This window comes from Sminthopsis crassicaudata, chromosome 3 (genome assembly GCF_048593235.1).
Source record: "Sminthopsis crassicaudata isolate SCR6 chromosome 3, ASM4859323v1, whole genome shotgun sequence".
Taxonomy (NCBI): domain Eukaryota; kingdom Metazoa; phylum Chordata; class Mammalia; order Dasyuromorphia; family Dasyuridae; genus Sminthopsis; species Sminthopsis crassicaudata.
In genome coordinates, this window is record NC_133619.1 from 479,605,224 (window position 1) to 479,893,581 (window position 288,358).

The 288,358-nt window shown below is 34.4% G+C and overlaps 2 protein-coding genes, 1 long non-coding RNA gene and 2 other non-coding genes across 12 annotated transcripts; 1 reads left to right on the forward strand and 4 right to left on the reverse strand.

Annotated features, from left to right (window-relative positions):
- Positions 1-3,454: 3,454 nt before the first annotated feature.
- RPL21 (ribosomal protein L21) lies at positions 3,455-9,647 on the reverse strand. Of its 2 annotated transcripts, none has more exons than XM_074303595.1 (6): positions 9,532-9,647; positions 7,084-7,162; positions 6,675-6,736; positions 6,189-6,301; positions 5,128-5,278; positions 3,455-3,592 (listed from the first exon to the last, which is right to left on the reverse strand). In XM_074303595.1, exons 2-6 carry the CDS (start codon positions 7,148-7,150, stop codon positions 3,503-3,505), a joined length of 483 nt encoding a protein of 160 aa, XP_074159696.1. In that variant the 5' UTR covers positions 7,151-7,162; positions 9,532-9,647; the 3' UTR covers positions 3,455-3,502. The 2 variants fall into 2 exon arrangements, with proteins under 2 accessions (XP_074159696.1, XP_074159698.1); XM_074303597.1 differs by having other exon boundaries at positions 9,608-9,630.
- On the reverse strand, positions 6,008-6,138 carry LOC141565261 (small nucleolar RNA SNORA27). Its single transcript, XR_012488938.1, has one exon. It is a non-coding gene; the product is annotated as a small nucleolar RNA SNORA27 (small nucleolar RNA).
- LOC141565234 (small nucleolar RNA SNORD102) lies at positions 6,440-6,502 on the reverse strand. The gene has a single exon (XR_012488913.1). It is a non-coding gene; the product is annotated as a small nucleolar RNA SNORD102 (small nucleolar RNA).
- Positions 9,648-44,595: 34,948 nt separating the features above from the next.
- On the forward strand, positions 44,596-173,171 carry USP12 (ubiquitin specific peptidase 12). Of its 7 annotated transcripts, none has more exons than XM_074303598.1 (9): positions 44,596-44,628; positions 122,509-122,589; positions 146,114-146,327; positions 149,326-149,555; positions 159,107-159,183; positions 159,947-160,030; positions 166,705-166,902; positions 172,175-172,253; positions 172,634-173,171. In XM_074303598.1, exons 1-9 carry the CDS (start codon positions 44,611-44,613, stop codon positions 172,733-172,735), a joined length of 1,083 nt encoding a protein of 360 aa, XP_074159699.1. In that variant the 5' UTR covers positions 44,596-44,610; the 3' UTR covers positions 172,736-173,171. The 7 variants fall into 7 exon arrangements, with proteins under 7 accessions (XP_074159699.1, XP_074159704.1, XP_074159701.1 ...); XM_074303600.1 differs by lacking the exon at positions 44,596-44,628 and adding an exon at positions 71,667-71,729; XM_074303599.1 differs by lacking the exon at positions 44,596-44,628 and adding an exon at positions 81,025-81,365.
- Positions 72,256-171,311, reverse strand: LOC141563053 (uncharacterized). The gene is made up of 5 exons (XR_012488315.1): positions 171,227-171,311; positions 167,404-167,536; positions 80,135-80,252; positions 79,921-80,043; positions 72,256-72,350 (listed from the first exon to the last, which is right to left on the reverse strand). It is a non-coding gene; the product is annotated as an uncharacterized LOC141563053 (long non-coding RNA).
- Positions 173,172-288,358: the final 115,187 nt, after the last annotated feature.

Genomic DNA, 288,358 nt, shown 5'->3' on the forward strand with positions numbered 1-288,358 from the left:
GAGACAATAAAAACTTTGGACTTTATTCCTGACTATTCTGGTGGTGATTATTCTGCTGAGACCAAGGTTGGTCCCAAGGCCCTCCAGAAATCTAGCCCAGACATTACAAAGAACAACTGGAAAAAAACCCTATTTCATTAAGTGAAAGCTACCCAAGGTGCTCCCAAAATGATGGCAGCAATCATTTTCTGTTTTGTCCAGATCTAATTGGAAAATACCATTTAAAATACTGTAGTACGTTGTGATTTCAACTGCAGGTACCACCTTTAATGATACTATAGAAAAATTACTCTAGCTATCAGATCCGAGTTGAAGTTATGATGTTTCACCAATAAATAAAGCAATTTTACCTAAGATGTCTTTAGAATTCAGCCTTGAATATTATCTATTTTCATTAGAAATTAGTCATATCTAAATTGTATATATAAAATTTAACTTATCTCTGTAAATAGAACTTGTCAGTTTTACACAATTTTTACATTTATTCATCTACACAAATTATCTGATTTTAAATAGTTAAAAAAATTCCAATAAGCAGACATCACTTGGGTTATTGGGAATCATCTTACAATCCTGAAAAGAATGGTGAGAAATTTTTTTATATTAGAATTAAGCATAGATACTTCTTTATTGATTCAATTCTCACAATTAGTTTCAATTTTTGTCTCTCCTTCATTTTTCATTTCTCAAATTCTAAATCGTCAATATCAAGTAAAGTTTCTATCATTAAATATATTTCAAACCAAGTTTTATTGTTGTTATTGTTCAGTTGTGACTAAACTCTTTGTAATTCCTTATGAGGTTTTCTTGGCAAAGATACTGGAATAATTTGAGATTTCCTTCTCCAGCCCATTCTGCAGAGAAAACTGAGATGAAATGACTTGCCCAGGATCACATAGCTAGTGTCTGCGGCCAGATTTGAACTCAGGAAGATCCTATCTCTAGGTCTAGTACTCTATCCACTGTGCCACTTAGCTACTATCTAGTTTTACTCTCAATTCTCAATTTTACAAGTACATGAGTTTTTCTATCAAAACTCTAAAAACTATAGAGTAAACTTATTGTTCCTTAATATAGTAAGTAGCATTTATTTAAATTCAAAAGCTGGGGCAGCTAGGTGGCGCAAGGGATAGAGCACCAGCCTTTAACTCAGGAGGACCCTAGTTCAAATCTGGTCTCAGACACTTAACACTTCCTAGCTGTGTGACCCTGGGGCAAGTCACTTAACCCCAGCCTCAAAAAAAAAAAAAAAAAATTCAAAAGCAAAGATTACACATAACATATAATGGAGAAAAATTAGAGGCTACTCCAATCATAAGATAAGATAAATAAGATATATAATATCTTATATATAAGATCAGCAGTATATATAAATATATATAAATATATAAATAAAATATATAAATAAAGTATATAAATAAATATATATAAAGTATATATAAATAAGATCAGCAGTAAACATAAGAATGTCCATTATCACCACTAATATTTAACATGGTGCTAGAAATGCTAGCAATAGCAATAAAACAAGAAAAAGAAATTAAGGGAATAAGCATATGCAAAAAGAAAACAAAATCATTATCTTTTTAGATGAGATGATAGTGTACTTAAGAGAATCCTCAAGAGTCAACACAAAAATTAATTGAAACAATAATTTTAGCAAAATTGCAAGGTATAAAATGAATCAACTTATATCATTAGAACTCCTACATTACCAGCAGAAAGAGATAAAGGAGATTCCATTCAAAATAACTATAAAAGAGGGGCAAAGCTACAGTAGTGAATAGCAAAAAGAAGTACAGCAAGGACCCCCCAAAACTCCTACATAAAAATCTAGAAAATGTACCAAATTAAACTCATGGAAAAACCAAAGGAAAATAAAATCACAGTGAGTCATTTGTCCAATGTAGGTTAACTTAGAGAGATCAAGAAACCTATCTGAGGATGAGGTCTAAACAGGAGCAGAGGGAGAAGCTATGCACCATAGCAAGGGAAGATCCCAGATCCTCCTTATGGATATGACAATCTAATGTGGGCCAAAGGAACAGGTAGGTGTCAACTAGCAGCTTTTTCACTCACTACTCAGGCTTGGCTCATAAATCCAGAGCTTAACTGAGAAGGGACTTCGGGAATAGGGTGTAGCTAATAGTAGCCATGGAACTCAGACTCCAGGAATAGAGAAGGTTCTCAGCTCATTTCTATCCAGTCCTTTAGAGGAATAACCAAGCAATAATTGCAGTCTAAAAAGAAGCTTGTAGTTCTGCTCCTATGCCATCAGAATTCCTCAGTTAGCTGACAAAAAATGAATCTAGCAGGAGGCTATGTTTCCCATCAAAACCCAAGTGAAAAACTGGCAGAGATCAGACCAAGAGTACAGCAATCAAATTTCATCAAGGATGAGACTATTTTGAGAGCAATGAAAACTTTCATATTCCCAACCTTAAATCTCTCAGAGGGATTGGAATGACATAATGCAAAATACCCTATCATCATAATGCATAATTATCTACAAGTAGCAACAGGAATAGCTTTCCTCAAAAAAGTATAGAGTGGCTCTAATATCACCTCAAAGTCAGAAAGTAAAGGAAAAATGAGCAAACCATCAATGAATCCCACTATTAAAAGCTATTTTCATGACAAAAATGCTATGAAACAATAAGGAATATATATTTTTAAAAGTCGACTAAAAGAAATACAGTAGATGGCAGCGAGCAGGCACGATTCTGTAACTTTCTGAGCTTCTCTCAAACCATTAACAGATTAAGCCTCTAAACTGGTTTTGGACTCACAGAACCCACAAATATTTGGAGTATAACAAATTTCCAGAAGAAAATACCTTGGAAGAACTTCAGAACAGGTCTGTTTCAAATAGGCAGGGGCACAATCTACTGAGCACAGAGAGCAGCACAGGGAGCCTGGGGCAAGGAGCTGGGATGGGGAGTAAGAATATTGCAGGTTCTACACACCTGATAATCTTCTCTAAGCCTCTTAGGGGTCCTGGTTGCAAGCAGGTGGTTTAGCAGATTTGCTACAAAAAGCAAATTGTAAACTATTGAGCCCCGGAAGAATGCAGGACCTAGACACAATTACCCAGCATCAGAAGCCAATCAGCAGAACCATTTATATAAAAATTGTCAATTGCTTGACTACCTTGTTACTGTTAGAAATATAACAGCACAAAGTAGGATATTGAAAGGATCCTATCTTAAAGAGTGAAGTTCCCCAAAAGGTTCTGGAGAAATTAAGCCTTCTACTTATTTCAACACTCATTGACATAAGAACCAATTGTAATTTCTATAGTACTATTTTAGTACAGTATTAGATTTGATGGAAAAATATTTGCAATTCTTTTACCTAAGAAAATGCAACCAGCAACTTTTGTCAAATAACCAACCATAGCACTAAAAAATGCCACTTCTACTCAAAGCTATCAAAAAAAAAAAGCACCACACACTTTCACAATCCAATAATTTTTTTATTGGTCTTTTTTTTTAATAGTCATTTATGCCATGAATTCATAGGGGATTGGTTCCAACAGCTCAGGCTGCTTGCCATTGGTTCTCACAAAGTGTGCTTCTCTGGGTGGAGCAGGCTGAAAAGAAAAAAAAAAAGATTTTTAAAAAAGATTATAATGTTGAAGGTAATATAATATTGTATAGCAAAAAACTTTTAATGTGCTCTCAGAACCGGTGAAATAACACATTCATTTTCCTTCTTTAAAGGAAATCATTTAAGAGGATCATCATTGTGGCACATCAATTTTAATATATTCTGCAATAGTTCTTTAAGAGGGAGCCTAAAGCAAGTTAGTCATTTTAGTACCTGCCACTAAGTATTCACAAAGCCAAAATTAGATTTGTTTACCTAATGAGAAAATTAAAAATGAGGCACCCAGGGGCAGCAGTCAGTAGAACCTGAGTTCAAATCTGGCCTCAGAAACTTAACACTTCCTCGCTGTGTGACCTTGGGCAAGTCACTTAACCGCAATTGCCTCAGTTAAAAAAATAAAAAAAACCCAGGAAACAAAAGGCACCATCACCTTCCACCTAAAGGCCTTTTACCACACGTCCCTGAAGAAACCAGAGATATTCTGGGGTACAGATAAACTTAAGATGGAAAACAATGGGCTGAAGGCATATTTGCTTCATTTCAGTTTAAAAAAAAAAAAAATCAAAAACATTCCTTTTTCTAAAGCCCAATATGCCTTGCTAAAAACAAGCATTTAATTCTTAATTGGAAGTGAACATGACAAAAAACTTCTTATATCTGCCAGAGTGAGCAATTATTTAATACATATATTCACATTCACTAGTAGAGAAAATATTTCTAAATCTGGAATACTTGGGACAGCAATGATAGGCCCTTGTAATAATTGCCATGAACTAAATTAGCAATGAGCAGGGAATAACCAGTGATGGGTGCACATATATGGAAGAGACCTTATTCTACTTCAAATTCCTTCATATTAGACTTACATCAACTGATGCTGAGTGAAATGAGCAGAACTAGGAGATCCTTATACACTTCAACAACAATACTAGATGAGGATGTATTCTGATGGAAGTGGATATCTTCAACATAGAGAAGAGCTAATCCATTCCAATTGATCAATGATGGACAGAATCAGCTATACCCAGAGAAGGAACACTGGGAAATGAGTGTAAACTGTGAGCATTTTTTTGTTTTTCTTCCCAGATTATTTTTACCTTCCAAATCCAATTCTTCCTTTGCAACAACAACAAAATTCGGTTCTGCACATATATAGTGTATCTAGGATATACTATAACATATTTAACATGTATGGGAATGCCTGCCATCTAGGGGAGGGGGTGGAGGGAAGGAGGGGAAAAATTCGGAATAGAAGGGAATACAAGGGATAAAGTTGTAAATTACCTATGCATATGTACTGTCAAAAAAATGTTATAATTTTAAAATTAATTTTTAAAAAATTCCCTCATATTATAGAAAATGTGAGGTTTTATGGTCCAAAGCTGCATACTAGGATTTTCAAACCAGGATTAATGTTTTCTAAAATTTCTGACTTGATAATACTATTATAATTTCAAGAATATTTTTACCACATTTTCTCAAACTTAAATCAATCAACATTTTAAATGAATCCATTACCTGACGTTTCAGTTGAACCCAAGTGCCTTTTTCTTTGGCTTCCTTCTTCTTTTGATCATTTTCCTTTACCCGCTTCAGGAAGCTATCTCTGCTCTTAGAGTGCTTAATATGCTCAATTCGCACATTAATTCTCTTGGCTAGAATCTTGCCCCTGGAATAAAACATTGTTCAGTCCTCCATAGTGCCCAAAGTATTTATTTGAACTAGAATCAATTAAAACATTATTAGATTTTATTTAAACCTATTAGCTCTCAAAAAAGAAAAATGTAACAGCATTATTTGTGCTTTTAAAAGTTAACCAAGTAGATAGTTAAAAGTCTTAAAATGTTAGTTCAAGAATATTGTAAATTTAATATGTCAATATAGAATCTCTGCTCCCATCCCATTACCTACTGCCATAATTTAAAACTCAGGGTTCTTACTTTAATCAATCTAATAAGACATTTAATTGATCTGTATCCTCTGCTCCCTCCCTCCTCAATCAGTTCTACACATGGCTGCCTGGTGTCATTTTCGATAAAATTTAGTCTTGTCTTCTTAGGTTGTATCTAGCCAAGCACCTTTTATTTCCTGAACATAACTATTCTTTTTGGCCTCTTCTCCCCTTTGCTCATTAAAAAAAAAATTCCACAGATCTTGAAGCTGGAAGTGTATCTAAAAAATTCTCTAGTCTAGACCCTTGCCTCCAGGAAGATAATCAATCATTAAGTCCATTATGCAGAAAGGTAAAGCAGCTGAAGCCTGGAGAGATTAAACATTAAAGTGTCACACAACTATATTGATGGAATTCACATGCTGTTTACATCTTTAAAACAACTAATTCATAACTGTAGAAAATATTCAAGAATTATACAATGAAATATAGCTTTAATCAACTTAAGATTGTTTCCTCTGACAGGATACAAGACAAACAATCAGTTTGCTTGAGTTTTAAAAGGATTTTTTTCTGCCCCACTTGAATGACCAATAAAGACATGGTAAATGTCAAATTGGCAAAGTGAAAGAGGGGGGTTTACATTAGTATAAGCAACTTTTTAAGAGGATACTCTTAAGTTACTTACTTAACTTGTTTGTTTACAACAATGCCTACAGCATGTTGAGTAACATTATAGACCCGTCCAGTCTTGCCATGGTAACATTTGTGGGGCATTCCTTGCTGAACTGTGCCCATACCCTAGAAGAGGAAGAAATGCAAAACACAAATATAAATTACTCCTTTAAATATAGATTGCTCATCCCCATTCAAATAATAAAATTTTATTTAGCACAAATAACATTGATTAATTTGAAACAATTCTATGGCAATTAGATGAGCTTTCAGAGCCGGTGAAGTTGTTTTCATTTTACTCATTATAAAAGCAATCATCATCAAGCTCCAATGTTATACACAGTAAGAAAATGAAGCAGAAATGAAACTAAAGAGCTCCTTAGTACAAGAGCTTCCACGGTGGAAGTAAAAATTTCATTTGTATTTGTTGATACTACAAGGGTCAAATAGAACTTTATATTTTTGTAAATAGAAGTCAATGTAAAAATTTCATAAGTACCTTGATATCTACAATATCGCCTTTCTTGTAAATTCGCATATATGTAGCCAAAGGGACAACACCTGTAAAAAAAAAAAAAAAAATGTCCATAGTCTCAAAGAAATATTTCAATTCTTACAACTTCCATAACCTCAAGACACCTAAAGACCCTGGTTTCAGTCAAATGGACAAACTTTTTAAAAAAGGGAACTTCAGTTTTACCAGTGGTCCAATGTTTCTCTAAAATAAAGCTAATGTTAAAATACCACCTTTCTTCCAATTAAAATTTAGCCATTTTATTACTCAATTTTCAAAACACTGATCAATAATTAAAGTCCCAACTTTTACAAGTTTTAATTATAAAATGAGAGTATTTTATGCACAAGTATATAAATTAAGCCCAACTTATAATCTAGTACTATAAACTTACCATGTTTTCTAAAGGGCCTAGAAAACATGTATCGTGTCCCTCTCCTTTTTCCTTTTGTGTTCGTCATTTTGGCAACTCACTGCAACAAGTAAGCAAAAAAAAAAAATGTTATTTCATAAACAGAGAATCAAATTCACAACCAAATTATTAGTATTCTAACAGCAGTACCAGAATGAAATAAATTTTCTACTAAATTAGTTAGCCTCTTTTGGAACAAAGGTCATAATTAATTGAGTGGGTATGATGCATGTCAGTTCTATTCATTAAAGCCCTTCAACTACAATTATATAATTTGTAAAATATTAGAATATGTGAATTAGAATATGGGAACTGAGGTTTAAAGACAGCCAAGTGTATATAAATGTAAACTATAATCATCCACTAAGATTTTCCAAAATTGGAGAATTTTTGAGGGTTTTTTTCAGGGTGAGAGAGGAGATACGGGGGACTACATACATTACTGATTGCAAAATAATTCTTCGAGGAATTGAAGTAATTCATAGTTTGAAGGTTTAAAAGTATTTCTCCCTAATTTTTATTGAGTAAAGAATTTCATGGAAGTTAAATTACTTGCTAAATTCACATAGACATTTTAACTTCATACTAGAGTGATACAAAGAGCTTAACTTGGAGTCAAAACCCTTGAGCTTGAATTTTCCCTATGTACTCACTAGCTGTGAAACCAGCCAAATTAACCTGAAACTGATTCTAATTTGCAAAGTAGACATATAGTGCACAGCTAAAAATTGTTCTGATTCTGACATAATGTAAAATACTTTGTAAACATTAAGCATCCTGTTCCTCACCTTTTACAATCCCCAACTTTCTTCAGGGTTGTCTCCTCAAAAATAAGATCTGATTCCCCTTAATCATTACCATTCTCTCCCTTCTCAAATTGCCAAATACATGTCTGAAATTAAGCTAACAAGGCTTTTTATAATATCTCATGTAAATGAAACCTATTTAATATAAACTAGCTAGACTTCCACTTACTGGATTACTTAAGCTTTGCGTAAGACATGTCTGGCAAAAACTTTTTACTTGAATTTTATATTTAAGTAAAAAAAAAAAAAAAAGACATTAAGACTTCCTATTTTTAAGCTTTACACTAAATATAACAAAAGCCTGCAACTACAAAATTATTATTAAGAAGCATATACAGAGATGTTGGTGACTAAAATTTAAGCCCAATTTTTTAAAAAGCTAATTAGGCCCTGACCTTAATTACTGCATTTCCAGGGACCATAGAACCCAACTTCATTTTAGGGAGGAAACAGGCCAAGGGACCTGTCCAACTCTGGCTTCTCTTTCCACAATTTACCAAAGTTCCCTATGAGTTTGTCATTTCCTTCTCCAATTCATTTTACAGCTGAGGAAAAACGAGGCAGACACATGTCATTTGCTCATGGTCACACAGTGTGACCTGAGGGTCAAGAGAATTAAGTCCTCTTGTCTCCAGGCCTAGAACTCTGTTCACTACCCTAGTAAAGATTTACTCCCTCCCATCCCCTGTAGAACTAACTCCACTCATTAATCAACATTTTTCAATAGCCAGGCGCAGTGCTGAACCCTAGGATTAAGCACAAACAAAAGACAAACCCTACCCTCAAGGGGCCCCCAATCTATCAAGGGAGCCGAGGCAAACAAATACATACTTCAATGGAAGCTCAATTGCAGAGAAGGCGCAGATATTAAGTTAGAAAAGCCTTCCAGTAGAAAGCAGAATTTTATTTGGAGGCTTAGAAGTTTGCTACAGGGGACAGTTAAACAACAGCTGGGGATCTGAGAGACAGGAGTATGTGGAGATACATACAAAAGAGAGAAAGATGTAAAATGAGGTTATTAAAAGTTCTGAATTAAGATAGAAAAAGGCCCAAAATCCATCAGCAAAAAGTATTCATTAAAAACCCACCAAGGTTCATACAAGTTTTCCAGTGTATTTTGACATGAAATCTAACGTTAACTCTCACACCACCACAACCTGACTTTACAAATAAACGGAAACAGAAAACGCTTCTTAGACGCAAGAGTGCAAGCAACGTCAATGACTGGTTTTGCAAAAGAAGTAACTTTCTAGGAAGGGAAGGGCTGGCAAGAGATGGGCTTAGCAGACACGAGGTTTCTTGCACGCTCCTTCTGATGCCATCACTACCCAACTTAGCCCCTACTACACCCCTGGAATTCTTCCCAAAGAGTAGTCCCTCATTTGCTTCTCAGCCCCGCGTTCCCCGTGTCCTTGGAGTGGTTCAGAGAGGCCCCCTCGGTGACAGAGGCGAGCGAGCGGCAGGGAGAGTACCGGAGCCCGCTTCAGTATCCTCCCCACGCTTCAGCCCCGACAGCAACGTGGAGCCGCCGCTAGGCCCCATGGCTCCCACAACGCCGCTCCCAGCCCCGGACGCTCTGGTTCTCCCGAGCGCCGCTCTCCCGAGTCCGCTCACCCCAACCTGCCTCAAATGATCTCGGCCGAGCTGCCCGATAAGGAAATAAAACGCTGCGAAAGCGGAGCCGCGAGAGAGCCGTGTACCTGGAATATGGCGGAGCCGGCGAAAAGGAAGAGGCGGGCCTTAGCACGCTCCTTACAAGGGACGGCGAGGGCTGCCCGCCACAATGCCTAATTACAACGCCAAAAAAAGGACGAAAACGTAAGTGAAGAGCAAAAGTCTCGTCTTAAAAAGCACAGAAGCTCTGTATATATAATTATCCTTTCCTGACTAATAAGAGACAGTGGGTGAATAAAAGTTTATATGTGGGTATTGGAGAGACAGCCTGGGAGAGGGCCTTGAAGAGTGGCCTGAGAAGACCCCTAAACCCGCCTCCCTGGGCCCGCCTTCTTTCCAGCAAACCGGAAGGGGAGGCCGGACTTGGTTGTCACGTGGTAGAAATAACTCATGCCGTACGTCTTTATTTGCGTCTGTTTCTGCGTTTGTGCTGCCGAATATTTTCTTGATGTTTCTTTTACGTAGCTATCTTTTACCTGTGAAAGTGTAAAACGTGACCTCACTCCAAAACTGAGTTCTTTATTTCTGTTAGAGTCCTCTTTGGCTGTCTGATGAAGCTTCTAGATCCTTTCTCAAAATGTTTAAATACATAAAATAGAAAACAGGATTATGAAGGAAACCAATTATTGACATTTTTTTGAAGTTCACAAACTGTACCGCCCCGCCCCCACCGTTGCAGATTAAGAATTCCTACTCTACAGCTGGTGTGACTTTAGAGCTGGGGGAGGAACTTAAAACTAATCCATTCTCGTTTAATAAATAATGCAACTGACCACCGAACTGATGGAATGATCTGACAGGTAATTAGTGGCATCCCCTTCCAGCTGTCAATTTAAACAAGAAATTCGAGGTGAAATTTGCAACCCTTAAAGTATGCAGAGTAACAAAAATGGCCGCAGAATTTTGAAATGGAAGGGACCTGGGATCTTTGCAATCTTCACCCGCTTACTTTAAAATGAGGAAATAATATTTTAAAATATAATCATATGCATATCCGTACTTATGTATTCTTCAATCATCCCAATTTACAAATAAGGAAACTAAGATCCATAGAAGTGAAATTAATTGCCCAGCTTCTGATGGATGTTACGAATTCGTTCACCAAATCCACTTATTAAACTGAACTTTTCTTAAAACCCTTTATAGTACTTTACAATCCAATAACAATTCAATCAAATACTTATTTAAAGCACAGATTAGCTTAAGCAACATTGTATTGCAGTCTAAGACAATAATAATGCTCCGATTTATATATACATACATATATATGTGTGTGTATAGATAGAGAGATAGATAAATAGATATTGATATATTCACAAAACAAGGACTAGACTGTGTCTTGGTCCAATTCCTAAAGAGCACACAGAAAGGGCTTAATACATTTTGAAGACCTAGACTCCCCCAGAAATTCACCCTTTTCCCATCTTCTGAGTGTGATGAAAAGCTACCTCTTCCCCTAAGGAGACACCCAGTGTCTCCCGCTGACTATCTCAAATGTTCCCTCCTTCACTGAAGCAGAAGGAAGAAAAGGCATTCTTTGCTCCTCACTTTGATTTGAGTACCTTCTCTTGGTCACTATTACTTAGCAACCTCTCATCTAAAGTATACTCCGTCCATTTATATCATCTGATCTGAATCTTATCAAAATAATTTGTCATCCTTCAGATCAGTTCAGTAACTGGCTTAAAGTCTTTCCCTCCATCCCAAAATTCTTATCTCTGATCAAAAACTTCTATCATTTATTTCTTTGTTTCTTTCAATGTTTTTAAATGTATTCTCCATTCTCATCATATCTTTCAGGTCCTCCATCTCTCTGTTTCCTTGTCCATCAGTCTTGCTGGAGGAAAGTAATCTCACTTCTTAATTTCATTTTTGACCTTTTGACATTGCTAAATGCCAGTTATTATTAATACCCACCAATCTCCTTTTCCCCTCCTACTCACATGCTGTTGAACATGAATGGAAAAAATCCACAAAACCATGCTAAGTGGTTTCACTGGAAATTTACACGATCTTCTCCCAACTGGATCATCATAGCAACTCTTAAGGGAGAATATGAACAAGGTTAGCATAGAATAGGCAGCTATGGATTGGTTGTGATTTGTATTGTTGGAGGAACTCCCAAATTTTCTGACTGATTTCCTATCATATCACACAGTGGCTATTCTGAACCTATTGCAGCATTTCTTTTCCTCCTCTCTCTTATCAAAGGATCTTGCCTCCTAAGTCAGAAAATAAAGCCATCTACAAAGTATTTACTTACAGTTCTTCCGAATTCCACAACTTAAAATCTTACAAAATCTCCCATCTTCTCCTTTTTAGCACCATAATATAGTGGCACTTCTTTATCACTTAAAAGATGGAAACAATATTATATTGTTTGTTGATGGGGAGGAGGCAGAGTGAGAGAGTTGAAGTTTTGAACGCAAGGCCTCCAGACTCTAGGGCCGCTGTGCCAACAAGCTCTGAATATTAAAAATAACAACACATATTTAGCTTGAGAGAGCAAAGCACCACATTCAAGCTATTTTTCAACAAGGTGTCACTGATTGTGTCAGTGAGTATAGATCATTGACATGATATTGTGCTAGTTACATTAAGCTCTCAAACCTTACAAAATCTTCCTGGGGGAAAAAAAACAAACAAACAAACAACTTGTAATTATTCAAAATAGTGAAGACTAACCACCCGAGAAAGACAAAACAGATAAATGCCCATTGTTCTTTGTTATGAAAGAACTCAACCTTTAGACTAAGGATAGACAATGAGTTTCCCCAGAGTTAAATTAGAGAAAGAGAAAGGACTCTATTGCTTTCAGGAAATTGTAACATGTATCCATGATACACCACTAGTACCTTCACCATGTTATGAATGAGGAAGGTGACCATTTCTAGGAAACATTTTTCCAGTAAAAGAAAACAAGTTCAGTGCCAAAGTATTACTTAATCATATGAAATTTGGAAACTGTATCCATTTCCCTGACTTTATCAATTAATTAACAAGCATTTATTTGGTGTTTTTATGACCCAGGCCCTATGCTAATAGGTAGGGACACAAAGACAAAAGTTCCTATTCTCAAGAAACATTCCAATGGGAGACACAATGTGTACATGTGTAAATTGTACAAGATAATTCAGAAATAGTATATTAAGCAGCTGAAGAGGAAAAAGAAAGGCTTCATGTAGAAAGTGATACTATGAGTCTTGAAGGAAACCAAGGTTCCTAAGAGATGAGGATTGAATGCATTCCAGACTTAGGAAAGAGCCAAGCAAAGGCCCAGAGAATGAAGAGGGAATGAATTGTGGGAAGTAATATTTAGGAAGACTAGAAAGATAAGAAAAGGGCAAAAATTTAAATATCTAAATGAGTTTATGTATGAACCTAGAATTAATAAATCATTTCTTGAGTGGACAGAGAGAGAGAGAGAGAGGAAGTAGTGGGATGGAAAGGTAATGTGAAAGGATGAGAAATCCCTTTGATGGCTCTATGGAAGATGTCAGAAAAGGCCCTTTGGACAGGAGAACCAATCACACTAAAAGGATCATAGGATTTAGAACTGGAAGAGATTGTAGAAATCACCAATTCCAATCCCTTCACTTTGTACTTACTAATAAGCTCTTGCTCTAATCATCAAATTCCATCACATGTAATTCAAAGAAAAGTATTTGCATAATAATTTCCCCCAGTAGTTATTAGATCAACAGGCACTTATTAAGTATTTACTATGTTGCTAGGCACTGCACTAAGTGCTTGGGGTATGACAAACAAGTTCAAACAAAACAAAAATGTGGTCCCTGCTTTTAAGGAGTTAGGAAACACATGGATAGAACACTGGGTCCAGAGTCAGGAAGACCTGAGTTCAAATCCAGCTTTACACACTAGTTATACAATTTTGGACAGATTATTTAACCACCATCTTTGCCTCAGTTTCTCCATCTGTAAAAGGGGAATGATAATAGCATCTACCTCCTAAAATTGTTATAAGAATCAAATGAGATTTGATAATTGCAAATTACATAGCATAGCATCCAGCATGTAGTAATTACTGTATAAATATTAGCTATTATTGTGATTATTATTTCCATTTTCAAAGATGATAATGGAACCTATGGGAATTGGTAAGATGTTAAGAAAAACAGTATAGAAAAATACCAAAAAATAATAGTTGTAAGATTTCTTTGGATTAATTTCTCCAACCCTGTTATTTTACATATAAGGAGTCTATCTCTAACTTTGAGAGAAATGTTTATTTTTCTATTAATAACCAATTATTGAATTAAAAGTAAAGTTTTTCCCTTTTTCTATTCTCTCATTCAGAAACCACCTCTAGTAGATTATTTAGACCACCTCTGAAGCACAGGGTTGATAATGAGATGAAATCTTGGACAAAACTGGGAAAATTTATATCTGTTCAAAAGATAAAGGAATATTAATCAAGATGAATTGGTAAATTCTGATCCATTGTGTTAGTCAAACAAGTCTGGGTAGAAGTGGATTCTCTCTTTTGTCTAGGTTATCCTAGATGGTGATGATATAGGTAAGTCTCTTTGTCCAAGCCTGAGTAATCAGAGACTAGTCCCTCATTAAAGTAAACCCACTTCTCATTATAATATTTTCTCATTACTTTTTTTAAAATTATTATTATAGCTTTTTATTTACAAGATATATGCATTGACAATTACAAAACCTTTTGTTCCAATTTTTTCCCATCTTCCCCCTCCCCCCTCCCCCAGATGGCGGTAGACCAATCAATACATGTTAAATATGTTAAAGTATATATTAAACACAATATACGTATACATATCCATATAGTTATTTTGCTGCACAAGATGAATAGGACTTTGAAATAATGTACAATTAACCTGTGAAGGAAATCAGAAATGCAGGTGGACAAAAATAGAGAGATTGAGAATGCTATGTAGTGGTTCACACTCATTTCCCAGAGTTCTTCCACTGGGTGTAGCTGGTTCTATTCATTATTGAACAAATGGAACTGATCTGGTTCATCTCATTGTTGAAGGGAGCCACATCCATCAGAATTGATCATCATATAGTATTGTTGATGAAGTATATAATGATCTCCTGGAATTGCTCATTTCACTCAGTATCAGTTCATGTCAGTCTCTCCAGGCCTTTCTGAAATCATTCTGCTGGTCATTTCTTACAGAACAATAATATTCCATAACTTTCATATACCACATTTTATTCAACCATTCTGCAATTGATGGGCATCCACTCAGTTTCCAGTTTCTGGCCGTTACAAAGAGGGCGGCCACAAACATTCTTGCACATACAGGGTCCCTTTCCCTCCTTTAAAATCTCTTTGGTCTATATAAACCCAGTAATAACACTGCTGGATCAAAGGGTATGCACAGTTTGATAACTTTTTGAGCATAGTTTCCAAATCACTCTCCAGAATGGCTGGATGTATTCACAATTCCACCAACAATGTATCAGTGTCCCAGTTTTTCCACATCCCCTCCAACATTCTGCATTATCTTTTCCTGTCTTAGCTAATCTGACAGGTGTATAGTGGTATCTCAGAGTTGTCTTAATTTGTATTTCTCTGATTAATAATGACATGAAGCATCTTTTCATATGGCTAGAAATAGTTTCAATTTCTTCATCTGAAAATTGTCTCTTCAAATCTTTTAACCATTTATCAATTGGAGAATGGCTTGATTTCTTATAAATTAAAGTCAATTCTCTATATATTTTGGAAATGAGGCCTTTATCAGAACCTTTGACTGTAAAAATCTTTTCCCAGTTTATTGCTTCCCTTCTAATCTTGTCTGCATTAGTTTTGTTTGTATAAAATCTTTTCAATTTGAATCAAAATTTTCTATTTTGTGATCAATTATGATCTCTAGTTCTTCCTTGGTCACAAATTCCTTCTTCCTCTACAGGTATGAGAGGTAAACTACCCTATGTTCTTCTAATTTATTTATAATCTCATTATTTATATCTAGATTATGAACCCATTTTGACCTTATCTTGGTGTACAGTATTAGATGTGGGTCAATGCCTAGTTTCTGCCATACTAATTTCCAATTTTCCCAGCAGTTTTTGTCAAACAGCTAATTCTTATGCCAAAATTGGGGTCTTTGGGTTTGTCAAACACTAGATTATTAAAGTTATTGACTATTTTGTCCTTTGTACCTAACCTATTCCACTGATCAACTAGTCTATTTCTTAGCCAATACCAAATGATTTTGGCAACCCCTGCTTTATAATATAATTTTAGATCTGGTACAGTTAGGACACCTTTATTTGATTTACTTTTCATTAGTTCCCTTGAAAGTCTTGACCTTTTATTCTTCCAGATGAATCTCTCATTGCTTGTTAGCCAATCAGAATTGGCTTACACCCTCAAAAACACCCATTCTTCCAAAGGCAAATAAGTATTAAATGGGTTCCATGAGCACTCTGGTTTAGGAGAGACACCCAAATGACCCTTTTATTAATTATCCACTGCCATAAATACCTCTTCTTAACATAAAATAAAAATAAACATCTCTCAACTATTTCCCTTCCCTCTCTCATTTTCCTATCTCTATGCTATGCAGTTGCCCTTCAGAATTTTGGCCTAAAACTGAAGGGAAAATATGGAGAAGTTTCAAGGTGAATAAGAACAAAGGGTTCAACAAGTTTGGAGGAATAGGAAGGAGGATGAGCCCTTGAGTAAATGCTGAAAAGTAAGCCAATCTTGCTCTTTTATGCCCTCCAAATAGACCCATCTTGGATACTACCCCAGACGCCAGTGACCTTTAAGTGTTATGCTCTCTTTGGGTTGCCTCTAGTACAACTACCTTGGTAATGAGGCCTGACAGTCTGAATCCAGTATATTATAAGATCTTACAATATAGAACAATGCTTTGGGAATGTAGACTTAATTTTATGTTGGAATAGATATTTGTTGAACTGAATTGAATCAGTAAATACCCAATGATTGAAATCACTGTGCTGTTTGTTTAAATGTTCTTTTAATGAATGATCTGGTCTAAGTTGCACATGCTCTTAAGTAGGTCTTAAGTTGACTGGTTTGTTTTGTTTTGTTTTTCCCTATAGAAGAAACAAATTTTTACCAGTTTAATCATATTATTCATATATGATAAGGTTAGTGGTAGTCAGAGAGTTGTTAAAATCCCATTATGGTCAGAGCAAAGGTTCTTCATGAAAGAATTCATGAAACCCCGAATTATTAATTGGCAAAAATGAAAGTTTATTGTTGGACAGGAAGCCAGTTTTATTAAGAGATTGACTTCTTTAGTGACAAAGTCCTATTAGGGAAATGGAGTCTAACACTGAGAAGAGAATGACTTTTCAGTGGGCAAGGTCCTAGCAGTTAGGCAAGCTGCTTGGGCATTCTGCAAAGAGTGAGTTTAGAAACTGTCCTTTAAAGGAGTCTCTATGATATTAATATTTGCAAAGTTATTTAGAATAATTTCTATTGCAATTAATTTTTATTTTTTTATATGTATACTTGTCCTTAGTTAAGTTTTAAAATCCAAGGTACTTTTTTTTTTTTTGAGTGTGATTCTCAGTATGCTCTGAGATGCCTTCTAGTGCATCTAGAAGATTTATTTAGCCATAGTAGGTGAAGGGCATTCAACAATGATATTCAGTGAGGTTATTGAATTGATGCACAAATAAATTTAAAAACATTTGTTAGTCACTTAATATATGCCAAGTACTGTGCTAAGTACTGGGAATACAAATATAAAAGCCTGACAGTCTCTACTCTTAAAGAGCTCACATTCTAATAGGGAGAGATAACATATAGAGATAGTTCTAACTTCAAATCACATGAAAAGTTCCCATAGTCCTTGGGGCAAAGCAGCAAAGCATCTTCTTTAACAACATCTCTACTGAGATATTGTATCTGTTTCTGAGGAGTTTCATGGCAAAAACTTTCTTTTCCATAACTTCATGAGTTGTGACTTCTGAGAAAGTAGAGTTGCAGCACTTGTAGAAGCATTGTCAGGTTTGATCTCTTCCTGAACTGATGCCAGAAAATACTTGGGCTCAAAACTACTAAACTGTATGTGATAGTGGCAAGTCATTTAATCTTTTTTTGAGTATTATGGAGGGGGAGGGACTAAAATCAATGGCCTTTCACATCTCTTCCAGCCCTTAATCTACGATCCCAGGCTCTCCTTCCAATTTGAAATGGACCACTCATGACTACTCTGAACCTGATCATTCAAACAGTTCTAAATCTACCCAATAGTTACAATTTTTCATATTTTTCACTAGAATAACATGCTCAATTTTGCCTGGTTCTTTGCTAAAATCTAGATAAATTCTGTCTATACCATTTCAGGGCTCTAATGGTCTAGTCATCTTATTGAGAACCCTATTTCCCCTTTCTCCCTTCTCCCCCAAAAAGAAATGAACTTGGGTTAGCAAAAATCTATTTCTCAGGAAGTTTGCTGGCATTATTTCCTTTCCTAACCATTCACTAATCATCCCTTTAATAACATACTCTGGAGTTTTGCCAGGAATTAAAGTCAAGTTCACCAGCTTATAGTTGTCTATTCTTTTTGAAAATTAGAAAAATAGTTGCTCTTCTCTAATCTTTTTGAACTTACATACATAAACTTTGAAAGATGACAAAGGCTCAATAACTACATTTGCTCAGTATTCTTTTCCTGCCTGATGATATAAATTCACCTGGATTTAGTGACTTGAATTCAATGTAAACAGCTAAATGTTCTCCTACTATATTCCTTCTGAGGGTGACTTTTTTCCACCCAAAGGTCATTCTCCTTGAAGGAGAAAATAGAAACAAAATAAAAGTTGAGCTCTTCTGACTTAATTTGTTGATTGGTTTCAAGCCTTTGATCTTCTGCTTTTCCCAAATATAACTTTTAATATCCCCTTCCCCTTTTTTGGGGGGTTGTCCCTAGTTTTCCTTACTAGTCTTAGCTCATTTTTAAAAAACTTCTTTTTATTTATTGCCGAACAAACATTACAAATACATATTTCTATATCAAGATGACATTTTAAAATACTTTTAATATAGCAGCAGCAGCAAAAATATAACTATAATCTATACCATTTGTCATGCTATTCTCATGTTTTTCTAGCTCTATAATAAATACCACTGTTAAGAGCTGGCTAACAACTTTTCAAGACTCATTTTAAATAAAAGCAAGTTGTTTATGGAGGAGTGGAGAGGAAATATTTTTATAATGTTTTACCTCATTCTAATAGATGTTCTTTGAGAATTTTACCATGGTCAAAATCAAGCAGCTCTAGAAAATTGAAGGCCCACATCACTGTATAGTTCAAGAATTTCTTTCTGATTTAGATTATAAAATGAGAGCTAGTTCAGTTTTGAGATTATTTTTTTCAAGTAATTAGTGTTTTAGTAAGATTTGTAGAACATGAATGCAATTTAGTAGCCAAATAAACAATGAATGACCAGTTCATTTTGTACCAATTCAGCTCATTGATGAACTTTTGGATCACTTCAGTTAATTATTCCTGACTCTTTGTGACCCTATTTAGGGTTTTCCTGGCAAAGATACTGAAGTAGTTTGCCATTTTACAGATGAGGAAATGAGGCAAAAGTGACTTACCCAGGGTCATACAACTAGTAAGTGTCTGAGGCCAGATTTGAGCTCAGATCTTCCTGACTGCAGGCCTAGAGTTCTGATGACTGTACTACATAGCTGCCTAAACTTTTGGATGCCAGCCAATATATGTTAAATCATTTGTGGAACTGTGAAGCTTTCATGAAAATAATCTAGTCCACAAAATACCATTACATATTTAATTTGAAAATAATGGAGGGACTGGTCCATGAGGACTCAGTCCTAGGACCTTGCTTCTGTTAGTGCCTGATCATGTGGAATGGAGAGTAGGGCTCCTGAATAAATCCACAAAAATGAAATTGGTAGTATTTTAACACATAGGAGAACTACCAATATGTAAGTCTTTTCTGAATAAGCTGTCTGTATACAGTCAGACCATCATCCTATTGGAGATTAAATGAAAATTAAGATTAAAATAATTATTACCTTAGATGAAAGAGTAAAAATGAGAAGTGAGGCAATTGAGGTAACTCCAACCTGATCTATTTTAACAAGCTATAGAAATGGTCTCAAACTTCTATATGTTGATGAATTTTTTTTTTTTTTTTTTTTTTTTTGCAAGGCCATTGGGTTAAGTGACTTGCCTAGGATAGTGAGTGTTAAATGTCTGAGGTCAGATTTGAACTCAGGTGCTCCTGACTTCAGGGTCATTGTTCTACTTGATGAATCCTTTGTAGCACAGGATAAACAACCATGAGTGAATTACAATCTGTAACTTTAAGGAGATACCCATATCTATGTAATTAGAAATCCATTAGAGTATTAGAGTACTTGAGAAGTGTACAAAAGAAAAGATTAACCCAAATTATCACTATTTCCTGTGATGTTTAGCTGATATAAATAATTTACTATAATGAGGCCAACTGAATCTGGAAAGTTACTTCCCTAGCCTGAGAAAACTTATTCTCTTCCCAAGAAGTAAGAAATAGCAGCAGAAGGGCAACATTTGTTGTGAATATAAATGTATTCATTAAACCTTCCATAGAAAATTGAGGAAGAATACAAGCAATATATTATTTTGTAAAATTTTTCAACTGTTCTAGTATATACAAGTACATACAAGCAATCCAACTAGGTCCTTTGTCTAGTCTTAATCCCCTCAATATATACTCAACATTCATTGAATAAATACTTATTTCCTATCATATGTAAGATGCTATTCAAGAAATTGATGAGAACCAAGTAAGTGGGGCTAATAAGGATCAAGTATTTGAAGCACTTCTGGGTAAGGGTAAGCAGAATTGTGATGTGGATATAGGTTATGTCATGTGAAGATTAGTTTGAAGGAAATGGGGATGTTTGCTCTAGAGAGGAGAATACTTAGAAAATGGCTATTTTCAAATATTTGAAGTACTTTCTTCCAGAACTAAGACTAACATTTTGTTTTGCCATACCCCCCCAGACGGCAGAACTTGGAACTGTGGATAGAAAAGTCAGAAAGGCATAGTAAGCTTGATATAAAAGGGGAGAGAAGCTCCTAGTAATTATAGCTGTCTAAAAGTGCAAAATATTGCCTCAGGAGGTTTTGTGTTCCATGATATTGGAAATCTTCAAGTAGAAGGTTGATATTGCTTCTCAGCAATGTGGTGGAATGTATTCCTCTTCAGGTAAAGGTTGGGCCAGAAGACCTATTGAATGAGATGAGGTGAGATCTTTCAAGACAGTTGTGAAAATCGAGTAAGGCTTCATCTACTTCAGAGTTCCAGTAGGCCTGAAGGACTCTGAAGGGCATTGCCTTCCCCTCCTATGACATCTCCCTATTTCATCCAAATATGGGCAACTATGTACTTATTGGTCAAGTTCAATTTCATGGGTAGATCTCACGTTTAGAATGTAAGACTCTCAGCCAATGAGGATGAGGGTCAGTGGTGGGAGGGGGCATTTTGCATTAGGGATTAAAGATGCTGTCCTGTCCACAGGAGGTGCTTCCTCTCTTCGATAGTCTACTCGAAGAGTGGGACGCCCTTCTCGCGAGAATGTACAATAAACTTTGCTTTTCTCTAGAGCTCTCTCCAGCTTTTTTTATTAAATGGTGTTCCCTCACCATTTCCGTACCACACAGTTTGGGGGCTAGTCCGGATCCTTTACTCGGTGAGTAAGTGAACTCCTGGGTGCTAGTGGGATGGCGCCCTGCCTTGATTTAGGCAGCCCGCCAGCTTCCAGGGGCTTCTCCTTGCTCCCTGACGTAGAGTGGACCCGAAGTGGAGAAACTCAGAGAAAAGCAACGGAAACTCCGCGGTGAAAATCCCAACCGGTTGGTGGAGGACAGATCAGTCAAGAAATTTGCTGCGCAGCAACCCAGTGGAGGTAAGCGTCCTGTGAAGCCCCTTGAGTCTAGTTATAGGTTCTGGAGGGGGCTGTAGACGGTAGACAGGAAGAGAGCTAGGCCTTCCTGGGTGACTGAGTTAACCGGCGACGGTTAGCGTGTTTGGGCGTTTAGGAGTCTGTTAAACTCCTTCCAAATTCAATGGGTGTGGCCTAGTCCCAGCCAGCCCTCGCGGAGAGAAATGAGAAAAATATCAGAAAATACCGGTAGATAGTCCCTTGGGAGATAAATTAAGTAATTGGAACAAACTGCCAAAATATGAGGAAAAATAAAAAGCAAGAAAAAGCGGATAAGGTATTGTTGTTTTGTTGCAGACTGGTGGTGCCAAAAGGATTAAATGGTACCTGAAGGGAAGGACCTGAGAGGATTTAATTCCATTAGCCCTTCCAGGGGCCTTAGGCCGGGAGGAGAACTAGGTCTTTTGAAGCAGGGGTCGTTTCAGCTGACCAGAAATAGCTGTTAGTAGATCCCATTTGGGATCAGAAACCCTGTACATGGGGAAGTTTGTGGGATTGAGCCAGTGAAGATGGTGGCTTCCTTCCTCTTCCTCCCACGTGTCCTGACTGCAGCAGGGCCACATGGGCCGGGGGAAAGAAACCGCTACTTAGTGAAGTTCATTGTTTTAAATATGATAGCAAAGTAGTTTTATATTATTGGGAATTTAAAGCTGTAATTGGGATTTTAAGTTAAAACATAGGTTTTTAAAACAATTCTGGTAGCTTACTTAGGGGAGGTTGTGGTTGTATCTCCCTACTTCGATGGTATGTTTGCTAGAGGTATTGGGTAATTTGTAACTGAGCTATGCCTTAAGTGTTTGTCAGCTCTGTTGGGCATGTATTAAGTTTTATGAAATTTGGGTCAGTTACGGGCAAACATTGAAGTGTAAAGTTTAAAAATATATACATATATATTTACTTAAAGACTGGACAGGAAAGATTGATTTGTAAAAGTAATTAATAGTTTAAATGGAGCTATGATATATTGGGTCGGGAAGCATGGTGGTGTGGGGGAAGGGTGACCACGTGGAGAGGTCCCTCCTCCCATTAAGTATAGTGGGGGTTTTTTTTGTTTGTTAGTTTGTTTTTAATAACTGCACCTCCTTGCTGATTTAGATATTAATTATTTCTACTGTTTAAAGGAACAGCCTACATTTAGATAAAATCTTTTGGGACTGGAGCTAATATTTACTTGGAGTTTTGAATTCAGGTATAACTGTTTGCATAGGTCTTTAAACTCCACCATCTGGAGGTGGGATGGTTAAAATTAGGACAGCTACCTGAAGTAAAACTGCCTTAAATAAATCATGCCCCTGGTTTTTCCTCTTATGTTTGTAATCAGAGCCAAGTGGTCAGTGAGATATACATTGCTAGGACCGCTCCCACTTTGCCTTTCTTTTTGAGATGAAGCTGGCAATCTCTGGAACCCCAATCCCAAGTTCCTGACTATAGATCTATATTCAGATGCGTTTTTCATGTTTTGCATGATCATGGTGGGGAAAGAACTTTTGACACTCAATCTCCTATTAAATATGCAGAAAAGATGAAATGAAGGGGTATTCAAGTTAGAACAATATTAAATCTAGAGGGCTGGGAGATGGCTCACAGATTCCATAGTGTTGAAACATGAGGGAATACTATTAGAAAAGAATGCTCCATAATCCAAGATCATAATTTTAATCCTGCTTCCTTTTTGTCTCCTGGAGAACAGAACTATTGCTGTATAAAACTGTATGACTATTGCTATTTTGGGAAATTTACTAGTCTGTTGTGTATAATCTGATAATTTCTGTAAAAAGGGGGGGGAAGGAAACTGAGATTTCAACTGGTCAGAAAATTGGGAAAAACTGATGTCTTATTTCAGTTCAGGCCGAATTGGAAACTACTTACTCTTTGCTTACCTCATCATTTTGGTTGCCTGATGAAGGACCTCGAAAAATAGACATAATTTGGGTACTGAACGGAACTCTGGAAAAGGTAAAAGATTTTTTTTCTTTTTTGCAGCGGACATCCAGGCTGCTTCTGGCCTGGATCGTTGTTAGAGCTCTATGCTCGGCACAATTCTTTTAAGAATTGCTGCGATTGACGAAAGGTCTCCTTTTGTCTCGCTCTCTTGTCTCTACAGATAAGGGAGAGGCTGCAAAAAGTTGAAAAAGCTCTTTACCTGTCCACTAGCTAGACACACCTGATTTTAGCAGATGCTGGGTTTGGAGAAGGCTGCAGAGACAAAAGGCCTTTACAGGGGACTCTAGCTGAAAATTTGCTAGACTATGATTGGCTAGCTTATGTTTTAACTTTGAATTATTGTCCTGACTCAGTCCTGCCTCAGTTTCCTTGCCTCTTAGTTCTGCAAAAAACCCCCCCTGCCTCTATCAGAATACTTGATAAGACCTTATGTTTCAGAATAGCAGAATGTCTCTCCCATTACAAGTTAATGGGAATCTCTTATCAAAACTTCTTGAATTCTCTTGTGTGGAATTAGACATTCTGTATATGATTGTATTTGCATTGGGTGTTTTTTTAAAAACAAACTGATTTGTATTAATAATGTTCACTTATGAAAGATCTACTTGGATATAAACTCATTGGGACAAATTCCTTATTGTTATCAACACAAGGTTATGATAAATATTTGTTTAGAATTTATGTATGGTTCTTCTAGGATGGTAAATGGGAAAAGAAATGGGTTTATTAGAACTTCCACTGTTACCAAGGGCAGTCTACCTGCCCATTGGTCTGCTCAAACTTGTGAATTGCTGTGAATTGTATGCTTTAAATCAAGCGTTAAAATTATTGCGTGACCAAGATGGGAATATATATACTGATTCTAAATATGCCTGGGGTGTGGTGCATGTATTTGGGAGGATTTGGGAGGAAAGAGGATGTGTAAACAGTAAAGGTAAAGAACTGGTTCATCATACACTAGTCAGAGAGATACTGGAAAATATTCTGACTCCTAGGAATATAGCAGTAATACATGTAAAGGGACATCAGATGGGAAATTCTTTTGAGGAAAGGGGAAATAGATTAGCAGACCGGGAGGCCAAGGGAGCTGGAGATCAGGAAATCTCTCATATAATGGCTTTGATACCTGTACTTCCCCCTAGTCTACCCTCTCCTAGTTTTACTCAGGAGGAAAAAGAGAAAGCCTCAACTCTCGGAGCAGTTGAGAACTCGGAAGGACGATGGCTCTTACCTGATGGCAGAGAGTTACTGACCAAAGCAAGTATGAGGCAAGTCCTTCAGCAACTGTACCAGAGCAGTCATTGGGATGTCCAAAACCTGTGTGATGCTATACTGACAAGGTATGTTTCCCCCGGCCTATATACTATGGCTCGACAACTGGTGGATGGTTGTCTTGTTTGTCGAAGGACTAACAGGGCTGCCCAACGCCAGCTTCCAAAAGGGGGACCACCTCCTGGAATCAGACCATTCCAAAGCATCCAGGTGGACTTTACTGAGCTGTCACCAGTGGGTCGCCTTAAGTTCTTGCTAGTCATAGTGGACCATCTGACCTCATGGGTGGAGGCATTCCCGTCAGGACGAGCAACTGCCTCGACAGTAAGTAAGGTCTTATTAGAACAAATTATTCCTAGATATGGAATGGTGGAGAGGATAGACTTGGATCAGGGAACACATTTTTCTGCCCAGGTATTGCAGAATCTGATTAGGGCCTTAGAAATCACTTGGGATCTCCATACCCCTTGGCATCCTCCCTCTTCTGGGAACGTAGAAAGGATGAACCAAGAAATAAAACGGCAGCTGACTAAGTTATCTTTAGAGACCCAACTACTTTGGACGAAATGCCTTCTTCTTGCTCTGGTTAGAATCAGGACCAAGCCACGTAGAGATATTGGGCTTTTACCTTATGAATTGTTGTATGGTCATCCTTTCCAGGCTTATCCTAAGGGAGACTGGGACCCTATTTTAGAAACTAAGGATTTGTTTGTTAAGAGATATGTTAAATCATTGCTGGAACATTTGCAAGAACTTCAACAATAGCCCAGACTCCTCCTCTAGGTTTCCCTGTTCATAGAATTCAGGTTGGTGATTGGGTGCTGATCCGTTCCTGGAAGGACGAGAAGCTGACTCCGTGCTGGGACGGACCCTACCAAGTGATACTGACTTCAGATACTGCGATTCGCACCCAGGAACGAGGCTGGACACACCACACCAGGACAAAAGGACCTGTGGCGCCACCTTTATCAGAGTGGACAGTTGAAGACAGGGAAGACCTCCAATTACATAAGAGGAGGGGACCTCCACTGAATGGGAACACTGATTCTGAATCCAGTGCATTATAACTGTATGACTTCTCTTTTCTTACTTTGGGTCTCTTTGCCTGTTTGTGATTTGATATATTTTCCTTTGGGAAGTTCACCTTAACTTCACGGTGTTATAATAGTTGAACATTATGAGGCTCTCCCTAAGCTTTGGGTTTATCTATTTCCTTATGACCAATTTCTCCTGCTCATGCAGAATATAAGGAGAACATTTAACTTATCGAATTGTTGGATCTGTGGTGGATCCCAACAATTGAACCAATGGCCATGGGTACCTGTCCCCTTAAGCCCAGCCTGGATCCTTAGCAACAGATCCCAAATTCATAATGGGACCGGTTTCTGGAATTGAGAAGAGAAACATCAGTGGTCATTGACAGAAGATAGGAAAGGGAAATACTGCTTAAATCAGACAGGACAAGGTTTGAAGCTGGGAATTAGTGTATGTGAGTGGACCTATTCAAGAACAGACCTGAGGCCAAAGACAACTGATTGTACAAAAATGTCTAAATATTGGCGGGATATGGGGAGGAATCCTCAATTGAAGTGTGGGAAGGACTAGAAAGACTGTACCTTGGATGTTCTCCCAGAAATAGGAGAGCAGGGATATTGCTATCAACAAGTCACTACTGCTGAAGTAGAATGGGAGTAGAATGGGATGTATTAAGATGTATAAAAGAGAATAAGAGGAAAGGGAACATATACATTGGGTACAGTTACCAATGGGGTTGGTATAATGTCACCCCAGGGACACCCGGGCAACATGGGACTCTGTTTTCCACATTTTGGAGTACCTCTAATCTAACAGGCCAGTGGCCAGTTGCCAATGTAGTTGGAGAAAAGAGCAAGGTTTTTGGAAATGCCAATATGACCTCTTTGTGGGGAGAAGCCCCCTAGGGACGAGAGACCAACAATATTACCCTTTTACAAGGAATAGCTCAGACATTTCCAAGGGAACAACTTGCTCTAAAGGGTCATTATTGGATCTATGGTTTAACTGCCTATACTCACCTGCCTCAATTGGACAGGGAATTATTATATTGGATTAATAAAGCCAAAATTTTTCTTTCTTCCCTAACAGGCAAACCAATATTTAGGGATTCAGTTGTATGATGATTTGGGAAGGGGGAAGTTTAGATGACTCCATCAGTTGGACTGAAGATGCAAATGGTTGGGGGGAGGCCTGGCCTCCAGAAAGAATAGTCAAAGAGTATGGGCCAGCGACCTGGGCTCAAGATCGAAGTTGGGGATATAGAACTCCAATATACATGTTGAACAGGATAATTAGGCTTCAGGCAGTTGTAGAGATTATCACCAATCAGACAGCTGAGGCACTAGATCTTTTGGCTGACGAAGCTACTCAAACCAGAGAGGCTATTTTTCAACATAGACTTGTGCTGGATTATTTGTTGGCTGAGGAAGGGAGAGTTTGTGCTAAACTAAATTTATCCACATGTTGTATAAAGATTGATAACAATGGTAATCTAGTGAAGGAAATCACTAAGAACATTAGGAAACCTGCTCCTGTTCCTGTACAGACTTGGACCTCACTGTTCAATACTTCTAGATGGTCCTGGTTTGGGAAGCTGGTGGAAGCAGCTCCTTTGGTTTGGCCTTATATCTTTTAGTGGTGTTATATTATTCCCTATCTACATCCCTTGTTTGATCAGATTAATAACCAGAATTGTCCATAACTCATCATCTGGAATGATCAGGTTGGAAGAGAAAGCTGAAGGGTCTGTTAAATAGATGCTGTTAAAAGGGTAAGGGTGGAGCCGGTGGCCCAAGGCCAACAGGAACCAGAAGGAAGTGAGGAATTCATAGGGAATGTGAAATTATGTTACAAAAATTTGAAGAGATCTCAGTGTACAAAATAAGAGGAGGGACTGAATGAGATGAGGTGAGATCTTTCAAGACAGTTGTGAAAATCGAGTAAGGCTTCATCTACTTCAGAGTTCCAGTAGGCCTGAAGGACTCTGAAGGGCATTGCCTTCCCCTCCTATGACATCTCCCTATTTCATCCAAATATGGGCAACTATGTACTTATTGGTCAAGTTCAATTTCATGGGTAGATCTCACGTTTAGAATGTAAGACTCTCAGCCAATGAGGATGAGGGTCAGTGGTGGGAGGGGGCATTTTGCATTAGGGATTAAAGATGCTGTCCTGTCCACAGGAGGTGCTTCCTCTCTTCGATAGTCTACTCGAAGAGTGGGACGCCCTTCTCGCGAGAATGTACAATAAACTTTGCTTTTCTCTAGAGCTCTCTCCAGCTTTTTTTATTAAATGGTGTTCCCTCACCATTTCCGTACCACACACTATGAAGCTCCTCTTAATTTTGTGATCCAGTGAGAATGTGAGGTCTGAAAATAAATTCAAAGAAAGGAGGGCTAGCCAGTTATTTCTGTAACTCAACAGATACCTATTTCTTTGAAATGATGTTGCTTGCTTCTGTTCTTTCATCAGTATAAGTACATATCAATTCATTCATAGAACAGTCAATATAGTAGTCTTTTGGTTCCATCTCCTTAATGATTTAGGTCATTTTTTGAGGAAGAGGGTGACTCCACTGAGAGAAACAGAAGGGAGATGGGAAAATAAGACCGCCTTTAAAATGGAAGGAGAATGTGTAAGGGAAACTAATCTAATGGAAGTAAACTACAACAAATAGAAGAAACTGTTTCTACTGCTTAAAACCTAGATGAGATGAATGATAAGCTTTGACTACCCCAGAGAACATCTAGGGATTTTCCTAATAGTCTGTAGGGAAATCTGTATAAATAGGATTTCTTCAGTGGTTTCAGGATCAATTTCTAACAATCTCTGGAAATTTTGTCTGGCATCCTCCATCTTCCTATTAATCTGTTTGATAAAGGAATAATTTAAAAGTGTTTCCTTAAAATGTGGATATGAAACTTTGCTTTACAGCAAGACCAAGTTTGTTGGACAGCTAGGTGACACAGTGCATAAAGTGCTAGGTCTACTTAGAGTTCAAATATAATTGGAGATCCTGAACAAGATACTTAACCCTGTTCGCCTTAATTTCTTCATCTGTAAAATGAACTGGAGAAGGAAATGGCAAACCCCTCCAGTATCTTTGCCAAGAAAACTCCAAATGGGTTCACAAACAACTGGATACAACTGAACAACAACAACAAATTGTTTTATTCTCTCTTGTCAGAAACTGAGCATAAAAATCTCCCAATCATCTTTTATTAGAATTCTGCCCAGCTCTAATGCTTGACTATAGCAGTTAAAAACACCTTGAAAACATAGGAAGAGGAGGCATAAAAAGAAATTGCTTTCACAAATAGTTGTCTAAAATAATCAAATGAAAAAGGAGAATGATTGGATCTCTGTCACATGAATGAGTTTAAAACAATATGCTTTCACAACTATGGCTTAGGGGCAGAATTCTTAACCACACAAAGAGTAGAAGAGATCATAAAAACAAAATAGATATTTTCAATTACATAAATACTGAAAGCTTTTGCATGAATAAAATCAAGAGGAGAATCTCTCAAGTGAAAAAAATATTTGTACAAAATATAACTAATAAAAGTGTGATATCCAAGATATAGAGGATGATAGAAATCTCTAATAATGAGAGCCAGTTCCCAATTAATAAGTAATAATTGAACAAAGAGTTCTTTGTTCTATGTTCTATGAACAAAAAGTTTTCAGAAGAAGAAGTGCAGAGAGGTGGTATGTTATAATGAATAGAAAGATGCCTTTGGGGTTGGCACACCTCTGACATATAGTGGTTTTATTATGACACTGGACAGTCATTTAATCTCTTAATACCCTAATGACTAAGATTCTAAGTTGGAGAACAGTTGTTGATCTGCATTGGCATTGGAAGAAGAATTTGGAGGAAGAGGAAGAATAGGAGGAGAGGGGGAAAAGATTTGAATTCCTAATAATGTAAATTAAAATAACTGAAAATTGACAATGAATAAAAAAATGGTAATGATCCATGTTACAAGGGTTGTAGGAAGACAGGTGCAGTATTAGGGGAGGTGGGAAATGAATTAACTATTCAAAGGATCAATTAAGAATTATAAAATGAAAGTGATTAAACTTATATTCTTTGACATAGTGATTCCCCTACCAGACGTGATGGGGGTTGAGGTCCCTTTAAGATTCCTTTCTAATTGCCCAACCCATGGCTGACCTTGATTCACAAATCCTGGTCTAAGACACCCTTTGAATATCCAGGCCCAGCCCCACTATCAGCTCAGCTTCCCGGAGGCTGCTAATTGAAAAGCCTGCCAAGAACTTAGGGATACTGCCCATCATCTTCTAGGTATAAAAAGGGCCAAGCTGGAGCCCTCTTTGCAGGAGCCCTTCCAGCCAACACATGATATCCTTCCAGCCATGTAAGGGTTCCTGACCACCCAGCGGCCACCTCTGGCCCTGGCGTCTTTCTAACTGAGCTTTACTTCCAATTTCTACAATAAACCTTTTATTTATCAATCTAGGTTTTCAGGCCTGTAAATTCATTTTACAGGGGACACTGTGCCTCATGGGATTATTTTACTATCTATGTGCCAAGAAATGGGATTCCCCCTTTCCTTTCTCTCATTAGTTGGTGGTCTGCCTGGGGACCCCAAAAATTTTTACCCCGAAAACTAACCTTAACCTTTTCAGGTCTCTCAGAACCAACCTTCATCCTTAGCAGCTCAAGCAGCCTCTGGGAAGCTGAGTTGATAGTGGGGCTGGGCCTGGATATTCAAATGGTGCCTTTGACCAGGATTTGTGAATCAAGGTCAGCCATGGATTGGGCAATTAGAAAGGAATCTTAGAGGGACCTCAACCTCCATCAGATATACACTAAGGATGTCAAAGAAAGAAACTAAGCTCCAGTATACAATGAAATATTAATAGTGGTCAACTCATTGCAGTTGTAACAAACTGTAAATAAAATGGTTTGTAATATGAAGTATATTAATTGGAGAAAGACAAAAAGCTATGGCAAATGATTGTGCAGGAGAAACAATGAATGTGAGGAATTTAGAGAAAGATAGGAAAATTCATGTGAGCTAAGACAGAGTAAAATGAACAAAACCAAAAGATTATACACCATTCATTGCTGATGCAGCACTGAAAGATTCAGGTGCTTTGGGATAATGAAGCATTTTTCTTATTGATCACTGAGCCCCATGATGATTTGGGGCATGTGAGGAAAGAGATTACAATAGTTTTTAAGAGAAAGGAAAAATTCTGGCTCATTCTTATCTTTGACTCTCCCATACAGAAAAAAAAAAATATATATATATATATATATATTTTTTTTTTCTAAACTTAACTATGGTGGAAGGGAAGATACTGGAAGGATGATGTCTTTTCTTCATCCTAGCAGCATGGAATCTGTCAGCTGATGAAAGCTAAAATAGGGGTTTAGGTAGGTGAACTGAGTCCAGACCTTGGGAAAATAGTTGCCTTTTTTGCTTTGTATTTCCTTTCCTGAATATAGGTGATTAAACAGAAACCCCAAGATATATATGTCTAACCTTGAAACAATTTTAGGTATTAAAAATGACCAGATATCCTAGGTCTGACTGGTAATGGGAGTAGGTTCCAAATAAGAGAAAATACCAGTGATGGGGGAGTAGTCCAACTCCTGATCTGCTTTACTGGAAAATATGAACTTGAATGGAATTCTGAGGGAGAGGTGGGATGCAGAATGTGGTAGACAAGTCAAACCACTACTACTATCTCCTTGACCACCATCTGCACTCACAGCTGAAGGGAGACAGCCCAGTATCATGAGCTCAAGAACCTAGGGAATATCCTCATCTTACCACTCCCAGCCTCCAAACCACCAATGTCCTTCCAGCTATGATTGAAGGGAGAAATTATTATGGAGAGGACCTACCCTTTTCGTTAGTTTCAACAACTGGTGACCAACTACCATCAAACAGATAAGCACAAAAATCTTGGGAGTGACAGCGCTTCTCAGGCCACCTTCTCTGCTTCCAGCCAATCCTTCATAGCCATCATTCAGGAAAACAATTCCTATGAAGATGAGGACACTAACTGCCTTTAAAAGGGCAGTCATACAAGCCTAGTAACAAGATATCCTAAAGAAGAGACAAGAGATTTCATATGCAAGACAAAGCAAACCATCACTACCTTCTTTATCACCATCTTCCCGCAGCCCATGCTGGAGAGAACTCAGGACCTTGAATCAAGAATCTTGAAAAAAAACAGTGCTTCTAGCTCAGTTTCCCCAATCCTTAGCCTGAGAAGAAACACCTGTGAAGATGTGGTCTGGCATCTATCCTGCCTGTGCTACAGATCCTGAAGACTCTGAAATTAAAGTTTTTGCTACCAAAGTCCTTGAAATTGTCATATGGTTCAACATCAGAAACTGTTATGATTTTATCAATTAGAAATGACATAGAAGAAGTGACATTAACAATTTTCTTTGCCTCTGTTTGCCTCTGTATCCTAAGGACTGTGGGACTTTTCCATCTAATTTGGAGTTTAAATCTTCCATATATGTTGTTTTCCTCATTAGAATATGAGCTTCTTGAGAACAGAGGTTGTCTGACTTTGTATCTCCATTTGTATCCCCAGTTCAACATGGTGCTGTGCAAATAATAAGCACTTAAATGTTTTACTCAATTCATTCAAAATGTCTATTCTGCAATCTTACAAACTGCATCATGTTTTGATATGTAAAGTATCTGTCTTTTAGGAAACTATAACTGTAGTTAGTTAGTATGTCTTGCTTTGTCTTTGCCAATACAGATCATGAGTTTCTTTTTTTTGGTATTTCTTCTGGACTTTTCCAGAACTGAACTTAATTGTCATATAATGAGTCTAAAGTTCTTAATGGAGAGGAAGAATGTACAGTGTCCCAGATCCTTGGACAAGATAGTTGTTATAATGATTAAACAACAAAATATACAATTTAAAATCATCATTTTGATTCAATTCAATTCCTTAAGTATTGATTCAATATTGTCTTTTTTCCCTACCTTTTGAGCTTTGTATCTTTAGATTGTACCTAGCTCTGATAGAATAACTATGTTCATTGTGATGCATTTATAATTGAAAACTTTTGCTTATCATAACTTGCTGATAAAAATCTAAAATAATTGTAATCCTTTAGAAAAATAATTTTGGTTGAAGTCTTTAGCAAACACTTTTTGGGAGTCCTAAAAATATAAGTTCATCCACTGTAATAAATCATGAGAAGACTAAGATGCTGCTAAAAAGCAATCCTTAAAAAACCAATCCTTTAAGGAGCTTTAGTATTGAGATTTGGATGTAGAAAATAAAATTAAATATAAAAGGCCTTTAAAAGAGATTATTTTAATGCTTAAGGTTTACATTGTGCTTTCAAATTACATAAATTAAATTATTACAAAACCATGTTTTATAGATAAAGAATAATGGTAGTAAAATATTCTTTCATGAATTTGTATTGCTATAAAGTGAAAAATACCACAATCCCTGAGAATTTAAGTTATTGTTGTAGTTCTCCAGTTGTATTGTTCAGTTGTTGTAGATGAAGAAACTAAGATGAACACAGTTAAGTGACTTGCCCAGGATTACATAGTCAGTGTATATTTGATAATATAATACACAATCATTTGGTAAAGTCAGACCTTTCTGGCTTTAGGACTGACATTCTAAACACTGTGCTGCCTACTTATCCAATTAAAGTTAAGTATCACCCAAAAGGCAATGGAAATACATATCAGGTTTTGGACAGCTACTTTTATCTCCACACAAAAGAAATGCTATCTATAAAAATACAAAGTAACTCACTATAGTTACACTCTGCTGTGAGGAAGCAGTTTGTGGGACTACTCCCTATTAGATTATGAGTTTCTTGAGAGTTGGGACAGTTTTTTGTTTTATTTTGTTTTCTTTGTTAGCTCAGTCCTTAGCTTTGTCTCTTTAGTGGCTGGCTCATAGAAAATACTTGATTAATGCTTGTTGACTGACTGTGAATTTTAGTTTTTTATCATGCCTCTGCATCATCCAACAATTCTCTGACCAGCAGGCAAGGAGTTAAGCTCCTCCCTCCATTAGTCGCATCCTTCCCCTTAAAGAGAGAGATAATAAATAGTAGTATTGACTAAGTTAGTGAAAGTTTATGATGAGAGACTGTGGGAAGTTTTATGAGTCATTCCTGAGTGAATACCGAAGTGAAACCCCAAAGGGATGGATTTTGCCCTAAGGTGAACCTTGATTTAGAGTGAATGGCCTAGAAGTAGCCTGAGAGACAATGTCAATACCATTGCCCTACCTTCAGAGCAATTACAGTTTTCTGGGGAAATCTGTGAGAGAATCTTCATCTATAAGATATTTAAATGGCACAATTCTGAACCCCACAATGTTATTAATATGAGAAAAGGGAGCACTCAAGAAAGCATTTGACCTAAACAGACAGGGATCTCAATATGTGAACAAAATCAGAGTATAAGTATGATTACATACATTACATAATCCATAAAAGTTTGCCTATGGACATATATGTGTATACACACACATATTCTCAAGGGAAAAGATTTAAGGATAAAGAGAGGAGGTTCTGACAAATACCCCTTTTTTCTGGCAGATTTTAGCACAATCTCTCAAACATCTCTAATAAAATCTCAGTGGAAAAATAGATCTCTTCTTCCTTGTCTAGACTATTTAATTTGTCCTCCCTTTAGCTATTGTTTTGTTCCAAAAGAAGCAACTTGGTGTGAAATTCATGGGAAAGATGTTATTCAACGTTGAATTTCATTATACAGTAACATCCTGAAGGCTCAATGAAAATAATGAATATGTTTCTGAAATCTTGATGAAAGATACTAAAATTATAGAAAATGAAAAAAATGAAACTCATTCTTCTCTGAAAATAGAACATTGGAAAACTGGGGTTAGTAATTGAATGAATAAAGGGCATCAGTAATTAATTGGAAACACATTGTTGCTATGTGACTTGTTCCTGAAAAATGATTCTCACTATAATGAAAATACTTTCAATTAATCCTAAAATTATTTCCTTTCCTTCACAGCATTTTACCATCTCTTGATCAAAAATAGGGAATAGGTGTTTTATTTCAAGGTTTGCTCTTACCATGACCTGGAATTGCTTACTAGCCAATTTGATATAAACAAGTCATTCTAATTATGAAATTTCCCAACTAGATGTTTCCAGAATACTAAGGAAGACTCAATTACCACTTTGAACATTCCAGCAAAAAATGACTTGATGTATTGCTTACCTATAACTAGGCTAGCTCTAATTTCAACAAAACTGAAAAGGTTGTCTTTAGCATTCTCTTTTCTACTTAAAGCCACCCCCCACTTTTAAAGAGTCTTCTTATCTCCGCTCTTCCTCATTCATCTTAATACAATTAATAACATTTTTAAGCTACTTCCAGCACTAAAATTATTATACTATGATTTTAATAACTGGTAAATTAATTTATAACTGAAGTATGAATGTCAGTGTGCTACTCCTAAACAATATTATTGTTAAATAGAGAGAAATATTTTCACTGGGGAATAAGTGTCTAATAATTAAATTATAGGCATTATAATGGCAGGCCAGTGGAGGACCTAAATTTCTTAGGAGAATAGATAAAGAGATCTTCTTAGTTCTCCCTAGATCTTAATGCCACATGAGCATCTGATTGTCTACTTCACCAATGTATGTGTAGTCCCAGGAAAATAAGTCTAAAGGCTTGGGAAAGTAAAAAAGAGGCAGTTTAAATTTCTTAAAGTTCAACAGGGAAGAAGACAGAACATTTCTTTGTAACCCCAAAGCTTAGCACTGGTACCTAGTAAATGTCAAGTCAATAAAAATTGAAGTGCCAATTATATGCTTGTAGTCACTATGCTAGATGCTGAGGATACAATGGAAAAGACAGTCACTGTCCTCAAGGAGCTTAAAATCTAATAAAGAAAAGTTGAAAAAGTTGAAAAGGAAAGAGGTACTAGATGAGGAGCATAAAAGAAGTTAAAGAAACGCACAATGAATGCAGCATAGTAAGCATTTAATAAATGCTTGTTGACTTATAATCTGATTGTGACTTTCTTCCTTATCTCCTCACAATTATCTAAAATAGAAACTTCATTCTTTCAGGGTGCATTTGTTTTATTAATCTTCCCTTGAATATTCTGAATAGCACATCTCTCAGCTGTGTCCTTCCCTTAAAACTAATACCCTGGAAATGGGGATGCAGTACTAGTAAAAAATCCTCTGAGAAGAGACAGTTGTGGTTCTGTAGAATGTGCATAACAAGCTGTCATAGAATGTGGCAGATGAAAATAGTAAAGGGGTCTGCAGTCAGATTAGAATTGAGGGAAGGAGTTGAAATCAGAACAAGAAATATTGGGTCTCTTGTCAATCTTTTTTTAAACTTCTTTTATCCTTCAATGTTTCTTTCTGCTTATGGGGGAATACTTCTCAAAATCTCCCATCACCCTTCTTGGCAAAATAAAAGAATTAAATAAAATTTATTTTATTTAATTCTTTTAGTCACTTTGAACTTCAATATAAAAAGACGAAGAAAGAACATTTCTATCTACACAGCATAACATAAAAAAAGGGTTCATTATAAAACCATGAATTTTCATTTTATACTATTAACCTTTTTTTAAAACTATGTAATAAATACTATACATCATTTTCAGAGCTACTCTGCTTTTCTGTGATTCCTTCTGAATTTTCTTTTGTTCTCTGTTGTGCAGTTGTTTTTTTCTCCCTCTCTGCCCACCTCACCCTAGAGAAGGTTACCATTAGAGACAAATATGTGTATATATGTAAAATCATACAATCATATTTCTGTTTATCAGTTTTTTCTGGAAATGGATAGCATCTTCTTTCATAGGTCCTTTATAGTTATGTGTTCATAATACTCAAAATGACTTAGTTGTTCAAAGTTGTTCTTAGAGCAACACTGCTGTTACTGTGCATAATGTTCTCTTTGTTCTCTTCTTTTAACTCTTCATTATTTCATGTGTTTTATCAAATAAAAAAGTTTTTATTCTAAATTGGTATTGCTTTTAAGGGGCTGCCATGTTCCTCTACTTTATCTTGCTAGCAGAATACAATGCTTTTTGGCTTTTTTGGTCTCCTTATTTTAGTAATTGATTGTCTGAATTTGTCTCAAATGCATATATTTTTTTAAAATTTCCATTTCTTTTAGTTTTATACTAATTCTTTTCTTTGCACTAATAATTTAGTGGGTCTGACTATATACAGATAAAGAACTTTTCCTTCAGGAAGATCACTTCAGCCCAGGAATTCACATCTTGTAAATAACTTTTGGTCTTAAGGTTTCTTCCTTCTGATTGAAGAATGAAGAGCTTCACCCAGAATTTCCATTTAAGAAAGGTACCCAGGATAGGCATTTCTTTCTTCCCCACCAGGCTGTGCTTGGATTTTTACTTTCTCCTCTTCCCCTTTTTAGCTTCCTTTTATGGATTGTCTTTCCCATAAGAAAATAAGCTCTTTGGGGACAGGGTTTGCATTTCTTTTTTGTTTGTATTTGTATTCTCTGTGCTTAACCCAGTGCCTGTCATGTAATAATCATTTAATAAATGCTTGTTAACTTGACTTGATTCAGGAATTATTCCAATATCAATAATGAGTCTTTACTTTTCCATTAAAATATAATCATTTTCATTTTTTGTGATATTGTTTGTCACTATATAGGCCTAATGCCTTTGAAATTTTTACTTCAAGAGAAAATTCATAATATAACTTTATTGTAAGAATCTGTTGCTTTGGTAAGAATATCTCACTTGTCCCTCTTAAGCAGGTTTCAGACATATTTCACTTCCCTCATTTCCAGGCCATTTTCTAGACTCTTCTAGGTCATCCAACTCTTACTCCTGCTCTTCAGGCTCTGGAATAATGTTCAAGTCAATTATACTATGATATATCAGTTTGCTTTTCTGTAGTCCCACTCACCATTCTAGTAACTTTCTGGATCAAAGTACCCCTCTCTGGCTACTACTCCCTTATGTATGATGTTTTTGAAACCTTTTAGATTGTAAACTTTTTAAGGATGGAAACTATCTTTGCTTTTGTATTTGTGTCATCAGTGCTTGGTACACAGTAAATGCTCAATAAATGCTTTTTTATTCATTCCTTCATCCATTTATTCATGTAGAGGCATGGAGTTTCTGTGAAGTCTACAAGTTTTTGATTCCTTCCATTCCTGATTCTTTATTCATGTTTTCTGATTCTCAATATCTTCCACATCAACACTTTTGTATTGAAGTAATTGAGATTCAAAGGATTGATCATTAAATTTGGAAGTATCTTTATAAAATTTGTCTAAGTTTCTAACCTCTGCAATAAAACATATTTATTCATAAGCTGCAATTGTCTCCTAAGTTGAATTTTTTTGCAAATACTTATCATGAACACTACCATACAAATGACAATTTATCTCAGGAAATGCTGGGGTTTTTTGCTGTGGGGCAAATGAAAAAAATAACTTGGCCAGCTCATTTCTTTGCTTGTGAACCATCCTTTATGTAGCAGCTGTAGCTACTTTTGTTTTTCCTTTTTTTTTTTTAATTAAATCATGAATGTCTAGACTTATATGATTTAGTTCCTCCATTAGTATATCCATTAATTTGTCATTGAACAAAGAATTCACATTTAGACTATTCAGGCTAAGTTAATATTTGCAATCTAAAAATGGCATAATTCTTAGCACCTTCTGCCTCCATTTCTACTACTTTTCTGTCATAATTGCCAAGTGGCTCAGTGGATAGAGTGCTGGACCTGGAGTCAGAAAGACTTGAACTTAGTCACTTAAACCCTTTTTGCCCCCATTTCCTCATTTGCAAAATAGAAAATAATAGTAGTACCTACCTGCCAGGGTTGTGATAATGAAATAAGATAATACTTTTAAATCTCTTAGCACAGTGCCTGGCATATAGTAAGTGCTATATAACTATCAGCCATTATAATTAAAAATATAAAAGCAGAGGCACCTGAGAAACATTTTGTACTTTTCCTTGTTTCATGTGTTTCCATGACCAAAGAATTCATCATCCACTGGCAAGTCTACTAGTGATGAGCCTCTCACCAACTGACCTAGTTCTCAGAAAGCAGACTCAATTTATTGCTGGATTGATGCTGAAAGCCTTTCTGATGAGGTAGAACCTGTCAAAACTTTTACTATACAATGACCTATTGTCATCTCCATACCACTATGAGACTTCAGAGTAGCATTCTGTAGAAACATTACCAGATTTTAAAGAAAGATGAGCACAGAATAGAGGCACATAATGTAATGTCATGTAATCTGGAAAAGGTAAAGATTCATTAAAAGGGGAGAGATTTGAAAAAGAAAGATGGTTAACTATCAGAAGAATTTTGTGTTGGCCACAAATCCTCTTTTGTGTATAAATTTTATTCTGATATATTTGGAGATTTTTTTTATATTCGTGCAGATGTATCCTCTGGTAATTAGGAAGGTAGTTTGTTTTTATTTATTTATCTTTTTGCAGTCTGATTCTCTGTATATTTTTTGCACAGCACTCTTCAACAATTTTATCTCCTTTATACTGTGAACATCTAAAGAAGTTAGCATCAAGTTGTTTTCAGAGGACTGTGAAAAATGAAATTCAGAATAAATGAATTTTTATGATAACATTTGTGAGTTACAGCTGATGACAACTCAAGCAACAGTATTTCATTGTCTTCATTATCTTTAGAAAGTAGTACCTGATGACTTTTTTGAGAAATATGGGATAGCTGTGTCTCACATTCATTCTCTTCTCACATCTTATATATGCAGTCAGCATGGAATGGTAATAGCCCTGAATTTGGAAGCATAGGACTTTGATTCAAGTGTTGGATACTACTATATCTCAACTTTCTTATCGTAAAACAAGGATATTCATAACGTACTACCTATTTCACAGTTTTGTAAATTATAACTACTTTGAAGAATCCATGAATGTAGAGGGTCACAGTCAGTGGGAAAACTCTGGGTGAGGTATAAAACCCTTCCGCCCAGAGGGAACCTGCTAACAATGTCTGGTTCAGCTCTCCATCTCCTCTAAGGGCTCTCAGTCTTTCTGAGAAGCCAGGGGAAGGTGACAACCCGTGTTAAGATTGAAGCCTAGTGATAGCAGGTGAAGTGATACCAGGTGATAAACTACTTACAATAGCAAGTTATTTATGTGATCCCACATGCTCAGTGTTGCTTTTGTTACATTATAAAAAGGGGAAAGCCCTTGAAATAAAGGGATTCCATTTTCCCACCATCCACAGGAGTCCTGCCTCATCATTTCTCCACTAGAAAGGTATATTTAATCACCCTGGTGTTGGGGCTCTAGAAAGCAACAGTATATTTTGTCACCCAACTTGGGGGCTCTAGAAAGTAGGACACAATACATGAGCTTTTGTCCATTTATATTATTCTCTTCATCACTAATAAATTAACAAGCATGCATTAAACATTTTAATATATTCTCTTCATAATAATATATGACTATGAAACTTCAAATGGTATAATCTCCAAGAATTAGAAATGCAAGTGACATAAGGGATGATGAAGAGATACATATAAGAACCCTACATTTTTAATATTATAAAGATAGGATTTGGGCCTCACCTTTTCAACCCATAATTTGCCTAGAAGATCAGATCTCTGGAGCTTGGTTATTACTCTTCTCAGAGTTTTGGAGGTATCTCTAAAAGATAGGGGCATATTTTTTTAGTTCTCTTTCTTTCAATCCCTCTTCTGATATGTCCTCATCAATATCTATCACAAGTGCCAATCATTATCATCCCAATACCATATAAGCAAGAATTACTATTCTAATATTAATTGAAAGAGAGAGGGGGGATGGAAGAAAAGAGGAGAGAAGAGATGAAAGGAGAGGAGAGAAGAGGAGAGGAGAGGGAAGAGGAGGGAAGGAGAGAAGAAAAAGATGAGGGAGAGGAAGGGAAGGAAAGGGAGGAGAAGGGAGGAGAAAGGAGACAAGAGGAGGGAAGGGAAGGAGAGGGGAAAATGGCAAACCACTCTATCTTTGCCAAGAAAACTCCAAATTATGTCACAGAGTTGGACATGACTAAAAACAACTAAAACAACTAGAACTAAAATCAACAACCTATGACTCAAGAGCTAATGCTTTCTTCCATTCAGTTACTCAGCAAACATATATTGAACCTCTACTAGTAACTAGCCCTTCAATATTGGCCAGATCATAAGATTTCAAGATGCAGATAATATAATTTCTCCATATCATAGGTGAAAAAAACTCAAAGAGAGAGAAGAGAAACACATAGAGACAGAGACAGAAAGAGAGAGAAACACACACAGCACACACACTGGGAAGTGGAGAAAAGGAAAGGAAAAAGGAAGGGAGGGGAAGGAAGGAAGGAAAGGGAAAAAAAAGAAGAGAAGATTGCATTTCTTTTCTTACTATTCATTTCTGGGTCCAACTCATTGCCTATCTGTTAAATCTGAGGTTAGTATTATATAAAACCAAAATAAAATATTATAAGCAATGTCACTGTTGTTTAGTCTTTTCAGTTGTGTTTGACTCTTCATAACCCCAATCAGATTTTTCTGGCAAAGATGTTAGAGTGGTTTGCCATTTTCTTCTTCATTTTATAGATGAGTATCTGAGACAAACAGGGTCATACAACTTGTAAGAATCTTAGGCTGGATTTAAACCCAAGTCTTCCTGACTCCACATTAATAATGTTTCAAATATATATAGCATTTATCTATTTACAGAAACAAGTCTATAATTATTTCTCTTATTTTTAAAAATGGACACTTCAATTTTTATCATATTGAAGAAATGATGAGGTTTAGATTTAAGGAACCAAAATGAACTTAGGGTTTCTGCTGGTCAGAGAGTTAAATGATAAGGTCTAGTGGCAGGTTCGGGGTTCAGGGAACCAATTGGAGAGGTTTGGCTCTCCTGCAATTCCTTGGGATTAGGCACAGTGGGGTAGGGAGTTTTGGGGCCTTCCTTCTGTTGGTGCAGAGGTTCTCTATAAAGGAATTTACAGATCCAAAAACCTAGATTGATAAAAGGCTTATTATGAAAGTAAGGTTAAAGTCTGGTTAGGGAAATAGGTGAGGGTAAAGAGAGGATAGCACTGGATAGAGTATTCCAGTGGACAGAGGCCCTTGGCGTGCCAAACATAGGGCTGGCATGTTTGGAACCTCTGCAAAGAGAGGATTTTAGTTTGGCTCTTTTATAATAGAGAGCTTTGGTTACAAGCTGAAGGGGGCTCGTAGGTGAAGTCCTAGGTTGACTCCTCCCTGGGTTTCAGCTAGGGTTAAAATTTGAATTGAATTCAATAAGTTTCAGGACTGAGCCAATCCCACCCAGATAACAAAGATGAAACTGTTTGTCCTTCTGAGCGGAGTCCCTCAATGAGGCAGAATTGAAGATTTTTTCCTTTATGAATTTTCAGAGTTTCGGGGTCCCCTCTTCAATATCATGGTGGCATATGAATTACTCTGGATTTCTGAACATGATAGAAATGAGGCACAAGTTCTAGCAGGCCCTACCAAGCTATAGAAGTTTTGAGTGTGAGCCCAGGAACTGTATATCCATCATAAATTTTGTCATTGACAAAAGATGATTTATCCACACTGACACCTCACTTCCCCTTTTTGGTCACAGGGGGTAACATCAACAATAATGGATAGAATGCCCAAATCAATAAAACTATTGATCCTTGAAGTATGGAGTTGATGAGGTTTAGATTTGGGGTACTCAAATTGAGGTCTAGTGGCAAGTTCTGGGTTCAGGGAGTCAAATGGAGCCCTGAATGAGCACCCCTCAGGATTTGGTGCAAGGATAGGGAGTTATATGAGGTCTAGAGTCCTCTGTAAAGGAATTTACAGACCCGAAAACCCAGATTGATAAAAGAGGTTTATTATGGGCATTGGAAGTAAGGTTAAAATCTAGTTAAAGTCTAGTTAAGGAAATGAGTGAGGGTAAAAAGAAGAGGGCACCAGAAACAGTATTCCAGTTGGCAGAGACCCTTGGCATGCCAGGAATAAGGAAGCTCTGCAAAGAGAGGACTCCAGCTTCGCTCTTTTATAATGAAAGATTTAGCTAAAGGGGCCTGTGGGTGGAGTCTCAAATTGGCTCAAATCAGGTTGGGACAGGCCCAGATCTCCTATTGGAATTCAAAAGGGTGCTTTTGACCAGGATTTGTGAATCAAAGGTCCTAGCTTCTTGAATTGATAATGCATCTGTTAGGAGGTGTTGGGAATCAGAAAGGAATAAATCAATCTGAAAGGATTAGTTTCTTAAAGGGACCACAACCCACTTCAGAGTCATCTTTTCAGCATGCCCAGCACAAATACAATTCTAACAACATAGAACACTGAATTAGCAGCTAATGAGAATAAAAAGTTTTTAGGAGATAGTTTTTGGCCTCTTGGAATTTATATTCTAGAAAGAAGAAGGCACAAAAACAAAAAATCTCATTGCAAAATATTATATAATAACGGTATTACAATGGTGGCCCCCTGCATTTCTTCAAATCCAATGCTATGTAATTTATGAGAAAGAAAATTGTTATTGACCTCTAAGTGATACAAGTGAACTCTGTAAAATTTGTGTAAAATAATCACAGAAAATGACCTGAGTGAACTCTGTAAAAATTGTGTAAAATCACAAAAACCATGTCCTCTTTAATCTGCACTCCAAATGGTCTCACATTTTCTGAGAGTGAGATAAGCTACAGTACCATTCCAGGGCAAACACCTATTGAGCTTTTAGGAAGTAACATCCTAGGAAAAACTTCACATTGAATTAAGAAATCCTGGTCTGATTATCAAATCTCCCCCAGAGTTACCCATAAAATAGGTCTCATGCTAACCATTCTTTGCAGATTTTCCCCATTGAGAAAAGAGGCCCACTAAGGGAAAAACCTCTTACTGAAAAATAAAATCTCCTATTTTTGTCAGCCTCTGGGTTCGCAAATTCTTTCACTTCTGAACCTGTGTCTCAGAGCAGAAGGGATCTCATTCATTCATTCCTGCTGTGTGGAGTAAAATATGGTGAAGAATTTACAGATTAAGCATATATTGATCAGAGACTGCTAGCTAATGTAAACCAGACCTATAGGCTCCAGTCACATGAAGGCCTAGGCTGCATTTCATTGCCAAATATAGCATGAAGTGACCAAATGTTGTAAATCACCCGTCGACTGCCTTCCATTGACCAAAATGGGGGGAGTGCAGAATTGTATGACCAATCACAATCTATAGAGGATGGGATTTTGGAGGTTCTATGTCTGAAATGTATAAAAGCTGTGAACATTTTCAAGGCTCTGTCTCTCTCCTGCAGTGTGAATCTGGCTCACAGACCAGGATGGGGTCCGCTTCTCGAGATTCTAATAAATAATTCTGCTTTTCTATGAGTGATCTCTGAGTAGTCATTTTTGGATAGGATTTTCTATCCCTCACGCTTCGAACACCTCATCAAAAGCACCAGAGAGGCTTCTTAGAGGAGATGGAACTTAAATTGTTTTTTAAAAGATGAGGAAGAAATAAACAAATGAAATGGCAGAGGATAGGGAGGCAGAAAGAAGAACATTCCAGACATAGAGAGCAGTGTGAATGAAAATACAAAGTCATGGCAGAGAATGTGTCAAGAACTCTGATGTAAGATTAGGAAGATAAGATGGCATCAGCAAATATGATGAATCTTGAGTACTATGTTGGAAAGTTAGAAGTTTAGTTAGTATCAACCAATCAGGAGGGAACTATTGAAGATTTTTGAGCAGAGGAGTGACAGGATCTATGCACCAAGAAGATTTTTCAGAAATGTTTCAAGATAGATTGAAGAGATGGAAGTGCAGAGCCATGAAGATCTATAAGTGGGTAAGCCATTATAGTATTCATGTAGATGGTAATGAGAACCTGAATTAAAATAGTGGTAGTAGGATTGAATAAAGAAGAGAGTATATGTAAAGATATTGTAAACTTGTCAATTCTTAGTAGAAGCAAATATTATTTCTATTTTATATGTGGAAAGATTGAAGCACAAACTGAAAATCAGATGTAGAATATGAAGACTGAAATGAATCATGAGAGATCAACTAATCCTCAGGAAGAACCATTTTAAAATATCCCTGGAGAAGTAATTATATTTTGAAGATCTCTAGAGAAAGACCGCCTTCTCAAGTTTTTCTTTTTGTAACATTCAATAATCTTAATAGTATTTTTTTTTCTTACATAAGACCCAAGTCAGTGATTGTAATTTCGTTTTAACCCCTTGTCTTTATTCCCACTGTTCCATAAAGATGAACAGCTGGCCTTCCTCTACCATGTTAGACTCTTTTCTATATTTGAAGGTCATTATTTAGTCATCTTCTATCCTTCTTTTTGCTAAACTGAATCATTTTAATTTCTTTACTCTTCCCTTATCAGTTTCATTTTTTTAAATTGTTCTATGGAATTATTCACAGAAACACTATTCACCCAAATTCTAAATTATGGAACACAAACCTAGATTATTATGGTAATGACTCAATCAGCACAATGCAAGGTTTACCTCTTAATCTATATTCCCCAGGCACATAATAGATAGTGAGCATTTGTAATCCAGAAGGAATTCAAAGCATTCAGAGTGATTTAGGTTTAAATATAAAGAGGCAGTTTAGCTAGCAAAATGGATTAAGAACTATCTCTGAGGGCTAGGATAGAGCACCAGTCCTAAATCTGGAGGACCAGGGTTCAACTCTGGTCTTAGACACTTAACACCTCCTAGCTAGGTGACCCTGGGCAAGTCACTTAACCACAATTGCCTCAGCAAAAAAAGGAGAAGAAGAAGGAATAGGAAGATCTGAGTTCATATTCTCTACCTCAGATAATTATTGTGTGACCTTAGGCACATCACTCTGTTTGTTTCAGATTCCTTAGCTGTAGAATGGGAATGATATTAGTACCTTCCTCCCAGGATTATTGTCATGATCAAAATTAGATAATATTTTGAAAGTGCTTACTTAGTGCAAAATGTGAAATACAATAGGTGTTATACAAATGCTATTATTATTATTATTATTATTATTATTATAATAAAAACACTTAAACTATAGCTGGTAGTTCTTAAAAGGACACATGCGATTTGTGAGGAAAATGCAGGATCTTCATGAACTCAGCAAAAGCAGCCATCACACTTAGGAGACAGCATCCCAGGCTTTATCCCTGGGCTTTATCAAGACTTAATAGCAAGTTGGAAAAATTTAGGAGAATAGGAGCAATGACCAAGAGGAGAAACTGAAAGTAGAGCTGAGTTTGGCAGAGAAAGGAGAGATTGACATGCATCCTCAGGTCATAAAAGCTCTCAGAAGATAATAGTTAAGGTGAAGTTATTTGTTGTACTACTTATTCATGAAATAAGCAAAATTACCTCCAAAAAGTCTGGGTTTTTTTTTTTTCCCTCAACTCTCCCTCCTTGTACCCATCTAGTAACAAACACAGTAATATATTCTGCTTGCTTCTTTTACCTAAATATTTCTTGTATCCTGAATTTCACCTTAAACATAAGGAGGCCAAAAGTTAGCCAGAGATACACAAAACTTTAAATTAGGACACAGAGTTAGGTCGCTGTCTCAAAGTTAGAACTTTTCCTTACTGGGGACTCATACCAGTAACTCTTCATTTAATGTAAACTTCATAAAATAAAAGAGAAAATTCCATGAGAATGTAAGGCTATTTATGTTGCCCCTAGGCTAAAAGTAGCTAGTTGTCATAACAGGATATAGCTAATTAGATCTACAGACTCCTGTGTGAGAAAGGAAAAGAGAACTAACTAAGGCGTAGGTGAGATAGGCAAGGCCTTGGCGAGATTCAGCTCCACCCCTTTCACAGGGGAAAAGGAAGCAAAGGCATGAAAAATGGAGATGAAATTTTATATACAGAGAAAATAACAACTTGTCCAGTTTAGCTGGAATATAAAGTCTGTTTATTTATCATATATTTGGATAAATTTGGAAAAATAGACTAGAGCAAAATTATGAATTTTTGTTAGTTTGTTCTCAGTGTATTTTTATTTAGTGAAATTTCTCTCAATCACATATAAAAATGTGTGATAGTCATTTTTTTTTATTTAGAATTTTTTTCCACAGTATATATGCATGAGTACATTTTTAAAATAATATTATCCCTTGTATTCATTTTTCCAAATTATCTCCCCCTCCTACTCCCTCCCCCCCCCATGACAGGCAATCCCATACATTCTACATGTGTTACAATATAACCTAGATACAATATATGTGTATAAATACCATTTTCTTGTTGCACATTAAGTATTAGATTCCGAAGGTATAAGTAACCTGGGTAGATAGACAGTAGTGCTAACAATTTACATTCACTTCCCAGTGTTCCTTCTCTGGGTGTAGTTATTTCTGTCCATCATTGATCAACTGGAAGTGAGTTGGATCTTTTTTATGTTGAAGATATGTGATAGTCATTTTAAAAAATGTTGAGTGCCAAATCCTCTTCCTCATCCTGCTTTTCTCCCACTCCTTGAGAAGGCAGGCAATATGATATTGATTATACAAGTGAAATCATGTGAATCATTAGCCATGTTGCAAAAGAAAAATAAAGTATTAATATAGATTTTAATCTGCATTTAAAGTGCATCAGTTCTCTCCTTGGAGGTGGATAACATTTTTCAACATGGATACTTTGAAATTATCTTAGATCATTATCTTGATTAGAGTGGCTAACTCATTCACCATTGATCATCCTTATGTTATTTCCATTACTAAGTACAATGGTTCTGCTCAATTCATTTTGCATTAGTTCATATGTCTTCCTATGTTTTTCTGAAATCATTCTGAGCATTTCTTATAGCACAATAATATTCTATCATAGAAGCAGAATATAATTACAATACAATTAGAACAAAATAGTATTCCAGTGTAACCAACTTGTTGAGACATTTACTTGGTGAACAAACTCTTCTCCCCCAAATTCCCAATTTTTTGTCATTACAAAAAGAATTGCTATAAATATTTTTGCATGACTAGGTCCTTTCCCCTTTTCTTTACTCTCTTTAGGACACAAATCCAGGAGCAGCATTGCTGGGTCAAAGGATATGCACAGTTTTATAAGGCTTTAAATGTTAAGCAAAGCTGTTTGTGTTTTATATTAGATGCAGTAGGGAGTAATTGTTCCTTTTTGATCAGGAAAGGATATAATCACAATTTGATTTAGGAAATGATTTAGAGAGGGGAAATCAATGCAATCATTTTACAGTCTTTTTCAGAAAAAAACCCTTAAATTAATACACAACTTACTAAATAATAATATTTTTATATAGCATTCATATAATGCTTTAGGGTATATACAATGTTTTATAGACATTGTCTTATTTGGTTTTCACAAGCATTCTGTGAGGTAAGTACATTAAAGAGAGAATGCAATACTGGCAGGTTGTTTATTTAATCAAGGACTGTTATGTGGTATAAACAATAATTATTGTGATAAAAACAAAAATGAATCTCTCCAGTGAAGGGAAAAAGAGATATATTGTGAGGGAAGATTTTCATGGAATACACGGATATTGAACCAAGTCTTCTATTTTTTTTTTTTTTCCCCCTGAGGCTGGGGTTAAGTGACTTGCTCAGGGTCACACAGCTAGGAAGTGGTAAGTGTCTGAGATCAGATTTTAACTTGGGTCCTCCTTTCTATAGGGCTGGTGCTCTATTCACTGCGCCACCTAGCTGCCACCTAGCTGCCCCCTTGAACCAAGTCTTAAAGGACAAGTAAGATTATGCTAGGTGAAAAGAAGTTAGGAAATAGATTCTAGGCTGAGTAAATACCAAGAACAAAGACAAAGAGGTGGAAATGAAAACTATGAGAGTGAGGATTCCTTGTTTCTAAGGAAACAAGTTTGACTAGATCAACATCTGGCTTACATTGAGGGAAGTGATGTTTTAAAGAGCTTTTTTCATATTCCATTATTCAGAGTATTGATTAAAATGTTAATAAATTTCTATTTTGTTTAGTTCTGTCTTTAATATTCTATTGTTAATATAAATCTAATGCTGTGTAGCTTCTGCCTCTCCTGGCTATTCTTTCTTGATCATCCTCCTTTATCACTTTATGTGTGATCCTAATTACATCTCTAATGTTAAGCTTGCCCTCTTTCCCATCTGGTTTCATTAACCTGCTTCCTCATCATATCTGCAGGTTTTTCCTCTCTTATGACTTGTATTTGAAGTATACTTTCCTAATAATCCTTCTAAGAACACTTACTCAATAATTTATTTTTCTACTTTTCATACCCATTTTTTTAACCTCCTGCCAATTGGATGTTAAGGTGATAGCTAGCTTAAAGAATAGAAGGGATTGTTCATAGGGAAATCAGAACAAGCTTAAAAAATGGAGATTTGAATTGTGGTGCAATCTTACTCAGAATTCTGTTTAATGATGCTCTTTAGTGCATCATTTTTTTTTCTTTTCATTAACATTCAGTAATTGTTACTTTCAGATAACTTCTATCTAAATTATCTCTGAGGTTCTGTAATTCAGAGACTTTTTTCTTCTTTTTTTGGTGCTGCTGTCTAAACAATTTAAAAGAATTTTTGTGAAAGTTCTGAGACACTTCCTTATAATTTAAGGGAAAAAATGTCTATTCATTATGCAATTTTACTTATCATGAAAATTAGATAGTCCAAGGCACATTTTGTCTTGTTGACTCACATCTGACCTCATTATGATAAAAAACAATATGTATCATAATAAAAATGTAGTCATTTCTCAGTTTAAACTTTGTAAGACCTTGAACCAGTTGAATTGTGTGGTAATAAAACAATCAGATTATCCTTATTACTGAGCTGATTGCTCCAATGTGAACCTTAAATATAAAGTTATTGCATCGGAGACTCAATCTTCTGAAATTCAAATAAAGCTAGTATAGTCCAAGAAGCACAGTAGGAGCTCAAGAAATAGCTTATGGGTTGGAATAATACAACCATTATTGATGATCTTCTTTTTATCCTTCTAGCTACTTTTAGATAAGAAAAAATAATTTGCTATTTGTATGTCAAGCCATTAGTAAAAAATGTAGGTTCATTCTAAATTATGCTTTAAAACTTTACCTATGAAATTCAGTGTAACTTATCTGTATTTTTGTTGGTTAAAAAAAGACCTGGCCTCTTTATTCTTTTAATATAACTCTGTAGATGAAAAAATGTCTCCGAACCCTGTAGATTAAAGATTAGATTATAGATTTTTACTGATACTGCAAATTAAATACTTGGAGTCACTTTTTGTTCTCATTGATTCACAATTTGCTATGACATAAATAAAAATGTTCTTTTTCCAGGAGAGAATTTGGTAAACTGGTCTCAGAGTTCAGAACTATACCTCAGTGCAGAGAAGTCAAACAATTTTATTATTTTTAAAATTGTATTACAAATTTCACCACCAACAAACACTAATATCCCATGAACATAAATAATAAAAAGAAAAAGAACAGTTTAATGAATTGAGTGCTTAGCTCAATTAAGACCTGGCTTCAATTCAGATCTCTGACACTTTCACACTCTTATGACACTAGGCAAATTTCCATATCTGGAAGTTCCTTATGATTGAATCACAGATCCTTCACATATTCAATCTCTAAAGAACATAATTTTACATAAAACTTTTGAATAAAGTACAAAGGACTAAATAACACCCACTAGGCCCAAGCACAATGCTTTTGTTTTATAGTACTAAGTCAATCAAATATTGTGACCTCTGTGATTTTATATCTATATCTCTATATGCATTATGTATATCTCTATGTGCTTTATGTACATCTATATATCAATATCTATATATATGTGTTAGACAGCTCAGGTATTTATCTACTAATTTGTGATTTGTGATGAAGAAGAAATATTCCACACCTGGTGTCTTCTATATTGATTAAATCCCAGATCCTTCACATATTCAAAATGAAGATTGAAGAACATAATTTTAAATAAAATCCCTAAAAGTGTGGGGGGGAAATAGAAGTTATTACATTATAAATATTCTCCTCCGAAAGGTTTTGCTTTTTATTTCTTTCCAAGTGAGTTTGACATTTGGGTTCTTGTGACTTTGTTTATTCATACACATGTAGGAACACACACATGCAGCACACATACATACATGTGAATATGCATTATAGGCCTGTGCATATATGTGAATTGTATGTATACGTGTGTGTTTGTGTGTACACATATATGTGCATACATATAATCATGTGGGATAAACTGGAACTAACTCGAACCAATTTATGTCAGGGTTGATTGTTAAATTTTCAGCATGAAGATTTGTATCTTGAGTAATGGTGAACTCTAGAAATCAGGGTCAATTTATTATTTTGTTTGTGGCCTGGATGTAAGAAAATGATGAAAAAATATTAATACCAATTAAATTATAAAATGTGTCATGTCTGCATTTTCCCAAAATGTTTTGTTAAACATTTATTAGCACACCTTATATACACTTATATGTACATATGTATTATTTTTTATTGTATGTATGTAAACACATGTATGTATGTATCTGTGCATATTTCTTTGTATGTGTGGCCATACCTATTTTCAAGACAATTCTCTAAAACCACGAGTTGCAGAGTAGTTACTGATTAGCCCTTTAAGATTTCTTCTTTGGGAGTTCCCTTTGCCAATGAAATCATAGGTCAAGTTCACAGATAGCTACATGTGTCTTTCTCTACCTAGATATACTACTGCTACTTAGACATGTGTAAAGGGCTAGAACTGAGCAGATGCACTTAACCGAGAAAACCTAGCATTTAAAGCTAATTACCAATGGACAATTCTCTATTAATATGCTTGGAGGATGACCCTACTCAACTCAGTGTTGGCTCGATATGTGGGTGTGGACAGAGAAGGGGAAAGGAGATAAGAGGGTGGAGTAGGACAAGCAACATCATTCTTTGTCAGTGGAGAGAGAGAAAGGAGGTGTGGAGATTCCTATATCCTGACATTGACATTGTTTTTAAGTGGTATAAGAGGACTTTTAACTTTCTTTCACATTCTCTGATGTCTTGACTGCAAAGTCCTAAATTTAATAGTTTTTATAGCACTTGCTTAATATTGATGTTAAATAAATTATCCCCTTTAGGATTCAACTAAAATAGTAATATAGTTGCTATTAACAATCATCCCAGTTATATTGATTTGTGCTTAGTTTCCTTATTAAGTTATTAGGGGCAACAAGCATTTAATTAAGCCTTTACTGTGTGCAGGTTACTTAAAGTGCTAGAAAGGTTAAAAACAAAAACAAATTAAAGAACTCAGAGTCTAATCTGATATTGATATGACTAATATTCAGGCATTTCAGTTCTGTTTGACTCTTTGTAAACCCGTTTGGGGTTTTCTTAGCAAAGAGTGATTTGCTGTTTCCTTCTGCAGTTCATTTTACAGTTGAAGAACTAAAGCACAGAAAAGCTAAAAGCAGAGATGAGGAATGGAATTCCAGATTTGAGGGACAGTCAGTAAAAATGTTGGGAGTCATGAGATAGGGTATCTAGTGGAAGAAACTGCAAAGAGATCAGGGTCACTGGATCATAGAACCATGGAAGGGGATAAGGCATAAGAAGACTACAAAGGTAGAAAGGGGACAGGTTATGAAGAACTTGTAATACTCATTAAGCTGACTGTTCATATTTATCCTTCCTTCTTCTTTTTCTTATAAATCTTTAATTCATTAATTATAATCATTATCAGATATTTAATGAGCACATACTGTATCCAAAAAGTTGTGAGGATATTAGATATGACCGGATCCTAATCCACAATCAAACAGTGGAATGACCAAAGTGTAAGTGAGTTTACAAAATAAATTAGAATAATTGATCTGTTTTTTCAGAGTAGAGGTTCTTACTCTGAAAACATTTTCCTTTTCATCACTGAGTCTTGCCTTGATGAAACATTGAACATAAAATATTTAATGGAAGTTTTCACTACTTCTTCAGGACCATGAGGTAATTTAATTTAACTTTAATGCTTCAGCGTTAAAAAATCTTTTGGCAAAAGAAATTAGAAGAAGGAAAAGAAATAGGAGAAGGGGAAGTGGGTGAGAGGAGAATAAGGAAGACAATTTTGCTTACTTGGTCTTGCCAAGTTCAGAGACACAGCATACACAGAAAGTGAATTTTCCCTTCTTTGAAACAGAGAATTACCTAATTCCTTTAATTAATTCTCCTATAAATCCACAGAAACACTGGCTTCTCTTTTTTCTTTCCTTCCTTTTTTTCTACAAATGGTTAATGACTGCTGAATTTGTGCAAGGCCCTGTATTAGATGCTGTAAAGCGATAAAAATTAATAAAACTCAGATCATGCCCTCCAGGAATTTATAATTTAGTAATGAACCTAAAGATCTAGATACATTGGGGATTTAGTTTGCAAGGTGGTAGAGATAACCTAGCACCACCCCATACTCAACCTCTCCAGTATTCTTATACCTTTTTCACTAATACATACTCTTAATCCAAGGATCCATCTCTTAACACTGGGCACTTTGACTGCCCGGTAATTTTCTTCCTCTGTTCTGATATCCTATCTAAAATCCCACTTTCTACGGGAAGCCTTCCCTAATCCCTCTTAATTTTAATCCCTTCCCTCCCATGGATTCAGAACAAAGCCTGCAAGTTGTCTCCTTCATTAGATTGTAAATTCCTTGAGGGCAGGGACTTTCTTCGCTTGTTTTTGTATTCCTGGCACTTATCATAATGCCTGGCACTGGATGGGTGCTTATTAAATGTATATTGACTGTGATTTAAAAGTCGAGTGATTTAAAAAATAAAAATAAAAACAGATCTGAGATTGCACACACAGAAAATAATGCTCTTCCATAGCACAAACTTTGCAATTTACTTGGAGCACTGAGAAATTACTTTCTCTAGGGCACATTGTCAATATATGTCAGGGTCAGAATTTGAAGTCAAGTGTTCCTGACCCTAAGACAAACTACAAACTGGACCATACGGCCCTTCAAGTATCAGGAAATACAAGGACAAAAAAATGATATGGTTCTTACTATTTAAGAGCTTATGTTTTGTGAACTGATGCAACCATTCTGGAGAGCAATTTAGAATTATATTCAAAGGGATATAAAACTTTGATCCAGCAATAAATATCTCTCATAAAAAAAAAAAATGGAAAAGGGCCCATGTATACAAAAAATGTTTATAGCAGCTCTCTTAGTGGTGGCAAAGAAATGGAAATCAAGGTGATGCCCATCAATTGGGGAGTGGCTGAACAAATCAGTATATGAATATAATGGAATATATATAAGAAATGATGAGCAGGCATATTTCTGATGCTATCTAAAGTAAGCAGAACCAGAAGAAAAACATTGTACACAATAAAAGCAATATTGTGTAGACAGTCAACTTTGATAGATTTTGCTCTTCTTAGCAATACAATGTAAAAAACTCACGATGGAAAAGGCAGAATCCAGAGAAATAACTATGGAGTCTGAATGCATATTTAAGCATACTATTTACACTTTTTTTTTTCTTATGGTTTTTCTCTTTTGTTCTGAATTCTTCTTTCACAACATGACTAATGAGGAAATTTTTTTTTAAAAGAAAAAAAGAGAGAAAGAGACCAATCCTACCCCCCCCCCAAAAAAAAAAAAAAAAAAAAAACCTCTAAAAATAATGGATCCCAATTAGGACAAATAAGGAATCTCTTCTGAAATGGATGCATGCATTTGGATTCACACTATTTGAAGTTATAATTATGTAAAATATTGGCCCTATTGGAAGCTCTGTTACTAGGCACTTATGAATAAGAATTCAATTTTGGGACTTCTTAGCTTTTCTTGGGACTTTCCATACCTTTTGTGATGATGCAAGCATGATCACATGTTTTTTGTGTGTAACTTTAGCAAATTCCCACCAAATTTCTAACACAAAAGGAAGATTCTATCATTGTTAGAATGTCATAAAAGATAATCATATGTATAATATTAAAATATAATATTATAATTATACTACTATTAGAGATAACTTTAGAGTTTGCCAGGTATTTCACATACATCATGTCACATTTGATACTTAAGATAATGACTATGAAATAAGAGCTAATATTATCACCCCTTTATAGATGAGAACTTTAAAGAGTCAATTTATTGTCTAAGGAATCACAACTAATAATTCTCTAAGCTAGGAGTTTAACTTATTTTCTGAACTCCACGTTCTGTTTTTCATACTATCCTACCAACTTCCATCTATTTCTCACCTTTTCCTTTCTCTTCACCCTTTTATTACTCCCATATTTCAGACACCTATTCCCCTCCTTGTTTTCTGTTCCCTAGAGAACTCAAGAATGATTCATCAAAACCAAATTATGACACTGATAGATAGGATGTCTGAGTCAAAGAATGAAACCAACAAAACTTTTTTTGAAATTTGAAGACAAAATATTCAGAATTTTAAACACTAATCATCTTTTTTTTTGAAAAACAACAGCATCAGCAGCAACTCTTGAAGTATCACAAGAATTCTTTTTAAATGTGTGCATAAATTTTAAACATCAGTTTGTTAAGGAAAAAGGAAAACAAAAGCAGTGACTGAGAGGTCACTGAGAAAAAGCATTTTCTTTGTTATTTGTTAAATTATTAGGTACTCTTATTAAATATAAGCTTTCATTTCTTTTGTGTGCTTATTTGACTTATTTTTGCTGAGCTAATACATTTATAATTTTAAAAACAAATTTAAATCACTTTTTGAGGTTCATGTTTAATTACTTTTCGAATGCTTGTCAGGAAGGAACTATTTCAACAACATTACAATTTTTAATGCTTGATTTTGCCCTCTGTATTTAATTTCAATAATAAAACAATTAGTATGTGAGAAAGAATAATAACAATCCTATAGATACCTGAATTTCTCAATGTGTACTTTGTTTTTTAATTCAGAAATAAGAGAAAATAGTAAAAAAATATATATATAAATAAGAACTGAAAATTGTGTTGATTTTCAAAGGGTTTTGTAGGAATTGTTTCATTTGATACTCATTGCAACCCCATTTTGCAAAGATGAGGAAATTGAGGTTGACAGTGGCTAAGTGATGGCCAAGAGTGTCACTCCTACTAAACAGCTACAGTGGGATTTAAATACAGATCTTTTTGGTTTGTAGACTGGTGCTTTATCATCTTTTTCATAAACAATGTCTTCGATTTTTTTGAGGGAAAAACCCTCCAATTACATATTTAGTATATAGACATAGTGTTTGAATATATAAGTATTTGTCATTGTGTTGGAAGGGGAGGGGAATTGGCAATTTGGTTTTAGCTAGAGTCCATGACAAAAGCAAGAATGTAGAACAAAGGAACTGGGACAGAGGTCTCCAGTTCCTCTGGCTTCTCTAAATCCTTTCTCCCAAGTTAATGTGCATGTCAACTAGAACAGAAAATTGGGAAGATTGTGTAAGAATTATAAATGCAGTATGTAGAAGGGCAATAGAGGAGGCAGTTAGAATTTGGTTATTATATAAGCTTTATGCTCCTTAGAGACACAGAGAGAATATAGAAGAAAATACAAAGGAAAAATATTGGTAGAGCCCATATATTAGAGAATATAATTTTTTAAAAACTAGAGGAAAAAGAAATGAGAGACAAAGAACATAGTTTACATTGGAAAGCATAAGTCCAGAGCCCAGCTTCTTACACTATAATTTGCAACCCTATATGGGGTCTCATAAGTGAACATGAATCAAAAAAATTATGATTTATTATAAGTAAATGTCTAATTTGCATACCTACTTTATATACCTACATACCTGAGGTTGCATAAAAATTTCTTGGTCAAAAAGGGGTAATGCGTGGAAAAAGTTTAAGAAGCCCTGGTCTTGGGTGCATAAGGGAGATAAATATACATAGCCATCAAATGTAGGCTTATCACTTAGGGCTTTTGATGTCAATGTAAGGACTTTGGATTTTATCTTATCAACATAACTATTAATGCAGACATTTTATAACTAATAATTAATTTCCTCTATACACAAGAAATATTAAAAAAAAAAAACTAATTAGATGTTTGTGTGCAAGATGAAATGGAACAAGATGAGACTAGAAGCCAGAAAACAATTGCAGAAAATGGCAAAATTACAGACATTAAGTAATAAAAGCTTGAATTGACATAGCTGCAGTAGGAATGGAAAGGGTGGTCTAAAAAGTATTTACTTAAGAGATTAAAAAACTCTGTGGGTTTAGGATCCATAATGATTTGTCTCTATTCAAGTCTTGAGTCCTATTATAACAAATACAATGGGCTTCTTAGACCCAAGTAATAAAATGAAAAAGAATAAATGAAGTCAGGGCAGATAGGTGGCACAGTGGATAGAGTACCAACCTTGAAGTCAGAAGGATCTGAGTTCAAATCTGGTCTCAGACACTTATCACTTCCTAGCTGTGTGACCCTGGGCAAGTCACTTAACCCCAACTGCCTTAACCAAAAAAAAAAAAAAAAAAGGAAAAGAATAACTGAAGTCAATATTCTCTGATATTGTTATAATTTCCTCTAATAAACTTCATCATCAACACCATTGATTCTTTTTATTACATGTCCATTTGATATTTCTATTTATAGACTGACTTCCATGTTGGCTCTTAACAGAAAGCAAAAGTAAAAGGAAATTTTCCGTGAAAAGCTTTTGTTTAATAAGTGGCAGTAATGCTCAGACTACTTAATAGACTGGGACAAGAGATACTTAGGGCATTTAAAGCATAACTATATTTTCAAGTGATGGGAATTATTCCTAAAGAAATTTGACGTAGAAATTGGTATTCCTGTATTCTTTGTTTGAACTGGAATATGTCCCTTAAAAATATCTTTTTGACATCTTGATTCCATAGGGGTCAAGCTTCTACTTTTAAAGATGAGATTTAATCTTGGTAAGCAGCTTCTTTCATTAGTATAATTTGTACTTCCTCATACACTTCTGAAACTATGAAGTGAGACAATCAATATATATATTTTTGTTAAATGTTTTTAGGAGCAGTTAGATGGCACAATGGATAGAGAGCTGGACCAGGAATAGGAAGAACTGAGTTCAAAATCCCACCTTTTGGGGTAGCTCTGTGACCATGGGCAAGTCACAATCTCTGTCTGTCTCAATTTCCTAATATATAAAGGGGATAATGTTTGCACCTACTTCTCAACTTTTGGTAAGAATCAAATGGATAATATTTGTAAAGCACAGTGCCTGGCACAAAGTAGGTGCTTAATAAGTGCTGGTTTCTTTTGTTCCTTTCTGTCTCCTGAAACTAAAAAGTTCATATTGCTTTATTGGGCATTGGGTGGAGATTGGAAAAACTTACTGTATCCTTCCTGACTATTCTACTCCTTTGGAAAATTCAGTCTTCAGGGAATTTTTTACTGTGGATAGTCCTCACAAAGAAATTTAGCAAATTCCAAAAGACCTCTGTGCTGAACAAGGATCAGTTCACAAACAAAACAATATCCTACAAGTCACTAGTCTTTCCCTGAGGAAATGGTCTTGGTATAAACATCAAGTAACCAAAACATTGGGAAAATGGGATTGCAAAGTTCAAGGCATAAGTACCTTGGGTTTTGGGGCCAGGCAATAAGATAAATATTAGATCTCCAGACTCCAAGGCAAGAATGAAATTATTTAATTGAAAGGGTTGAAAGGATGCTAGTACATAGTTTAATGCTTTGGATAAAGAAAATATTTCTATGAGCTTCTGTTCAGTTTGTCTGAGTCTCCATTTCTCTATATGGGTTTTGCTTGACAAAGATACCCAGAGTGGTTTGCCATTTCCTTCTCCAGCTCACTTTAGAGTTGAGGAACAGAGGCAAAGAGGATTCAGTGACTTGCCCAGGCCACACAGCTAGACATAAACATGTCTTCGATTTTTTGGAGGGAAAAAATATATATATTTAGTATATAGACATTGTGTTTGAATGTATAAGTATTTGTCAGTGTGTTGGAAGGGGAGGGGAAATTGGCAATTTTGGTTTTAACTAGAGTTCAACTTTTCTCTAGTTAAAACTTTCTCTTTTAAGTGTCTGAGGCCCGTTGAACTCAGGAAGATGAGTCAGAAAGATTCCAGTCTATCCACTCTATCCACTGATCCACCTCACTGCCACTTTCTTTGAAGTAAAATTGTGAAATGTAAAGTCCAAATTAAAGTATGAATGAGCCAATCAGTTGACAAACTTTTATTAGGTGTTTATTCTGTGTAAAGGCTCCATGCTAGGCATTTTTTTGTGATAACCCATTTTATTGTATTTATTAGTGGCATAAAAACCCTTTTTGTTTAGTTTAAGGAATTATATCTAATTGTATATCATAGTCTGAAATGTTCTGGAATTTGATTATAAAACAATATCATGCACCAATAGGAACATCTGAAAGAGCTTCCTATTTTTAGAAAATCCCCCTTTCACTGATTATCTTCTACAAGAATAGCAAACACATTTGGCAAACATGTCTGGCTGTTTTATACTTCACTTGGTTTTGATAATCATAGAATTGTTAAACAAAGTTATCTCTGTTGCTACATTTACCAAGAAATTGTATTTTTGTCACACTATTAGTGCTAATATCTCTCACAGAGACATGTGGATACTTCCTCTCTAAACATTAGAAGTTTTAGCTTTTTAGAGAAGGACCACCACTGTCAGATTCCATATAAATTATCTCCTCTACTGAGCACTTCAGTTCCTGAGCTCCTTCCAACGCTCTTTCTTTTATATAAATCCCATCAAGTAAATAACAAAACACATCTTAAACATAACCATTTTCTTATTAATAAAGCAGGATAAATAATAATGATACTCATATATCAAAGAAAATGTAGGCATAATACATATATCACAATCTGTACACCAACCTTGATCACATTTGTCCACTAATTAAATCCATTGTGTGAGTGTGAACACAATTACATAGTCCTTCCAAAGTAAAAGGAAATGAGTAAATAAAGCCCAGGTATTCAGGGTAAGAACTCTGGAACCATAAATTTCAGTGTCCTCTTTCTATCTCAGGAAATAATAATTCCTTGATGAATGTAGCTTCTGTGTTGAATAATAGATATTTACTCATTTTTTTCAACAATTCTATAATTATCAAAACCAATTCACTGAATGACTTCTCTGCTTTTCTGTTTTTATTCTGTTCCTTTTCTCAGGTATTTACTCCACAATAGCAGTTTTAGATTCCCCCACTTCTAGTTTCACATTTACTGATACAAGTCCGAAATCTGTACTTTTGCCTCTCTTATCTTTCTGGGTTCAGACTTTTGATCTTTTTTATCAATGACTTCACCTTAGTTTATGATTAGTAATCAGATTCTCATTTTCTTTCCATAAACCAGTAAGTCATATTTGTCCTACAGAACAATTCTGAGGTCAATATATCTTCAGTACACTATATAGTGTGCTATATTAAAAACTGAGCAACTGTATGTCTCTCAGATCTTTGAGTCAAACTCAACCTTCCGCAACTGTTTCTCAGAATAATTGTTTCTCTTAGAACTCTGAAGAGAGTTAATTCAGCAACAGCATTAAAGGAATAGGACATTATATCAACATGAATGAGAGAGCTTGTTGAGGAGACTTAACAATTGATTTTAATTCTATAAGCACTTATTAAATGTTTATTATGATTATTATTCATCATAATATGGGGTATACAAAGATAAAAAGCAAAACATTCCCTGCCCTTAAGGAACTTTCTCAGAAGATAAAATGTATACATAATTATAAAATGAGGATGTGATATAGTAAGTGAAAGTGGATAATGAAGAAATTACACAAAGTAACTAGGAAAATTTAAGGGGGAGTGAGCACACACCAAGTAGAATTGGGGAAGGCTTCACAGAGGTTCAACCTCAAAGGATGATAGAATTCTGAAATGTGAGTGATAAAGAATATATAATTTAGGAATAGAATGTAGTTTATGTGGATACACAGAGAGGGAAGGAAGAACATGTTGAATTTCTTGAACAAATAGTAGTTTAGTATGGCTGTAATGAAGAGTCTTCTTTGGCTTTTCTGTCTTACCTCCCCACTCCATCCAATCAGTTGGTAAGTCTAATTGATTCTGTCTACATACTAGCTTACATCTCTCTCCCATTTTCCACTCTTATTGCTAATATTTTCATTAATTTTCACGTGGGCAATTGTAATATCTTCACAATTGGTTTCCATGACTTCAGTTTCTACCCTTCCCAATTAATTTTTACTGAACATTATTGGCAAAATAGTATTCTTAGTGAACAAATTTCATTATGTTACCCTGTTACAAAGCCAGTAATGAGACTTTTTCTTTCTACAAGATAAAATACATATTCCTTAGCCTGGCACTCAAAGCTCTCCATAATCTATTTTTAATCTATTTTTTCTTTTTCTTTAAAATTTTAGAAATTTGTCTTTTATTTTATTGTCACCTCCATTTTCCCATATTCTTTTTTCCTCAGTCAATCAATAAACATTTATAAGTGCCTACTATGTGACAGATCTTGTGCTAACAAATGCAAGGATAATTTTTCAACATTGACCCTTGAAAAGCCTTGTGTTCCAATTTTTCTTTCTCTTCCTCCCACCCCTTTCCCTAGATTGGCAATATATGTTAAACGTGGTAAAAAAAAAATGTTAAATCCAATATAGGCATACATATTTATGCAATTATCTTTCTATAAAAAAAAATCAGATAAAAAAGTAAAAAAAAAAAAAAATTGGGAAAGAAAATTCAAGCAAACCACTACAAAAAGAGTGAAAATGCTAAGTTGTAACCCACCCTCAATTGTCACAATCCTCTCTCTGGGTGTAGATGGCTCATATCATCACAAGATGTTAGAATAGGACTGAATCATCTCATTGTTAAAAAGAGCCATGTCCATCAGAAATTATCATCATATAATCTTGTTGTTGCCATATACAATTGTTAGGTTCTTACTAAGAGCTAGTGAGATAATGAGATATTAGGTTCTTACTAAGTACTAAGTCGGTACTTGACAATTCTCTAATTCTGGCCTTCACCAGCTAAGTGCTCAAAAGTGAATTGTGTGTTAACTCCTATTTCCAAATTGCATCTGACTTGGATTTTACATAATTCATGAAACTCCGCAAGCCATAACAAATTTTGTCCAGGTTGTAGGCATGTCCTTGCTATGGATTTCCAATCATTCGGGGTTAGGACTTCATAAGACAAACCATCTAGTAACATTTTAACATAAGCTGATGTAGCCCCATAAAGGATACAACCTTTTTTCAAATCTTTAATTTTATTCAAATCTAAAGGTGCATATCTTCTCCTTTTTTGACCTACAGAGTCAATATCTTCAATCACAGGATATGAATGTATAAAATCACTTATATCCTGTCCTTCTCTCTTAGCTTTAACCAATGCCTTTTCTAATCTTGTAATAGGCTTAGGCTGCTTCACAGGTGATTCTGTTTGTGTTTCTGCCTCTTCCCCTCCTCTTTCTTGCTCCACCCCGAAGGATTAATTGAGGGAGGAGATGGGAAATGCTCCTGTTGCTCAGAATTGTACTTAACTTCATTGTTATCTAGTTCATCCTTTTCACCTAGTTTAGTTGACACTTCCCCATTTTGCTCCTTCTTCTCTTCCTTTAGAATAACAATTTTTAAAGCCATTTGGATTAAATTGTAGGTATGAAGTGTATCTTTGGAAACTGAGTTTGGTCTGGAATTGTAGTGTTCACCTAATTGCTTTCCTACTAATTCCCATTCATCTAGATCCAATTCTTCTTCCAGAGAAAAACAAGGACATATGACCTTTACAGTTTTTAAAAGTTCAGTAATCTCCTCCAAAATGATAATCAATCCTTGGCTTTTCATAACCTTGATGATGCTCTCTAAACATTTTCCTTGAACAGAAGGCGTTTGCCCCATTTTACTATAAGAGATTGCTGGTTTAGCCCTTAAAAAGTTAAGTTCCTTATTTGTCTATAAGAACGCTCACTTAATCTTTAACAAAGTTTCCTTGTTACTCATGGTTCTGGGTCAGAGAGACTGAGATCTGGATCGGAGGCTTTTCCACTGAAATCAGGATTGTGTCTGTCCCTGTTCAGGCGCCAAATTGCAATGGTTGGGTCTAGTTCCTCTGAAGGGCTCAGAATAAGTCCTTGTCAGGATAAGCAAAAGTCCTTGCCCCACATTGTGGACGCCAATTTGTATTGTGGATCGCCAGAAGCTGCCAATCACTCTCTGGGAGCTCTCTGTGTCAACTCAAATCTCTCGGACAGATTCTTCTTCCTGTAGAGAGCTGACTTCCCTTCCTGCAGAGAGCAGCCCCAAGTCTCCTCCAGACAAAATTCTCTTTTTCCTCCAGAGCTGCCCTCTTTTATCCTCTCAGAGAATGGGCATGGGATAATGCAAGGGCTTCTGGAAAAAATTACTTCAACCAATGAACTTGCTCCTCCTGAGCATGCAAGCTCTTCCCCAGGAATTCACAAGTAAAACTCTCAGTAAAGGCCAGAACTAGAGAATTGTTAAGTACCGATTTAGCACTTAGTAAGAACTTAACATACAATGTTCTCCTGGTTCTGCTCATTTCACTTAGCATCAGTTCATGTAAGTCTCTCCAGGCCTCTCTGAAATCATCCTACTGATTGTTTCTTATAGAACAATAATAGTCCATAACATTAATATACCACAACTTATTCAGCCATTCTCCAACTGATAGGCTCCACTCAGTTTCCAGTTTCTTGCCACTACAAAAAGGGCTGCCACAAACATTTTTGCACATGTGGGTTCCTTTTCCTCCTTTAAGATATCTTTGGGATATAATCACAGTAGAAACACTGCTGGATCAAAGGTATGCACAGTTTGATAGGTCTTTGGGCATAGTTTCAAATTACTCTCCAGAATGGTTGAATCAGTTTACAATTCCAACAACATTGTATTACGTGTTCCAGTTTTCCATATCTCCTCCAACGTTTATCATTATCTTTTTCTGTCATCTTAGCTAATTGGAGACATGTGTGATGATATCTCAGAGTTATCTTAATTTGCATTTCTCTGATCAATAGTGATTTAGAGAACCTTTTCATATGACTAGAACTGGTTTCAATTTCTTCATCTGAAAATTGTCTGTTCATATCCTTTGACTATTTATCATTTGGCTCATGGCTTGAATTCTTAAAAATTTGAGTCAGTTCTCTACATATTTTAGAAATGAGGCCTTTATCAGAATCTTTGAATATAAAAATGTTTTCCTAGTTTATTGCTTCCCTTCTAATCTTGTTTGCAACAATTTTGTTTGCACAAAAAGTTTTTAACTTCATATAATCAAAATTATATATTTTGTGTTCAATAATGATCTTTGCTTCTTCTTTGGTCACAAATTCTTTCCTTCTCCATAGATCTAAGTAAACTATTCTATGTTCTTCTAATATCACTCTTTCTATCTAAATCATGAATCCTTTTTGACCTTGTCTTGGTATACAGTGTTAGGTGTGAGTCAATGCATACTTTCTGACATACTAACTTCCAATTTTCCCAGAAGTTTTTGTCAAATAGTTCTTATCTCAAAAGCTTGGGTTTTGGGGTTTGTCCTGTGAAACTAACCTGTTCCACCGATCGACTACTCTATTTCTTAGCCAGTACCAAATGGTTTTGATGGCCTCTACTTTATAATAGAGTTTTAGGTCTGGCATAGCTAAGCCACTTTCATTTGCATTTTTTTTTTATTAATTCCTTTGTAATTATTGACCTTTTTTTCTTCCAGATGAACTTTATTATTATTTTTTTCTAGATCTGTAAAATAATTTCCTGGGAGTTTTGAGTGGTATGGTATTAAATAAGTAGATTAATTTAGGTAGTCATTTTTATTATATTAGCTTGGCCTATCCATGAGAACTTGATATTTTTCCAATTGATTAGATCTCTTTATATGGAAAGTGTTATGTAGTTATGTTCAAATAGTTTCTGATTTTGCCTTGGCATGTAAGACTCCAAAATATTTTATGTTATCAACAGTTATTTTTAAATGGAATTTCTCTTTGTATCTCTTACTGCTGTACTTGGTTGGTAATATATAAAAATGCTGATGATTTATATAGATGTATTTTGCATCCTGAAATTCTACTAAAATTCTGAATTGTTTCTAGTAGCTTTTTAATTGATTCTTTAGGGCCCAAATTATACTATTATATCATTTGTAAAGAGTGATCATTTGGTTTTCTCATTACCTACTCTAATTCCTTTCATCTCTTTTTCTTCTCTTATTGCCAAAGCTAAAATTTCTAATACAATATTGAATCGTAATGGTGATAGTGGGTAAACTTGTTTCACCTCTGATCTTATTAGGAATGGTTCTAGTCTGTCCCCATTATATATGATGCTTGTTGATGGTTTTGAATAGATGCCTCTGATCATTTTAAGGAAAAATCCACTTATTCCTATACTCTCTAGTGTTTTTAATAGGATTGGGTATTGGATTTTGTCAAATGCTTTTTTCTGCATCTATTGAGATAATCATATGATTTTTACTAATTTGATTGTAGATATAGTCAATAATATTAATAGTTTTCCTAATATTGAATCAGCCTTGCATTCCTGGTATAAATCCTACTTGGTCATGGTGTATTATCCTGGGGACAACTTTCTGTAATCTCTTTGCTAATGTTTTATTTAAGATTTTTGCATCAATACTCTTTAGGGAAATTGGTCTATAATTTTCTTTCTCTGTTTTCATCCTACTTGGTTTAGGCATCATTGCCATATCTGTGTAATAAAAGGAATTTGATAGGATTCCTTTTTTCCCTATTTTAAAAAATAGTTTGCATAGTATTGGAATTTTCTTTAAATGTTTGGCAGAATTCACATGTAAAATCGTTTGGCCCTGAAAATTTTTTTCTTAGGGAGTTGATTAATATCTTGTTCTATTTCTTTTTCTAAAATGGGACTATTTAAGTAATTTATTTCCTCTTCTGTTAATTTGGGCAATCTATATATTTTGTAGCTATGTCCTCCATTTCATTTAGACTATTAAATTTACTGACATAAAGTTGGGCAAAATAACTCCTAATTATTGCTCTAATTTCCTTTTCATTTATGGAAAATTACCCCTTTTTATTTTTGAGACTAGCAATTTGATTTTTTTTCTTTTCTTTTTCTAATCAAATTAACTAATGGTTTATCTATTTTGTTGTTTTTTTCATAAAACCATTGAATTTATTAATTCAATAATAGTCTTACTTTCAACTTTATTATTGCCCCTTTTATTTTCAGAATTTCAAATTTGGTATTTAATTGGACATTTTAAATTTGTTCTTTTTCTAGCTTTTTTTAGTTGTAAGCCCAATTCATTGATCTTCTCTTTCTCTATTTTATGGAAGTAAGCATCTAGACATATAAAATTTCTCCTACAAACTATTTTGACTGCATCCCACAAATTTTGGTATGTTGTCTCATTATTGTTATTCTCTTGGATGAAATTATTTATTATGTCTATGATTTGTTGTTTCATTCATTCATTCTTTAGGATTATTTAGTTTCCAATTAATTTTTGGTCTATTTTCCTCTGGCCTTTTATTGCTTGTAATTGTTATTGCATCATGATCTAAAAAAATGCATTTACTATTTCTGCCTTTCTGCATTTGATTTTGAGGTTTTTTAATCCTTAATACATGGTCAATTTTTGTATAGGTTTTATGAACACCCAAGAAAAAAGTATACTTTTTTCTGTCTCCATTCAGTTTTCTCCAAAGATCTATCATACCTAACTTTTCTAAAATTCTTTTTACCTCCTTAACTTCTTTCTTATTTATTTTGTGGTTCTATTTATCTAGTTTTAAGAGAGAAAGTTTGCGGTACCCCACTAGTATGGTTTTGCTGTTTATTTCTTCTTGCAGCTCTCTTAACTTCTCTAGCATTTGGATGCTATACCACTTGGGGCAGATATATTTAGTATTAATATTGCTTCATTATTTATGGTACCCTTTAGCAAGCTATATTTCTTTCCTGATCTCTTTTGATTATATCTATTTTTGTTTTTGCTTTATCTGAGATCCAGGATTACTACTCCTGCTTTTCTTACTTTACCTGAAGCATAATAGATTCTGCTCCAGCCTTTTACCTTTATTTTGTATGTATCACTGCTTTAAATGTGTTTCTTGTAGTATGTATCACTGCTTTAAATGTGTTTCTTGTAAATAACATATTGTAGGATTCTGGCTTTTAATCCAGTCTGCTATCCCCTTCTGTTTTATGGGAGAGTTCATCCCATTCACATTTACAGTTAAAATTACTAATTCTGTATTTCCCTCCATCTTATTTATCCCTAATTATGCTTTTCTCTTTCTTTTCCCCTTTTCTCTCTTCCCCAGTATTTTGCTTCTGCTCTCCACCTCCCTCAAATCGTCCTCCCCCTTTACAGCCCTTCCCCCTTCTTATACCTTTCCCTTCTATTTCTGTTTTCTCTTCTATTAGCCTCTCCTTTCCCCTCCCACTTCCATTTCACAGAGAATTTTCTCTGTGAAACCAAAAAATGTGACAGTCCCTGTTCTTGAGGAGCTCATATGATAGAGATAACATGTAAAAATAAACTATACACTATAAAATGAAAATAAACATCAGAAAGAAGGCACTAGAAGTGAGAGGAATTGAGAAAGGCTTCTGGTAGAAGATGAGCTTTTAGATGGGACTTAAAGGAAGCCAGGAAAGCCAGGAGAAATGAAAATGAGGAAGGAGAGCATTCCAGGCATTGTCATTAAGAGGTAAAGGTGGTGGTACAGAGAATCATACCTTTTAATAAAGGATAAAAAAGACTAAAAAAAAGTACTCCCTCTCCAAAAAATACACACACACACACACACACACACACACACACACACACACACATACGTAGATCAAAAGAAAACAAATTTGACATTATATTCGATTATATTTTATGTTCATACCCACTCTAAAAAAAGAGAAGGAGGTGTATCCTTGTTTCTTCTTTGGGGTCAAGCTCAATTATTATAATTTCACAGCATTGGTTTTTAATTGTTTTGATGCTGTTCTTTTGATCAGTCCATCCACTAAGGCTTATTAAGCATCTATTATATGCCAGTGCTGTGATAATTGCTGGGGATACAAAGAAAGGCAAAAAACAAACAATCCCTGCTCTCTAAGAGTTCATAGTTTAGTAGAAAACAGCAGGAAAATAAATAGGTACAAACAAGATACATACAAGACAAATTGAAGATAATCTCAGAGGGAAGACATTAAGATTAAAGAGGATTGGGAAAAGCTTATTGCAGGAAGTGAGATATTAGCTAGCTGCAAGGTCACTCTACAATATTACAGAGTCCTGGGCCTGAAGTCAGAAAGACCCGAGTTCAAATTTATCTTCAGATATTTACAGTGTGATTCTGTTCAAATCATTTAACTTCTATGTGCCTCAGTTTCCTCAAGTGTAAAATGGGGATAATGATAGTACTAACCTCACATATAGCATTTAACATAGTGCTTGGCACATAATAGGAATTATTTATCCCCTTTGCTAGCTGAGACTTACGCCAGTTAAATTGGAAAGTCAAGGTTAGGAAAGGTATTCCTAGCCAGGAAAATCAAGTCTTAATTTTTCTGATGTAGCTGTAAAATTAATGGGTTGCCAGGAGTAATCAAGGAAACCTTCATGGAAGAGTTGGCCTTTGAAATGAGCGCAAAAGCATTCACTATTGTGATACAGTAGATTGGGTGCAAAGTTCAGTGTTGTAAGAGGATTCATTCACTAAAGAGATGATGAAATCCTTCAGAAGTTCTCATTTGTGGAAGTCATGTTGATTACTTCAAGCCATGAGCTATTATAACAGAGCTTCCCAAAGGGAGAATTTTTAAAAGCTGGGATTAGGGACATGATCAAGGCTATGTAAGGCTTTGTGTAAGTTTTCTTCTTGGTCTCAAATAAATAAACTCTTGCACATCCCATTCCATTGAAAGCTTTCACTTCCTTAAGAGTCTAGCTCAGGGGCTACCTGTTGTGAAAACTTTCCTAGTTTTCCTAACTATAAGTGATTTTTAGGATGGTCCTGTGACCACAGGACTGAATTTGAAATCTGAGGGATAATAACAATAATAAGGAGGACAGGATGTATTTATAAAGCAAATTAAGGTTTATAAAACCATTTATATTTGTTACCTCATTTGGTCCTCACAACAACCCTGTGAGGTAAGTGTTATTTTACATTTTATATATGAGAAAACTGAGGCTGGGAGAAGTTAAATGACTTGCCTAGTGTTCCATAGCTAAGTAATCTTATGGAGCACAACTTGAATCCAAGTCTTCCAAAACTCCAAGTACAGCATTCTACCAGTTGTGGGACTTAGCTACTTCTATTTAATTCAAATCCTAATTCTTCTTCCTTTTCTATGTTCTCTTGTATGCTTTCTAGAGCCCCCACACAGGGATGCCAAAATATACCATCCAGACTAACTCTCTGGAGAATCTCAGGACCTGTCTGAGTCCTTGGTCTTAGTGGAGGAGTGATGAAGCAGAGATGGTTAAAAATGGAGTCTGTCTATTCCAAATTCTCTCACCCTTATATACTCAAATGCTCTTATATAACAAAGCAACACTGCACATGCTGGAACACATAAACAACTTGATATTGTATGTTGATTGACTCTTTGCAACTTGGTATCACTCTGCTTTAATTACAGAACATGTTGTCACTGCCCCCTGATTTCTCAGGAAAGCCGAGAGCCCTTAGGGGAGATGGGGAGGGCAACCAGACATTGTTAGCAGGTTCCCTCTGGGCGGAATACCCAAAGTTCCCCACTATCTGTGAGCCTCTACAATATTCTATATTCCTATATTATATCTATATTCCTACTTGTACAACTCTGCATAAAAATGAACCAGTCTCTCTGGACTTTATCTCTAAAATGACTTCTGATGTCCATTAAAGCTCTAAACCTTTGATCTTGTTCCTCTTTCTTCAATCTCTGGTATCACCCTAACTTTCCCTGTATTCTTTCCATATTTCTAACTTGTATTACAGTTATTTGTGAACATATTTTATCCTTCTAATCACAAGCTTTTTGAGAACATGGACCATATTGGTTTTCATCTTTGTTCTCTCAGTCAAGCAAAGTGGCTTGCAATTTAATGATACTGAATTTAAGTTAGCCAGAAACTGACTGCTAACAAAGTGAACAACAGGGACATAGACTTCTGTCACCAAAGATTGGACTTCAGGAAAGTAAGGATGGCTACATAATTCTACTTTAGGATTGGGGAGGCATGATGAGTATAGCTACTTCAAGAGATTCCCCATGTGGTATCAAGTAAAGTGGCAGCTGTGCACTCAGATAGCTATAGATTAGAAACCCAATCAGAAATAATCTTAATCTCAATGAATACTGACACTGGTTGAGCAAAACTAAGTCAGGCTTACATGTAAAGCTAGGCCAGGTTATATTCTGTAGTTATTATGTATAAAATATTTACCTGTTTCTAGCTTACACACTGAATTTCTCACACATAGAATTTTATAGTCTAAATGGCTAGACAGACATGTAATATACTGATAATCTACCTTAGACAGGAATTAAAAAAACTATAAAAGGACTAGGAGGAAGTCTTAAAGTCAGTTGACCATTGATTGACTCACATAGTTGTGGCAGAAATAACTAACATTCTGGGAGGATTCATTAGAGGGCTTCCTTTCTAATTAACTCACAGAATCAATATTGGTAAGCAGGGTTTGGACATTTCAGAATTTCTACTTTGGTTGTTATTATAGCTTATAGAGCAAAAAAACTTTGATGAATTTTGCAATTCTAAATCTTTTGACTTGGGCTTAGAAAGAGACCAATACATTCAAATATTGTGGATCCTTCAGGAAAAAAAAAATTAGGGAATTAACTTGAATGTGGACTTGGAAGCATTAAAGATAGTGAAAACCTGTAGCTTCAATGCTGAAATTACCTCTATATCAGAACTAATAGGTTGGCCAATGTATTATATTGTCAGAAACCAAGGAATTATAGGATTTGGGATTTGGAAGGGCTTGAGACTAAATAATTTGTTATTTTACATATTCCTTATTTAACACATAAGAAGAAGAAACATAAGGATAATGAATGACTTTTTAAAGATCAAGCATGCAAATAGCCTAACAGATCTGAATTTATGTCATATTCTCAGTTTGGTATTTTTCAGATACTTTGCCCTTATTTGCTACCACTATTTTCTTTTTAAATTTTTTTAAGTCCATCACAACACTATTGAAAGCATTTCTGGATGTTTGTGGTTGCTTAAAAAGAGAAAGGATGATCTATACTAGGTGCAAATGTAGTCCCATTTCTCTTCTTCTTCTTTTTTTTTCTTTTTTCTTTTTTTTTTTGGCACAACATAACTTAGATTTCTTTCATGGGAACTGATGGGAAGATGTATGCTGAGTGTAGTTGTACTATATAATATGACTAATGGAAAAACCAGAACTAAAGAATTCCATCAAAGAATTGTAAGACTGGAGAAAGACAAAAGGTAGAGAATTGGAGTGTTTCATCGGTCCCTTTGTAACATCAGGAAGAAGCAAGGACCTCCTATAGTGAGTTTTCATGAGGACATGAATGATAATCACATAGCATGGGCAGGTATAATTAACTTTGATATCCATCATTGGAGGAAATATATACATTGATGAAGTCATGGATTCATTTGATTATTTCAGTTTGCCAACAAATTCAATATAAATAAATGTAAAGTCTTATACTTGGATATAAAAAAAATAAATTCCATAAAGACTGGATGGGGGAGTATGACTAATAACAACTCATATGAGCAAGACCTAGTTGTGTTAGTGGGCTTCAATTTTAATGAGTGAGTATTGTGACATGATAGCCAAAGGAAAAAACTAATACCCATAAGGTAGGAGGTAATAGTCCTGCAGTAGTTAGGAAACTATTGTGACATTTCAGTTCTGTGTACCACATCCTAGGAAGGATATGAGTAAGGTGGAGCAAGGAGAATGGTGAGCAGGATGGCAAAGTAATTTGTGACCAAGTTTTTGAGGATTAGTTGAATTGAGGATATTGATAACTGTTGTCATCCAATACATATCTGTCTTTTCCAAAAAGTTACCAAGAAATAATGTTTAATGGTTTGCTAAAATCTGGGTAAAACATTTTACTAATTTACTAATGTGATAATCTTATGCATATTGATCTATCTATATCCAATTTTAGAGATCAGAAAACTTGGTGGTGGTATGTATATGAATGTGTGGAGGTGGGGGTTGATTGTGTACCACGTGTATTTGAAAAGTAGTTCTATTTTAGAAGGGTTAGCCTTAGTCTGCTTGTCTGTTTATATTACCTTATCCATATCCTAATTGAAGTCATCTATGCATCTTTCTCAAAGTGTTCAGTACTTAGTTCAAAGTCTCCCTCTCCCTCTTAACCATTGTTTGCCCTTATTCCTAGGATGTTCAGAATATATACTGATATCTCCCCAAATCATCTTACCCTCCAAGTTTATTTATTACTATCATGACTTACCTCTTTATTCTTTCTAAGTCACACATGAGGAAGGTCATACATTTGGCCTTGCCAGCTTTGTAGGTAGCCTTCTTTAGCCATCTTATTCTTCTCTACTGATAAATTTCATAGTTAAAAATCACTCTGACACGTGGAGCATGAAAATAATCTAATATTCTATATGGCTAAAAATATGTAAACCTAGGGAGAGGTTGAGATCTGTCTTCAAGGTCATAAAACTAGACTCTAAAATAATAATAATAATAATAAAGACCCCAGCATTAATATATTTTGTATTCTAGTTGCATAGACCTTTTCTCAAAATAATCTGCATGCCCCCCATCCCCTTTCATCCTAGACTCAAATGGCCTTGCCAATCGTAATAATCTTCTTTCTTAAAAGCAATAGTGAAAAAAATCACATGAAGGGGTTTTTCTTTTTTCTCTTTTACATTAAGTTTTTTTGTGGTTTAAGACAGTAATTAGAGGGAGTGAATATCAACAGTCTTCCCCTCTATGATAATCATCTGAGAAGTAGTTATTATATGTTCTTTTATCCCTCTAAAATAATTCCTTGAGGAAGAGGTAATTTCTTTGAAAGTCTAAAGGTCACTTCTCAATAAAAACCAAAGCAAAGATATTTGTTAAAACAATCTTCACTGTTTCAACTTTTGTGAATCAATACTTTGCTCTATGAGTAATAAGGTTTTATCTATAAATATACATTCTTAACACACGTGCATACATATACATATATCCATAACATATTTTATATTATCTCATTTGATAACAATAATTCTGTGAAGTAGGTTTTTATATATGTATATTTATTTATAGATATTTATAGAATTTATATAAATGTGTATCCAGATGCATATATATATATATAGATAATACATATATATATGTATGTGTGTTTGTGTGTGTGTATGTGTGTGTGTGTGTGTGTGTGTGTGTATGTGTGTGTGTAGACAGAGACAGACACAGAGTGAGCAGAATTTAGACTTTATAGCTTATTCCACTTTATATCTGTGGCTCTGCTCAGTTTCAATTCCATGGGACCCCCTGACATCTCCCTTCTCCCACTTTCTAGTATTCTTTGGTGTGTTGTCTTCTCCCATTAGATTATAAACTCCTTGGGTAGGAATTGTTATTATTTTTATTTGTATTCTTTAGTACTTAGTATAGAGCTTAGCAATAAGGTTTTAATAGGTGTTTATTCAATTGAATATACATATATATGTATGTATGTCATACATAAAATTTACCTAGGTTGACAGAGTTGTTGTAAAGATTCAATGAGACAATGTATCTAATGCACTTTGCAAACTTAAAATGCTAGATAAATTCTGGTTATTATTATGATGTTAATTTTACTTTGGCTAAGAGTTATTTTCTCTTTTTTAAAACTTGCTGAGAATGCAAGAGCAATCTCATGATCCTTCCTCTCCCATCCTAAGAAAAAAGCTTTAAATCCCTGTGTTTACTCATTTTGTTTTGTTGTTAGCAATATTTCTTTGTTTTTATGTTAAACCAGTCTAATCCAAAGTAGGAAGAAAGCAAATATTTAAGATCCTCTTGCTCATAGATGTAATTAGCACTTACTAAAAGTAGATAAAGATCCTCTGCTAAGTATTGTATCAATTTCTTGCATACCCTTTACAAAGATATACTTTTTTCTATTTGTATGATTTAGGAGAAAAAATTGTACTAAAATAAAAGAACACACATATACACTTATATGTATATTTTTGTATTATTACTTTTGTTAAAAATAACATTTTAGTGGTTATTCATCATTTTAAATTAATATCGATTATCTAGTTTCCATTTATTCTCATTGTTCCTTAAAGTTATTAAGAGCTCATAAAAAAGCACACTTCTGAAAAAAATTTCCTATCCTAAACTAGTTCTGAAGAAAGATAACAGTATTTCTTCATAGAACCAGGTTTTCAGGCTGCTATAAAGTTATATTTTTAGTTTGGACCCCATGGTTAAGGCAGATAGTAACTTTACCACCCCTTTAAGAAAGTAATCTCTATAATGTACATAAAAAAGGACTACAGTCCTAACCTCAGGTTACTGCTTTATTATTATCATTATTAATTATTATAAAAGTTGTATATCAGCAGTTGGATTCAGCAGTGTATCAGAACAGATCCATCAGATTTGGTGGAACATAACTCCAATTGGAAGTAGCTGTGTTCTTCATACTTCTAACTCTCCTACTTCTCTCTTCTCCTCTCATCTTCTCATAAATAACATGCTTCACCAACTGCTTCTTCTCTTCTTCTTCCATTCCAGAATCCCCCACCCTCATCTTTTCCCATTTTGTTCTAGTCCTTGATGACTATGCTTAGCCAAGGGTGACCTCCCCCCACCAACTTGGACTCTTCATCCTTTCCCCTTCTATTCTCTAGAAAATTGCCATAACTAATTTTCAGTTAAAAGCAAGCAAGAATTTTTGTTGACATCTTGGAATATTCCAGTTTTTGCTTATCACTATATTTCTGCGTGGGCAGTATGACAAACTTTCCTTATGCCCACCTATTCAACCTTCTTGAAGGCAGGGACTATTTTCAGTGTTTTGGTTTGTAACATTGTTTCTCTGACTTCCACAGTTTTAATGCCAAATCTGTTACATTGTCCACTGTCCATAACCCAAGGTTTCTCTGAAAGGGCTGGGAATTTAGGTTCTTCTCTGAATAGGGCCAGAGTTTCCATCAATTGTGTTCTCCAATTTTGGGGGCAAATAACTTGCACTCCAATTCCATTGAACCACTTAGTTTAATTTTTATTTAAAATAACATGAGAAAGAGGCAGCTAGGTGGTATCATGGATAAAGCACCAGCCCTGAAGTCAGAAGGACCTGAGTTCAAATTTAATCTCAGACACTTAACACTTCCTAGCTGTGTGACCCTGGGCAAGTCACTTAACCCCAATTACCTTTGCCAAAAAATAAAAAATAAAAATAACATGAGGAAAATAAAAACACATTCGCCCCAGTACCAGAGAGCCTAATCCATGCTACACCATTTCACTCTTTAGGAAGTCTCAATTCTGACCTAACTTTTATCCTACCATATTCATAGCTAAACTGAGCCATTTCTGGGCTGACTGTAATATCTGGCCTGGAGTTCTGCACTCCAAAGGACTTTGGAGTGGCTTAATGGGCCCATGGCTCAATTTTCTGAATCTGGGATTCCACTTCCTGTACCTAGTACTGAAAAGGACAAATGAAAAAGGCCCAAATTCCAAGCTCATTTCTTGGGGCCACTTATAAATAGATGCAAATGCTGGAAAAAGAGTACAATTGTATTGAATCAGGTACATTTAAAGACACAGACAATTTTGACTGTATAACCCATTTTAAAGGCTGCTCCCAGTCACATAATAGGCAAATTCAGAATGTTCAGGCATGCTTTAGTACTCCTGTCTCTCAGAAGCAGTTTTGAATGTTTCCCATATGTGACACAATTTTCATTGGTTAGGCATGTATCAAACCTCCATTACATTGTGTTCACAGCATTTAGCATCCTACCTGACACATAGTGAGCCCAACTTAATAAATGCTTTTCTTTGATTGATTTTGTTACACCTCTAATCTGATTCTTCTTCTGCCTATATGACTGCTCTTTCAGTTTCTCCTTCTGGATCATTATTTGTGCCTTATAACTTAACTTTGATGACTTAGAAGATTCTTTCCTGGGCCTTCTTCTTTATCTACATTCTTTCCCTTGATAACATGTTAAGTACGGTTCCAAATTGCTTGTGAATGGTTGGATCATTTCATAGGCCTACCAACAGTACATTAGCTTGTCTTTCCGTATCTCCTTCAAAAACTGCCATTTTCCATTTTTTGGTCATCTTTCCTAATTTGATTGTAAAACTTCATAGTTATTTTAATGTGTATTTCTGCTTTTGAAAACCATCTATACCTTGCCTTTTGTAATTTATCTATTAGGGAATGGTTTTTATATGTTTGTATCAATTCCTTATATATCTTGGATATCAGATCTTTAGCAGAGAAATTTGCTTCATTTTTTTTTCTTGCAATTAACTGTTTATCTTCTAATTTTAATTGCATTAATTTTGTTTGTGCAAAATGTTTTCTTTTTTTAAATTAATTTTATAATTATACATTTTTTGACAGTATATATGCATGAGTAATTTTTTTTTTATAACATTATCCCTTGTATTCATTTTTCCAGATTTTCCCCTTCCTCCGTATACTCCCTCCCCTAGATGACAGGCAATCTCATACATTTTACATGTATTACAGTATAACCTAGATATAATATATGTGTGTAAATCCAATTTTCTTGTTGCACGTTAAGTATTGGATTCCGAAGGTATAAGTAACCTGGGTAGATAGACCTTAGAGCTAATATTTTACATTCAATTCCCAGTGTTCCTTTTCTGGATGTAGTTGTTTCTGTCCATCATTGATCAACTGGAAGTGAGTTGGATCTTCTTTATGTTGAAGATAGCCACTTCCATCAGAATACATCTTCATACAGAATTGTTGTTGAAGTGTATAGTGATCTTCTGCTTCTGCTCATTTCACTCAGCATCAGTTCATGCAAGCCTCTCCAAGCCTTTCTGAATTCGTCCTGCTGGTCATTTCTTACAGAGCAATAATATTCCATAGCCTTCATATATCATAATTTACCCAAACATTCTCCAATTGATGGACATCCATTCATCTTCCAGTTTCTAGCCACTACAAAAAGAGCTGCCACAAACATTTTGGCACACACAGGTCCCTTTCCCCTCTTTAGTAGTTCTTTGGGATATAAGCCCAGTAGTAGCACTGCTGGATCAAAGGGTATGCACAGTTTGATAACTTTTTGGGCATAGTTCCAGATTGCTCTCCAAAATGGCCGGATTCTTTCACAACTCCACCAACAATGTATCAGTGTCCCAGTTTTCCCACATCCCCTCCAACATTCATCATTATTTGTTCCTGTCATCTTAGCCAATCTGACAGGTGTGTAGTGATATCTCAGAGTTGTCTTAATTTGCATTTCTCTGATCATTAGTGACTTGGAACACTCATATGAGTGGATATAATTTCAATTTCATCATCTGAGAATTGTCTGTTCATGTCCTTTGACCATTTATCAATTGGAGAATGGTTTGATTTCTTATAAATTAGGATCAATTCTCTACATATTTTGGAAATGAGACCTTTATCAGAGCCTTTAACTATAAAAATATCTTCCCAATTTGTTATTTCCCTTCTAATCTTGTTTGCATTAGTATTGTTTGTACAGAAACTTTTTAGTTTGATGTAATCAAAATCTTCTATTTTGTGATCAGTAATGATCTCTAGTTCTTCTCTAGTCATAAATTCCTTCCTCCTCCACAGGTCTGAGAGGTAGACTATCCTCTGTTCTTCTAAACTATTTATGATCTCATTCTTTATGCCTAAATCATGGACCCATTTTGATCTTATCTTGGTATATGGTGTTAAGTGTGGGTCCATATCTAATTTCTGGCATACTAATTTCCAGTTTTCCCAACAATTTTTTTCAAATAATGAATTTTTATCTCTAATGTTGGTATCTTTGGGTTTATCAAACACTAGATTGCTATAGTTGTACCCTTTTTTGTCCTTTGTACCTAATCTGTTCCACTGATAGACTCGTCTATTTCTTAGCCAATACCAAATGGTTTTGGTGACTGCTGCTTTATAATATAGTTTTAGATCAGGTATACCTAGACCACCTTCATCTGACTTTTTTTTCATTAATTCCCTTGAAATTCTCGACCTTTTGTTCTTCCATATGAATTTTGTTGTTATTTTTCTAGGTCACTAAAATAGTTTCTTGGGAGTCTGATTGGTATAGCACTAAATAAATAGATTAGTTTGGGGAGTATTGTCATCTTTATTATATTCCCTCGGTCTATCCACGAGCACTGGATGTCTTTCCAATTATTTAAATCTGACTTTATTTTTGTGGCAAGTGTTTCGTAATTTTGCTCATATAATTCCTGACTTTTCTTTAGTAGATGGATTCCCAAATATTTTATACTCTCAACATTTGTTTGGAATGGAATTTCTCTTTGTATCTCTTGCTGTTGCATTTTGTTGGTGATGTATAAAAATGCTGAGGATTTATGTGGATTTATTTTGTATCCAGCAACTTTGCTAAAGTTGTGAATTATTTCTAATAACTTTTTATTGGAATCTCTGGGGTTTTCTAAGTATACCATCATATCATCTGCAAAGAGTGACAGTTTGATTTCCTCATTACCTACTCTTATTCCTTTAATCTCTTTCTCGACTCTTATTACCGAGGCTAACATTTCTAATACAATATTGAATAGTAATGATGATAGTCGGCAACCTTGTTGTACTCCTGATCTTACTGGGAAAGGTTCCAGTTTATCTCCATTGCATATTATTCATACTTATGGTTGTAAATATATGCTCCTGGTTATTCTAAGGAATAATCCATTTATTCCTATACTCTCAAGAATTTTTAGTAGGAATGGATGTTGGATTTTATCAAATGCTTTTTCTGCATCTATTGAGATGTGCAAAATGTTTTCAATTTTATAGTCTTCTTTTCAAGGCCTCTTCCCAATATCATTTGATTTTATACCATCTGTATTTTCCAATATATTTTCCCACCTCCCTTTTGAAGAAAATTCTCCCTTATAAAAAATAATTTTAAAAAAGAGAACAAACAGTTTAGTAAAACAAATTAGGATGTTAACCAAGTCTGACATTCAGGGTTTTATACCCGTAATCTTCTAATTTTGCAAGGAAGGAGGGGAGATCTAAGTTTATTTCTTTATTCCCTTTTATTCTTTCTGTGTTCCATCAATACTTGACATTTACTGCACTGGCATTCCATCATCTGTCCTGCAGCTGTATAATATATTCTCTCACTTCTATCTCTTAGGTTTCCTAAGTATCTGCACATACAACACATGAGCCACTATAGAAAGCCTTTCCTGTCTTGATTATTGCTGATTCTTTCTTCCTTAAATGTATGTATTGAGAATAGGTAATACGATTTGGAAAGGAGGTTAGAGCCATATATTAGAGGACTCTGAAAATTAAGATTAAGAGCTTTTATTTTATTCAGTAGAAATTGAAAGAATCCCTGAATATTTTTTAGTAGGTAGGATCCAGGCTGTATATCAGGAAGACTAACCTGGCAATGGTATAAAGATGATTTAAGGGAAGACATTAGAGAAAGGAAGACAGATTAAATTAAAAATCAAATCAACAACTATCTATGGGTCTCTTACTATGTGCAAAGTACTCTGCTAGATGTTATTTGCAGAGGACAATTTTTTCTAACGGAATTCATTTACTCTATTATAATTGAGGTCAATATGGAAATTGATTTCTCAGCAAACTTTATCTTTGGCCCATTAATTTAGGGATAGTTGTATAGTTGAGTACCATATCTATATACTAGGCACCAAGAACCTGGGTAGAGCCTTGTCTTGCACCCCACCCTCAATTACTTCTGTAAACTGATATTTAAAAATAAAACAAATCTTCTTTTAAAATCAGGAATTTACTGGATAATTTTAAGTAATGAAACGAATTAATTCCCTGGAAAAAGAGTAATTAAATCTGAGATGTGTCAAATGAAGGATAGGTTTTCAAGTGAAGTTTAAAATTAGAAAGAAAGCAATTCCACTAGTTTACACTTAAATGTACTTCTCACAGAACTTGTCTATTTTTTTCTTCCACTTCCAAATCTTAACAACTTCCTTTTGTCTCTCTGGGTAATATTATCCTTGTTGGGTTTCATCCCATTCTTCCCTTTGCAGTTCTTGCTGTCTGGGAAAATATATTTAGACAGTATATTTATAAGCATCATCAAAATTCATACCCAACAGGCAGGCTGTCTTTCTGCAGATTACTTACTTACCCTTCCTCTTACATCACCGAGCTAAATATACATGTATATGTCGACTCTTTACTTTTCTATTTCTTGGGTAAGATATTTTGGGAAAATCTTTTGACCCTTTTGGCCTCAGCTTCCACACCTGTAAAGTAAAGGAATTTTAGTTTCTTAGATTCCTTTTAACTTTAATATTGGTTCCCATAAAGCATTTGACCCAAGTACACGGGTTAGAAAGAAATCGTAGACTTTGCTACGGACTTGGGCTCCACCGAGTCTGTCGCAGAGGTGGGCTTTTCCCATTTCCACCCCAAGAACGGAATGACAAATTGCCTTTCTTCGGGGCAGGGATGTGATGGCAGCGTGATGGCATCTTTCCACCTCGGAGCCTGAACTGCTCGAATAAATCATGCAAAGAGCCAACTTCCTAGCCCCCTCTTCCGCACTAAGCGGACCACAGTGGCTGCTCCGCCTTTCCCACTCAGATCACTCATTCCTCGATAAGGGAAGGGAGAGAAACAGCATTAAAGAGGGGCACTAGGACCCGTAGGGAAGTGCCGGCGGCGTAGGCTTCGCTCCTCCACGCCCCCACAGGCCCTACCCCGCTACACGTTGGGGGCGGGGTTCTCACGGCCCGGGGGAAGGAGGAGGAGTGGGAGAGGGCGGTGCTCCATGCGCGTGCGGCCGCTCGGGCTCGGCGGGCTGGCGGCGAGGGGCGGTGCTTGCTGGCCTCTAGCTGCGGGGCGGAGGCGGAGGAGGCGGCAAAGGGGGGCGCCGGCCGCTCTGGCTGTCGGTCCCCGGGGTGCGGCGAGTGGGTGGTGCCGGAGTTGCCTGGACAGGCCGGGCATTAGGGCCCCGACGCAGCTCGCTCCCCAGGCCGCGCTGGGCGGGGTGCGAGGCGGGCTGGAGCGGGCCCCGGAGGCAGCGGCTGCGCCCTGAGCCGGGGAGGAGCCGCAGCCGGAGCCGGAGCCGGGGGCGGGGGCCTTGGCCAGGGTGCCGGAGCGCCGGGGTCAGGCGGCTGTTGGGGTCGGTGTGAGGGTCGCTCAGGCAGTCCTTCAGTCAGTCAGCCGGGCTGGGGCTGTTGGGCAGCCGGCAGTGAGGGCGGCGGCCCCACTGCCCTGCTCCTCCTCCCCCGCGCCCGGTGCTCTGAGCCCGGCGCCGCCGCCGCCGCCGCCGCCGCTGTGATTGGGTGGAAGATGGCGCTGGGCGGATGGAAATCCTAATGACAGTCTCCAAATTTGCTTCCATCTGTACCATGGTAGGTGGGAGCTGCGTCCGGAGCGGGTGTCCCGGGGGAGCCCCTGACCTTCTCCCGCCCGTGGCCGCCCCGGACACCGCGGGGCCTAGGGCGGCCCCCGGGCTGGAGGAGATGGGCTCCGGGGCCAGGCTGCGCGGGGAGGAGGAAGGTGAGGGTGGCTTACGGGCTTCTCGGAGGAGAGGAAGCGAGGGGAGAGGAGACACCGGTCGGCTTGGAGGGCTTGGGGCAGTGGGAGCCATTAAAGGCCTCCCCGGACCGGCCGGTGTGTGCGTGTATGCGTGCTCGCGCGTGTGTAAGAAAGCTAGTGGAGGCTCCTCTTCGAGCGTGTGTGTGTGTATGTGTGTGTGTGTGTGTGTGTGTGTGTGTGTGTGAGAGATAGCGTGTAGGTGTGATAGACTGGAGGTTTTCTCCCCCTCTTCCTTTCGGGTCTGTGTGTGTCTAGGTTATCGTAGGCCTTCCCCCTTAGCATGTGTGTGTGTGGTTGGAGACGTGTATGTTTGCAAGCTATAGAAGGTTTTCCCTTTAGCGTGTGTGTGAGAGTGATGCACTTTTATTCCTTCTGCTGGGGTGAATGGGCGATTGGGGCGGCACTGTGTGTGTGTACACTTCGTGTGTGTGAGATAATTGGAGCTCTTCCCCTCGGCGTGCGATTGTGCGAGTTTGGAGGGGGGTGTGTAAGTTATCAGAGGATCCAGTTTGCGTGTGCGTTATTGGAAGTCTGTCTGTTCAGCACGCGTAAGTGAGAGTTTGGAGGCGTGTGTGTTTGTAGGCTATTGGAGGCTTCCCTTCAGCGTGTGTGAGAGAGATACCAGCGAGTGTGTGTTTGTGTGTATGTGTAAGCGCGTGCGCGCGCCTGCAAAATATTAAGAGGCTTTCTCCCCCACTTATGTGTGCATGAGAGATTGGAGGCTCCCCTGCCAGTGTAAAGCTTATGTGTGTGAGGGTTGAGATAGTGGAGCCTTCCACCTTAGCTGTTACTGGAGGGTCTTAAGGGTACGTAGAGGGTTCCCATTCTGTGGGTGTATGTGTGTGTTTGTAATTATTAAAAGTCTCTTCTCAATTGAGAGATGGAATTAAGAGGTCTTCTTGGATTTTGAGGTGATTGGGGAATTGTGGATTATGAGCAATTACTTCTGGGATGAAACCTTAATAATTCATGTTTTGGGAAAGAGTTTGATAATATTAAGCCTTTTTTGAAGAGTAGGAAAAGATTCCTGAGGTTTGAGAGCAGTGACTGAAGTAGGGGAGATGGAAATGAATAGAGCTAAAGACAAACAATTTAAAACTTTGTCTGATTGTGGAGAATCTTCCAAATTGTGTTGATAGGAAATCTATTCCTTCTGAGGAGATAAATAAAATGGGGTAGTTTTTTTTTTTTTTTTTTTTTTTAATTTGCTTCATGCTTCTTGAAGGATCCTCCAATCTGTTAACTATTGTGGGTCTAAAAAAGATGTTCTGATTTGTTTAAATGTAAAAATCTATAAATTTGTGTTGCTGAATAATTTTTCCTTATTTTCTGTTTTTAATTTGCTGAGGAGTTCTTGGAATGAAATGCTTGCCTCTTTTTCCAAACAAAAGTAGACCATGACTGTTCTGGTAGTAGCTTGGTGCCTCAATGCAAATTACTTTAAAAACTTTAATTGATAACTCTTAACTTACTGGAATGTGCCAAACTTATCTGTACTTATTTAATTTACAGTATCTATCCAGAGATATGGTTTTTGTTTACATATTCTGTGATAACCTAAAAAACCAAACCAAAAAACTTTACTCTTCATAACAAATGTACAGTGTCTGTTCAAAACCTTGATTTAAACATGTTATTCTAAGTCAACATTTATTAAGTGCTTCCTGTTTGCCTGGACTGGGACTGGCTCTGGGGATACAAAGGCAAAAACAAAACAAGCTTTGTCCTCAGAGAGCTTACATTTCATGGGGGAATTAAAAATCTACTTATATGAGTAAATAGACCATATTTACTGAATAATTTGGAGGTGGGTGGTTGTGGGCTGGGAGAGATCATGAAAGGCCTTACAGGTGAAGGAAGCACTTGCTCTTTGAAGGAAACTAGGAATTTTAAGCATGGATTTCAACATATGTGTGGAAATTAATGATGGGATGCTCTTTACCTGGAACTACAAATAGAACATTGTTGAATACATAAAGGACAGAAATGTATAGTAAGCCTGGAAAGGTAGGTTGAAATTAGATTTGAAGAACTTCAGAAATCTGAGGAATTCCTATTTGTTCCTAAACCTAGCCAAAAACTTGTTAGGCTAGGGAGTACTGGTCAGCACAGTGTTTAAGGAATATCCACTTGGTAACTGTTTGGAGGTTACATAGAAATGGGGAGGGAGTGGATGCAGGGAAACTAATTAAGAGACAATTAGTCCTGGGAAAAGGTGACAAAGACCTGAGCCTGGTGGTGGCCATGTAAGTAGATTAGGAAATTGCTTCCTGTTACTTTGTGGAGGTAGTCACAATTTTTCAATTGATTGAACTTGAGAAATAATGGAGAATTGTGGAGGATGGCACAGATTATACAAGCTTGAGTGACTAGAAGAATAGTTGCTGTTTGAACAGAATTTGGAAATTGGGAAGAGGGAGTGTGTTGTGGAGAAAGATGAGTTCTATTTTGGATATTTTGAATTTGTGTTACCTTTGGAAATATGTATTAGGTGAAATAACTGAAGCTGACATACTAGGGCTGGATATATAGTTCTGGAAATAATCTGCTTAAAGTTTAAAGACATTGTGTGTGTGTGTGTGTGTGTGTGTGTGTTTATATTGAATACCTGAAAGGACAACAGTATTATAATGGAAAGAATTATGATACTAGAAAAGAGGAAAAGTTACTCTTTGAAAAATAGATGGATCCAGTTTAGGGTCATAGGTTTTGAAATCTTTATTCCTTTCACCAGCCCTTTAAAAGATCATAAATATGTAACTAAAGGAAGGACTTTGAATTGTCAGAAGATATGTGTGGTTGTTTCTTTTAATTATATAATATCTTTAAAGAATGAAAGATCAGAGCATGAAAAGCACTTAAATCAGATGGCATTCTAAACTCTGCCAAGGAATAAACCTCTGAGGAAGAGAACCAGAAGAGCTGAAAGAAATCATAAAATGGCTATTTTAAAAAGTATTCATCCAAACAGTGATTATTTTTTTCAAATGCTGCTGTTTTAAATAGAATTTAGGCAAGCCTTTGGAGATGTTTCTCTTAATAGACTTGGACCTAGATACTGATTCTAATACTACTTTTGGCATTTACTGTTTGTATGACTATAAGTCATGTATCATTTGAGCCTTAGTTCTACATCTATAAGATGGGGATTATATCTGAAGTAACTATTTCAAGAGTTTTTGTGAGGCTTGATTATATAAAGCATCTTTCACATTTTAAAGTACTATAGTATTATTATTATTAAATGTTATTCACTTTTGCTTTCTATGTCTCCTTTAGGCTAATCATTGTAGATACAGTAGGTTTTTTTTTTAAAGGTGTTTAATTAAGGTTTATTGAATTGAATTGAGTCTTTAGAAACATGGTACACAGTTGGGGTTTGGTAAAATTTTTTTAATAGCTTTTTATTGACAGAACATATGGATAGGTAATTTTTCAATATTGTCCCTTGCAATCACTCTGTTCCAACTTTTTCTTCCTTTCCTCCACCCCCTCTCCTAGATGGCAGGCAATCTCATACATGTTAAGCAGGTTAAAGTATATCTTAAATACAATATATGTGTACATATTTATATAGTTCTTGTGTTGCACAAGAAAAATCGGATTTAGAAAGGTAAAAATAAACTTTGAAGAAAAACAAAAATGCAAGCAATCCATAGTAGTGGCTTTTTAAAAAATCAGCTCCATTTCAGGATGAAGTAAGGATAATTTCCCAACAAGGCAGTTCAAATAGAAGATAATATTAGAGAGGCTGAGATTGCAAGAAGCATGATGTTATAATTAGTTAACTTCACAGGACAAGCCATAGGAATATGTGAGCTATTTAGCTTTGCCTCTTAGATAGTAGACAACTTTTGAATGAATTAATTAAAAATTTCCATTTCAAAAATGTCCTTTGTTTGCTTTCTCAAAAGTGTCTGCAAAACTGTAGGCCAGAGATTTTGGCTTTGATTTCTAGGAAAATTCTAGAATGGATAATTAAGTTAGCATAGTTTTAAGAACAGATCATGCCATACTAATTTCTTTTCCTTTTCTGACATGGTTCCTAATTGATATATGAAAATCCACTTTGAATCAAAATTTAAAATGATCTTGAAAAAGTCTAAAATATTGGGCTGAATTTAGTAAGAAGAAATCAATAGGGATAAATTTGAAGTCTAATATTTGGATTAAAAAAACTAACTTGACAAGTATAGGAGGGAGGAAGCATGATGATAGTTATTTTGAGATCTACATGAGGGATAGATATTAGTGAATTACTTGTTCAATAACAGGCAGCCAGTATTAATGTGGCAGCCAAAAAAGTTAATGTGATCTTTGGCTGTATTAAAAGAGGCAGGATTTCAAGCAATAGGGAGGTGATAGTTTCATCATACCTTGCTCTGGTCAGATCTTAAAGTATTGTGTTTAGTTCAATGTTTTCAAAAGATGATTTGATGGTAAAATGGAGGGGAAGACCAAGATGCTTAAGAACCTTGAATCCATGTCACATGAGGATGTGAAACAACTTCTGATATGTTTAGCTTGGAGAAAAGAAACAAGATAGTTGCCTTTAACTACTTGAAAGACTTATCACTTCAAGGAAGAGCTTTTCTTGTTTTGTTGGATCCCAAAAGTATTGAACCAGGAACTATCTATGGAAATTGCTAAGAAGCAAATTTGGTCTTATTATCAAGAACCATCTTGTGAACAGATCTACTTATTAGTAGAATGAGATGTTGTAAGAGATTTTTTTTTTTCTCCTTTGAGGGGGTTGATCTAGCAGAAGTTGGGATGACTACTTGTCAGGTATATTATAATGGAAATTTGTTTTGAGTACAAATTGGAATGGATGATTACAGAAGTCCCTACTCTCAGATTCTTTAATTTTCCTCTGACAAATGTATGACTAAACAAGCTCCTTAAGCTCTCAGTGTCCAAGTAAGGTAGCCAAGACTCTTAAGCTGAGTAGGAGTTGATAAGGATTGGGGGGGGGGCAGTTTTCTCAACTGGTATTTTCCAATGCCAGTGAAATCACAAGCAGGTTTCCCCCCTGAGGCAATTGGGATTAAGTGATTTGCCCAGGATCATATAGCTAAGAAGTATCAAGTTTCTGAGGTCAAATTTGAACTCAGGATCTCCTGACTTTAGGGCTGGTGCTTTTCACTGCACCATCTAACTAACTGCCTCTTAAGCCTGGCTTAAAAAAAAAAAAATGAAAAATTATTTTTTTTTTTTTGTTAGGGGAAAAAAGATGTTTCTGTGGTCTGTTAATTTTAACATGGACCTACAAAATTGTAATTTTTCAAGGTAATTTAATTAAACATTTGGGTACATTAATCATTCTACTGCATTTACTTAAACATCCATTTGGGAAAATAATAAAACCTGAATTAATAAAGAGCTCTTTGTCATATATGGTTGGTTAAACATTGAAAGTAAATATTTTTGGGCCATGAGAAGACTTGTTGGTAGAATAATTCAGAATAAGCATTATAACATCTTATACTATAAAGCTCTTAATACTCCAAAAGAACCAGAATTAGATAGTTAGAACTCAGAGGTCATTTAGTTTAATTTTCACTTGAAGTATGAATCTTGTCGAGAATATCCCTGAAGATGTTCATCATTCTCTGCAGGAAGAGTCCCATCTTCAGTTGTTTAGGAAGTTTTGCCATTATGTTGAGCTGGAATCTTCCACCCTATAGATTTTTTTTTTTTTCACTTTCTTTTTATTTAGGGCCAAGCAGAATTAATTTAATGGCATTTTCTCCCTTCTTCCCTAAGCCTTCCACCTCTTCAGATGTGTGAACACCATGCCCTCTTACTAAGTCTTTTCTAGGCTAAAACATCCTTGGATCTTAAAATTTATGCCTATATGACATCATTTGTGGTTTTCTCACTTTTTGGAAATGTTTCAGTTTGTTAATGTGTCTAAAATATGATACTCAAAATTGGACACAATAGTCCAGAGTGATTAAAGGTCAAAGTACTATGGGACTATAACTTCCTTTGTTTTGGGCAATGTGCTTCAATTAATGGATATTACAATACACTCCTAATTGTTCTCCCTTCCTGAAGTTTCTTTCCTTCAAATATGCTATGTATCTTCCATAGTGATTTTCCTAAAGCATATATGATTTCCTATGCTTTTAGTATCAAATATAAATTCTTCTGTTTGACATTTAAAGTTAAATCTGGACTCTATGTTTCCAGCCCTCATTGTAAATTATTCCCTTTTCTTCATGTTTCTATTCAACTAAACTAGTTGTTGCTTGCAACTGTTGCTCCATTTCCCATCTGTATGCCTTTGTATTGGCTATTACTCCATTCTTGTATGTACTACTTCACCTTTGTCTCTTAGAACCCTTTGTATACTTCAAAACTCAGCTCGTAGTGCATACATGAAAACTTTCCTGATCTCCTTTTGTGTTTTAATATGTGTGTGTATATACACATATATATGTTTGCATATATAAACATATGTATACACCATATATACATATATATGCTTGCATATATAAACATATGTATACACTATGTGTGTGTGTGTATGTATGTATGTATATGTGTTGTTTCCTTAGTAAAATGTAAGTTACTTGAGATCAAATCCAATTTTACTTTTATTTTTGTATATCTGGATTATAAGGTAGTGCTTGGAACATATTAAGTAATAATTTCTTGTTGATTAATTACAACATCCTATTGTTGACATTTCACTTTCAGTTCATCAAAATCCCTAGGGTTTTTTTTTTTTTAATTAACATGAATCGATTGTTTTTTAATCACTATTTTCATTGTATTGTTGTGTAGTTGAGTTTTGCATTTAAGTGTATGACTTATTCCTAAGTTTATTTGATAGCTTTATACTCTTCTGTTAAATCTTGATTTTGTATGTAATAGCTATTCCTTCTTATAATTTGTAAATGTGATAAGCATATCTGTTATCTGTAATTTTAAACCATTGATGACAATGTTGTATTGAACTTATATGATGATGATTTGATTGACATCAAGATCTCCAGGCTTACATTGATCATACCTATTTATGGACTACATTTCCTAAGTTCTAAGCTCATTTGGTATGATCCTGTCATTATCTTTCTTTTTATCCTAAAGGTTAGGCTAAGAAATTAGAAATTGTCAAGTGCCTTGCAAAATTTCACATAAAATTATTTGTAATAGTATCCTGGTTTTCTAGTTTAGTAATCTTGTAAAAAAGAAAAAAAATAGTGTGATATTTTTATGATCAAGGCAGTGCTAGGCTTGGGGATAAAAAGGCCCTTGTCCTTAAGGAGCTGTTAGTATATTATCCCATACATAAAGTACAACCTTATTTATAGACATCTTATTTTTGTCTTTTAGAAGCAGTGTGGCATGGTAGATAAAATGTTGAATTTGAAGCCACCAAGTCTTGGGTTTGAGTAATTTCCTCAGAATAGCTATGTGACCTTGGGCAAGTCACTTAATCTATAACCCTATTTCCTCATTTGTAAAATAGGGATAAAACAGTACTTAGGATATTGTTTTATCAAATGAAATAATTAAAGTGCCTTGCACATCTTACAGCACTATGTAAATATTAGCTATTATTAACTACAGCTATTATATTTGAGAATAGTAGAACATTTCAGGTCAAAAGAGAATTGCAGCACAAAAGAAAACAATTCCACATTTCCAGTAATTGTAGCATCTTATTCCCCTTCACAAAGTAGTAGAATTCTGTAAGTGAAAGTAATGGCAAAGTTTTTCCACTGTTGGATTGATAGATGGAAATCTTTTTTTTTTTTTTTTTTAATTCATTTTTCCAAATTATCCCCTCCCTCCCTCCCCTCCCCCCCATGACAGGTAATCCCATACATTTTACATGTGTTACAATATAACCTAGATACAATATATGTGTGTAAATACCATTTTCTTGTTGCACATTAAGTATTAGCTTCTGAAGGTATAAGTAACCTGGGTAGATAGACAGTAGTGCTAACACTTTACATTCACTTCCCAGTGTTCCTTCTCTGGGTGTAGTTATTTCTGTCCATCATTGATCAACTGGAAGTGAGTTGGATCTTCTTTATGTTGAAGATATCCACTTCCATCAGAATACATCTTCATACAGCATTGAAGTGTACAGTGATCTTCTGGTTCTGTTCTTTTCACTCAGCATCAGTTGATGTAAGTCTCTCTAAGCCTCTCTGTATTCCTCCTGCTGGTCATTTCTTACAGAGCAATAATATTCCATAACCTTCATATACCATAATTTACCCAAACATTCTCCAGTTGATGGACATCCATTCAACTTCCAGTTTCTAGCTACAACAAAAAGAGCTGCCACAAACATTTTGGCACATACAGGTCCCTTTCCCCTCTTTAGTATTTCTTTGGGATATAATCCCAATAACAGCAATGCTGGGTCAAAGGTATGCACAGTTTGATAACTTTTTGGGCATAGTTCCAAATTGCTCTCCAAAATGGCCGGATTCTTTCACAACTCCACCAACAATGTATCAGTGTCCCAGTTTTCCCACATCCCCTCCAACATTCATCATTATTTGTTCCTGTCATCTTAGCCAATCTGACAGGTGTGTAGTGGTATCTCAGAGTTGTCTTAATTTGCATTTCTCTGATCAGTAGTGATTTGGAACACTCTTTAATATGAGTGGAAATAGTTTCAATTTCATCATCTGAGAATTGTCTGTTCATATCCCTTGACCATTTATCAATTGGAGAATGGTTTGGTTTCCTATAAATTAGGGTCAGTTCTCTATATATTTTGGAAATGAGACCTTTGTCAGAACCTTTACTTTTAAAAATATTTTCCCAATTTGTTACTTTCCTTCTAATCTTGTTTGCATTAGTATTGTTTGTACAGAAACTTTTTAGTTTGATGTAATCAAAATCTTCTATTTTGTGATCAATAATGGTCTCTAGTTCTCCTCTGGTCATAAATTCCTTCCTCCTCCACAGGTCTGAGAGGTAGACTATCCTCTGTTCCTCTAATCTATGTATTATCTCATTCTTTATCCCTAAATCATGGACCCATTTTGATCTTATCTTGGTATATGGTGTTAAGTGTGGATCCATAGATAGATGGAAATCTTCACGAATGTCTGCATCTTTGCTTGGAGCTTAGCTTATTTCCATAGTTGTACAGTGCTTCCATATATCTCTTTGCACTCTGTAGCTATTAAGAAAGCTGAAGTTTGTCACTAGTTGTTGCCTGCAGGGTAGATAGAACTATAGCTGTCCTCTAACCTGCTTGGCTGATCAGAATAACCCTCCCTGCCCCTGAAAGGCAAGTGTTGTCTTGCCCTTTTCTGGCCCCAGTGCAGCATTGGAGTAAAATGTAGCTTTTAAAAATTTTGGTACATTTTTATAGACGCTTTTTGAATATCATAGTCATTTGTATATAACTTTTCCTTTTCCCCTAAACCTTTTCTTGAAAACACAGGAACAGAATAAACATTAAGCATCTTACTCTATGCCAGGCATTGTGCTCAAGTATTTTACAAATATTATTTCATTTGTTCTTAACAATAATTCTAGGAGGTAGGGTGCTTATCATCATGAGGAAACTGAAGCCAACTGAGGTGACTTGCCTCTGATCACAAAGCTATTATTTGAGGGCACACTTGAACTTTGAACTGACCTTAGGCCCCGGACTCTATGCACTGGAATATTTAGCTGCTTTCTAACAAAAAGAATTAAGTCAAAACAACTGACACAGGGAATTCATCTTACAGTACATGCAACATTCTATATCTATAGTCTCCCAAAACTATTTCTCCAAAGATTGGAGGGAAACAGAATTTTCTCTGGAAACAAGTTTTTTTTGTTTTGTTCATTGTGTCTGTGTTTTCTTATTACTGTTCATTTCATTCTCTATACCACGTTCATATAATTTTTACTGTTTCTGAGAAATTTTCATATTTGTTTTTTCTTATAGTATAATAATACTTCATTATGTTTCTTCCTATACTGTACTTTGTTCACATTTTCCCCAACTAATGGTCATCATTTTTGTTTTTTTTTTTCTGGCATGAAAAAGTCATGCTGTAAATATTTTGGGATATATAGGCCATTCTGTATTGTCTGTCTTTGGGTTTTTGGTTACTAAGGACTCTTTATCAAAGGATATGAGCAGTTGTAGGAGACTTTTCATTCGTAGTTTTGAAATGGTTTGCTTAATTCACAAGTCTACTAACGTAGTTTTTTTTTTTTTTTTAGTGCCTGACCTTTCATGTTTCTTCCAACATTATTTTCATATTTTTTTTTCATTTTTGCTGATTTGCTGGTTGTTCATTTTAAAGTAGACCTTTAGTGCTATTTTAATTTGAATTTTTCTTATTAGCGATATCTTTTCATATTGCAGTTTACAATCTTTTGAAAATTATCCATTCTTCATGTCTCTGTAGGGTTCCCAACCTCCAGCATTTCTTTTTCAGTTCTTCTTCCCACCTTCTGTTTGTAAATGCTTCTCTTAATCTTCTCCCTCAAATTTATGTTTATTTATATTTAAGTAAAACATTTATTTCTATTTTATTTTGAGTAGAATTTGAGCTTCTTGATCAGGTTTTTTTTTTTTTTTTTTTTTTTTTTTTTTTTTTTTTTTTTGTTTGTTTGTTTGTTTTGTAAACCAGTGCTTAACAGAGTGTAGTTCTTAGCAAATGCTACTTGAGTTGAATATATTTTCTTTAGCTATTACTTACTGGGGACTGACGTTTGATCTTCAGAATTTGTGTTAGGTTGCCTTTCTTGGTCACCATATTTTTATCAGAAGATTCTTTGTTTTTATGAAATCACTCCAGCTTGTAGTGATCAATATTTTTCTTGTCTAAATGTTTACAAACCATTGCTTTAATCATTCTGTAGTTTAATCAGAAAATTTATGTCAGGCTCTGATTTGAATTATCTATATTTCATTCCTCCTTTTGAAATGCAGATAATCTTTTGCCTTTGCCTATTAGCCACAGTTTCAGTGAGATTGTAGTAGTAATGACCTTTAATAATTTATGACCTACTTATAAGTGTTGAGTAAGTATTCTTGATTCTATTTTGATTCTTAAATCTACCTTTCCTGTCACAGTCTCTCTGCCAACTTCCAAACTACTTTCTCCTTTTAAAGATTTTGAACTAGATGGCTAGTAAACATCTTAAACTCTCAGTATAGGCAAAACGGAACTCATCTTTCCCCTTAAACCCTCTCCTCCTTCTCCCTTCCCTATTACAGTAGAAGGCAACACCTTCCTTCTAGGTCTCTAAAGCTTAGAACTTGAAGTTGTCCTGGATTCCTTACTATCTCTCACCATTTTCATATCCAAGGCTCACTTAGTTCACTTTTGCAACATCTCTTGAATATGATTTGCCTTTTTCTTCTTTGACATAAGTCTCTAGTAGAGGCTCTCATCACCTTATATCTTGATTATGGCAAGAGCTTGCTTGTACCTTCCTGAAGTCTCTCCTTACTTCAATTCATTCTCTATTGAAATGATTTTCCTTAATTCATTTCCCCACCCTGAGCCCAATAAACTCCAATATCTTCCTATTGCCTCCAGGAACAAATTCCAAATATTATTAGCTTTCAAAATTCTTTAATAATATAGCCCCTTATTAATCTTTTTAGTCTTTTTATACTTTAATTTTTATTTCCTAACTCATATATTCTTTGATCTATTGATATTGGCCTTGAAATTGTTCCACAAATAAGACATTCCATCTTTTGGCTCTGTGTTATCTTTGGCCATCCTCTATGCCTAGAATGTTCTCCCTCCTCTTTGTTCACTGACCTTCCTGGCTTTCTTTAAGTCTCAACTAAAATCCTACATTCCACAAGAAATTTTTCCTAACCCCTCTTACTTCCAGTACTCTCTTTTTAAAAATTATTTCCCATTTTCCTTTGTATATCTTGTTTGTATATATATGTGTGTGTGTGTGTGTGTGTGTGTGTGTGTGTGTGTGTGTGTGTGTGTGTGTGTGTGTTTGAATGTTGTCTCTCTCATTAAATTGTAAGCTCTTTGAGAGCAGAGACAGTCTTTTTCACTTTCTGTATCCCAGCATTTAGCACAGTGCCTGGCATATAGTAGGAGCTTAATAAATGCTAATTGATTAATTGCATTAGAAAACAAACACTTCTGATACAAATGACAGTTTAGCAAATTGTTGTATCATATGAAATATGATGGAACAAGATTCATATGATGTATCAAATGGGAATAATAGAATTTTAAGTTGAAAGAGATCATAGTGACCCTATAATTCATCTCCCAAAGAGTGCCCATTATAGTATCCCTGACAAATGTCTATCCATCCTGCCCTTCAATTGCTCTAATTGTTAGGAAGCTTTTTCTAACTTGAGCTGAATTGACCTCTTTGTATCTTCCCTTTATTGCTTCTGTTTCTGCACTCTATAGGATCCAGCAGAACAAGTTTAGTCCCTTTTCCATAAGACAGCCTATCAGGTATTTGAAGACAGCTATCATGCCTCTTTCCCTTTTCCTCTTCTCAAGGACCTCCTCAGTCTTTTCTTTTCAAGGCTAAGTACTTTTACTTACTTCATCTATTCTCATACTGACTAAACGTCCTTCATTGTTCTCCTTTCTTCCCTCTAACTTTTCAGTGTAATTTCTAAAATACAGTATCTATAACTGAACATAATCTAATTTTTGTTCTACCTGGGCAATGTATATCAAAATCATTTTCTTCTTATTCTTGGGAATAATGCCTCTCTCTCTAAAGCAGTCTAAGATCATATGGAATTTTTTAGCTGCCATGTCACACTACTGACTCATACTGAGATTATAGTCCATAAAACTTCTAAATCTGTCTGAAGACTATTTGATGTCTAGCTTTATATTTGTAATCACATCAGTTTCTATAACTCAGTTGTAAAATTTTGCATTTATCCCTGCTGAATTTTGTCTTAGTGAGATTCTGCCTATCTATATCTATCAATATTTCCAATATTTCCATATCTATCAAAATTTAAAAAAATTCTTATTGTCAATCAGTATGTTAGCAGAACTGGGGACCTGATAATAATTTGTTTATGTCTTTATCCAGTAAAGTTTTATATCTCAGAGACAAGCTTGTAGCATTCCACTAGAGTTCTTCCAAACTGTTATGATGCTGTTAATAAACTACTTTTGAGTCTATCTTTCTTTTATAATTCATGTAGCCTATCTTGTCTTTCCTGTGAATTTCCTGGTTCGTGTATCTTCATAAATTTGCTATTAGGAATTCACCTAGCTTGTTGCTGGAGATCTTGAGTTTTCCTGACATTGAGAGGATACTATTGTAGTAGTTGGCTTTTCCATTTGTGGTTCTTGCTCTGTTTAGCAGGTTTGTTTTTTTTTTTTCAATTGAATTAAATTGAAAACATCTTTTTCATCTTTTTTCCTTCATGACTCCTTGTTTGTAATTACAGCCTATTCAAATCTACCATGCAAATACTCAGTGTCAGTTACTATGGTTCAGGTCTTTGAAGACTGTTATATTCCATGATTCAGAGCCATTAACATCGAATTTTGGTATTAACTAGATAGGCCTGTGTTTTGGGGAGATAATTGGGGTCTTTAGGATAACCTTGCAATTTTCCAAAGATATTCTCATCTAGTCTTTCTTCTTTTTCAATTCTGGATTGGCTGTCCATTTGCATTGTCCTTCCAAGATCTGTATTGATGGATAATGAATGTTTGTGGGTTGTCCATCTAACTGAGCATTATATTCTCAGGGTAGGTATTCTTCATATTCTTTACTTGTTTGCTTCCCTTCCCCCCCCCCCCAAAATGTTACTTCAAACACTTAAATAATTATGGATCTCATTTAGGAGGTACAACCTTGTTCCTGGATTTGATGTAATTAGCACAAAGTCCTCTGCAAAAAGTATCTGGAGAGCTTTACCATCTTGAGGGAAAGCTCTTTTTGACTTGGATGCTGCACTGTATCTCTACAATGACAGTGTCAATTACCTTTAATTGAGGAGGCACAATCTTATTATATCTACAGTTAATTATAAAAATATATATAAATTAGAAAATTATAATAGAGCATGATAAAACGATATTATAATAATAGTTCATGTCAGAATTATGTGAGCTCCATCAAAACATGAAACAAGGAGTCATTATTATCAAATTAGGCTTTCTAATAAAACAGAAATAATTATGCTTATTTTGTACATTTTGTATAAAGTATTGTTTTTATTTCCTTTGTCTGAGAATAGAAATAATGGTCTAATGTTTACTACTTGGAATCATTAGACTTTTTTGAAATTAAGTCTGAGAAAACTATTAGGAGAAAAGTCAACTTAGAAATGCTCATTTGATTTTCTTTGAAAAGAAAATTATTTATCTATGGATTCTTTTACTAAAAACTGACTAAATTAGTTTTAGTTTTGCATAGTGTTAAATGCTGAAAAATGTTTATGTGAAGTTTAAGATATGTAAAGCAGAGCATGTTCATATGAATTGATATGTTTTAGGGTTTCTCACTTTTATGATTATCCTTTGTTTTTAATCTGTGTAATGTCTAAAGTAATGATGTCTGTTCTTTAATGTTGTGTTTAAGACACTGTCTAGAATAAAGTTTGAGATTAAACACTAGTAAGAATTTGTAATCCATCATAGATATGATAATTTACCTATGTGACACAATCATTTGGTATATAATGGTTTAAATTTTTTATTTCAGTAGATTAGGCTTTTATCTTTGTAAATTGAAGACTTTTTGCTTTTTCTTGTGGCATTTTATAGTGAGTTTATATGTGGGACTGATTGAATGTTAGAGTAACTTTTATATTGCAAAAGTTTTGATAAACTTGAGAGAACCAAAGATCACTGGTATAAGGAATTCTTTGCCAAAAATTTGATTTTAAAAATTGTTTTCTTAAATTGAAGTAGTCTGTAGGGAGGAAAAAATTTGAAATCTTTTAAACAAAATATGATTGGAATTGTACATTTTGTTTTCTATGAAATACACCTGTTTTAAAAAATATAGTTTTCTGTTTCTTCAAAGTGGAGTCAAAAAACAAAATAAGTTTTTCATTCAGGAAATACTTTTTGAATACTTAACCACATGTTGTTCATTGTTAGTCCTAGATGAGTACTAAGAAGGTTGGGAAGCCAACAAATACATAAATATAAATGAAAATACAACTAATTGGGCAGTGTTAATACTATATATATAACAAATTGGTACTATAGGAATCCATAGGAAGAATTAGTCACTGAGGGTTGAGTAGGTAAGGGAATATTTCATGGAGGAGTTAAAACTAGTTGGGCCTTGAAAGATTAGAGTGATTTGGTTAAGTTAGATGAGGGGATAAAGGGCTTGTGGCCTCACAGATTGACTGGTGGAAAATACTTGGTTTTGCTGGTAATTTATGTGCCATTGGTTAATGTAGAAACTTAAAGAGGTTCATCTGGAAGAATGCTCATTTTTGTTTAGTTGGTTATTACATAGTATTTCAGAGATTATTCTTACAAAAATGAGAACTTTAAAGAAATGAAGAATTGTTTACAAAACTATACAATTCTCAGCAAGAAAAATATGTAACAATATAAAAACTAAATGCAATCTTTGAAAAAATGAAATGGAATAAGAGTAAAGGAACTAATAAAAAGGAGGAAGAAAATTCCAGTTATTTCAAACATTATATACTTATAGTACACAAATTATTCTCAAATTTTATGAAAAAAAAAAAAAAAACAACACAACATACCATCAGTGCCACTTTGTAAGACAAATCTAATCTTAATCATTTCTTAAACTTTATTTGTGGCATGGACCTATATGGGAAGTCTCTAGGGAAGCCTTTGGACTCCTTGGAATAATGTTAAATGTTTTTAAATGTACATAATACCCAGGGTTATAAAAAAATCCCAACTATACAGTGGTACCTTAGTATTCATCTGCTTTGGAACTCTTCAGAAATAGTATTTGAGACATTTTGATGAGAAAAAAAGATTGCTTCAGCACTTGACACACTTGCCTGGCCTTGCACTTGATTATTGTCTTGGTTGATCAGTAGGGATGTAAAGCTGGTCAGCGGAATTGCCCAGCAGGTCCTCCTCAGTAAAGATGGAAGTACCTAGGACTGTTAGATTGCAGCCCATGGTATACTGAGTTTGGGTGGTTTGTGGGCAGATTGCTAAGCAGTTTCTTGTAGGATAATTTGACTAAGATAATAATTTTAAACAGAAATGCTCAGAGCAGCATGATTATATATGCATATAATGTAAGAAAAAAGCCTTTGGAGACTCACTTATACTAAAAGTCCAATAAAATATAGGTATTTCAACATGACATTTTATCTTATTAGATAAAATATATCTAGTATATTTTAACCCAAAAGTTAGCATTATTTTCAGTAGGGAAAATAAGGAATCTTAACCAGTAAATACAGGAGGGGAAAAAAAAAAAGAATGCCTATTTTCTCCACTGTTATTTGACATAGTTTTAGAAATAATAGATTTCTAGAAATTTCCATTTCCAGAACTGTGTGGTAGTAAGACAAGAAAAGAAATTAATATAGGTTTTGCTAAGATGGAAAGGAGTTCAATTCTAACCATTTGCTACTGTTTCCTTACAAAACTCCAGAAAATCAGCCAAAACACATTTGAGACAATTAGTAGGATACAAAATAAACTCACAAAAATCAACATTGTTTCCATATAGCAATAATAAATCCACAAGGAAATATAAAAAAAGAAGTCTCATTCACAATAGTAAAAATGAATAAAATACTGAGAAGCAATGTAGCAAGGGACACTAAGTGCATGAAAATACAGTTAGAAAACACCCTTAAGGAATAAAGAACACTTTTAGTACCTGGTGTGATATTCATTTTGCTCATGATTGGCCCACTAAGATATAATAAAGATGATAGTATCTGTTTTAATTTGCAGATTTAGCACTATACCATACTATCAAAGACATTCTTGATAGACAAAAACACAACTCCTTTGGAAAAACAAGTCTAGAAACTCAAGGGAAATATTGAAACAAAATGAAGAAAACAATAACATTTCCATTCCTCAAATTAGACTTTAAAGCAGTAATTGTAAAAAGCATTTGATACTAGTAAAAAGCAAGTGAACACTAGAAAAAGAAGAAATGGAAATAATTTAACTCTACCAAAAATTTGCTAAATCCAAAAATATCAGTAATTTGGGGAAGAATTTCACACTTAATAAGAACTTTGGGTAAACTAGATCTATCTTATTTAAATCTTCCTAACATGTTCGAACCTTTTGATCCAGAGTTCTCCTTCATAGGCATAAATCATAAGGAAGTCAAAGATACAAGGGTCCTATATAGACCAAAAGCGTCATGGAAGCGCTTTTTGTGTTCTGAAGGAACTGTAGACAAAATAGGTATCCAGTGACTGGAGGAAAGCCTCAAGAAATTGTAGTGTATTAATATAATGGAATATTTCTGTACTGTAAGTCATTATGAATAATTTGAGGAAATGTGTGAGATTTAATATGAATGGACACAGAGTAAACAGAACTACGGAAACAACATATACAGTGACTGGAGCATTTTCAATAGAAAGAACAACCATAGTTGGAATGCTGTTTAAACATTAAATGGAGATGAAGAAGATATAAAATATTGCTTCTTTTTCCCTTTGTTGATTTTGGAAACGGTGGAAATAGAACATTGCATATGTTTTCCAAATTGATTAATGTTTTGCTTAATTTGTTGAAGTTGAGGTAGGTAGGTAACAGTGGATAAAGCACTGATCCTGATATCAGGAAAGACTGTGTTCAAAAACAATCACAGATACTAGCTGTGTGAGTCTAGACAAGTCACTTAACCTCTCTCTGCCTCCATTTCTCTACTTTAAAATGGGAATAATAATAGTGCCAATTTCCCAGGGAGGGTAAAATGAGACAATATTTTTAAAGTGCATGGTATATAGTAGATGATTAATAAATACTTTTCCTCAATCTTTTCTCCCTTCCCCATTTTATTTAACAAGTATAGTTTAATGTCTAAAAGAGGGTTGAAGCTATGTATGGAAATGAAGCTTCTATAAAAACAAAAGAGAAAAAATAATTGAAAGTTAAAGTGAAATATGAGAATTAAGATTGTTAGAAGAGACCTCAGTGTCTATGTAATACAACTCAGAACATACATACAATTTTACAATTTATTAAACATGAAAGCAAATTTGCATGCTAATGAGATTGATGTGCTTATTTTTACAAAAAAATTAAATCTTGGTGAAATATTTGATACCTTTTATTTTTGCCAATTATTTTGACATCTTCATTGTTACTCAACTTCACAGGGGATCTTGCTACACAATATAAGAAGTTTGTGCTGCGGCATACTTGAGTTAAAGAATGAGGGAATGCCATCTCTCTCCTAGTACTCCCTTCCTCTTTTGCATTGTTCTCATCATAATGTGTTTCTTGATCTCAAGTCTGAATTTGCCTTTTTTGAGCTGACATGTTTTTGTCTAATCCCATTTGTTTTAATTGAGCTTCACATAGTTTTGGCTGCTACATCACACTGACTTATATTGAATATTAATTCTTCTAACAGTCCTCTCTCCGACCCCACTCCCCTTGATCTGTTTCGGAATAACTATCTCATTATATCTATCTTGTTCTGTACTTCTCAAATTAAGTTTTTGAACCAATATATAGCTTTACATTTATCTCAAGTGAATTTAATTTTATTGGATTTATCCCAATGTTTTAGGCTTGTTGAAGTCTTTTTTAGTTGCAGATTCTTTCACCAATGCATTAGCAATCTCTCCCAGATGTCATTGGCATGTTTGAGGAGCATGCCATCTATGCCCTTATCCAAGTCAATGACAACATTTTAAACAGCACAGGAATCAAGATTCCTGAGTCATTCTATTGGCGAGTTCCTGGCCAGGGTCCAGCCAATAAAAAATAATTCTAAGCTCTGTTAAAAATCTAGTTATCTAGATAACTGTAACATTTTCCTTATTTATTACTTTAGTAATCCTGCCCAAAAAGTCAATGAGGTTTGGCTGGAATGACCTGCTTTTGATAAAGCCATTCTAATTCTTGTAATCTCTACTTCCCTTTGTGGATTGTCATTAAACATTTCTTTAATGATCCATTCCATACTTTTCTTAAGAACTTCAATGTTGGTCAGCAGGTTGAGATTTAAGAGATTTTTGAAATGAAAGAGAAAGGGAAAAATAATGATGAGTTTGGAAAGGAAGAACCCCAAAAAGAAAGGAAGAGGTTTTGTAGTATACAAAGTATTATAAAGTTTCATAGAATTTGTAGTTAGGACTCCCTGCAGTAAGAGCAAGTGAAGGTTGTTAGTATTATATAAAGAACATTTATACCATTGTTTTTATATTGCCATAGCCTTTTCCATTCTTAGCTTTCTTTTCTTTTAATAATTTTCTTGTGCAAAGGACACTGTCTTTCCTAATTATTGGTCAGCCCAAAAAACATTTATTTAGGAATTATGTGCCAGGCACTGTAGTAAGCACTGGGGATGTAGATATGAAAAAGAGATTCCTTGCTTTCAAGGATTTTACTATGTAATGAGGAAGCAACACAAAAGAAAGCTGGAAGGAGAGAAGGAGAAGACCCTGGGCTAGGAGGCACGATGAAGTCAAAGGGATACAACTGGCTGGAAAATTGAGATGATTAGTTTGGATCCCTCCTTACACGGAAATTTGATTGCTCATCACTAAGCCTTTCAGTCAGAAGAGCAGAAGGTATGCAAAACAAACCTGAGTCAGTCTTGTAGTAGATGCTATTTTCCAGTGATGGGACTCGAAGAAGCATGATGGACAAGTCAAAGAAGTGTAGCCAGGTAGAATAAGATTCATTGTTTGTTTGTTTTTTTCCCTTGAATTTTAATGTTTTCTTTACCTCTATGCTTTATTCCTTAATAATTTTAGTATGACATAGTGGCCTTCCTTTCATCTGCTTTGTTGATCTCTCTCTCTCTCTCTCTCTCTCTCTCTCTCTCTCTCTCTCTCTCTCTTTTTTGTCTTTGCTATTAGAACAGCTAACTATGAGCATCCTGCCAAAGATTTTATTTTTGGAATTAGGTCACTACAACTAAAAATTGGTAGAGACATAGGACAAATTTTAAAACTTGAAAATACTTAAAGTGAATTAGTAGAAGTTTTTCTCTGGAAAGTTCTTTTCTTTGTTCTTTTGTACTTCTCCCATATCACCCATATCCTTGAGTCTAGAGGAGATCTGGTGTTGGAGAACCTGATATTTTTTCTAGAAAAATGTGTGGGCATTTTGAAGTCTCCAAAAGAAAGTAATTGAAAATAAAAAGTTATAAATATCAAAAAATGAGTCATATTGTGTTGAGTAGCTATTATCTTTGAAAAAGAAGACTATTTTAAAAATTGATAAGAAAACATAAAATTTATTAAGTAGAAAAGTTACATTACTTTATGGGTTTAGTAAAGATATTTTTAAAGAAGCAATAATAGTTTGAAGATCTTAATGGACCAACAATTCATTGAGCATTATACTTGATGAAAGTGTTTCCTGTATCCAGCAACAAATTTTGATGATTTTAAAGTTGATCTACTGAGCTATCACTATATCTGAAACAAATAATGACCCTTTGTCAAATTCCCTTTACTAAATAGTTAAAAAATAAGAAATTAAATGTATTTCTATTTAGTACAGAAAATAATATGAGCCATTAAAAATGGAAAGAATTTTTGGTTTAGATTGGTAGAAACAGAAAAGGAAAAATGTTGGAGGAGATGGAGTTATGAACTGATTCAGCCATGCTGGAGAAAAATTTGGAACTATACTCAAAAGAGCTATAAAACTGTGCACACCCAACCTAGCAATACCTATATGTACAAAAATATTTAGAGTAGCTCTTTTTTGGAGGGCAAAGAATTGGAAATTGAGAGAATGTTCATCATTTGGGGAATGGCTGAATAAATTGTGTAGGATAAACTGTGCTCTGTGATTATGATGGAATAATATTGTATATATTAATGAGGAGCAAAAAAACCTGGAAAAACTTCTATGAATTGATGCAAAGTGAAATGTATGGTGTGCAAAGTAACAGCAATATTGTGAGATGGTCAGATGTGAATGACATACTTATTCTCAGAAACAATGAAGGCGTTATGATGAAAAATGCTATTTGAACTCGGAGAGAGAGAACTGGTGGTGTATGAATGCAGAATAAAGCAAACTTTTTTTTAGCTTTATTTTTCTTGAGGGTTTTATTTTTGGTCTTTGCTTTCACACATGACTTATGGAAATATTTTTCGTGAGTATACATGTGTAACCTACATTGAATTGCTTGCATTTCTCTCTCTCTCTCTCTCTCTCTCTCTCTCTCTCTCTCTCTCTCTCTCTCTCTCTGTCTCTCTTTTTTTTTTTTTTTTTTTTTGGCTGAGGCAATTGGAGTGAAGTGACTTGCCCTGGGTCACACAGCTAGGAAGTGGTACATGTCTGAGGTCAGATTTGAACTTGGGTCCTCCTGACTTCAGGGCTGATACTTTATCCACTGAGCCACCTAATCTACACTGCCCCAAATTGCTTGCATTCTCAATGCAATGTAGGGGTGGGGAGGAAAGGAGAGAATTTGGAACTCAAAAGTTTAAAAAATGAATGTAAAAATTGTTTTTACATGTGACTGGGGAAAATTAAAAATACTAAACAGATTTAAAAATTTTTTTGGTCATCAATATTTAAAATTTTTTGTCTTCATAGATAGAAATATTTAATGTAGTATTACTGTTAACTGTATTTGACTGGAATATAAAACATTGCATATTTTGTACTTGAAATTATAACATCAAATATGTACAAGATGGACCACACTGGAAGAGCAAGGCAGAAATCTGCCTCACTTTTCCAAATCCCTCTCCAAATAACATTAAAATAGTGGCTCAAAAAGAATTCTGAAGTGGGAGAAGCAACAAATGGATGGGGTAAAACAATTTTTAGCCTAAGACCACCTAGAAGATCAGCAAGAAAGATCTATCTCACAGGGGTCACAGTGGGGTGCTATCCAACACAGTCTGTGCCAGAGTAGATGGCCTCTGGCAAGCTAGAGCAGGCCTCAAAGGGTAACTGAATCAGCAGTAGCAGCTTCCATAGTTAACTCACTGACAATAAGAAATCATTTAGCTGGCTACAGGAAAATTACAGAGTACCCTTTGCTGTCCTGTTACATTGTCTCTATATAATTCCAGGCTGATGTCCCAGGATGAGGAGAAGCACTAGCAGAAGGGAAGGGGCCCTGGAGACAATTTCAGGTTGTTCACAGACCAGAGTACATGACAGGAAAATAGTGACCACGCCTCTTTTTAGATCATACTACCTTGGAAGACCTAAACACTTACAGACCTTTCCCCCCTACTCTCCTAACCTACCTCTTAAAATAGCAGTATGAAAAAACCTGAAGTTTGGAACAATTATCTTCTTTCAGTGCCCTGGCAGATCCCAACTTTAGTAATGTTAAAAGTCAAGAAATAGTCTGGAAAAATGAGCCAACAACAACAACAAACAATAAAATACCAACAAAAACCTTTGACTTTAGGAAGTTACTATAGAAATGGGTGAAGCTCAAAACAAACTTAAAAGAAAGCAATTTCAAAACAGTTGCTACATGGAAATTCTTTTTAAAAAATCTAAATTGGGTTCAGCCCCCAAAAGAATTCTTGGAAGAACTCAAAAAGGATTTAAAAACTCAAATAAGGGAAGAAGCACAGAAATTCAACAAAGAGAATTCCTTAAAAAGTAGAATTGGCCAAAGGAAGACAATAATTCCTTGAAAATTTGAATTGGTAAGTGGAAGTTAATGACTAGAAGACATCATGAAATATAAAACAAAAATCAAAAGAATGAAACTATAGAAGAAAATGAGAAATATCTTATTGGAAATACAATTGACCTGTAAAATAGATCAAGGAAAAGTAATTTAAGAATTATTGGCTTTAAAGTCATAATCAAAGAGCATAGGCGTAATATGTCAAGAAATTATCAAGGAAAACTGCTCTAGTATTCTAGAATAAATATAAAATGGAAGTTGACAGAATCCACTGATCTCCAGAAAAAGATCAAAAAATGAAAACTCTCAAAATTATTATAGTCAAATCCCCAAACTCCCAAGTCAAGGAGAACATATTGCAAATAGCCAGAAAGAAACAAATCCAATATTGTGGATCCAGAGAATAACAAATGATTTATCATTATCTACATTAAAGGTTTGATGGTCTTGAAATATAATATTCTGTAGAGCAAGGGAACTGGGATTATAGCCAAGAATTGTCTATTCAACAAAACTTTTGAGTATACTACTTCAGGGGGAAAGATGGATATCAAATGCAATAGAAAACTTGCAAATATTTCCAATGAAAAGATCAGCACTGAATAGAAAATTTGACTTTTACATCCAAGACTCAAGAGAAACATAAAAAGGTAAATGAGGAATTCAATATGGCTAAGCTGTTTACAATCCTACATGAGAAGATACTATTAAGTCTTTTTCCTCTTTTGTTTTAATAGTATTTTTTCCAATTACATGTACAGATAGTTTTCCAGATTCACTTTTGTTGTTGTTGTTGTTGTTGTTGAGGCAATTGGGGTTAAGTGATTGAATGTGAGTTGACTATAATGGGATGATAGACAAAAATAAAGGGTAAGAAAGAGGTATGCCTTGGAAGAAGGGGGGGATGGAGAGGTATAATGGAGTAAATTATTTCACATAAAAGAAATGTGAAAGAACTTTTACAATCAAAGGGAAAATGACAGGGGGCTGTGGGCAGGAAACATTTGAACTTTACTCATTGGAATTGATTCAAAAGGGTGAATAATATATGCACACAGTTGAATATAGAAATATAGAAATCTTAGTGCACAAGGAAATAGGAGGAGATGGGGAAGAGAAGGTGGGGACCTGATGGGAGGAAACGCAATAGAGAAGCAAAAACACTTTGGGATAGAGTAAAAGGAGAGAGAAGATGGTAACTGGGGGAGGCGGTGAATAGAAAATACCTACAGTTAATCAATTGTGAATGTGAGTGGGATGAACTCACCCCAAAAAACAGAAATGGTTAACAGAGTGGATTATATGATTTAAACATAAAGGATGATAGTATTAGGCAAATTAGGGGAACATGGAATAGTTTACCTGTCAGATTTAGAGATGATAATTTATGACAAAATGAGAGAGAGTGCGCATTGCAATGGATAATATTGATTATATTAAATTTAAAAGTTTTTGCACAAAAAAAACTTAAGAAATGATGAGTTGCTTTCAGAAAAGCTTGGAAAGACATGAAGTGAAATGAACAGAACTGGAGAACATTATATATACAATATAGCAAATTGTACAATGACCATCTGTAAATGACTTAACTATTCTCAGTATTACAGTGATCTAAAATAATTCTGAAGGACTTAGGGTAAGAAAAAAAATGCTATCTCTGTACCTCTAGAGAAAGCTGGTATTTAAAAACAACAATGACAACACAGCAAAAACTTTTTTTCTTCCTTTTTTAAATTGTCTTTGTTTACTTTCACAATATTACTAAAATGGTAATGTTTTGTATGACTCCACATGTATAATCTATATCAAATTGCTTTCTCAGTGAGGGGGCATGGAGAGAATTTGAAACTCCATGAATAATATGTAAACAAAATGTAAATAAATGATGGAACAAAAATGAATGTAAAATTGTTTTTACATGTAATTGGGAAAAAATATTAAATGTCATAAATTAGAAAAAAAATTTGTGGAGCATGAAATAATTTATAGGTGTTTGGTTTAGGGATGCATTCAAAAAATCTGCCAAATCCTGCCCGGTGCAATTTTAGATGAATTATATATTATGTCAGAGTGGGAAGGGACTTTTAAATATCAGAGGAATCATTTGGATACTAAGAGAAGTAAAGTTGGAGAAGTCAATAGAAACTACCTAACTTACAAATGAAGAAATAAAAAGATTTCCCCAAGATTACAAGATAATAAATATCAGAAGCATAATTTGAACCTAGGTCCCCTAACTCTAGAGTGAACGCTTATTTTTCTCATTATATTCACTTTTCTTTTTTTTCTTTAGTCTATCTTCTTTATTTAATAGATAGTAGACAGAGGTAAATTGGGACTTAAACCCAGGCTTCCTAACTCTCATGCTTTTCTTGTTATGCTAAGTCCTTGTGTGACAGCCATTTCTCTTGTTTTGTACTAATTTCAGTCTCTTTTATTGTTAACACACAATTAAGAAATGGACTGTTTTGTTTATATTTTTTTTTGCTTCACATCCTGAAATATTGCTAACATATCTTCACTCTAGGATCAATATTAGGAAAGTTGAAGGATGAGTCAAATTTGTTTTACATGTCCTTAGGTCTTATTTTTCTGCACCCTTTGTTCCCTTTTAAAATAAAAATAAATTTCATACACTTATACTTTTCTGTGGGCACACTGGTAGTATCATTATTAGCTGGTTGCACAAAAATGTAACTTTAAGTGAAAGAGTAATGAAGCAGAATATAGCCAAAATTTTGTATCTAAAAGATTTAAATAGATGCAGACTTTGAAGACCCTTTTTTATAATAATAATCACAAGATTTTTCAATAATTGTAATACAGAAATATTGGACTTCAAACTATCACTTGACTTTTCAGGACTTTGGTGCATCATGTTTCTGTTTTTTTCTTATTCTTCCTTTTCCATTCTTAGCCTTTCCCTTGTTTATTTCTTTTCTTCTCACCTCTGCATTTGCTTTTATTGATTTGAGTAGGCATATTGATACTTAAACTATTTTTATCAATTTGCTTAAGAAATAAGTTAATTGGTTTCCCACCTGGTACATATCCCTTCAAAAATTTGGTTCTATAGTTCTAAGTATCATTGCTGCCTCCAGTTTTGAAACACTCTCTTAAAATAAGAAATTTTTAAGAAAAAGGAGTTATTGGTCAATATCATAATTCCCATATAATAGTTTGTCAGAGGGCCATAGCTAACTCTAGTCATATATTTCTCCATGTGTTCTTGAGAAACTTACATTGAAGAAAACTCAAAAGCTATATGAACCTTGAAAATAAAGGTATGACTTCTGACTTGAATTCATAAATGAGATCATATATATAGAATGATCATTTACTTATAGATTGGCAGTAATTTTAACACCTCATGAATAGTTTGTTAGAAACTCTTCAAATTAAAGTTTGACAAACATTCTTTTCTTGATAGGGTAGCCAGCAAAAAAAAAAAAAAAAAAAAAAAAAGAATTATGATGTTTTACCTTATGGGCCATTTGTTACTCAAACTAAAGTAGAAGACCTGAGAGTCTTATTTTTCACACAAGGGTAAGAAGTTGGAGATGAATTCATAATATATTCAGAAAGGATTTATTGAATTTCTAATTGCCTTAACTAAAGGCAGTCCCCCCCAAAACTTTAATTTTTAATAAGCTTACAAACTTCAATTTTAGTTTTTAGTGGAACAGAATAATTTGGAATACTGGACTGGGAGGTAAGAAATATGGATGTGTTCTAGTATTTTTCTTAGCTCTATAAATGTACCATGAGATAATACCTACAAGAATAACAAAGCAAGCAGTTATGAATGAGATTAAACTCATATGCATGGGTAATTTTTTACAACATTATCCCTTGCACTCACTTCTGTTCCGAATTTTCCTCTCCTTCCCTCCATCCCATTCGCTAGATGGCAGACAGTCCCCATACATATTAAATATGTTATAGTATTATCCTAGATACAAAATATGTGTATAGAACCGAGTTTTTTGTTGCATAGGAAGAATTGGATTCAGAAGGTAAAAATAACTTGGGAAGAAAAACAAAAGTGCAAACAGGTTTACACTCATTTCCCATTGTTCCTTCTCTGGGTGTAGCTGATTCTGTCCATCATTGATCAATTGGAACTGAATTAGATCTTCTCTTTGTTGAAGATATTCAATTCCATCAGAATACATCCTCATACAGTATTGTTGAAGTGTATAATGATCTCCTGGTTCTGCTCATTTCCCTCAGCATCAGCTCATGTAAGTCTCTCCAAGCTTCTCTGTCTTCATCTTGCTCTGAATAATTTTTACATATGAATCTGGGACACCTTATTGGAAAAAAATGTTTTGTTCGATTAAATCAAATGCTATTCAAAGAGTAGTACTTTGATTTACATTTTTTATCTTTCAGCGATTAGGAGATGGTTGTAATTGCTGAAATCAGGACCTAATGTGGTCCATTAATATTGCTTAAAACCTACTTGCTTCCTACAATATAGAATTGCTCCATTTATAGGTGACTTGAATATAGTTTTGTAAAATGGGAGAATAGGTATTTTTTGTTGTTGTTACTGCCTTTTTTGGTATGTGTTTAGGAATGAGTTGTGGTTATTTTGTTTTTATTTATTTTTTGAGGGAGGAGTTGTTTTTCTGCATTTTTGATCTCTTTAATTTCCTTCAGAAACTTTGTTCCTCACCTGTCTTACAGATGTCCCCTGAAGCAATGATCTTCTCTATACTTGTTCTGGTCTGTTGGCTTTTTTTACCTTTGTTCTCTTTAGTTCCATTTCTACTTCTGTAAGTCCATTTAGACATATTAAGGTCTGTTTGTGATAGTTCCACTGTACTTGATGTTGAAAATAATTTGCTTTATTAATCTCTGTATAGCTTACCATTTTTCTCCTGTTTAATTTTCTTTCATTTTCATTCTTAAAATCCTTCAGATGGCTTTGCTTGGTTGAATCTCTTACTTAAATTCAATTTAAATTGCTTTTACCTTTTCTCTCTATTTTATAAAATAACACTCCTCATGATCATCCATTATTCTTTATAATATATAACAAATGAGTTTATGTTCTAAATCATATGTTCCTTTTGGCTATTTTTTCTTTCCATTTACCATATAATGCAAATTTTGCTGAAATGAAGGCATTTTCTGATTTCTTTTGACCTATCTGTTGTGACAGTAGATTTGCAGTATCTAACCTTCTGTATAAGGAGATTGTAAGTGGTGTTGCCATAATTTCTAGTCTTTCTCATTTCTTACTGCTGATTACATCTTCAAATGGTTTAGAGTTGTTTCAATTGTGTGCCATATCTTTTTCCTTTTTTTAATTATTATTTTACTGATATTTATCTTTGCTCTTATAAATTGATATACCCATATCTGATAACAAATCTTTTTCATGCCATTTCTTTTCAACTATAATCTACTTTTTCCTTATCTTTTTTTCCTCAAAGAATATAAAATATGAGGCTTCCCTGTAGTATCAGTCTTTGGTTTCTTATGTTTCTTTTCCCCAAATCATGCTTTCACATGTATTTCTTAATATCTTTTATCTTTTCCCATCCTCTGATTCTGAGTATCAGAGTATGTTGATCTAACAAGGAGGATTAATCTCCAGTTCTTTATAGATCCTCTACCCCTTCATCTTCAGCAGACCGTGATGGCATATAAACAACATTTGTTGTCTGGGTGATTTTTGTGAATTATATCACCCCAATTCTACTTACTTCTTGTTTGTCTTTTCAAGGAGAACTTTGTGACCTGTCCTTCCATTTAGGTACAAGTTCTTTGTTCTGGTTTAATTCATAATACAAATATCTAGAATTATATAATTTAGGCTTTCTAGCAGCATATTTGTTTTTTGACATGGATCTCACATTTAGAATACCAGTAGTAAAAATCATATTTGTAGATGTTCTAAAAACTGTGGGATTGTTAGCATTTTTTGTTTTCCTTTCACTCTTCCTCTATGCTGGAAAATGCAATAATTGGCTACTTAGGCTTGAGGTCCATTTACAATTTTCTTTTTGTTTAGTTTCCATGGCTAAAATATTTATCTTCAGGTAGCCAGGCTTTTGTTGATGACAAACCCACCCTGTATTTTGTTGGACTGATTCTTGGAAAACAGACTTCGTATCTTTCAAGAGTCTTACCGTGAAGCTAAATTAGCATGATAGAATTGATAGAATGATAGGATAGCATGATAGAATAGCAGATATTATTTATGGAGAAATCAGGGTTATTTTCATGCTTTTAGACTGCTAGGTCGAGAAGTGAGTGAAACATTGGCCTTGAAGCCAGGAAGGTCTGAGATTATATCCAGATTCAGATACTTACTAGGGCAAGTCACTTAATTTCTCTTTGCCTCAGTTTTTTTTCTACTGTAAAATAGAGAAAATAGCACCTACTTAGAAAGGATGTTGTGAGGATCATAGATAATTGTAAAGTGCTTAGCACAATACCTCGAACATAGTAGATGCTTAAATGATTATTCCTTCTATCCTTCCCTGATTCCATGATATATTGAAATAAGAATTGTGGAGAAAAATTACACTCATAATTTTATATTAACATCTTTTTTTGAGAAATGTGCATTAATAGAAATCCCATTGTGTTTCATAATTTAGTATTTGACTGAATTGTCAAAGTGTAGGTGACTTTAGTGAATTTCAAATTAATCAGATTGGAATTATCTGACATTCCTATTAATTAAGATGATATCTACCTTAGAAATAGTAGTTATTTTTATTAGTAGTTATCTAAATTTAGTATTTAAAATTTAATTATTTAAATTTAATATTAAATTTAGTATTGTTATTTAAAATCATTAAATGATTTTATTTAAATCAATATCAGTTGAATAGGATTTAAAAAGATATGCATTTGCACACAATATACTACTAGCAAGTATCCATCATCAGCAAAAGTTTATCAGTCATCAGCTATGCTTGTGGTATTATGTTAATAAAGGGACATGCATAGAAAGTAAATGCTATGAGGAAGTACATTTTTTCTTAATGATATTTTATTTTTTCAATTACATGCAAAAATAATTTTCAGCATTCATCTTTCAAAACCTTGTGTTACAAATTTTCTCCTTCTTTTCCCTCCCTGCCTTCCTTTGGACACAAGTGTTCTAATATAGCTTAGACATGTGTAATTTTTGTAAACATTTGCATATTCATCATGCCACACAAGAAAAAATCAGATCAAAAGAGGGGGAAAAAACATGAGAGAAAAAAAAAACACAAGAAAATAAACAGCAACAAAAAAGATGAGAATTTTATGCTTTGATCCACATTCAGTCTCCACCATTCTTTCTGGATTTGAATGACTTTTTCTATCACAAATTACTGGCATTGCCTTGAATCATCTCATTGTTGAAAAGAGCCAAGTTGAGATAGTACATGTTAAATGCAAATATATGAGTTTACAGAAATGTAGAAAAGGAGTAGTTCCCTATTGAGGCATTAAGAGAAAGCTTTACTAAAAAGCTGGGTTTGGGTTTGAAGTTATGGGGAAAGGGATCACTGTGGATGGTTCAATCATTGTCATTTAGTCACTCAGTATTTATTAAATGCTTTCTGTGTGCCAGGCACTGTGATTGTAATGAGGAAGGAAACAACAGATGTAAACCTTTCTGCTTATTATTTGTATGTCTCTTATCTAGAAACTTTGAAGGCTAAGATCTTGTTGCAAGATTTTTCCTCCCCTTGGCATGTTAGGGGAAGAAAGACATTAATAAGCTATTTCAAATTTTAAAAATTAATGGTATTTTGTTTTTGTTTTAACAATATAGATGAAATTTCATCATAAAGAAGCCTAAGAGGCAATTCAAATTATTTTGTTCCATTGGATTTTCCAATAGCAACTTTTTTGGAAATTTTATTTCTATAGTACAATACTTAGGAATGAAACAGACCAGTTTTCTCTAATGAATGGAAGAGTGAACATAACAAGCCCTTTTTGAACCTAATAATAGGAGGAGTCAGACAGATTATTATTTTTGGTAGATAATTGAAGAATTTAGAAGCGATCAGAATGTTAAAAGGAGTAGAGTAGGGTAATTTATGCTTGATATAAGGACAGAAGGGTTGTAACAGTTTTCCTCTCTCTTCTGGATAGAGTTCCATAGAAACAGAACATAATTATTTTCATAGTACATACTATCTGTTCAGTGGATAAGGATTAGAGAAAGCAGTTGTTTTGTGACATTCTTATAGTATACTTTACAACCTGGCCTTAATGTGTCTTTCCAGACTTATTAAATATGTTACTCAGCAGAAGATAGTGTGTTGGACCTGGTGTGAGAAAGGAAGGCTTGGAATTTAAATGTGGCCTCAGAAATTTAATACCTGTAAGATGCTAAGTAAACCACTTAACCTACATTGGCTTCAGTTTATTCATATTTGGCCAGTTAGACGGTGCAGTAGATAGAGCACCAGACCTAGATTTCAGAAGATTTATCTTGCCGAGTTCAAACCTGGCCTCAAACACTTACTAGCTAGTGATTCTGGATGAATAATTTAACCCTAATTTTTATCTCCATTTCCTCATCTATATAATGATCTGGAGAAGGAAATGGCAAACTACTTTAGTGTCTTTACCAAGAAAACCCCAAATGGAGTATCTGAGAGTTGGACATGACTGAAAACTATTGAACATTACTCATATGCAAAATAGTGATAATAGCAGCATCAATCTCATAGGTAGGATCAAAACAAATTATGTTTGTCAAGTGCTTTGCAAATCTTAACACAGTACATAATTGTTAATTTTTTTTTATTAGTTAATACATTACAGCCTTGCCAAGCTAGTCTCACAGTTCCTACATATGATGCTTTATCACTAATCTCCATTTTTTTTCTATCTCTTTTGCCTGGAATGTCTTCTTTGAGAACCTCTGGTTTCTTTCAGGTGTCAACTAAAGGGCCTTATTGTACATGTATCCTGATTCTTTCAACTCCCACTGTCTTTCCCCTAAAACCATGTCTAGTTTATTTCTGTTTTCTATATATCTCTATGAAAAGGAACACTGGGAAATGAATGTAAACTGTTATTTTTACCTTCTGAATCCAATTCTTCCTGTGCAACAAAAAATTCGGTTCTACACACATATATTGTATCTAAATTATACTGTAATATATTTAACATATATAAGACTGCTTGCCATCTGGGGGAGGGGGTTGGGGGAGGAAGGGAAAAAATCTGAATAGAAGTAAGTGCAAGGGATAATGTTGTAAAAAATTACCCATGCATATGTACTGTCAAAAAATGTTATAATTATAAAATAAAATAAAAAATTAAAAAAAAAAAAAAAAGAAAACACATGAACTAAATTTTCAGCTTCTCATGGGCAGGGACTATTTTGCTTTCGTCTTTGTGTTCCCAATTTCTGGAACAATACTTGAGATTACTCAGGAGATAGAATTTATTTTAACTAAACTAGTGAACATTGTTTATGTAGACCATTAGCTCAAAAGGAGAGTAACTTAGTTATATAGGAAAATCTTTTGACAGTGATATTTGCACTGATATTTTAGCACTTTTTGCTTTTCATGACACTTTAAAAACATATACTCAGACTTTCATATTTACATATGTGCATATATATATATATATATATATATATATACATATTTAAATAGCCCCTTGAGGCCTTATATTTTATCATCCTATCATAATATTATAGATTTAAAGATGTACTAGTTGACCAGTGAAGTCATCTAGTTCAAATTCCTTGTTTTATAGTTAAAACTGAACTTATATAGGGAACTGAACCCTATGAAATCATTGTCCAAGGATTTCTCATTCTTTCCAATCTGCCATGTTGTGGTTATTATTATCTTTATTTCATAGGTGATTAAAAAAAAATGATTGCTTTAAAATAGAATAGGTGGCAAACTTGGATGATTCAAGTTTTTTGATGCTGAGAAGAAAAGTACTTAATGTCTTACAAATAACTCATTTGATCCTTACAACAGTCCTGAGAGGTATCAGGATTGTTATCTTGATTTTATATTTGAGGAAACTGAGGCAGGCAGGTTAAAAGATATGTCAGAGTCCTCAAAGGATTTGAATTCAGGTTTTCCAGACTCCAGAATCTGCCCTTTTTATCCATCACACCATCTAGTTGCCTAGGTTAGTGCATCCCTCACATTCTTCCTCCTCTTCTCCCACCAAAAAAACAGCTAAGCTATTACCAATGTAAATTTTATAAGAGCAGATTCTAAAGCAACAACAGATTTATCTCTTATAAAAATTACAAGGGAATATATATATTCTTATTTTTTAACAAAGTGTGTGTATGTAGAATATTTTTTTATTTTAGTTATCCAAAATATCTAATTTATTTTAAAACAAATATTGCAGTGGGAAAGCTGAACTTAAAAACACAATCCCAAACTCACAATACTTAATTTATCAAATTGCAAGTTAATGAAAACTTGGGGGTAAGCTATCTAATGAAGGTTCTTGCATCCAAACTATAATTAGAAGACATTCAGTGACTGCTATACATGACACTTGACAAATTACAATTTTTTCCTTAAGCTTATATTTCTAATATATTATAATTCTAGGCAATTAACATTTTTTTTTTTAAATAAAGAAACTTCCACTTCTTAAGAATTTGATTTAGAGCTTGCTGGATAAATAAACAAGATTCAGTCATTTTAGATTTTTTCAAGGTTTAAATAGCATTTTGATAATTGTACTGAGTTGTGAAATTTTCTACTTATGGTTCCTTTTAAATTGTATAAATATGTTATTATACTATTTAAGATCAGTTAAATAAAAACAGAATATCAGAGAGAACATTTTAGGCATGGGGACAGATTGTGTAATATTGTACCCATTAGGACTATTGGGATTACTAATCAAAAAGCACTTATTAATTAAGCTCCTACTATGTGTCAGGGATTATGTGTACTGATTATACTCAGATTTGTCTGTGATTTCATCAGTTTTGGAGTTTTCTCTGTGGAAACAGATTGCAACTTGTCTGTGCCTGTCTACTTTGTAATTCCCATCTATGTTCTCTCAAATCTCTGCATGGTATCAGTCCATTGTGCGAGAGTCTGTCTGTCTTCCAACATTGTGAACAGTGGAGTAATTTCTATTCACTCATCATCTCTTTTATCAAGTTATCATTTCATCTTCTCTTTATGTCATAAATTCCTTGATGTTCTTTATTTTTGTTTTTCAGAGTTCTTTGACTTTGTCATAGCCTACACAAGCCTAATTATTGTCTTCTGTGTGATGTTCATCTTTAGTTTTTTAAGAGGTAGTGATAGTCTAAATCTCACTATCATACAGCAACTTGGGGTCAGTAAGAGTGCTTTGCAGCTTCCCCCAAAGTGTTCCAGTCTGCTTTTCTTTTCCCTTTCAACTGTAGGCCCAGGTCATTGTCTGTCTCTGAGACATATACATATTGTGGGTCAAACTCAATAGAATGTCCTTCCAGATTCAATTGAAAATTTGTAGTCTGCCCCATATGAAAGGATAGGCCAAACATCTTTGAGTGATTGTAGATCTCTTCCAGGAGTCTCTTCAGTGATTTGAGGTTTGATGCAACAAAATGTCATCTATTAAAAAGGATCTCATTTGGAGATCTTATTCCACCTGGATTCTGCACAGGATTGCTTTCATCATCATCATGAATACTTTTGGTGAGCATACATCTGTTTTATGCCTGACCTGATAATTTTGAGCCTACTATCTATGCCCTTAAGTCAGTGATAAAAATGTTAAATAACACTGTCACCTGTAAGTTGTTGAGGTCTTCTGCTACCTGGACATTGAACTAACTATTAACAATTCTTTCTTGGTTATCTAGCTTTGAATCCATTTATGTATTTTGTATTGTGTAATCACTCTTCCATCTTTTCCATAAGAATAGTATGAGGAACTTTCATTATAACCTTTGCTAAAAATTAAATTATAAAATTTATTTATCTTAAAAAAAAATGAAGTGTTTCTGTTCTTGATCAAGCCATGTTGACTCTTTTTAATCACTCTTTTCAAGATATTTGTTAGCATTCTCTTTAAAGATAGTTTAAAGAATTCTCATAGGAATAGAATTAGAGCCTTCTGGCCTATACTTTACAGATTCCATTCTGTTCCCTTGTTTGAAAATCAGGACAACATTTGATTGATAGCCTCTAGGGAAGTCAACCTCCTAGGCTAGAATTGTAGTTTCTGAAACATAAAACCTTAGAAAGTGTCCCTACTTGTACACTCTGATTTTTCAAGTGCTGTAGATAATGGAAATAAGCTAATTTATACAAAGAGAATCATATTTACAAAATACCAGCAGCAGTGGTGAGACATAAGGTTTTTTCTGGTTCTTCTTAAAAAAGAGGAGAGAAGGAAAGAGAACGTAGATAGATGCTCCTTACCTGTTCTTTACAGCAGAGGAAACTATGAATTTGTTGTTTTTTCCTCCAATTTGATTGTTGGTTTGCTTGTTGTAGAAAATAATACTGGGTGAACCAGGAAAAGCTGAGTTGATTTTCCATCCATTAAATGGTCTCTTTCATTTCCTGATCTTTGCTACTGGCCCACCACACTGAGTTGGTACTTTTCTTCTCTTACAGTGCCTCATATTTCCTGCTCTAGCTCAATCTCATGCCCCCTCCTGTATCACTCACAACATTCCTGATTAAATGATCCATTTCTCCAGAAGCTATTAATTATTCTCTGGAAGTTGATGAGTAAGGCTATATTTATGATAATAGCCAGTTTTTGTTGTATTGAACAAACTTGGGTTCTAACATCTTTTCTAAACTTCTGGTGAGTTGTTTTAAATTGGCCTAGATAATTATTATAATTACTTTCATCTTCAGATTCTTTGTATTTTTAATCAAGATGTTTGGTATTTGTCTGAAATATAAAGACTACTCTAGCAGCATCAGAAACCAGTCCTTTTAGGAATTATTCTTTTTGAGGAGGTGACTTTTTATAGAAGACTGTAGGAATATACAGGAATTAGAAAGTTCTCTAAATCTAGCTCTCCATTGAAACTTAAAACTGGTTTAAGTAGAAGAACTCAGTCATGAAACTTGTGCTGGTATATTCTTTTTATTGCTTACAACTTCTGTGACTTTGAATAGATTTACTTAACTTTTCTGGGTCTTTCCCATTCTATAAAATGAAATTGAATAAGATTATTTCCAAGATCCCTTCTGGCTTTGAATTCCAAACCTTTTTTTCTTTAAATTTCCATGGCTTCCCCTCTCCCTACCCCTTTCTTCTGAGAACCTTGAGTCATATTTTACTACAGAAATTGAGGTTTTTGTTGAGAGCTGTGTCTTTTTCCATTCTCCTCAACTCTTATCTCCCATATGTCTTTTGCCTACTGTGTTTTCTGTCACTCATTTCATCTAATGAAGTAGTCTTTCTCTTTGCTAATATGATTCCTTCCCTTTCACTTCATGTCTTAATCTGTTTCTGTTTGCTGGCTATTGGCTTACCCTGAAAACAGCATTAGATTTTCTTTTGCCTTTCTTTATATTGTAGTCATTGTGTATATTGTGTTCTTGGTTCACTTATTTCACTATTAATTTCATATAAATCTTGCTATTATTCCTGCATCATCATAATTAACCTCTTAATTTCCTAGCAACAGATTCATGTATTCTTTGATATCTATTTTATATTTAGGGATCTAGGTATACTATGAATAACTTGTGTGTGTGTATAGATGTTCATATACAGGGGAGAGGAAGGGAAAGACACACACACACATACATACATACATACATACATACATACATACACACACACAATCTTTTACTTTTGTGTTAAATTTCCTAAGGTAAATAATCTAGCCATGGTATTTCCAAAGGGTTATTAGTATATTTTAGTTATTATTTTAGCAGAAATCCAAATTAATTTTCACAATGTTTGGTCTGTATATTTGGATGTCTGCCTTTCTGAAGTCTCCACAGTATTGACTTTTCATCAAAGTCTTTTATTTTTATATCATTCATTTTTGAATGTATCTAATATTAACAAAAAAAAAATTAGGAAAAGAAGAAAAAAAAAAAGCAGGTAAGCCAAAACAATCTGCAAAGGTGACAGTTTTTTGTAATATTCCACACTAATAGTTTCCCCACCTCTGCAGTAAAGGAAAAGAGATCAATTTTCTCAATTTTGCCCAAGCTTCTAGCTTGTGTCATTAAAATTACAGTTATCTAATTGCATTGTATTATTCTTTACATCTGTATTATATTGTTGAATAGTTTCATGGTTCTGAACACATGTATCTTTTCATGTGTTTTCACATGCTCTGAATTTATCATATTCATTGTAGTACAGTGATATTCCACTACATTATACTTGAGGTTTTTAAGCCTCAAATCAATGGGCATGTACTTTGTTTCTTGTTCATTGCTATCACAAAAGTAAACTGTAACTATTTTAATATATAACTCTTGTGATATTTTGAAAAAGAATGCAATTGTTTGATACATTGATTAATGTAACATGTGTGCTATCTTGTAAAGTCTTTGGCAAATTAATCTGCATACGCAATTTTAATCATTAGAACTCTAGATAAATAAGTTGTCATGTAGAGTTACATCAAACCTATTGAAGTATTATAGGAAGATTATACCTAAATATGAAATAAAATTTATAAGGATCATTCCATCTTATGTAAATTGGTTCATTATTGTAAATGCTACCTTTTTTCTCATTTCCTTCCCATTTTAAAGTTCCAAATTTTTTCCTTCTATACAATTCCAAAAATAAAAAAGGATTAGGAATCAGAAAGCCTAGGGTTTGAACCATGGCTTTCCTGTTGTTTAGTCATTGTCTGTCATGTCTGACTCTTTATGACCCCATTTGGGATTTTTCTTGGCAAAGATACTGGAATGGTTTGCTGTTTCTCCAGTTATTTTATAGATGAGGAACTGAGGCAGACAGGATTAAGTGATTTGCCTGGGGTGGAGGGTGGGATGAGGAGCATTGGGGTCACACAGTATTTGAGTTGAGATTTGAACTCAGGTTTTTCTGACTCTAGAACTGATACTCTGTCCAACTGTATCATCTAGTTCATACGTCTCCCATCATAATCCTTTTTTATTTTCGAAATTGTAGGAAAATGTTAAAAATGAAATATAAATATGCCTTATAGCAAATTTCATGCATTGCTGTTAATTTTTCTTTCTGGTTTAAAGTAGAATAAATCTAACTCCTCTTCTAAAACAGATCTGTGAATACTTGAAGACAGCTCTCATGCCCCCTATAAGTCTTTTCTTTCAGACTGCAGAGAAAAGGAGTTAGGAGTTAGCACACATTGGGTGAATGTAGTAGTAAGAGGCGAGGACACTGTTGCCTGTGGACATTTGCAGGAGAGCAGAATCCCATAGCTATAGTTTGTAGTCATAGAAAATAAGATAATTTGAGAGACTGTGTCTGGGATCCCTAGATATAACTTTGAAGTAGAAAGGTGAGCCCAAAGTTGTGCCCTGAAACAGACCTCAAGAAAATAATTCCCTGTACTTTGGGATTACACCTTGATTACCTTAAATAGCTGCTAAAAACAAAATGAAACAAAATAAATAAATATGAGGAAGTACAGGAAAAAGAATCCAGTACAGTTATTACTATGGGGATAAAGAAGGTCTGGGGTCATAGTGAGAGGAAGATATTAGAGCTAAAAAACCATACCTTTTTCAATGAGAAATGTCAGTGGTCCAAAAGCACAAAAAGAGTTCTTGGAAGATCTTGAAAAGGATTTTAAAAATCAAAAAAGAAAATTTTGAAAAGAAAGACAACCAGCTGGAAATTAGAGACTCAAAAACTTAAGAAAATAATTCCTTGAAAACTAGAATTGGGCAAGGAGAAGCTAATGATGTTTTAAGACACCAAGAAATCATATAACAAAATCGAAAGAATGAAAAAATAGAAGAGAAAGTAAAATATTGAATGCTTGAAGAACAGATCAAGAAGTAATAAGAATAGTTGGACTATTTGAAAATTACGATAAAAACAATGAAGGAAAATTGCCCTGAAGTTCTAAAACAAGAAGACAAAATAGAAATTTAAAAAAACAAAACAAAACAAAAAACTATTAATCATCACCTAAAAGAGATCTTAGGAGGAAAAATTATAGGAATATCAAGGTTCAAAACCAGGTTAAGGAAAAAATTGTGGAGGCAACAAGAAACAAATAATTTAAATGTTATGGAACTATTATAAGGATTACACAAGCCTTAGTTGCTATTTCATTGAAGGATGCAGGTTTTGGTATAATGCTGAATGAACAAGACTTTCAGGTTTTTGTGAGAAAAACACAGAAATTAAGGGTAAATTTGACATTTGACATCCAGGAGAAATATAAGGTAAACATTAAAGATCAATTATAAGAACAAATTGTTTACTTCAAATATATGGAAATATTAGCAGCACTCTTTTGATTTTCATCATAATTTGGGTAGTTTGAAAGAAAGGTGTGGGCTGGGTAAGGAGAAATAAAAAGTAATTATCATTCAAATGAAACATAAAAGGCAAAAAAAATACAGAAAAAACTAGTGGGGGCAAGTAGTGCTGGAACGTTACTCATTGAGAATGGGTTAATGAGGGGGAAAAGTCTCTTGTCTAAAAGGGTATAAAAAATTTTTCTAAGTTCAGAAAGAAATAAGAAGGCAATGGGATAAGGTTGGAGAGATAATAAAGGGGGGACTCTTAAAAGGGTGAGCAGGAGGGTAAGATAGCAGATAAAAGTAAAGCAGAGGAGCTGGGAGGGATAGAGTAATATGAGAAAGATAAGTGAAAAATAGGAAGGAGGAAAATACACAATAAGCAATTATAGCTTAGACTGTGAATGGGACAAATTTACCCACAAAATGGAAATGGATAGCATATTAAATTTGAATTCAGTACTATGTTGCATTTAAGAAATGTTCTGGTTAGCTTTCTGGAGGTCTTGGGACTAGCTTTCATTTCAGCAGAGTAATCACCATGAGAATAGCCAGAGATAAAGTCCAAATTCTTTATTATCTCCTTCACAGTCTCTCTCCTTTACTTGGGGCCTGGCTAGTTTTCTGGGTGGTCTTCAGATGGGACTTGATTTTAAATAACATTTTACCTAACCAATTTTTTCAATGGCATCCCAATTAAATTACTAAAAAAATTTTTACTGAGTTAGAAAAAAATAATAAAGTTCCTTTGGAAGAAGAAAAGTTCAGGAACTTCAGAGAAACTAGTGGGAAAAAAAAGATATAAAGGAAAGGTAGTTTCAGACCTTAAACTATATTATGGGGTCAAGAGTGTGAAAAGAATAATTTTGATTATTTTTAAATTTTAAGTTTTTACTTATACAAGAACATGTAGCCAAGAATAGAAAGATTGCAGAAAACCAGGTTAAAAAAAAACTTTATAATAGTTAATATTTCAGATAGAATGTGATTGGGTTGTAATATTCATATGGTGTATGGTAAGCTGACTGCTTTAGAAAAACACGGGCAGACTTGGACTTATGAAGGAAAATGCCATATACTTTGAGAGGGACGGATAGTAGAAAATAAGCATAATACGGTTTTATGTAAATGTATGTGTAAATATGTATATGTTTATAGATATCTATGGCATTTAGTATATATACATAAAACTGTGTGTGTGTATCTCTATATCTGTTACTTAATTGTAACCTTCTTTAAGGTGGTGATGGTGTTGGGGAAGGAAGGATTAAAAAATTTTTAAAAGCACAGCTGAGAACAAAAGAAAACAAACAAGAAAGAAAAGAAAAGCTGAATAGCTTGGAAAACAGTGTATAATATTTATTATGGTTTATTTTGAAATGGAAATTTATTGGTTTTTATATTGAATCCTCCTTTATGGTCTGTTGTATACATGGCAATTGTTTGTTTGGTTTTTGTTTTTGTTTTTGTTTTTCTCATTTTGTGTTTAAATCTAAAAAAAAAAAAAATATCACCCCCCCAAAAAAAAAAAAAAAACAAACTCACCAAAACACAACATATGAAGCTTTAAGCATCTTAAAATAAAATCACAGGTGAAGTAGCCTCTATTAATAAATAACTTATTTAGAGTAAAGTACTTTGGGGGGAGAGGGTACCCTTTATTTTCTTGAAATAAATTTTTTTTATTTACCTGTAAGAAGGTAAAATTGATTTACTGTTATGGCTTATTACTGGCTAAAGATTTTGTGGAAACATATTGTAAATACTAAGATTTTTATTTTTCATTTTGTAGGGCGCCAATGCCTCGGCTTTAGAGAAAGAGATTGGTCCAGAACAGTTTCCAGTCAATGAACACTATTTTGGATTAGTCAATGTAAGTTTCCTATGATAACTTTTATAAATGTTCTGATTGCATATGTGATTTGAAAGTATGGTGAATAAATGGCAACATACAATTGAAGCCACTTGTTCATTTGTGGTCTTCAGAATTTAATTACATAAGAGACTTCATTTAAAATTATTTTTATTTAAAGAGGAAAGTGACAATCTGATAAGGATAGGAATTTAAAATGAGAATAATTTCTGGTTTTCATTGTTCCAGATTTTGGGAATGCAAGGAAAGAACAACTATTCTCTGCCCTTAGGGAATTAATGTTTTTACTTTTTTCTGTAATTTTTATTCATTTTATTTTATTTTTTCAATTAATTGGATTGAATTTTCTCCTTTTCCTCTAATTACATGTAAAAAATTTTAACATTAGTTTTTAAAAAAAAATTTATTAATAGCTTTTTATTTACAAGATATATGCATGGGTACAGCATTGACAATTGCCAAGTCTTTTGTTCCAATTTTCCCCCTTCTTCCCCTCACTCCCTCCCCCAGATGGCAGGTTGACCAATACATGTTACATATAACATTATCTTTTTAAAAATTTTCGCTTCAAATTCTCTTTCTCCTCATCCTCTTAAGAAGGCAAGCAATTTGATTTAGGTCATACATGTACAAAATATATTTTCATATTAGCTATGTTGCAAAAGAAAAGAGGCCAAAAAACCCCCCAGAAAAAACGAGGCAAAAAAAAAAATTATTCATCAATCTCCACTCAGATTCCATTAGACCTTTCTTTGGAGTGGATAGCATTTTTCATCCAAATCTTTTCAAAATTGTCTTGGTTCATTGTATACTAAGAGTTGCTTATTGTACAATATTGCTGTTACTATGTGCAGTGTTCTCCTGGTTTTGTTTATTTTACTCTGTATCAGTTCATGTAAGTTTTCAGCTTTTTCTGAAAACATTCCATTCATCATTTCTTACAGAACAGTAATATTCCATCATCATCATATGCCACAACTTGTTTAACCATTCCCCAATTGATAGGCATGCCTTCAATTTAAAATTCTTTGTCATCACAAAGTGTTGCTATATTTCTGTACATTAGATCCTTTTCCTTTTTCTTTGATCTCTTTGGGATACAGAACTAGTGATATTGCTAGATAAAAAGGTTATCACAGCCTTTTGGCCACAATTCCAAATTGTTCTCCATAATAGTTAGATCAGTTCACAACTCTACCAATGGTATATTAGTATTCCAATTTTTCCAATTCCTTTCCACCATTTATAATTCCTTTTTGGTCAGAATAGCCAATTTGATTAATGTGAGGTAGTAATTTGCACATATCTACTATCTAATCAATGGTGATTTGGATCATTTTTTCATATGATTGCTTTAATAATAGTCATATGATAATTTTGATTTCATTTGAAAACTTACTGTTTATAGCCTGTGATTATCAATTAGCTAATGATTCTTATTTCTCAAATATATGAAAATTATCAGAGAAACTTGCTATAGAAAAATCATTCCCCCCCCATTTCCTGCTTTTGTTCTAATCTTGAATGCATTGGTTTATGTTTGTGCAAAATCTTTTTAATTTAATATAATCAGAATTATCCATTTTACATACTATAATGCTATCTTGTTTGGTCATAAATTGTTCTTTATACATAGATCTGACAGATAAATTTTTCCATATTCCTCAAATTTGCTTATGATGTCACCCTTTATCTCTAAATTTTGTACCCATTTTGACTTCGTTGTAGTATATGCTGTGAGATATTGTTCCATATCTAGTTTTTGCTAAATTGCTTTCAAGTTGTTCCAGAGATTCTTTTCAAAAACTTTTCATCTCAAAATCTTGAGTCGTTGGGTTTATCAAATTGTACTATGATCATTTATTACTGTATATTGTGTACCTAATTCATTCCACTGATTTATCACCCTATTTGTCAACCAGTACCAGATTGCTTTGATGATTACCACTTTGTATTACAATTTGAGATAAGATATTACTTGACTAATTACCTTTATATTTTTTTTAATTATTGTTTCTCTTGACATTCTTGACCTTTGTTTTTCCAGATGAATTTTATTAATTTTTCTAGCTCCATAAAATACTTTTTTGATAGTTTGATTGTTATAGCACCAAATAAGTACATATAGAGTAATTTTTCTTCTGGTATAATTGACCTACTTGAGCAATAAATATTTCTCCAGCTGTTTAGGTTTTACTTTATCTGCGTGAAAAGTGTTTTGTAATTGTGTTAATATAGTTCTTGGATATGTCTGCCAGTAGACTCCTAAATATTTTATACCGTCAACAGTTATTTTATCTTATTTTTAATATTTTGTTTAAATTTTTTTTTAACAATTTTTTTTTTCAAAAATACATGCAAAAATAGTTTTCAATAATGACCCTTGCAAAACTTTTGTGTTCCAAATTTTTCTTCCTTCTTCTACCCCTTCTAGAGAGCAGGTAATTCGATATGTGGAAAACATGTTCAATTCTTCTATATATATTTCTACATTTGTCATGCTGCACAAGAAAAATCAAATTAAAAAGAAAACTAAAACACCACCAAGCAAACAACAAAAAAAAGATGAAAATACTATGTTGTGATCCACATTTAATCCCTGTAGTCCTCTTTCTGTATGCAGATGGCTCTATCACAAGTCTATTGGAATTGGCCTTTGCAGTTCTCTTAAATGGAATTTCTCTTCTTACCATTTCCCTATAGGACTTTGTTAGTAATATATAGAAAAGTTAATGATTTATATCCTGTAACTTTATTGAAGTTCTTAATTATTCAAATATTTTAGTTGATTACCTAGCATTCTTCAAGTATACTATCATATTTGCAGAGAGTTATAGTTTTGTTTTCTCATTGCCGATTCTAATTCCTTAATTTTATTTTTCTTGTCTTATTGCTACAATAGCACTTCTAAAATGATATTGAATATAATAATCATAATAGGCTTCTTTTCTTCATGAATCATGATCTTATTGGGAGGGCTTCTGGTTTATGCCCTGTACATAATGCTTGTTTCTAGTTTTAGATATTGTCTATTTAATATTTAATATTTATATTGTATTATTTAAGGTAAGCTCCATTTATTCCTTTGTTCTTTGCTGTTTGTGATGGGAATGAGTATTACATTTTGTTAAAAAGGCTTTTTTTCTGCATCTGTTGAGAAAATCATGATTTTTGTTGGTTTTATTATTGATATGGTCAGTTATGCTGAAGTTTTCATAATATTGAGAGTCAACCCTACATTCCATAAATCCTACCCTGGTCTTAGTATCATCTTTATGGCATATTGTTGTACTCCCATTAGTATTTTATTTAAAATTATTGCATTAATATTTATTAGGAAAATTGGTTTATAGTTTTCTTTCCCTCTTTTTGCTCTTCCTGGTTTTAAGTATCAATACCATATTTGTCATGAAAGGAAAGTCTATTTTCCCCAACAATTTATGTAGTATTGGAATTAATTGTTCTCTGTTTGGTAGAATTCACTTGTAAATCCAACTAGTCTTAAGGAATTTTTTCTAGGAAGCTCATTTGTGACCTCTTCAGTTTTTCTTTCTCCCCTCTACCACCACCAAGGAGCAAAAATTTCATTACATTGCTAAACATGGGCTAAATTCATAAGGGTTTTAGCAAGGAAAATACATTACCTAATGGAACTTACGGTTAACTAGGGGAAAGACTCTATAAGGCAGGAATATGCCATGGTTAACCTAAATGGAGTTGCTAGCTAATGTGATACAGTTAGGTTCTTTTATAGGAAAATATAACTCATGGGGTTGATTCTATAACTTGGCTTCCTGACCAGTTATAGTAATGGTGGGTTTATGATAATTTTGTCAATTCAGGCTATTTTGCTAAGAATTCTACCAAAGATTTCTATTTGGATAGGATTGTAGTAAAGTCCACTTAAGCAAAAGTCCTAATCAGAATCAATAAGGTCCCTTCAGTGTTCCTCCTGGCTTGCCTCAAGGAATAGCTATGCTTCCAGTGTTTACAGTAATTCAGGTTCTCTTTGTCAACAGCCTTCTAGCTATTTAGTACTTCATTTTCCCCTTCAAACAAATGGAACCCAAAATCTTTGGGGGAGGGTTGAAGACCTCTTCTGAAACTGCTTATTGCTAAGATTGCAAATGGAGCTGTCCCTATCTTAGAGGTTCTATTCAAAGGGGTGATGAGTTCTAGGACTCAGAGACTGGTTGATGAAGTTAAATGTTCAGTGGGTGCCTTGTCTTGGTCAGTGTTGACCATCGTCAATTTCTTTTTCTAAGTTGAAGTTATTTAAATATACTATTTCTTCTGTTAATATGAGCAGCACACACACACACAAAACACATGCACACATTCAGTCATTTATTTCATTTTGATTGTTAGATTTATTGTCATCTGTTGATATTTATTGGCTTATATAATTGGACAAAATAGCTCCTAATTGCTTTAATTTTATCTTCATTGGTGGTGAATTTATGATACTGATAATTTTTTTTTTATTATTAACTCTGATTAACCAATGGACTATTGTTAGGTTCTTACTAAGTGCTAATGAGATAATGAGATATTAGTTCTTACTAAGTGCTAAGTCAGTACTTAACAATTCTCTAGTTCTGGTCTTTACTAGGAGTTCAACCCTTTTGAATTCCTGGGGAGGAGCTTGCATGCTTAGAAGGAGCAAGTTCATTGGTTGAAGTAATTTTTCCCAGAAGCCCTTGCATTATCCCACGCCCATTCTCTGGGAGTTTAAAAGAGGGCAGAAAGTCTTGTCTGGAAGAGACTTGAGGCTGCTCTCTGCAGGAAGGGAAGTCGGCTCTACAGGAAGAAGAATCTGTCCGAGATTTGAGTTGACACAGCAGATCTCCTCCCAGAGAGCGATCGGCAGTTTCTGGAGACAACAGCATGTTACAGGCTATTAATTTCATCATTAAATCAGCTCCTAATTTTATTTATTGTTTCTATAGTTTAGTCATTTACTTATTCATTCCTTAGGATTAGATTATTTAGTTTCCAATTAATTTATAATCTTTAAACTCAATGATCCTTTATTGAATATAATTTTTATTGTATTATTGTCTAAAAAGGTGTAGGAAATTTATATAAAGGGGTAATGTTATAGCTGAGAAAAAGGTATGTTCCTTTCCATTTCCATTCACTTTTCTCGAGAGGACTAACATCTAATTTTTCTAAAATTCTTTTCTTCTACTTACCTTCTTATGGCTATGTTAATTTTGTTCCCTAAGGTAAAACTTTTGCCCCCAGTAGTATAGTTTTGCTATCTATTTCCTTCTGTGGTTTTAACTTTTCCTTTAATATTTTGGATGCTACACTATTTGGTACATATATGTTTATAATTGATATTACTTCACTGCTTTAGCATTATGCAGTTTCCCTGTTTATCTCCTTTAATTAGATTTGTTCTTGCTTTTACTTTTTTGAATTCATGATCACTGCCCCTTCAGCTAAAGCATAAAAGATCCTTCACCAGTCCTTTATTTTTACTCTGTCTTTTCTGTTTGAAGTGGAGTTTCTTTTAATCAACTCATTGTTAGATTTTAGTTATTAATCCATTCTGCTCTCCTCTTTTCTGGGTAAGTTCATCTCATTCATGTTCATTGTCATGTGTATTAAGTCTGTATTGCCCTCCAGCTCTCTGCTCTCCTTATCTCTCATCTCTCTTTTTTTCTTCCCCTTCTTTTCCTAAAAAAAAAGTGTTTTGTTCTAAACACTGTTTCCCTTAATCTGCTTTTCCTTCTATCATCCCCTTCCCTCCATCCCTTTCTAAACTAAACTGTTTTTTGTATGTTTTTATCTTTAAACAGTCTGAATGAGAATATGATTCAAATTTTGCTTTGTTATCCCCCATCTTTCCTTCTATTGTAAAAGCTCTTCCTTTTGCACCTCTTTTATGTCAGATAATTTTCTCTATTCTTCTTTCCCTTTTCTGTTCTTTCTGCATTCCTTTCTCACTCCTTAATTTTATTTTTTGAATATCATATCTTCATAGCTTATACCTATACCCTCCGTATTCTCTTTCATTTTAAAAATTTGAATATCACATATTTTTAAAATTTGAATATCATTTTCTATTCAGCTCTGATCTTTCCATCAGGAATTCTTGAAAGTCCTCTATTTCATTTAATGTCCATCTTTTTTTCCTGACGTATTATACTCAGTTTTGCTGAGTAGGTGATTCTTTGTAATGATCCTAGCTCTGCCCTCTGGAATATTGTGTTCTAAGCCCTCCATTCCTTTTAAGATAGAAGCTGCTAAATCTTGGGCATTCCTGATTGAGGCTCAACTATATTTGAATTGTTTCTTTCTAGCTACTTGCAAACTCTCTCTTTGATCTGGGAACTCTTGTCAAGAGTTTTCATTTTCAGATCTCTTTCTAGAGGTGATCAGTAGATTCTTTCTTTTACTGTCTGTGAGCTAAGAGCTCTGAAAGCTGCATCCTGATTTGACAGGATGACTTTCTTTCCAACCTTCTAAGTTATTTTTGGCTAAAAATTATTTTATTCTCACCTCTGCTCTGCTGATTCTTCAATTTATGATAATTTGTTTCAAAGTTATTTGGAGGGAATTTTATGAGAATTTAATTGACTCCCCATTTTCTTTTTAACATTCATTTAAAAATTTTTTTTGAGTTAATAGGTTCTTTACCACCCTCAAAAGTCCCTCAAGAAGGCAAGTAGTGTGATATCAGTTATACATGTGAAGTAATGCAAAATTTTTCTATGTTAGCCATGTTAGAAATCCTCACTTCTACCCACCAACATCTATACAAAAACCAAGAAAAATAAAATTATAAAAAATATGCTTCATTTTATACTTGAGTCCATCAGTTCTCACTCTCACAGCTATGTTTTTCACAATTGATCATCATTACAAAATTGTTCTTACTGTATATAGTTTTCTCGTAATTCTGCTCATGTAATTTTGTTTTACTTCATATAACTCTTCCCTGGTTTTTCTGGAATCATTCTACTCATCATTTCTTATGGTACAATCATAATCTATCACAATCATGTACCACAACTTGTTTAATCATTTCCCAATTTATGGACATCCTTTCAATTCCCAATTCTTTGTCATCAGAAAAAGAGCTATTAAAATATTTTTATACATAGATTCTTTTCCTTTTTTAAATTTCTGGTTGTAGACCTAGAAATTATATTGGTGGATCAAAGGAAATCACTGTTTTTTGGTCCTTTGGACATGATTCTAGATGGAATCTATCATTCTATTGGGAGATGTAGCAAGGTTCAGCCAATACTGAATAGGTAGAAGGTAACCATAGACAATAAGATATTAGTTGTTGGGGAATGGGGGACTATCATAAAAGACATCTAAGCTGAAAGTGGGCTTTGAGATGAGTTTGAAAGGAAATCAGTGAAATTAATAGCTTGAGGTGAGGAGGAAGAACACTTCAAAAATTAGATACAGCCTGTAACAAAGCAAAGATTGTCATTTTTTTTTAAGGAGACAAGTATATCTAGATTATAAAATGAGATATAACTAGACTGGAATGGCCAAAGAGGGTGAGGTTGTAGAAAGGCTGAAATGCCTAACAGAAGACCATATTTGATTCTACCTGTAATAGAAAACTTGTTGTAGTTGGCAGGGGAGGGAAGGAGAGAAGAGTAGGCAAGGAAAAAGAATGATACACTTGAGGGAAATCATGTTAGATGACTGAATGGATTAGTATGGCCTAGGGAGGAACTTAAATACAGGGAAACTAGTTAAAAAAACTAACAGTAGTCCAAGTGAGAGATGATAAGAACTTGAACTAGGGTTGTCTTGTGTGAGTGAAAAGAGGAGGACATATAGAAAAAATGTTGTGAATGTAAAGCAACAAAATTTGGCAATAGTTTGGATTTGTGAAGTGAATAAGAGTAAGAGTTAAGAGTGATAATATTGTAAGCCTGAGTGACTAGGATAATAATGTTGCCATCTGTGCTAATTGGGAAGTTGGAACACTTACTAAGTGACTTTTGGGCATGTTAATTATCTTCTCTTTTATTTCATTTTCCTGATTGATAAAATGAAGAGGTGGGGCTCTGGCTTTTAGGGCCCCTTCATGTTATAAATCATATTTTTTTTCTTGACATGCAGCAGGAAGGAACCAGAAGATAGTTAGAAACTGAAAATAAGATAGTGGGATTCCATTCCAAAGTAAATTCACAGGTGAATTCTATCAATGATCTAAAGAGCAATTAACAATATTATGTGATTGTTTATAAAAATAAAAAAAAAAAAGTATGGATCTTATTTCTTCTTTGGACATACAGATCAGGAAGAGCTAAAACAGAAAAAGAAAACTATAGACCATTAAACAGTGCAGAAATTTTAACTAAAATATTTAGCAGAGAGGTTTAAAATAACATCACAAAGATTATATACTCTGTAAAAGGCTGTATTTATACTAGGAATGCAGACTTGATTTAGGAAAACTAAAGCTAACCATAATAGTAAGAAAATCAACAAAAATCATATTTCAATAGATAAAGAAAAAGGTTTTGACAAACAACAATACCCGTTTCTGTATATAGACCTTAGAAAAACAGAAATTTCTTTCTTAATATAGTAAATAGTATGTATCTAAAACCCAAAGGCAGCTAGGTGACAGAATGTATAGAGTCCTGGACCTAAAGTCAGAAAAGTTTATTTTCCTGAGTAACTTTAGATACTTTGTAGCTGTGTGACCCTGGGCAAGTCACTTACTCCAGTTGCCTTACTTTCTCATATTTAAAATGAACTGGAACTGCAAACCACTGCATTATCTTTACCAAGAAAACCCCAAATTAGGTCATATAAAGTCAAACATGATTGAAGTGATTGAATAACAAAACTCTAAATAAAACCAAGCACTACTGAAATTATGTAATGGAGAAAAAACTAGAACCCTTTTTAGTACATTCAGGGGTAAAACCTGTCCTTTGTAACCACTTATGACTGACATAGAATTATAAATGCTGATAACAATGAGATGAGACAAAAAAAAATTGAGAGAATAAATCTAGGTAAAGAAGAAACAAAATTTTGACTTTTTGCAAATTATATGATAGTATATTGGAGGAACCAAAAAGAATAAACAAAAATTAATTTAAATAATTGTGAACTTCAATAAACTTGCAGAATATAAAATAAATTTGCACAAATTGCTAACATTCCTATGTAATACCAATAAAATCCAGCTAAAAGAGCTAGAGAAATGTCTTTTAAAATTACTTCAGTATTTAAACCATTTAGGAGTCCACATAGAAATGTTTTCTCTCTATTCTAAGTATATAAAACAATTGCATACAAAAACATAGGCACAAATAATTTGAAAAATTTTGTTCTTGGATAGAAGTAATGACAATACCACCTAAATTAATTTCTTTATTCAATATCATGCCAATTAGACTACCAAAGGAATACTTTATAGAAATAAAAAATTACAAAGCTCATTGGAGGAATGAAAGGCAATTCAACTGTGCCAGATTTCAAACTGTATCATAAGGCAGTTATTATGAAACAGTTTTGTACTGGTTATAAAATAAGAGATTGATCCGTGAAACTAATTAGGAATAAAACATACAAAACCAAATGTATTTGATAAGCATCAGATTTTACTCCAGTTATTGAGATAAATATTCACTATTTTATTAAAAGAATATCTTGGGAAAATTGAACAGAAAAATGGAAAAAATTTAGATTTAGACCAAAACTTTATATGTTATATTAGTAAGATAAATTCCAGTGGATAATTTAGGTATAAGAGATTATATTATAAGCAAATTAGAGAAACCTTAATTATAAGATATATATACAAGATAAAGTTCTTGACCAAGTGAGGGACAGAGATTGCAGAAGAGAAAATGAATAATTTTATTATGTAGCACATAATACTATTTTGTACAAACAATAAAACTAAGAGTTAAAGGGAAACAAGTGGGGAAACTTTGTAGCAGATTTCTCTGATAAACAGATTCATTTCCAAGATACTGCAAGAAACTGATTCAAACTTATAAGACAAGCGCCATTCCTGATCGATAATCTGCTATGAACAGACATTTCTATAGGGATGCAACACAGATTACCTATAGCCATATGAAAAAAATGCTCCAGATCACTTCTAATTAAATGCAAATTAATGCATTTCCAAGGTTCTACCTCACCTGTCAGATTGGCAAAGATAAAGAAAACGATAAATGTTGGAGGACGTGGGAAAACAGGCACATTGATGTTCTGTTGGTATACGTGTGAATGAATGAGTACAACTATTCTGAAAAGTATTTTGGAATTTTATATAAAAAGTTGTGGAGTGTTGCATGTAATTTAAGGTGATATTACTAGTTTTACATAATAGTTTTATTTTATTATAAGACATCTTTCTTGGAGTGAGATTCATATTCACACATAGGATTGACATAGCAAGACCTGGCCCACCTTTTCATCTGAAACATGAGTGAAGGAGGAGATAGTTGAGGAAATGACTGAGTGCTGTGCAACAGAATAGAAGAGGGAATGACATAATTTATTTTTCAATAGGATATGAAGCAAGCTCCTGAGTAAATAGAGGTGGGGGGAGGGGTCCTCATGGAGGATTGAAAAGGGGAGAGGTTTGAAATAGTCCCTTTGGCAAGTACATTAGTGAATTTATTAGGAAGTAATAGAATGATTTCCTAGCAGAAGGGAATATCTAATCGAGATAAAATAACCTGGTAGCATGGTTTCATTTCTTGGAGGTCTATTCAGCCATATTGTGACTAAGAGTAAAGTAGGTAGATATTTAGAGCAGCAGTTAGGCCCAATGTTGGGTTTTGATAAAGATTAATGGTAAGACAGAAAGACAAAGAATTTGAGAGTAAATTGTAGCAGAGGTAGCAAACACTCCCAGAACCAGATTAAAAATATTATTGAGAAATATTTAACAAAATAATTTATATATAAAACATATTTAAGTTAATATACCCCAGGGGATCGTTATGTATGATTTAATGGTCCTCATCATTTCTGTTTGAATTTGGAATCACTAGATTATAACATAGAATTGAACTAATTCACTGGAGGGGTGGAGATGGGGAAGAGAAGAGATAGCCAAGTGTAAGGATAATGATCTGAAAAAAAAGTGAGAGGAGGAAGTAATGGATGGCATGTTAAGGATAAAGGTTTAAGGTTATAAGATTAGGGAAAGATGAAATGATAAAAATTATGATAACATAAAGAAGTTTCACAGTTCATGAATGTGAAAATAAAATATATATGGATAATGACAAAATCAGAGGGATGAGCATTACTATAGGTCGGGGGGTTATGGAAATTAAATAAGACTAATTGGAAAATGAAGATTCGAAAACATCAGTGTGTTCGTTGCCCTCTAATACAAGAGAAGAAGTTGAAGTGAAAAGTATGGGAGCCTGGCTAGACATTAAATTCACTATGGAAAAAAGAATCATCTTCTGGCATTGAACAGATAAGAGCCACCAGGATAAGGATCATTATGATATAATAAATTTGAATAGTGTGTAAACTCCAAAGAAAGAGAGATTGTGTACATAATAGTGTCAGTTCCTATGTGTTAAGTATTATGCTAACATGGAGGGAAAAAACACAGTTCCTGAACTCAAGGAACTTAAAATCTAATGAAGACAAAACATAAAAGATTAAAAGTAGGGTAGAGGTAATAAGATAGGGTTTTTGTTGGTGTCATGTGTAGAAGTAAGAGAAATCCCATAGCCAGGTGAGAAATGACATGTCTGAACTGAATTCATCTTACTTCTTAAATGGAGTTTTGGAGTTCCTGGTTTAACCTTAAATTAGAGAGGCAGAGGATAGTGGTGAAATGTTAGAAAGGTGCTAGACTTAGTCTGAAGATGTTATATAATAAGGAATAATAAACTTTGTGTCTTTTCTATCAAAGTATCTGCTTTACAATTTAGTTATTCTCCTAACCTATGTAATGAAAGTTAAAATTACTTGTCTCATAGTCATGTAAGCAATACTGTGTCAGAGGCTGTACATGAAGTCAGGTCTTTCATCTTTATAAATATTAAGCCACGTTCCTTCTCATATTAGGACAAAATTGCCTGACTTTGCATCTTGTATTACAAATGTGAGAAAAGAGGGATATTTGTTATTTGACTATTGAGAACCCTGTAATTTTTAAAATTGATATCTTGTTTTTAATTTGCCTTCCTTTTCCAATATAACTCCTCACTCTCGAAAAAAAAAAAATTATCCTTTATAACAAAGAATAAAAAATGAAGGGGAAAATAATAGGTTAATAGACTAACAGGAAAAGTTTCACAATTATATGCAATATTCCACACACATTATTTCTCACACTTGCAAAAAAGGCTTTATTTGAAAATGTCTCATTCTGTAGTGTTAGTTCATCATCTTCCTGCCAGGAGTTCAACAGAATGTTTTATCTTTGTTTTCTGAACACATGGTTGTTTTTGATTAGAGTTCTTAAATCTTTTAAAGTTTTTTTTTTTAATTGTATTAATCGTTTTCAAGGCCTATATTTTCTTTTTTCTTCCCAGCTTTCTCTGATCCATCATTTTCATAATTTTTTAATGAAACAGTATTTCATTATATTCATGGAATACAATTTATTCATCTATTTCCTCTTTCGGTAGATTTCCATACAATAAGTGCTCTTCATAAATATTTTTGTAAATATGAGTTGTGTCTTTGAATTCTTTGACTTGGTCTGGTAGGATTATCATTGAGTTAAAGATTTGCACCATTTAGTGATTAGCATAGTTTCAGATTATTTTGTAGAACTGTCAGACTAATTCTTAAGTCTTTCAACTGGTAGAACATTAGTGCCTGTCTTCCTTAAATTCTTCCAACAATTGTCAATTTATTTTCTTTTTTGTCAGCCTTAAAGGACATGAAGAAAAATCATAGATGTTCTGATTTATTTTTCTCCTATTATTAGTGATGTGGAGTATTCTTTAACATAGTGTTAATAATTTGTAATTCTTTTGTAACTCCTTGTACCTTAAAATCCTTTATCTACTAGGGAATTCTTTTGTTTTGGTATGTTTGTTAGCTGCTTTTACATCTTGGATATTAGTGAATTAAATATGTAGTTGGGGATTTAAGAAAGCAAATAAACTTAAAGTACAAAGGAGGAAATGTTGAAATTGTTTTAGGGGAAAACAAAAGTATAGAACTGATAAACTTCAACAAATCTAATAAAATGGATAAACTTTAGCTAACCTCTTTTTAAAAAGAGAAGACAAAGTAAAAAATGAACAAAATAAAAGTCATAGTATAGAAGAAATAAGTTATTAGAAAGTATCACATATACTTATATGCTTATATAATTGAGAACCTAAATGAAAGATTAACTTCAAAAATATAAACTATCCAAGTTGAAAGAACACTAAATACATATCTTAATCTAGTTTTAGAAAAGGAAGTTGAAATATCTCTGAAAGAACTACCCAGTTTTAAAAAATGCCCTGCTTCAAGTGGATTTATGGGGAAATTCTGCCAACTATAAAGACAAATAGAGCAAGTAATACCTATCCTACAGACAAAAAAATTTTCTTAAAAATTTAGTGAACCATTTTAAAAACACAATATAATCCTGATAGCTATTTTATTGAAAGATAAAACAAAATTAGCAAAGTTTAGACCAATGTTATTTAATAGTGATTCAATAAATTAAAATAAAATCCAGCCAAAAATCTATAGTAATTGATGTAAAAAATTGAGGAACGTCGTAGCCAAATTCTAAAACTAAATATTCTAAACTAATATCTAAAACTTTAGATAAGGGAGAAAATATTACAAGCAACAACAACAACAAAAATTTTCAAATACAGTGGATCCATAATTAGAATCACATAAGACTTAGAAGTGGTTACCTTAAAAGAATGCAGTTCTTGGAACACTATATCAAAGAACTAGATTTGTGGAAGAATCCTTAGGCCTTACCAATATAATACTACCTAAATTACTGTATAGATATTAGTATATAATACTCAAACTAATGAGTTTAAAGAGCTAGAGAAAAATGACAATTTATATGAAAGATTGATAGGAAGTCTCAAGGAAAACATTGGGGGGGGGAAGCAAAGTATGAATAACTTATCTAACCCATCACAAAGTAGTCATCATCACAATATTTTAATGGAAATATATCAGTGAAATAGACAAGCATGGAAAATCAGAACCAATTAAATTCAGTAATCTAGTGCTTAATAAAGACAAGAAAATAAATTATATGGATAAAAATTCCCTGTTTGAAAATGTTATGAAAACTCGAAAACAGTCTTGGTATTTCATTTATACCAGTGTTTTATATGTGGCAATCTTGATATAGATTTGTAACTTGAACATTGAAGTTCATATTTCAAACAAGAATTAGGCATTGAAGGATTCATTTGTTTCAGCTCCAGAAGTTCCACCTTGGAACTTCCAAAGTCCCTACGGTAAAGTGTTATCTTAAGTATGGTCCACTGCTGGCTGCTTTAGCTTCACTTTACTCTCTGGCCATTTTCTCATTGACCGTTTATTGCTATCCTACCCTTTCAGTTCTAGAACTAGAATCAAATCAATAGTGTCACTGCTAATGGAAAGGGCATTCTGTTCCTCTGTGGTTCCATTCATCTTTTCTTTTTCCAAACTGAAATGCCTCTCTCTGGCCACCTATTCTGTGTCTTATCTCTTTTATTGGGAAATAAGTTTCTTGAGGGCAGTAACTGTGTTTGATAAGAAGGAAGCTTTTTATTCATTTATACGATGAAACATTTAGAAGAAAGTCAGCCTTTCATAGTTATGGCAATGGAGTGACTATTCAAACAGTACGGATAGAAAAAACAGAATAGATAATTAAAGTTACATAAAATTATTATTATTATTATATTTTTTGCAAAACAAGAACAGTACTTGTTTGGGGAAATTCTCTTATATATCTACAATAATTATCTAAAATATCTAAGATAATTCAGACATTCAGTAAGCATTTATTAAGTTATCAGAGTGTTAACTCATTAAGGATTTTCTTGGCAAAGATACTGAAAAGTGGCTTGCATTTCTTTTTCCAGTTTATTTTACAAATGAGGAACTGACGCAAAAAGGGTTAAGTGACTTACCAAGGGTCAAACAGCTAGAAAGTATCTGAGGCCTCATTTGAACCTAGGTCTTCCTGATTCAGGTTCAGTGTTATTATCTACTGTATATAGTAATTGCTTCCTGTATACTAAACACTGCTGCTAGATACCTGGGATACATAGAAATTGAAATGATTCCAAGTTTTAAGGAAATTGCATTTTAATGGAGACAAAGATTTACAGAATTCATATAGAGAGAATAAATATTAATAAATACAAAGCAGTTAAATATAATTTAGTTTGGGAGGGAAGGCTCTAGCAATTGGGAGAACTAAGTAAGGCTTTGTATATAGAATGTGCTTCTTCAGAAGAATATTGAAGACCAGAGATTTTGTGAGGTTGGAGTGAATTCCAAACATTGAGTACAGGTGGCCAGTGCAAAGGTGGAAAATGAAATATTATGATCAGGGCTACATTTGAGGAAAATCACTTTGGTAGCAGGTGGTAAACTCATCTGAAGTGGGAAGAAACTTAAGATAGGGAGACCAGGTAGGTCTTTGCAATAATCTTTGTGAGAGGTGATGAGGTTTTTTTTATTAAGATAATTAATACTTGAGTGAGTAGAGCTAGGTGGAGTCAGCAGCCAGAGATGTTATGAAGATAAAAGTATCTTCATTCTTCTAGTCCTCTAAACTTGAAAGCTAAGTGTCATTGAGTCTTCTCATTCTTTCATTCCTTATATTGAATGCATTGTCAAAGCCTGTTTTTATCTTTGTCCCATCTCTCACAAATTCTCTATTCTCTCCTTTGACACTGCCATCACCCAGATTCAGCCCCTCATCTCCAAATACCTATATTTTATAGAAACCCACTTCAGTCTATTCTCCACATAGCTGTCAAAACAATCTTTCTAAAGCACAGGGCTGACTGTGTCATCTTCTCCCCAGATTTCTCATCTTTCTTCTGTAGCTCCCATCACCTCCAGGATCAAATATATAAGCAAATATAAAGTTCTCCATTTGGCTTTAAAAGACCCTTATAACCTTCCCTGTTCTTCCTCCCTTTAGCTTTCTAGTCTTCCTACACCTAATACCCCATTACAAACTGCCGCAGCTTTTCTATTCACTAGACTGTTGGCATTTTCACTGGCTGTCCCCCATTCTTGGAATGTTCTCCTTCCATTTTGGAGACTCCTGGCTTCCATAGCTTCAAGTCCCAGGCTGAACCCCTACTTTCAACAGGATATCTTTTCCAATTCCTCTTAATTCTAGTTCCTTCCTTCCTTCTGTTAGTTACCTATTTCCTTCCTTCTATTAGCTACTTCAAATTAGTCCTGTATATAGCTTGCTTATAATTATTTGCATGTTATCTCCTCCAATAGATCATGAACTCCTTGAGGGCAGGGATTGTCTTTGATCTTTATTTGTATTGTCTGTGCTTAGTGTGGTTCTTGGCATTTAAGAAATGTTTATTGTTAATTGGATACCTGAGATAAGAGATAATGAGGAATCTATGATAACATAGATTATATACTTAGGAGACTGTAACAATGGTGATGTTTTTAGCAGATAAATAGAAAAGTTGGAAGACAATAAAAACAGCAACAACAAAAAAATAGCAGGACTTGGTAACATAAAAAAAAAAAATTAACAGAAAATAGAAAAACAGGCCATTCTCCAAATTGATATTGTCAAAGGATAGAAAAAATATCTCAAAAGAATTAAGAAGTACTAACAATGTCGTGCAGTCTCACTGATAATAAGCAAAATCAAAGTCAAAATAACTCTGTTTCTTGTCATCTAGCCAATTGGCAAAGGTGTTAAGTTCCTTTTAAATCCCCATATCTTTACTTTTTTTAAACCATATTGGTCACACCTAATGAGGTCTTAGAATTAGGAAAGTAGGTGAAGACCATGTATCCATCAGACTTTCTTCCTTGCACTATTGCGTTCAGAACAATACTTAATTCATTATTTAGAAAAGCTGGACAACAACTTTATTTCTTTTTTCCTTCAGGGTAGAATGTGATTATTAGCAATATAAACCTTTTAACTTTCATTATGACAAAATAATAAGTTTTCTCTTTTTTTCTCTTTCCTTTTAATTAGATTTTACTTCTAGCCCTTATGCTTTAAGAATTCATTTTAATCCAAGATGACTTTTTTCCCCCTCATCTTTCTGAGGTAACTATCTTTTCTTTTAGTCCTAAGAAAATCTATTCTCAATGGTAGAGTTTTTCTTTCCCTCCTGGATTAAATTTCTTTCTACCTTTTCCTTTTTATCATGTTTGATAGTTAGAACTACCAAAGCCTAATACTGAATTTTTACTTTGGCAGCATGAGAATTGGCAGCATGTAGCATGTAGAATTAGACTTTTAAGAGGTAGAAAGATTTTAAAATAACCATATCTTTTATATATATGTATCAGTAACTTAAAGTGTCAAGACCTTCCCCCATTTCTTTTTAGGAAGAGATGGGCAACTCCTGCTTTAAAATATAGCCTTTATAAGAGTTAACAAGTACTGATACAGATAGAGGAGAAAAAGAAAATAGCTGAAGTTTAAAATGGTTACTCAATAAGTAATGAGTAAAACTTAGCTGAGTGATGTAAATTAAGATATTTTTGCAAAACAGGAGGGATGGCTTGGGTGGGGTAGAGGAACGAAGGGTTAAAGAGAAATCATTTCACACCTAAGTAAACCAGGATGTTATTAATATATTGAGGTACAGGCAAGACTTTGGTTTCTTTTTTCATGCCAGTGAAAAAAATAAACATTTATTCTTTGATCATATGAAAGAAAAATATTTAGACAAATTATCTCCCTATCCCCCCCCTCTTTTTTTAAGTTACCAAAGTCTGCTGGATTGTCTTCCAGATTCAAACTCATTTTTTCATAGTCATATATTCGCTAAATATTTAATCTTTTGTCTAGACCTGCATCATCAACTCATTTGCTTTTTTGCAGTGCTCCATTTTAAGCAGTCTTTCTGCTTAATAATCTTTCAGTTCCTTCAGGTAGCATTGTCTTGTTTTCCTAATTATCTTCTCACAGTGTTCAAAGTTCACTTTAACTAACTTGACTTTTCAAATAATTCCCTTAGCACTAACATACTATCTTTAATTGTACAATACTTTATTTCCTAAAGAGATAGGATGGTATGATTGTTAGAGTGCTAGACTTGGAGTCAGGAAAACTTAAGTTCAAATCCACTCAAGGCATTTACTAGATGTTTGACTCTAGGAAAAGTGATTAGCCTCATCTTACTAACTGGAGATAATAATAAAATTTACCTCCCAATAGTTACGGTGAAGTCCAAATGGAATAAGCTTAGTAAAACTACATGTAGAAATTAAAGTAATATGAAAATGTCAATTACTTTTTAAATACTTTGTAGAAATATTTTGTTATACAGGGGGTTTGTTTTTTGTATAGTAGCATTTGTTGTTATAAGATTTGACTTGTAACTACCTGATTCATTGAGGATTCTGTTTTTTATTTGTTTTGCATTCTCATTCATTAATGGATGATAGCATGTGTGCTTGTATTGTTTTTTTTTTTTTTTTTTTTTTTTTTTTAATTCTCTATTGTTTCAAAAACATCAACATGAAGGGAAATAAGAATGATGGATAAGAGAGAGCAATGGGTGGCCTGTGAAACTCCGGTACTTTTACTTTCTAGATCATTAAGGTAAAAGATAATAGAAAATTAAATTCAAAAATTGGCCTTTGGCTGTCTTTTCAATATGTTATCCTTGCTCATTTTGACCTGAAGTATACTATTACCTCATTTAGTTTCCTATCTATCTAAAATAGGGAAAAGAATATTTGACTATCAGGTAATATTAGTCAACAAACATTTATTTATTAAATACTTACTATATGGCAGGAACTGTGCCAGCTGCTAGGGAATAAAAAACAACCACCACAGCATATGGTCCCAGCTGTCATGGAGTTCCTGTTTTACTGAGGGAAACAATCTTGTAAATGCAAGGCTACATATAGAATAGATGGAAGGTAATCTCAAAGGGATTCAGCACTGAAGAATGAAATGGTAGAAAAGGACTCCTCTAGAAAGTAGCTAAGAGATAGAGATGAGGAGGGAAAGAATTCTAAACCTGGATGATAGTGAAAAGGCATGGAAATAAAATGTGAGGGTCAGCAAGATGGCTGTTGTTAACTAAATCATAGAGCATTTTGTATTTAATTTTGTATGTAATTGGAACCATTGGGATTTATTGAGTAGAGAATGTTACATGATCAGACCTGGATTTTAAGAAAATCACTTTGCTAGTTGATGAGAGAGAGGATCTTGGATATTGGGGAGAGACTTGATGCAGATATAAGACAATTAAGAACCTGCCTCCAAGATGGTAGCTATGTAAATAGAGAGAAAGAGTATATATGAGATACTATGAAGATAGATAAAACTTGACAGTAGATTGGATTTATGGAATGAGTTTAAGAGAAAAGTATAGGATAACATAGAGCTTGTAAACCTGGGTAATTATGGGAGAAAGGTATTGCCCATGACAGATGGGGAAGTTGGGAAGAAGGAAGTATTTGGGGGTAGAGATTGAGTTCTATTTTGGGCAAGTTGAGTTTGAGATGCCACTGGGTGAGATCCAGTTTGAGATATTCAGAAGATATTTGGTGATATGAGACTAGAATTTAGAAGAGAGGTTAATATACAGATTTGAGAATCATTTGCATAAAGACAACAATTGAACCTTTGGGAAATAATGAGTTAACTATGTGATATAGTATAGAACAGAGTTCTTTACTTGGTATTTATAGCTCTATCTTTAATAGGCCTTTTATCCAAAGGCCTATTAAGAATTTGTGAACTTGGATGAGAATTTTTTTCTATTTCAATATAATTAATTTCTTTTGTAATGCTATATATAATGTAAATTTTTTTAAATTCTAAAAAGAGGACCATAGGCTTTACAATTCTTGCAAAGATGTCTATGACTCAAAAATATCTAAGGGACTAAAAACAGGACCTAAGATAGAGTGTTGAGGGTATATATATGGTTTAGTGCACATGATCTAGAGGAAGATCCAAAGAGAAAGTTGTCTCTAAAGTGTAGAAAGGGGAGAGTATCCAGGAAAATAAAGTAATTAACAGTCAAGAGGAACAAGTCAGGAAAGATGAGGATTAAGAAAAGACCAATTTGTTAATTATGAGATCATTGAAACAAAGCTGGGACAATGAACAGGGCCCCTTGCCTGCCAGCAGAGAAGCTTTGTTTTCACCGCAGCCCAGAAGCAAGGCCTCATCTCTGGAACAGACTAGCACCAAGGTCCCTTTTCTAGGACCAGCCTATTTCCATAGCAACCCAGCAGCAAAGTCCCTCTCCTAGGGTAAGCCAGCAGGGAAACCCCACACCTAGGAAAGGCCAATAGGAAGGCCTCAAACTCAATATACAGGTCAGAAACACAAATCAGAGGTACACTCCAGTACAAGGAAGCATTTAACTCCTGAAGCCCAGTGAAAGCTAGCATCAAGCCTTTGAGCCCCAAAAAGGTTGTAACATTTTAGGGTCAGACTCCATCAAAACTCCAAGTCCAAAATAGGCAGAAAGAATGAAGGGAAAACCCCCCAAAACCAAGCAAAAACTTACTTTAAAGAGTGGAAGGGTCAAGGCATAATCTTAGAAGAGGAAAATAGTATCAAACTACTTGTGAAGTGTCATAGAAAAATATAATTTGAGCTCAGGCCTAAAAAGAACTAGAAGAGATTAAAAAGAATTTTAAAAAACAAATTGGAAGAGCAGAAGAAAAATCGGGCAAAGAAATGAGAGTAATATCAGAGAATCATGAAAAAAGAACATGGAAAAAAAAAGATACAACAAAAATTCACTGAAGAAAATAACTTCCTAAAAAATAGAATTGGCCAAATGGAAAAGGAAGTATAAAAGCTCACTGAAGAAAATAATTCTTTAAAAATTAGAATTTCTATAACTCTGGAAGCTAACAACTTTATGAGACAAAAAGATGATAAAACAAAATTTTTAAGAAAGAGAGAAAATGTGAAATTTCTCATTGGAAAAACAACTGGCCTAGAAAAAAGATCAAGGAGAGATAATTTAGGAATTTTTTGAATTAAGGACTAACCTGAAAACCATGATCAAAAAAGCATTCTGAGCAATATTATCAAGGAATACTGCCCTGATATATTAGAACCAGAAGGCAAAATAGAATTCATCAATTAGTACCTGAAAAAGATCCCCAAATGAAAACTCCCAGGAACATGATTGCCAAAGTTCAGAGCTCACAGATCAAGTAAAAAGTACTGAAAGTAGCCACAAAGAAGCAATTCATATATCAGGCTTACACAGGATTTGACAGCTTCTGCATTGAAGAATTGGAGGGCTTAGAATATGATATAGCAGAAGACAAATAATCAAGAATCACCTACCCAGCAAAACTGAATATAATGGTTCAGGGGGAAAACAGATATTTAACATGATAGAGGACTTTCAGACATTCTTAATTGATAGATCAGAGCTGGATTAAAAAAGACTCAGGGGAATCATAAAAAGGGTAAAAAAGAGATGAGAAAACTTAAGAAATTAAGGTTAAACTTATTTTTATATAGCAAGATAATATTTGTAACTCGAGAACTTTATTACTATAAGGGCAACTAGAAAGAATATATATAGACAGATGGTGTGGATATAAAGTGACTTTGATGGGATGATAATCTAAAAAACAAAATAGTGAGAAAGAAGACTGTATTGGAAGATGAATGAGGAATAGAATGGGGTAAATTATCTCACATAAGAGAGGCTTAAAGGGGCTGTTAATGGAGGGGAAGATGATGGGGTGGCAGGCAAAGCTTAAACCTTATTGTCATCAGAAATGGCTCAAAGAGGAATAATATGTATACTCAGTTGGATACTGAAATCTATCTCATCCTGCAAGGAAATAAAAAGAGATGGAGATTATAAAAAAAGGGGGGGGGGCGGGAGAACTGACAAGCCAGGATATATTGGGAGAGACAATGATCAGAAGTAAAACCTTGTGAGGAAGAACAGAATGAAGTATGAGAGAGAGGGATAAACAAGGGAGAAAAACAGCATAGAGGGAAATATACAGTGTGAATGGGATGGACTCATCCATAAAAATGGAAGCAGATAGCAGAATGGAATAAAAAACAGATTCTACAATGTGTGCTTTACAAGAAATACATTTGAAGCACAGAGACACACAGTAAAACTATAAGAGACTGGAGAATCCATTATGCTTCAACTGAAATAAAGAAAATAGGTAGTATCATGATTTTAGACAATGCAAAAGCAAAAATAGGTCTAATTAAGAAATAATGATTACTGAAAGGTACCATAGATAATGAAGTCATCTCAGTACTAAATATGTATACACCAAATGGCTTAGCATCTAAACTTTTGAAGGAGAAATTGAATGAAAGGAAATAGACAGTAATATTATACTAGTGAGGGACTTCAAATTTCCCCTCTCAGAACTGGATAAATCCAAACAGAAAAAAAAACAAAGTAGAAGTGAGCCTGGATTGATAGTGCCCTGGACATTCATAGGGAAGTTCCAAAAGGATTAAGGTTTATAGAATGGGAGAGGGGGGTAGAGGTGGGAGAAGTGGTAAGATAGATAGGAGGAAAATAAATTCTATTTTGGATATTTTGGTCAGTGTAAACATATCAGATGTTAAACTTAAAAATTCATACCTTATTGGGTAATAAAAGTGTTTTTATTATCACTACTAAGATTCCTTTAAAATTTTTTTTTTTGTTTCTTATGCTTAACGTTGTTTCCTTAAATCAGACCCCTTATTGACCTGTGATCTCCTTTTCCTAAGATTAGTTGAATTCTAATTCTCCTGAATAAATTCATATTTATTATAAATTCTGGGGTAGTATCTGAGTTATAGGAAATTAATAAATATTTAATGAGTAGTCATTGGATGAGGATGTTAAGCTTTAGATATAGTTTAACATAGCTCCTTTTTTTTTTTTTTTTACTTTATCATCATTTGTTGATAGATTTGTTGATAGAAGATAAATGTAGAAATTACTACATTATCTAATGTACATAAGTACATTACTTCATACTAACTTTTTAATTAGCAAGCAACAATTTGATTGGAGACTGTACATTTAGACAAATGGCTAAAAAACCACTTAGAGATTTTGCTAAAAAAACTACTTAGAGATTTTGCTAAAAGATTAAAGGAAATAGTTCTGAATCGTTTACTATAAAGTGTTTTTAAAGTTTGGAATGTGACTAGTTTGTTTTTCTCCTGAATTTTCAAGGACTATATTGTGCACCTGAAATTAAAAAAAAAATCATCAAAACCAATATTTCAAATTAGACAAGACCCTTTAAAGCTGAAATCTGAATTTTAGCACTTTTATTTTTCCTCTAAATCCAGACCTAAGACACTATCTTTTGGAGAACTATTTTGTTAAAGCTAACAGAGACTTTTTCCTTTATGTTCTAGTTTGGAAACACCTGCTACTGCAATTCAGTTCTTCAAGCACTTTATTTTTGCCGTCCATTTCGGGAAAAAGTTCTAGCTTACAAGAGTCAACCTAGGAAGAAAGAGAATCTTCTTACGTGCTTAGCAGATCTCTTTCACAGTATAGCCACCCAGAAGAAAAAAGTTGGAGTAATACCTCCAAAGAAGTTCATAACAAGGTTACGAAAAGAAAATGGTAATTTTTTTACTTCGAATATACGTATATCTATTATGAACTAGTCCTACAGAGTTTACATGCTTGAGTAAGAATTGCTTTGTTTTCAGGATATCCTAATTCAGATTTTATTTGATTTAGTTACTTGAAGTTTTGTGTATCCTTTAGTGAGAATGAAAATTTTGGGTCCTCTTATAAGCTTCATATGGATATGATTTATGTGTACATGTTTCTTTTAGAATGTAATATATTGTTTTGAAAAATATTTTTGAGGGAAAGTCAGATGATGATGTTTGTTGAGGATCATAGTATTTAGAGATGAATTTAAAGATTAATCCGCCTCCCCATTTTATAGATGATTAAACAGAACCCAAAAGACGAATAAATATTTTATATTCATGCAGGTATTAAATAGCAGACCCAGTATTTGAACCCAAATCTATTGAACTTTCCCCCACAGTATGATTCCTAATTCAGATCTTTGCATTTAAACTAACAAGCAACATTCAAAGTTGAATATTTTAAATCTTGACAAAGTTCAGTGTAAGGGCTTAGATTTCTGCCTAGAAAAGAATTATAAATAAATGTTTTCCCCTCCCCCTTTTTTCTTCTTTTACTACTTGAACTATGTTCAATTCTAACAAGCTAGTTTCTTTTATTTTTTTCTCAATTACACGTAAGCAAACATTTTTAACTTTCTAAAAAAAATTTCACTTTTGTTTTCTCTTCCTTCATCATTGAGCAGGCAATTTGAGATAGCATTACATATATGTAGTCATGCAAAATATTTCCATGTTGGCCATATTGTAAAAACAAAATGAAGATCAGGTATTGATCTTTCTCAAGATTTCTGGAAAATAACAATTTGACCCAGGTCCTGGTGGGTACTAATAGAATGCTGTGATGGTTTTGATTTTTCTCTCTTCCTGGGCTGGGTACTGTATAAATGTTTATTCCTCACTTCCCTTTCTACATTCTTACTGTTTCTTGCACAAGAAATCAGCATTTTGGCACTGTACCTCGTACATAATACATAATAGGCACTTAATAAATGTTTATTGAAATCATGTTATATCCATGTATATATATCCAAAATCCAAATTGACACTGTGTTCAGAATGTTCCTAAATGTGTTTAATAGCTTTGGAACATATTCTCATTTTTTGAAACAAAGTTATAATGGAACTATATCGAATGCATTTTGGAATCTAAAAAAAAGTATTAGTATACTGTGCTTTCACACTATCATTAATCCTTCTGTTATTGCAAACAGTTTAACTCAGCCATGTGTCCCACATTACTCTGTAGACATGCATACATTAAATCCATGTTTATGTTGCCCATAGAAGCTGGAAGACCTTGGTTTGTCTTGATATGATTTCGGTTGTATTTTTCAAATCCAGTGATATGTTGCTCTTTTTATGCAGTACAGTGATATCTGCTTATTCCAAAAGTAATCATGTATTTTTAAAAAATTCTTTATCATGGAATATATATATATATATATATATATATATATATATATACATATATATATATATATGTATATATATATGTATATACACACACACTGTTAAATATATAAATTTATTTTGTTAGAATCCACACGTTTGACATGTGATAGTAGAAGTGAAGAAATGTAGAATGTGCTACACTCGCCATGTTTACTATCATTGCAGTTGACTAGCATGTCATGTCAAACTAGAGAAACAGCAGGCTAAAGACAACTTTGTGTATAAATGTATAAATATAAATATTTGTGTATAAATAATTCATTTCAGAAGGTCATAGCTGGCCTAATTCAAACTATATATAATTCTTGGGAAAGCAAGCACAAGGAGGAGTATGACAGAATCTATAAAACTTATGAACAAAAATCAGCAAATATCTATGCAGTTACTATATGTATAGCACTATACAAAGAATTATAATACAAAGAAGTATAAAAATTATTGTGACTTCAGGGAGCACTAAATGCAATTTGGAGGAACAGGATATAACTTTGTGAAAAGTTAAATAGTTCTGTGAATAGTTAGGAGGGACTGTGTAGAAGGTGATGAGTTTTAATCAATGGTAGGATTTGATGGCATTCTAGGTGAGCAAGACAGTGATAAAATATGTATAGACAAAAGAAATGATGGGTTTTGGAGGTAACAGTTTAGATGGTTCACAGGTTTCACTAGTGACTAGTCCATTACACAAATAGGTTTTTGTAATGTTCTGGTTTAGCTTTCTGGAATGTAGAATTCCTATTCTAGTCCAGTGCCACCTTTTTATAGGTGAGGAAAATATGGCCCAAAGAACTCAAGTTGGTTTGCTCCAAATCTCTCAACTATTTTAATTTCAGAATATTTGTTTTAGTCTAGTTTTAGGGATCTAAAATGAAGTGGGTTTTTTTGTCTCCTTTTTTGTTTCTTCTACTACATCAAGCTTGCAAAGCAAAGATTTTTTGTTAAAATATAGCTTTTTATTTCTTATTCATTGATCTTACTCTTGTGACTTTTAATCAGTTCATTTCTCTGTATTTCAGTTTCCTATTTAGAAGAATTTGGATACTGATTCTTGTTCCTAACAATTTGTGTGATTCATTGTCTTTATGATAAAGTGTTTGTTCATTTGTAAATAACCACATGAGAGAGCTGTGAATTGTAAAGTGTATTGTTTGAATAATAACTTAATTTCTAAAATGAAAACAAAGACTTTTTTGGTGAATAAGAAAGAAAGCAAATTAAGGAAGAAACGTTTTAAACTTTTTTTTTTTTCTTAAAGGCTCAGATAAATAATCTCAATTATTCAAGGATGTATTCCTTGAACTTTATATTTCTGTATAGACATGCTTCCTTTTCCTAACTCAAGAATTCTTTTTTAATATCAAAACAAATAGATAACCTTAACGAGTTACCACCTAAACTGTTGTTTTGATCAGTTTTCTATATTTGGTTTCATTTAATATTGCACATTTATATGAAACTTTATCCCTTTGTTAATAATTTAATATTAATTTGTCTTCATGTTATAGAACTTTTTGACAACTACATGCAGCAAGATGCACATGAGTTTTTGAATTACCTACTAAATACAATTGCTGATATTTTGCAAGAAGAGAGAAAGCAGGAAAAGCAAAATGGCCGTCTACCTAATGGCAATATTGACAGTGAAAATAACAACAGCACACCAGACCCAACTTGGGTTCATGAGATCTTTCAGGGAACATTAACTAATGAAACCAGATGTCTTACTTGTGAAACTGTAAGTTTTATGTTCAGCTTTTTGTTTAGAACATTATTATAGTTCATATTTTGTTGATGGAGAATATGAGAGATGAACTTGAAAATTATAACATCTTTTTGAAAGATAAATACTAGTATAAGATTAAGTGTTTCATATTCTCTAATTGCAATAAAATTTATACTTTAAATGTTAACAAACTCATTGTATCAGATAAGTTATTTTAATAACTTATAAGTTTCTGTATCACACTACTGATATTCATTGAAAAAGAAAACAGTTATTAAAATGTATGAAATTATAGTAATCTCTGTGGTAGCATACCAGTTTTGTTTTTTTTAAAATCTGTATCTTTTAAAGGGTAGAGCAGCCTTAGCTAATGGTTTCCATTGTTTATGTAGTAATATCTTCCCTTTACACAAAAATGAGCATAACCATACTTTTCATAAAACAGCTAACAATTTTTAGCTCATATAACACGGAATTTCCAAAAAACATCTACAACTTTATAAATAACATTTATTGATAAAATCACTTAAAATATTCATATTTATAACTTATAAAGTAACTAGTAATATTTAAGTTCTGTATGGGCTTGCTTTTCCAGTCCAGAATTTCTCAATCTGGTGACATCAGTGATATTACTAGGTTTAATTCGTTTTCCATCACCATTGATTTGTATTTGGTTTGAACTAATTTATATTTGATTTTTAGCTAAAACTTTGTTTCTGCATTTGTTCTACTTAAACTCTTTTGTCTTTGTTTGAACTACTCTTTTGCCCTATTGGGTTTCTTTTCAAATTAGTTATCTATTCAAAAGGTAGTATTAAACCTAAAATTGGATATATTACATTTAATTATTGATAATTTTGAATAGTTATATATAACCATACTAGAGTTATTATTGCTTTTAATTGAAGTTTTTGGGAAAAACCAGCTTGTCATGTTGTGTTTTCCAAAGAGAATGAGGTAATTGATTTAATGACACTTTTAACTTCCACCTAAATGTTTAATTTCATGTTTCATGTTCAAACATAGCAAACATTGTTATAACAAAGTTCGTTTTTGTCATTAGATTATGCTGACATTGACATTGTCAGATCATGCTAATATTGAGAAGACTGTAAGTACTCAAATTTAGCCTCATGCATATACCACATTAGTCACACTGGGCTTTATTTTCAGTTGAAATATATTTGTTATGTTGTTGAATTTCGTTTGAACTTTATTTTCTTTGTATTTATAATTTTAGTAGGGAAATGTGAAATAATTTTGACCATTGTTTTGGTCCTTTTAAGAGGTTCTCAGCTTGCCATGTGTTCTTACCAAAACATAAGTTTTAGAACTCACACAAGATGGTATAAGCAAACTAGTTTATTTAGGGGAGCTACTCAAAAAATTAAGAGCAGTTAGGGAGAATGATGGAATTAGAGCAGATCAGCTTAGTTCCCTCATGTGCTATTGAGCTCTTTGATGGTGACCCAGAGAAAATGAGACACTATTTTCCAAACTAGTAAAGAAAGTCTGTTGAGTTTTATAGGATTTTTATCTTAGTCTAACACCCCTAGCTTTGGGGGAAAAGAGCAAGGACCTGGAAACTGGTGCTGATTGATTCATGCTTCTGGGGCTTGGGAAGACTCCTTGAGAAATGTAAGATAGTTGATAATTCAATTCCTGTCCTCAACAAAGGGGCTTCTGTCCTTTACTGTTGATCTTAATCTGTTGGGGTGACTCAGAGTTTTTTGAGATTTCCTGATGTATCTTCCTTTAGCTAGCTTCTGTATTTTTTCTTCTTGGAGGTGTTAACTTTCTGCCTGCAGCAAAACTACCCATTCATTTAATAATGTATTTGGAAATTGTTTAACAAAATAAATAAAAATACAATACAACATAGATGATACCAATTTATAGTTTATAGAATTGGTTATTCAGAAGAAGTTTTTTTTTTTCTTTTATAAATTTGTAATTTTTGTTACTGAAATAAAAACCAAGACTATATATATATATTTACTCCATGGTAAGGCTAAAAAAAAAAAATCAGTTGTGTTTCATTATTGACAAATTATAAGAAGGAAGAATCTCACTATGAAAAGTACAGTCCCATAGATCAACACATTATCAATAAATTTACATAAGAACTCTGTTTTGAAGCTGAAACTGCTGAGGCAGTCAAATTGTAGATTGGTTTCATAATATCTTAAGTTCTTATAAATTAAGCTTTGAGAAAACAGAGGCAGCTACTTGCAATCTGGATAGAAGGCTGGCCCTGAAATCTGGAAGCCCTGAGATTACATTCACAACAATCCTGGTAGACTTTATGCTTTTCTGAGCCATAGTGAATTATATGCAAATTTCTAGATAGCTGATTATTTAGAGGAAGGAGCCAAAAATGTTAGTACATCTGAAACTCTATTTAATTTTAAAGCTAAATCAATCAAGAAGTTTAATTGCCTAAACTAGGACCAGAACCGAAGTTTTTTGCCTATAATTACAGTTTCTTGTCCATTATATCCAGCTTCCTTCTGTCTAATTAAAGGATAATCAAAAAGAGACTTGTTTAATCATTTTCAGTCGTGTCTGACTTTTCATGACCTCATTTGAGGCATTCTGCTTCTGAAGTTTCTGATAATTTCACAATTCTGTTATTCTTTAAGAGAAGCTATGTGAACAATAGAGACATAATTTATGCTTCTGCAGAAAGAGAGGGGGGAATCTATGTCTTTTAATATTATTTGAAATTAGTTAAATATAATGTTTTATAAGTTATTTGAATATAAAATTCAAAAATATAATCAGGTAGAAAAGTATACCATAATTTCAATTTAATTAACACCGCAGTGTTGGACAACCTGTTTTGGCCCATGAAGGCTAAAAGATGACATATCAATTTATTTGGTGACACTATTGATGATGAAATGACACAAACATTGAGAAAAGTAACAAATATCAGTAACATAATGACAATATGCATGTCAAGGCTCTTTTGAAGTTATATATTCATAATAGAATATAATTTACGTTGTTGGATTGGGGAATGGGATTTTCTAATTAGTTGAATTTTCTAATTAAGAACAAATTTTTTATACCCATAGTTGGTAAAAAAAAAAAAAAAAAAAATTATATGAGGTACCTTCCAGAAATTTTCTAAAAAGATATGAAGAGGATTTTTCCTTATGAAGATTTTGGAATATATCTTCCTTTCTGTAGGTGAAATTTTTTTTTTTTAATGGGATTTTACAAATGTCTGTTTTTTAAAACTTGTATACTTTTAAAAGCTTTTTTATTATAAATTCTGACTGTTTATTTAAAGTATTAATCATTTAAAAAAAAAAACAAAAACAGCCCTGCAGTGAAAAGACTTTTTGTGTTCAGGAAAGCATGGCTTGTAATAATTTTGGGTCTTGGATAGCCATAATTAAAACATGTAAAGTCTTTCAGAATGATTTCTGAAGCTTCTTAATTTTCAAGTTAAGATCTTCCTACCTTTCACCAAAATCCTTGAAAACATTCTGGTTACTTCATTATTGATTAAGGAATGTATTTGTTTTATATATAACAGTGAAAAAGCCATTAAAAAACCCAATGCTTTTAATAAGTCCTTTGTCTCTGCCCTTATTTTATTCTAGAACAACTATGGAGTACCTGTGCAGATCATATTTTACCCTTTTAATTCAGCAAACTTAAATTAAGCACAGACAGTATGCAAAGCTTTGGAGATACAAAGATTAAATGATAGTTCCAGCCCTCAAGTACTATTTCCTTTTTGATCTGGTGTCAGTTTAATTAAATTTCTGGGAAATATGTCTATGAAGAAACAAGACTCAAACTTAGATGATTATAAACAGACTTCACACCAGTGACATAAACTATATGTTAAGGCAATTTTTAATTTATGTAGTCAGAATAACATCTCAGGTACTCTGTATGATTGAAGAATGAGATTTTTCTAGTTAACTGAATTTTATAATTTACTGAATTAAATGAAAGTCATTGATTGGTAGATATAGTATATACATAGAAAAACAATAGGATATTGTGGATAATCAGATTACCTTTTTTTAACCCTTGTCAAAAATCTTTCTAAAATATTTCAGTATATAGTTTAATACCATGTAAGACAGACACTAGTCAAACTATATACTCTTCCTCAACTTCTCAACAAAAATCTTCTATGGGAGAGAAGCCTTCCTGTTAATCAGATGAGCTGGGTCCAAATCCAATACTATTACTACCCATGCAACCTTGGAAAATTAATTCAGTATACCTGGCTTTGGTTCCAGCCTGTGTAATTGAGGGCATTAGGCCAAATTATTTTCTAGTTCCAAATATGTAATTAATGAAAGAGGGCTTTAAAAAAAGTTGGAAACATTGCAACAGATTAAAAAAAGATTTTAATGTTTTTTTAGGAAGTTATTTTATCCTTTATAATAGAATAGTTATTCCCCTGATGGTTTTTGAAGAGGAGAAAGACATACTCAGAACTGTGACCTAGGAAAATGATTTTGACAATTTGATCAATTAAGAGGGATTTGAGTCAGGAGATCAACTAAGTTATAACAGTCTAGGAAAGAGGGTCTACACTAGGGAGGGTAAGGATTGAGTGGAATGAAAGAAGAGGTACAAGAAAAGACTAGACAAGGATTGGGAACTGACTGTCTATGAAGGAAAGGGAAAACAGATTTACATATTGGAGGTGATAATTGAAACAAACTCTTGAAATAATTATCATAAAGAGGAAGAATATAAAAAAGAATAGAACAGAGCCTTGGATAATTCATACTCAGGAGGATCCCATTCTGAATCAAATGAATAAAAGAAAAAAATTAAGTTGAATTTAGACAAAAAAGAGTCAGTGATAGTGTATGCTGTCTTTATATATATAGGATGTATATATGAATATATATATAAGCTTTGGTAGCTTAAAATTGCACTGAGAGTTTTGGATCACCCTGTATCAGATAGATAGAAGTCAGCAAGTATTTATTAGGCACCTTTTCTGTATTAAGTACTGTGCTAAGCACTAAGTGTTCAAGAAAGGCAAAAAATAGCCCTTGCTTTCAGGGAACTCACAATCTAATGAAGAAGAGAGATCACATATCCACATACAAGATCTGTACTGGATAAATTGTAGATAATTTCAGAGAGAAAGTATTAAAGTTGAGGAGGACAGTCAGTGTATGGCTTCTTGAAAAAGTGGAAATTTAGCTGATACTTGAAGGAAACCAGGGAATCAAGAATATAACAATTCCAGGCATGAGGTGTGCAGCCCATGAAAAAAGTCCAGAGTCAGATATGAAGTATTTTTGTTCAAGTAACATCAAGGAAGCCATGAGAAAGGGAATTGTCAATTAAAGAAGCTTTTGAAGGAGATGGAATGCAGATAAGGTTGAGGGTATAAAATGAGGATTTAACTTTGGCCAGGAAAATAGAGCACTTCATCCTTTGAGGTTAGAGCATAAGAGGTCTTAAGAATACAGTGGTTTTTAGATAAAAGGGAGATGATCAGCTCAAGAAAAATGGCCTTTATTTTATTAGTAAAGAAGCATGGCCACCAACTGAGGAAAGGGTGGGGTAGAGAGATCAAAAAAGGTCAATTGGAACAGAACAATTAAGTTTCTTGCTCAAGGTCATGAAGGTAGTAAGTGACAAGGCTGGAATTGGGTCTGAGACTCAAGTCCTATGACTCCAGGTTCACTGCTTTTTCCATCAAGCCATGCTTCCTTGCCCTTGCTATTGAGAGGAAATCAGGCGATTAGGAAAGGATTGCTATGTAACTCATGTGTGATTGATTGTATATCAGGAGTAACAAGGAAAAATTAGGGGATGGTGCTGAAAAGTTGTGTGGTCATCACTGCCAGACATCATTTTGGAACTCTGTAATACCAGGCTTTGTAATAATTCATTTGAAAAGATCATAGAATCATAGAGAGGTGGAAGATACTTTAGAAATTAATGAGTTCAGTTCCCTTATTTTACAGATAAAGAAACTGAGGCACTGTGTCCAGGATCACAGAGCTAGTAAGTATCTGAGGCAGGATTTAAACTCAAGGCTTTCTTCCTTCAGACCCAGCACTTTCTACTGTGCCACTTTTTTATATTTCAGTTGTGCCCAACTCTTTGTGATCCCATTTGAGATTTTCTTGACAAAACCTTGGTTTGCCATGTCTTTTCCAGTTCATTTTATAGATGAGGAACCGGAGGCAAACAGGGACTTGCCCAGCATCACACAGTGTCTGAGCCTGAATTTGAACTCAGGAAGATGAGTCTTCCTGACTCTTGTTCCAGCACTCTGTGCATTGATGTAGCTGTTGTTAAAGTTTGGAAGAACTTTACATACATAATCTCATTTGCCAATTATAGCAAACATGCAAACTTATTTTCCTCATTTTGTGATTTGTCCAGAATCATAGTATTAAGTATCTGAGGCAAGATGCAAAGTCAGGTCTTTCTAATTCCAGTTTTGGTACACTGTCTACTAGCTAGTTGGATATAACCATGTAAATTAGTATGGCTGTGGGGTTCTGGTGAGATAAATTGTGTAAAGAAACAGGAATGAGGGATGGAAATAATTTTTTCCTTTTTTAAATTTTATTTTATTATTTTTTTAACAGCGTATATGATACTGATACAGGATGTCACAAAACTCTGTGCAATTTTAGGGTATTAAAGTGTGTGTGTGTGTGTGTGTGTGTGTGTCTGTGTGTGTGTGTGTGTGTGTGTGTGTGTGTGTTGGTTTTTCATAAATGTGTCCTATATATGCAGACAGAATAGTTCAGGCTATATAAGATTTTTCATAAAACATTTTTTTTAATGTGTTGACTTTAGGGGGAAAAAAAATTATCTACCCATTATTCTGTACTGCCTGAGAAGCAGAATAGGCCACAGTAAAAGAACTTATTATACTACAGTTTCTCTTGAGAATTCAACAAACATTTTACTGATTTATGTATCCCAAATAGAATGTCACATAATTAGCCCATAAAGTATTTTGAATTGCAAAGAAAGTAGTAACAGTTTGCATTGGTAGATGGAATTTCCTTATATGCAGGTATACTATATTAATGAAATAACTGTTTAAGTCCTATTCTGGCACCTATTTCTGTAATAAAAATTTCTAAGCTCCAGTGATCTATTTGACCATATCAATAAATTAATAAGTATTTATAGCAAACAATAAGAAACAATATTCAGTGCTTTCATTGTGACATAGCAGTCCTTATTCTTCTATGATTGTATTTCCATCATGATCTGTACAACCTCTGTCCTAATCTCTGTTATATTCTCTTCTTTCCTAGAAGTTTACTTCATTTCTGTCAATACTGAAAACATTGAGGGGTATTCACCCTGAGGGTTTTATCTCTGTAACATAGTGGATACAGTGTTGGATTTGGAATTAGGAAGCGAAGATTTTTTTTTTTTTTTTTTTTTTTTTTTTATAAGTGAAGTGTCTATCTAATGGCAATTTCTGTTCTTAATTAAAAGAGCAATCCCTAATCATTATTTTTAAAACCCACAAAAACAAACAGAAGATGGTTAGCCAACTAGAATTTTAAAATTTCTAATTTCTCTGTTGCCTGCTGACATAATTTCTTAGCCTTATTCTCAACAATCCTCCCCAGTGTGGTTCTAAACCAACTCTATATTTAAATCATTCTTTTCCCTTTTGTACTCTTAAATCTAGTCAACCTGTATTAAACATTGTTCAAAAAAATGTCACATGTTTTTGTTCATCCTATTTTCTGTACCTGAAATGCTTTTCTATTTTTTGTTAGTCACCTCCACAAAAACTTTATTTTCTTGAAATTTTATACATTCTTCAAGACCAAATTCAAATACCTTATGGCATTTTCCAGGATAACCTACAGTCTTGAGTAGGTCAAAAGATGACCAGTCATCTAATCTAACCCTTATGTAACCAAGAATCTCTTCTTTAACATATATCTACTTTCAATTTGCAAATGTTGCATGAAAGTAAACTTAATTAGCTTTAGGGTCCATATCACTTACATTAAAACTGTAATTTGGAAAGTTGGTTGTTGTTTTTTCTCCCCATTGTATCAAGCCAAAATCTGTCTCTCTGTAACAGAAGCAGTTATGGAGTAGAATAGATCTCATCCCTGTTACATGTAACAGTTTTTCAAATACTTCAGAATAACTGTAATACTCCCCCTATTCTTTTTTCTCCAACTTCATCATACCTTGTTCTTTCATTTGAGCCACTTTTGTCATTGTTTCTAATCCTCACACTATCTGGGTCACTCTTCTGGGTACATTCCAACTTGTTAGTGCCCTTTTAAAAATGTAGTACCTGAAATTCAAAGTTGTTTACAGAATCTGAATGAGAAAGAATCTCAGATAATAGATCTAGTCTTTATCTGTAAAAGTAACTTCTCAATATGAGCAATGAGTAGTCATCCAACTAGTGATTGAAAATCTCATATGAGGAGGGACTTGCTGCTTCTTCCTTTGGAGCCTAGATTTTAATAGGAAGAGAAGACTGATATAGAAATATGGTTATTCAAGGAGGGTCTCTTTGGTCCAGAAAATTATAGAAATGCTGATGAGAGAGATGGGAAAAGAAATTATGCACCCATTCCAAGAATAATGGAATAAATTTATTTAATTGCTTTTATGTACAGTTGTTTACATATCTTCTTTCCCATTAGAATGTGAATCCCTTGAGCAGAAACCATGGTTTTGCCTTTTTTCCCCCTATCTCTTGCATTTAACATCTATAGTTACTTTGTAATCATTGATAAATGCTTATTGACTAAAATGCAAGGATTAAAATTACTTCAGAGCATTATTTTTCTGCTCTCATTGGCAAGGTAGTTGATGACAAATTGCCAGGGGAATAGAGAAAACAGCAGGTTTGGAAGAGGGCCTGGTTTTGAATCCTGACTAGTACTGACTATTCATAGGACCAAATTACATAATCTCTACTTTATCATCTCTAAAGTATGAGAACATTGGACTTAGATGCTCTATATGGTAATTTGTAGCTCAAAATCCCATGATACTATTCTCTTTTGTGTTATAATTTTCTAGGACATATTTTCTCTCCCTTACTAAACTGTAAATTCTTTGAGAGGACGGTATTTCTTATTTACTTTGCAATTTCTTTTTGTCTAAATTGGAATTGGATTTTTCCCAAAGTTATTTTTAATGTAAAGTTCTAAAAGTATATTGCTTACATTATTAATTTTTTAAAATTATCTCATATATTGCCTACAGATAGGAGATGCAGTTTAGATTTAATGCTTTAAAATTGTATATTAAAGATTGTGATTTTTAAATTTTATATTGAAGAAAATATATAATATGAATTGCCAAAATTATGAACATCATAAAAACACTAATTTTTCTTTCATTAAGAATAATACTTTGAGTCTTTGTGACCTACAAATACAAAATGACAGTCTGTGTTTTTATTGAATAATCCAAATCTTATAGTTTACTTATAGAACCTTTTAAAACAATTTGTATGAATACACTTCTCTTAATGCAATGTATTGAGCTTAATATTTATCATAGTAGTTGAAAAAATTGATGTTTCTCTCTTGTTTCTACAGATAAGTAGCAAAGATGAAGATTTTTTAGATCTTTCTGTTGATGTGGAGCAAAACACATCAATTACTCACTGTTTAAGGTATAGTTACATAATTTTAAATTGATTTAAAAATTCATTGTAAACATTTTTGATTGGGATATTTTAAAACATGTACATAATATATTTTGTTGATCTTTTTTTTAAAGTGAAAATTATCACATTCTTTTTCAACACATCACTCCTTTTCCCCCTATTTAGTGAACTATGTTTTTTTAATAATTTTTGCCATTTTGCTTGTTGTTATGTAAAACTTTATAGAGTTGATTTATATTACTTTTTATTAGTGATTCTGAACATCTTTCATATGGTTTTTAATATTTTTCAGTTTATCATTTGAGTACTTCTTACCGATTTCCTTTGAGAACTTTTCCATCTAGAAATAACCCTTTATTAAAATGTATTTCTGTTAGTTCCTCATATATCTTAGATGTCAGACCTCTGATCAAAAATTTGTGTTAAAGAATTTTGAAATTATCAGTTTTATTTTTGTGTTTACTTCTGATCCTGTTTTTGATTTATAGGTTAACTATATTTTAGGTTTTATGGGTTAGTTAAGATTACCTTAGGTATATTTAGCACTTCATATCATGTGTGTCCCCTTTTATAATCAGGTTCTATGTTTACTGTTAGTTTGTTATGGCATATATTGTAAGATATTGGCCTAAAACTGTAATTTTTGCCAAACTTCTTTGCAGTTGTTCCACATTGTCTTATCAATTTAGAGGTTCTTTTCCAAGTAGTTTATATTTACCATTATTTTCTAATATCCATGATATAATTTTTCATTTGAATTTTTACATAGGGGTTTTAGCAACACGGAAACTCTATGCAGTGAATATAAATATTACTGCGAAGAATGTCGCAGCAAACAGGAAGCACACAAAAGGTAAAATTTAATATGTTCTGAATGTTGGTGATTATTAAATATCTACAAAGGATTTTCAGCTCTCAAAAATTATGGGAATCATATATGTATATATATTGACAACCATTGAAGCTTAAGAAAAAAAAATCTTTCTAATGAGCTTTTACAAAAGGAATAATCTTAGATCTGATTACATATCCCAGTTTTTGTTCTAGTCAAATAAGAGATTTGACTATTTAGAAGAGATTCTTTTTTCTTTAAAAATAGGAAAGGATTTTAATAATCTTTTCTTTGTTAATGAAGAAAAGCAGTAATGTAATTGATTAAAACAGTATCCTCCTCTGTGTGTGATTTAGAAAATAACTTTCTATAAAGTTATAAATTAGGTGTATTTGAAGATTGAAGATCTTTGAATTTAGTTGCAGTAACAGTCTTAAAGCTAAGCTTTGCTATGTTTGCAACATTAGTAGATTGGATACTTGATGATAAATTCTTTGGCTGTGGCAACCTATGAAACAAAGAAACTTACAAAAGCTCTTCATTCCTGTGTTCTGAAGTGACAGTAACAGAAGAAAAAAAATTAGTGTGTGCTAAGAATTGCACTTTTTTTTTTTTAGACCTTTTAGGAATATTGATATCCTAAAAATGAGATCCTTTTTCAGTGACTATCAAAAGATTATACTATTTGAAAAAATGAATCATCATAATCTTTGCATTCTCACCCTAAATGATATCAGAAAAAAAATTAATAGTTAAGTGAATGGATAAATTTGAGGAGAAGCGTGTTTTTTAAAAAGTGAAATTGCATTTAAGTATGAAATGCTTTGATTTGCCTGACTTTATTGCCCAATCTGACTGATTGGTTAAATTGAATTGTTTGTAAATTCAAGCAAATTATGTATAGCTCAAATGTACATACTTGGTGTTGTAGATAAGAACATTAGATTGAAAGTCTGCTATATTTGTGTTCATATTCTGCCTTCAACATCAGCTGTGTGACCCTAGATAAGTCTTAGTACTTAAGGCAATTCTCCAGAATTGTCATAGACTGGAATGCTTTGGGATCTTTCTATATAGCAAAAACTTAATATAAATTGATGGATTTTGGTACTCTAATTGAATAAAAATTTTAAGTTTAATATAACTTTCATTGAAAACTTTCTCTTATTTGGGAATGAATTTAGTTGATTATATTAGATGGGGACAAATATATTTGTGGTATTGATTTTTGTTGAGAATATGTACTTGATGGACACTGGTGATTTGTTTTTGCAGCTGTGAAACTGATAACTATATTCTGGAGGGTTTTGAGTACAGGTAACATGAAATTCAAAATGGGGAGACAAGTTTGTGGAGCATTTTATCCATGTAGATACTTTGGATTTATGTTAAAATGATCTAATGTTATTGAGTTGGTAATAAGATGTTTTTATTTTCTGTTTATAAACTTGGATCTCACCAGTTGTCATTGTTTCCTTTATCTTCTTTATGCAGTTAATTCCAAAAATCTATATGCTTTCAACTGTCCCTTTTACATAGAGACAATAGATTCTCACAAAAAAAGCCAGGAGGGCTCTAGTATTTGTGGTGGAGTTGGGGATGGGGGTGTGTGAGGGACCATAAAGAGAATGAACAGGAAGATCCTAACAGCTTGGACTAAGGAACTGGGAGAATGAGTTTAAACAAACAAAAAACAAATAAATAATAAAATAGTAAATGAAGATTTATTAAGTACTTACTATGTGCAGGCACTATGCCAAGTTCTAGAAATACAAATAGGAAAAAAATATATAATCCTTGCCCTCAAATAGCTTAAAATATGAGGAGGAAAGAAAACACACAAAATGAAGAGGTATGTGATAATGGAAGGTACATGATGGCAGATACTTTTGAGAAGTCAAAAGTGATCCAGAAGTAGCTCAACCAGGTGATAAATGAGATGTCTGAGCTGAGCTCCTTCCTTAAATGGAGGTTTGGAGTTCATGGTATCAACCTTTCATACAGAGGGGCAGAAAGTGAAGATAAAGTAAAGAACTAAAGCTAAGGAATCATATATAAGATAATGAGGTTTTCTCAATGAGTTTCCTCAGGCATGGTGAAGAAGTTAGAGATGTCTCAGAATAGTATACCCAGGTAACAAATAAAGAGATGTTCAAAATGCTTCTTACAAAAGGATAATCAGTGTTTACTGGTTATGTTAAAAATAAATTTGCATAAAGTCTTATGCAGGAAGTTATTTGTGCACCAAAAAGTGGCTTGCTGTATCTTTCAGGTTCCCTCACTCTCTGGCGTCTAGATAAAATGGTCATGGTTTGATGGTTACCTTGTGCATTAAGTGGGTCCTATGTTCTTCTGGATAATTCAGGGCAATGGAACAGGAAAAAAATTCTCTCTAGACTTGATGATTAGCAATTGTACCTATGCATTAATTATATAAAGTAAAAGAGTAATAAGCACAGTAACATGCTAGAAGCTGAGACTCAGTTGCTATTGTTACCTCACTTTTCCACCTTCCTGCCTGCAACCCCAAAATGCAGCATTTGACTTTCTAATATTGTATTATTCATAATAAACATTACAAAAAAATGTTCAAGAAGGTAATTGTAGCCTATTTACCAGAATCTATTTTAGAGAGAAATTTGACAAAGAATTTGATAAGAACCTTTAAATCAACATATACAATTTTGGTGACTTTTGTGCAAAGGTAAGCATAGAGAAAGATAAAATGTTTATAATGAACGGGGAGTGACTGAATTATTTATGAATCAGCTGTCTACAGACAGAACATGTACTTATTAAAAAGTAGAAACCATATTCAATGTCAAATTCAAAGAAATTATTAAAATTATAAAAATGAGAACCTATGACATGTAGTGGAGGTAATTTCAATCTGACTTCATTTAAACAAACTGCTGGCAAAAAAGAGAAATTGATGGAAGAGTAAATATTTACATCAATTGTCATCATTTCCTGAGTAACTTTAAACACTATAAAGAAGTTACTACCAGAACACCCCTGAAAATCCTTATTAGAAAAACTTTTGATTTCCTTAGTAACTGGAAAGATGTTATGCTAACTTAGAATTAAATTTGTTAAATGCTATGTAAGAGCCACTCAATTGAGAAATCGTCAAAATATGAATAGAAAGAATTTTCAAAAGAAAAAATTCAGGCCATTTTATGAGTCCTGTGAAAGAAATGCTCTGAATTAGAGAAGTATTGACACAAAGTTCTACCTCATACCCTTCACATTAATGAACTTTTGGAGAAGCTGTGTATTTGACCAATCATTCTAGAAAGCAAATTGAAATCATAACATAAAAATCACCAAAATATACTCTTTGACCCAACAATAACTAGGCCTCTAACTTTAAAAGGGCAGAGAGGGAAAAGTCCTATTTTTACAACAAAACAAAACCCAAAATATATTAACTGCTCTTTTTGCAATGACAAAAATCAAAGAATGTTCATTAATTAGGAATTCGATAGAGTATATTACTTCAGTGGAATATTGTACTGCTGCTCTTCTTTATTCTCAGAGAGGGCCATGACATCAGTTGGGGTGATGTCATGACATGCAAGTGAATGGATGTAAGTGAGGGAGGCCTATGTAAAAGCCTCCCTTTCCCTCCAGAACCCTCTGGCTCAGTAGCCAGCCAGGATGACTGGAGATGGCCCAGAGACAGTGGGAGGCCGGGGCCTTTTATATGAAGTGAAAGAGTAACATGCTAGAAGCCGAGTCTTGCTCAGGTCTCACTTTGTCTGAGGCAACAACATATATCAAGAAATCATATGGTTTTGGAAAAGCAGAGAGCTCTTGTGGTCTTGGATGATAAGGTGTTTGTGACTAAATGGCTTTAGGAATTCTCAAGCATTCCATATTGTGTACTATTAGTAGAGATCTGTTGACCTTTTCTTTGAAGGCTCTAGGTGGGTCTATAGTGCACAGAGCACTGGGCTTGGAGTCAGGAAAACTGAAGCTCAAAAATGGCCCCATCCCCTAGCAGGGTCACTGTGGGCAACTCACTTAACCTCCCTGTGTCTGGGCTTTCTTCTTAAGGCCTGAAATGGACTCAGACACAGCACCTGCCCTCAGGGCGGCTGTGAGGGTCTAGTGAGAATGGGTAGTGTAAAGGGCAGGTCTCACCAAGCTAGAAGGGCTTTGAATGGGAGGCCAGTAATCAGTTTTTGTCTTCTCTCTGATGATTACCTCGGGTAATTTGCAGATATTTGTAGAAGGCTGTCTCCTGGATGATGATTTTGTTTGGTTATAACAACTCTAAGCCTTTTAGCACATGACATAATTTACATTATGTTGCTTTGCAGATATGTTGACAAAATCATAGTTCATTAGACTTGGAAGAGAGCACTGAAGCAAATTAATATCACTTCATTTTACTTTTGAAAAGTTGAAGGCCAGAGAAACTAAATAATATATCTAAGATCACAAAGAAAGGAAGCTGTGGTGTCATTATTTGAATCCATTATTTGAACTTTAGAGGCTCTCCTTTTCACTGTATTATGCTGGTACTGTCAAATTGGAGAATGTATCAGATGGCTTAATAGAGTATTATTTACTGTTGATAGCTTTAGTAAGTCAGTCTTCTTCAAAGTTGATGGTTTTGCTTTCGTTGCCCTAACACCTCTCAGACCTTTTTGTATTTTAACCATGCCACTGATTTTTTTTTTTTCCTGATTCATTTCAAAGTTGTGACAATTATTCTTTTCGGGGGGGGGGGGGGGAAGTAGTTTTAGAGGAATTCAGTAGACACTGTAGTGGTTTTTGACAATAAAAGAAATTGACCAAGTATGGAGAACAAGTATCAGTATAATATTATTTGATCCCACAAGCAGAATGTATAAGCATCTTCTATTCGTTATCATGTCTTTGTTATATTCTCTCCCTGACCATGAGAACCTTGTCTTTTTCTTTTTTATTTTTTTAAAGGTAGTCACTATTGCTTGATTCTATTGCTTTATGTGTAGTCTAAACTAAGTAAAATTAGACCATTTTCTTTTTGTACCTAGTAACTCAATTGATAGTCTTGGTTTTAAAATATTAATGAAAAGTGTTACATTTTCTTATAACATTTGTTAGATGAAGAATTGGAATGATTGGAAAAGTTAAAAAGTAAGCTATATAGTGAGCATTTTAGGAAAAATAAGTTATAACCATATTCTAATTTTGTGGTCTGTAGATTTTTTATGATCTTAATCTGTGTTTTTTCATAACTTCATAAGCCTGTATTTTAGTGATTTTGTATATTTGATTGTATATTTTGATATTTGATTTTTCTAGTGAAGATCCCTCTATTTGGAATTATGGGAAATTAACTAAATGCTATTTAGGGTTATGGTGAAGATTGATTTCAAAATGTGGAGCTGTCATTTACTTAATCATATGTAAACTGAACAGTTTGTTTATTTTATACATCTTCTAATACCTATTCTTAGAGTAGAGTTTCTTCTTTCCTTTATACCATTTGCCCCTCTAGTATAGATATATCAAACTTTCTGGGTGGAATGGCTATAACCAAATTAAAATGTAATTGGAAAATGTTTAACTTAAAAATACAATACAACATACAGAATGCTAATTTGTGGCTTTCTGAGACAAAATGCAATTTTCTAGGATTCTGTTCTGAGTTTGACACTTCTACTCTAGTTGAACATTAATGCTTATACCTTATTATGTCTGCCATTCTGTTCGAATTTAATATTATTAGATATTTCTACTCTACTGTTCCGTCATGTCTGACTCTTTGTAGCTGGAGTTTTCTTAGCAAACATACTGGGCTGGTTTGTCATTTCCTCCTTCTGTTCATTTTAGAGATGAGGAAACTGAGACTAAGAGAATAAAGTGACTTTTCCAGGGTCACACAGCTAAGTATCTGAGGCTGAATTTGAACTTAGAAAGATGAGACTTCCTAACTCCAGCCCAGAGCTCTCTCAACTGTGCCACTTAGCCCTTCCAGCTGTATCCTCTTCTACTATAGATTAAAGAGATTATTATTCTATTAAATATAGAAATTTCTAGGGCAGTGTAAAGGGGTTTTTCAAGTTATGACATGAATCTGTCTATTAAAAGGAGAGAACAAGAGAAATGAGTTTCAGAAATCCTTTTTCCATTTAGCCATCAATATGAGTTTTCCTTCTTATTACTTTTGGATGATGTGATCACACATCACTTGTGATCTCAAGTCACTAAATTTCCCTGGTCTTTTTCTCATCTGTAAAATGATAGGTTTGCATTATATAATTTCTAAGCTAGCTTGTACTTGCAAAACTAAAGTTTTTTTGAATATTGAATTGTAAAATTTTATTGTTTTAGTTTCAAATTGTCCAACCAAACTATTAGAAAAAAAATTCATCTATGTTTATCAGAGATATTTGTAAATTGGTAAAATGATCCACAATAATAATTTTAAGATTTTAGTGTATAATTTTTAAATTCTTTATATTTAAGACAGGAAAAGACCTGTTTGAATTTTTCCAAAAAGAAAAAAAGATTTTTCTAATAATTGCCTTAAGTTTAGTCAACTGTTGTAGGAATGCAAAAGAAAATTATGATTGAATGACTTAATTTAAAATGCATGTTGATTGAATTCTATTCCATAGAGACAACTTGTGCTTTTGTTTTTTTTAGTGGTACTTTGGACATATTTTTTTGACTTAAAAAAAAAAATTCCTTAACAGGATGAAAGTAAAAAAACTGCCCATGATTTTGGCGCTGCACTTGAAGAGATTTAAATATATGGATCAGCTTCACCGATACACAAAACTTTCTTATCGGGTAGTTTTTCCTTTAGAACTTCGACTATTTAACACTTCAGGAGATGCCACCAATCCTGACAGAATGTATGACCTTGTTGCTGTTGTGGTTCACTGTGGAAGGTAATTCATGTATGTTTATCAGAGACATTTGTAAACTGGTAAAATAATCCACAATAATAATTTTAAGATTTTAATCTATAATTTAAATTCTTTACCTTTCCAAATAATATACCTTCAGAAAAAGAGTGCTGATAGAGAGCAAGCTGTGGATGCCAGAAGGCCTAGATTCTAATTTCTCTTTTGACAATTGCTAGCTCTACCTATCTGAACAGGTCACTTAACCTCTCATGGACCACACTGCTCACTAAGGCTCTTTGCTATTTTGCATTGGCAGAGGAGGGGTTCCTTATACCACTGAAAACTGAAATTCCATCTCAATCTTTCTCAAAAATTCCTCCTGAGATTTAATTGTATTTTATGGCCTACTATGTGCAATGCATTATGCCTTTGTTTATGAGATTTATTGTAAAATCCAGCCAAATAATTAAGGAAAGCATATTTATAGTATAATTATAAAAGCCAAACAAATTCTTAAATTCCAAATAAGACAGTTTTTACTACCTGTTTATAATTTTCTCTGCAACTTTTTTTTTCTAGATAATTATTCTTCTTCCTTGTCTTTAGAAAATTCTCCAGTAGTATGTTCCATCAGATAGAAATTACACATTTTCCTATCCCTTGTTGCTTGTATTCTCTGTTTCATGGAGAAAGGAATTCATTAGGAAGTCAGAATGAAAGGCACTATTCTTGAATCTGTGCCTATTAAAAAGCAAGTGATGAAATACCAAAAATTCTCTTTGCTACCAGTATTATGAATGGCCTTTTAAAAATTATTTTTGTTTTATGATAGATACTGTAGTGTTCTACATAAATGCATTGGACATAACAGGTACTGCTGTACTGACAAAAAACACAATGTTTACTCTAGTAATATTTGAGAAGAAAAACAGTATCCTGAAATATCTGATTAAACTTTATATTAATAAAATGTTTTATAAATTAATTACATTTTAAAAACTATTTCTACAGTTACTACAAAATATATTTTATAACATAAACATAATTACAATTAGCCTTTACCTTTAAATGAAAAGTAGGCAGGAAAAATCCCCTTAAGTTTTTTTTTGTTTGTTTGTTTTGGTTTGGTTTTTTGGAGCTTTATTGTCTTCACTACTTGAAAGGTTTCTTCTATATTGTGAAGTAAGAACTATTGCCTTTATTTACAAAAATATTATCTTTATCATTTTTGCTCTTATCTGTTACTCCTTTGTTCCCAGATTTAAAATACCTTGTTACCAATACCAGAGTGGCAGCAAAATTTGATTGCAAAATTCTGGAGCATATTAAAAATATTCATTTGCTTAAATTTATCAGGAGATGCTTGGTAGGAAGAATAAGACATAATAGAGTTAAAATCCTTTTTCTGAAAGAGAAAAAAATCACCTTGTTATCAAAAATTTGGGATTGATTCCCAAGCCATGCTAGCTAGGAGGGATGGAAAGACCTTAACCTTCCTGAATTTGGAAATGTTCTTAGAGCAAAATGTTAATATTTGTTAATCTCACAAAAATTCTGTGATATAGGTATGCAGATATTTTCACTTTGCGAGAATAGGGAACTTAAGTGAAGAGCCAGGAAATGATTTATATTCTGTCATATAATTAACAAATAACAGATTTAACTCAAGATTTAAAAAAAAAATTTTTTTTTTTACTCCAAAGTTAGTGCCATTTCCATTACTCCACAATGACCAATATAGTAGAAATATTTAGAGTCAGGTGTACCACCTACTCAAGTTGGCAAGTCACAACTTCTTTATTTGTAAAATTGAAAAGTTGAATTAGAAAATCTAGTTCTAAATATATGATTATGTAGATGGGGTTATAGAATTTTATATAGGAGTGAAGAATGTGAAGAAATTGTTAGCATATTCTAATATACAAAACTATATGCTTCCAATGTCTAAAACATGACTTGAAATTCCTCAATGATATGAGGAATTCACTTTTTAAAAATTTACCTTTTCACCATAAATATAATACAAACAGTTCAATATGCAAAAAACATTTGAAAATAGGGATTAGTATATTAAAGTATGAATTTCTATTTATAGCTTTTTAAAAAGTATATATTCAAATTACCATGATAATATAATTTCTTACTTTTTTGTTCCTTTATGAATTTTCTGCTCTTTTCTGTGTTTACTTGATACTGATTTTTTTTTGTATCCCTATCATAATTCCATGGTCATCTAAAATAAAAGCCCTTCCTTTAATTAGTCAGACAAAATAAATTCACATAATTTCTGTGTTTGAAAGCAAATGGCTTAGTCTGTATTTCTAGTCTCTCTCTCTCTCTCTCTACTGAGAGATGGACAGCATGTAATTCATTTTCAGTTCTTCTAGGGTTATAATTATTCCTTCCATTGACCAGAGGTCTTATTTCAAAGTTGTTTTATTTTTTCATTAGTATGGTCACAATAATGTTTCATTATGTATCAGTTCACATTCTTCCTAGGTTTCTTAGAATCTTCCCCTTTTATCATGTCTTAGAATGTAATAGTATTCCATTATATTAATTTTCTATAGTATTTGTAACCATTTCCTAATTGATGGGCTTTCATTTGTTTTCTTTGCCACAATAAAATTAGTTGCTAGCAATATTTTTTGTACAATTGATCCATTCCTTTCCTTTTTTCTCTTTGGAGAGAATGCCTAGTATAGAATTTCTGGGCCATGGTTTAGTGAATTTGAGGATGTAGCTTCAGAATGCTGTTTTGGAATGGAAGGATCAACTTAAAGCCCTCCCAATTTTGGCCCTCAAATTCTGTAATTTTATAGTGCTTAACATTTGCTTGAAACTTTGAAAACTTTTTCTATGTGTAATTTTTTGCTCTTGAACATTACACATTACTCATTCATATGGACACACAAATTTCTGCTTTACTGTAGGAGTGAGTATTTGAATGAAGTAATATGCTGGATATATTTTTCAGAAATTTGATAATTTGATACCTAGAGCCAAAATCACAGGGAATGAAGTTTAATTTAAAATATATATATATATATATATATATATATATATATATATATATATATATATATATATATATATATATATATATAGAGAGAGAGAGAGAGAGAGAGAGAGAGAGAGAGAGAGAGAGAGAGAGAGAAAGAGAGAGAGAGAGAGAGAGAGAGAGAGAGAGAGAGAGAGAGAGAGAGAGAGAGAGAGAGAGAGAGAGAAAAGAAACCTTCTAAAAGATGCTGTAAGAATCCAAAAAAATTTAATCAGTTTCGCTTTATTGCTTAAAGGTTGGACAAGATGCACTGGAAGTTGTAAGGAATTATTTTAAAGTGTTTGTCCAGGGATTGATTTTTATGATATGTATATAATTAGGGCAAATTTTACCTTTTAATTTAAATAAAACCTTTTTTTTTATGTCTAAACAAGAAGAGAAGTTAAAAATATATTATGTAAGATTAAGTAATTCTCTTTAGGTCTGAAAATTCACTCCATTTTTAGATGAAATTAAGCTAGGGAAACATGAGATACTGAATGCTCTCTTAAAGGTTTTTGATATTTGACTGACATAATAATGCTGTCCACTCCACAAACCATTTAAAATTCATACTTTTTAATTAAATGCTCCATTTTCCTCCTGCAGCATTAAAAATTGTAAACATTTTTGAGCTTTTTCAATAGTTGTCATGTTTGGAAGTTTATGCAAATTGACATGGTATAAGTGGCAACTCACAGAAGGTCATACTGTATTTAGCCTCACTATTGTATTATAATGCCTTCCTCATATATAACAACCAGGGAAACATTTATCTATGATAGTTAAATCTTTGAAAATTAACCCAGAATCAATAAAAGCAGTCTCAGAAACATCTGTTTAAATGAAAAGTGTAGTTCCCATAAAAATAACTTCTTTTTGATCATAGAATTAGGAACCTCATCCCTTCATTTGTTATTAGTTTTTGGATAATATTCTTTAAATCAGACCTATTGCAATAAAAAGCTGTATAATTGCTAATCTTTTCCTTTTTTGTACCTTCCTAGCCTCTTCATACCACTTTTTTCCTTTTCAGCCTTCTGTTTCTGTTTTTTCAGTTTGATTATTTTCTTCTTTTGTAGCTTTTACTTTCAGTTTCTCTCTCTTTAAAATGTTTAAAGTTTTTTTTTTTTTTTAAAAAACCTGTTACCTATAACATTAGAGAATTTAATGATTGAAATCTATAGTAGTACAGAAAATGGACCTATCAAAAACCTGATTTTTTTTCTCTTTTAAATAGGTAATTATTTTTTTTTTGATAATGAAAATTTAAAAAGTAATACTACTGCTTATACAGTAAGGTTCTGCTATAAGCCATTCTCTTACCTAAAATTATTTCTTCAATAAACAAGTCCAAGGTACTTAGTCACATAGTAGAATACACACATACATGGCATAGTAATACTTTAAGCAGATTTTGAAAATTTATAATGTGAAAGAATTCCGTGGGATCTACCTGCCAGTTTAGAATTTAGGTTAATCCAAGCTTCCAAGTTTGCTTAAAGGAATATTCACCTGTATTTTAATGATAATAAAGACATTATAAGTGATACTAACCATATAGTAAACTTGTTTATTCAGGGGTCTAATGATTTTGAATTTAGATTCCAATCCCTAGATGGAGCATCTTTTGTTTTGAATCATACTTGATTTTTGCCTAGAAAGAAAAAAATAGCATTAACTAGGGGCCCATTAAAAATTCAGTTAATTTTCATTCAAATCCACATATTGTTTTGATTTATCCCTCCTCTTTATTTGGATCCAATGTAATTCTTCATTTTTTCTTTTAGTAAAGTGAAAACCAATGGGCAAACCTGAAGGCAAAAGTAAAATGTGTACATTTGAAATATTTTCTAGAATTCTGTTCTAGCTCAAATAAGCAAAATGAATTTCATCTTTCCCCTGATTTCAAGAAAATAAATTCTATATCTTCCATTTCATCTGTAGTAAGAGATATAAGAAAATTTTGCTATGAAGAGTTTTTTAAGTTAACCTATTAAAATAAAAAGCAAATATATAATATTGCTCTAACATCACAATTGTGTGTAAATTAAGTATTATATGAAGTACTGCTTTAAATTCTTAAATAATTTTGTTTTGTAACTCAATAGCCTAGGAGTTCAATCAACTTTACTGTGTTTTATAAGATTAAATAGATAAAAGATATATGATCTGCTTTCATATTCCCCTTTCTATAGCCTGAAATTTAAAGACTAAAAGTTTGAGATTGAGCATCATTACACAACATAAATGCTTTCTTTCTCTCTTTTATAGTGGTCCTAATCGAGGCCATTACATTGCAATAGTTAAGAGTCACGATTTTTGGTTGTTGTTTGATGATGACATTGTAGAGGTAAGTGTTTTGTTTTCTCTTTCATTTTTCTACTTTCCTTTTAAATTTCATAAGGTATAGTCTTTCTTTTGTGAATAAATGCTACACCTCTTTTCCCTTACTTGATATTCTCTGAACTATATGTCTTGTTAAATATGACACAAATAACATTGTTTATTCTCAAAATACTAATGTTTTCATCTTTTCAGTATTTTATATTAAGTGGTTTTATTAGCTGTTTCTTTAGCACTTTAAGTAGAATAATGGAGGATATAAGATTTTATTTTTAAAAGGGAGAAAACTAAATTGTTTCATTTAAAATAGAAGAATTTATATTGCATTTGTAAGAAAGAAAAATATCATTTACATGTTCCTTACCATTTTTACATTATGTCATGCAGAAAATAGATGCACAAGCTATTGAAGAATTCTACGGGTTGACATCAGACATCTCAAAGAACTCTGAGTCTGGTTACATCCTCTTCTATCAGTCTCGGGACTGAATGGGAACTGTGGTGAAGAGATACTTTCTGCCTCATTTCTTTGGTTATTTTGGAAAGGATCAAGCACTGATTTTTCAAGAAAATGGAAATGCAGGGAGCTCAGGGGGCAGTAGTGCATTTTGCACACAACACACAAAGACTATGGATTAACAAGCCCTTCATATCATGGTAGTTGATTTATTTGCTCAGGTATCATGCTGTCTGTACAGTTCCATGCGAGAATAATTTGAAATCAGAGATACCAGGTTCTCTTGTCAGAGTAGCCTTCCAGTAATTAACATGCATATTTTCTTTGTTATTTGCACCCATAAATTTGAAAGCCTTTGGGATGCATTAGAAAGAATAGGAACCTGTGTTAGATTGTATTGATTATTTAAAAAAAAAAAAAGACACTGAATACACTGCATAAATTAGCTTATGTTCAATTTGGAGATCATATTCTGTGGTTTTTCATGAGTAAACCTGAAATATTCTTGGGCCCAACACTTGTAGTTGCTTTCCTGACATACTAGATTAACACGATGAACTCCAGTGTCAGGGAGGCAAGTATGTTTTGCTTCTCTAAAGAAGCTTCTAATAATATACAGTATATGTATATGTAGGGAACAATTGGTCAAAGGTGGCTTTTTGCTTCCCCAAGGGGAAAGACTGGCTCTGTAATTATAGTTTATTCTTATTTATTTGACTTATTGTATCTGCTAGAGTCTAAGTATTGTATGAATTGTCAATGATTCTATCAACAAGTTTTAAGGATATTTGTTAGCTTTAGTCAGTTATACCCTTTAAGTGTTTAATTTTCTATTTTGAAGCATAAATTTAAATTCTATTTAAAATCAGTTAAGTTATCTTAAGAAAAATTCTATGAGAGGAGGTAAATTTTCTTTTCCAGGAGTAACTGGTATCTCTGTTTAAATAGTTTTTCCTTTCATTTTAATTTCTAAGTCATCCATTCTATTAAATTTGGATGAGATAAAAAAAGCTCTGAAATTTTTTTTTTTTACAACTTTTGGAATGATGAAAGAAATGTGTACTATAAAGAGATGCTGGTGCAGTGGTAATATATTATTCTTTATAGTCCTTAAATATACTAACTTCACACTGAGGATATTCTTGGAAAACCTGACATTACATATTATGATAATTTCAGAATGTCATTTTTTCCCTTGTGAAATGATCCACTCACTCTTTAGCAGCCTGGGTGATTAGCTGAGTGTACACCCTTTCAATATGAAATTTTCTTTAATAGTCTAGGAATCCAAAAAGATAAAGCCAGTATTTTTGCAATTTTGCAAATAATATTGGAAAGAATTTTCAGAAATCAAATTTTTCGTTTGTATAATTTTTTCTGTTTTGGGTTTTAAAAAAATAACTTTAGACACTATTTAAATCATGGCAGCACCGGGTAATGTGTAGTGTAAAATATATGTAGACTATTGCAATTGACACTTTTCCATGCATCAGTATGTTGTCTGACAGTGGCTGAATGTAACTTAATGGAAAAATAATTGAATATATATTCCAAATAATAGCAATCAGGCTTTGAATGTTTTTTGTCATCCCTATTCAGAGAGTTATTTGTTTTTGCTTTATTGTAATTTTCTAAAATTATTTTATTAATACTGTTAAAATATGAAAAAAAAAAAAAGAATGTTTTCGCTGCTATAATTAGCATTTACTTTTAGCTCAGGAAAAGACTTCACCTATTCGTTCAGCTGAACAGATCTTTAACAGGGTCACTTAACTAATTGGGCTGTTTAAATAAATGTGCAGGAAGAAAGTAGAGCTGTGTTTTAACAAATTGCTTTTTAAGATGCAAAGTTTCTAAAGCCTTACCTTGGCTAGAATTTTTTGTACAAATTGTACATAGCCTGCCTAACTTACCAGCATTTCAGAGAGAATAAAAAAATAATAAGAGGAAGAAAAACCAAGCATGTGAGAGAAAGTCACGAAGATGGAAGTAAATGAGATTTTTTTATTATAAGGGCTTATACCAAATTATCTTGGAATTTAGAGCTGTCTTTCTACAGCTCTCTGTACAGGGAAAAAGGAAGAAAGTGAAGGCTGAATCATCTTTATTTCATGGGTCAAGCCACAGCATGTGTCAGAAAGAAAGGAAGTCCTTTGCATAATGTCATGTTAGTTGCTAACAAGTGTTTGTTTTTATATTTTACATTTAAAATGTATTAAAAGCCAAGGTTATATTTCATACTTTAGCAAGTTACAACATTTTTATTGAGTTCAAATGATAGTCACATAATTTTTTCTCTGTTTCTTCACAACATCTACACTATATTTCAAAAATTAATTACGGGGGTAGGGGTTTGTGGGAGTGATAGTTCTAAATTTACTTTTTACTTCTAATGCAACTAAAGCTAAGTAAAAAGTTAAAGTTGATGTCAGAAATTATAGTTTATTTTTTAAACTGTTGGGATGGGGAAGGAAGGAATATAATAGAGTAAGCAAGAAAAATGACCAATATAGAAAGCATTATAAAGTTGTCCGGTTGATTGTGATTAAGATAAGAATGGGAAAGATTGTCTTAAGTTGTAAATGGTGGCTGATTGCTGTGTAACTATGTAAATGTTCAGTGGGATAGCAGTCCCATATTTTGTATATTGGAGCAAAAATTTCTATGAAGTATCTTCTTTAAAGGGTGAATATCCTATATAAAGTCCTACTCTTGAGTTCCATGGCCTCTGTCTGAGACAGTAGTTGTGAGCTTGGGAGAAGGGGACATGGGAGCTATATATGTATATGGGCCTCATTGCCTCTGGCCATCACTTTGTTTTTTATGTCCTTAATGGCAGCAGTACAATGACCTCAATTTCATAATGTACTACTATTGATACTTTGTTTAATGACATTTTTTTTTTTTTTGTGAAAGACTTCATGAGGCAATTTAAATAGAAAATTGAGCTGAGAGCTGGGAAATGGATTCTGAATCATCCTGCTCTTCATTAATTAGTTGTGTGACCTTGGGCAAGTCACTTAACCCCTGCTTCACTCTCCCTATTTATAAAATGGGAGCAATACCCAAATACCCTGTTTACCTACCTCACAGGGTTGTTGTGGGGATTAATTAGATATAATGTCTGTAAAACATTTGAGCTCCTTGAAGAACAGCTCATTATAAATATAAAATAATCTATTAAAGTTGGTTTATTTGTGCTGGGGGGTTTTTTTGGTGTTTTTTTTTTTTTTTTTTTCCTCTTTGAAATTGGAATAGACAGTAAGGAGAATAAAGTATTATTTTTTCTATGAAGCTGGATCAGTGGTAAAGCAGTGGTATTCGACAACATTTTAAGTGTCTTCATGGCTCTCTTGGACAAATATTCTCTATTTCCATAAAATAATAGTGTCTAGTAGAATTTTTCCAGAAATTATTAAATGAGTAAATGTATTAATATATTCATATGAGATATATTTCTAAACTAGCCACATGTTAGGGAAAACTAGTTTCTCTATTCCCTTGTGGACTTATCTGTAAAGAATAGATGATTGTACACAACCTTGCCTCTCTTTATGGTAAGGCTTCTTATCTTGGGATCCACACATATACATGCATTTTTTGAAAGTCTGTGGACTTGGATGAAAAAAAAAATTACATCTTTATTTGTACTAACCTCTAACTGAAGTTTAGGATTTCTTTTGACTATGAATGTAGGTACCAAACATTCTGAGAAATAAGTGGTCCATAGGTTTCACTGAACTGTCAGAGGGTCCATCCTCCAAAATAAGTTGAAAACTTCCTCTGTCCAAAGGATTATCTATATACTCATCATATTAGCTTAGTTTACTCTAATCCTTTTCAAGTCAGTGTTAGTTGATCAAAAATCATTTCGTTGTTGTCCCACTTCAAAGACCAGCCATTGTTCAGATTCTGTGTCTTATAAGTAACATTGTACTTATTTTGAGGGGTACAAGGGAGGATTTATTAGGTAGAAAAAAAAAGATTATTGTGTTGTTTTATATACATGTTTGATATAAACAAAACAATATTTTGAAAGTATAAATTTAGACTACATTGGTAAAATAAAGGTTTTTCTAAATAAAATTACAGACTTTAAATAAGCAAAAATGATCTTCAGAATTTGTTTCTGACACCAAAATTATTGCTTGTATCATGAAGTTGTTTATAAAATTTCTAAGCCTCATTGAATACTAGATACCAACTATAGTAGAATAGTGCTTAGTGAATTTACAAAGCAGCTTTAAATGGTTCTCCTTATTGATAGTAAAATAGGAAAGAGAAATTTCCATATATCTGAAGATTTTTGTGATCAGTTAATTAAGAAATTAAAAATCTCTTCATTTTAAGTAAAGGAACAGATATAATTAAAGATGCTCAGAGGATTGTGTATGTAAGATAATGTATTAAAGTTGATGGTAGGATATATATTACAAAAAGGCTGTGTTTAATGGTGTAAGTTTAGAATATAAAAAGGAAAAGGAAAAAGGAAAATTTCTCTTGCAAAGTGCCAACTTTTTTTTTTTAAACTATCAACTTTAACAAATCTTACATGTATAATCCTATTACTACTAATTTCTTGGTATGTCTTATGACAATAATATTCTATTTATATACCACGATTTGTTCAGCCACTCCTCAGTTTTCTTAAAGACATACTAAAGTACTTTACTTTTCTAGTTCTCCGTTTTCTTTCTCTTTTTCCACTTCTCTCATCCCCAACTTCCTACCCTCCATTTACCCCTTCAGCATCAGGAAGGTACTTTTACTTGTAGCTATAATCTCTAATATTATCTTCTTTCTTTAACCTTTACCTCTCTCTCTCCTTGCTTTTTTTTCCTTGTTGAATTTAATGTTTTCTACATCAAACTCTGATTTGTTTATGTGTTTGTTTAACCTTTTATCCTTTTCAGATAAAATAAAGATTCATCCACTATCTACTTCTTCCATGTTTGTATATTCCTGTGCACTTCATATATGAGAAGTAAATCTACTTCTTTCTTCCTTCTTTCTATACTACTTACTGTACTCTTTTTATCTTCCTTCCCATTTTCCTCTTCAAAACAGCATAATAGAATGAGTCCATTCCAGTACCTCTTTTTTCTTATTACTCTTTAATAAGTCTCAAAGACTTTAACTTTCTATAAGGATACTTGTTTTTTTTCTCTCCGTATTAGAATGTTTAACTCTCCAGGCTAATTATTGAAATTAGATTTATTTGTCTAAAGTTCTCTGAACTCTTGTACTTAAGAGATACAATTCAGCTCTGGTCTTTTCATCAGAAATTTTGGAAAGTTCTCTTCCACTAAATGTCCATTTCCCCCTCTTGCCCTCTATTCTCAGAGTTAGTTATTGATTGTAAGCCTATGAATTTTTCCTTTTGTAATATTGTGTTCTAAAATCTCTTATTTATAGTAGTAGTTTCTCATTCTTTTGTGATCCTTTCCAATATTTCTTGGTATTTGCATTGCTTCTTTCTGGATTGTTGCAGTATTTTTTTTTAAATATATAAATTCTGAATTTTGACCTTAACATTCCTGGAACTTTTACTTTTGAGATTTCTAAATTTTAGGAGGTGATTTGTGGATTCTTTCTACTTTTCCCCAGTTCTAATAAATTTGGACAATTTTTATTTGGAATTTCTTGAATATTTAAACTATCTCTCCTTGATCTGTTTTCTAGATTCATTGCTTTCAATATTGGATGTCTTATGTGTTACACCCCTATGGACTACTATAACCTGGTAGCTCCCCTTAGAGGTACTCTTAATGCCTGTCCATTGATGGCATGGCTAGGCCACACTTACCCGTCTTTGGGCACCAACCCGGATCCCATAGAGACAGACCACCAGGAAGTAGGGGTGAAGCAAAAGAGAGCTTTATTCTTAGATAGCACATATTTATACCCCCCTGAGGATATGGGGGAAGGGGGAGGTCCTTTAAGAACCTGGCACAATGGGATTGGCCCAAGAAGAAGGAGGGAGTCATGGTACCTGGAATCAGACACTGACTCTTGGGGTTATGCCCCACCTCCACATAGGACTCGCTTGTGCCTCAGAACCTCTCATCCCTCAGGTCCTCCCACATGCCTTGAACTGCATTCCTTGCTTCTAGAGGTTTTTTAACCCTTACATTATGCTTTTGTTTTGTTCAGTTTTTTTGTTTATTTTTTAATGTTTGTTTTTTAGCTATTCTCATTTTTAGTCCAAGCTATTTATTCTCTTTGCTAATTCTTTCCTAAGCATTCATGTTATATATATATATATATTTTTTTTTTTTTTTTTTTTTTTTTTCCCTGTTTATTTTAGTTATAGAATTATCCTCTCCTTTTGGGAGAATCTTTAAATTTGCAACAACTTTTTATACAAGTCAATGTTTTTGTTAATTATCTCTTTAGTTTTAGTTCCTGAACTGGGCCTTCATGCTAGGGCCAGAATCTATTACTCTGCTGCATTTTTGAGGGGTGAGGTAACTACTCTTCATGGTCTCAATTTGAGTCCCTCCCAGGGAGAAGACTCCATGGATCTTTGGGGTTTAGAGTACTGGATTTTCAGGCTCTCCCTAGCACCTCATTATATAGTGCTGGACTTGGGTGTCCTCGTAGGACTGCTGTTCCCAGGGTTTTAAAAATTTCTACAATGGGCTTTCTCAAGGAAGCTTTCTGCTCTTTAATACCTCAAAATTCAGAGTTTTTCAGGCTACAAGTGTTCATGATTGTGCTGGAAGACTATCTGCTCTGGATGCCTTTCCCCCTTTCTGTTGCTTATTTCCATCTCGCTGATTTCTTGTAAGATCAAAAGAAGTCATTATAGTTTCTCATCTGATCTCTTAATCATTATTCAGACTGGTGTGAACATCTTAGGTGGAAGACTTTTTTTCCCCCTTCCCCATTAGATAAAATGACATTACATCATCTTAAGTATAATATGTTATAAGTAATTTCTTATAAATAACACTGCTCAAGTAGAGAAGCAGTCATGACAAAGTTAGGTAAGTCTATATTCACCTCAGCATATAAATTACCAAGTCTCTTAAATCACTTCTTTTAAGCAGTTTGTCTTCCTTATTACATGTTACTCTTATGACTGTTTGACGGTTTGTCTTAATGACATAACTTTATCAGACCTACCTTGTAGATATAGTGCCTGGTTTATGATCTTACACTATAGAATCTAAAGATGTTAAAGTTTGTTAATTTAAAAAAATTAATTTCAAAGGAATGAAGTGGATGGTTGTTATTTAATCAGAAGCTAAGTACTTATTGTTACATTTTGCTTAGCCACTGTGTGGGACGGGGAAGACCGCTACACAAAATGACTACTCAGATAACTCAAAGTAGAAAGCAGAAAGATTGTTTATTTAAATTCTAATGAGAATGGGCAGTCCCACTTTGAGATAAGGTACTCACAGCAGGAGGGCCAAAGAATTAGCAAGTATGCACATCTTTTATAGATTTGTTACAAGAGATTACATCACAAGTAAGAAAGCATGGGGAGGGGGGCGCATTGGTTGTTGCTGTCCAGAAAGATTGGAACGGAAGATTTCTGGCTTAGGCCTTCAGGCTTTAGAGAATCAAGCAGACAGTGTTTAAACTGATAGTCTAAATATCTATAAGTGTCAAACACTGATAAATGTCACCAATTTAAGTTAAGTAAATATAGGTCTGCACATATTGCATTTATGTAGGTCATAAGGAGACACAGAAATAATGAAAATAAAATACAGAAAAAGAATTCACACATTCCTATAAGTTCTTCACTTTTCTCTCCAGTCTACACACCACTAAGTCCTAAACCAAAACCTGAGTTTTGTTTCTTGGACTATTAGTGCTGTCTTTGGCTAATGAATGTGATAGTTTTTTATTTATTAATCCCTAGAATGTTTGAGCTATCTCATTTAGAAAGCATTCCTTATGATATGTCTTAAAAGCTAAAAATTTAATTATTTACTTGAAGAAGATTCTCACCCAATGCTAATCCTATATAATTTCCTGTTAGATGCAGTTTGACTCCTGTCTCATTGTACTAAATTGTACTAAAAAATTTAGCAGTCATTAATTTATTCTAAACACAGTGGCTTTCCTACTTCCCCTTGCCATTCCCCCACTCTGCCTTCGATTTAATTTGGCATTTGACACTATGGATTACTTCCATTGACTCTTTAGTTTTTATGGCATGTCAGTTGATAAGCATTTATTATGTACATACTGTGTGCCAGTCATTATTCCAGACACTAGAAATACCCCTCCCCATGCAAAAAAAGGAGATCCTAATTTCTTTAGGGTATACACATTCACTATAATGTACTTGAAATTCTGTAATGTGAATTCATACATTTTGAGGTATTTATTAATCAGGATTGTAGCAAATCATTCTAATAGAAAAAAAAAAGCACTGGATTAGAAGTTGAGATCTGAGTTTGAATCCTATCCCAGCTACGTATTAACTGTGTGGCCAGGTTCCTTAACCATTGTCACTAATCTGTAAAATGACAGGGTTAGATTTTTTTTTAGATAATATTTTATTTTTTCAAATAGATAGTTTTCTCTTTCTTTCTTTCTTTCTTTCTTTCTTTCTTTCTTTCTTTCTTTCTTTCTTTCTTTCTTTCTTTCTTTCTTTCTTTCTTTCTTTCTTTCTTTCTTTCTTTCTTTCTTTCTTTCTTTCTTTCTTTCTTTCTTTCTTTCTTTCTTTCTTTCTTTCTTTCTTTCTTTCTTTCTTTCTTTCTTTCTTTCTTTCTTTCTTTCTTTCTTTCTTTCTTTCTTTCTTTCTTCTTTCTTTCTTTCTTTCTTTCTTCTTTCTTTCTTTCTTTCTTTCTTTCTTTCTTTCTTTCTTTCTTTCTTTCATAGCTTTTTATTTATCAGATATATGCATGGGTAATTTTTCAGCATTGACAATTGCCAAACCTTTTGTTACAATTTTTCCCCTCCTTCCCCCCACCCTTTCCCCCAAATGACAGGTTGACCAATACATGTTAAACATGTTAAAGTATAAATTAAATACAAGATATGTATACATGTCCAAACAGTTATTTTGCTGTACAAAAAGAATCAGACTTTGAAATAGCATACAATTAGCCTGGGAGGAAATAAAAAATGCAGGCCGAAAAAAATAGAAGAATTGGAAATTCTATGTAGTAGTTCATAGTCATCTCCTAGAGTTCTTTCGCTGAGTGTAACTGGTTCAATTCATTACTGCTCAAATAGATAGTTTTTAACATATTCACCTTTGGGAAACCTTGTGTGCCTCCTCAAGAGAACAAGTAATTCAACCTAGGTTAAACATGTGTGATTCTTCTATACCTTTTCATAATTTGTCATGTCGCACACACAAAAAAATCAGATCAAAAGAGGAAAAAAACCAAGAAAACAACAACAAAAGGTGAAAATAATATGCTTTGATCCACAATCAGTCTCCATAGTTCTCTCTCTGGATACGGAAGGTTCTTTTCATCACAAGTCTATTGGAATTGCCTCAAATCATCTCATTGTTGAAAAGAGCTAAGTCTATCATAGTTTATCATCACACAATCTTGTTGCAATGTTCTCATAGTTCTCACTGTACTAAGTATCAATTCATGTAAGTCGTTTCAGGCTTTTCTGAAATCATCTTGTTCATCATTTCTTATAGAGCAATATTTCTTTACATTCATATACCATAACTTATTCAGCCATTCCCCAACTTATGGACATCTATCAGTTTCCATTTCCTTGCCACTGCAAGGGCTGCTACAAACATTTTTGCACATGTGGATCCCTTCTTTTATGATCTCTTTGGGATTAGATCAAGAGACACTGCAATGCACAATTTGATAGCCCTTTGGGCACAGTTCCAAATTATTCTCCAGAATGATTGGATCATTTTACGTGATTAGATTTCAAGGGCAGAGTCTAATATGTGTAGTAAGTACTTAGTGTAAATGTTTTTATTGAATTGTTCCATTTTTTGTTAACAGTTTGGCCTTAATGGCATGCAGGCATTTAGTTTGAAAGTTTATATGCATAATATGATGAAAACAACACTGGTTTCCTAAGAAGACCTAGATTCAAATCCTGCCTGTTTCTACCTGTGTGATCTTAAACAAATTACTTCACTTGTTAGATTTTTTTTCCCCCCCTGAGGCTGAGGTTAAGTGACTTGCCCAGGATCACACAGCTAGCAAGTGTTAAGTGTCTGAGGCCTGATTTGAACTTGGGTCCTCCTGAATTCAGGGCTGGTGCTCTATCCACTGTGCCACCTAGGTGCCCCAGATCTTTTTTTTTTTTTTTTTTTTAAATGAAGGGGTTTGACAAGATGTCTTTTAAGGGTGCTTTCTAGATTAGTCTGATTTTATTGTTATTCACTTCTGATAAGTGATTTACAGTAGTTTGCTTAGGGTAACCAAGATACTAAAATTTCTCTAGTTAGAATTTGGAGATGATTAGGTGAAGATCTGGAATTTCTATATTTAATATAAGTTGAACTCACTATATTTTTCACTTAGAATCTGTTCATCCTATACAGACCAAAATTACCATGTTATAAATCCTTAGTAAAAAACTAAATGTGATGTTTAAGACACTTAAAATCTTACAGTCACACAACTGACTGAAAGATAGAAAATACAAGGTCAAAATTACGTATGCATGTGTACTGTCAAAAAATGTTATAATTATAAAATTAATAAAAGATAAAGAAAATGCAAGGTCAGAGTCTATTATAAAATGTTTCAATAAAGCAAAGCACATGTAGTTATTTAATAAGTACCTAACTGAAAGAAAACTTTTAAGGCTGCTTTGCTTTAAAAAGGTAATCTCAGAGGGAAGGTCTAAGACTGAAAACTGAGAAAAATGGGACTTTACCTGTGAATTAAAACAAAACAAAAAAACAACAAAAAAACTGAGAAAGCTAGGAGACAGAGAAAGAAGAAGGAAGGACCAGGCAGGAGAACAACCAGTCAAGGTATTTAAGACAGAACAGTTGGCATCCCAGGGTCACTGGATTTTAGAGGGGAGTATATTGTAGGAAGACTAGAATAGTAGGAAGAGGCAAGTCTATGGAAGTTATTTAAATAGAGTGGTAATATGGTCTGAACTATGTTTTAGAAAACTCAATTGAACAACTGAATGGAGAATAGATTGAAGTTGGAAGAGACTTCAAGCACTAATCAGACTAATCAGCTGGTTGTTGCTGTAGATATGAGACCATGAGAGTGGTAGCAGGTGAGGGAAGAGAAAAAATAATCTAGAGATAATAAACAAGTAGAAATGACAAGATTTTACTACTGATTGGATGAGAGGCAGGGGGGGATGACACTTAAAAGTTGTGAATGTCACCCAAAGGTGTGAGCCTTGGTAAATGGGGGAAATGATAGTAATAAACAGTATTAAACTTTAGCAGTAATAAGTTTAGGAAGAAAATGGGTTAGGAAGTAAAGGTAATGTTTTGGGGGCATGCTAAGTGTATGATGTTTATAGGATATCTTAGATGGAGGCCCTTATTGAAGATGTCTCTCAAAGAAGTTAGTCAAAAAAGCAGATCAGAAAATGATAATAAGGATGGGTAGATCAGTTGTGAGTTTTTTGAAAACGGGAGACATGTCTGTAGGTGGTAGGGAGGCAGTTAGTAGACAGGTAAAGAGGAAGATAACAATATAGGGATGAAAAGACCAATCTATTGGAGAAGAAAGGATGTAGTTGGGGCACTTATTTATGTAGCAAAAAGCCACTTCTATGAAAAAGGTAATAGTGCATGAAGACATCTGCATTATTTGAAATGAGAGGAGAAGAGAGATCGGGAAGAAAAGAGTCAAGTGCCTTCCATCATTGGGAAGAGCAGAGGTAAGCACCTTTCATTGTGTCCATTATAAATCTCCTACCTGATCTTCAGGAGTCTCCTGACTGGTCTCTAGGAGTTTCCTTCTGAGTCTTCAGCCTCCTTTGGGAAGAAAAGTATTTCATTGTACTAATCTCCCATAGCTCAGCTGAGGGTAGAGAGCACTATTCTGGAAAGTTTCTAGGCTGATGGTCTGCCTTGGGAAAATAAGCGTTTTACCACTTATGATCCAATTTGTCTCCTTCACCTGAACTGCCCAAGTCTCTAAAAGGATTCTCTTTTGAGTTCATAATACTATATTGACTGAAAATTTCTCTAAAATTTTCACTTGATAATTAAGAAACTGCCCATTTATGCCCTCCCCTTTTCAGTGATTTGAATCTCCTATAGGTCTTCATTCAAACCCCATCCCCCTATTCCTTATTTCCATTCCCTTTAACCTATATCCCTTTTACTATCAAAGTCCCAAACAAAAGCTATCCCCACTTCCACTATGTTCTCTGGAATATCTATTCCATGGGTAACAAACCTACTTTCATTTTAAATATTCTTTTGCAGACCTTCTTCTTGATGATATAGCTTCCCTGGCCACCTTTTCTGCATTTTCATTTCTCTCAACTCATTAGTCAAGATGGGGAAGTTAGAATACCGTTTGCTTTCCATCACCACTTCTCAATTCTCTTCTTATTACTTTTACTTAGTGATCTTTTCTTTGAGGTTCATGCAATGTGATAATTGTTTTCTACAGACCACCAGGGCACTAATCTTTCTTCCTCTGTGAGTTCAGTACTTGGCTTACAATCTTGCTGTCCTCCCCAATTCCTGCCTTCACATTTCAGCATATATATTGATATGTTCTCTACACCTTCACCTCTCAGTTGAACTTAACTCTTTATTATCTATTCTTCCATCATACTGCAGTCACACACAAAGATGGCCATTGATTTCACAGTCTTTCATAAATGTATCGCCTCCATACTCATTTTTGACCCTTTGGTTAATTCTTCCCCTACTCCTGTCTTATTACTATAGAAGACAACACCATTCTCCCAGTCTCAGGCTTAAAACCTAAGAATCATCCTTGACTCTTCAGTGTCTCTCACACCCAAATCTAGTCTGTTGCCAAGACCTATAGATTTTCAGTAACTCAAAAACATCCTTTTCTCTCCTTTGACACTGTCACAACTCTAGTGGAAGCCCTCATCACCTCATGCTTGGATTACTGCAGTAGCATACTAGTGGGTCTTCCTGCCTCAAATCTCTTCCCTCTCCAATCCATCCTCCATTCTGCCACTAAAATATTTTTTCTAAAGTTAGGTCTCATTATGTTATCCTCCACCCAATAAACTCCTATAGCTTTCCCTAACATCTCCAGGAACAAATGCAAAACACTCTGGCATTCAAAACCATAATCTGTCTCCCTTCTTATTTCCAATGGGGTGGGGGGAGTCTGGGATGAAAGAAAATACTTTTTCATTGAAAGTTTTTTTAAAAAGTTATCTCATTTGTCATAGTAATATCCTAGAAGATTGCAAACTTATAGACTTTTTTATTCAGTAAACTTGTGATTCATGTATGAGGCAAAACATAAAATAGGGAAACATGTTCACTAAAGATATTTTTCTCTACCATACAGGATGTCCTGTGCAGAAGCTAAATGCAGTCCTCTAGATGATACTGTTTGATAATTAATATTATGTTGATTATGTTGTCACAAAATATTATAGGGCTTCCTCAGTGAGATCTAGGTAAACTTAAAAGAGATAACCTAGCTATCCACAGAGTAAAAAACAAAATGTCCCATTCCACATAAAGAATGCATAACATATCTAGGGATCAGCTTTGCATAGATTTAATTGTGAAACACTCCTTAAAGTAATAAAAACACTTAAATAGCTGGAATAATATTCAGGCTCATGTCTAGGACATGCCAATATAATAAAAATGACAATACTATGAAAATTAATTTACATTTTTAATGTTAAATTACCAAAAGAATACTATATCAAGTTTGATAATAAAATTCATTTAGAAAAACAAAAGTCTAGAATTTGAAGGGTAATGATGAAAGTAATGATGAAGATTGATGAAGAGGATGAAGAGGAAATAATATTCTTGAACCTGAAACTATATTATAAAGTCATTGATAATATCTGGTATTGCTTAATGAACAAAAAGATCAATTAAATATGCTAGATGAGAGATTCCGGAACAATAGAACTCAATAACCCAATATTTGTTAATGTGGAAAACATGTTACTTATGAAAAAAAACCCTTCCCTATTTAATAAAAATTGCTAGAAAAACTGGAAGGGAATCTGGCAAAAATAACAACTCACTCTTAAAGCAGCATTATTTGTACTATCAACTCGTAACAATGTAACATTAAATGAAAAATGGCTAAAAAAATTGTTATATGAATATGATGGACAATTACTGTGATATAAAGAATTATGTGTCATGAATATAGAGAATCAAAAAATGATCATACCCCAAAACCAAAAATAAATGCACCAAGTTATAAAGATCAAAGTAGACTTGATTCTGTTGGGAAGACTGTTGGGACAACAGTCTTTTTTATAACAAGTCTGCAGCTACTAACACTGCACATGTTTGAGGAATTTTTCAATGTATTGATAAGTTATCCTGATTTTTTTTCTCTCTTCAAAAAATACTATTTGTTACATAAGACAGCTCTCTAGGAGTGGAAAGGAAAGAGGTATTTGGGATCCTAAAGGATACAAGAAATAGAAAATATCAATAAAAACTTATTTTAAAAAACAAAATGCGTGAAGAATCTTTATTCAATTAAGCAAGTATTAAGCATCTATTCTATACTAAATACTGTGCTAGACAGTGGGGACATAAACATCTGGACTGAAGAAGCTTATATTTGGTAAGGGAGACAAATGTGTACATGTTTAAGTATGTGCAAAATAAATAGAAGGTAGTTTTGAAAGAGACTTTGGGAGTAAGAAGAGGGTATACTTCTGATATGACTTGGCCAATAACAAAGACATAAAGATGGGAAATTAAATGTTATGTGAGGAAGAGCAAGAAATCCATCTTGTTAGGGCTACAGACTGCAGAGATAGGGGCATAACTAGCCCCCAAATCAGGTAAATCAGGATTCATATCCTACCTCTGAAGCTTTGTAACCCTGGACTAGTTAACTTCCCATTGGTCTAAACTGCTCTCTTAAGACTGCAAATTGGGGCAGCTAGCTGGATTAGTGATTAGAGCTCTAAGTCTAGAATCAAGAAGACCTGAATTCAAATTTAGCTTCAGACATGGTGACTTTAGGCAAATCACTTAACCTTTTTGCCTTAATCCACTAGAGAAAGAAATGGCAAACACTCCAGTATCTTTGCTAAAAGCAAACAAGAAAAAACTGGACATTATTGGTGTGATGTGATCCATAGGATCATGAAGAGTGATTCCTGAACAATTGCATAACAATAAGACTACAAATTGCAGTCTTTTACTTTGAACATCCTGTACAAAGCTGCCAAAGTAATCTTCCTAAAGCATTGGTTATTTATGTCACTACTCTGCTCAAAAGCATTGAGTAGTTTCCTATTACAGTTAGGATTAAAAACAAAACAAAACAAACAAACAAAAGACCTGGACAAGCAAGCCATCATGAAATTGATGGACGTGTATGGAGTTATTTCTCCGAGTGACCAAATTTTGACATTTTCCATAAGTTCTCACAAGTATCAAAGGCCTTGGTCAGATCAACAAATGTTTGTGTACAGACCTTTGTTCTCCTGGCATTTCTCCTGGAGTTTCAGGCAGCAAACACCATATGCACTCTTCCTCAGCCCTTTCTGAAGCCACATTGATTGACTCTCAGGTAGATGACCTTCCACATGAAGGATCAGAAGGATAAGTTTATTAAGAAGCACTTGAGCAAGAATCTTGCCAGCAATGACTAAAAGAGAGACCCTTTGTCACAGGACATTTTATTTCCTATACTTTAATAGAGATGGACAATAGAAACATCCTTGTGCTTTTGAACTTCAAGGGGTGTGCCTATTAGCTGAGACACCCACTCTTGCAAGAATGTAAAAATCTGGTTTCATCAGTGAATCGGTGAAGTTCTTGGTGAGATGCTTGTCTATTACACTTTGCCACATAAGAGGAGCTTAATGGCATTTAAAATCTCCTCTTCAGTTGGAAATTTGGCTAGAGAAAGATTGACTTCAATCTGAAGTATATAGTCAATGGCTTCTGCATTGATTGATGATGGTTTGTTGAGAACTTCTCCCATCTTTCCGGGATCCTTATCACTAATCAATGTGACTCCATCAACACTAAGTAGTTGAGATGCACTGTAGATCTTTGGTCCATAAATAGTCTCCAGGGCATCATAAAAACACTTTGAATTGTTACTATTATCATAAAACTGAATTTTTTCTGACTTTTTACTGAACCAAGAATTCTGCATCTCTCTCTAAGCTTTGCTTGCACTTTATTCTTTGGAGTAAATATAGAGTTAAATGCTCCCTTCTTAAAGAAAGATAAACTATCCTGATAGTAAATCCTGTGGAGTTCTCAATGTTTGGTTTTCAGTGAAAAACAAAAACAAATTCTCTAGGCAATTAATGTTCTCTATAATCTAGCTCCAACTTACTTTTCAGCCTCATGTCACATCACTCTTCTTCATGATTCTATGTTCTAGTCTCTCAAAAAATGCAACTGCCCATTTAGGCCTTGTTCCAACCTTTGAAAGAAGAAAAAAATGTCAGAGTTGCAATCCAGCAAATTTCTGCCTTCCTGTGGGACTCTCACATCTCTTGTTTGAGAAGCAGATGAAGGGGTGGGGGTTGGAAGTGGACAAGCAATCACTGCCACTCTTCCAGTAGCTTCTCTGGATAAGAATTGCTACCCATACCCATACCCAGGATCTGGGCTATGCTGCTGCTGACTATCCCTTTAAACCCAGCAATCAAAAGGGGTATTATTACTCAAGTGCCTCATCTATTAATGCTTACTAGGTGCCACTTGACTATAAAATGACATCAGGAACAGACACAGCTGTGTGCAAGACTCAGCAACCATTGCTTTGTCTCTGTTCTGTCTCCTCAAAACTCCATGTGCCATCTTGCATTACATTTGTATTACCAGTTCATCTCTCAGATTTTATCCTGAGGGAACTCTCACTGCCCAACACTTATGTCTGTCTGTCTAATTTGTCTCTGTGTTCAGCTGGGTATACATGTCTATGCTGGAATGTCAGCCTTGGCAAGAGAGAGCTGCTGCATATAAAAGCATGTCCCTTTTATTTGAAATTCATGGTTCATGGTAGCTTTCAGGAGTTAGACCACAAATGAAGTCTATGAGGTCTATTAATAAACAGAATAATATAAAATAGGAAATCTCTTCCACCTTCCTCATTATCCCTCTGCCCCACACATAGCCTTGTATTATAATTCCAGAGAGCACATGTACCTGATTGAGCACTCATGTACTCTGCACATACACACGATCACATCACTTCTGGGTTTGGGGACTTCTAAGTTCCATTTTTGTTTTTTGTTTTTGTTTTTTTTGAGGCTGGGGTTAAGTCACTTGCCCAGGGTCACACAGCTAGGAAGTGTTGAGTGTCTGAGACCAGATTTGAACTCGGGTCTTCCTGAATTCAGGGCTGGTGCTCTATCCACTGCGCCACCTAGCTGCCCCCATAAGTTCCATTTTTAAAAGAGAAAAAGACTATCCTCAGCACCTGGGTCCAATACTATTAGGTGACAGCAAGTCAGGTGACAAGAAAGGAACACATTTTCAGCATAGTTGAGTCTCAGTATTGACTGATTTTTGTGTCTTGTATGAATTTGCTGACTGGGAGGAATTTAATGTAGTTTTGTCTAACAGTTGATAACGCAGGATGTGTTGTTTTGCAGAGTCTGTTAGCTTCAGACAAGAGTGTAATAGACAAGCATCTCACCGAGAACTTCACTGATTCACTGATGAAACCAGATTTTATTTTGCATTCTTGCAAGAGTGGGTGTCTCAGCTAATAGGCCCACCTCTTGAAGTTCAAAAACAGTCTTTTATTTCCTATACTCAAACACAAGTCCCTCCCTTATTTTCCCTATTGGTTGGGCACTACAAAGGTTACAGCTTATTTGAAGAGCCTAATTCCCCACATGAGCATAATTTCATATTTACCACTCTTGATGCCTATTTTATCTCTTCATTTTATTTGTAACATCTTCTCCTAAATAAACATCCCTGTTGGCAAAAACAAAAAACATTGGCAGTCCTTTTTATAAATTTAGTTTCTTGTGTTTTCCTGTGTTATTCAGACCAACTCCTAGGCTTCATTTCTTAGGTTTCAATTTCATTTCTCTGATTTAAATTTCATTTCTCTGTTTTTTATATAACTCTTTGGAAACTAAACCTTCATCCCTAAACTCTTAAAGTTAACAGTTGGCACCTGTGTTGTGGTGGTGGTGATGATGATGATGATGATAAAGTAATAGATATGATTATAGTTACTGAAATTACTAATCCGGCCAGACAGATTTAAAAATAGTCTACCTGCTTATGATGAAGAGAGCCATCTACACCCAGAGAGAGGGCTGTGGGAACTGAGTGGATCACAACATAGAATTTTGTTGTTTGCTTGAATTTTATTTTCTTTCTCATTTTTTTCTTTTTTGATCTGATTATTTTTGTGCACCAAGATAATTGTTTAAATACAAATGCCTATATTGAGTTTACATATATTTTTTACCATGCTTAACACATATTGAATTACTTGCTGTCTAAGAGAAGGGGTGTGGGGAAGAGGGGGGGAAATTGGAACACAAGGTTTTGCAAGGGTCAATGGTGAAAAATTATCCTTGCATATGTTTTGAAAATAAAAAGCTTCAATAAAAAAAGAAATAATAAGCATTAAAAAATAAAAATAGTCTACCTGTAAGTAATGATGAACCCATGGGATAAAGGAATTAAGGCTGGGACAAGTAAATAACTAAATAAAAATATATAAAATAAAATCAAAATTTAGAAATAAACTTATTAGTATTATTCTGTGGACATCACAAGAAGGGAAATGTGCCAATATCTTTCCTTATCCTTCCCCAAATAATTTTCTTTTGTCTCGTAGCAATTCAAATAGGTTGTCACAAAGGCCCAGTTCATTTTGACCCGCAGCTGAGTATATTGGGAAAGTTTGGATTTAAAGTATAAAAGAAAATGGGGGAGGGGAAGTAGACTAGAAAGGAAAAAAAGATGTAGAACACATGGTGGATTTTTCCTTCTTCAATTTAAAATTACTTTGAAACCTATTTAAACAATTTGAAATACTCGTTTTAAAAAGAGTAAGAGATGAAGTAGGTGTGATGTTTTAAAATTACTAGTGTATGTGAAGTACTTTTCAGGACTAAGTTCTCTAGGAGTCTCTCCCTTCTCAAAGTGACTTTTCTTTAAGGGTATCTTTCTCCTTATTTTAGCTAATTCTAGTTAATCTGCTACACTCCTCCTTGGATTTAAACTGCCAGTCAATGGCATACTCAGGGATATTCCTTTAATGGATTCTTTGAAACTTCTTTCCTTGGTAACCCTATTACTCTTCCAAATCTATTTCATATTTACCACTCTTGATGCCTATTTTATCTCTTCATTTTATTTGTAACATCTCCCAAATAAACATCTCTTTTGGCAAAAACAACAACAACAAAAAAAAACCCCAAAATTCAAACAAACAAACTAGTATAAGTTAGTACCTTGAAAATGGCAGGTACTCTATAAAGATCCATTGACTGTAACAACTGCAGAAATTCCCACCTCCAGTTTTTTCCAGTTCAGCCTATACATAATCAATAGATTATCAAAGACCTGTAGGTATATATATATATATATATTTGGAAGAACTGAGTTTGAATTCTGCCTCAGACACTTAGCTAACTTTGTGACCCTGGGCAGGTCATATAACCATAAATTGAAAACTGGAAGGAATCTTAGTGGATAGTAATTCCAACTCTATTATATTACAGATGAGGAAAGTGAATCATAGAGAAGTCACACAGTCAATAAATCTGAAATAGGATTTGAAATCAATTATTTATGACTCAGTGCAGTGCCCAATTTACTATGATTCTTAGCCTCTCCTTGAACCCACCTCACAGGGTTGTTGTGAAGATTAACTGAGGTGACAAAGAATACTTTTTGCAAATCTCAAAGTGATATAAAAATATTAGCTATTACTGATAGTAGGATCTTACTACATATAGAGAGCTTTATGAAAGTCAGGACAAGATTAACAAGGTTAAAAAAATGAAGTCTATTCTACTTTGAGGATATTTCCTTGTAGATGGTACAAACATCTGAATTGTCACTCCATTTCTTTTTTTATTATTTATTTTATTATAGTTTTTTATTTACGAAACATAAGCATGGGTAATTTTTCAACATTGATCCTTGCAAAGCTTTCTGTTCCATATTTTCCCCTCCATTCCCCCCACTCCCTCCCTTGGATGGCAGGTAGTCCAATGCATGTTAAATATGTTAAATCCACTATATATATATATATATATTTATGCAGTTATCTTGCTGCAGAAGAAAAATCAATCTAGAAAGAAAAAAAAAAACCTGAGAAGGAAAATAAAAATGCAAGCAAATAATAACAGAGTGAAAATGCTATGTTGTTTTCCACACTCAGTTCCCATAGTCTTCTCTCTGGGTGTAGATGGCTCTCTTCGTTACTGAACAAGTAAGTTGGTTCATCTCATTGTTGAAGAGAGCCACGTCCATCAGAAATGATCGTCGTATAGTCTTGTTATTGCTTGTAGTCATATAGTATTGTTTCTCACAGAACACTAACATTCCATAACATTCATATACCACAACTTATTCAGCCATTCTCCAATTGATGGGCATCCACTCACTTTCCAGTTTCTGGCCACTACAAAGAGGGCTGCCACAAACAATTTTGCACATGTGGGTCCCTTTCCCTTCTTTAAGATTTCTTTGGGATATAAGTCCAGTAGTAACACTGCTGAGTCAAAGGGTATGCACAGTTTGATAACTTTTTGGGCATAGTTCCAGATTGCTCTCCAGAATGGCTGGATTCTTTCACAATTCCACCAACAATGTATTAGTGTCCCCCTTTTCCCACAGCCCCTCCAACATTCATCATTATTTGTTCCTGTCATCTTAGCCAATCTGAGAGGTGTGCAGTGGTACCTCAGAGTTGTCTTAATTTGCATTTCTATGATCAGTAGTGATTTGGAACACTCTTTCATATGAGTGGAAATGTTTTCAATTTCTTCATCTAAAAATTGTTCATATCCTTTGACCATTTATCTATTGGAGAATGGCTTGACTTCTTATAAATTTGAGCCACTTCTCTATATATTTTAGAAATGATTGCCACCCACTCCTTATCCTGAGTTCTATTGACAGAACAACCAAGTTGGCATATTGAAAATGATTGATTGAATTATGGCTACAATGCTCCATGGAAATGAAGTTCTAAAACAGAAGAGAGAGAACAGAAATAGAGTTTGGGGAACAAAAAGAACCAAAGTTAAGATGGGTGGAAAGAAGCTGTTCCAATACACACAGATTATGATTTCCTAGAGAGAAGCCTTTGGATCCTTCCAGGGAAGCTTGTGGCTTCTGGGAACTCGATGTCCCCAGGGAATGCAAAAGTCAGAGGCAAACATGTAGTGGCAACAATTCTTGCACCAGACTTCTACAGAGAAAAAACAAAATTAGTTCTAAGAATAAGCAGGAGCTGATGCTGAAAAGAAGAAAGAAAAAAGAGAGAGAGGGAGGGAGGGAAGAAGGAAGGAGCAAAAGGAAGGAAGGAGGGGAGGAAAAAAGGAGGGAAGGGCAAGGGGAAGGGAGGAGAAAGAAAAAAGAGAGAAAGTAAGTTTCAGTTATCATCTTTATACAAGTGATCCTCATATTTATTTGTCTAGCTCTAACCTCTCTCCTGACCTCCAATTTTGCATTCCCAACTGCCTTGTAGACATCTGAAATTAGATGTTCCATAATCAGGCCAAACTTAATACATCCAAAACTGAACGCTTTATTTTTATCTCCAAACCCTACCCTCTTTCAACTAAGCTTCCCTATTACTGTCAAAGTTACCCTTGTCCTATTTCCTAGTTATGCAGGCTCAAAACCAAGGTCCTCCTGGACTTTTCACTCTTTCATCCTCCCTCTTCTCTTATCTAATCAGTGATCAAACCTTTTTATATTTGTTTCTGTGACATTCCTCACATAAGCATTTCTCTCCTTAAAGAATCTCTTTAAGAAATTACATTGCCACCCCTCTAATGCAGACCTTTTTACCTTATTCCTTTTGCAATAGATTGATGATTGGCTGCCTTCCCCCAAAGCTTTCTTCACTCCAAATTCATTCTCTCAGTCCAAATGATCTTCCTGAAGTGCAGCTGTGGCACAGTAAATAGTGTGCTGGGCCTGGAATCAGAAAGAACTGAGTTCAAATTCATCTTCAAATACTAGTTATATGATCCTGGGCATGTCAGTTAATGCTGTTTACCTCAGTTTCCTCATCTGTAAAATGAATTGGAGAAAGAAATGGAAAACCACTGCAGCATCTTTTGCCAAGAAAACTCCAAATGGGGTCACAATCAGACATGACTGAAAAGAACTAATCAACAACAACAAAAGTGCAGGTCTGACCATGTCACTATTCTATTTAATACACTGCGATGGCTCTCTGTTATTTCCAGGATCAAGTATAAAATCCTCCATTTGGCTTTCAGAGCTTTTTATAACCTGTCCCCTGCTCAGTTTTTTACATTTCATAACTCCACGGATCCTATAATCCAGTGACACTATGGGCACTCTCTTAATCTACTCTGAGCATTTTCATTGGCTGTCCCCCATTCCTGAAACTCTCCTCTCTTCATCTCTACCCCTGAGGTTCCCTGGCTTTAAGTTTCAGCTGAAGTTCCAGTTTCTGCCAGAGTCCTTTCCTAATCCTCTTTAAACTTAGTGCCTTCTTTCTGATGTCCCCCATTTATCTTATATGTATATTGTGTGCATGAGTTTTTTACATGTTGCCTTCTCCATTAGACTATAAGCTCCTTGAGAACAGAGATTTTTTTTTTTTTGCCTTTCTTTGTATCCCTAAGATATAACATAGCACCTGGCACTTAGTAAATATTTAATAAATACTTATTTGACTGAAGGAATGAATGATTGATAGAAATATCTCAAAATAGAGGTAATAGGAAGAACTCAGCAATGAGAGATGGTATCCATAGGGATGGAAGGACACTTAGAAACTGTTCCTTATCTTTTTTTTTAATATTGTTAAGGTGATTTGGGATAAGTAATCAATAAAGCTATTAAAGATATATCATGAGAAGGCTTCTGCTGAGTCTTAGTTAAGTTTGTAAAAGCAAAACAAACAAAAAACTATATGCCTTTATTTTGTCCCTTCCTATATAAAAATCACTACCAGTGGTGGGACTGAACAGGTGCAAAGTAGATCGAATAAGGCATTTTATATAAAAGAAAGAATCAGGGAAACTTATTCATATCTGTCAATAATTGGGGGATCTTGACTGAGGGAAACTTTAGGTGTATATAAGGGTAAGGCTCTGTTGCTTAATCCGCAGTCACTTAATATTAATGATCTTTGTTATATACCTTTTGATTTAATCTAAGTCAAAACTGAATGTGAGCAGTTTTTCATCTCCTTGAATTAATCAAAGTCATTGTGTGAGAGTTGGTCATGTTCAGAAGAAAGAAGAGCTATGTCACGATTAGATAGAGTCTATGATTTTGGAAATGGAGAAGAAGGAATGGTGTTATATAGATTTGAACCAGAAAGAACCGGAAGCCCAGGGACAACCACTAAAAGGACAAGAACTTGATTAAATCAAGAGGTAGAGCCAAGTTGTGACATGGAAGGTCCCTGAACGTCCTTTCCAAGAAAGAGAATTAGGAATGAGAATGTCCAGGGAGCCATTCAGATATCTTAGAGCAAAAGACATCGGCTGATGCTACCAGTTGTACCCCCAATTCAAGCTCTGAGGAAAGTTCTAAGGAAAAGATCTCCCCCTTCTTCATGTTCTCCTCCCTGTAGATGATCAGTTCTCAAATACTATAATATAACCTGTTCTTTCATTACTCAAATGTTTGCAGCTGTCTGAATTTTGCCTTGGTCATAAAAAGGTCTAGAGATATATATAAAGAAAAATAAATGTAAATTAAGACAGAGCCAAACTTTTGCATTGATGCTAAGAATTTTCTCAAAAGGAGGGGAGTTCTACTTGTTTTCCTAAGTTTTCTCTAAAATGAATTCCCTGAAGCTATTGAAGGTGGAATCACATGGACCATGGGGTCCATTACATAGCGTCTTAGTTTAAAAATGTGCTATTTGTGCTTATTGTCATAGAATACTACAAGTAAAAATCAAAGAGCGGATCTATATGATCTTTAAGATTCCTTTTCTGACATTTTAAGTGGAAGGTGACAACTTAATATATTTTAGGAAGGCTTGAAACTACAATTTTTAATGGGCTTCTCTTTCCCTAATATTCCAGGTGTAAGGTGCCATCCTAACACTTTTCAAAAAGGCCTGAAACCATTCTACAATCCTTTTAATTGGCTTGTGGAATGGTTTAATTATACTATAGAAGCCACTAAGATTGCCTAACTATCTGGTACTTTTACCATTCACCATCACATTTTTTCTTTAATGACCTCTCACCTAGCAATCTTCCTCTTACAAGGGCTGCATTCTTGTGCTGTTGAGACCTGTGTGTCTGCCATACAAGATTTTATGTTTGGATACTGAGTTATGTTGAACAGATGGCTTTTTATTTACTTCCACCAAGGTAGTACTTTTGTTTTATTTTCTCTTAGAAGCTATTATTTCTACAGCTTGGGAACTGTTACTTTCTTATTTTTTTCTGCTTTGTAGACTATTTATATAGATATACAATATCGTATATGTACATATCTACATACTTAACAAACATAAATATTTAATGCTGTAAAACCAACTTTAGAGAATATTAAAAAGAAAAACTATTTGGAACACATTTTCCTTTTTCACAAGGAAATGCTTGGTTATAAGAAAGGACATTGGGGAATTAGAATTAGAGTCAAACCCTGCAAAGCATCCTAGCATTATGCTTAATGCCTAACTGGGGCCTTCTCTTACCCTTTTTTGGCCATATTGTGGAATGCTACACAGCCATGCTTCAGTCTTAGGAGAAATAAGCCTAAGGCTTCTAGTTCTCATCTCTTTGGCAAAATGTGCTATGGTTTAAAAGCCTGCAAAAAGTTTCTGCTTATGGGATCTCATCAAAATAAAGACCTTTTTTCAGTCTTCAAGGAAAGGAATAGTTTGTATGCGTTCTAAAGTTTGGGCAAGCATCCATATAGTTAATATTTCACCTTTGCTTCCATGTTCTGATCTGGAAATAGCCCATCCTTAGATCACCTTTGGCAACTAGCGATTTCCAGATCATAGGGAGAAGGACTATGGAATGGATATTGTATTTTGGAATCATAATAAAAAAAAAATCTTGGAAGAGATTTCAGAGGTTGACCAGTCCAATGCTTATCAGAACAAGAATACTCTCTAGATCATTTCGAACAGTGGGAAAGTAATCATTCCAGGGGGTTATTGTACTTTTAGATATTTCTAATTATTCTGATGTTTTTATTTTGAGTCAAGATCTTCTTCTCTACAACTTCTTTCTGTTCTTTTTCATTCTAGCCTCTGAGGCCAAGCTGAACAAGTCTGATTCCATGTTACATGGCTTCAAATATTGGAAGAGCTCTGGTTATGGTAGTTGACACACTTATAATCTCTTCCACTGGGGGAAGGTTGAAGCTAGGATATTGCTTGAGTTCCAGACTTTGGAACTGCCGGGTGGATAAAACTAATAAATTCTCAAGAGTGAAAGGTCACTAGGTTCTAAGGAGCCTAGACAAAAAAATGGTCCTGGTCCAGGTCAGAAAGATGGACCTGGTTAAAATCTCTGTATTGATCAATTTTGGGCTGAGCCCCACAAGTGGCCAATGGACTTCAAATCTGGGGGAGATAGGAAGACTCAGGCTCAAAAAGCCCAAACAAATGAAAGACAAATATGGGAAGAGGGGTATCACATCTCCCCTAAGTATTGTTTCTGGTTTGAAAGTCTTACGTCTTTTCCACTGTCCCTTGTATGGCCCCTGTCTCTTCTGGGGTCCTATGGATTGTTTTCCAATGTCTTTCTTAAATGTGATTTAGTTCCTCATCTATAAAATGAGGGGATCAGACGGCGTAGTCTCTGTGGCCCCCTCCAGACGCAAATCTATTTTCATAAGTCATGCTCAGGACAGAATATAATTCTCCAGGAGTAAAATACAGTGAGGATTCCACCTCCTTCTTCTAGATATCATTAATGCAGCCTAAGACAGCACAAACGTTCGTGCTATCCTTCTCTCACATACACCCCCACCTTCAGGTTGTTTTTAATACATGATGTTGTCTAACCACCCTTTCCTATCCTCTATTTGTGAAACTGACATTTTAAAACTAAATGTGTTTGTTTTGTATTTTTAGCTGTGTCTGATACTTTGTAGTTTTGGAGTTTTCTTGGCAAAGATGCTGCAATGATTTGCCATTTTCTTCTCCAACTCATTTTCAGATGAGGAAACTGAGACAATTAGAATTAAGTGATTTACCCAAGGTCACCCAGTTAATGTCTGAGATTGGATTCAAACTCAGGAAGATATTTTTTCTGGCACTTTATCCATTGCCCATTTAGTTACCTCAAATCCAAGTACAGGATATTTCTTCCTGTTAAGTTTCATCTTAGCATTGAGTGCCTGGCACATAGTAGGTACTTAATAAATGTTTGTGATTGATTGATTGATTGTGACTTATTAGATTTGGCACCTTGACCTATTAAAATTCCCTTTTTTTAAAAAAAAATCTTGATTTTATTAGTGGTTCCTTCTAGCTTTCAGTCATCTTTGCATTTTGTAAGCATGCTGTCCATGCCATTGATAGAAATGCTGAATATACCACAGATGAATACTGATTCTTGTGGCACTCCCCTAGAGACTTGACAGGCTGACATTGATTCACTAATCCCTACTCCCAAAGTCTAGTTATTCAACTGGTTCTGAAATTTTCTAACTGTAAGTACCTGGCCTCAATTCCCTATTTTTGTCCTAATTTCTTTGCTAGACATTGTGGATGCTTATTCAGATTAAAAAAAAAATCCAAAAAACCCCCAACTGGAGCTTGGATTGTTGTTCCCTGACTTTAGAATTATGGACATTAGAATCATAGAATCAAGTAGTAACCCAAAAGCTCTGAACCATAGAATACAGAAAAAATAGCTGTCTTCTTCACTCTAGGGGAGATTTTGATTACTTTTTGGGGGGTTTTGATTCACACTGATTGGACTAAATGAAATCTAGAATATCCTCAATGGGGGAAGGCAAACTAGGGTAGCAGGCAACTGAAACTTTGTTAGTGTTTAACCATTCTCCCAGTCCATCATTATTTTCTATGCTTCAAGCCAACCAAAAGCACTGATAAAAAATAATTTCCTCTTACTGCCGTCACTAGAGACAGCTAGGTATGGAATGCTGGGACTGGAGTCAGAAAGATCTGAGTTCAAATATGACTCCAGACACTCAGTAACTGTATGACTCTGGGCAAGTCACTTAAATCCTGCCATAATCCACTGAAGGAAATGGAAAACCACTTCAAAATCTTTTCCAAGAGAACCCCAAATTGAGTCACAAAGAATCAGACATGAAATGGACAACGAACTGATGTCAGTCACTAGGAGTTTGAAGACCTTTATACAAGCATTTCAAAAAAGGAAACTTCAGAGGCATCATGATACAAGAGAGTAGAGGGATGCAGAGTCTTCATTTAGCCTCCCCAAAACCAATAAACAACAAAGAACAACAATAAAAATACAAAAAACCCCCAAGCAGCAACCTAAACCTCATAACAAAATAAAATCAAACTGAAGTATTAAACAAGCAAAACAGCAATATAAAAATACAATGGGGGAACTAAGTCAACTAAAGACTAGAAACAATGGGAAAAAAATAACATGAAATATCCTAAAAGTTATCCTCAAATAAATTAATTACATTCAAAAAAATAAGCAACAATTAAAAATGTTTAGAAAATAAAAAAAATAAAAGAGCTTGAAATTAAAAATCAGATGAAGAAATCAAATAAGAATTCAATATTACTGTTCCAGCACCTGCCAAGAAAACCCCATGGACAGTACTGGTGTGCTGTGGTCCATGGCATCGTGAAGAGTTGGGCATAACTGCACAACAACAAAGAAGTATGTTAAACATTTGGTTCTTTCTTGTCAGCATTTCATGAATTCTTTCTTGATGTACCTCGCTGTTTATTTTGTCACTTCTGGAGAATTTTTCTGTTTTCCTAAAATATAATGTTCAGATATGTATCATTTTAAAAACATTATTGCAAAATGCCAAATAGAGCACTTACACATAAAATGCAGTAAATTCAAAATTCCCTCAGAAAATCCCCCAAGTAATTCATCATGTTCAAATGGTATTTATAAATAAAATGTGAACATGGTATTTATAAATAAAAACATAATAATAATAAATATAATGTCATGTGTGTAAGAAAAACAACCCTGGTCTCAGACACTTACACTTCCTAGTTGTGTGATCCTGGGCAAGTCACTTAACCCTCAGCAAAACCACCACCAACAAAAACCTATGCTCTTTTATAATTAGATATAGAGAAACCATTGATAAATTTACATGGCAAAAAAGTCAAATATAGACATAGAAAAATCTTTCCAAAATAGGATTAAAAAGCATATGTTTGGGATCACAAGCAAATATTATTTATGATTTCAAATTAAGGCATTCACCTGAACCACAGCTACTTTGTGTAGTTAAAAAAAACAGCATTATTATTTTTTTTTTGACAGTGGTAGGGAAGTAGCTGGACATGTGTTTTATATATACATATATATATATATATATATATATATATATATATATATATATATATATATATATATATGTATATATAAAACTTCTAATTTGTAGTGGAAACGCCATACTTACAGATTAGAGAGCTCTCTATAAAAGCATCACTGGGAGAAACTGATAATTAATATTTAAATATGTCCTTAAGATCATGCTTAGATCACCTAATATGGAGGTACCTTGAGGAGGTTTTCCTGGGCAAGTCCTGATCACCTAATATGAAAGATAGCCTTTCTGATTTACTACAGAAATGTTTCCCTCCCTTCTCCTCCAAAAGATGCATGGGGCAGGGGGGATGTTGAAATATTATCTAGTTATCCTTCAGGCAGTGAAAACCAGGGTAGTCAAGTGTTAAAATAACAATGAAATTTATTAAAAATTTAGGAATTAGGCTGGTCAAGAACTTCAAGAAAAACATAAAATAATCAACCAACAAACAATTAAAGCTAGTCCTTGACCTCAAGGAGTTTACAATTTAATAGGGGTAGACAACCTGCAAATGAATTGTTGTTATTTTTTTTTTTTTCTTGGAGGGCTAGTGACATCAGGAGGGTGATGTCTTGACTTGAAAGTGAATTAGATTTAAGTGAGTCAGAGCAGTGCAAAATCCCTAGCTCTTTCCCCTCCAGGATCATCAAGCTACAGATCAGAATGAATGGAGATGATCCCATATGCAGTGGAAGACTTAGTAAGCTAAGGTCATTCCCAGGTCTCAGTTTGTCTGAGGCAACACCCATTGAGTGATTTAAGGCTAGGTAAGAAATGAAGCAAAAGATAGTCTATTTTGCCTACTCAGAAAGAAAAAAAAATCAAACTGGGAGGAGAAGACCTTCAGGGTTTCTGGCCAGAACTGAAACAATTACTATTTACACTACACTGAGCTATCAAAATTCAAACAATGACCAAGTGAGGTTTGGACTGGGAACTATTATGTGCCAATCAGTGAGAACCAGAATGATTTGTGTTTAAGGCATTGCTTAGTGACACTGTAATGTCCAAGGTGGGATTTTTCTTGATGTTAAGTTCTTTATTCAAAAACTTCTTGCTTTCCTTTAGAGGAAAATCAAACTGCCTTAGAGAACAATTGGATTTGGGGAGAAGGGACTATCTATAGGATATTACCTACTTTTCCAAAGTGTAAAGAAACATCAGTGAGGAATCACTAGGATACTTTGCCTAGTTCTTGCTGTTATGGTGGATCTGTGTTTCTAAGTCTGAGAACTCATTCCATCTTTGCTCATATGATTGCTTCCGGGTTAGCCAGGTCTTATATTTTAAATACTCCTTTCCCTCTCCACTATAACTCTAGGTTTTATCTCTAGACTCTATCGAGCTTAAAATGTCTACTAGACATCCAATTCGAGATGTCTAAAAGGCAGTTGGAAATTAAAAATTGGAAGTCAGAAGAAAGTTTAGATGGGATAAGTAGATTTGAGAATCATCAGCGTAAAGATGGTGATTAAATCTATGGGAAGTAGAAGAAGAAGAGATGAAGGTCTCCTTTGGTTAGGGGGCATAATCTGTAAGGAAATTCAGCAGAAGATACAGAGAAAAAACTGTCAGGAGTACCAGGAAAAAGTCCTGTCCTGATAACCTAAAGAGGAGAAAGTATCAGGGAAGAGAATGATCAACAGTGTGAAAGGCTGCAGCTAGATCAAGGAGGCTGAGAATTGAGAAAAGGCTAATGCATTATTACAACTAAGAGATCATTAGTAACTTTGGAGAGAGTAGTTTTGGTGGAATAAGTTCAGAAGCCATATTTTAAAAGCTTAAAAGAGAGTGAGAGGAGAAAAAGGAGAGGCACATATTTTATTCTCTAGGACATTAATCTCAATGGACAGAAGAAATGTGGGATGATAGTGAGAATGGAAGGATCAACTGAGGAATTTCTTTTCAGTATGGAGCATGGTTATAAACATTAGGGAAAGAGACAAAAGACAATAAATATTGTTGGCAGAAATCAAAGAAGAACAAAATAAACTGAGGAATAGCTCTTAGTAAATGACTTAATACAGGCTGAAGATATATAGTATTTTTATGAAAAGTCAGTGTTTCCCAAACTGACTTATAGATTTACCATAATGCCAAAGTGCCAATAAGATAGTTCATAGGAATAGATGGTTATAGTAAAAACTTAGGAAGAAAGATAGATGGATAAGAATATCAATAAAAATTATGAAAAAAGGGAAAAATATCAGAGGAAGACAAATATAACCAGATCTCAAAATTTACTCCAAAGTAGTAATTATTGAAAAAAAGTATTAGAAAAAGAATAAAACTCTTAACAAGCAAACAAATAAAAAGAACTCTAAAATAGTAGTTGTAAAAACTACATTAGTAGGGGCAGCTGGGTGGTGCACTGGATAGATCACCCACCCTGAAGTCAGGAGGACCGGAGTTCAAATCTGGCCTCAGACACTTAACACTTCCTATCTGTGTGACCCTGGGCAAGTCACTTAACCCCAATTGCCTGTATTAAAACCTGTATTAGTAAAAGACTAGATAAATAAGTTAGTGATACATAACAGAGAATACAGAAAAATAATCTTTCTATATATATGTATATACACATATATGAAAGATTTGTGTTTCATAAATCTATGCTTAAAAATGTCCAGGAAAAGAAAACTGAATGATGAAAAAAGAATGATGAAAATCATTCCTCACATAATACTCCACAATCTACTTTACAAGGACCATTTATATAAATATAAGAACAAAAAGGAATATGTTCTTGTCAGTTTCAAAAAGGAGGGACAATATTATTAATTAAATAGCAATTATCAGAACAAAGATGACGGGTGTGATTACATGAAGAAAAATGATTTTTTTTTACATAATAGAAAGAATAATATTCTTTCAAGTCAAGTCTAGGATTATCCTATCAAGTTCCAAATCCTGGCACCTTGGTTTCTGATTTTGGATATGCTACTGTCTGAAGCTAGAACTGAAGAGGAAGAATGAAAGAGAACAAAACTCCAAACTCAATTCTCAGGGAGATGGTAAGTATTTCTCCCAAACCATTTTAGTTTTTGGTGCCCATGCTGTGAGTGAATGATATCGTCAATTCTGGACACAGCTGGAAAAAGCCTCTCCTAATCTGTAGTTTTAAAAATGCATCCTGTTCCAGCTGTGCAGCCAATGGAAAGAGGTTGCTTTCCAACTTGTGATGGGGATGAATGACGTCTTTTCCCAGAAGTAGATCTTCATCTTCACCAGCAAGAGTGGCTCCATCTTAGGTGATCTGGGGATGCATTGCAAAGTCCAATTACATATACATCTGCACAATACCCCAGAACGAAGACAGAGTCTAGCATTTCCATGTCAGAGATGATAATTGAAGTCCAATTAGGTGGAATGATGTGCAATTAGAAAATAAAGCCAGGTTTAGAATCCAGTCTCCTAATTCATATCTGATGCTCTTAGTGGTCTTAGAGGAAATGCAAATTCAAGAAAGTTCCTTCAGAGCTGGGAACCCTTTAGCCAAAAGGGTTATACTTGCTTGTAGGTGCTTATCTCTGCTTCAGGAAAATATAAGATTTTTGAGAGTAAACTCTAGATATCACATTTTTGTTTTTGTTTTTTTATCCTAAGCATGCTATATAGGACTTAGCATTTTGGAAGAGAAAAAGGGAAATGATGGAACTGCAATTTCTTTATTAGTAGGAATTTAGTAGCATCGACTAAATGTTCTATTCCTCTGGAACTTAAAGACTTAGAGATTGTACTGGGATCATGAGTTATTAAATAACTTGTACATGGTCACATAGCTAGCATATGTCAGAGTTTAAACTTGAAAGTAGGTCTTCTTAACTCAAAGGCTGGCTATCTACTCACTTTGCAAATAGGCAGTTAATAAATGTTATTCCTAAAGCAGATATCAATAAAAACACATAAAGAGGAACAAGTTGTTTTTTTTTTTCTGAAATAGAGGATAAATATCTTGTAATAATGAAAAAGGGCTGTGTCTTTTTGTTTGTTTGCAGGTAGAGGATGGAGAGAAAGTTCTGTTTCTCCATTTGGGTGTCAGTGGAAAGAGAGGAAGTGGAGGGTGGGGAGAAGCAGATAGCATAGTCAAGCACTGGACATGATGTCAGAAAGACTAGAGTTTAAAAATTTTGCCTCTAGCAAGATTACTAGCTCTATGATCTTGAGCAAGGCAATAACCTCCCTGGGTGACAGTTTCTATAAAACGAAAGCATCAGTTTAGATGGCCTCTGAGATACTCTCTAGTTCTAGCTCTATGATCCTAAAAAATGTTTTAACCAGTAAAAAAGGTGATCCTGGCCTGGCCTCCATCACCATGGCTGATACTCTACATGCCATATTCTATTTCTGAGGTTGGCTCATGGGAAAAGCCAAGTGGTGATCTTCAGAAGCAAATAAAAACACTATATTTTAGTCAACTGGATAATGCATTATGAAAAACTGAAATTCTTGGTCAAGTCAACTTCAACAACTTGGATACAAATTATCTTTAAAAAACCAAGGTGTGGTTAACAATGCCAAAGCTCATGGGGCCCTGCAATCATTTTTCAACTAGACTGTCTCCCATGATTTGTTTTTCTTTTTTTGAAATTCTCCCAATCCTTTTGTTTTCCTAAGCTCAATTATATCCTCAAGCTGAAGTGAGTATTAAACACCATAATATTTATCCAGAACTTTAATTAAAACCCTTGTCTGAAACTAGGGAGGTCCTTTCCCTGGCTGTGGCAAATCATCCTTGATGTCCTTGGCCATTAGGGATTGTCCCCTTAGACATCCTTGGCCGAAGTAATCAGGGAAGCTTACTCTTTTTAAAAAAATTTTTATTATATATTTTTTAATAATATTATCCCTTGTATTCATTTTTCCAAATTATCCCCCCCTCCCTCTACTCCCTCCTCTAGATGACAGGCAATCCCATATATTTTACATGTGTTACAATATAACCTAGATACAATACATGTGTGTAAATACCATTTTCTTGTTGCACAATAAGCATTAGATTCCGAAGGTATAAGTAACCTGGGCAGACGGACATTAGTGCTAACAATTTACATTCACTAGGGAAGCTTACTCTTAAATGTTATTTTCCTGATGGGAGTGGAAGAGGAGAAGAGTTCCTTTCCTTTGAGATTTGGGGAGAAATGGTTAGTGAGAGAACTCATATGTATGTTTTTTGGTTTATATCTACTGAGAATTTGTGCTTTACCATTTCTATATAAATTATCAGAGCATTTTTCTTGGCATCAGACACACATCATGCCTTTGCCAATATATGGATGATGAATGAATGTAGAATTGAATGGAAGCCACCTATGACCTACTAAAGTGAGTGACTTTGGATTATTTCAATCCAACAAACACTTATTAAATACCTCTTGTATACAAAGAATTATGTTAAAGGTAAAAATATAATAATTGTCTCCAGGAAACTTATCTTCTGTTGGAAGGCTACAACAAACCACACAGGAGATTAATACTCTGCATTCTATGTGAAAACTGACATTTATAGAGAGCCTTCTCCCTACCCTCTCTTTAAGCACAGGAAATTACTGACAAGAAAATCTTCTCAGATAATGAAGATTATCACCTATCATATATGATCCCCAAAGGCTCCTGAGAGCATTGAGGGGGTTACAAGATTTTCCCACCATCCATTGCATATCCACAGTGTCATAGGTAGAGCTGTGTACTTAGCTGTTTCTGATTCACTGCAATGTCTGCCTTCACAAAGGGTTTTAAGGTTTTCAAAAGTCTTTGCCTACATCTCATTTATTCCTCACCCCCACTCTGTGAAATAGTAGTATTTTATTTTTATTACACAGATAAAGAAACTGAGGTTGGGAATACTTAAGTAATTTTTCCAAGCTCATACAGGCTATGTGCCAGGTATGGTGCTAAGCTTTGTTGTTCAGTAATTCCTGATTCTTTATAAACCTGTTTGGGTTTTTATTGGCAAAGCCACTTCAGGGTTTGCTATTTCCTTCTCCAGCTCATTTTACAGATGAGCAAACTGAGGCAAACAGGATAAAGTATCTTGCCCAGGATCACATGGCTACTAATAGTTCAGATCTGGCACTCTATCTACTATACCACATAGCTGTAGCACCAGCATTCCCTGAATAAAATATTAGTTTGTCACAAAAATTTTATGAGCTAAGAACTTTAATTATTCCCATTTTACATTTGAAGAAATGAAGTGTGTAGCCCAGATCACACTGATAATAAGCATCTGAGACTAGATTTGATTTCAGATCTTGTTGATTCCACAGCCAGGACTCTATCCATGATGTCACCTAGCTGGCTCATAGAACTAGTCTGCCTTTAAATAAGGAGATTATCTTAGGCAAAAAGAACTGTTGAATATTTTTTGTATGTATGTGTGTATATATATATATATATATATATATATATATATATATATATATATATATATATATACACACACACACACACACACACACACACACACACATATATATGCTTGGTTGAGACAAATCCATAGAGCAAGACCCTCTTTACAACTTCAAATTACTGTACATCCATACATTTCAGAATATGAAAGAGTTATGAAGAAGCTGTTAGCTGCAGCTAACAGCTGAAAAACAACATCTATTTCTCATTGCTTCTTAATTTGCTTTTTTCAAGTATCAGGCTTTAGGAAAACTTCTTTTCAGTATTACACTCAATCCTGTTTGGCTATGCAGTTCTTTTCAGCCCAGATGTATAAAGGAAGGTTGTAAGACAGTATTTGATTTAATATGAAAAGTTTTTTAAAAGAAGGAAGGGATTATTATCATTTATTGGTGCTGTTGTACATGCTGTGGGGCAGAGGATATCTGGAAGACTCATTTTACTGAATTCAAATCTACCTCTAGATACTTACTATTTGTATCATTCTGGGCAAGTCACTTAGCCCTGTCTACCTCAGTTCTTCATCTGTAAAATGAACCAGAATAAGAAATAGCAAACCATTTTAGTATCTTTGCCAAGAAGACCCCCCAAACAGTTTTATGATAAGTCGGACAGGACTTAAATGACTCAATACCAATTGCACATCCCAAGCTGGTGTAGGTTATAGATGTAAGGGGGAGAGAATCAGGGAAGATTTGATTAGAAATTCTTGATGAAAATCCTTTTGACACACTTGCCTTTAGTTTTGACCTAAGTGCTGGGCAGGCTTCTAAAGGTCCTTTCATTTGCTTGCAGGCTATCTTCCAGGGAGAAGCTATTTAATAATTTGTCTGAGTTCTTAACCCAACTCCAATCATCTCAGAAGAAATAGTTTTCTTGAAATGTCTTAGGGTTCTGCTGCTAATCACCTTTCTTTGCTCATTTGAGTTACAAAGAAGGCTGTTGAAATCAGTCTTTTTTATAAGTCTGGAGAATTTGCATTTTACTATTTTTTAAAGCAGTTTGTGAACTGCATTCTCAATCACCAAGTCACCCAGAACCAAGGCTCGTTGCCAAATAATGACTAAATGCTGTTATAGTCACAAGTAAGACTTCTCATCTCCAAATACCCACTACTAAAAATATTTTAAATAACAGTACTATGGCATGGGATTAAGAGACAGTAAACTTAGAAACTTAACCAAGAATTTAACATTTTTCCCTGAATATATTTTAGTAAATTGAATATGAAACCAAAACAAATTCTTGACCTCTGTGGGGGGAAGGGGGAAGGGGAAATTCAGTGTGGACTAGAGGCCCAGCTCTCTTGATTCATTGGCACCAGATAGTTCCTCTCTTATGTCTCCACTGCTCCAAGAAATCTTCAACACTCCAGGTTTCTTTCTGCTCTCATCTAGAGCATTGGAGATCTCATTTCTCACAGGGGGAGGAACTAGCCCCTGGGGAAATTTGGAAAGACCTCTTGCAGCAGGTGGAATCTGAACTGAGTCATAAAGAAAGTTAGGAAAGTTAAAAGGTAGAGGTGAAAAAGAAGAACCTTGAAAGTATAGGACAGTGCAAAGGTCCTGAGTCAGGAGATGGATTGTTATATTCAAGGTACACACTGGGTAGCTAAATGGCTCAGTGGATAAAGCATTGAGCCTGGAGACAGAAAGACATGAATTTAAATCCAATCTCAGACACTTACTAGTTATATAACCCTGAGCTAATCACTTAACCTGTTTACCTTAATCCATTGGAGAAGGAAAGAATAAATGACTCTAATATCTTTGCCAAGAAAACCTCAGCACTGGGATGCTATGGTCCATGGGGTCCTTAAAAACTCAAATACCACTACTAGGTCTATATCCCAAAGAAATTTTTTTAAAAAGAGCAGGGGAAGATCTAGTTATACAAATATGTTTATAGCAGCTCTTTTTATCGTGGCCAAGAAATGGAAACTGAGGGGGTGTCCATCAATTGGGTTATAGCTGATCAAGCTGTGGAATATGATTTTCATGGAAAATAATTGCACTATAAGAAATGACAAGCAGAATGATTTCAGAAAAATCTGGAAAGATTTACATTAGTTGATATAGAGTAAACTGAATAGGACCAGGAGAATCTTATACATAGGAACAGCAAGACTGTACAATGATCAACTGTGATCATTAGCTACTCTGATCAATACAATGATCCAAGGCAATTCCAAAGGACTCATAATGAGAAATGTTATCTGCTTCCAAAGAAAGAACTGACAGCATTTGAATACTATTTTCCACTTTCATTTTTTTGGTCCAAGTTTTTTTCCACAAAATGACAAATATAGAAGTACATGTTTTATATGACTGCACATCAGTGACCTATATCAGATTACTTACCATCTCAGGCAGAGAAGAAAGTTAGGAAAGGAGGGAAAGATAGAAAGATAGAATCTGGAACTCAAATCTTTTAAAAAATATTAAAATATTTTATCTTATAATGGGGGAAAAATAAAATGTTGTTTAAAGATAGTAAGCCTGTATAACTGGATTATGAAGGGTATGAAAGAGAATACAGTGTAGGACTAGAAAAACGGGGAATAGATGTGAAAATTTTTAAATGCCCAATGGAGAATTTTATATTTGATCTTGAACCTAATGTAGAGCTACTAGAGTAAATGAGTAGGGAGTATGACATGATCAGACCTATGATTGGGAGGATCACTTTGGCAGCAGAGTAGAGAATGAATTCATGTCTTTATGAAGTGGGGTTGCTGCCAACATAAAATTAGTATTTTAGAATAGTATCTTGCTCAGCACATACTTCTGACTATAAGATTGCTCAAATCTGAATCAGGAAATTCTCTTGTCATTAGTTTTAGGTAAAAAAAAGGAAACTCACTCATTCTTATTCTGTTTTTAGATAGTCATTCTCCTTAAAGGACTTCTTTCCACCAGATCAGTATAAATCTTGAATTGTTTTATTCAAAGGCCTTCAAATGTGTAGAAAAGTTAACAGTGGGTCCTCATCACAGTCTTTAAAGGACAACAGGTATCAGAGGAGAAAGGGCTTTGGTTGGGTTTTCTGGAGATGGTTATTTTCTTGGTTTTCCAGTACTTTAAGCACTTAGAAATCATTTGGTTCAGAGATTATTGCTTTTGTTTTTCTTGAAAGAAAACTAGATATGAAGTTATAATCTATGGGTTCAAATATCTGCTCTGTCATTTACTATCTGAGTAACTGTGGACAAATCACTTGTCTCTGGGTCTCAATAATCTTATTTATAAAATGAGAGGATTGGACTATGACCTCTCAAGTATTATAGGATGACTTTTGTTTCCTCAGTCACAAGGAATAGCAAAGATCTGGCCAAGAATTCTCAAGGCCCCTGTGGGAGACTTCTTCATTCACTTTGGCAGAATAATTGAGAACCCTTTGGCAACAAGATATGTGTTACTTTTTGAAGTACTTGGAACAATGGTAGTTCCAGTCAACTCCTTCAAAAGCAAGTTCATTTACAGTACCAGGAACTGTAAACACCTAATAGGAAAATACAAGATGGAACCATAAGGCTATAAGACTATAGTAATATTTCCAGAAATAGAAAATTCGTTCATTTATTCTTCTATTTTATTTTATTTTTTCATCTAATAGTATTTTTTCTAATTACATGTAAATATAGTTTTCAATATTCATTTTTGAAAGCTTTTGAGTTCCAGATTTTTCTCCCCCTTTCCCCATTCCCCTTCTCCAAGATAGTAAATAATCCGATATAGGTTATACATGTACAATCATGTTAAATGTATTATGTTAGTCATGTTGTAAAAGAAGAATCAGAACAAAAGAGAAAAAACCATGAGAAATAAAAAAACCAAGACCAAATGAAAGCAGTATGCTTCAACCTGCATTCAGACTTTAGAGTTCTTTCTCTAGATGTGGATAGCATTTTCCAACTTGAGCCTTTTGGAATAGTCTTGGATCATTGTATTGCTGAGAAGAGCTAAGTCTATCATAAGTGGACATCAAACAATGTTGCTGATACTGTGTACAATGCTCTCCTGGTGCTGCTCACTTCATTCAGCATCAGTTCATGTAAGTCTTTCCAGGTTTTTCTGAAACTTTCCTGCTCATTATTTCTAATAGCACAATATTATTCTATTACATTCATATATTACAATTTTTTCAGCCATTTCCTAGTTCTTGGGCATGTCCTCAATTTCTATTTCTTTGCCACCATGAAAAGAGTTGCTACCTTTTTTTGTTTTCTTTTTTAAAAATTATTTTCTCTAGCATATAGACCTAGTAGGGTTATTGCTGGATCAATTCACAGTTTTATAGCTCTCCAGAATGGTTGGATCAGTTCACAATGCCACCAAACAATGCATTAGTATTCCAAATTTCCTGGCATTTATCATTTCCCTTTTCTGTAGTATTAGCCAATGTAAAACATGTGAAGTGGTACCTCAGAGTTGTTTTAATTTGCATTTCTCTAATAAATAGTGATTGCATAGCTTTTTGTTTTCTTTATCTGAAAACAGCTTGTTCAAATCCTTTGACCATTTATCAGTTGAGGAATTACTTGTATTCTTATAAATTTGACTCAGTTAATGTCAATAGGCATTTAAATAACTAGTGTGAATTTTCCAAAAGTCATTCACAGCAGACTAGTTCATTTTGAAACCTCTTTCCATCCTGGTCTATAGTCCTATGAGTTTGTACAAAATAATCTTTCTCAATTGTTGCATATGGAAATATGTCTCAACTACAATCTTTTATCTACCATCCCAACTCTATTGGGCTTCACAACCAAGAAGAGCTGAAGAAAGCCCTCAGACTGGGGATTAACCCATGTGAAGTACAAACACTTCCAGTTTAGCTCCATAGAAATGTCAAGGGGGAAGCCCTAGGGCTATATGGTTTTGACAGAAATTATAGAAACTTTCACTTCCCAAACAGCTTGAGGAGTTGGGGGTCTAAGTCCTGAAGACTGGAGTAAACCTTGGCTGATTAGGGACTCCAGGCCCAGTTCTGCTGCTGACCCTGGGCAAGAAGGAATCAGCACACTGAGTGAGTCCAGAAGCAGTGGGGCAGGGATGCTGTTGGCTGTAGACACTTAGGAGGTTGGAACTCTTGGTTTGGGGTTCCAGGTCAGAGGGGAGAGGTGAAGGGAAGTTTGAAGCACCATCCCCCCACTCTATGATTAGAAGTGGTTACACTAATAACTCTTATTTTTTTTTTAAAGTGAAATGTCAAAGAAAAAGGAACCCAATTGTGGAAAATTACTGTGGGAACAGGGAAGATGGGGAGAGGACAATGAAATTTAAAAAAAAATTTCTTCCTCAAAGAGTAATGTGAAATGGCTCCCTACCCAGAGAGAATTTATTGAAGAACTCAGAAAAGAATTTAAAAGTAAAATGAGAGAGATTGAGAAAAAACTAAAAATATAAAATAAAAACCATCCAAGAAAAACAGGAAGATTATGAAAAAAAAAAAAGTTAACCAACTAGAAAAGTATGTACAGAGTCTCAAAGATGAAAATAACTCTCTGAAATTTAGAATTGAACAAGGGGAAGCCGGTGAAGCTATGGGAGACCAAGAAATAATAAAACACATTATAAAGAATGAAAAATAGGACAGAATGGGAAACATAAGAAAAATGACAGAACAAATCAAGAAGAGAAAATATAAGAATAATTGGAGTGCCTGAAAATTGTGACCAAAAAAAAAAACCTTGACACATCCTTTGTGGAAAACACATAGGAATATTATTGCCAAATTTTGAAATACTCAGATCAAAGAGAATATTCTACAAGCAACAAGAAAAAAATTCAAATATATTGGAGCTACAATTAGAATTGTACAAGACTTAGCAGCAGCCACAATAAAAGACTGCAGGTCCTGGAATCATATCTACAGATAAGCAAAAGAACTAGGCCTGTGGCCAAAAATATATCCAACAAAATTATCTTTGATATTGAATGAAAAAATGGATATTAAATGAACTTAGAGATTTTCAGAACTTTCTATTAAGCAAACCCGAACTTAATAGAAACTTTAACATATAATGGACCAATATCAAAGATTAATTTAAAAGAAATCAACATGGACAAATTGTTTGTTTTTTACATGGGAAATTAATACTATGTATTTGAGATTGACATCAATGATAAATAATAATAAAAAAGGTTGGGGCAGAGTTAAGGTAAAAATAGTAATTATGTTATGCAAATGGGTTGCAGAGGAAGAATAAACATAGAGACATTAGAGAGGGAAGGAGGACTTGTAATTCTGAAAACTTACTCATATTGGGAATGGGTTAAATAAGCAATACTGTATATATATATATATATATATATATATATATATATATATATATATATATATATATATATATATATATATATATATATATATATATATATATATATATATATATATATATATATATATATATATATATATATATATATATATATATATATATATATATATATATATATATATATATATATATATATATATATATATATATATATATATATATATATATACCATGAAAGGTATAGCACTCTCCAAAATCTATAAAGAAATAAGAGAGGGAGGGATGGTCAAATGGGGAAGCAAAGGATGAGGGAAGAAGACAAGGGAGGGATCCCTGGGTAAGGGTAAGTTAAATAATAGCAAGGTAAGTTAAGGAGCAGAATTAAAGGAAAGAATCAGTAAGGATAGGAAATGTAGTGGGATGTGTAAATATCTGCATATGTATACATAAATGTATTCTTTTTTTAACCATAGCCTGCTTATAGGAGAAGAAGAGATGAAAGGGGCCAATAAAAGAATAAAGTAAAAACAAAACAAAACAAAACAGAACAAAAGAACAATTTACAAGGAAGTAAAGATGGATATTCATGAATATAATTTCTTCTACTAATAAAAATATAAAACCTTAAGATGTTTTTTGTCCAATAATTATTATTTATATCACTTACATTTTCTCTGTATCCCTTTTCTTCCTATCCCTTAAAGCAAAACAAAACAGAACAACAAAACCCCCACATCATCATCATAATAAAATTAAAAAGGAAGAGAAAACAAATGAGTAAAATTATTCAGCATAATTGAAAAAAGAATATGATTTTAAATGCATTGTTCCATAGCTGTAGATCCTGGTTTCTTTGAATAAGGAGAAAAGGGGAAGTAGGTGTCTTTTCATATCTCTTCTTAGAAGTTAAACTTGATATTTATGAGTTTGAAGATCCATTTTTTATTATTTTTGTCGTTCTTCCCATTTAAGTTGTTATAGTTATTGTCTATGTTGCTTTCCTGGTTCTGCTTAATTTGTTTGCACATTTATCTGTCTTTGTCTTTCCATGCTTTTCTCTACTCATCACAATCATTATTTCTTGCAACATAGTAATATTCTATTACATTTATGTACTAGAATTTGTTTAGTCATTTTCTAATCAATGGGAATATTCCCAGTTCTTTATTACAATCAAAGGACAGCTATAAATATTTTGGTGTATATGGAGACTTTCTTTTTGTCAGTGTCTTCCTTGAGGTATCTTCCTAGCAGTGAAATTCCTGAGTTAAAAGGTATGGATATAGACCTTCTAGCTATTTTATTTGCTTAATTAAAAACTGATTTCCAAAACAGTTGTACTAAGTTACAACTCTACCCACAAAGCATTACTATGCTGTTTTTCTGTTTTTATTTTTGATTTATTTATTTTTTAACATTCAGTTAAATTTTTTTTAATTCCAAATTTTTTCTCTATTTCTAGCTCCTCTCCTATCTATTGAGAAGGCAAGAAATTTGATAATAATTGTACATATCAAATCATACAAAACATACTTCCATATTAACCATTTTGTGAAACAAATCAAAATAAAACAATGAAAAGCAATAAACATAAAGAAAGTGACAAAAGTATACTTTAATCTGTGCTCAGAATTCCTTAGATCTTTCTTTGGAGGTGGATAGCAATTTGTCATCATAGTTCCTTTAGAATTGTCTTGGATCATTAAATATTGCTCAGAATAGTTGTGTACCTAGTTACTGTGTATAATGTTCTCAGGTTTCTGCTCTCTTCACTTTGCATTAACTCATAAATCTTGCCAGATTTTTCTGAAATTATCTCCCTCATCAAATATGCTCGTTTTCCACTGTAACACTGACTGTTTCATCCCTCCTTATTTTTTGTCAGTTTTCTGCATATGAATTGGAGTCTAAGAACTGTTTTGATTTCTCTTATTATGAGTTATTTCAAAATTTGTTTCATTTGATTGCATAGCTCTAGAAGCTCTGGGTATCTTTATTCCCAACTTCTACCAAGAAGGGTGGGGCTACAAGAAGCAATTATGGGTCAAAATCACTATCAGTTTTGATTGTGACTGACTTTTCTTTTTCTTAGGCTCTCCCATGCTTTAAGCCATTGGTGATTTACTCATTTGAACCATTCTTCTTGGTCTTTTTTTTTTTTTTTTTTTTTTTTTTTTAATCTGTGAGTACTGGGTTCTCCTGGCACCCAATAAAATGCAGCAAATGGACTCTATCCAATCTCTGACTGTTTTCAGTCTCTGGCCCACTGAGGACTATCACTCAGGGACAAGATGTGTTATCTGGAACCAGATAAACTGGGTTTAATCTTACTTCTAATGCTTGCTACATATGCCACATTAGGCAAGGCGACATTTCTTTAGGTCTCAGTTTACTCATCTGAAAAATGGTGGGGTTGGCCTGGTTGGTCTCTGAAATTTCTTCTAGTTGTAGATCCATTATCCACTTGCTGGATGCACATGGACTAAAGTTTGAATCATGGGAACTTTTCATGGTAATAACTTACTAAACTTGGCTCATTTGGTGCCAACCCATTAAAAACAACAACAAACAATTGGGAACTTCTTCTGTTCATTAACTCAGGTTTAGATTTTTAATTGCTTACCATGTTCAGAGACCTAAGCAAGGAATATCACTGAAGCAGTAAATGTTTTATAGGGACAAATTCAACTCAACAAACATTGAGGAAGTCTGATATAGTGGATAGAGAACCTTCCTTAAATCAGAAAAAAATTGGGGTTCAAGTCTTATGAATGTAAACAAGTTCACTAAGCTATTATTGCTCTTGGGGAACTATAACAATAAATTATAAAATAGGGTCCTATTTACACTCTGAAGAAGAGTTCTCTATGCCAATGAAATCATAAATCTGATTTTTTTAAATAGTACAAGTTGCTAGGGATACAGAGACAAAAGAAAAACAGTTTCTGGCCTCAAGCAGTCTGTTCTATTGCCAGGGTCTGGGAAGAGTCACTTGTATAAAGATAATACAATATGAGAGAGAAATCACAGGAAAGATTTTCTGTAGGTAGTTGCCACCTCAAATGAGCCTTGAAGGAAGCTAGAGTGGAGGTGATGTAGGAATACATGTCTGTCATGCAGAGAGACCCTTGCAAAGTCATGGGAATGAATGAGTCTAGTGTTCTTACAATTCTTCCTGCCCTTGCAGTCAGTTGGGAAACAATTTCCTCCAAAAAGAAAACTAAACAAAGGAAGACATAGATGTTCTCTTGAGCAGGTCCTGGGTGTGGAAATTTCCAGAAGCAATTAAGTCTCTTTCTAGGATCACCAGCTTTTCCTTCTGTCTCTGTTTGGCTCCCAGGGCACTCTCTCCATGTAGGTCCCAGCATGGCCTGCTTTAGACATTCTTTTCCAGTCACTGCTCATCAGCTTCTCCACAGGATGTTTAATCACCTTGCTATGCCCCTTACTTGACTTTATGGCCTAAAAGAAATATCCACTAGTCCTCCATCCACTTAGTGAGAAAAAACAACAGCATAACTCTGTCATTTCCGTAAGGTGCCGATGAGAGAAACTGTTTACCTGTAGTCCTAAGGGAAAACTGAAATCCTGGGACGGTGGAACATGGAACTTCTTTTTATACATATTTAAGGGAGTCTCTGTCTATCTCTCAAGGGTAAATGAAAGGGTAAAGGAGCTCCCAGGAGCTGAGAGGATTTGCTCTGTTAGTAAAGAACTCTCTAGTCTTGATATTCTGTTTATCTCATCTGGGCTCCAGCAAGTTGGAGAAATCTATGCTGCAGAGCTCTCATCAACTGCGGTGTGCCAGATAACAGAGGAGATGGTCTGGCTCCTGAGATGGTGGGGACTTCCAAGAGGTTGGGGGATACCATTGTCAGGAGTCAGATTGCTGTTAGCAGAATCTGACGGAGGAAGTAGGATTTTCTTTCAAGCCTAGGGACTTTCCCACTTTGTTCTTCTGGTCAAGAATTTGACCTAAGAGCATAGCACTGGTAGAACTTCTCTATTTTAGCCAGTGAGAAACAGAACTGGATGATAACAGCAATAATAATTAGCATTAATGTAGTGCTTTAAGGTTTGTCAACTGCTTTATATATTAGCTAAGGCAACTAGATGGTACAGTGGATATAGTGCTGGACCTAGTAGCAGGAAAACGTGGATTCAAATCCCACCTCAAACATTTACTACTTGTGTGATGCTGGGAAAAGCATGTACCATTCCTCTCATTTTGGTTTTCCCCATCAGTAAAATGAAGATACTAATAGTGCCTGTTTCCCAGGAACAAATGAAATAATATATGTACTTTGTAAACCTTAAAATTCTCTATAAAATTTTTCTGTTATTTCATCCTCACAACATTCCTGTGAGATAGGTACTATTATTAAGTCCATTTTATAGATTTGACAGTTGAGGAAACTAAGACTGAGAGAGGTTAAGAGATTTGCCTAGGATCGTACAGCATAATTTGAGGTCTGGTTTTCCTCACTACATGTCCAGATCCACTCATGTCACTTTAATGTTTCCCAACACTAGGGAACTGATTAGGTAGGCTTTAAATGGAGAGCTTAGAAATCAACAATTGGCAAAATTAAAGCAATAAACAAAAAGAAATCTTGGTTTCATAAAATTTTAGCAACTCCTTCCATAAGGAAGACAACAAACTTGTCTGAATTAAAATATTTCCTTTAAAACTCAGAACAAATTTTACAAATATAAGAAGTTACTTGCTTCCTTAGCTTCACTTATTGTCAAATTGACCAAAGTGATAAGATTATACCCTTCAAAGAAAACTGTAGTATGCAGGACCTACCCAAGAGTTCTTTCTTACCATAATGAGTGTCTATTCCCACACCTTCTGGAAGAGTTGATTTTCCAAGAGGCTTCAGGGGCAGGGAAAATTGGAAAGAACCTGCACTCATTCTGCTCCATGGCTTTGCAAGAGCTGCCATTCTTACCTCATTTTAATCTCTCAGTAGCCTCCCTTAAGACTTATGAGATGTGTCACCTTCTATATGAAGTGTTTCCTGATTCCCATAGTTGCTAGTATACTCTTTCGTATCATATTGTATTATCTGCAAAAATATGCCCTTACTTCCCCCATGTTCCCCAGGAGAATATAAATATCCTGAGGGCAAGAATTATTTTATATTTTGTCTTTGTATCCATGGTAACTTAAAAAATACTTGCAATATTTGTATAAGGAGTCTGTTTAGTGCTTGTGTAGGTCATAAATGAGTGTCTAGATGTGGCTTAAGAGAGATTTTGATTCCTGCTAGGTAAGGAGCAGGATATTGTGGTCAAGAAGCCTTGAGAGATGTTAGAATTATACCAATCATGCATCAATTATATATTTCTAAACACAGCTAGGCTGGGGATAATGATTTGTCACTTCAAAATATGCTGCTAATCACTATCCCTTTAATTGGACAGGAATGTCTTAGATAGACTATATAGATAGCTAAAGGTTTGACTCCCTTCCCATCAATTATCAGTTTACAAAGACTTTAATGTATATTAAGTAGCAAATAAATCCATTTATCCAAATCAATAGCAAACAAACACCAGAGAAGTTACAGAGATTAGGATATATAAATAAATATACATAGCAAATGAGTTCTCCTACTGGGAGTAAACAATATCTCAACTCAACTATGAGACAGTCCCTGATTCCACTCAAGGGAAAATTCTCTGAAGTTTTTAATGTAGCCATTTAGTGTGGAAACAAGGAAACAATTGAGGCTCATCTACATGTTTATTTCCTCCAGAAGTCTTTTTTCTCACTTAATGACCTGAAGAGAGAGAGTAGAGTTTGAACTACTATCTCTTTGAAAACTGGGACCTAAAAGAACTAGAATCTTTCCTCTCCCTATCACTTAAACCAATGTCAACACTCTTATAGGTCAGGAGCATTGAGGAATCATTCTCCACTATTGAAGAAAGTCTTATGCAAATGGATTTAAATCTATATTACACTTGTTTCCTTTTTTTTTTTTTTTTAATTTTTTACAACTAAATATAAATTTTTAAAAAAGAAATAAAAAAGGAAAACAAAACATGTCATGTACTAGTAGAACAGCAGGGAAGATTCAAAATAGGTAACAATAAATTTTCATTTCAAGAAAGCATATATAACGGTAGAAGACATTATATTCATAACTGTCCATCTTTTCTTTGTTTTCAGCTAGATTATTCTTTTATTTTCTGTTGTGCACTTTTACTTTATTCTTTTATCCCCTCCCTATCTTTCCCACACAGATTACAATTAACCAAAGATATATTTATATATACATATATACACATTCACACCCACATAGACACATTCACACCCACATAGACACCATATACATACATACGTATATATATACACAAACACATATATACATATATATAATTATATTTGCACATAGACATGCATCTAAAACAATATTAATATAGTTGAGATGTAATGCAGATTTCTCTCTTGATTGAATCTTTGTTTGATTTTGAGATCAATGATTATTAGCCCTGGTTTTTTTTCCTAGCAAATTCTACTCCTAATCCTTGTTCTTGTGTTTGTGTATTTCTCTTCTTTCCACTCCCTGTTAACTCTTATACTTAGTTCTACTCCTTAAACTTGTCTTACTATTACTTGACCTCCTTCCATCCGTGGACCCTTCCCTTATCTTTCCCCCATGTTTTCCTCCCCATTAATCTACACACCTTATCCCATTCCACCTTATTCTATGCAACCCTTTCCCTAACTCTATCCTTTCCTATCATTCTATACATCTTGTCCCACCCTCAGTAATCTACATACCCTTCACTACCCCATATTATACTATTCCCTCTTTCCTTATTATTTTATAGATTTGAAGGATACTATGCCCTTCATGATATATACATGTATTATTTAACTCATTCCCAGTGTGAGTAGATTTTCAGATCTACCAGCCTTTCTCACCCATCTAAATGCCTCTGTATCATTTATTCCTCTGCACCTCATTTAGATAGTATAATTAGTATTTTTACCTTTTCCTAGACAGTTTTGATTTTTAGAGTCGGGTCATACAGAACTCGGCCCCTGATCTTTCTTTTGAATTACACAATTACAGATGTTAATCTTGGACACATCATTTATATTTTTTTATATATAAAACATAAACAGTGTGTCATTGTTAAGTCCCTTGAAGTCAATCTTTCTTTAATGTTGACTCACGTGTTAAACTTTCTTTTAAAATTCAGGTTTGGTTGAGACAAAATCCTGAAAATCTGTGAGTTCATTAAATATCCATTTTTTCCTTTAACTATTATGCTTACTTTTCCTGGATATGATAGTTTTGGCTGCAGGTACAGTTCTTTTGATTGATGATTGTTACTATTCCAGGATCTATGGTCTTTTATTGTAGCTACTGATAAATCCTGTATAATTCTAATTGTAGCTCCAGCATATTTGGTTGTTGTTTATTTGAACGTTTTCTCTTTGATCCTGGGGTTTCAAAATTTAGTGATAATGTTCCATGTATTTTCCTTATAAGACTTTTTGGAGGTGGTGATCAGTGGATTTTTTTTTTTTTTTTTTTTTTTTTTTTGTTTTCTATTTCCACTTTCCCCTCTTATTCTATCAGTTCAGGACAATTTTCTTTGATTATTTTTTGCATTATTTTGTCAAGTTTCTTTTTATGGTCATAACTTCCAGATAGTCCAATTATTTTTATATTTTTTCTTCTTAATCTGTTCTCCAGATATGTTGTTTTTCTTATGTTTCAAATTCTCTACTATATTTTCATTTTTTATACTTTGTTTTGTTATTTCTTGGTCTCATAACTTCACTGGCTTGCCCTTGCCTAATTTTAATTTTCAAAGTATTTTCAAAGTAGTAATTTTCTTCTTTAAGATCTGAATTTCCTTTTCTAGTTAACTTTCTTTTCATAATCTTCTTGTTTTTCTTGGATGGTTCCTTTTTATTTGTTTTTAGTTTTTTCTCAATCTTTCTCGTTTGATTTTTAAAGTATTTTTTGAGTTCTATAAATTCTTTCTGGACAGGTAGCCATTTAATGTTACTCTTTGGGGTAGAAAGAGCTTTTTTTCCTTATTTCACTATGCACCTGAAGAATGCAAAAGAAGTGGGGCAGAGACTCTGTGGGCATTTGCAGTTGGTTTGGGGTTCCAGGTCAGAGGAAAGAACTGAAATAAAGCTAGAGGCACAATCTCCATCCTCACCCCAGGTTTAGAGGTAGTTACACTAACAAGTTCTCATTTTTAAAAAATGAGCAAGCAAAGGAGAAAGAACCCAATCATAGAAACTTATTATGGAAATAGGGAAGACGGGGGTTCATTTTCAGAAAAGGACAATGAAGCAAGAAAAAAAAGCTCTTTCTACCCTTATCATCTTTCCCAGGGCAACATCTCAGCAGCACAACTGAGCCTGGTGTTTCTTCTTACCAGCAGAGTTTCCCTCAATGTTCCCAGACTGAGACCCCAGACTCCCCTTGATGTCCAGGAAATGAAAATTCCTCTGAATCCAGCCTTTGAAGTTTCTGTGGAGCTAGCCTGGGGATGTTTACACTTCACTCGGGTTAAATTCAAGTTCTGGGGTCTTTCTTTTGATCTTGAATTGCCAAGGACCCCTGTTTTGCCCTCTCTTCTTTGTTTTTCACAGGTCTATGTTCACTATGAGAAACAATTTTATTTTGTTTGTGGGGAAGATCTTGAGAGCTTAGAATTTCCTGACCTACTCTGCCATTTTCCCTTTGCACTTTTTTTTTTTTTTAATCTTCTGTGATGTTAAAAGTATAAAGTAACCCTTTTTCAACTTTTTATCTTGTGTGGTTGGAGTTCATGTCAATTCATTTAAATAAACTACTACATGGAAGGTACTATATTAGTTGTCAGGGATATGTAATCCCCATTCTAAAAATCTAAAAAATTGGTATGGCATTTACTTCCTCAATGATAGAGACAAATGTGGCGCAAGGCAGAATGAGTGAGAATGAGAGAACTCCAGACTTCTTGATTCCCTTTTGGGACCGATCATACTTTAAGTCTTAGAAGCACTTCAAATGTTGAATTTCTTTGTGTTCTCCTGGCTTCCTTCCTTGAGAGGAAAGATGGAAGAGACAACCTCACTTCAGACTGCTAAAAGAAGAAACTCTGAATGATATGAGAGGAACTTTCATGTCCTTGTCCCCAGCTTGCTACACTAGAGACTTCAGGGAATTTCTCCTTCAGTGAAATTTAGAAACATCTTTTGGTTAAGTTGAATTACCTTGCTCAAAGTGGGAGAACTCTTTTACTCTGCATTGTCTGGCATATATTCTCCTTTATGTATATTTCTGATTCCCATTTTGCTATAATTTGGAAAAATAGGTTTTATTTGTGGAACTGGTATATGATGACAGAGGGGTTAAGGGTTGGAAATAAAGTTTTTTGGGGGGGGGGTCTTACTCTCAATAATAATGAGACACAGTAATCATAAATCGAATTAAACTTAATCATATAATCTAGACTAACAATATTTAAAGGAGCGGATAACTATAATTCTGCTTGGTACCCCCACTTCTGTCTGAGGAGAGCAGAATGGCTTCTGGCCCCAACTATTTCTCTTGGCAGAAGTTAAAATCTACCTGGAGAAGCATGGGAGGAAAAGAAGCCACACAAAGATAATCTCTTGATATAGGAGATGGGGATGGTTGCTTACTACATATGGGGCTTCCATAAACTGAAACAAATAAAGCCTTTCCATTATAATATAAAGACAAGAAGAAATCAGTCCATGCCCCTGAGGAACCTGTACTTACTTATTTGTTTAATTTCAAATTGTTGTTAAAAATTAAAAAAAAAATTGTCCAGCTACATTTAAAACAATTGGTTTTTTACATTTGTTTTTAAAACTTTGAGTTCCACATTCTCTCTTATCCCCACTTCCAATCCCCATTTAGAAGGCACATGTGAAGTCATGCAAAACATGAAGAATCTACATTTAAACACAGGCTATATATGCTAGTAACTATAGAACAACAACAAAACCTAAGAAGGCAGCAACTGAAAACATTAGGGAAGTCTTCATTGTGAAAATAGCATGTAAATTAAACCTAAAACTAGATGAAAAGTTTCTGAAAGGCAGAGATTAAATAGGAATTCAGTTCTCCTCAAATACAGAGATTTTTCCCAAGTGACTTATGTTCTTGGGGTGTTTAAACACTAAACTACTGTTTTCCATTGCTATTATTTCTTACTTATCTATTTCACAGAATGATTTTTCAGTTTTTCAACCAGGACTAAACTGTTTCAATGATTTCTCCTTTGTAATAAAATTTGCAGTCTATAATGTTATTCCTCCTTCACTCTTCCTTTTTCAATAATTTCTCTTGATGTTTTGGATCCTTTGTTTCTTCAAATGAATTTTATTATCATTTTGCAAGGTTACCTTTTTAATATTTTTTCAATTATAGGGTTTTCTAGAATGTGTTCTCTATCAGGGCCAGAAATACAATTTAAAAGAAAAAAAAATATGCTTTTCTAAGACTTCAAAGTAAAGTTTAATCACTGTGTGGTCTATCAGAAAGGATATTGAACTGGGTGTTAGAAAACCTGGGTTTAATCCCAGTTCTTTTCCTTTCTTTCTATTTGATCCTCTCAAATAATTTCATCCCTTTGTTCTTCTGAAAAATGAGGAGAATGGATTAGCTTCAAATCCAATGATGTATTCAGAATCACTCAGAACAGGAAAAGGAAACATGTAGTCATATGTCTTATCTGCATACACTATTTCAAGAGCACATCACCATCTAGATATTTGCATTAGCTTTTGTGGTATCATTTCCTAGCCATCTCCAAATCATTCTGCTTCTATTCTCATACACACAGAGGCCATCATACCTACCATAAATATGGACTATATTCCTTCCCGAAACCAGCCAGAAGTTCTAAAAACCTCTCTCTCTCTCTCTCTCTCTCTCTCTCTCTCTCTCTCTCTCTCTCTCTCTCTCTCTCTCTCTCTTTCTCTCTCTTCTCTCTCTCTCTCTTATTTCTCTCTCTCTTATTTCTCTCTCTCTTCTCTCTCTCTCTTTCTCTTGTTTCTCTCTCTCCTCTCTCTCTCTTCTCTCTCTTGTTTCTCTCTCTTCTCTCTTTTTCTTCTCTCTCTCTTCTCTTTCTCTCTTCTCTCTCTCTTCTCTTTCTCTCTTCTCTCTCTCTTCTCTCTCTTTCTTCTCTCTCTCTCTCTCTTCTCTCTTTCTCTTGTTTCTCTCTCTTCTCTCTCTCTTTTCCTTCTCTCTCTCTTCTCTCTCTCTCTCTCTCTCTCTCTCTCTCTCTCTCTCTCTCTCTCTCTCTCTCTCTCTCTCTCTCTCTCGGTGCATGCCTAGCAGCCACTGGCAGGTGGCTCCTGTATCACAACATATGGCGCCCAATGTGGGCATCTAGAAGGACACAACATCTATCTATCTATCTATCTATCTATCTATCTATCTATCTATCTATAAATCTATAATTGATCATCTATTTGTCATCTATCTATTATCTATAATTTATCTCTGTGACTCTATCATCCATTTATCTTCTATTAATCTAACTTTTCCTATTTCTATTATTAACTTCTTCCATTTTATGAACATGGAGGCAGATTAGAGCTGGTGCTGGAAAACCTAGATAATAAAATCTTACCTTTCAGGTAACCATTTTAAAAAATGCTAGGTCTTTATCTATAATCAATGGCTGTGACTGCTCTAGCTGCTTCAAGTGAATTGTGGATATGTTAACAGAAACAGGAGGCAGGTCTCTGAGCTTTAGAAACTAGTGTAATAAGAGTATTGGTGGGCATGTCTGATCCTGAATATTACTGGTAGTCATGATGGGAAAACTTTTGACAGAAGCTTATAAAATACTCAAAAGCAGGAAGACTTGTGTGAATTTCCCAGCCTTTTAAATGAATCTTTTCCCATTGTTGCACTGTGGTTTTTCCCAAAGTCTTAGAACTAGTTTCTCTCTAAACAGTCAAATGCTTAGCAAAATAGTAGCTTTTGTAGTCCCTGTTGGGGATTCAGTAGATGGAGAAGTCTTTATAATAGCTCATATTATGTAAATATGAGTTTCTAAGTACTTTCTTCACAACATAATATAAAGTAGGTAGTAAGTAGTATAATACAGTAGTATAGTATAGTAGAATATATAATAAAGTAGGTAGTACAAAGATTATCCATATCCATTGAGAAATGAAGCCCCCAAAAGATTAAATTATTTTCTGGAGTTGTGACTGGGACCTAGGTCTTCTCACACTATCAGTATCCTTTCCATTAGGCTTCCATACAGAAGAATACATAGTAGGCAGAGATTCTAGCTTTGCTAAACACTTCTTTTTTTTTTTTTTTTTTTTTTTTAATTAAAAGCTAAGTACAAAGTCTGGTGAGTACTTACTTTATTAAGTGATCCTATCAATGATGGTAATTCCTCCAATAACACAGAACACAACCCATCTATGCCTTCTTATCCTGTGTGACTTATGTCCTATACTTTTCACCTAAGACAGATCATTTTCCTCTTGATCTTTTGACATTACGTGCCCACTCATATAGCATCCAGAAATTCCATTGTTATTTCTCAGTATTGCTGCATGATGCAAGCCCACATCCTTTTCCTCCTCCATCTCTTTGTTGATAATGTTCATACTATTTTGCATACTCAATTCATCATTTACAAATGCTGCACCCTATTGCACCCACCAGGTGTCTCTCTATTGTTCTTTTGGTAATTTGCAATTTTTATTCCATTGCATATTCCATGATTTGTGGCATCATAGCAGCCCCAAAAGAAGAATAACAAAAAGATGGAGTTTTAGTAGAAGAAGCTAGGGGTCATTTAAAGTATTACATAATTTCCCAGATGAAAGCCAATCCACTTTCTTTTTTCTATTCAATTCTGACATTAAATAAGAACAAAGATGAGAAAAACCAGCTTGATTGAATCATTAAATAAATCAGAAGTAAATCCTACTGAAGATAACATAATTGTGAGGCCATTGAGGAACCAATTTGAAAAGTATCTAAAGCAGGGGAAGATATTGAAGGTGTGGAAAAAGTCTTGCATATTTTTTATTCCAAAAAAATATGAACAGGAATGCCTCAGTAACTATTAACCCATATGTCTATTCTCTCAGTTACACAAAAATTTTAGGAGTATTGTCTATATATGAATTAAGGGTATCCTGTGTGTGGACTTTAGTAGAGAACAAAGTCTTTCTCAAACAATATTCAATAAAGTACCAGATCTTTACCCATCTCATAATTGATATAGACTATATAAGAAACCATTGTGCTTATTGTTTGTTGATTAGTAAAAAAAAATTGACAACAATGTCAATTGTAACAAACAAAATGTAACTTTACAAGTCTTATATAGCAAAGTAATCTTTCATTCATAAAGCAATCTCATTTAAGATTCCTTGGAGATGTAACACCAGAAATAATCCTGTTCAATGATCCTCTGATAATAATCATCAGGAGTACATAGAACAGGAAAATATATGCTGACCAAAATATTCCTGTGATGGGGAGAGTCCAAGTCAATGTCTTTGTAGATGTGAGGTGCCCCAAAAGTTCTCTTTTGCAGATGACATTGGGTTGAACACATCATCTCAAGATAAGACAGAGCCTTCTGTCAGAGATCCAGAATCATTTAAAAGAATTTGGCCTGCTCATCTACACAGATTATAGTACAAATAGACAGGATGTTGGGTCTAGAGTTGAAAATGAGAGGAGCAGAACAAACTATATATATATTTTTAGGAAATTACAAAAGACTTTTTTTTAAATAATTCCAATATTTTCATAACAACAGAAGCCTCTCTTTTCAATGTAAGTATTTTCACTTATTTTGCTATATGGGAGTGAGATCTGGACTATCATAAACTTTAAAGAACTAAATGTGCACATAACACTTAGAATAATGGAAAGGGACATAGTGGATGTGATCAGATTATAACATGGAACCAATGAAGAACAGGAAAATAGGATGAAATTAGTGTAGTGTGTGACAGAAAAAAATGGATTGGTCACAGGGTAAGAGAGATGGATGACAGGTGGGCAGCAAGACTGCACTATTGGCTCCCTGTTGATGATGTGAGTTAAGTATGTCATGCCTTTAGTAGAGTCCTAGGCTTTCCATCCACCTTTTGGTAGAATATGGGTGAGTATCACCTGGGATGCATAGACATGGATGGTTTGCAATCTACATTGTTTGAGGGAGCTTTCACATCAATGAGATCACAGACCCATTTGAGGTTGTAGATACATAAGCTATTAATACTTGTTGGGTGTTAATCTCTTCTAGGCAGATTTGAAAGTAGTAAATTCTAATACATTGACATGTATTTATATTACTGGGGAAAAAAAGCCTGTAAATTTTTATGATCTCTGAGGCTTGCTCCATTTCCTGTCCTTTCTTTGATTTTTTCTCAGTCTTTCTCTTTTCCTGGATCACTGTAAGCAAATGCAAAGAAAAAACTATTCACAAACCCCAGGTGTCAAGCAAAGCTCTTTAGCTAAAATGCTGAATTCAAAAGAGCTATTTTCCTTGGTACATCTGTTCAGAGTCTACAGGTACTTTTAAGTTTACTTTTAAAATCTCTGTTCAAATTACTACCCATTTTATGCTCCATTTGCTTCCTCCCTCTTCTGTCTGTGTTTAGTTCTTACCCTTTCCCCCCAATTGTTCTTTTTTTTTCTCAGTTCCTCTTTCTCTTGTATTTTCGCTACAGGAATTTTTATTTTATTTTTTGACCCCTCTACCAGGAATAGAATTATTTTTTTATTATAGACAATTCTTCCTTCCTCTAAATAAAAGTTATCAGGACTGGTTAGAACAACATTCAGTTAGTTCTTTGTTTGTCTGCCAATTATTAGCAGACATTTTATCTCTAACCACTGTTCAGGGTGTGACAGTTAAGATCTGAACAAAGCTGGGTCAGAAAAGGGAATAAGACCCAGTAATCCAGAACACCCAGAACAATTAACTCATTTATCAATTAGGAGGTATAATTTGTAGTTCTATTGTGTGGGATACTAATTTGTTAGCTTAAGCAAGATCCTGTACCTTCATCTATTCAAGTAACTGTTGTCTTTAGAGTTGAGCTAACTGTAACTTGGAGAACAGAAGGCAAAGCAAAACCACACATCTTTCCCTAAGAATAATCAACTTCTATAATTTAACATTTTCTCACTGGCTATCTCCAGACTTGTGGGATTATAGCATTAAGTGGTAGAAAAGACCACAGAAATACTCTGCATGACCATTTCATTTTACAAGTGAGGAAATTGAGGTTTAGAAAGTTTAAGTAAATTTGCCAAAGTCACACAGTAGACAAGTGGCAGAGATGGATTTGATTTCAGGTTTCTGACTCCAAAATCCAAAGCTCTTTCCACTCTCCAGAGATGCCTCCCGCAAAGGATCATCTTTGGGATCAAAGGCCATTATAATTGTATATTTGCAATGCTGATGTTTTCCAAAGAGGCTGATGTTTTTTAAGGGCTCCAGAAATTTTGTTCTTATGCTGAAAGCAGCTTAGCTTTTTTTTTTTTTTTTTTTCCCTGTTTTTGTTTTATTTTTTTCTCCTCCCTCATGGCTGTTTTATTGCCTTATCTCTTCTCACCACTGCCTTTCGGTCTCTTCCTTGTCATCCCCATTCCCATTTAAAACCACAAGCCCTTCTTCTGTTTAATGGAAGGCACTTATCTCTGTAACAATTTTCTAACCTCTTTTTCTTTATTGTCTCTCTTCCCTCTTTCCCACAAACTTCCTACAAAAGATGACTTTATAAGCACTGCCAGTCAACAGGCTCCTTTCTTCTGACCAACAAACTAATTATTGCAAATCTTTTGAACCTTAGAATTTTAGCTATTATCATTGCTAGAGCGCTCTCTTTCCATGGAAGATCTTAAATAACATCATAATGTTAAATGTTAACTAAATCATAATGATGATTAATGTTTACATATAGCTTTCAGCTTCCAAAGAATTTTGCATATATTTATTTAATTAATTAAACTTATTTTAAAAGTATATTATTTTTCTAATTGCATGTAAGGATGATTTTCAGCTTTCATTTTTCTAGGATTTTTAGATTCAGTTTTTTTCTCTTCACTTCTCTTACTTTGCCCCTCCCCACGCTAGCAAACAATTTAATATAGGAGATATATATATATATGTATATATATACATATATTCATTTTTAGCATATTTCATAAAAATCATGTTGGGAAAGAAAAATTGGAACAAAAGGAAGAAAAAACATGAGAAAGAAAAAATAAAACAAAAGAAAAAAAGTTGAAAATAGCTTTGATCCACATTCAGTCTTCATACTTGGATGAAGATAGCATTTTCCATCTAAAGTTTATTGGAATTACCTTGGATCATTGAATTGCTGAGAAGAGCTAAATCTATCATATTTGATCATCACACAATCTAGCTGTTGTTGTGTACAATGTTTTCTGGTTCTGCTCAATTCACTCAGTATCAGTTCATATATGTTTTTCTGAAATCAGTCTTCATCATTTCTTATAGAACAATAGCATATATTTATTCTATTTGGTGTTTACAGCAATTCTGTGAGATAGATAATGAAAATGCTATTATTCCCATTATATAGATGAGTTCCAGAAAGATTGTCATTTGGTGAATATAGATAATAATTAATTGACAGAGGTGGGATTTGAATAAAAAATGTTTTCCCTTCTATCTCATACATATTACCTAGCAAAGTGCCTGCGCACATAATAAGCATTGAAAAATGCTTATCTAGGGGCAGCTAGGTGGCTGAATTCAAATTTGACCTCAGACCTTTACTAATTGTATGACCCTGGACAAGTCACTTAACCCTGATTACCTTAGTCTTCTCATCCGTAAAATGAGCTGGAAAAGGAAATGCCAAAACACTTCAATATCTTTCCCAAAAAAACTCCAAATGGAGTCATGAAATGTTAGATCCTACTAGAAAAAAACAAAAACAAAAACTGAACAACAAAAATGCCAGGCATTGTGCTGAGAGATTTACAAGTATAATCTCACTTGATCCTCAAAATAATCCTCTGAGGAAAATGACAATGTTACTCCCATTATGCACTGAGGAATCTAATAACTATCCTAAGCTGGATTTGCATGGAGATCTTCCTGAGTCTAGGTGCAGTGATCTTTTCACTGTGCCATTCAGCTGCCTATCTCCTTACCTCTCTAGGTGTCCACCCACCTATTTATCTGCCCTTCTATCTCATGCTCCTTGATAGTTATAGTATTCCAGCATAAGAGACCATTTTGCAGTTCCTGGTTGTCATGGCAATAAGAACTAATTTGGGCTTCTGCCCCAGTGTTTTGTAAATAGAGATACAAGATGCCCAGGTTCTGACTCTGAGAACAACAATCACATAGAAACGAAGGGCTTCTCTTGCCTGTGGAGTGAAGTTGTGACATTGTAGAGAGGGGAAATCGATAGGGCAGGTGAAGAATACAGTCTTAGAAAACCCTAGTCATCAGGGAAGTAGCAAAATGGAGAGGGTTCTGGAGTTGAAGTGGGAAAGACCTGATTTCCAATTCTACCTCAGATAGTTATGTACTGTATAATTTTGGGTAAGTCATTTAAATATTTTGTGGCTTGGTTTTCTCATCTATAAAAAGAGAGGCATAGACCCCTGGTTTCTAATTCTATTCTAACTTTAAATTTGTGACTTTACCCCATTTTTTTGCTTGATTTCACTGAATAATCCCCTATCTCCCTTCTTAGGAGAATGCTGAATGAAAGACCATCCAGGGATAAATAGAACAGTGGGAGGATTCATTTCTAGTGGTGGAAATCCTGAAGGGAGAAAACATGATGAGGGTTTTCTTATGTTCTTGTATCTTTGACTAAAAATTCTTTAATAACAATAATAATGATAACTGTCATTTTTCTAGTTTTTCCACATGTGATCTCTTTTGTTTCTTGAAAAAGACCTGTAATTATTAGAATTATCCCTATTTTGTAGATGACCAAGCCAAGCTGAGGCATCTAGGTGACACAGTAGATACAGTACAGGGCCTGGAGGCTGGAAGATCCATTTTCCTGAGTTGAAACTTGGTCTCAGACACTTAGCTGGGCAAATAATTTAACCCTGTTTGCCTCAATTCTCTCATCTATAAAATGAGCTGAAGAAGGAAATGGAAAACCACTATCATATCTTTGCCAAGAAATACCCAAATGGGGTCACAACAAGGTGGACACAACAGAAAAACACTGGAACAAAAAAACAGATTTAAGTGACTTGATTATGATGATTTTTTTTTGACTGCAGGTCTGACTACCACCAAAACTCAGTAAACTCCATTAGCTCCTCTGTTTGGCTTTTAAATCTATCACAACCTGTGCCCAAACTTTCCTTCCAGCCTCATTATATATTATTATTCCCCTTTCAGGATGGTTTCAGAAACACCTTGGGAAGATGGGGTATGTACTGATGCAGAGAGAACCGAATCAGAGAATAATTTATAAAATGACAAAATCTGGCAAAGACAACTTTGAAAGAATTAGGAATTATGATCAACATAATGACTAACCACAATCTCAGAGGACCATGAAAGACTATCTTTCTTTTCAATAGAGAGGTGAAGGACTCATAATGTAGAAATAAACATTTTTTTAAAAATATGATCAATGTGGAAGTTGGTTATTCTTGACTATACATGTTTGTAATAGAAGTTTTTGTTTTTATTTCATTATCACTTGGGGTTGAGTAGGGTGGGAAGAAAAGAAGGTAAAGTTTTGCTAATTGAAAAAAATATATAATTTCAAAAAATTATTTTCCTTCCTAGAGACTATACTCTAGCCAAATTGGCCTCACTTCCTCAAATACTGCACTCCCTTTTCCATTTGCATGCCTTTCCAGTAGCCAGCTCTCATACCTGTAGTATCTTTCTTCTGCCTCAAAGAATACTATCTTCATATTATCCTCAAGTTGAAACCCAAGCATCACTGTTTACATGAAGACTTTCTTGATTTACCCAACTACTAGATTAATAGTTTCTTCCCTTATTGTTTAGTTTTTAACCATCATATATTTATTTTGTATTTTTTCTGTATGTCATTACTGTCTAACCCAATAAAATACAAGATCCTATCCCAAGCACCTATCACAATGCCCTGGTCGTAGTAGGCATTTGAAACAGATTTGTTGGTTGATTGACCAACAAATCGATCTTCACAGAACCAGTTAAGTATGAGATGTAGAATTCAAGCCCATATCTCTCTTACCCTCAAGTCTACTATCCTTTACTGCATTTATAGTGCAGGTAGCCTATGAGAAAGTGGCAGAGAGTTCCCTTATACTTTTTCTACCTTTTCTCCTTTCCAAGAGAGTCCAGACATGGGGATCACCATAATTTCCACTTCTTCTCCCATCCTCATCTCTTATCCTATCTAGATCTCGTCCCCTTAAAGCCAAATAGAAAAATTGGCCCCATTACCACACACATCCTACTCAGATTCCAAATACACAGACACATACACACACACACACACACACACACACACACACACACACACACACACACACACACTGGCATCACTTAAGCACATAGTCTGGACTCTCTAATGCTCCCTATTTCAAGCTGAACATCACTGACTTGCATCTCTACCATCCTCAAAAGGGAGTTTCAACTGAGCCAGGTTAATCAGAGTTGAAGTTGAGAGCAGCTGAAGAATGGGACCCATTAGACAAAATGAATCCCCAGGAGGAAGGTTTTTACTGGGAGTGGTGTTTCCCTCCTGGAAGCAAATCCTATTCACAGTTGATGATGCTGTCCCATTAAAGGACAATGGAATCTGATGAGCTCTCTACAATATCTGTGTGCTCATTAAGCTCTGAAGGCTGGGCAAAGTGGGAGGAGGATGAAGTTAAGTATGACAGGTTTTGGTGGCATTCTAAGCACCCATATGTGTTTCCAGTCCTAGTGAACTAAAATGTATGACATTTTTCTTACTCCTTTCTTAGGTGGGTGGGTGTTTTTTTTTTTTTTTTCCCCTCTGAGCTGTTTTGATTTAATTTTGACTTCCTGGCATTGTTGAGTTTGAAGTTTAAAATGAATATCGTTTTAGAGGAATTCAATTTCTGGCATAAAAGAATGTAATATAGACACACACACACACACACACACACACACACACACACACACACACGCTTTTTTCCTAATTTCTTTTATCTTCACTGTACCAACATTAAGGAATATTTCCTGAGCACCCACGGGGTTTCTGGCACTGAGAGCTTCAAGAAAGATGTATAGATAGAAATCAGAAAAGAATGTGGCTCTTGCCTATTAGGAACTACATGGAAGTATTGTATAGTCATTTATTAAAAAAACACACAGCTAGAGATGAATAAGTATAACAATGGCATTTTCCTGAGTTCTAGGGTGAAGACAACATTTAAAACAAAATAATCTTCTCTCATTTTTCCCTTCAGGTTTTCAATCAATTCATAGGATTAAGTACATAATATATGTTGGGCACTGTGAAGGGAGTATGGTATGGTACATAAAAAAAAAAAATCAATAAGGCAATCTCTACCATCATAGACAAGAGGAAAGCTTCCTTAATAGGGACATGTCTATCTAACTATATCCTAATGCCCAAATTTGGGGAGAAATTATTAATTAGAAAAAGCTCCACAACTTCAATGATTCATAGAATTTAGAGTTAAAGGTACTTCAGTTGCTGAAGTAATCCCCCATTGCTTGACAAGTGACATTCTAGAATATAGGTGAAGACCTCTAAGGAAGGGAAAACTACCATGTTTCCATGCAGCCCATCCCACATCTGACAACTTCAACCAAGGGGAAATTATTCCTGACTATAAAGTCTAAATTTTTTTCTTTGCCAATCCCATCCATTATTCTTGGTTCCTTTCAAATATTTGAAGATAACTATCATACTTGCCACTCCTCTAAGTTTTTTCTTCTTCATGTCAAATGCCTTTCATTCCTTGAACCAATCCTAAGATGACATGGCTGAGCCCTTTTTAGTCCTGCTCATCCATCTTTGCTGTCTATCTGTCCTACAACTCATAGCTGTGGCTCTAAAAAGATGTAGCATGTTTAGTGGCCATAATCTGATAAAATTATCCCAGTAGAAGTACTAAATCAAGTTAAGGGTAACTGATAAACCTCAGATTGATAATTAGGGAGATGTCTACCCCACACATCTGAAAATTTCCCTTGGTGGGATGAGTGGATGAGAACAATTTGTTTCAATGGCCATCAAGGGGACTGAAACAGACCCTGTGGAGCACTTAGAGCTTAAACATGTAAGACCCCTTGTCATCCATTGCATCCTGGGCCCTTGCCAACTGTTTTAACTTTTGTCTAGCAACTGGAGTTTGATGACATTGGAAGAGAGAGTGAGGATGATGACTTTGTGCAACTCTGTGTCACTTAAATCCAATTCCAGAATAAGTCAAAATTACCCATTTTCTACTATTTTACCCCAGAATTGTGATGTCATTGATCCTCTTAGAAAATGAAGGACAAATAACAATAACATGACATCAAATCAAGAACTTTATCATAGCTTCTTGTGTTTTAACCTAGTTCTAATTCTGGGTTTATAAAGTAGATAAAGTTTGTCATCAAGTACCCTTCCTATCTTGGTTGTTTCCTTCACCATCAGGTCTCTTATGTTTTCATCTACGCTTTCAGCATGCTGAGAGTCTTGACAAAGGAGGAAGGAGAGGTGCTAAGCTTCTCAGAGTCAGTCCCTGGTCTTTGACAATAGGTATCAGAGGCCAGAATAATGAAAAATATGAGGCAAATGTCCTTGGTTACCAAGTTGCTAACCATTCCAAGGCTGATGGCTATTCCTGGTTTTCAATCTGTTTGCTGCTTTTGTACTGATAACAGGCAAGAGGGGACTTTTTACTAGCTTTAGAGCAATATTTTGGAAAAGAAATGACAAATAAGGAAAATTCCAGCTTTTCTGGTTATAACTAATAAGGACAAGAGGTTGATTCACTCAGAGTCTTTTTGACTGAAATTTGAGGTTCAAGTGAAGGAGGTAGATATTGCAGACCAGAGCCATAGCTAGAATAGGGCAACTGAGGCATTACCTCAAGGCACTGAAATTTAGAGGGGACGTTGAATGTGCTTTTATTTGTTGAATAGCACAGAGAAACTGAGAAACTGAGCTTAGCATCCAGTTAGTAAGAATAATTAGTTAAAATTGGAAGTTATTAGATGGCTTCCTTTTTCCTTCCTGCCAGCTATGAGTTTATTTCTTTTTGTTTATATCATCTGTATAAGCAGGAAAAAAGATGAATGAGCTAATATAATAATATGGCTGTTTCATTTATACAGCTAGGAGAGTACATTAGTATTTGTGAGTACTAAACCAGTAATGTCCCAATTCCAGTTAAAATAAATCTAGAGATGATACTTGAACTAATTCTGTGGTTCAGGGAGGGTGTTAATGACAGTGAGGTAAGGAGAGAGGACCTATCTTGTGGTCATTTTACAAGAACTTCCTTCACCTCTCAATCAATTAAAAAGCATTTAAGTCTCTACTTACTTGTGTTAGATGCTAGAGATATCAAGGCAAAAATATAACAGTTCCTCTCTGAAACAAACTTACATTCCATTATGGAAGGAATCATGTACATCAATAAGAAAATGCAAGATAAATACAAAATAATTCTAAGGTAAAATCTCCTCCTGGAGCTATTTGATTCAAAGGTCCCAGATAAGCTATATATTCAGGGTAGCTTTACATTTCCATGAAATTTTAATTATTCACCAATAGTTTTAACTTGTTAGTTTTCCTAGTACTCATGTGGCCTTGACGGTGGGTGCCATCTTCTCTCTAACCTGCTCCCCACCATGTTGGTGGAGTAGCTTCTCAGTGACAAAGTTTCTCCATTGTCCCCTCCCAAGCTGAATGGAGGTCACATTTTGTGTTTCTTGCTCCAAGTGTGTTCTGCAACCCTGCAAAACTGTGAAGTTATGATTCTGCTTGAGTCAGAGAACCTGGATTCAAATCTCACTTCTGATACTTAATACTTGTAATCTTGTGCAAACTACTCAACCTTTCTGGACCTCATCTGTAAAACGAGATGGCTGGATTAGAAGGCCTCTGAGCTTCCTTTCAGCTCTGTCTATTATCCTAAGCTTTTTCCCCCAACTCTCTGGCTCCAGCCATCAGAAGTATTAGCTTGCAGCAAGAGACTGATAGGTTTTGGGGGAAAAGAGTTTTGAGGCTTCCTGGAGCAGATGCCTCACCCATCCTGCCCTATCCACCCTCCCAGAATAGCACACATATCTGAGGCAGCTGCCTAGGTCACTCTCCTCCCTTGCCCTTCCTTCCTTCTACCCTCCTCTTCTCCCTAGGAACATATATCACAAGTCAAGCAACAGCTGAGAAAGTAAGCATTTGTGCAAAGAGGACAGACATCTGCTCCCCCCCAGCCCTAATCTCTTTTTTCTCTCCACTGCCAATCTGAGCCTGCTATCGCACCAGCATGCAAATGCAAGTTAAGCCTCCAAAAGCTAAGCTGCCTTTTTTTTTAAGAGATGAATTGGCAATAAAATGTAATGAGAAGAAATATCATCAAGGCACACTGCTAATTACATGATGAGAGCCCTAGCATATTTAATGGCACCTTCCTATTAAGACATGATTAAAAATGTGATATTCCTCCCTGGTTGGAGGGAATGGCATCTCTTTCTAAACACTTCAGTTTCCAATCAAACAATCTCAGCTTTAATCCAGGCAAGGCACGAAGCTGCTGCCAAGGCAAGTGGCGTATTTGGGAGAGAGTATCACAGGTGGGCTTGAGAGTCAGCTTCCCAGGATGAGCCAGGAGAATTCCATCTGGAAAGCCCTGCTGGGGAAATTGTGTTCCTGATTTCTCAGTAGGCTGTAGCCCTGATGCCATTTCCTCAGTATTGGGAATTTCTCCAGTCATACTCTGCACCACCCGCATGCCAGCGTTTGCTTGGGAAATCAACTTCTGAGCTGTAATTTCTCTCTCCAGCTGGTGCTGCCCAGTCCCCCTCTGGAGATGAGCTAATTATTTGATCTGACTTCAAGCAGAGGCATGACGGGTATTCCTGCCCCCTGAGAGATGGATGGCAAACTTTTTTTTTTTCCCATTTCAATGCAAATACTGGTACTATCATAGGTTTCATTCATTTAAGTAAAAAATTGCAAATTTTTTTGCAAATGGCAAAAAATGGCAAAATGGCAGCTTACAAAATATTGAATATGATTTTTTTAGTCTATTGAGAAATATGGCTTCTGGGAATAAAGAGACAATAGTTTTGCTAAAATAATTCCTGGTTAGATGTCATCCAGACGATAACATTTATTTCTTTGTGGCCACATTCTAGAAGGGCACACTAGAGATATTCAAGCACAGAAGGACAACCAAGAAGGTAAAGGCCTTAATTTCATGCCTTCTGACCATTGATTAGTCCAAGGAACCAGGGATTCTTAGTCAGGAGAAGAGATCATTCAGGGGGAATATGATAACCACTTTAAGTATGTGAAAGGCAATGATATAGGAGATAGAATAGATTTGATTTGCTTGACCCTACAAGGCAGAATGAGGAACAGAAAGTAGATTAAGAAGAGTAACACAAATTTGGGCTAGATTTAAGAAAAACTTCCTAAAGTAGAAGAGATTGCTGCAGGAGGGAATGGAGCCTCTTTATTGAAAATCTTCAAGCGGTATACACTTGTCTATTTGTCAGATATAATTTAGAGAGAACGCTTGGGTTGAATTAGATGGCCACTGAACTCCCTTCATTTTCTGAATTTGATTGATTTTCTGATTCTTAGATAATGTGGAGCAAATGATTTTCTGTACAGTGCAGTGCACTCAGTGGACTCCTGGGGTTTGCTGTCAGATGTCCCAGAAAAAATCAACACCACACAAATCAAAGGTCCCTGATGTGTGCAGGAATCTGTGTATTTAAAACTAGAGCAACTGGCATGAGGTGGAGCATTGAGTGGAAATTGGAGAGGTAAAGATCAAAAACTGAATATTAGGCAGGCATCCAAGACCCTGTTAGCCCAAGGCTTCCATGTTCAGCTGGATTGCAGAATGAAGAAGTTGCCCAACATGAGAACCCATCTGTGTGCTACTAAAGGATTAGGTGTTAGTAGCTAAAAGCTAATTGTGTTCCGACTCTGATCTGAGGAAGATCTGAGTCCAAAGTTGGACTCAGACACTCATTATCTGTGTGATCCACTTCACCTCTGTTTGCCTCAGTGTCCTCAATTATAAAATTGGGATTTTATACAATACCTACCTCCCAGGAGAGTTGTTGAGGATCAAATAAGATAATATTTGCAAACAGTGCCTTTCCTTCCCTTCCTTTTCTTTCCATAACATACATTAAAAAGAGAAAAAAAAGAAAGAATGAATTCATGAAAAAAAGGAAGACCATGTGAGTGGGGGCAGATGTAATTAGTCAAGGGAAGCATGCTGAGAAGAAGCAACTGCTAAGCCAGATTAACTAGTTGACTTTCTGTTTTAAGTTTAAGCACAATTTAAGAAATTTCCTTTCCTCTACTGTGTAGCTATAGACAGAGCTGTTATTGAGACTCATATTCAAAGTGAGTTTAAGTTCTTTAAATCCTAGAAGTGGGGATTGATACTGTAGTAAGGTGTAGTATTTATATATTTAGAAACAGTAGGAAAGGATATCCCAGCAGTCTACATAACTCTTCCTGTTAGTATTTTGGCAACTTGGAATGCTAGTTTTTTCCAGCTGTCCTAAGTCCATATCTAGAGAGCCCCTTTTGGATAAATAAAGACTTTCCAGGGAAGAATGATTTTTTTTAAAAACCTATGCTTGAAGGGGACAATAAATATATATGTTTGCATTGGTACATACAAAGCACATTCATGTATATCATATACATACACTCATACACGTGTATCTCTTTATATTTATATATTTTTACATGTTTTATTAAAGTCACTAATATCAGAATTCAGTAATGTAAAAAGAAGCCAAATCAATCCACTATCTCACTATTATCATGAGTTGTCAAATGCAGAAAGTTATATTTTTCTCTCTTCCTCCTTCTATTTGAATAATGGAAGGATAAGGCATTTCAGTTTGAAATAGCAGGGGACAAGTCTTTAGAATGAGAATGCTGATGATTTGTAAAGAGGAGAACTCTGGAAATTTTTACTCTTATCTTTATGGGAAGATTGTACAGAAAGGCTGCCTGAGAAATTCTTCTTGCTTAAGAAATTTTCCTTGCCTGAGAGACCAGTGGGCCAAGTGGCAGGCTATGGAGAGTGCCATAATGAATACCAAAAGTTAAAGAGACAGAGAGAGAAAGAAAGAGAAAGAGAGAAAGAGAAAGAGAGAGTGAGAGACAGAGACAGAGACAAAGAGAGACAGAGAGAGAGATAGAGACAAAGAGACAGAGACAGAGAAACTGATAGAAACAGAGACAGAGACTGATAGAGACAGAGACCAAGAAACAGAGAGAGAGACAAAGAATGCCATCCTTGCTTCAAAGGGCAGCAAGAAGCAGACCAAAACAGGATTTATTGATAAAGTGATGTTCTGCCAGAAGAAACCTCTTTTCCAGCACTTACCTAGCTGCTTCAAAATACTCACTTTCCAAAGGTTCCTCCACTCTTTTCTTCTGCTGCACATATCTTAAAACAGAAATGCTTTCTCCTTCCATTACTCAAATAGGGAAAGGGAAAGAAAATATCCCACCATTCCACATTTGACATATTGGATAATGTTGGTTAGGCTCGCCCTTCCAAGTTTAGCTATTCTGATATGAACATGGTAATGAATAGTATATGTTAAGCCTAGATTCCAGAAAGTTCATTTACTTCCATTATCAATCAGGTAAGGGTTTTCTTTTCTGGCCCCAGTACTATATGAAGACCAATCATATAATCAATAAACATTTATTAAGTATCTACTGTGTGCCAGGTACCATGCTAAACATAGGGATACAAAAAGGAAGGAGGGCATCCCTGCCCTCAAGGTCTCACAGGATGGACCATCAATTAAAACAGGAGACTGGTCATCTGAATCAGTCACCCACAAGATGACAGCATTTTTAAATGATTAAATTTGGTAAATTGTCCTATGAATCCTTGAGCCTTCCCTATTCTCAACAGAAACCTGGAGAGTTTCCCACGCCCATGATTCATATATTGTATATAGGAAGATGATCTTCTTTGTCACTCACTCTTTACTGGTTTGCATGGTGGGGGGGCAGTAGTGATTAAGTCACAGCTCTATAGTCTTTTTCCTTACTCTTCAAACTTCTCAGTCAGAGACTTGCCTCTTAAAACACTCCATGTAAAGCTTCAGAACAATTTCTCTCTTCCCACAAAAACCACAGCTGTTGCACTCATATTTTCTCCAACACTCAAGTTCTCACCAACTCTTGGGACTGCCCTTTAATTTTTTTTTATTTTTTTCTTATAAATTTTGAAAACATCAACAAACAGGAAAATTTCAATAAAAGAATAGAAAAAATCATTTATGAAACTACAGACTTTGATTACATATGGTTTTTCAAAGTGTATGGCAATAGATTTGCTCTGTGAATTTCTTTCTCCTCCTGTTTTTTTTTTTTTTTTAATATTTCATTATTTTTCCTTCCATCCTTCCTTCCTTCCTTCCTTCCTTCTTCTTCCTTCCTTCCTTCCTTCCTTCCTTCCTTCCTTCCTTCCTTCCTTCCTTCCTTCCTTCCTTCCTTCCTTCCTTCCTTCCTTCCTTCCTTCCTTCCTTCCTTCCTTCCTTCCTTCCTTCCTTCCTTCCTTCCTTCCATCTTTCCTTCTTTCCTTCCTTCCTTCCTTCCTTCCCTCCCTTCCTCTCTCTCTCTCTCTCTCTCTCTCTCTCTCTCTCTCTCTCTCTCTCTCTCTCTCTCTCTCTCTCTCTCTCTCTCTCTCTCTCTCTCTCTCTCTCTCTCTCTCTCTCTTTCTCATTTCCTCCTCCTCACCCTCCTCCCACATTACCCACTAAATTCCCTCTCCCCAATAATCCTTTCCTTGTAACCAATGAGTATAGGCAAACAAAATAAATCAGTACATTGGCCAGGTCTGCAAATGTACTGTATGTGTTATTCTGCACCTGCAATCTAATACCTCTGCCAAGAAGTGAGAGACACGCTTCATCAGCAGTCATCTGGTATCATGAGTGTTTATTGCATTGAACCAAGCTCTGATGTGATTCTTTCCATTGTTCTGTGCCGACACCTTCCAGGCTGCTGGTCAGTTTGCCAAAGACATGGCTTAAAACAGCTGGGATATTTTCTGATAATCCTAAATAACCCTCATGGAATTGTAGTCACCTGCTTCCCTTTGCAGCTGCCCCATCATTCCAACTCCAGCATCAGAAAAAGGCAAAATCTTCCTATGAAAAAGCCACATCTTTGTCTCTTTTCCTGTCTCATTCCTGTGGCATCTCAAACTTCTAATAGAAGTAGAAATGTGTGTGGGAGAGAAAGAGGGTGGGCATGGATATTAGCGCAAATGTATGACTAAGTATCTGTTATTATCTGCTGAATTAATATATTTTCTTAAGTAATTGGTCCTGATTTCTCCTCTGAGGGTAAATTTATGTGTCCACAGTACCTTGTACAGGCAATAAATTCAGACTCATCTGGATAGTTAATCAGATTCCTGAATAGGGATATAGAATCACAGATTTAGAATTGAGAAAGACCTTAGAGGTCATAGAATTTAACTCCATCATTTTACAATTCAAGAAATTGAGACACAGAAAGGAGGTGACCTGTCCATTGGTTATAGCTGTGATTCAAATTAAATCCCTCTGAGTCCAGAATTGTAACATGCTGGCATTCAGTCTCCTCCCTTTTAGCATCCAGGTAACTTTGAACACCAGATTTTTTATAATAACCCTGTTTGCTTTTCAGAGCAAATTTCTGGTTGTCATTTTCATTCCTTAGCCTACCCTTCGGGTAATAGTTTGCCAAGGGGAGTAAAACTTTAATTTCATGTGATATTTTATTAATCAATGTTTCTCCCACTTGGGTCTATGACATACAATGTTCTCTCTAGGTTTCTGAACACAAATTCCATTGTCTGATAGTAGCAGTCAATTGTATTTTAGTTCATCTTGGACTTATCAGGGAATCTGGGTCATATTCTGTGACTTGAATACCGGCAATTTCTCTTGTAGACTTGTTCCTAGTATGCTTTGCCCTCAATGACTTGGTGTTGCCCCTTGCTGTGCTTACTTGAATATGACAATGTATTTTTGTTATTCATTCATTTCAGTTATGTGTGACTCTTCATGACTCCATTTGGAGTTTCCTTGACAGAGATGCTGGAGTCATTTGCCATTTCCTTCTCCAGCTCATTTTACAGATGAGGCAAATAGGGTTAAGTGATTTGCCCAGGATCCTACAGCTAGTAAGTGTTCGAGGTTGTATCTGAACTCAGACTGACTCCAGACTCAGAACTCTATTCATTACACCACCTAGCTGCGCCATGACAGTGTATTTAGTTATAGTAAATATGTAGATAATATAGTAGCATGAATCTTCTGCCCATCACTTTTATCACTTTAAGTAAATCATCTAATTTCTTTGGGCCTCAGTTTCTTCATCTGTAGGACGAGGGGATTGGACTATATGATTTCTAAAGTCCCTGTTTATAGCTCTAAAGCTTACAATTCTAAGTAATGGATTTCCTCAGATAAACATCAATTATATTAAATTTGTAGCCATAATGGGTCAATTGTCATTGGAGAGGAAGTCAAGTTTGACATTGTCTAAAGTTATTGTTTTCAATGAGGTTATCATCCTGTCTTCTAAGTCACCATGGTAATGAAAACTCACATGATTGCATTGTGCTTTCTTTCATAATTACCCTAGGGGTGGGTGGGTAACAGAAGTATACCTGATCCCATTCTACAGATGAGAAAACTGAAGCTGAGGTGAAAGTCCACATGGATACTGTTAGAATCAGACCAGTCCTAGTCTTCTGATTCCAACTTTAGTTTTATTTCTTACCTCTATACAAAATATTTAAAGATTTCCTCCTATTTGACTCTAAGCTACTTGAGAATAAATACTAAAGTGCTTTTCATTTTTGTATTCCCACAATGCTTTGCTCAAAAATAGGCACCTCCTATAACATTTATTAAATTATTGAAAACAGCCTATCTAGTTGTTCAGTTGCATCTCTTTGTGATCCCATGTGCCACAGCATGCCAGGCTTTTCCATCTTCCACTATCTTCCAAAGTCTATCCAAGTTCATTTTCATTGCTTTTGACACTACCTATCCTTCTTACCCTCTGCCATCTTCTTTTGCTTTTACCTTTAATCTTTCCTAATTTCAGTGTTTTTGCCACTGAGATCTGAATTCTCATTGTATGACCAAAATACTTCAGCTTCAGCTTCAGTATTTGACCTTCCAGTGAATAGTCTGAGTTTCTTTTAACTATTGACTGATTTGACCTCCTTGCTGTTCAAAGGACTCTCAAAAATCTTAATTATCCCTAAATAGACATATCCATCTCTCTCATCTCCATTTATTTCCTCCCTTTTCTTCTCTCTCTCTCTCTCTTCTCTCTCTCTCTCTCTCTCTCTCTCTCTCTCTCTCTCTCTCTCTCTCTCTCTCTCTCTCTCTCTTTGCATTAAATTCAGGACAAGGTACAAAGTTTAATGAAATCATAAATCAATCCTATATTCTTTTCTTGGAACTGCCTCTCCCAGTCCCTCACAATTTGAAACAATTCTCAAAGGTCCATAAAACCCTGCTTACTTGTTACCCAGCAACATAGCTACTTGGTCTGTATCCCAAAGAGATCAAAGAAAAAAAGAAAAGAATCTATGAGTGTAAAAATATTTATTAGCAGCTTTTTTATGATGGTAAAGAATTGGAAATTGAGAGCATGACCATCATTTGGGCATTTTGGGGCAAGTTGTGGCATATAGTTGTGATGTAATATTATTGTGCTATAAGAAATGATGGGGGGATGGTTTTAGAAAAACTGAAAAGACTTACATGAACTGATGCAAAGTTAATAAGTAGAACCAGGAGGACATTGTATATATTAACTGCAATATTAAAATGATCATCAACTGTGAAAGAGTTAGCTATTCTAGTCAGTATCTCCAAGACAATTTTAAAGAAAAATGCTATCCACCTCTAGAAAGAAAACTGATGAACTCTGAGTGCAGATTGAGGGAAATTTTTCATTTCCTTTTTTTTCTTGTCCTCCCTTTTCTACAATATGGCTAATATGGAAATGTTTTGTGTGACTTCAAGTATATAATTGATGTATTGCTTAACCTCTTAATTGATAGGGAATGAGCCAGAGAAAGAATTTGGAACTCAAAATTTTGAAAAATGAATGTTAAAATATAGTATGATTAAAAAAAAGCTATTGTCTCTTCTCTGAGGTCAAGAACTGTTCCATTTTTGTTATCTGATCCCCCATATCTATCATATAGCTATTTAATAAATGCTTATTGATTGTGATTTTAATGCCATAAAAGTCATCTCTTCATGTATTTATTTTGTAATGTCATTTTTCATGCATTATAGGGAATATTCAAAAGTCCTCAGTGTTCAGTAACACTAACAGGGACTGATTTTTCAAATATTGCTTTTGATATCCCAGCTCATATTTGGAAGAAAAAGAGTCAGGAGTAGGAATATAGGACAAAGAGAATTGTGTATCATCTTCCAGAATTAATGGGTTATCTAGATGAAACATAAAAGTATTCCTTCAATAGAATCATAACCTTCATTGTTGAACTCTGATTCTTATAGTTATCAATTGCTTTTCCATTAGCATTTACAATAAAGTACCTTGTAAAGTACCAGGAACACTCAGAAGAAGAGAGTCTCTTGGTTGCTCAGATACCTTCTGCAGCCAAACTTGGGCTCATTCAGAACTCAAGAATTACTCAGTGGCTCTTGAATTCTTTTCTGGATTCTGTTCAATAAGCAAAAATTTCCTGAAATTAATAATAATAGTAATAGCTAGCATTCTACAGTGCTTTGGGATTTACAAAGCAATTTACATGTGATATCCTATTTGATCCTCACACTGGGAGGTTGGTGCTATATTTCTATCTCCATTTTACAGAGGAAAAATTGAAACTGAAAAAATTAAATGTTTTGTCCAGGGTCACACAGCTGGTAAGGATTTGAGCTGGATTCAGGTCTTCCTGACTTCTAAATCTAACACTCTGTCCACTGTACCACCTAGCTACCTCTGACACTATCAATATGTATCTGTCCTCATTAAAACAAATAGATGGTCATTATCTTTGTCCCTCTCTTCTCTTTTTCTCTTTCTCTCCCTCTTTTCTTCCTCCCTCCCTCTTTCTCTCTTTCCCTCTCTTCTTCACTCTTAGTCTGTCTCTGTCTCTCTGTCTCTTTCCTTCTTTCTCCCTCCTTTCCTCCTTCCTTCCCTCATTCTTTTCCTCTCTCCCTCTTTTCTTATCTCCTTCCTTCCTTCTTTCCCTCTCTCCCCCTCTCTCATTTTCTCTTTCTTTCACCATCCCTCCTTCTCTCTCTTTCCCCCCTCTCAGTTTTAAACTTTATTTTCTTTTACTTTATAGAATTAAACAAGTCATTTCCATAACATAGTAGAATAAAAAAAGATTGCACATGAAGTGGCAATTTGAGTTCTTATAATAGTTAAAATGACCCAGTCACTCAAAGTTGTTGTTAAAACAATATCTCTATTATTTCACATAATGTTTTTTGTTTCTGCTCCTGTCACTTTCATTATTTCATGCAAGTTTATCCTTGCTTTCTGAAATCAATGAGCTCATCATTTCTTATAGCGCAGTAGTATTCCATCATGATCATATACCACAACCTGTTTGGCCATTCCCAGTTGGCAGGCATCCTTGAAATCTTTAGTTCTCTCCCATCACAAAGACAGCTGCTATAACTATTTTAGACCATACAGATTCTTTTTCTTCTTCCTTAATCATCTCTGGAAATAGACTTAGTAGTGATAATGCAGGGTCAAGGGTATATACCATTTTGGAGAGCAATCTGGAAATATGTCAAATGGTTGGGTCAATTAAAAATTTATCAAACAGTGAATTAGTGTCCCAATTTCCCCTCCAACATTTATTGCTTTCCCCTTTCATCATTTTAGTTAATCTGATGGGTATAAAATGATATCTCAAGGATATAATTTCTCTCATCAATAATGATTTACAGCATTTTTATGGGTAATGACCAATATTCTTAGAGATTTGACAAACTATGTCTCTTTGAAGAGACATTATCTACACTAACCTAGATTTTGGGTTGGATCTCATCAAAGCCCAAAGACAAACAGCATCTAACAGAGGAAAGAATGTGGATTGTGGAGTAATAAGATTTGGCTTCAAATCTTTTTTTTTTTTTCTTTTTTCTGTCAACTCTGTGCCCTTCGTAAGGCACTTATTTTCTCCATTTCCTCATCTGTAAGTGGAAGGGATTGGACCATGTGGTCTCTAAATCCACATTTTGAAATAAAATGTAATTTGAATTTAAATTATTCTAATTTTGACTTCTGAGACTGAGACGTCATGGAGAGAATAAGCATTTTAAGTCTTATAATCATAGATCTTGGACTTGAAAGGATTTCACAGATCAAGAGATAAAATTGAGGCCTAGGGAAAGGGAAAAATAACAATTTATTAAACATCTATTACGTGCCAGGTTGAGCACTACACATTATCTTATTTGATCCCCACAACAACCCTGGGAGGTAACTACTATTATGATTCCCATTTTATAGTTGAGGAAACTGAGGCTTACAAGAGTTGAGTGATTTGCCTGAGATCATATAGTTAAGAAATGTCTAAGGTTGAATTTGAACTCAGTTTTTCCTGATTCTGATCCCAGTGCTCTGTACAATCTAGTACTGTCTAGCTGCTGGTGTAAGAAGGTTGTAGAAATTAAGATTATCCCACCTACAATAAAAGGGACTAGGGCAGAGATCTGAGTCAATGGCACTTTATTAAAGAGTCCATGATCCCCTCTAATGAAATGGACCTCAGATTTTCCTCATGATCTGAAATGCTCCCTCCTCTCAGGGCCTTATTTTTAAAGTCTAGATGCCAATCATTTCAGAATAGCTATACCAAATACAGAAAAATTCTATTGATTGACATGTAATGCATAGGCTAAAATAAGCATACACAAAAATGTCAGCAAGGTCACAAATTGGGTGAAGTAAGGAATATCTCCATACAAAATAGACCAACTTCTCATTAATTTTGGCAGGAGGAAATGGTACAAGTTATCATAGTCAGTGACTTAAGTGATTATAAGATGATCATTTGTTTCTATTGGACAAGTAATTGGTCTGTAAGTACAAAAATATTTTGGGAGGACTCTTCATGTAGTTGTGATCTCTGCCATGCTAGGCTTGGTCTCTACACAAGGCAAAACTGGATGAAGGACTTTAACTTCCTGTAGGTAAGCTACTAAATTTAGAATTGGTTGCTCACAGCTCTGGGGCCTTATATTCAGAATAGTGATATGATTCTATCAAATTGATTAATACTGATTGGATTTCTTATAAGATCAAATAGATAGTAAGAATCAAAAATGAGATTTTAATCCAGGTCTCCTGACTCCAAAGCTGATTCATTTTCCATTTTACCATGCTGAATCCTCAAACCTCAGTTAGTGACTAATCATTGTATAACTTTTTAGCATTTTATATGCATTACTCTTCTTTCTCTAGCAATGCTTGAAACTACTTAAAGGTGGGGGCCAGATTTTAAGCTTCTCTTATATTCTACCCCCAAAAATCTCTAAATGGTTTTGGGCACATGGTAGGCACTCAATAATAATTGGTGGTGAGTCAACCTCACTCTTTCTCACTCTTCCTGACTCAATCCTTGCTACTTATTGCTGGATATTAAAGGATCTGCGTTTAATCAGCTTGGCTGACTAAGATGTAATCACTGTTTTCAGAGTGCTGCTGTTCAAATGAAATCATAAGATCAACAAGTTATAGATAGAGGACCTTTTCATGGTCATCTAACACTCTCCTTTTAAAGATGAAGAAGCTAAGTTCTAGAGAAGTTAGTTCACTTTCTCCAAGTCCCATAGCTTGTAAGTGAAAAATCCAGGATTTGTGTCCTATGCCAAAGATAACTATCCCAAATTGTACAAATGTAAAGTAATATTATCACTGTGGCCTCTGCCCCTACAGGAAAATTTGGGTTGCTGGCATCAATCTCCTAGGTGTTGCAAGTGGTCTTTTTGTGGGTATTGCATATTCTCTATTCCCTGAGAGGTTTCAAGCAAAAAGTGTTCTGAATGTTAGCCAAGGGAGTTTGTGCATAAGACTAGAGAGGGAGTCCTATAGGAGAATACCATCTGTGATGACCTTTGAAAACATTTGGAGTAAGCTCAGATGATGAGCTATCATGATCTAGAGCATGTGGGTAGTTGCAGATTCATCAAAAATGGGATTCTGTAACAGATGTTGAATTTACTTTTGAGTTTACTACTTATACTTCATCCAGACCTAACTGCTGCATTAGCAATCCTTTCATTTGCCTTGGATTGGCTCTCCATTTCCCTCCCTGTAGCAACTGTTCCAAACTTTCTTTTTTTCTCCTCAAATCTCCATCCTTCATCCCTTCTCCACATTTTCTCTTAAGTATAATATTTTCCCTACTACTTCACTGAGAGTGTTGAGGCAATCAGAAATAAGCTTTCATACCTGCCCTTCTTCACGATTTAACTTCCCTTCAGATTCAGAGGATGAGACTATACTTCTCTTCACCAAAGTTAAGTTCCAATTTAAATTCTTTAACACACCTCCTCCTAACTGCCCTGCACTTTACTCTCTCCATCATTGCCCTGTCTCTTTTTCTTTCATCTGTGTTTTTTCTTTCTCTTTTGATACCTTCCCTGCTGCACACAAGCCTATGTTGCCTGGATAGCTATCTAGGAGGTTTTCTCCCCTTTTGCTACCAATATTTTATTTTATTTTTTTTTTTTTAATTCATTTTTCCAAATTATCCCCTTCCTCCCTCCACTCCCTCCCCCCGATGACAGGTAATCCCATACATTTTACATGTGTCACAATATAACCTAGATACAATATATGTGTGTAAATACCATTTTCTTGTTGCACATTAATTGTTAGCTTCCGAAGGTATAAATAACCTGGGCTACCAATATTTTTAAAAAGTCATCTAGAACTGTTGTTTTCAGTGCCTTTTCAATTCTCTTCAATCTGGCCTCCATTTCCACTGTTCTGTTGCCATAACTCTCTACTAGTGACTTCTTATTTGCCAATTCCAGTGGTCCCTATTCAGTCTTCATTATTGTTTACTTTTCTTTTGCATTTGAAACAGCTGAAAATTCCTTTATTCTTGACATTATGTCTTCTCTGACTTCCACTGTTCTAGATGGATTCTACTAAACTCTTTGTTTCCTTTATTGGTTTCTTTTCCTTCTGCTTCTTAAATGTAGTCATTTCTTTAAGACTGTTGTTGACCCATTTTTTCCATTTTCTATTTTTCTCTCCCTGAGCAACCACTAGTACTGGTATGGCTTCAATTATCATCTCTACATGGTTGATCCTCAAATCAATATTTCCAATCCCAACCACTCATGTCATATTTTCTACACCTTCTAGATGTCTTGCAGGCACCTCAAATTCAACATGTCTCAAATTTTATGCTTATATTTTATTTTATTTTTTTAATTTTATAATTATAAAATTTTTTGACAGTATATATGCATGAGTAATTTTTTTTATAACATTATCCCTTGTATTCATTTTTCTAAAATTTCCCCTCCCTCCCTCTATTCTCTCCCCTAGATGACAGGCAATCCCATACATTTTACATGTGTTACAGTATAACCTAGATATAATATAGGTGTGTAAATCCAATTTTCTTGTTGCACGTTAAGTATTGGATTCCGAAGGTATAAGTAACCTGGGTAGAAAGACAGTAGTGCTAACAGTTTACATTCAATTCCCAGTGTTCCTTCTCTGGGTGTAGTTGTTTCTGTCCATCATTGATCAGCTGGAAGTGAGTTGGATCTTCTTTATGTTGAAGATATCCACTTCCATCAGAATACATCCTCACACAGTATCATTGTTGAAGTGTATAGTGATCTTCTGGTTCCTTTCATTTCACTCAGCATCAGTTCATGTAAGTCTCTCCAAGCCTCTCTGTATTCATCCTGCTGGTCATTTCTTACAGAGCAATAATATTCCATAGCCTTCATATACTATAATTTATCCAACCATTCTCCAGTTGATGGACATCCATTCATTTTCCAGTTTCTAGCCACTATGAAAAGGGCTGCTACAAACATTTTGGCACATACAGGTCCCTTTCACTTCTTTAGTATTTCTTTGGGATATAAGCCCAATATATGCTTATATTTTATATAAAATTTTATATATAATGTATTATATATAAGCTTATATATAAATATATATTTATATGTTATCTATACCTCCCCCACCTCTAGTTTAACTGCTCTTTCCTTTACAAATAATCATTTTAATTGATCATTCCCCTAATCATTTAGGTTTAAAATTTCCAAAGCTGTTTTTATTCTAGCTTTTTAAATACCATTTGACTCTGACTTTCTTTATTCTCTTGCTATCTTCTCTATGACTTCAAAGAGAATAGTTTATATTCCAATAAATTTCAAAAGGCTGCTAGTTTGAAACAGCAGGGCTAGCTTCAACTCCTAAGCTGAATTTTCTATAACACTGAAGACCTAGCACCTGAATATTTAAAGGACTTCAACCATCCTAAAGAGATTGATACAACCAGTGACCTTGAATATTTTCCAGATCAGTCAGGATCTGGCTCCCATTACTGAGGAACCTTTGCAGAGGGCTCGGAATTTATGGGATCTCATCTCCATCATTGTTTCAACAGATTGAAGATACCATCTGCAATTGTCACCACTGCCAGATTAGTCTATGAATGAGTACTGGGGATGGGGGAGGAAATATACAATAGGTCTATATTCTTGGCAGACAAATATATAATGGAGGAGGTTAAAAACAGGCATTATTGGAAGTAAAAACACAATAAACCTTTTATTTCATATCCCCAAAGAACCTAAAATATTGCTAGAGAGCCCATAGGTAACAAATATTTCTCTGGGTGACTTGTTTTATATAGGCAATTTTAAAGTTTCCCTGATATTGAATCGACTCTGCATTTTTTTTTACATTATTCCAGTCTGATCACATTGTATAATTTTTGTGATATATTAAAATTCTTTGTATTAATGTTCATTAGGATATTGGCCTATAGTTTTCTTTCCCTGTTTCAAGTCTTCCTGGTTTTGGTATCAAAAACATATATGACTTATAAAGGAAATTTTGTAGGATCCCTTTTTTCCCCTATTTTTGCAAATATTTTATATAATATTGGAATGAATTGTTCTTTAAATGTTTGAAAGTATTTATAAATCCATCTGGTCCTGGCTTTTTTCCCTTGAGGGTTCATTTATGAATTATTCAATTTCATTTTCTGAATTCTGTTAATGTGGATATTTTATATATTTCGTAAATATTCATCTGTAATGAGTATATAATGAGGGACTTCACATTATACCATCTCGGAGCCAAGGCTGCCATATCTTCTTCTGTTATATTTCTGAAGTATCCTGAGAGGGTTGGGATATCACTTATTTTACAGCTATAGGAAGAATAAATTTTAAAATATTTCCCTCAACATTTCCCTATATTACCTGAGTCTTTGGAGGACAGGGAAGAAATTAAGCTCATAACCTAGCTTGATTCCTATATACCACTGATTTTGCCAGGTTCATGTCCAGATAAGCTCCCTTATTTCAGGACTGAAATCAGAATGATATCTCTTCATGTGCTTAAATTTGGTATTAAACCTTTAGCAAATCATTTTAGCCTGTTTGCCTCAGTTCTTTTTTTTGTAAACATGAGCTGGAGAAGGAAATGGCAAACCACTCCAGTGTCTTTGCCAAGAAAAACCCCTTGAAGGCAGCTAGATGGTTCAGTGGAGAGGGTACCAGCCCTGAGTTCAAATGTGACCTCGGACACTTAACACTTTCTAGCTGTGTGATCCTGGGCGAGAGGGAGGGAGGGAGGGAGGGAGGGAGGGAGGGAGAGAGAGAGAGAGAGAGAGAGAGAGAGGGAGAGAGAGAGAGAGAGAGAGAGAGAGAGAGAGAGAGAGAGAGAGAGAGAGAGAGAGGGAGAGAGAGAGAGAGAGAGAGAGAGAGAGGAAAATCCTCTAAAATATGGTCACAGAGAGTCAGCATGCTTGAAATAATTGCGCAAGAAAATAATATGTATGTTCCTTTCTATTCCCCTTCAATAATCACCAAAGAATTATAACTAACTTTTCTAAAGTTCTGTTCAAATCTTCTATCGCATTCTGGGGTAGATATAACCACATTGTTATTCTGAGCTCAGGGCTGAGACTATCCAAATGACTTGATCAGAGATCAGAGCAAGAACATTTGTTGCCCTTTTTGGAGCCCAGATGTTGAATTTCAGCTTACCTTTGCTTCATAACTCCTGCTCTGATTATACCCTGTGGTTCTACTGGGTTAGAAAGGAAATTAATTGTTTTTCCTTTAGTTGTTTTTTTTTTCTCCCTTGTTTTTTAGTTGTTTTCCCCTTGGATTTCCCAATTGTCATTTACTTTGAGGCTTTTCTTACATCCTTGATAGAGTGATTATGATTAAGTATGATTACTCCCACTTTGGCCTCTTTCTGGTCTTCCCTCCTGAATGATTTCTAACCTCATTAAGGAAACTGCATCATGCTGAAGCTGACTATCATCAATTCTATGTCATCTGCAAATAAGAACATTTGAAGGGTCTGACTATTTGTGAGGAATCCTTCTTTCATTTTGTATCAGCAGATTGTTATCTTTCATGATAATGGCAAACAACTCTGACAAACATATGTATCCTTCTTTTATATTTCACTTAATATTAACAATCTGAGCTTTAATGAATAAAGTTACTTTTGTTGCCTCTCTCAAGAAATCTTACATTAATTTAATAAATGCAGTCTTGGAAGTAGTTTCTAAGACAGGATTTTGCTTTACTAAACCAAATGTTTGCTTATAGTCACTAAACAACAAGTATAGGGAGATTCTCTGTGCCTTTTAGGCCTGATTACCTATAAAATTTACAAGATCATAGCAATAGTGCTGGAACTAAACTGAGAGGTTATCTAGTTCAACTTCTTCACTTTACAGATCAGGAAACTGAGGCTGAGGGTTTTTAAGTGGTTTCTTTTAGGTCCTAAAGATAGTGAGATTTTAACTTAACTATAGGTCTTCTGCAACCAGAGCCATTGCTTTTTCTATAATAATATAGTGACTCCTATTGGTTTGCTATAGGATATTGTTTGTGAAAGTCTGTATCCTCATAATGCCTTCATCAAAGAAGTTTTTTGTAGGTATGTAAATGATACTCAAGGGGGCAGCTAGATAGTACAGTGGATGGAACACCAACTCTGCAGTTAGGGGGACCTGAGGTTAAATCTGGCCTGATACTTAATACTTACTAAATATGTGACACTGAGCTACTCATTTATTAATAAATAAGTTATCAATATTATTATAATAATATTAATAAATTATGTCTAGCTCAAAACTATCATTGAACATATGTACCTTTTATTCTTCTTGATTCTAAATTTGCCACTTTTCCTTTTTTTCCAGGTATATGTCTTTGGTATTGAAACCTGTGGTTCATCATCAAATATATGGTATTGCATGGATTGAACTCAATTTGAGGGGGGATTTCATTTTTCTATTAATCTGTATGATTTAAGTCTTCACCTGAGTTTCTTCTGGGGTTGTATTTTTTTAATATACCCATCCAGGGATTCCCTTGGGAATATCAGAATTTGGCATGTTTGGGACTCAACAAAATCAAAACTTAAAGAAGCAAAAAAATAAAGGACAAGTTTTTTTTATCTCATCAAACAATACTTAGTATTTTCCCCTGAATCCATAAACAATTCAACTTTCTTTCTCTTTTCTGTGCTTCAATCTCTCATAAAGCTAGACAACTCTCTATCTCCCCTCCCCCTACTCCATCCTATCCCTTTGTGGGAGCCTTCTTGCTGGGGCATAGCACTCAGGTTTGCTAGATAATTAAGCAAATTTTTTCTTTGGTGAACACCTTCTTGCCAATAGTCCTTTCCAGGGATATATTGGTAAATGTTTAACCTAATTACATTATTAAAATTTTCTCCATCACTTTCTTAAGTCTAGACAATCAACAAAACAAGAAGTCAAACCTTGATCTGCATCATTAGCTGATTTTGGAGCTGTAATTGCTCACATTGAATTTGATTCTCCCTAACCTAGTTTCTGGCTTCAGCATAGCCCTGGTCCTACTTATATAGTCTTCCAGACTTACTTTAATAGGTGATCAAGAGGAAGGAGCTTACTAGGACTTCCAAGGAGCTAAGGAACCATGCAGTACATATAACTGAAAATACCAGCAAAAGCATAGAAATAGTAGCTTTTCCTCATGCTAATCCTTCCTCCCTTTTGTGTATGTGGATAGTGATAGCTTCCAGAACTGAGTCCTCATTGTTTAGTTTCTCTATCTGATGCCAGTTCTTCTTCTCTTGTGGGGACACTATATTGCATTGGCTTACCTCCAGATCCCATGGTGTCTGTATCTGTCTCTAGTTCCCAGTTGGTCTGTGTCACCAGCTGGTGTAGGTTCCTCCATAATCATGGTTCCCAAGGCAGCTGTTTAATTGTCAAAAGGGCCCACATAGAGGCACCTACCTCTCTCCAGGGACCCAAGTCCTTATCTCTGGCTAGCTGTTCAATCTCTCTCTCCACTTGAGTCTATATGTTTGGTGTCTGAGATTTGTTAAGCATTGCCAAATTTGTTTTTAAGCTAGAAAGCAATAATCTTATTTCCTTATTCACTTGCCCTACTTGTCTTGTCACACAGTCCTTCTGAAGAAAGCAATAATTTAACCTTGGCCCATTGGCAAATAGAGGCCTGATTTCCTGACTCCCAATCCCTACATCCCACTAGTGAGTAAACTAACTCTCTGATGCCTTCTAAATCTTTTAGATTCCAACCCAGCCTCCCATTCTGCATTCAGGAAAACAAACAAGTGAAGACACATAGCTGTAATTAAGACTATTCTTATAGCATGTAGATTTGAAGACATTTTAAAATGACTACAATACTAAAAAGCATAATATCTGACGATTCACATGTAAATGTATTCATATATTCAAAAGCAATGTTGGGGGGGAAATAGTGAATCCTGCTTAAATCACCCCACATCTGTGAGCTGTAGCTGAATCTGTACTTAATTCTCTCCTGATTAATGTTGCTTCTATTATGTTAAGTCTTCTGGATATGGACAACTGAGACACTTCAGTTGAGAGGCAGCTGACTAATTTCCAGCTGCTTCTCTTTTCTTCCAGGTTGAGCCAGTCTCATTTTGAAAACCTGAGATTCCTCAGGTTGAGAAGATTGCATTCATGTATTCATCACCCTTCTGCCTGGTTCCCGAACAAAACACTCCATCTATCTGCTGGCACTTTCTCTGGCTGTTCCTCATGCCCAGAATGTTCTCCCTCTTGCCCAGAATGTTTTCCTTCTTCTGCTCTGACTACTGACCTCCCTGGCTTCCTTTACATCCCAGCTAAAAACCCACCTTCTTCAGGAATTCTTCTTCCCCAATGCCTTTTCACTCCAGTGCTTTCTATCTTTTAATTATTTCCTATTTATCCTGTATATAGTTTTCTTTCTAAATGTTTGTTTGCATGTTTGTTCCCTCATTAGATTTCAAGCTCCTTGAGGACAGGAATTGTCTTTCATCTCTTTTTTGTAATATCAATGCTTGGTCCAGTCTGTCACATAATAAGTGCTTAACATATGTTTATTGATTGATTTCAGCCTCATTAAATGAAGTTTCAACAATGTCATCTGGAAGTTCTTTCAGTGAAAATACATTACAAAGGAGATACTTTGCTTTGGCCAGAACATCCAAACTTATTAAAAGTAGCACATTATTCTTCAACTAACTTCCTGTTTATCTTGCGTTTTCATTTTTTAACCCTTTTCATTCTATACTTTTCAACTGAGAGTTCTTCTTGACAAAAAAACCAAACAAACAACCAAACAAACAAACAAACCCCCAGAAACAAAAACCAGAAGTAGCAAAAATAGCTTATTTATTTTGGGGCCTGAATGCTGTAGTTTATTCTAACTGTGTGAATGAGAATACTCAGTACACATTCAGGTTGTGGCAGAAATCAGGTTTGACCAAAATATCCAGCAGTTGGAAAGACTGGATATGCAATGTTCAATATCATCTACATCATCATTACTACATTGGTAAGGGTGTGAAAGTATTAGAAAGATTGTTGAAGACAAGAAATCCATTGAAATTTGTTGAAGGCAAGAACTCATTGAGAAGGCAAGAAATATGATATCCATCATATATTTGAAGTCACATAAAACAAATTTACACATTAGCCAGAGTGTTAGATACAGTCAGTAAAGATCTGAGTTCAAATCTGACCCCAGACATTTAGTGGGCAAGTCACTTATCTGTCTGCCTCAGTTTTCTCATTTGAAAAATGGGGATAATAACTGCATTTTTGCCTTGCAGGGTTTCTCTGAGTATTAAATGAAATAATAATTGTGAAGTATTTAGAAAATGTTAAAGTGCTATATAAATGTTAGCTATTATTAGCTATGATTAATATGGTAATTTCTATCAAAACCAAAGAACCAGCATTATATGTAATACAGAAATGCTGGAGCTCATTTAAATAAGATCAGAGGTCAAGCAAGAATGTTCATTATCATTGTTCTCATTTGAAATACTTCTAAAAATGCGTGTCCTAGCAATAAGACAAAAAAAAAAATGAGGTAAAGGAAAATTACATATGCAGAAGAAACAAAATTATTGCTTTTGGAGATAATATAAGGGTCAATTTAAAGAACTCTAGATATTCAATTAAAATTAATTAAAACAGTAACTTCATCAAAGTAAAGGAACATAAAATAAATGCACATAAGAGATTAGCTCTTTTGAAAAATTGCCAACAAAACAACTATAAAGAAATAAAAGGAAAAAATACAGAGTAAATGCAGAATGTAAAAGTTATTTGAGAGATCATTGATTAAGACACAGAAAAGATTTTTATGGTTATAACTATAAACTATTTATAAAAATAAAGATAGTAGTTGGGGCAACTAGCTGGTGCAGTGGATAGCGCATTGCCCCTGAAGACAGGGAAACTTGAGCTCAAATGTGGCCTCAGAAGGCTAGTACTTATTACCCTGGGGACTTTGGGCAAGTCACTTAACCTCAATTGCCTTTCAAAATTTAAAAAAAAAAAAGGTAGTATGAATAATTGGGGAGGTTCATGAATGCTATCTACTATTTAAATGTTTTTTTTTTTTTTCTACATCAATGAAGCTACTGTATGTTTACTTTCTAAGAACTAGGAAAAGTAATAGTATTCATCTGGGACATCAAAAGGTAAATAATTTCAAAGAAATTAAACAACTTGATCAATCAACCATTTTTTTTATACACTTGATGAAACAGATAGAAGACTGGATTTGAGTCAGGAAACCTTGAAATTGAATCCCCCTCAGACATTTGCTAGCTATGTGGTGAATCACTTAATTTCTCTAAAGCTTAGTTTCAGGTCTGTATGCAACAGCATCCAAATGTCTGCACAAAAGGCCTGGGATGGCATCTCTTCAAATTGAGAAACTGGAGTCATGACATCCTGAAGATCTGTGTAAGAGAAGTGCCTTATAGACATTTTGTAATTGATTCCAATCGAATCATGTTTTAAAGAGAAAACCCTGATTGCCTGTATAAATGGTGCATATAAGTCTCTTGAACTTGCTGACCTCATAGATTGTTTCCAGCTCTAAATCTATGAGTATATGAGTTCATGACTATTTCCTGGCCACAGAACTCTGAAATGGCTAATGGTATAAGAGCAAGACCACCAATGGGCTTTGGAATTAGGAGAATGGAGTTCTTGTTATGCTTTGTCCAATTTTATTATTTAATTTCAAGCAAGTCGATTTATCTGAGCTTCAATTTCCTTAGTTACAAAATGTCTACCCCATTATTTAGGGATCAAATTGGAATATATATATGAATATACTTTACAAAAAGAACAAATAAATGTAAATAGACTAAGTGGTATTGCCACTATTCATAATAACAATTGTAACAAGATGCTGGAGACAGAATCTGCCAGTGGACATTGTCTCCTGTTACAAAATAATTAAAGTTTAGGAAAACTCATTTAGTATCTAGCTTTATGAGGTGTTTGACAGCTAAGTAATGACAGAAAATAGGAGAGTTAAATATTTACTTTAAGTTGATAGATTTGTGTTTTCATCCATGTGTGTACTTCACTCATGAGATGGAAACCTCTCCACACATTCTCATCCTACAAAGTTAAAAAAATAATGAAAAAAGTTTTTATTAATATTTTCTTCCCTGTATCACTATAATATGTGTCCCTCCCCATCCCTCCTCCTAAAGAGTCATTCTATATGACAAATAGTATTTTTTGGAGAGGAAAAAAAGTCAGTACAACTGATTAATACATTGAAAAAGTCCTATAATATATGTAGTGTGCAACATCTGTAGAACTTCCACCAATATGAAAGGGTAGGTTGAAAGTATTTTTTCATATCTCTTTCAGTCCCACTTAATCTTTATAATTTTACTAGATATTTTTTATTTTTTTTGGTACAGTTGAACTTTCTATTAACTTTGTTGAAATTAATGTGTGTATTGTTTTCTTACTCTGCTTACTTCATCAGTCCATGTATATCTTTCTATGCTTCTCTGTATTCATCACACAGCTCATTTTTTTTTTAACAGCACAGTAATATTCTATCACATTTACCTTTCACAATTTGTTCATCCATTTCCCAATTGATGGACATCTATTTTATCTCCAGTTTTTAGCTATTAAAATGCTACTATAAGTTATGTTGGAGTATATATGGACCTTTTTCTTATTTTTGGCTTCCTTGGCATATACGTCCAGTAATGAAGTTTCTGACTTGGTGCTTTTTGGTTGATGGTACTTTCTCAAAGACTTTTGAGATGATCATGTGGTTTTAGATGTTTTAGTTTTTAATGATTATGTTCTTTGTTTTCCTAATATTGAATCATCCTTGTATCCCTGGTATAATTTCTCCTTATTCATAATTAATGATTTCTTGGATACATCCTGTTACTCTGACAAGATTTTGTTTAAACATTTTCAGTTACTATTCATTAATGATATTAGTTTATAATATTCCTTCCAAGTTTTCTCTTTCCCTAGTTTAGGTATTAGGATTATATTTGTATTAAAAAAAAAGTTGTACTTGGGTTCTTTCTTTCAGAAATTTTGAGAATGATTTGTGAAGTATGGATACTTACTGTTTTTTAGAAATTTGCTAGAATTCTCCTGTGAATTTCATCAGGTCCAGGAGTTGTTTTCTTCCCAGTCCCCTCCCACCCCCACTTTGATAATTCCTTTACACTTGTTCTATATATATATTTTTTCTGAGATTGGGTTATTGAAGATTTCTAAATAATCTGCTGATAATATAGGTATTTTATACTTTTGAATGTATTCCTCTATTTCTTTTGTATTCTCAGTTTTTTTTTTTTTGTTTTTTGTTTTTGCATTTAACTGTACAGAATGTATTCTCATTATTCTGGTTTTGCTGTGATTTCACCTTTATTGACTTGATTTTGTACTTAATCCTTTTTAATTATATTAGCTAAGGTTAATCAATTTTATTTGTCTTTTCAAAGAACCAGCTTTAATTTTAGTTATAATTTCTATTTCAAATTTACCTCTTTCCCTCTCTAATTTATTTTTATTAGTCTCTTTCATGGTTATTTTAGGTTTATTTATTTTTTAATTTTAAAAATGCATACTCAGATTATTAATTTTTTTTCTCTATTTCAATTTTGTTACTGTATGATTGTAAGAATATGATTTCCCCTGAGGACTGATGCATCCCAGAAATTTTGGTATGTTGTTTCTTTACTATAATTTTCTTTTACATAGTTATTAATTGTTTCTATTATTTGTTCTTTGGCTTGCTCATTATTTAAGATATTGTTAAGTTTCCACTTGAGTCTATAACTTTTGTTTGTGGTCTCCAAACCAATTTCTATTTTTATTGTATTCTAGTTTTTTTTAATTTTTAATTTATGTAATATGAGAAGCATTTCCATAGCAATTAATTAAATTTAATTAAAAATTAATTCAATTTTAAAAAGCTGATTGCAGATGAAATTGCAAATCTATTATGCACAACGTACTATTCCTTTCAAATACACAAAATTATCAGATACTTTTTTTCCTTACCTCTCCTCCCTTCACCATTAGACACAAATAGGCACACATATGTAAAATTAATCTACAATACTTCTATTTATCAGTTCTTTTTTCTGGATACTGATATCAAGTTTCTTTCTATGTCCTTTGCAGCTAATCTGAGTGTATATAATAGTCAAAATATAAAATATACTATAATATATAATAAAAAAAGCTCAAAGTGCTATTTAAAACAATATTGCTGTTACTGTATACAATGCTTTCTTGGTTCTGTTCACTTCATTCTTTATTATTTCATGTAAGTCTTGCCATGTTTTTCTGAAATCACTAAGCTCATTATTTGTTATAACACAGTAGTATTCCATCAACATCTATATACTGAAACTTGTTCATCCATTCCCCAATTGTTGGGCATCCCTACAATTTCCAGTTCTTTGCCATCACCAAGAGGGTTATTATAAATATTTTAGAACATATATATATATATATATATATATATATATATATATATATATATATATATATATATATATATATATATATATATATATATTCTTTTCCTTTCCCTCCTATTTATCTTTGGAAATAGACCAACTAGAGGTATTGGTGGGTTAAAGGGTATAGGCAATTTAATATCTCTAGCATAATTCCAGATTGCTCTTCAAAATGGTTATATCAGATCACAATTCCATCAACAAGGAATTAGTATCCCAATTTTTCCACATCCCCTCCAACATCTGTCACTTTCCTCTTCTATCATTTTAAACAATCTGATAGGTGTAAAATGCTGTCTCAGGGTTGTTTTAATTTGCATTTCTCTAATCAATAATGATTTAGAGCATTTTTTATATGGCTATATTATTTTGATTTCTTCATTGGAAAATTGCCTATTCGTATCCTTTTAACATTTATCAACTGAAGAATGACTTATATTTTTATAAATTTGATGAAATTTTTTACATATTTTAGATGAGACATGCATCTGATACAAAAACTCCCCCCTCCCAATTTTCTTTTTTCCTTCTAATATTGACTATATTTCTTTTATTTGTACAAATCCTTTTTAATTCAACATAATTAAATTTATCCACTTTATACTTAACTTTGCCTTCTATTTCCTATTTCTTCATAAGTCTGATACATAACATGTTTCATATTCTTTTAATTTTTTTATAAAATCTCTTTATACCTAGGTCATATATCCATTTTGACTATAAGATGTTGGTGTATGCTCAAATTCTGCTATTCTGCTTTTCAGTTTTCTCAACAAATTTTTCCCCAAATAATGAATTCTTATTGCAAAAATCTTAAGTCTTTACAGTTGTTAAATACAAGGTTTTCCTGTAGCTTATATAGTCATCCTATTCCATTGATCTATCTATTTCTTAGCCAATACCAGATGGTTTTAATAATTACTGCTTTATGATAATCATTTAAGATTTGGTACTACTCAACTTCCTTTCTTTACATTAATTTTTTTTTCTAATATTCTTAACTTTTTTGTGTTTCCAAATGAAATTTGTCATTTTTTTTCTAATTTAGTAAAATTTTGGAGGGAAATTTATTTGGGATGATGTTAAATATAGTTTTATATATATATATATATGTGTGTGTGTGTGTGTGTGTGTGTGTGTGTGTGTGTGTGTATACACATGTTTATACACACATATGTAAGTTTGGGTAAAATTGGCATTTTTATTATATTGGCCCTGTCTACCCATAAACAATGACTATTTCTCTAACTATTTATATTTGATTTCATTTGTATAAAAAGATTTGATAATTTTGTTTATATAGTTCCTGGATATACTCCCAGATATTTTATAATAGCTAGTCTAATTTTTAAAGAGGGAACTTTTAGTATCTCTTCTTGTAGAGTTTTGTTTCTGACATATAGAAATGCTAATGATTTACATGGAGTTATTTTTTTATCTTGCTACTTTGCTAAAATTATTGTGTCAACTAACTTTTTAGTGGAGATTTTGGGATTTTCCAAGTGTATGATCATCTTGTCTACAAAAAAAGATAGTTTTATTATCTCATTCTCTATTCTGATTCCTTTTATTTCTTTTTCTTCTTTTATTGCTACAATTACCAATATAATATATAATAATATTGATAACAATGGACATCCTTATTTCCCTCTGATCCTACTGGGAAGATCTTCAATTTATCCCTAATGTTTGTTTATGGTTTTAGATAAATGCTTTTTTTCAACTTAAGGAAAACTATGTTTATGCCAATACTTTAAAGTGTTTTTTTTTTAAATAAAAATGAGTGTTAAACTTTATCAAAAGCTTTTTCTGTTTAATGACAATCATATGATTGTTGATATATTCAATTATGTTAATAGTTTTTTGTATGTTAAGTCATTTTTGCATTTTTGGTTTAAATCCTACTTGATTATAATGTATAATCTTTGTTATATATTGCTATAATCTTTTAGCTTTTTTTTTTTAGGATTTCTGTTTGATATTCATAAATGAGATTGGTGTATAATTTTCTTTTTCTGTTTTTACTCTTTCTGGCTTAGGTATCAATATCACATTTGTTTCATAAAAGTAATTTGATAGGATTCCTTCTTTACCTCCTATTCCAAATAATTTACTTAATATTGGACTAAGTTGATCTTTAAATTTGATAGAATTCACTTGTAAATTCATCTGATCCTGGCGTTTTTCTCTTACACAGCTCATTTATGGGTTGCTCAATTTCTTTTTCTAAAATATATCTCTTTGGATATTCTACTTTTTTCTTTTGCTAATCTAAACAATTTATATTTTTGTAAATATTCTTCAATGTCACTATAGTTGCTAAATTTATTGGCATACAATTGGGCAAAATAACTTCTTAAAATTGTTCTAATTTAATATTTATTACCAGTGAATTGGTTTTCTTTTCTCTCTTTAAAAAATTAAATTAACCAATTGTTCGTCTTTTTTTTTCCCCCAGAAAGCCAATTCCTAGTTTTATTTACAAATTCAATAATTGTTTTATTTTCAATTTTATTAGTCACACCTTTAACTTTTAGGATCTCCAATTTAGTGTTTAATCGGGGTATTTTAAATGTATTCCTTTTCTATTTAAAAAAAATTGCATATCCAATTCATTAGTCAGCTCTTTCTCTAATTTATTGATATAAGAATTTGGAGATATAAATTTTCCTCTAATGATTGCTTTTGCTGTATTCCATTGATTTTAATTTGCTGTCCATTATTGCCATTTTCTTTAATGAAATTATTAGTAATTTCTGTGATTTTTTTTTCTTTAACCCACTTATTCTTTAAGATTAGATTATATGATCATCAATCAGTTTTTAATCTATGTTCCCTTAGTTCCTTATTAAATATAATTCTTATTGCATTATGAGCTGAAAAGGATTTCTTTAACTTTTAACATTTCTATTCTTAACTTTAGCACTTTTGTATAGCGATATATACGTAAATTTTATAAATGTACCATAAACTGCTGAGCAAAAAGTTCATGTTTTTCTGTTTCCATTAAGTTCTCACCAGATATCTATCATATCAAGATTATCTAAAATTTTATTCACTTCTTTAACTTCTTTCTTATTTTTTTTTTTTTTGGTCTTATTTATTTTCTTATTAGGTAGTTCTGAGAGGGGAAGATTAAATTTCCCTACTATTATAGTACATCTATCTATCTTCATCTGTAATTTATTTAACTTTACTTATAGAAATTTAGATGCAAAAGATTGGTTGCATATAGGTTCAGCTTTAATATTGCTTCATTTTTTATGGTACCTTTTATCAAAATGAAACCAAAAAATTGTTTATCACTTTTTATTAAATCTATTTTAGCCATAACTTTGTCTGAAATCATAACTGCTCTTGCCTTTTTTTTTTTTTTGCATCAGCTGAAGCATGATAAGTCATATTCCAATTCTCTATTTTAACTCTGTTGTATTTCTCATTCTCAATGTATTTTCCATAAATAAATTGTTGGGGGGCAGCTAGGTGGTGCAGTGAATAGAGTACCATCCCTGAAGTCAGGAGGATCTGAGTTCAAATCAGACCTCAGACACGTAACACTTCCTAGTTGTATGATCCTGGGCAAGTCACTTAACATCGGCTGGCTCAGAAAAACAAAACAAAACATATATATATATATATATATATATATATATATATATATATATATATATATATATATATATATATATATATATATATATATATATATATATATAATTTACAAACTTTTCTAAAAGTTCCTCCTTCACTATATCCCCAAGTTTTCTCACCTCTTAAGAAGTTCAGAAGACTTTTAAATCTCCTGAGATATAGATTTTGTTTTCTCTCAACTGTATGAAAATAAGATTCTAACATTACCACTCCTCCACCCCTACATGTTTCCTCTGTACTAGTACTTTCTATTGTGTCCTCATTTTTTAATGAGATAATTTGTACTTTTTTACCTTTTCCTACTCAAATTTTCTTTTTTAGAATCATTCACCATACATAATTCAGCCTCAACCTTTCTTTCAAACTATCTTAGTGATGCTAGAAATTTTAAGGATATTTAGAAACATTTACAACATTTTCAAATATCATAATTAAACACTTTGACCTTTATCAGGGGCTTCTAATTAGTCTTTAATGATTCTTTTATCTTTTTCTGGATCTTTTTTTATATCAAATTTTTTACCAAGTTGTGTTTTTTTTTGTTACAACTGCCTGAAAGTCTTTCAGTTCCATCAAATGTCCATTTTTTTTTTTCTTCAGAATTATACTAAATTTTGCTGGGTATGTTATTCTTGGATGCAACCCCAATTCTTTTGCTCTTCAGAATATAATGTTTCACGACCTACAGCCTTTTAGTGTAGAAAGTGCTAGGTCCTGTGAAATCCTGATTGTTTTCTTACAGTATTTAAATCTTCTTCTTGTTGTTGTTTACAATATTTTCTTTTTAATGTGGGAATTTTGAAACATAGTCATAACATTCTTACAATTTCTCTTTCTGGTATTTCCTTCAAGTGATGAATGGTAGATTTTAGAATATTATTTCTATTTATTTAAACTTCTTGTTCTAGAACTTCTGGGCAATTTTCATTAATAATTGTGTGTGATATTGTATCCATATTTTTTATCATAACTTTCAGGTAGTCTGAAAATTCTTATAATTGTATCTCTTAGTCATGTCAGTTGTTTTTCTAATGAGATGTTTCAGATTATTTTCTATATTTTCTAGCTTTATTATTTCCTAATAAATCATTCACATTTAAAGTTAAAAGTTAAGTTGATATTTTCCTCCACCTGTCTCTAAAATTGAGATACTCTCCTCTTCTGCTATAAACACTGTATTATGTTACATTATTTTAGTTTTTTTTAAGGTGGCTCTGTTCCCATTGGTTCTTTTGCTCACCTTTGATCCCTTCTTTTCACTTATTACCCCTTTCCCTTTAGAGTTTTATTTATTCCTCTCTCTTGCTTTTAAGAGAAGCTAGGTAATGAGGTGGATAGAGTGCTGGGCCTAGAGGCAGAATGACTCATCTTCCTGAGTTCAAATATGACCTCAGACACTTATTACCTTTGTGACCTTGAGTAAGTCACTTAACTCTGTTTACCCATCTGTAAAATGAGATTGAAAAGAAAAAGGCAAATCACTCCAATATCTCTGCCAAGAGAACCCAAATTCAGTCATGAAGAATTGGATATGATTGAAAAATGACTACAACAACTGCTTATAAATGCTTCCCCTTATTTCCCGGAAACTTCTCAGTTAAGCATATAGATTTCCCCTTCTTTTTCCCTTTAGCTAGTCCTATTTATTAGCTTTTTAATGCTATTTTTGTGCTTCTTTCCAAAGAATATTTCTCTTAACTTTCTTCATCATCTACATTTTTTCCCCTTCTATTTACTCTAGACTCTCATTTTCTGATTTTTGAGTCCTATAATCATCTGGTCTCTCTCCTTTCTCTGTATGTGTCATATGTTCAAAGTTGCCAAGATTTTCATGTTCTTCTGTGAGATTTGTAATCCTTAGGTTATCTCTATGCATCTTATCTTCAAGATCCATATTTAAAAAAATATCTTTTTTATTTTTCAAAATACATGTAAAGATAGTTTTCACCATTTCACTCTTGCAAAACCTTGTGTTCCAATTTTTTCTCCCTCCTTTCTCTCTCCCCTGGACAGCAAGTAATCTATTATAGTTTAAACATGTGGAGTTCTTCTAAACATACTTCAACATTTATCATGTTGTGCAAGAAAAATCAATCAAAAGGGGGAAAATGAGAGAAAAAAAACAAGCAAACAACAAAAAAGGTGAAAATATTATGTTGCTAACCATATTCCGTCTTCATAGTCTTCTTACTGGACATGGATGACTCTTTCTGTCACAAGTCTATTGGAATTACCTTGCATCTCCTCATTGTTGAAAAAAGCCAAGTCTATCACAGTTGTTAATCACATAATCTTGTTGTTGTGTATAATGTTCGCTTAGTTCTAGTTGTCTCACTTAGCATCGTTCACATTAAGTCTTAAAGGCTGAATAATTATATCAATTAATAGAATATTATTGTTCTATTAATTGATATAATTATTCAGCCATTCCCAACTGATGGGCATCCATTGAGTTTACAATTTCTTGCTACTACAAAAAGGACTGCTACAAACATTTTTGTACATGTGGATCCTTTTCCCTTTTTATGATCTCTTTAGTATTCAGACCCATTAGAGACACTGTTGGATCAAAGGGTATGCAAAGTTTGATAGCCCTGTGGGTATAGTTCCAAATTGCTCTCTAAAATGGTTGGATCAGTTCACAACTCCACCAACAATATATTAGTGTTCCAGTTTTCCCACATCCCCTCCAACATTTATCATTAACTTTTCCTATTATCTTAGCCAATCTAAGAGGTGTGAAGTGGTACCTTAGAGTTGTCTTAATTTGCATTTTTAATGCATTTTTATATGACTAGAAATGGCTTTCATATCCTTTTGCCATTTAGCAACTGGGGAGTAACTTAACATTCTTATAAATTTGATTCAGTTCTCTATATATTTAGAAATCAGGCCATTATCAGAACCTTTGGATATAAAATTTTCCCCCAGTTTTCTGCTTCTCTTCTTACATTGGTTTTGTTTGTACAAAAACATTTCAATTTAATATAATAAAAATTACCCACTTTGCATTTTATAATGTTCTCTACTTCTTTGGCCATAGATTCCTTTCTTCTCCACAGATCTTAGGTCTTATCCCTTGTCCTCCTAATTTGCTCATACTACAATATCTATATTTTTGCTTACATAGTGAGCATGTGTTTTTTTTTTTAATATTTTTGGTTTTTGCTTATCTTCTTCTTTGCTTATCTTTTGCTTATCTTCTTCCCTTCTGTGTATTGCATCTCCAATCTACCCTTTTCTCTTTAGTTTCTTTGATGAAGATTGCCACTATAGATTCATTTTCTCTTCTGCTCATATTTTTGTTGTGTAGGACATAAATTTTGCTCTCACAATTCTCATTTCTCTTTTAAATCACTCAGGAACAATTCCTACTCTTCATTCTTATCTCCCTCACAGAAGTAATGAAGGATTGTGCTATTTCAACTTTGGAGAGAAAATGTCTTTAAACAGCAAATATAATTCAGATGTACCAAGAATAATCTATATATTGGCAGAGGCCACTTTTATGACAAGTTGAAAAAAAATAGGAGGTGGGTGAAATTAAGGGGATGGATACTTCATGCTAATTGCCCTCTGACAGTATAAATAAGTTATGGGAAAGATGGGACAACTCTCAATAGAGTCTTTATTCTTTGATGGGGTGTTCAAATATGCTCTAGCCCATTTCCCAGCTTTTTCTTGTTATCTAGGAAGTAGAAGCATGGAACTATAGGTTATTATATTTAACAACAGAACTGTCACAAATTTTACTTCATTGAGAAGATGTGTGGGTATGAGCATGATGACTCAGAGTGATATGTAGTCACTTGCAGTTTTTGCTAATGATGTACAATTTATTTTCTTAAATATGTCTATTTCTAATATTATCTCTAAGAGGGGGGGGCAACCAGCTGGACAATCACACAGAACTTCCTCCCTGCTCCTTCCCCAATGAGCATATGCTTAGCCTAGGACAAGTTGATTCAAATCAATAAATGTAATTAAATACCTTATTCCTCTGTGCAGAGTGCTGTACTAGGTCCCAGGAGATAAACATTGATGAATAAGATACAGTTCCTTTGTGCTCTTAGCTCTCTGTTGACTAGTTGACTAAGTGCTTTCCTTACAATGACCCTCACAGTATGCTACCCCTAATTTAAAGATGAGGAAATAAAGCTTAGAGTGGTGATGGGACTTGATGAAGGATATATGGCTACTCAATGTCAGAAGAGGTATTTGAACCTGCTTTTCTTGTTTCCAAATCAGCTGTTTTTTCCATAACTCAAGTTACCATCTAGTTAGGAGGAAACACACATAATAGGAATTAAGGAAACAAATATTATTAAGGATGGGAAAAACATGAGTATGTATATAGGTAGCAGGGGAGAATCTAATGGATAGGGAGAGATTGAAGATAAGAGAGAAGGGATTATAGGAGCAAGAATTTACTAGAGAAGACCATTTGCTAAGCATTTTATGAATATTATTTTATTTGATCTTCCCAGTAACTCTGTTGTTATTATATAAATTTTGCTTTTGAGGAAACTGAGATAGACATATTAGAAAAAAAACAAGTCAAAAGTATGGACTAATTATATGACAAATCAGACATTTGTTCAGTCAATAAACATTTATTAAGTGCTTAGTATGAACAAGGTATTGTGCTAAGCGATGGGATTAGAAAGAAAGGCAAAAATGTCTTTAAGGAGCTTATATTCTAACAGGAAAGATAGTACATCAAAAACTGAACATATAAGATTGGTATAGTGTAAATGAAAGATCAGCTCAGAGACACTTCGGTGAAGGAGAACTGGAAAAGACTTCCTGCAGTAGTGGGATTTAAGCTGTCTTCCCACTCTCCATAAATCTATGGAGTCTTCCACACTTAATAATATTGAACTAAATTTTCTTTTTAACTTCAGAAAAGCCTCAGAAGGATTTTTTCTTTTTTCATTTTTTATAATAGCTTTTTATTTTCAAAATACATGCAAAGATAGTTTTACCATTCATTCACTCTTGCAAAACCTTGTATTTCAAATTTTTCTCTCTTTCTTCTCCCTCATTCTCCTCCCCTAGACAACAAATAATCCTATATAGGTTAAACATGTGCAATTCTTCTAAACATATTTCCACACACATCATTGAGCTAAATCTTGAAGCAAGTAATGGAGGGTGAACATTCCAAAGCTAAGATTTGAACTTGGGTCCCCTGACTCAAAGTCCAGTACTTATTATATTAAACCTTGGTACATCAGCCAATCAGTAAGCATTTATTAAGTGCTGACCATGTGCCAAGAACTGGGCTAAGTGATAGGGATACAAAGAAAATCAAAGGTCCCCATTTTCTAATGAAGGAGACAACATTCAAATAGCTATGTACCTATAAAATGTATACAGTGTATAATCTTAAGAAGGTGCTAGCAGTGATGGCAGTGAAGTGGAAGTGGGGGACTGAGAAAGGCCTCTGCAAAAGGCAGGATTTGAACTGAGACTTGAAGGAGGACAGGGGAATCATGATGCAGGGATAAGAAAAAGGAAGTGTTAATTGAAGAGTAATTTCAGGGGGAAGGCAATGGAGGTGTGTATGTATGAATGTTTTGGACTGAAAAGGGACATCAGCCCATTGGGTGGACCCTTTTTGGCAAATTTTGGGAGAACAGAGATTAAAGTTGGGTGTCACAAGCAGGCAGCTACAGGTTGTGATCTGCCTTTCACTGGAGGAAATCCTTGAACTGATGAGATCACAGATCCAATATGGAGATACAGAATGTTTTTTAAAGCTATGTTAGATTTTACATGCATAGATCAATAATCCCAATTTATTTCCATTCCACTTTCTTCTAGGCTTATATCAGTTGCCTCTCCTTGAGGCTGTTGTTCAGTTGTTTTTCAGTCCTGCCCTACTCTTTGTGACCCCATTTGGGGTTTTCTTGACAAAGATACTGAAGTGATTTTAGCTCATTTTACTGATGAGAAAACTGAGGCTCAAAGGCTATCAGCCATCAGGTGTCTGAGACCAGATTTGAACTCAGAAAGATGAGTCTTCCTGACTCCAAATCCAACACTCTACCATCTATATCCCTTTCATGGATGCATTTGTTTTTGATGATTAGGAACTGATCTCCTCAGCTAAAAACTACTTTTCCCCCTAACCCTTTGTTGTCTACATCCCTTTGCCTTCATGACTTTATTCTATTTATCTGTTTGCATATCATGACCCTCAATCAGTCAGCAAGTGCCTACTATATTTCAGATACTGATTTGTGAAGGCAGAATCTTTTTTCACTTCTCCCTTCTCCCAGTCTTTTGCACAGAACCTGATTCAGAGTGGACAAAACAAATATTTGTTGAACTGACCTATACTTTGGGTTGTAATAGAAGGGAGAGAGAGCATCTTTCAGTTGTTTACTATCTCTGAAAAAGGTCTTCTCCAGTTGTCCTGATCTCTATCTAGCCATTGGACCCAGTGAGGCCTGTGACATTGCACAGCCCTCCCTCACTTAATCCAGTTCACTCACATGTCATGGATGTCAAGTTTCTCTTCAAGAACAAAGAACAAGCAATAACTTCTGTAAGTAGGAGCAGGAGCTTGCTTCACTGGGGACCCAACTGGAACTGGCCAGTGGGTCACTTGGACCACAGATCCTTCCTTTATTTTTCTCTTTTTTTCTTTTCTTCTTTCCCTTCATTCCTTTTGTCTATATAGGGTATTGTACTCTTACCTGTAAGTGCTTTGCCCAAAGGAATGCCAATTTTTATCATTGAAACCTTTCAAGATATCCCTTAGATTATGCCTTAAAACCAAATCACTCTGGCTCTCATTGACTGACTAACAATAAGTCCCAGTCCAAGTCCCACTTGGTCATTATTTGTACCCTGATTGGCTCAGAGGGAGTATAAAGAGCAATTGTTTCTGTTTTGGTCAAAAATCCTGAGGATCTTCTCCTCCCAAATATATACATACACACAAATACATATATATATATATATATACACACTCACATATATATGTATGAGTGTATGTTTGTGTGTATGTGTGTATATATGTACCCCCCCACACACACATACAATTTTTTTGACTAGGTAAAACAGGCCATTCTTGGCCATTCTCTTACCTAACCTTAATCACTGATTGGGCCTTGCCTCAGTCAAATTGAGACTGTTAAAGACTTTAGCTTGGGAGATTAACTATTGCCTTATAAAACAATGAAAAGCAAGAGTGAGAAAATGAAATAGTGATGTAAAACTCAGCTAAGCCAGATTATCCTGAGAACATATTTATGCAGAAGTGTAGGCAGAGTTGATTATTTACAATTTATCTTCTTTATAACTCGTTTGAATATAATGGTTTGGGGGGGGGGGCAGTTAGATAACACAGAAACTAAAGTTTTGGCCTGGGGAATCTCATCTTCCTGAGTTCAACTCTGGTCTCAGACACAGGCTGTATAAATCTTATTACCCTTGTTTTCCCAGTTTCCTTATCTGTAAAAATGAGCTAGAAAAGGCAGTGACAAACCACTTTAGTATCTCTTCTCTGGCAAGAAAATTCCAAATGGGGGTCACAAAAAGTTGGACATTACTGAATGACAAAGGCAACATTTGCATGTTGTCTCCCCCACGAGATTGTGAACTTCTTGAGAGCAGGGATTTTTTTTTTTTTTTTTTTGACTTCCTTTGTATCCTTAGTGCTTAACAAAGTTCCTGCAATATAGCAGATGCTTAATAAATGTTTATTGACTATTTATTGCATATACTTCACATATTGCCACAGAGGAGGTACTAATGCCATAGTTGTAGGTAGTTTTGGAAAATACCCCAATACATAAGCATCTGCCTCTCAAATATTATTTCAAATGAAATAACATTTGTAAAGCACTAAATGCAAGGCCTGGAAGATAGTAGGCAATTAATAAATGCTTATTTATCCACTTCCCCTTCACCCCTCATCCCATCTTGTATGAGGTTTTTCTAAGCTTAGTTTGAGGTTTGAAATGGGGGGAAAATCCATTTCAATGCAATGTTTCAAAAACTGATCACAAATTTTAATCTTTGTGCCTCTTTCCATGTGAAATTTTGGGGAAAGCTCCATAAATATAGTTTGTGATTCATTGCTCATTAATATTCTCATCTCTTCATTTACTTTGTGGGGAAAAAAAAGGAAAACCAGTCACAATGATATAATTTAGAATGCTTTCATGGCAAGAAATCCTAATGAAAAATCAAACTCTAAACTGTGTCACCTTTCAGTAAAGATGAGCATTCTTCATAGACAGTAGCATTGATCATTTTACAATTCTGATAATTTCTTCTCAGTTTCCTGTTTTTGACTCCTACGGTGTTAGTAGGTCTCCATACAGGAACGATCCAACTGCACAATCAGGGACTGCATTGAAATGAAACTGCAAGGAAGATAATGCGTGGATGGGAAATGGAAGACTACTGCCAATATTTCTATAGCAACATATTCATATTGATGTTGATGGAAAACCACAAATTGGATCCCAGCATCTCAGTACTCAAAATAGAAATGGCATTCACTGAACAAGCATTTATTGAGTTCTTATTCTGTACTTTGGGCATATTTTAGGTAACTTGGTAGCACAGTAGGTAGAGTGTTAGAAAGACTCATCTTCATGGGTTCAATTCTGGCCTCAGACACTTACTAGTTTTGTGACCCTGGGCAAGTCACTTAACCCTGTTTGCCTCAGTTTTCTCATTTGTATAATGAGCTGAAGAAGGAAATGGCAAATTACTCCAATATTTTTACCAAGAAAACCTCATATGGATTCACAGAGTTAGATATGACAGAACAACAAATTATGTACCATGGTAGATGTTAGAAACATTAAAAAAATTAATGTCTGCCCTCAAAGGGCTTACATTTCACCAATGGAAAAATACACATAAATTAATATGTGTAAAATACACTGGCATATGAATTATCAATAATTTTGGTTTCATTTTGTGATGTCAGTGGCCACATTTGCTCCTTTTGACATTAGATTGTGAACTTGATTGGATGAAACAATATTCAGTTGTTTCTCCACTTTTCATTAGTTCTCTGTCAGTTGAATGCTATATTTCATATTATATTTATAAATTTTATTTTCTTTTATGTTTTTAATTATGTGGACATTACACTAAGGGAATATGTAAAAAGTTGTAACTCTGAAATAGTATACTTCAATAACTATTAGAGACCTGACATCAGCCATTGGTAGGAAAGTGGAAAGCAATTCAAGCTACAATGAACCAAGATCAGGCAGCATTGATTTGAAAGTGCAATCAGATGTGAAACATAATAACTAGAACTGAAGACAGTTGCTGCAAAATAATCTAATCAATCCTCAGAAAACAAAGACTTTTAGAGGGATTTGGTAATTGGTGGTGTTTTTAATGATTCTTCTACATAAAAATAGGCTTCTTGAACTTAGAAGAACAGTGGAATTAATTTTTTTTTTTTTTAAAGCTGTTAACCATTGCTATCAATGGTGTGTTTGGGCTATGACTTTTTATTTATGAAGCTTGTTTTTCAAATTCACTTTTTTTGAGGAGAGGTGGGGTGAGACAATTGAAATTAAGAGACTTGTTCAGGACCACACAGCTAATGTGAGCTGGATTTGAACTCGGGTCCTCCTGACTTCAAGGAGGATGCTCTATCCAGTCATTCAATTGTGTCCAATTCTATGTGACCCCATGGACTTTTGGCCATGGGGTTTTCTTAGCAAAGACCCTGGAATAGTTTGCCCTTTCTTTCTCCAGTGTGTCCCCCTTTTTATTAATGAAAAACTGAGGCAAATAGGATTAAGTAACTAGCCTAAAGTTACACAGCTAGTGAGTTCGGATTTAAACTCAGATTTTCCTTAAGTCTAGTGCTTAGAGCCATGTGCTATCCAAAAAATGTTTGGGGGAATTTTTTAAAGAAGTCTTGTCCTCATTGAAGGAGTAATGAGTTGTAGGTTTATTTTGTAATTATAGACATTCCTAAATGGGAGTGGAATACTACAAAACTATAAGATATACACAGCTGAATGTAGAATTCCAGAAAATAGTAAGGGGAGATAAGAAATTTTCTTAAATGAGCAATGCAAAGAAATAGAAGAAAACAATAGAATGGAAAGATAAGTGATTTCTTCAAGAAAATTAGAGCTATCAAGGGAATGTTTTATGTAAAAATGGGCATGATGAAAGATAAAAATGGTAGGGACTTGAAGCAGAAGAGAATTAGTAGAACTATACAAAAAACTATATACAAAAAAAAAAGGTTGACATCACTGACAATCACAATAGTTTCGTTAATGATCTAAATAGAGCCAAAAATCTTGGAGAATAAAGTCAAGGGGGACTTAGGAAGCATTACTAACAATAAGGCTAAAGGAGGTGTTGGAATTCCAGCTCAGCTATTTAAAAATCTAAAAGATGACTCTGTTACAGTGTTGCACTCAATATGCCAGTGAATTAGGAAAATTCAACAGTGCATAGTGGATTAGAAAAAAATCAGTTGATATCCCATTCCTAAAGAAGAAAAAAAGTGAGAGAATGTTCAAATACTAAACAATTGTACTCATTTTACATGTCAGCAAGGTTATGCTTAAAATTCTGCAAGCTAGACTTTAGCAATATGTGAACCTAGACTTAGCAGAAGAGTAGGATGGTTGCAAAGAGGCAAAGAAATTAGAAACCAAATTATCAACAATGACTCAATTATGGAGAAAGCAATGAAGTTTCAGAAAAAGCATCCAAAAAAGCATCCTACTTCACTGACTACACTAAAGTCTTTGGCTGTGTGAATCACAATAAAATGTGGCAAGTCTTCAAAGAGATGGGAGTATCAGGTATTAGGGCATGGCATTTAGTCGCTTGTTTTAGGTAGAGTAGAATAATTCTTGGGGCATGTGTCTGCCTCACATACTACCTCCCTATCTAGCTGATGTACCTAGACTTACTATATTACTTGGAGCTGAGAATGAAACATGGAAAAATCAGCCTAGCAGCTTAACAGTTCATGATAATTAAGGAGAATTTGAAAGACAGGATAGTGAAAGATGTAACCTTGGTTTCACTATCTACTAGTCTCATTGTCAGTCTCCTCATTATTTCCACATCCAAACACACTCTTCTTTCCCCCCTCTCAGAGCTGAGGGTAGTCATTCTACCTTTATGAGCATCCTAATAAAATGGAGTCATATTTCTCAAACCCCACAGGTTCTAAGTGTGTTATTTCATTTAATATTGAATTTAATACTGTCTTGTCCTATTTCCTGTTGTAAGCTGACTCTAAATTCTTTGAGGCCAAGGATTACATTTTAGAAGCATAGATTTAGATCTGGAAAGGAACTTAGAGGCCATTTGATCAAGTCCCTTCATTTTACAGATGAAGAAATTGAGTCCTAGGAAGGTGACCTGAGTTCATGGTAACACAGACAGTAAACAGAAGTAGGACATGATTCCATGGTCTCTGTCTCCAAAGACAGTATTCCATCCTGTTCTATTATCTTCAGTGCAATGAAGTGGGAGGTACTGATTTTATTCCCATTTTACAGATGCAGATCTTGAGATTTGGAGAGTTTGTGACTTATGCTTACAAAAGCCATTTATTTTGATACAATATAAAATATTTATTAAATACTTACTGTGTATAAAGAACTCTGCTCAAAACTTGACCATTAGAACTTTTCATTTTAAAGCTATTCCTTTATATGTAGAATCACATATATACTGTCTATGTGCTATTGCTCATGTTACAGAACTACATAGAAAGGCTTATACAAGGTGCTCTCAAAGTTTTATCATCATTTTAAGTTTTTTTAATTTCCAAAGTATAGATGTGAGTTCCAAACTTGTAAATTTATCATTTAAAGAATTTCTCAAATGATAAAATATTGATGTTTTTATTAAAATTCAATATCACTAATAACTTGTGCTGTATTCACAATGTGTAATCCTATCCTTAAGATTATCCAAAGAAGTTTTGATGCATATTAAAACAAAATGCGACTCTAATGAGAAAAAGTTGAAAGAGCTACAGATGTGTGACAAGTAAGTACTTCTTGCAAGTAAGATTTTCTTTGCCCATCCACCAGCCTAAGAAAGTGTTATCGAGAGATTGTTTCCTATGCATTACTTATATATTATGTGTTAACTTATTAAAAGTAAAATTAATTCATATTTCATAAAATTAACAAAAATAAAATAGTATGAAGAAAATTTAAATGATTAAACTTTCAAATGATTTTTTAAAATTTATTTATAATTTAAGAACAGAAGTAGTATTAATTAGTACCTATGGTAGTTATGGTACAGATAGTAGTATTAGTAATAGTGGGAGTAGTAGTAGTAATGGTAGTGGTGCTGGTAGAAATAATGGGAATAGGAGTGGTGGTGGTGGTGGTGGTGGTAGTTATGGGGATAGTAGAAGAGGTTGTTTTGTGGTGGTGGTATTGAGGTATGGAGTGAGACTGCAAAAGTATAATGGAGATATGGGCCAGTATTGTGAGTCATCCCAAGAATTTGTAGACATAGACCTCCAAATCAAGGGACAAAGATTTTATGTGGCTAAGAGCAGGCAAGGAAAAAAGGGATTTTAGCAATTAACAAATAGGAAGACACATTTCCTAATGGAACTTAAAATTAACCAGGAGGACACCATGATTACCCTATGGCAGGCTAAGCCTAAAAGGGGTCTAGCACCATAAAAAGTTAGCAAAGATGTTTATAGGGGAGATATAACATCATATCTTGACATCGTTGTTTGACATCATAACTTGGCTTTCTGATTGGATACAATAAAGTGGGGTTTTAAGAGATCTCCATCTGGGCTGAGACTGAAATCAAAAGTCCACTAGAACAAAAGGTCTACTTAAGGACAAAAGGCCCACTTAAGGCTGAGAAGATCCCATCAGAAGCCTTCCTGGCTTGCTTTAGGAGTATTATAATCCTATCCATGGTTCAATAATCCTATCAATAAATTTCCTGGCTACTCAGACCTCATTCGTGGTAGTGTTAGTAGTAGCAGCACTGGGGATAGTGTTAGCAATGTTTTTGATAGTAGTGGTGGTGATGGTAGTAGTAGTATTAATAGAAAATCTCTTTAAATTATATATGCTCTCTCATTTGATTTGCAAGTGCTATAATGATCCCCATTTTGCAGATGAGGAAACTGAGGCAAACAGTGCTGAAGTAAATTCCCTATGATCACACAGCTAATAATTGTCTGAGGCTGGATTTGAACTCACCATGTTACCTAGCTGCCACACCTAGTGTACCATAATGCATAAGGAGATTGTCTTGTGGTCCTTCAGACCTGGATTCAAGTTCTACTTTTCCCATATATTGGCTGGTACGACCAAGTCAATTTCTCAATGCCCCCGGCTAGTTTCCAAGACTGTAAATTGCAGAGGAAGTATTGATCTGCATTGATGGAGAAAGATCTTCATTCAAGACTCCCCTAAACTAATGAAACCAAAGGTCTGCTTTAAAACAAACAAAAAGATTTGATAAGTTTTTCCTCCTTTGATTTCCCTGTGCTAATTTGAATGTATTCCAAGGTGAGAAGCATTGGGAAAAGTTGACAGTTAATACTTATGACACTGTTAATCATCACAGCAACTTGACTGATTCTGCCAGTTGAATGACATCTGAGACCACGCCTCTGATCAGGAGAGTAAGTGATCTAAGACTGACATCTGGTGGTCAGAGATATATTTACACTATCACACATTTTATTTTTGCAAGTTTTTGATATTCATTCAGTAAACATTTATTATTTCTAAAATCATTTATGAAATCTTCTTTCTTCCTCTTCTCCCATTTTATTTTACTCTAAAAGGAAGGAAACTCCTGCTCCTGGTTCCTCCTTAGGCTCAATGATCTAAACCTAATGACCTGGGTTTAGATCAGAGGGTTCAACTTGCATCATTTAACTTACTACCTGTGTGACCTTCAGAAGTCACACAACCAACCTAAGCTTCATTTTTATAATCTGTTAAATGGGAAAGAGAAGGTGAACTATATTATTTTTATTTCCTTCTAACTCTAAATCTATAATTCTTCTCTATCCCCCTCCTCTCCCATTATTTGTCTCTGAATTCTCTACTTCATTTTAGTGCATTACTGCTACCATCTCTTAATTTTTTTCTTGCCTCAGTAGTCTTCATTAATTTTCTTTTTAGAAACATACACATATTTATTTTACATTACATAGAAAATATACACTGTATTGTATAGCATAGGTAGGATATAAAAGACAATGAGACAACATCTCAGTATGCTAAGTGATAGTCAAATAACTTTTTTTAGTTTTAATATCCATTAAGTAACCAAGTGACTTTGGGCAAAAAAAGGAAGTGTCTGTTCTCTGGACTGTGGTCTCCTTTTTAGAAGTAGTAGGTTGGACTCAATGGTCCCTACGGCCACCCCCAGCTCTAACATTCTAATTAGATCACTCATTTTGCTATATCTGTTCTGGGACTCCATCTTTAAAAAAATCATCCCCTTTGGGTTATAGCTAAATGTAATTTTTGATTAATTACATGGTTTTATTTAGAGGAAGATGGATATTTATCATCTTACAGGTATTTTCTTTTTCCTAGGAGGCTTAAATGATTTCTGATTTCTGTTCATGACAGAAATTGTCTAGCAGTCCAAGTCCCTGGGCAATTAGGAGCAAATGTGTAATTCAACCAAGATCTATGAGTAAGCACTTTAAGAACAATCCAAACTGCTTTATTCATCGGGCAGTTAATGAAGAGTGGAATATGCCAGAGAACAAAGCTGGCTGCATGAAATTTTTATATGGTCACCTGTAAAACATAGCAGTTTTTTTCTTCTCATGTTTCTGTTTCAGAGTTTCCTGATTAGATTTCAGCTGGCCAGCTTCCTGTAAGCATGGAGCATATGTCTGAGTGAAACATTTGTATAACATTTACTTTCCAATCAATTTTAAACTAAAGTTCTTCCTTTTGTCCTTGGCTTATTGCTCCTATAACTTTACACGCTGAATCATACAGTTAGGAGAAAGTTCAAGGCTTAAGCACACTCTTCCTCCAAGCACTGGCTAAGCTGTGAGGATGTTGTGATTTGTTTAGCCATTTCAGTCGTGTTTGACACGTTGTGACCCCATTTGGGGATTTCTTTGCAAAGATATTGGAGTGGTTTTCTATTTCCTTCTCAGCTCATTTGACAGAGAAGTAAACTGAGGCAAACAAGGTTAAGTTATTTGCAAGTTAGTATCTGAGATGAGATTTGAACTCAGGGCTTCCCATCCCCAAACCTGGAACTCTATCTATTGTTCCACTCAAGTAACACAGTTCCTAATCTCAAGGACCTCACAGTCTAATAATGGGTGAGATAGCATGAAATAAACTATGTACAAATAAGTTATAGAGTAAATAGAAAGTGATCAACAGAGAGAAGGAACTAGCATTAAAAGGGATCAGGAACTCATGAATATAATTTTTCTACTAATATTTACATATTTTCATATATGTACATATATATATGTATTTTCTTGAACTGATATTTATTATTATATATTTTGAATCCCATCCGATGTTCTGCTGGGCACATGAAAGTATTTTGTTTTATTTTGCTTCATTTTGTTTTCTATTCCTTTTCTGTTTTCATTTTTCTTATTCTGTTTCTTTAAATAAAATAATTTTTGGGAAAAAACCACAAAAGAAAAGAGAGAGAAAAAAGGGACTGGGAAAAGCTTCTTGCAGAAGGTGAGGTGATAACCAGGACCTGAAGGAAATCAGGATGATCAAGAGACAGAGATGAAGAGGATAAGAATTTCAGACATGGGGAACAACCGGAGAAAATGCCCAGAACTGAGAGAATATCTTGTATAAAGAACAGGAAGGAAGCAAATCTCATTGGATGGACAATACATGGGGGAGAATAAAATGGTTCTTGTTTGTCCATTGTTCTTGATGAGGACCGTGCTGTTAGGGAGCTTATGCTATGACATGCAAGTGAATTGGATTTAAGTGAGGGAAGACTGTGCAAGGTCACCTGCCTCACTTTCTCCTCCTGAGCCAGCTGAGTCTAGTGGCAAGATATAGAAGGCCTTGATACAGGGGAGACCTTGGCCTTTGTAAGTAAAGGCCTTCAACAGGTCTCAGTATGACTGAGGCACTGCCCAATCAGTGATACACACACACAAATGTATGTGCATGAGCCTATGTCTAATCTATCTATCTATCTATCTATCTATCTATCTATCTATCTATCTATGAACATAGGAGGAAAAGACCCTCAGGACCTCTGAACAAACTATAAATACTTGTTACCTGCATTCGCTCTGAGCCAATCTAGACCTAAACAATGACCAAGTAGACTTGGCCTGTGATGTACTGCTTGCCAATCAATGAGAACTAGAGTGATTTGGTGTAAGGCATGATCCTTAAGAGAGAAATTTAGCCTGTATATGTCATGATATTCCAGATATCAAAATATACATCCCCCTGAGCAGAGCACTCCTCCACAGGTGCACAACACTCACTGTAGACAGAGGGAAGGGAAATAAGAAAGAAATAAGAAAGAAGGAAGAGCATGCAGAGAGAGAAATAGAGCCAGAGCCAGAGCCAGAGCCAGAGAAAGACAGAAAGTCAGTGAGAATGTTGTGTTGTCCAACTGGCCAGCTTTTAAAATGACTTTCTTCTTTTTTGGCCTTAGTTTCCTTATATCCAAAGTATGGAGGTTGGACTAGAACAGGAATTCTTACCCTAGAACTTGTATTTTTAATTTTTGACATTTCAATAGTTGATTTTCTTGGAAATCCTATCTATTCTATACATTCAAAATTATTATGAGAAAAAAGGTCCATTGGCTTTATTAGGCTACCAGAGGGATCCATAACCCCCAAAGCATTAAGAATTCATAGACTAGAAATCTGACTAACATTTGATGATTCTTTTATAATACCTTGATGTGATCACTGTCCCAAAGAGCCACCAGCCAGTGCTTCTGTGGACAACAGCTATGTATTCTTCATCACACAACTGTGCTACACTGTATCTCTGAGATAATAACCTGCCTTGGGCAGTGGATCAAGTCTCCAATCTATGTGCACATTATCCTAGAGGGCTCTTTCTTCCAAACAAGCACTTTTCCTCCATTTACTCAATGAAACTGGATCTAAGTTCCTCCAGGACTTAGCCTGAATTCATTCTAGGCTTAAATATTTCTGCAGCTCATCCCTTAACAGTTATGCTAGAGGAGATGTCAGTCAACAGAAGATGCTGCATTTTTCTACCTGTTAAAGGCCTACAGTTGATAAGAAATGTAACTACCCCAGGACCCACAAGACTACTGCTCTTTTGCTAATTGAAGAGTAATTTTTAACCCAAAACCATGAAATGTAAACTTCCCTTCTTTGGCTCACTGGTCACAGAAAGATGCCAGCTTTAAAATTATTAGTTTTTTATTGGTGCTTCCAGAGTGACATTTTGAACCATGGCGGTACTTATTCATTTCTAGTTATCAGCATATTGTAATGTTTTCAAACTGGCAGTTGAAGGTAAGAGATAAACTACAGCCAGCTTCAGACTGAGAGGCGCCTGTGACGTATTTTCACAGATTGTTGATTCTTTTCTTTTTTTTTTAGAGAGAAATTATATATATATATATATATATATATATTTTTTTTTTTTTACCCTTATGGGATAACCTAGAAACAGTTCATCCAGGGAATTGAAAGGAAAGCATAAACAAAAACTGAAAGGCATCATGATCTCCATTTGCCGGTCAGATTTCTTTCTTTCTACAGAGAAAGATAAGATGAGGGAGAAAGAAGACTGGATTTGGAATCAGAAGATCTCAATTTAAATGATAGTTTTGTCACTTAACTTCTTGTGACTTTGGACAATTCAATTAATCTCTTTAGTTTCCTCAGTGGCAGAGAGAGAGAGAAGAGAGAGAGAGAGAGAGAGAGAGAGAGAGAGAGAGAGAGAGAGAGAGAGAGAGAGAGAGAGAGAGAGAGAGAGAGAGAGAGATTGATTGTTGGGTTAGGTTGTCTCTGAGATTCTTCTCCAGATGTGTGATCTAATGATAATGATTGTCTCTCTGCTTAGAGAGACAATAAGACCCAACAATACTGTGGAAATGAGCTTGATTAGGATGGGTGAGGATGGTACCTGTAATTGATTGGGATTTGAGTGTGGTAACTTTACATTACTGACTACACCCTCAGGAGAAAAATAAAACAACAACTTTTTCTTTAGGGATATTTATGCTACTACTAAAAGCTTATTAGTTCCTAATAAAAAGTTTAAAAAAATAGGACTTTCGTAGGATGGTAAATTTAGAGCCAGAAGTCATTTAAGTTCAATTCCCTCATTTTATACATGAACATCCTTAGAGAAGCAGTGAGGTGGCAGAGTGGATATAGTGTCAGGTCTGGAGTCAAGAAGACTCATCTTCCCTGTTCAAATCTGGCCCTAGATATTTACTAGCTGTGTGACTCTGGACAAGGCACTTAACCCTGTTTGCCTCAATTTACTCATCTGTAAAATGAGTCAAAGAAGGAAATGACACACCACTCTAGTAATCTCTGCCAAGAAAATCCCAAATAGGGTAATGAAGTGTTAGATCTGATTAAAGAAACAACCGAACAACAGCATCCTTAGAGAAGTGAATGATATACCTAGAAGATAAGAGTATTATATATGGAGTCAGCAATACCTGAGCTCAAATCTGGCAAGGTATTTAGAAGTTATATAACCATGGACAAGTCTCTGATCAATATTATTATCTGCAAAATAGGGATAATATTGGCAGTATTGCCCATGCTGAGCTTTTGGGGAGATTCCAATATATTGATATATGTTAAATACTTTGCAAGTTTTAAAGCCCTATATTAATGTGTATTATTATTATAATTACCATTTCTAGGGAGGAGAGGGAAGGAAAGAAAGAAAGTTACATGATAACTTTATTATATATTTAAAAGGAATAGCAAGTTGCACATAATAGATGTGCAGTGTCATGTGCAATCATCTTTTTTATACTTATTTTATGTCATAAATTTAAAATAAAATAAATAAATAAAACCCTTTATGTTAATATGAATCATTATTATTATTATTTCCAAAGGTCATATATCTAGTAAGTAGCAAAGTAGGCAAGTATCCTGACTGATGATCCTACTACCACACTCTACCTAGGCAGAACAATGAAGTTTTTCCTACCTCAGCTCTAGCTAGATAAGGATTCATTTTTCAAGTCCTTTCTCCTTAAGAGCCATTGAAAAGAAAGGTCAGAATCTGAGCAGTGACCCTGGTTTGTGGCAGCCTTTATCAACGACCGCTTCTAACCACAAATACCCTTCTAAGTTTCAAACCAAATCTAATCTCATCCTCTTTTATACAACCACATATTGATGCTACCTGCATAAGGATATTTTCCTACGACATATACCAGTTCTGTGATTTACTGATTACAGTTAGTTAAGATCCCAGAACCACTGTACCAAATGCTATTTGGATCAATTTACAATCAATGGCAGCCAAGATCATTTGAAGGTTCCATCTTGCTTCAAAATGGCAAATCAAAACCTATAGTTGATCTTAAGACACATTCTTATATGCTCTAATGATGTTCCAAGTTTATTTGACTCAGTCAATCCCTTCAAAGAAATTATAGAACAATAAGAGAAAGAATAATGCTTCCAGACCCAGAGAAGTGGGTTTTGATGCTGCCTCTGAGGCTTACTATTTTCATGATCTTGGGTACGAACTTTAGTATTTTGGTTTCCTTATCTAAAAAAACAAAAACAAATAAACAAAAAAATGGAGAAGATTGGGAATGATTTCCTCTGAGATCCTTCTATTCTATGATTGTCTGAAACAGAGAGACAAAAGTAAAGTGCCAAATGGGTCAAACTAAAAGAAAGATTCAGTGTGTTTCATCAAATCTCCACTTTTGGGAACAGTTAACAAGTCTGCACTACTGTTGGAAAGAGGCTGTTTTCTTCCAATTTTTGTGGGGGGGAATGGAGAACTGTAACAGTCATTTAGTAAGCCATTGAAAGTAAACATAAGAATTGACAGTCTCAGGATAGGGCTCAGCAGTCTCACATCAGCAAGGAAGATATGCAGATCATTTCTCTTGGGCTACCAACTAAAGACAGCATTCTTGTGACCACCCAGGTGTAGTCTGTCCCTCCCTCCACCAGCAGGTAGCTCAGCTCAGCAATCTGAAGATAGATGAAGGGACAGATGGCTATAATGCTTTTTGCCTGTCTTCTTGCTAAATTATGGTGCTTGAGAAATGCAGAGAAGCATCTTCAGGAAATACACACACACACTGGGCTCAATAAAACACTTTTGTAGCTATATACATTCTGTTTATTTAGGCCTTTTTTCTTAAAGGTGAAAACACATCAGAGTAAGCCACTTTTCCCCCCCAGATTTTTATCTTGCTTGTTTTATTGCTATCTGTGAGTTTCAGAACACACAGATCTTCTTAGCACGCAATTTAAATTAAAGGGGAGAAAGGAAGGAGGGGAAGGAGGGGGAAGGGGAAGAGGGAAGGAAAAAAGAAGAGAATGGAGAGGAAAGGGGGAGAGGAAAAGATAGGAGAGGGGAAGAGGAGAAAAGAGAAAAGGGGAAGAGAAGGAAAGGCATGGACTCCTTTGCCAAGGAAAGGCAACTATTATGAGTCTTTATTTTCCTATTCTCACACAAAATATAACCGGTATTGGCGCCATTCTGCCCAAAGGGTTTTTCCCCTCATTGGCACTGAACCTAGTTTGGGCACACCCAGGAGGAGGTCATGCTGGCACATCCCAGCAGGCAGCTTTTCAGCAGTAACTTGGCGATTACCCCACATGCACCCTACAGCCGGGCTATTCACATTCCAGTTTTGGCCAAAGTAGAAAATGCTGACCCATATGTATGGCAGGATGGGGGTGGGGAGAAGGATGGGGGAAGGAAGAGTTCAAGCAGAAATGAAATCCATGACTGAGAAAAGCTGCTGTGTTCATGGGCCCACAACTCGGGACAAGTGAGTTCTGACCAAAGCTTTCCTACCACTCCATTCCATCACTTGTTCCATGTCTCATAAGAGCCCCTACCTCAGTTTTCTTCAGAAAAATGATGAATTTAATAGGACGAGAGACAGCCTGGCAGAGCTGATGGTTAGCCAGCCTCTGATTATGACTTACCTTTCACCAGGCAAATGATTTAATCTCCTAATGCCTAAGACAAAGTCTTTAAGAGTATATATTGTCCTGTAAGTGCTGATGTGCCCTTGTAGAGAGAGAGAGACAGACAGAGACAGACATACACAGAGATAATGAGAGAAACTAACAGAGACAGAGAGAGAGAGAGAGAGAGAGAAGACAGGCAGAGACAGACTGAAAGAGACAAAGAGACAGAAGCAGAGAGACAGGCAGAGACAGACAGAAAGACAGACAGACAGGGAGACAGAAGCAGAGAGAGAGACAAGCGGACATAGAGAGAAACAGAGAGACAGAGAGACAGGCAGAGAGAGGGAGAGAGAGAGAAAGAGAGAGAGAGAGAGAGAGAGAGAGAGAGAGAGAGAGAGAGAGAGAGAGAGAGAGAGAGAGAGAGAGAGAGAGATGATGAACAGAGACAGAGACATACACAGAGAGAGTGCTGCCAGCAAACCTCCCTCCCTGATCAAGCCAGAGTTGGGATAGTAAGGAAAAAGGAAGTGGAGCTATTATCCTTGGTGGTTGCCTATTATTTTGCTTGCCAATTTTTTTTTTTTTTTAGATTTTAAAGGGAAATCTTTAGGCATAAGATAGCAGGCCACAGATGATTAATGAAAAACTAAGGGACAGAGCAGGGGAGAGAGCCTGTCTGGCTATCATTGATCAACTTTCTGCTGATTCCCTTGCCAGCTTCTCCTATTCCTTCCAACACACCAAGGAACTGAAGATAATAATCTGTCTCTTTGATGAAGTGTTAGAATGGAAGAATGGGGTGAAGAGAAGATGAAACAACATTTTATAAAGGAGCCAGTAGCAAGAAGCAAGACCTATATTTGGGGTCAGAAAATCTTATTTCAAATTATGGCTTTGCTACTACCAAGGTGACATTGGACAAAATTCTTAACTTTTCTAAATCTCAGTTTATTCATCTAAGCCAAGAATATTGGGCTAGATTTCCTCTAAGGTCCCTTTTCAGTCTAAAATATTAAATATTTAAATATTAAAAATATGAGACATTTTAGTAAAAATGATTGCATGTATGAAGTAATTAAATACAAGGCAATTTAGGAGAGAGATGACTAACAGATGAGGGAATCAGAAAAAGAAAGGAATAAGCATTTATACAGCACCTACAAGGCACCACACAAACAGAAGTTAACGCCTTGCTCAGAGTCACACAGCCAAGAAGTATATAAAGCTAGAATTGAATTCAGGTCTTCTTGAATCTATACCGGTCTATTCATTGCCTCTTACTGCAGAAATTGGTGATTGAGCTGTGTTTTAAAGGAGAAGAGGGACTCAGAGATTGGAGTGAAGAAGATTCCTTTTGACTTTTGGAACTGGCATTCCAAGTATGCAGAATGCCCAGTGCAAAACATGGAGATAGGAAGCAGAATGTTCTTTAGGAGGAACAGGGAGAAGCCAATTTGGCTGGATTAAAAAATACAGGAGAGGAAATAAAGTCTAATAAGACTGAAGAGATAGATAGAGGCCAGTTGTATAAGGCTTTAAAAATCTCTATTTCTACAGATTT

Excerpts from the sequence above, each read along its gene's own strand:
- RPL21 (XM_074303595.1), bottom strand. The coding sequence starts at position 7,150 with ATGACGAACACAAAAGGAAAAAGGAGAGGGACACGATACATGTTTTCT. Across the intron at positions 6,302-6,674 it reads GCGATATTGTAGATATCAAG|GGTATGGGCACAGTTCAGCA; the intron begins GTACTTATGAAA and ends TTCCTCTTCTAG. Across the intron at positions 3,593-5,127 it reads GGGTTCAACTGAAACGTCAG|CCTGCTCCACCCAGAGAAGC; the intron begins GTAATGGATTCA and ends TTTTCTTTTCAG.
- USP12 (XM_074303599.1), top strand. The coding sequence starts at position 81,318 with ATGGAAATCCTAATGACAGTCTCCAAATTTGCTTCCATCTGTACCATG. Across the intron at positions 81,366-122,508 it reads TTGCTTCCATCTGTACCATG|GGCGCCAATGCCTCGGCTTT; the intron begins GTAGGTGGGAGC and ends TTCATTTTGTAG. Across the intron at positions 122,590-146,113 it reads ACTATTTTGGATTAGTCAAT|TTTGGAAACACCTGCTACTG; the intron begins GTAAGTTTCCTA and ends TTTATGTTCTAG.